Source organism: Pseudonaja textilis, chromosome 4, assembly GCF_049901715.1.
Source record: "Pseudonaja textilis isolate UNSWEBS1 chromosome 4, rPseTex1.2, whole genome shotgun sequence".
NCBI lineage: Eukaryota > Metazoa > Chordata > Lepidosauria > Squamata > Elapidae > Pseudonaja > Pseudonaja textilis.
Genome location: NC_141993.1, coordinates 14,099,564 through 14,322,996, shown reverse-complemented (window position 1 = coordinate 14,322,996; position 223,433 = coordinate 14,099,564). Strand labels below are relative to the sequence as shown.

Below are 223,433 nucleotides of genomic sequence, written 5' to 3'. Positions count from 1 at the left end.
CGTTGCAAAAGATCACCTGATCCCTAGACACTGAAAACATCTTAAGTGGGAGTCAGTTGTCAAGCATCTGAATTTTGCACACATCACTGTGGGGATGCTGAAACTATCGTCTGAAAAATGGTCCTGTCACTTTTTTCATTTTCATACATCATAAATGAACTGTTTTAAGTCAAGTACTACCTATAGAAGGGGTGTCAAAGTCGCTGCATCACAGCATTGTCATGTTACCTTTTGTGACTTTTGCCCCTTTGCTAAACCAAGTATGGGCGTGGCCAATGCATAAAGCATCTGGCCCTCAGGCCACAAGTTTGACAGCAAACTTGCTTTGTCACAATGTCATCACATGACATGTCTTGACTTTTTTCCCCTTCACTAAACCAGACATGAGTGTGGCCAGTGCAACACATCCGACCTGTGGGCTGTGAGTTGGACAGCCTTGACCTCCACTAATACATCTATTTGGATCTCATCCAAAAAATTTCTAGAAATTGCCTGGCCTTCTGAATGAAATTCAGTCAAGACCTCTGCTGTTTAAAAGTAAAGATTATACGTTACAATTTGTCCCATGGAATGAAATCTTCTGCTTTAAAGTCTTAGTCAAAAAAAAAAAATCCAAACTCTTCTTTTATGCAAAACTTTAATAAGAATTTATTTAAGAAGAATTATCTGTTGTAAAACTTGATCTCTTGTCTTCTTGACAAAGTAATCAAAGCACCCCTTTGAACTTTTTGTCTTCTCACAAATTTAGAATTTATTCTAAATACTTTATCTATTTTCTGTATCCTCCTTTTTCCAATCCAAAATTTTTTCAAGGCTTTAATAAACTTTTCTTTAATGTTTTCATCAGAATCCTTTGGGAGTACTCTAAGTCTAAAACAAATTCCTTCTCTCTTAATTCCAATAGAACTAGATTATCTAGTTCTTTTTCCATTCTCTGTCTATAAACTGGTCATATGTCAACTCATAAAATATTTTGTATACACATTTTATAGTTGTCAACAGAAAGAATGGGGGGGGGGGAGTTTCAAAGAGCAGGCAGCAGTGTGGAATCGAAAGTACATTCCATTCATACTTTCTTCAGAGACTGATTAGATGACTGAAGCTTCTGCCAAGCAAAAATCTAATTGGAGAGCATGATTGGTGACTTGGCTATGGACGTGTTTAGTTGGATAATACACCCAGAGGGGTTGGGGGAAAAACAGGATCAAGGGTGATAGTGAATTACATATCTCAGAGTCGGCTACGCCCAGGCTAATGCCAGCATGTTAACTTCTAATAAATCCTTTGAAGTTTTGGGAGTGTGGCTCGAGGCTCATGATTTAATTGGAGTAACTGCCGAAATCCTGACATCATATTCTTTAAAAATTTTACTTTGCCATTAACTTGTTTTACCTCTACTTGTTTTCTGAGCTTTTCATCTTAACTGCCTCTTTCATCTCCACTTCCATCTTTACAAATATTTTTCTGAAAGCCCTCAATTTATTATCAAGTGATTCATCTATTAATTAATTACATCAAAAAGTAGTTAAGGAGTGAGGTTTAGTTTAACTTTGTGTCCCTATAATAGGCTGTAAACTTCAAAAATCTCCATTCCTAAAGTCTACTTACTATCATGATCATTCCTTTATCGTAAAAGACTGCCCTGGCTGATCTCAATTGGCTATTTTCTATGAGGATCATGGTAAATTAGATGTCCTTGAAGGAGTGAGGATAGCATTATGGTATAACCATTCTATTAATCTATAAAAGTAATCTGCCAAAGGGCACATGACAAAAACTATTAGTAAGTTCAATCTATTTCATGATACCATGATACAAAAGGGTTGGAGCTTCAGCATGATTCTGCCTTCATCATTTTCAAAGCTTTGAATCCTTCCAACACCTCTGATATTGCTACTTATATTATACTACTAGCAATGCTAATTGCTAATAATAGATACTACAATATGTACTGTAATCCAAAGTAATTTGGGTTTTAGAAGCTTTCACCTAAAAGTTATTTCTGGGAATTAACTTGAAGGATTACTATAATTTGTAATTGGGGTATTATTTTACAGTGTTGTCCATTCTTCTGTCTTTAGAAATTATGCCAAAAAGATCCAAATTATAGCCCACATTTAAATTAATTCTTGATACTTGATAATTAATAGTGTGTTTTTGCATATTTTTAAAAGGAGGCTTTTCAGTACTTGTATTTCTTGAATGACTTAATACCAGTGAAAAAAATTGTAAAAGGAAATTTTTTGCATTAAAATATGCATTGATAAAAAAACAGCATTAGAAGAATTAAAGCTAACTAACAAGTTTGAAAATATTCCAAACCTCTTTAGTGCACAAAATAATAAATGAACAAACATCTGTACATATTTGTCAAGCCCAGATTTACTATATCTTGCTATACTTTCTGTGCAAACGTTCTTTGTTTATACATTATATATATTTAAAATTCTCACCTCTTTCTGCAGATCTCATCAGTTTCATCCAATCATTACTTTCTTATTCGTTCAACCAATTCATTTTATCCATATATATTTGTTTGAAATTTGATAGTTGTTCTCTATATGATGAAATGATCATAACATTTTTCATTCATAGTGGTCATAAATGTGGTCAGTCTGCATTCTTTTGTACCATTTATTCTTAACCCTAATACTGCTGCTTTTACTACATAGACTTAAGTTTATCTATTCCTATTGTATTCAACTTTAAAGTATTTCCTGATATATTAATTTTTCATTTGTATATAACAAGGTGATCAAAAGCATATTTTTCCATTCATTTTTGCAACAGACAATTTATCTTTTTACCAGTAATTGCATATTTTAAAATGTTGCTCTTTCCCCAAGTTTAATAAAGATTCCAGCAAAATGTACCCATGCATTTATTTACGTGACCTTTTACCATTTATATTCATTGCATTTTCTCTATCAAACTGTTGGTCTTTAATATATTTTCCTTGTTGCATCATATATTCTACCTTAAACTGACTGCAGATGATACAGGTACTCACCAATATGACATCGCCTGTATACAAAACTGCAGCACATGTATTTCTGATACATGTCCCCATGCACATTGTAAAACAATGGAAACATTGATTATTTTCATTGGAGCTTTACTCTATACACATTATACAATACCTTATAATCATCTTTAAAGCAGTCATTCTTTTATATTTTTTCTTTCTCATCCACAGCCTTATTCACTTCATTTTACCAAGTATTGTTCCTACTTCCTATTACAAGAAAGATTTGTTTCAAGCACTTTCCACGTCCTCTTCCAAATTTCCTATTCAGTGTATTAAAATATTTTTTCATACAGAATTCATACTTTTGTATCTTGCAGTTCCAATTTCTTTCTTTCCCTTCTTTCTCCAGTTCTACCTTAATTTTTAAATAACATCAAAATCTCACGTTCTGGTTGTATACTTTCTTTGTTCTTCCAGTTTTTCATTATACATAAATTATGCTTTTCTGTTCTTTACCACATCCAGTTATGGAAAGGCGCATGCTTAGGCCTCAGATTCAAAATTGACCTTTTTCTAAGCAGATAATCAAATTTCACTGGAGGTAGTCCTCGACTTATGACCACAATTGAACCCAAAATTAGTAACATGGTTGTTTAAGTCAATCTGGCTTCCTCATTGACTTTGCTTGTCAGAAGGTTGCCATGACCAGAGGACACTGCAACTGTCATAAATAAGAGTCAGTTTCCAAGCATCTGAATTGTGACCATGTGACCCTGGGGATGGTACATTATGTAAAATGGTCACAAGTATGAAAAAAGGTTATAAATCACTTTTTTCAGTGCCGTTGTAACTTTGGTCACTAAATGAACTGCTGTAAGTCAAGATACACAATTTTATTCTGCTCTCCAAATGTCCCCATCACTTTTTCTGTACTCTCATCTTGTTTCAACTCATCCATTCATTTTGCCTAAAAGAATAATTTATTACCCTTCAATGCACTGATTCAGAATATGAAATGATGTTCCCAAATCTTTTCCTGATTGTTTCAGGAGTACAGCTATGAACTATATCTTGAGTCTTATTCTTGTATACTGATTAAATGAAAATGGAATTATGTGATTAAGTAAACCAATCAGAGATAGTCTTTGACTTAAGATGGATAGCTTAGCAACAGTTTGAAATTACAATGGTCTCATCAAAAGGCTTATGACCTGGATGGAAAGTTTTGACAGCCTCTCCCCCACCACCCTGCAGTCATGGGTGCCATTTTGGGCGCTCAGCAACTGGCCTGCATTTACAGTAGTTGTTGGTATCCTGTAGTCACCTGACTGCAATTTACTTTGGGGTTTGTTTGTTTTTTGCTGGAATCCAGTGTTTGTTTCCAGCAAAAGACACCCATTGCTTAATGACTATCACAAAAAGGTCATAAGATTGGGCATAGTCACATGATGACCTACTTAACCACAGAACTTTCAACTGCAATTCTGGCTCTGTTATGGTAAGTCAAGGACTACCTGTAATGCTTTGGTAAAATGATACATTTCATTGCTTGACAGTAATGTTAAAAATCATGTAATTAAACAGTAATTAAAGAAACCATGACACAACAAAATTAAATAATATGCTATTAACTAGGCTTGTAAAAGTGGCTTTGGAACTCTATCTATATAAAACAGATGTAATTGAATTCCTTTTAACCAAGGTAAGTGTCAGAATTCCAAGTAACAAACTCCAACGCAACAAACTCCAACGCAACAAACTCCAAGGCAAGCATTTTCTCAAAGTTCCATTTTTTTAGAGTTGTCATGTTGGCACATCTGGGAAAATTCAAATCTGAAAATTCTGGGTTTTCCCTTCGTAATTGAAAATCAAAACCCCATCCTTTGCACCCATCAGTCCATCACATGGTCCAATCACCCGGTCGTCCCAACTGGAGACATTCCTCCAACCAGTCCTTCCCAGGTGCGGGATAACTTGTCCTTGACTCAGAAGAAGAATATTGTTATGTCTAAACTTCTACCTCTCTGTGAGATTCCCCCCTCCCAAATTCCTAGGCACTAAAATGTGGCAGTGTGGAAGCTTCTTAAGTAAAATATGACTTCCAAAGCTGACAGTAAGTAGGTGTCTTATTCATCTTTGTAGGTAACATTTTCTAGCATGGTCTTATTCCTACTAATAGACAAGTGTAGCTTCATGTTAGGTAGCAGTCTTCTCTTTTTATCTCTTGCATTCATGTTTTGTCTCATTCCTTGTGTCCATTGAAATGGGCTCATTCAGTATATGTCGCCCCAGCCAGGTCAACAATACAATTGCTACATTCATAAACAGCTTTGGTTAGTAGTCATAAAGTGAGTAGACATGAACTTAAAGAAATAAGAGGAATGAGGAAATGTATTTATCCCTCAGACAGGAATATATTATTAAAATGAAATTCCCTGTTTTAAACCACTTTGGATATGAACAGAAGGCAGTGAAAATTACAGAGAGTAAAAAAAGGCTTGTAAAAATGCAACTTACTCAAACCATGGTATTTTCTGTAGCCTTATATGAATTGGGCACTACAGAAACAAGACAGCAAAGTAAAATTTTGCTATGCTCTTATACTTATGGTAGGCATAGTACAGAGATAGCAATAACAGGGATGAGGAAGGGTGTAACACTCTAAATCCAGAGGAATTCCCTCCCCGGGCAGTTTATAGGTTGAATAGCACTATTTCTTCTAAATGCCATGTGCACCTATACTTTTTTCATTAGGTATCATCTAAGCCAGGGGTCCCCAACTTAGAATAACTTTATTGTCACTTTGAATGTACACTAATTAAAATTTCATTGCATACAGCTCTCAAAAGGTCACTGCCTCCAATATACACTACATAAACATGACTAAATAAATACAAAATTATGCATATACCCACATATATGACACAAACAACAGACTAGTTCAGATGTGTACATGTACATGGTGAGAAAAACGAATCTTGTGAGTTTACCAGATGGATGGCATAGGGAAAAAAGCTGTTACAGAATCTGTTAGTCCTGCTAAAAATACTTCAAAACCTCATCCCAAAGGGGAGCAACAGAAACAGACCGTAAAATGGGCATGTAGGGTTTTTAACAATGCTTTGAGCTCTAAGCACATAGCGCTTATAAGCCGTATCCCAAATAACTGGAAGGGAGCTTCCTATAATCTCAGCTGTCCTTACCACTCTGTGTGGACTTTCTATCTGAGGCACTGCAGCCATCAAACCAAACAGTGATGCAGTTTGTTAAAATGCTCTCAATTGTGCCTCTAAAAAGTGGCCAGGACAGAAGGAGAAAGATGTGCTGTCCTCATCCAACGCAGGAAATTCAGATGCTCATTTGCACGCTTCACTAAGAATGATATGTGGATAGACCAGTTCAGATTGCAATTATCTGCTCCCCCAGAACCTTAATACTGTTGACCACCTCTACAGTTGCATCCTTGATACTGAATGGAGTATGACTATGCTGGATCTTTCTAAAATCTACAATGATCCTCTTTGTTTTATTAATATTTAGAACCAGGTTAATTTATTGTACCAGAGCCTTCACTTCTTCCCTATAAGCATCTTCATTGTCATCCCAGATAAGAATGGGAACCCAGCCGCTCAAGCAGCAGGCAAGTGAGGAAAGCTTTATCTGGCATGTGTGAGATCTAAGTTGCATGTGAAACCATCTGCCCTCGCGCCCAGTCCGTGGAAAAATTGCCTTCCATAAACTGGTCCCTGGTGCCAGAAAGATTGGGGGCACTGATTTCAAAGGCTGCAGTTGGCATTATCAATATCTTCCAGGCTCCCTTCTTCCTTCCTCCCCCATTGGAATATCTGCCCTGCTGTCCATGCAGTTACCCTGCCTGCCAATTTGGATAGCTGCACAGACTTCCCAAGGTATTTCCAAAATTGGGGCAGGGGTTCCCTGCTCTGCAGTTGTGTCAGAAGGCCATGTACATACATGCCCACCACCTTGGCCTCACCACTGCAACCGCTTCCCCAAAGGTCCACATCATCCCATCCAAATGGTTTTCCCAGCAAGCACCAGCAGGAAAAGATCTTTCGGTATCCTTCAGTGTCATGATTTATCTCTGTTGTTTCAAGGCAACGCTGGAAACAAAACTAAACTGCTTGTCTGTGAAGGTAAAACATAAAACTTTGCTAAGTTCATTCCTGTTCACAAAAACTGCCTACGCACTAGGCTACTCTGCAACAAGATTGGCAAACAGTCCCCAAAACATGGGTCAGTAAAAGTCATAGGGGGAGGGGAGTGTAAAAAAAGGTCAATAGTAACTGCAAGCTCTACCTCCTTAAATATAGCGTGAGACACATAAAAAGGCGTGGGACTTTAATCTTGTAGTCAAAGTTGCCATCTTGACTTTTTTGACTTCTACAGATGTTCCTAAAGCTCAGACCAATTTCAGCTTTTTTTTCCATTTAGCTTTTTAAAATGGAATACCTCACTTGAATCTTTAGGATTTCTGTTCTCCTCCTCCCTAGCTCCAGCTGTTAGGCAAGCGTGTAACAATGGCTAGAAATACTGGAAAAGTATGTCTGCAAAACTGCCAATAATGTGTCTTATATGAAACATTGTGGTAAAGCAGTATTTATTTCACCACCTTTCACATGCTGACATTTATCAACATATATGGGGAAGATAGGGGATTTTATACCAGGGATCAGAGTCTAAGTCAGGGGTGTCAAACTCAATTTCATTGAGGGCTGCATCAGTATTGTGGCTGCCTTCAGGTGGGCTGGGTGTGTGTGGCCAGGTTGGGCGTGGCCAGCTTTGATGTTGCTCACATCAGGGGTTTGCCCTGCGGCAGATTGGGCAGGGCTGGGTGGGATAGAGGGGTCTCTGACAGAAGGGAAGGGGACCAGGGCAGGTGCCGGGGCCTGAACCACTGGAGGAACAAAGACAGAGGGATTGCTGTGAGGCAGCCTAGCTGGTCACCATCGCCACTGCACGCTCTGTCCTGCAATCAAACCTCATTCTTCAGCAAGCCTGCTGCCCGCTGCCCCTCCCACCCACTCGTGAAGGCCCTGGCGAATGGGAAAGACAGGGAGCCTCTATCCCCAAGTGGCAGCTGTGGAGATCACAGTCTGCACAGTGCAGGTGGGTCCAAGCCCTACGACTGCCAGGCTGATGTTTGAAGCAGCAGGCTGAGGCACCTGTCATTCCCCCGTTGGAGCCTGAATCTGTGGGGGAAGACGAGCCGGAACTGGAGCCAACAGAGATTGAGGGGGCAGCTTCATTGGCTTCAGAGGAAAATGGGGAGAAGCAGGCAGAGTCAGTCCAGGGCCTTTCAGGATTGGGACGTCTTATAGGCAGGGAAGAACAGGCAGGATGATCAAGAGAGGCTAAGCAGTGAACATGTCAGATCCCTAAAGTGATACTGCCATTCAACTGGTGGGAAGGAGGGAACTTCGAATGTAATTATTTTATACCACTGACAACTGCTATTTTATAACCTTTATCCTGGCACCTAAGCACCCTGAGATTTTCTCACCTTTTGGGGAATGTACAAGGGGGGAGGGCCATGTGGGTTGTTTCACTACGAAAGCTGGTGGAAGATGACCCTGGGAATGCGTGCTTACCTGTTTCTCAGGATTGCTGTTACAATAACCTCCAAACGTGTGGATTGGCTAAATCCGCATTGGACTGGAGGGAGGGGTATCTAATGCCTTATTTCTAACTGTATTGCCTGAGGGGATTTAGAGTCTGCTTTGCCTTTGTTCTGCTATCACTTCAGCTCAATAAAAGGTTCCTTTTGAAATACTCAGTTTCAAGAGTTTTTACTTTCTTGAGTGAGAAGGAGATATAGGACCTTACAGAACATGAGAGACAGAGCTCAGGCGATGAGCAGGGACCACCCTCTCCTGATCCTCGAGCACAGAGAATGGAGAGAAGGCAAAAATAGCACAGACGGACCCAGCTACTCAAGGCACACCTGGGGACTTAAGGAGACATTGTGGAGAGGGGCATTTGTCAGGAACAAACACGGAATTAATGGAGTTTTGAGTGCCGATGTTAGAACTTTCCTGAATTCCTTGCATTCTTTATGGATACTTGCCTTGGTCCTTTGCTTCCTGGACTCCTCATCTTGCTCTGCTGGGTATATTGCTTTGCAGTCGTCGTGCTCACAGTCTGGACTATTTGCAGCCAGAGGCTGTTTCAGGTGTGTGTGTGTGTGTGTGTGTGTGTGATCACTTTGATCTGGGACTTGCCAGAAACGGAGCATTTGGGGAAATTTGGAGAAATAAAAGGGCAGTTGGAACTGCCAGCTGTCTGTGTTGCCTCTGTGCCTTTACCCGGGTCATCACAGCAGCCAGATGCACAACTACCTGCTCTGTCCCAGCCGTGGCAGCTGCAGGCAAAGACAGATTGTGGGGTTGTGGTGAGGCAGCCCAGCCATTCAACACCATGCTGCAGCCTCTGTGCGCTAGGCTCCCTCCCTCAAACCTCATCCTCCAGCAAGCTTTCTCCCCGCCCTTCTCATAGTGGGGGCCAGTGGGGGTGGGGAAGGCGATGGGACTCCAGGATGTGGCAAGCACGTGAGCGCTGGTGTCCTTGGTGAAAGTGAAGCGCTCAGACCGCAATCAGCCTGTGGGGCAACACAGTCCCTGGGGATGCCAGGTCCCGTGTGCACTCACCACCTGAGCACACGCCCAGGGATCAGGGCCAGGCTGGCCCCTCATGGGCTTCAAGGAAGCACCGTGGATCTGAAGCCCTGCGTTCCAGCCCAGATGGCTGCCAGCTGGTTGTAGATTGGTACCCGGTCAGCCGGGGCTGGGTCGAGACACCGTGGGCTGGTCCTTCCCTGATTCCAGGGAAGCCCTACAGTCCAGATCTAACAAACTCACGGGCCGAATTGGGCCTCCAGGCCTTGAATTTGACACCCCTGGTTTAAATTAGTGAAATTATTAACTGCTGGCATGCATACAAGGACTAATAAGAATATGCTTAGTCAAAGCATAAATCTTGTATGGAGGAGAAATGAAGGGACTTCATATAAAAACTACACAGAACAAAATTGGACCTCTAAAAAAAATCAGAACATTGGCAGCTAATATTCAAGACCTTGATTGTGGGGAGCAAAGCAGTCAGAATAAAGAAAGTAATTTTGTAGTATTGTAACAAAACCCCAGTGATTTTTATGCACTGAAGGCCAAATCTGGCTCTAGACTCACGCCTCACTATGTGTATTTTTCCAATGAAACAGATCAAGACAAAAAGATCATTTTATAACAATTTATTCAAAACATTCTAATTAAAAAGGATTCTTCTCATTCAAAGGGGAACCTAGATCTTCAGCTTTCATTTTCTTTTATAATTAACACTTCAAAAAAATACAAAAGAAAAGTTGATTAGACAGGACAAAAGTACCTTACTCTTTGCATTGGAAATCAGTTACATGGAGTTAAACTTGTTACATGTATGTCCATTTAAATGGCTCTCACATAAGTAGTGGTATAAGATTTAGCATGTTAATGAGAATAGTTTGTTCAGAGTTCACAAAGAGACAAACCAGACCCAAATTAACAAGTTTTCTCTGTCATTGGGAGACAAACTACAGACAAACAGTTTCTATTCTATCTTAACCTGGACAGGAAAAAGGGTTTTTAACTGGCAGTTTAGGAATATTAAAACTTATCAATCAACCCATACCAAAATAGAATAAAGAGCTTTCTATATTCCAGTCTGCAGTGATTTGTAATGTATTAATATCATTTTAAAAAAAGAAAATTAAATCAAAATACAAAATAACTGTAAGTTGGCAAGTACAACAATACTACAAAGTCCAGGTGCATGACATTCAATACATAATGGCATTCACACACACACATATGGGCAGCACTTGAGAAATGATGAGCTTGAACAATTAATACAGAGTGGTGTTGGAAGTTAAAACCTACCCCTCTCCTAGGAGAATGAAATATTTTAGGATATACTAAAAAGTCAGACTATTTCCCCTAAAAGAGAAGTAGAAACTCAAAGAGGCAGAAACTCACCCCCAAGCTTTGTTAATAGGCCATTAAGGCCTGGGCCAATCTATTCTACATAACAAAGATCTACCTTCTTCAGGCAGAGCCATAATAGGATTTGCCAAAAGCCCTTTCATTACATCATCACCCAGCAAGAGTCAACCAAGCCTGGGACTCAAAAGACAACCTACAATGTTATCCCTGCATGGCCCTTTGGGAGTCTGACAACCAATCAGAACACAAGCTCACATTCAAAGCCCAACAGAGCAGGGGTCTCCAACCTTGGCAACTTTAAGACTTGTGGACTTCAACTCCCAGAGTTGAAGTCCACAAGTCTTAAAGTTGCCAAGGTTGGAGACCCCTGCAACAGAAGGCATAAAACCCAGGCGCTTTCAGCATCTCTTCCCTTTTCTGCCCAGGAACCCATCCTGTTCATCAACAAACCATCTTTCCAAGAAGCTTCCATGTTTCTAGTGTGATGCCCAGAAGGATGCTTCTTCCAACAGTGGCAAACCTGATAAATCTGATAAGAGATTCCCATGACTGGAATAGAGCAAAAATACGTAGCAGAAGTAATAGGAAAGGAACTGTAATAAAGATTAAGAATATACATTGCTGCTTAGAAATACACTTGGCAATCTATTAAAAACCTATTAAGGTTTTTCAAACTGCACCAATGGGTTCATTGGTTCTGTGAGAGACCTTCAAAAAAAATTCACTTGGAACAGATGGGGCGGGGGGGTGGGTGTGGGGAATACCACATGTAAGGTTTTGCGGAACCAGATTTTTTTAAAAAATGTAGCAGGTCCCACAGCTTAAAATTTGAAACAAAGCATCTGGAAGGAGTACTATAAATGCAACACTGGTGTGCTTCTATTATGACCCACCCAAGCCAGGGAAGGGATAACTTTCCAAAGGTAAGTGCAAATCTTTCAAATAGGCAACAACCTACAGTAGCAGGATGCTTCTGCAAAGGAAGAAATGGTACAGGAAGTTATCATTCCACTTTCTTGGATTATGGTTCACATTTTAATTTTATAGTTTTTCTGTTAAAATTTAATGGTGTATACATGTTTTAATGGTGCTTTTGTTAAACAACTCAGCAATTGCAGATATATTCTAAATAAAAGTACGGGAAGATAGTCTTGAAGCATGGCTGTTAAGATACAGTATCAAATTGTCATAGTCTTTTAAGATTGAGTGTAACAGTTTAATTCAGTGTTTCTCAATTTCGGTAACAAATGTGCGGACTCCAACTCCCAGAATTCCTCATGCAACATTTTGTCCGAGGCATTCTGGGAGTTGAAGCACACACATATTAAAGTTGCAGAAGTTGAGAACCACAATATATGTTTATTGAATATAAACCCCTTTCTTCGCTTCAGCGGTTATATTATAACCATATTCGTGGATCAGCTATTCCGCCAGCCACATTGACCAAAATGGAAGTTAGAGAGTAAAAAATTTTCTCAATAGTTTTCAATAAAACATCTTAAACCGCTCTGGAAGCAAAAGCGCTAACAGGCAGAGGATCCACCCGCGCACTTTTCACCGATCAAAACCGAACCATTCTTACGGAACTCGCTCCTGATTGGGGAAAGTGCCCGTAGAAAAGCAGCAGGGAGAACCTATTAGCAGCTGCCTTTGGGGGGAGGCGTGCCCAGTCACCGCCCGAGAGCTCGCGAGCTTCCTTTCTCCGAAAAATGGCGGCTGCGGTGGGGGTGCCAGGCGCCTCCCTGAGCGTCGCCATGCCGTCTCCACCGGCTCCGGCTCCTTCTTCCCCCAACACCTCCTCGACCCCTGCTATGCCGGCCGTCCTTCCTCCTGCGGCTGTGCCGCCGCCGCCGCCTCCTGTTCCTCCCGCGCTGGCGGCGCCTTTTCCCGGTGGTCGTGCGGTCCGGCTCCACCCGGTGGTGCTGGCCTCTATCGTGGACAGCTTTGAGAGGCGCAACGAGGGTGCGGCCCGCGTTATCGGCACGTTGCTTGGTAAGGACCGCCGCGCTCTCCGCTGAGGAAGAGGCGGCCGCCGAACCCGAAGATCCGCTAGCTGCTCTCTTGGCACGCCAGGGTGTGTTGAGGAGGAAGCCCAGCGTATCCCGCGCCGAGGTCCTGGCACGAAGCAGAGAAAGGGTGGTGGGAAGGGTAGCCTGCGGAGAAGACCCGGTTCGGTCACCAGGTGCCCCGCTTGGACCTATTGCAGACGTTAGACAGGGAGCGTGTCGCCTGTTCATTTCAAAGGTGCCGCATTTCAAGCGTGCCGTGGAGCACACTTTGGAAACTGAGATTCTGGACAGGGTGTATTAAATTAATAATGTGCGTAAGTTTGAGCCAGTTTGGTGTAATGGTTAAGGCACCAGGAAACCGACTTCTAGTCCCGCTTTAGGCAGCGAAACTGGCTGGGTGACTTTGGGCCAGTCATTCTCTTAAAACTACCTCCACTGGAACCCTGGACTCTGAAAGACTTATGAACCGCAGCGCAACCCACCTCACAGGGTTGGTGTGGGGACATTAGGAGGAGAAAGCGTATTAGATATGCTTGCTTCTGGTACCTTCTACAACATGTTGGGCAGCAGTTTTTAAAGGAGGTTTAGGGAACCACATTTCATTGCCTCACTGAAAGCTGTCCATTTTAATTTGTACCAATTATTGTAAGATAAAATCCTCATGCCTCTCCTGTTTTCCCCACAAAAACCACCCCGCTGTGAGGTGGGTTGGACTGAGAATGACTGACCCAAAGTCATTCAGTTGGCTTTCATGGCTAAGGCAGGACTTGGATCTCATGGTCTCCTGTGAGACTATTTTTGTAGCATTTAATGTAGTATGTTAGAATTTTTCATGTGATTATTTGGTTAAAAGGCAACTTAGTGTTCACAGCCTCAAATTAAAAGTGGGGAGATTATATTTCTAAGAAAAATATTATTTGAAGTGAATCTTTATATTTTGTAGTTTTGTTACAGCATTGGGTTATTTATCCTATGGCACATTCATATCATGTTTCAGTAAAAACATAAGAGATAAAAATACAAAATATGAAATACAAAAATATGGGTTAAGCATTGGGTTAAGTTGATGCCTTTTCTTTTCCTACATAAAATACTAGACATGAATTTCATTGTTCCATTCATTTTTTCAGTCAAAGTAGATGGGAATTAAAGCTAGCCCTGATATGCATTTTCTAAATAGGAACAAAATATTAGATTTGAAGAAGTAAAATGAAACCAGGATGCTTCTTTGATTTCCAGCCATGCTATCTTTATTTACATGCACATTTCTTAGCTACAGCATCTAAAAGTTCTTAAGTACATTAAAGAACTTAGATAGAAGCCAGTTCAGTTGCAGAACATAGTTTCTGAAATGTATTCTTTTTGTAACTTGCTGAGAGCAAACAGCCTCGTTTTCATTCTTCTCAGACTTCACCCATAGGCTTAACACACACTTATACATCAAGATTGTTGTAATATCACTATAAAATCATTCTCTTCTGCATATTGTAAAGAGGTTGAACTTGAAGGGGTTCAAGTTGTGCTGTATTGTACTTCTCAGCATATATAAATCTCATGTTATCTTCAGTTACAAGTTCTTCCTTGGATGTTCCTAGGCCTTTGCTTGGGAAGAATTTTTCTTAGGAAAAAATTTTTTCTCTCACTTTGTAGGCACAGTTGACAAATATTCTGTAGAGGTCACCAACTGCTTCTCAGTACCTCATAATGAATCAGAAGATGAGGTGAGTATGTGTTATTTTGATCACAGTGTTAACTTTGCCAGTAGCTTAAATGCATGTAAGAAGATACTTTTAGGAAGGTACCAAAATCAGAGAATTGGTTTAAGTTTTTGTAATTCTTTGACTTACATTTCAGAAACCTAAAATTGGGTCTTTCTCCCCTTTTTAACTGGTAAACTATCATAATAAAAAGGTTGCCCTGATAGACTCGTCCCATCAGAAAAAACACTTTATCACAATTAACAGTTTTCTTGGTATTATTGCTGAAAAGGGATATCCTAAATTGTAATGCAAATGCTTAGGTGTGACACTTTTAACAGAATATTTTTTTAATTTCAAATTCAATTTCAACTACCGAGACAATAAAAAACAAAAATTACAAACAAGAGAAAAAGAAAAAAAAATAGAGTGCCCAACACATGTAAAATCAACACTCAACCTACAACACTGAGTGTTGAAAAATATATCTCAAATAGTTCTAGTGTCAGGATCGGCCCTAATTAAATCATGAGCCTTGAGTCTTCAAAAAACTTCAAAGAATTCATTAGGAGCGACATACTGGCATGACCTATATGAGGCTGATTCTGGCATGTGTAATTACAGTTACCTGTGACCGTGTTTCAGACTATTGGTATAGTCTGAAACTCCCAAAGGTGCTTTTTCAAGAGACAAATGGACTTTCTGTTTTTTCTTTGAAAACATTTTCCTTCTCATTCAAGAAGCTTCTTCAGCTCTGACTGGATGGTGGGGAATGGGAGGATTTATACTCCTTGCAAACAGCTGGTCATATGCATTCTTTTAGCAGGTCATTAAGGTCACCTGGAGGTTTATTTGTCATCAGGGTCACCTGAGTAATGCAAATGGGTGTGGAGCCTTCTTGGAACTATTGAAATGACTGTGTTGTAGATTGGACAATGTCATATCCCTCTCCCTCTGTTGAGAGAGGGCTGTTCAGTTTTGACATAGATGGCCTCTTTAACACTCTTTCAAAATAGTGGTCCTCTCTGTCCAGAATATGATTTTGTTGTCTTCAAAAGAGAGGCCTGTGTCTTTTAAATGAAGGTGGACTACAGAATCTAATCCTGATGTGTCTGTTCTCCTATGTTGTACCATGCATTTATGAAGTGGTTATTTCGTTTCCCCAATATACAGATCTGCACATGGCTCACTGCATTATACTGCATATATACCACGTTGTTCAGTTTCTGCCTGGGTCTTTTATCCTTGGGAGTGGACAAGCTTATGTCCTAATGTATTCTTGGGTTTGAAGTGTGTACGTATGTTATGTTGGCTGAAGATCCTCCTGAGCTTTTCCAATATGCTTGCAATGTATTGAATGACAATGTTGCTTTGTTTATTGTTCTCATCATTGTGTCAAGTAGTAGATTTATGAAATGCCTTACTGAAGTCCAAGTAAATTATATCCACAGGATTCCTCTGGTCCGCTAATATTGCCACTTTGTTAAAGAATGCAATAAGATTTGTTTGTCATGTTTTTGACAAACCCATGTTGGCTTTTGGTTATAACTTTGTTTCCCTCTAGGTGTTTGCTGATTTGTTGCTTGATTATCTTTTCCTGAATCTTCCCAGGGAGTGAGGTCAGGCTGATAGGTCTGCAGTTTCCTAGATCTATTTTTTTCCTTTTTTGAAGATGGGAACTAATCTGCTCTTTTCCAATCCTCTGATACTTCCCTAATGCTCCAGGATCTTTGACAGATATAGTTCATTGATTCTGAGATCCTGTCTGCCAGTTCCTTCAGAACCTTGGGGTATATTCAGATTAACAGATTAACAGAGTTGGAAGGGACCTGGTAGAGTCCAACCCCCCTGCCCAAGCAGGAGACCCTACACCGTTTCTGACAAATGGCAGTCCAGTCTCTTTTTGAAAGCTTCCAGTGATGAAGCTTGTTGAGGTATTCCCCATTAGGAGAATGAGTGCACTCAGGGAAATGTACTGAGAGTGATGTTGAATAACATACAACAAGCACACAGATATGCTGAATAGTAAAATGTAGGTTTTACTTCCAGTAAATGGGTAAACAAAGTCCAACAAACGGTCCAAATCATACACGGTTAAAGCAGTTAGTATCAGTCCAGGGATAATCCAAAAACAAAGTCCAGTATCATAAACAAAGTTCAGTAAACAGAGTTTCTAACAGTTTGCAAGACTCACAGCAATCCAAGCAGAATGACGATCAGGCAAAAGGCTAAAGGGAAATGCAAGAAGAGAACAAACCAGGTTTCTGGCTCCATCTTATGGCCATTGGAGGAACCTCAGCCAATCACAATTACAGCATTCTCTTAAAGATACAACAGTATTAAATGACTATCCTGGTTTATATTTTGCCAACCCAACTGTTAGGTGACTATCATTCCTAACGAAGCTCCCACAACTTCTGAAGGCAAGCTGTTCCATTGGTTGATTGCTTTCACTATCAGAACTTTTCTCCTTATTTCTAGGCTGAATCTCTCCTTGCTCAGTTTCCATCCATTATTGGCCTTCAGGTACTTTGGAAAATAGCCAGACCCTTTTAGGAATAACAAGGTTACCTAACGTAGTTTGGGTAAAATAATATATATAAACTATGATTGTAAGTTTAAGTGTGTGTCACTTTAAACTGCAAAGCATGTAATTTTGGGTGCGATGTGAAACCGCCATAAGAGGGAGCAAGAGAACCTGACGATTGCTGACGATTGCTGGTTTGATGGATTGATGGTTTGTTAACTGCGTGTTTCCCTACTGCTGAGTTGCTGAACGTTGGAGGAAGAAAGGAGGTTTGACTTCTTCATATCTCTACTGTGAGGAGATATATTACTGAACTGATATTTTACTGACCTCTCTTTTTCAACACTGGAATTTGCAACTGAATAATCCCCAGATGGACTGAACTAGTGAATGTTTTTGACTATGCTAAAACTCTTATTGGAATAAACTATTTAACTAGCACAGTGTATCTGTTTTACTGAGTGTAAGCTACAAAAACGTTTATCTCACATATTTTGCCTGCCTGCCTGACTGCCGTGCAGATTCTGCTAGGGTGTATCCCTAACACTGGTTATGGGCCCAGCTGCACAGTCAGACTAACCAGGATATAACAGGCTTATATAAAGTGAGAGTTAGTGTAGTTATACAATACTGTAAACAGACAGCTGTGTTTTATTAATTATAGTTTAATATCCAGAGAAAGATGGCACAAATCAATTTACCAAGTTTGTCTCTAATATCCAAACTGGATGGAACAAACTATGTTTGATGGTCTGTGAAATGCAGCCTACTTCTACGCAGAGAAGGTTTGTGGAGTATAATTCAAAACCCACCAGAGGTAGATGCTTGGGATCCGGAGGATGAAGATGATGCCCAGAAAATACAAGAATATAAACTGAAGAATGAGCAAGCTCTCTGTATAATAGGACTGACACTCTGTGACCAGCAGCTTGTCCATATTCGTGGAGAAGAAACAGCTGCGAAATGTTGGGAGAATTTAAGGAAGATTTATGTTCGAGACAGTGTAGGAGCACATATAAATCTTACACGGAAGCTGTTCAGAACACATCTTCAAAAGAATGGAGACATGTTGACTCATATAAACACTATGAAGAGGATTTTTCAGGAACTGCATGAAAAAGAACTTATCTTCACTGAACTACATCAGGTTTATATAATTTTGTCTTCGTTAGATGAGAGCTATGACGACTATATAACTTCGCTGGAAGTACTGCCAAAAGATAACCTCACATTAACTGACATCACTGGCAGATTAATTGAAGAAGCCAGGAGAAGGCTCGAAAGGGATCAACTGAGGGAACAACCACAAGAAGATAAATTATCTTCGTCAGCCTACACAATTAGAAAATGTTTTAATTGTGGAAGAAAAGGACATTTGGCTAGATTCTGCAAGAAAGAAAAACACCACAATGTCAGCCAGAATGCAAAAAGGCATCAGAAGGATAAAAAATGCTTAGAGTTAGCCATGTATAGCAACGAAACTGTGAACAATAATAATTTTTGGGTGGTAGATAGTGGAGCATCGCACTGCATAACGAAAGATAAGAAAAGATTTATTAAGATGTCCATGAGTTCACAGCAAATTTTCCAGCTAATGGCTGGAAAATGAAAGCAAAAGGTGAAGGTACTGCATATTGTTCTTGCATTAAAAAAAAATGTAAAAATGTTATATGTACCACAACTTAAGTTTAATTTGCTTTCGGTTAGAGTTTTGATTAAACTAGGTTATGTAGTTACCTTTAGGGGAGAAAACTGCATAATAGAAAAAGAAGGTAAAAAAGTGACTGCAACTTTAAAAGGTGAATTGTATGTGTTAAATGATCATCAATTAGAGATGGCTAACACAGTGTATAATAACGTTAAACCTCATGATGAATGCATACATTTGTTACACAGACGTTTAGGGCATATAAATTTTAAAATGCTCAAGCAAACGGTTGAACTGTCTGATGGTATAAAACTGAAGCCTTGCAGTAAGTATTTGCACTGCAATGCTTGCAGTCAAGAAAAAAGCAAGATAATACCAGCAAATAGAATTAATGGATTTAAAACTAAAGAGCCTCTAGAGGTCGTATTTGCTGATATTATAGGTCCTAAAAAACCAAGTGTGGGAGGTGCTCATTATATATTAAGTATAATGGATCATTATTCTAGATATGGTTTCTGCTATTTAATGAAGAGTAAAACGGAAACATATCAGAATTTCTTTAATTGGTTGAAGTTTGCAGAAAGAAAAACTAAAAGGAAACTAGTAACTCTTGTTACTGATAATGGTACAGAATTTATAAATAATACATTCCAAAATAGACTGAAGATGGCAGGTGTAGAACATAAAAAGTCTGCACCATATAGGCCACAACGTAATTCTTTTATAGAAAGACGAGACCAAACAATACAGGCAATCGCTCCTACTATGTTGTCGGATTCAGGATTACCTGAAACTTTGTGGGGAGAAGCAATAATATGTGGTAATCATATATTGAATAATGTTAACTCAACAACAGGTGAATTACCATTCACACGGTGGCATGGTAGAAAACCTGACCTAAGCTACATGCACACATTTGGAGCACCAGCATGGGTGCATATTCCTACACAACTGAGACATAAGGGGCAGCATAGGGCTAAAAGGTTCTAAAGTTCCCTAAAAGAAAGGGAAAAAATAAGATGAAAAATCGATACAATGCCAGAAAGCAACAGAAAAGAGAAACACAACAGAGAGGGAAGATTCAAAAAGTGGAATTTGAGAGATGGGGGGGCAAAAAGATCAGAATTGATAAGAAAGGAAGGGAAAAAGGAAAGAGAAGCCATAAAGTTTAAAACAAGATGAAAAAAAAAAGGCTTTTTTCAGAGACAAAGGGTAAAATTTAAATTAAAAAATATATGATTCTGCAAAAATACATAAGATTGTATTGTAGATATTAGCATTTGAAATCGAGTCAGAAAATTGAAATATTATATGAGTTAATAATGTATTAAAGGGAATATATAAAATGTTTAAGAGTAAATAATAGTGTTTAATTTTCTGTGGAATGCTGTTTTGATCATACTATAAACTTAAGCTTTTCTTTATTTTTATTTTATTATCTTACTTTGCGTTAAGCAGAATCAGTATGGAAAGTATGTATTATCTTAAGTATCAAATTTAGGGGAAAGATAAAAGTTGTCATGCTTCAATCAGTGATTACAGGAGAAATATTGTATTGGAAAGAAAAGATAAATAGATAATTGAAGAAAACAGACAAAAGATACAAGTATAATTATTTAAAATGAGATGAAATAAATATAATAGAATTATGAGAGTGAATAGAGAAGAGAAAATATATAGAAAATATGGAATGTTAATTAAGATATGAGGTAGTGTATTGAGTGAGTATGAACTTGATTTATGTCTGTATAAAAAGAGGTAATCCGGGGTAAGCCACTTTCCCAAAAGAAGTTTTAGGTATTTATGTTTTGTGTTTTGTATGTCCATGTTTGAAATCTTAGAAGAATGTAAGAAGACTGTTGGAAGAGAATAATGAAATTGTAAATAAGACAGATGGATATAAAGAATGTATACAATCTAAAGTAAAAGAAATATAACTTGAATAATAGAAGGAAAGGGAGGCAAATATATATATTAAATTGTGCTTGTATGGAAATGTGATAATTTGGAATTATTCTGTCTTTAAATAAGGTGTTTTACTGAGGTGTTTTATTGATTTTCTCAGAAAAGATTTCTTATGTTATTACATTCTATGCTTTGTTTGTGTATTGTTTTGTAAAACTTAATAAAATTTGTTTTAAAAAAAAGGCACCAGGTCTTATTTTTCCCAATTTTTTCCTGTACCGGGGAAGGGTGGGAATGGCAACCTGCCCCTCCTGCTTAGCGCCTCCATGGCCTCACTAAAAAGCTGATCTGTGCCACTTTCAGATCCTGAACATCCTCTGCAAAACAGCCTGCATGTCTTAGGTAAACAGCTCCGCAAAACAAAATAAGCTGTTTAGCAAAGACATGCAGGCTCAGCTCAGCTGTTTTGAGGAGGATGTTCAGGTTCTGAAAAAGGCAGTAGCTCCGCTGATCTGAGCCTGCATGTCTTCTCTGAACAGCATTTTCCTGCCGAGCCTTCAGTGTTGCAATCCTGGGATATGCTGAAGGCTTGAGGGGGAGCCTTACAGTAGAAGCAAAGAGCAGCCTGTCCCCTTTCTCTGTGTGAGAGAGACAGAAAGAGAAATGACGGAGGGGAGTAACAAGAATTGCAGGCAATGTCTCGAGCGTTGTCCCGAAGCCTCCCTGCTGCTTGATTTGGGGTGGATGGCTGAGGTGGGGAGGCTTCGGGACGATGCTCAGGACTGCCCAGCCAAGGACAGCACCCTTCTAGCTCCTACCCCCCTGACAAAGGCAAAGCAGAAGCAGGTGGGGGCCGCGTGGGGCTCCTCTAATGGCCTCCCCACTCTTGGCGCTGTGCAAGCCCCGGAGCAGCGCCACAAAGCTGGGGGTATACCAGGATTGCAATGCTGAAGGCTCAGGATGGAGCCTTTCTGGCGACTGGCAGGAAAATGGGGAGGGTTTTTTTCCTGCCTGTACTTCTGAAGCCTCCCCGCTGTTTAGTTTGGGACAGACTGCTGCGTGGCTCACTCAAGTTTCAGGCTTTCTGCCTCCTTGCAGGAAACATCTCCAGGCACCTGGAGAGACAGAACTCCCGGCCCTCACTGGATCAACTGATCTGCAGGCTGCAGTTAAGGGGTCAAGGTGACTGGGGAAGGGAAGGACTGCTTCCTGGGCATGTGATGCCCAGCCCTTCACTAGGACTTATTTTGGGGGTAGGTTTTATATTAGCCCCCCAAAAAAAAAATCAGGGGAGGGCTTGCTTTTGGGTTAGGTCATATTTTGGGGAAACATAAGTATATGTCAAGTTTTGCATCTATGTGTCAGATCTGTCACCAAACCACTTCAGCCCTGTTTTGCTTTGCTTTGCTTTGCTGATATTGCAATAAAATGTGGGGAGGGGATGGGGAGATAGGGAGGGGGGAGGACAAAAAACGGGAGGACAGAGGGCCATCCAGAGACAACATAATCCAATGACACAATCCTGGGAATGGAATGTGAAATGCCCATTCAGAGAGGTGCCAAAATGTGGAACTGCTACTAAAACGCCTAATTGGAACCTCATTAGACCTCACCAAGAGGAAAAGCTCCGGGAGAAGGCAAAATTACTGGGGTTATGCGGGAAATTCTCAGATTTGGTTTTGCTATGTTGTATCCACTTGGCTTCAGTAAAGAATACTTTTCACCACAAATGAAGTCGAGGGTCTTTCTTTACTGATTATCCAAACTGGGAAAGGCCTGACTCTAAGTGTTGTCAGGAAGTCTCAACTTAGAACCGTTTGAAGTTAAGATGGTACAGAAAAATATCTAGTCCTCTCACTTATGACCAGCCCTCACACCTATAACTATTGCACCACACCCATATTCACGTGCTTGGAATTTGGCTGTTTAGCAACTGCTCGCATTTGTGACCGATTGCAGTGCCCTGCAGTCATGTGATCATAATTTGTGACTGATTTTGCCAGTTTCGGCAAAAATCTCAGAAGAATGGAAGAACTTAATAACTGTGGATTTGCTTAATGACCATGTAAATGGTCGTAATATTGGTCTGATTTGACTGAATGACTACAATGACTTATGAGGAAAATTCTGGTCCCAATTGTGGTTATACTGTAAGCCAAGGACTACCTGTACATATCATGATTTCCATATATGCTAAAGTATATCTTATGTATTCATTTTGTGCGTTTGCTTCTTCTACTGAGCATGGAGCTACAGAGAAATAGTTACTGTACTTATGTTAAAAAAATAATACACGGAGTGAATGGCAGGCATTAGGTTTACTCTTAATCAATTTTCCCCATTTAATCAATTGGAATGAACAGCAGTTACTTGTTTATTGACATAATGGGCCTTGGAGGGTACTCTTATTTTCTTTACAATCAAACTTTGTTAAAGATGAAAAAATGAATGTTTTTTATCCTAAATTCATGAAGCCATATAAGTATCTTTATAAAGGAATTCAGGAAGACAAACACTGTGAATTTTTTTTTTTTTTTGCATCAGAGATAAGTTATCAATCAAAGACAAGTACTTTCCAAATTCAGAGTGGTGAGTTTATTCTCAGGTTAACAGGTTTAAAGTAGATAAGAAGTTTGGAAAGGTCCTCTGGCTATCAGTGAATTAATGTGAATATTGCAGAATATTGAATTTTGTTCACTTTCAGGTTGCAGTGGACATGGAATTTGCCAAGAATATGTATGAATTGCACAAGAAAGTGTCTCCTAGTGAAATTATTCTGGGATGGTAAGTCTTCATTCTACCAAAACTTGTCTATCCAGCTTTTTGAAAAAGAGGATTATCTTTACTTAATAGAGTGCCATAAAATAACAATTCTTTAAACAATTACCGTATTTTTCGGACTATAAGACGCACCAGACCATAAGACACACCTAGGTTTAGAGGAGGAAAAAAAAAATTTTTTTTGCCTCCGTGCGTCTCATTTTTGCCCTCCGGAGGCCTTTGCGGGTCCTGTTTTTGCCCTCCCTGGCATCGAGGAGGCCAAAAACAGGATGTGCGGAGGGTTTGGGAGGCCAAAAACAGAACGTTCGCTCTATAAGCTTAACGCACAGACATTTCCGCCCACTTAAATTTTTTTTTGGGGGGGAGTACATCTTATAGTCCAAAAAATACGGTACATCAACGTTGTCTTGATACCAACAACCAACAGTGTTGGTCTTGATAACAATACACCTCCATTTTTATAGAATTTTGGAAAATAGTTTGGCTCTCTTTAATAGGATAAACTTTGACTGTATTCTCCCCCCCCTCCCCCCCAAATTTAGGGATGATTGCTTGATTGCTCCTTAAAGTTGATATTTTTTTCCATATTCACTGAACGTTTGTGGCATATTGCTTTGATCATGCTATTTGTTGTTAATAGATCCACAAACAATTTAATCCTTGGAGTATCCAGGGATAAAACTGTATAATCACACAAGTTTCTAATTGATTTAAAATAGTGTCACAAAACTTTTTGAGATGATAGATTCTCAGAATCTGTAAAAAAAAGTCTTCAGCAGATAGCATGAACTTGTGCATTTTCTTTTATATTTGTAACATTGCAAATTTGAAAGTATTGTTTTAAATATCATTTTAGCCACCGTCCACTTTCATTTTTTTCTGCTTCAGATTCTGATGTGCAGTATATCCTTTATTTAATATATTTATATGGCAGCCCAACTCACCCATAGTAGCTTATAATATTAAAATCCCACAAGGTAAAAATCCCTTAACATCCTCTCTTATCTTCATGGGGGTATGGCAACAACAGGCAGAACCAACACCAACCACTTGATCAGTTCCATGTTGCCTTGGGGTCCCAGGCCACTGACCATGTCTCAAGGGCCTTCCAGAGGAGTATCAAAGTGGGGGCCAATCTTATCTTTAGGGGAATGATATTCCAAAGGGAGGGGGCCACTAGAGAATGCCTCATTTCCTGGGTGTCACTAGATGTGATTCCCTAATAGATGAGAGTAAGAAATGGTTGTTCAGATAATCTGGCCCCAAGCCATATAAGGTGATAATCAGAATCTTGATCTGTACTCAAAAGCAAATTGGTAACCAATATGGTTTCCACAAAAGAGGTAACATAAACTGCTGCATTTTGAGCCATCTGAAGGTTCCAAATACTATTTGGCACAACCCCATATAGAGTACATTACAGTAGTCCCTACAAGAGGTGAGTAGGGCATGGGCGACTGTGAGAAGGACATGAAAGGGGGTAAATAGTACACAACTTGCCATTGTGCAGGACTACTATGTACTCTTGAGTTAGAGCTGCCAGTCCAGGAGAACCTCCATATTATGTACTGGGTCTGCCTGGGGCAGTGCAATCCTATCCACAACCAAAAACAGTAATTAAAAATTCCTTTGTTAATTTGCAAAAGATTACTGAAATCTCAGGTAACTTTGTATCAGATTTATATTTCATTAGTTTTGTCCATTCTGAGAAGAGATATTGGTAATATTTACCTTTCTGATAGTATTGGATAAAACTTATATTGTAGTATATAAAATAACTTCAAATAAAAAGGCAAGATAATAACATATACTTTATGGATACACCAGTAGCAATATATTAGTCTATATTTTTAACATAGCAACTTTTAAATGTTCTGTGTTGAATTAATGTATTCGCTATATGCAAATATTGTCTTAAGCCGATTTTATTTTTGCAGGTATGCAACTGGACATGATATCACAGAACACTCTGTTTTAATCCATGAATATTACAGTCGGGAAGCTCACAATCCAATTCACTTAACTGTGGACACCAGTTTGCAAAATGGACGTATGAGCATTAAGGCATATGTCAGGTACTTGCAAAAACAATTCATCTGCATTTTGCTCGAAAGAAACAAAAGTAAAAAAATAAAGTTTTATAGTCTATAAAAGGAAAGTGTGAACTTTATCCCATCCTACTTTTTAACGTTACAGTAGAACACTAGATGGATATCAGATTGCAAAAATAACATTAAAAGAATAAATTGAGATTCCAATGTTTTGAGAAGCTCCTGCTGTTTTTCTCTTATGACATTCTGGCAGTTATGTACATGTAGGGCATATATATGGTCACTTATGTATTTTTCAGAACCAGTATTTTAATAAGAGTTGAAAGCAACTCTTATGTATCAAGGCTTATTTGGAATATACATGCTAAGAAAAATTGTCTCTCTTTTAGTACTACAATGGGAGTTCCTGGTAAGACTATGGGGGTAATGTTTACTCCTCTCACTGTGAAGTATGCCTATTATGATACAGAGCGGATAGGAGGTAAGCATTATATTATTGATGGATTTAGTGCTGCTGCTTTTGTCCTGATGATTAGCATAACCAAGAAATGAAACCTAGTGAGTGGCTAGATCTTTTGACACTCAAAGAGTGTCAGAAATTCAGAAAATGCCTTGATTTTGCTGGGGTATCATATAACCCTACCCACAGACGAAAAAGGCCTTTTGTGGACCGCTTTTCTGGACTTTTCTCTTGGCTTCACTCTCTGGACCCTCTGGAAGTTGCGTAAGAGGGCTTGCTCTTTTGGGTTTTCTGGAGCATCAAAAAAATTGCATGAGAAACCCACTCCCTGCAAACCCCCCATGGACTGTATGAGAGCAAGGTCTCTTTGTACAACTTCCAGAGGCTTGGCATATCACCAGAACTAATGGCATAGTGTGTTATAGTGTGACATAGTGATTAGACTCGGTTTTCTGTGATTGGTTATACATTCTGTGCAATAAAGTTAAATGTCAGTGCTTTGAAATAAAGCTTAGAGGAGCTAAAGCTGCATCTTCATGGCAGAGGAGAAGAAATAAGAAATACTGTTCCTGACAGAAATATCATGTGCTTATCTTTTAGTCCTTTTTATTAAATTTATTAAATATCGACTTATTCTACTAAAATGTATGTTCAGTTATTTCCAATTGGAAATTGTTGGGCTTAGCAATTACCTGGGTGCAAACCACGACCAAGATAAGAATCAAATCTATTTTAAGCCAGTATGGCCTTATCTGGCTGGATAACACAATGAACGACTGTCTCTTTCCTCTTCTGGAAAATCTACAAGCTGATTTTACTTACAGCACTCTACTAGGTAGCATTTTGAAGAGGAAAACAACAGGAAAGTTTCCAAATGATTGAATTTTGCATATTCCTCTAACAAACTACCATAGAGCATCCACTGTATTATTATATTGTTTTAGTTTATTACAGACATAGATCAAAATGTATACCATCCAGTATAACAATTCTGTTTGCAGTAGAAATAGAGCATACAAACTACTATATAACAAACTATTTCTATAGCACTGAATTTGGCCATTTTTCAGATGACAGGCCTGGTTATTTAATAGGATGTACATAATTGCCCATTGAGAACAGCCTGAATAATTTAAGATTAGAAGAGTGATTAGCTCTGCCCTCTGAGAATGATTAATAGGGCATTTAAGAAGTACATGTACAACTGTCTCAATTTCAGCATTTGCATAAGCAGTCGTGGTTGGAGATATTGTTAAAGATTCCTATCATTACCATAGAGGGCAAAGTGTCTAAGCATGGCATTGTCAGTACCTTTCTAGTGAGGGCACACTGTCTATGATAAAAAATATTTGGCAGTGATAGGATAAGTAACAAGGCTCCCCTCAGTTTTCTTTCTTCCAGATTAAGCATATCCAGTTCTTTTATAGACTCCATCCCCAGTCCTTTAAAAAATCTTTGTTTATCAATGTTCTTTTTAGACTGAAGTACCTAGTATTAAAGATTAGTTGAGTTCCCATTGAAGGGTAGATTATTTTACAGTAATTATAGAAAGTTAATGGTTTACTTAAATTATTACTGTAGTATTTGTGACCATAACTGTATTTAACAGACTCATGTCTACTCTCTGTTCTCAGTTGATCTTGTCATGAAGACTTGCTTTAGCCCAAATCGAGTGATTAATTTGTCAAGTGATCTTCAGCAAGTGGGGACAGCTTCTGCTCAGATTCAGGATACCCTGAGCACAGTACTACAGTATGCAGAAGATGTGCTGGTAAATGTGCTGTGGCTAAAATATGCACTAGTAGGAAATGTGTGAAACTGTGTCTATTCATTTTTTCTGTTGATGATATATCAAAATGTTTAAAAAATAGTATCTCTCTGCTTTTTGTCTAGTCTGGAAAAGTGGCTGCTGACAACACTGTTGGTCGCTTCCTGATGGATCTTGTTAATCAAGTTCCGAAAATTTCGCCAGAGGACTTTGAGACTATGTTGAATAGCAATATCAATGTAAGTCCTTGGAGTAAACTTGTAAGTACTACTAAGTTTATGGTTGAGTGAGCTTGTAAATTGTTGTTCAAATTAGTGGTAAGTGTTAATATGCAAGCCTGCGTTACATCTCTGGTGGAATAATCTTTAATTATTACCATAAACTTTTGTCTGATTTCTTAAATTATACAATTTAGAAGTTGCTTTGGATTGATATCAATCTTTCTGATATCTTCTCTGGAGACCATGTACATTTCCTGCCTTCCAAGGAAACAGATAACAATTATGTTGGTCAATTTTTACAAGTTCCCCTTCAGTTCTCTCATCTAGATCATTAATACCCATCTAGAGTGCTTTTAAACTAGATTATTTATGCCAGTCTAGAATTGGAAGCTTTAACTGGTATGAACGAGTGGACAAAGTTACAGATTTGTTTCTAATTACTACTTGCACTGAACAATATTGTATAATGGGAAGATTCTTAAGTATATTCTTTTTTTTCCTCCTTAGGATCTGCTGATGGTAACCTATTTGGCAAATCTCACCCAATCACAGATTGCACTCAATGAAAAAATCTTAAACCTGTAATGAAAGCTTAACCATCACAAGACATCCTGAAGAAACAGTGCAATTTCTTTGCACAACCCAGACTCTGTAATTGGATTTTATTTTCTGAACTGACTGCTGAATTAATCTTTCTCATCATTTTTTTCCCTCTTCTAAGTATGGTCAGAAAGGTGATCATCATTAAAAACGATCAAGAAATTCCTAAGCTCCTCTTTTCTTGCTTGTGTATTATTAACCTAGTTCTATAAATTTGTAGGGATCCTTGCTTTTTACTAGGGAAATATATTTGAATTTGTTTTTGAAAATATTTAGCAGCTTCGAGTATGAAAGAAAGAATAATTTAATTAAAAATAATAAGATTCTCAAAAAATTTTTCCAAACTTCTACCAAAGTATGCTTATGATTTAGTTGAATATAGGGATAGTCATTGTAAAAAAAAGTTAATCTCTGTTGCATTGCTGTTTTATAAATTACTTTCTTTCAGGATAGAAACCTATTGGATTGAAGCTTACTGATAAAAAAATAATAATATGGCATAAACAAGATTTTGTTGAAGGGCAGGCAGAAGAAGAATACTTCTCAAATAACCAATGTTTCAACTGTGGTATGAATGCAGAAAGTTAACAGAGCTGTGAAAGAAATGCATTCTTGTATCACAATGCCACAACTTGCCAGCAGAAATTGTAGATATGTGCTTAGATGAAAATAACAACCTTCGTCTCAAGAAATTCCTTTAGGTAGTTGACCTGGAGAAAATGAAAGCAATGACTGTTCTGTTATAGAATTATGGTTTCAAGGAAGGAGCTCATGAAAGGGAGTTTAATCCCTTTTCTTGAGCAAGAACAGATATTCTTAAAATCAAGGATTTTCCTTTCAGTAGAAGTTTGAGAACTTGGCTATCTAGTGAGAAAGTGGGAGATGGTCTAGTGATTAATGCATGATGAAATCAGGTGATCATGATGTATATATATTTACATATGAATGACAGTTCTATTATGGATTGATGCTCCATAGATGTGCTTGGGAATTTGAGTTATAAACCAAACATTATTTCTCTACATGGCTCTTGATGTGGGTGATATAGATACTGCAATAATGCTGCCAGAATAAATAGGGGAATAGAATTGGCATCTTGATTGTAAAGATCTGATCTTGTTCAAGCTTTTTCTCTTCAGTAATATAAATGGGAGGTGCTATTTGCTGGCCCTTTCCAAAGATACTGATTGACTGTTATGGGAACAGAATCCTAAACCAGACAGTGTTTAATTTGATATGGCCTGCTTCTTTGCCTAAGCCAGGGGTGTCAAACTTCAAGGCCCGCGGACCAGATCTGGCCTGCAATGTTAGATCTGGCCTGCAGGGCTGCCCTTGAAACAGCGAAGGACCAGCTTGCAGCACCTCAGCCCGGCCCAAGCCAACTGGGCACTGATCTACAACCTGGTGGCTATCAGAGCTGGAAGGTGGTCAGCCTTAGATCCCTAGGCGCGTGTACAGGAGATGGTGAGTGTGCAGGGCCTGGCCTCCCTGGGGACTGTCTTGCTCCACAGGCTGACTGCGTTATGAGCACTTCCCTTTCATCTTTCATGTTCTATGTTATTTTCTCAATGTTGTTTGTTGCTGAAGCTGGCTAATGATCAAGTAATAATTACATTAACACAACTAAGAGCATCTGAGTTGTCACTAGTCCTGAGCTACTTTTTGTCACTGTTGTAAAAATCACATCTTTGTTTCTATTCAGGTTATGTGTAGAAAGGAGGAGGATATCAAGGAGTATTTTATAATATACCCAAGGAAGCACTAGAGAAAATTGGAACTATGGTTATTGATGTCTACTAAAAAAACTATTGACTTCATTCATTCATTCATTCATTCATTTATTGCATCTTAGCGCTAACATTAAAGCAGAAGCCTGTAGTGCTTTTTTAGCTTGAATAGCATTGTATCGCCTTTGGGATGCCTGAATTTTAACTTTTAAACAGCATGGAGGAGATGAGGCATACTCAATCATTTAAATATGCATGTTCTTGTGAAGTGGCATTGCCTTTTCACCTGAATCATGGTCCCCATATGATCCAATTGTACAAGAAGTTTCAATCTGATTAATCATGACAGAGAAAAGACAATTTCTTTTTTTACCATCTTCAAGTCTGAAGGAAGAAATGACAAATAGAACAAGTTCAGCTTAATTATTCCAAATTTGGTAATGTCCCTAGATTGTACACATGTATGCATATCAAAAAGTGAAGCAGAGATTGTCAGTTAGCTACCACAAAGGTCCAGAATAATAACCAGGATTGAGTTTGTTTGTTTTTTAGAAAAATATGGCTATTTAGTTTTCTGTCACCACCAATCTTTAATAAATCTTATTATTATACAGGTGAAACTCAAAAAATTAGAATATCGTGCAAAAGTTAATTTATTTGAGTAATGCAACTTAAAAGGTGAAACTTAAACTATTTTGCTTTGCATGTAATGAGACTATCTCATATATTAGTTTCACCTTTTAAGTTGCATTACTGAAATAAATGAACTTTTGCACAATAATTTAATTTTTCGAGTTTCACCTGTAGTTCTCTCAACATATTTTGCCAAATTGTACCTGCTTTGAAACAATCCCTATGGACTTGAGCTATTTACTTGCATCTGTTCTCATTCTATTTTTTTCCAAGTATGCTTTTTAAAATTCTACAGATACCTGTCTCAGGGTTTGGGAGGCAAAGATTATCAAATCTGAATTTTACAGGTGAAACTCGAAAAATTAGAATATTGTGCAAAAGTTCATTTATTTCAGTAATGCAACTTAAAAGGTGAAACTAATATATGAGATAGACTCATTACATGCAGAGCAAGATAGTTCAAGCCGTGATTTGTCATAGTGATAATGATGGCTTACAGCTCATGATAAGCCCAAATCCACAATCTCAGAAAATTAGAATATTACATGCAATCAATAAAACAAAGATTGTACATAGAACAGTATCGGACCTCTGAAAAGTATAAGCATGCATATGTACTCGGTACTTGGTTTGGGCCCCTTTTGCAGCAATGACTGCCTCAATGCGGTGCGGCATGGAAGCTATCAGCCTGTGGCACTGCTGAGGTGTTATGGAAGACCAGGATGCTTCCATAGCGGCCTTCAGCTCTTCTGCATTGTTTGGTCTCATGTCTTTCATCTTTCTCTTGGCAATGCCCTATAGATTCTCTATGGGGTTCAGGTCAGGCGAGTTTGCTGGCCAGTCAAGCACAGTAATCCCATGGTCATTGAACCAGGTTTTGGTGCTTTTGGCAGTGTGGGCAGGTGCCAAGTCCTACTGGAAAATGAAGTCAGCATCCCCATAAAGCTCCTCTGTGGAAGGAAGCATGAAGTCCTACAAAGTCTCCTGGTAGATGGCTGCATTGACCCTGGACTTAATGAAGCACAGTGGACCAACACCAGCAGATGACATGGCTCCCCAAATCAACACAGACTGTGGAAACTTCACACTGGACTTCAAGCATCTTGCAGTGTGTGCCTCTCCATTCTTCCTCCAGACTCTGGGTCCTTGGTTTCCAAATGAGATGCAAAAGTTGCTCTCATGAGAAAAGAGGACTTTGGACCACTGAGCAACAAATCAGTTCTGTTTTTCTTTAGCCCAAGTAAGATGCTTCTGATGTTTTGTTGCTCAGGAATGGCTTGACAAGAGGAATACGACATTTGAAGCCCATGTCCAGGATCCATCTGTGTGTGGTGGCTCTTGATGCACTGACTCCAGCCGCAGTCCACTCCTTGTGAAAGTCCCCAACACTTTAGAATGGCCTTTTCCTGACCATCCTCTCCAGGCTGCGGTCATCCCTGCTGCTTGTACAACTTTTTCTTCCACTTTTCCCTTCCACATAACTTTCTATTAATGTGCTTGGATACAGCACTTTGGGAACATCCAACTTCTTTTGCAATTACTTTATGAGGCTTTCCCTCCTTATGGAGGGTGTCAATGATGGTTTTCTGCACAACTGTCAGGTCAGCAGTCTTTCCCATGATTGTGATTCCTACTGAACGAGGCTGAGAGACCATTTAAAGGCTCAGGAACCCTTTGCAGGTGTTATGGCTTAATTTTCTGAGATTGTGGGTTTGGGGTTTTCATGACCTGTAAGCCATACTCATCTCAATTATGACAAATCACAGCTTGAACTATCTTGCTTTGCATGTAATGAGTCTATCTCATATATTAGGTTCACCTTTTAAGTTGCATTACTGAAATAAATGAACTTTTGCACGATATTCTAATTTTTTGAGTTTCACCTGTATATACAGAAATGAGATTAGAAACATGACAAGTTTCATCAAGATCCCATGCAGATATTTGTGTAGCTCAATACAGATAGTCCTCAACTTACAACAATCTATTTAGTGACAGGTTACAACATCACTGAAAACAGTTACTTAGGACTTTTTCATTACAGCACATCCATGGGCATGTGATCAAATTTCAGATGTTTGAAACTGACTTATGAAGGTTGCAATGTCCTGCAGTCATGTGGTCTTGACAAGCAAAGTTATTTGGGGAAGCCAGAGTCATTTAATAACACCAGTGATTCACTTAATAAATGGCAAGGAAGATTATAAAATGAGGCAAAATTTAACTTTAAAAAATTTGGATTTAATTTTGGTTGTAAACAGGACTACCTGAACCTCTGATTCAGATCTGTGATGCCAAAATAGATCCACAGCCAAGTGTGCTCTTATCAGTGGATTTTTCCTGGCTCCCTTCTAAAAACATTAAGGTAACTCTAAAAAACATTAAGGTAACTAAACCTTGCTTCCTCGATTTAATAGAATTACCTATTAAAGCTAAAGCAAAACAGTTTTCATCTAACAAGTAAAATTGCGGGCTGGCGGTTACACATCCTTCGTTTGACCAGGCAAGTGCCCCCTTTCCTGAAGGTGGGAGGCAGGACCTAAAGCGCAAGGTTGACTCCCGACCCAGCACAGATGCATTTTTTCCCCCGAAGCGGTTTGCGGCAGCGCTGCACTCCTTCGAAGAGAGAGACGAAGACTAACGCTCAAGTAGCGGTGCCCGAGGAGTGGCGGCAGGCGTTGCTGAGGCGCAGCCGGTCTCCATAGAAGTCTAGTCCGGTTCAGCGTCTGGACTAGGACGGACAGGGATGCGCAGCCGATTCTGAAGTTCGTCCTTCCGGGGGAATCTCACTTTCGTCTCGGCGTTACCCAGAGAAGACGGAAGGCCGGCGGGGCAGGCGGGGCGAAAACGTTCCTGCCCTCGGACCAGGAAAGGGGCGGAAGCGGCTCGTCTCGCCCGTCTCCATTTTGCTCTTCGTACTGAGCGTTGTCGGTCGGAGGGGACGCCGAGTTTCTTAGCCACATTCCAGGCGAGTGCAGGGCTAAGGGAGGCCGAGCCGGGAAGTATTCCGTCTGAGGCAGCAGAGACAATCCCTTTCTCCTAGAGACGGGCTTTCCCCCTCCTTGTCCAGGTTCCTCTCACGGGGCGTGTGCCTGCCTCTAGTTCTCTGGATCTTGTTTTTTCTTTCTTTCTTTTTAATGCTGTTTTATGGGGCGGTGGGGGGAATATCCCAGTTAGAGGGGCTCAGGTCTCCGCCTGTAACCAGCTACCTCACTCCGCTCTCTTTCCATTTGATGTCCCCCCGCCCCTTCAGAGCATTAAGCATAACTTTCTTATTGTGAATATAGGTCATTCACGAACCGAAAATGCGGAATAAACGCGCCTGAAATAAGTCGTGAAAATGATTTAAGGCCTTTTCGCTACTCTTGAGTTTGACGCTTTTCTCTAGCGGTTCGTAAATTAATGATAGCATGCTAAATTAAAGTACTCATCAGGAAAATTTTCTCTTTGCGTTTAATCTCTCTCCTTAATTTGACCTATAGTGCTGGCAACTAATAATCAAAATGCATGAAGTCATTCTCTTCATTGTCAGTGCTCCTTTCTGCTTCCTTAAAATGCGTAGCTGCTCGAAGACAGAGGTTAGCAGTCTTTCTTTACTAAGGGTACTAACTTTACTAAATAGAATAGGTTGTTTCCCTAGATATGTTGCCTATCAGATGGGTAGCTAATAAGTTAAATAAATAAATAAATAAATAAAGTAGACCTGTGAATGCATGGAAATGCCTTCATTACACACCCTATTCCTTCTGGGAAGTTTTGAGCTAAGGGAGATAAATTTCCTCACAAGGAAATAAATATTTCTCACTCCCAGGAATTTGATTTCCAGCTGTTCTGGGAAATACAGTTTTCAGCAAATGTCTATGGAGATTCTCCCTCATCCATATCATGGTTGTCCCAAAGGTGCTTTTTCAAAAGGCAACTGGAGTTGTTGTTTTTTCCTTGAAGATGTTTCACTTCTCATCCAAGAAGCTTCTTCAGTTCGGTTTTCAGCACCACAATGGGGAGGGAAAACGTTGCCCTTTTCTTAAACAGAGTTGCTGAAAATCCTTGCTTCTCTGCGCAATTTCTTTCCCATTGGTAGTCAGCTGTCAGGCAGACATGGTTGCTATGATTCATTTATAATATAGCCAAAATATAACTGATGGAATGAATTAATCTCAGGCTCATCGTTCCTTTCTTCCTTTTTTCATGCATTCCTAAAAATTAAAGTATTCATTTGAAGAAATTTAAAAACAAATAAAATTATTATTATTAACAGGTTTTACTATATATCACACACATAAATACACAATTAAAAAGTGATGTGAATAAAAGGAGTTTTATATGCTGCTTCTCTCCATTCTGTGAGTTCATTGGTGCTCCGATGCTTGAAATGATGAAGGTCTTAAGTGGTTTTTTTTTTCTTACTTTAACAGAATGTCATATCCAGGATATCCTCCATCAGGCTACCCATCTTTTCCTGGTTATCCTGCAAGTATTGATTTGTTTATTATATGCTGGGGCATGGGAAACCAAGTTTCAAAAAGAGGGTGATCAAGCAATTTATGAAATAAATAAACCTGACTAACCACCGCTTGGTCTGAATCTATTTTGAGATTGGCAAAATAAAGTCTCATATATTCTATTTATTAAGAAAACTATAAGTAGCAATGATTTTCTGTTCATTTCTTTTTTCTCTTTTATAATTTATTAATTTATAATATAAAATATATAAAAATACAAAAGAAAAGAATAGGAAAATAAGGGAGAGGAAGGGGAAGGGAAAAATTGTAAGGCGAAGGGAAAAAGAAAGAGAAAGCATTGACTTCCAACTCCCTTTAGTGCAGTAGAAGAATAATAACACAATAGAATAATAGAATAAAAATAGCATTAAACCTCAACTTTTTGCTTCTACATAATGTAAACTAGCCAACAAACTTATCTAATCAGGAAAATCCAAAATCAAAGTTTCATTTTTTTCCACCTCAAGCACAAAGTCCAGAAGCAGTTTCCAAATAGAAACAAAAGTAATTGTATTTTTTTCTTTGATCAAAGCAATCAATTTGGCTATCTCTGCTAACTCCATCAACTTTGCAACCATTTGTCCATTGTAGGAATAAAAGTGTCCTTCCACTTTTGTGTCTAAAGTAATCTTGTTACCATCAACACATCAAAGTTCCATTTTTTTCCATTAAATCCAAAAGAAAAGTTAGTAATAACAACAAAAACAGAGTTGGAAGGGACCTCTCTCTACTGCCTGTTACTTCTTTGCCATCTTCTCTCTTTAGTGGACAAATGTTTCCTTGATTTTTTTCTTATTATTTATATGTTGGAAGAAACTTTTTTAACTTTGTCTTTTAGTTGCAAGTCTTTGTTCATTCTGAGCCTTTGCTTTCTGACTTCATATTTGCAGATTCTGGCTATCTGCTGCCTTATTTAATGTATTCCTCTTTCCATTTTTGGTATTTATCCCTTTTTCTTTCAGTTTATCAGAGAGATCTTTGTGCAACTATGCTGATTTCTTCTTGTGTTTTTCTTTTTCAGTGATATTGTGCTGGTCTTGGATTTTATGATCATATTTTTCCGTGTTTCCCAAGCTTCTTGAGTTGTTTTGTCAGTATGTAAGAAATTATGAGCTGGGATAGCCATAACAACAAGTCAGCCAATGGGAACTGTTTGTTGACTAAGAAACAGGATCTGTTGTGAGCCACGTCAGACAGCCCAGAGCCTGGGCGTGGCTTAGCTTGACTCATCTGTATATATATATATATATATATATATATATATATATATATATATATATATATATATATATATATATATATATATATATATATATATAAGAGTTAGTTTGTACTTGTAAATCTTTCCTTCTGTGATTATAACTTCTGGATTCTGAGTTCTGGTTCTGGCTTCTGCTGCACGGGTATTGTATTCATGCATCATACTTTATATTATTGTAAATAAAGAAGTTGTTTTCTATAAATGAATCATGCTGAATTATTTACTTGTATGCTGGTTGGATTGGTGCAAACTTGTAACAGTTTTCTCCTTTAGGAATTTCAGCCAAGGAATCTTTCCCAAGTTCTCTCTGAGTTTGTTAAAGTCACCTCTCTTAAAAACTTAAGACTCCAATATGATTATTTTTATATGATTATTTATATATGATTATTTTTCAATTGCTTACAAGATAATAGTTATGAATACATGGATACATATAAGAAACATATATATATATATATATATATATGTGTGTGTGTGTGTGTGTGTGTGTGTTAAGTTTTCGCGGGTACTTACATGTATGGTATTCAGCTTTGTTCGGGTATTTTTCCACGTCATTGTAGTTGTGCTTTTAAAGTTGTAGCAACGTTTCGGCAGAATCTCATCTGCCATCATCAGGCTTCTGTATTGTGTTCGTCTGTGAGTCAGACTTTTACAGTTGTTTCAGTTTTAAATTTGGGGCTAGCCTACTTCTGTGCCAGAATGGTTTTTTCTTCATCCGGATTGGTTGGGAGTCTTGGTCTGTGTTTATTGGTCTTGGAGTTTGCTGTGTTCTGCTTGATTGGTGTTTCTAATATCTTCTGTCTGTTTTGTGGCTTTTTTTGTCTTGATTGGCTGGCAACATTGGGTTTCCTGTATTGGAGGCTTTTAGTGCAGCTTGGCTCTGAGTAAATGGACGGCTATCATTTGTTAGGAAGCTAGGTTTCATCTGGGTGCCTGGTTGGGGTGTGTTTGAGCTGGAGGTATCAGTGGGGATCTGTTTGTGCCCAGGTGTTTGCCTGGCTTGTGGTGTGGAGATTTTTTTTTTTGTGAGTGCAGGCTTCCAAATAATTGACAGTCTGGTGGAATCATCTCTTCTATTCATGCTTTCAGGTCTTTTTTCAATCTCTATGGCTTCTCTGATAATTCTGTGGCTGGGGTTTTCTATAGTGGCTAGGGTTTTGGTGCCATTGAAGTTGATGCTATGACTTGTGGCTTTCATGTGTTGGACTAGTGAGGAAGTGTGTTCCAGCTTTCTTACTGCATTTTTGTGTTCATCCAGGTGGGTACTTATTCTTCTATTGGCCTGTCCAATGTATGTGGCCGGGCATGATGCACAGGGGACTTCGTATATGCCTTGGTTTTTCAGGTCAATTTTGTCTTTGGGTTTCTAAGGATGGCTGCTATTTTTCTGTCTGTTTTGAAGGCAGTCTTGATGTGATGCCCGTGTAGTATCTTACTGATTTTGTCTGTAGTACCTCTTATGTAGGGCAGGACAGCTGTTCCATAGGTCTGTTCATCTTCTAGGTCTCCATTATGTCTCAGTGTGTTTTTATGGATCAAGCCGGTGATTTTGCTTTTGTGGAAGCCGTTGGCTGTCAGTACTTTAGTCAGGGTGCATAGTTCAGTCTTTATGTGTGTCTTGTCTGCCAGGCGTTTGGTTCTGGCGATTAGTGTTTTGGCCACGGAGTTTATCTGTCTGGGTGGTGGTGGGATTGGGCGTTGAGGTAGCGGTTAGTGTGTGTTTTCTTCTGGTATATGGTGTGTCCTAGTGTGCCATCTATTTTTTTGTAGATTAGTACATCTAGGAATGGTAGTTGTTTGTTTGCTTCCGTTTCTATGGTGAACTTGATTTTGGGGTGTGTGCTGTTTAGGTGTGTTAGGAAATTGTTTAGATTAACTTTTCCGTGGGACCAAATCACAAATGTGTCATCGATGTATCTTAACCATAGTTTGGGTTTGTGGGTGGCATTAGCCAGGGCTCTGGATTCGAATTCTTCCATGAACAGGTTTGCAATGATGGGTGACAGTGGTGATCCCATAGGGGCTCCTTCAATTTGCTTGTATCTTTGTCCTTTGTATATGAAATATGTGTTGGTTAAGCAGTGTTCTGTTAGTTCCATGAGGTGTTTAGCTGGTTGGTATTTATTTTTGATGATATCAAGAGTTTCTTTTATCGGGACTTGAGTGAATAGTGAAACCACGTCGAAACTTACAAGCAGATCTTCTTGTTCCACGTGTAGATCTTTGATCATTTCCAAGAAGTGGTATGAGTTTTGTACATGTGAAGCTGCTGTTTCAGCATGGGGCTGTAGCTGTTTTGCTAAGTGTTTAGCGAGGTTTTGTAGTGGTGCTCCTCTGGAGCTGACTATGGGTCTGAGAGGTATGCCTTCTTTGTGTATTTTTGGGAGGCCGTATAGTTTGGGTATATATATAAAAGAAACAATAGGACAGGGACAGTAGGCACATTGGTACGCTTATGCAACCCCCTACAGACCTCTTAGGAAAGGGGTGAGGTCAATAGTAGACAGTCTAAAGTTGAAGTTTTATTATGTTCTATTTATTATGTTTATTATATATTTATTAGTTTTATTATGTTCTATTTCTTGTGTTTGCATTATATTGAATTCCAATATAACATGGTCAATCTCACCCAGGGTTCCTGTAATTTCAACTCCCTCTATTACTTCTTCTCTGTTAGTAAGAATGAAGTCCAGTATAAAAGTCCCTCTAGTTCCCTTCTCTACCTTTTGAGCAACAAAATTGTCAGCTAGATTGTTCAGGAACCTGTTCGATCTCTCATTTGATGCAAAATTAGTCTTCCAGTTGATATCAGGGTAATTAAACTCTCCCATTACTATTATAGTGTGTTTCCTACAAATATTTGTTAATTGGTTAGCAAAAAGTATCCTTTCCTTTTTCTGCTTGGTTGGGTGACCTGTAGTATACAGCTATGGCAATGTGATTCTTTTTTCTTTTATATTGACCCATATGCATTCTAGGAGGTTTTCGTCTTTGGTTTCATGCATTTCTGTAGCAATATAGTAGTCTTTTACATATAGTGCAACTGCCAACCCCCTCTTTTATGGGATCTGGGACTTTTTTAAAAATAGTTTTTATCCTTCTATTGGTGTGTTCTAGTCATGGGTTTCATCCTACCAAGTTTCAGGAATTGTAACTATATAATATCTACTATTATCTACTATTATACGTACATTATATGTATATAATTCAAGCTTGCCCTATTTGTTCCCCAAAGTTTGAGCATTTGTATATAGGCATTTGAGATCTTTATGTCTGACACTAGTTTACTATATCTCCTATTTGATGTTTGAGTTTGTCTTCCTTTCCATCGATCCTTCCCTCATTATTTGATTGGTTTTCTTGGAGTTTATTGTACCCTATGACTATTATTAAGTGTTGTACTGATGATTCTTGACTCAATGAATGCATCTTTTCTTTTATGTACACTGAAAGCATTTGCACCAAGACAAATTTCTTGTGTGTCCAGTCACACACACCTGGCCAATAAATAATTCTATTCTATTTTGCTTGGAATTGGGTCCTGGAGATCCTAAAGATTGGTCACCCGTCCCCCTCAATTTTAGTTTAAATCCCTCCTGATAAGTTGAGCCAGTCATTTTCTGAAATCATTCTTCCCAGTTTTTGTGAGGTGCAAAGTTTCTATTTTTATCTTTATGTTCACTATGACAATCTTCTGTATTAAGATGGGAATCCCACTCCAGTATTTCTTTTCTTTATCATATGTCCACCATAAGTGATAAAAGGTCCCTTCTTTACATTTGTATATCCAACATTTATTTGAAATACCTTTATACATTCTTGACAATTTATCTGGTTTTAAATACCAATGTTACATCATGTCAGGATTCTGGCAGTTATTCCAATTTAAAAAAATTTCTTTTAAATTATAATTTTGTACTCATATTCTTCCTGTGATGACCTGGGATGTGGCACAAAGTCAACACACTCAGATAATCAGTAGGAGTCCCTTTATTAGCTCCAACTTTGCCCCCAGTATCCTGGTTACCTTCTGGCTGGAGAAAAACTCTCCCAGGAACAGCCTTGGGCTGCAAAGAATCAAGACCAAACATGGTCAACAAAAATTGTAATTATAAGTCCAATCAAGGCAAAATGAGGTAAAATTAGTCCAGCAGGGCAGGAACACACCAATACCTCAACATGGTTGGAAAGATGCCAGGAACACAGATAACCAAAGTCAACACAAGATAAACTCACGTTGCTCCCGGCAGCTGCCTCACTCAGCATGCCTCTCTTTTAAGCTCTATTCCCAGGTGTTCCTCCCTGCGTGCCCGAGGATGAAGAGGGGGTGGGCCTAGGTCTTCCTCTTAACTCCCTCTCTCTCGTTCTACGTCTCCCCTGCTCTGCCCAGCCAGACTTTGCCCTTCCCCAGTTGCTTCTACAACCAAAGGAGCCATACTCCTACTCCCTGTCAGCTGTTCATCTTCCTCCTCAGACTCCGACAGGGTCATGAGACTCCCGTTATTCAAGCATTACATTATATCCAAAGTTTCTTGCCCATGCAATGCTTCCAATATTCATTCTCCAAATTCAGTTTCAATAACAATTTATAGACCTAATCAATAATGCGTTCATCTCTACCATGCAGTAGGATTTCCAATTCATTTTTCACAAAGTCAAACGCATAATTCTTTTTGTCTGATTTAAATCTTACTTTTAATTATAAATACAGGTAGTCATCGACTTATGACTGCAATTGAGCCCAACATTTCTGTCTTGCCAAGTGAATTGCTGCAGTTGATAAGTTAGAAAATGGGTTGTTAAGTGAATCTGGCTTCCCTATTGACTTTGCTTGTCAAAAGGTTGCAAAAAGTTATCACATGACCTTAGGACACAGCAATGGCTATAAGTATGACCCAGTTGCCAAACATCTGAATTTTGATCACTTGATTATGGGAATGCTACAAAGATTGTAACTCTGCCCAAAGAAGCACCTTTACAAGAAAATCTTGTTTTATATTTATTCCAAACTCTAACAAAATGGTTATTAAAACTGACATTTACTTTAACTTTGTCATACCATAAATAGCTGTGCCATCCAAATCTTAATTCATGGCCCTCTAAAGCAAGTAACCTCTTATTCTATCCAGTTGATATTGTAGAATAAAAGAGAAGGGACTTTTATAGAAGAAATTGAAACATGAATAGGAAATAAATTGTTAAGAAAGGATCTTAAGCTTGACTGAGACTGAACATGTACAGGAATAGTTTTTTAGGACTTTTTAACTGGGAGGAAACTCAAACCCAAATGCGCATGGACATGAACCCATCGGCGTGATGAAATAGATTCTATGATTGGTTGGACATGCACACTCAAAGATGTATTGGGGTGGTCCCGAGTGTTTCCTCAAGTTGGATTTCTAAGCATTTTCCCCACAATATTGCAATCTGGAGTCAAGTCTGGTCTTTGTCATCCCCATTTTTTTACAGAAAAAAATTAGGCCTAAGGAAAGTTGAGCAGAACTTATCAACTGCTCTTCACTTGTGTATCTAATAATGTAGCTGAGATGTGTGCTGGGCTAAGTTCCCTGTCCAAATAAGATTCTGAATTTCAGATACAGATTATCATGTAACAAAAACATTAACTGATGATTAAGGAATAATTATACCCTCAAAATGTCTCATAAAATTGCCACAATGAGCTATATACTGCATATGGGAAAGATTGTCCAAAAGCATCTATCATTGTAAGGAAACCAACCTCAGGAGAGATGCTTCCCAGGCATGTGGACATTATTTTTAGAATTACCATGCTGGCTATAATATCTGTAGTTCTAGCATCCCATGCTACTTAATTAAATGAATAATAGAATCTGTTTTCCAATTGTTTCTATTCAGCCTACAGGACAGGAGTCTGTTTATCCACCTGCTAGCCAGTATTCTTACCCTGCGGTGCCTGGAGGCTTCCCACCTGTAGGAGGCAGTGAATATAATGTAGCTCCACCAACTGGGGAATTCCCAGGGATTGCAGGTTACCCAGCCGCACCTGGTGGGTATCCTCATGCATCTCTTGGATACCCTGGACTACCTCAGCCTGGTGGCATGCCAACTTATCCGGGAGGTATGTTTCTACGTGCTGTTTGCAGTGTGGATTTCCGAGTGCTGAATGTTTATGTCTGATATTTCAAGAAATCTAAGGAACAGGTAGTGTGACTGCTATCCTGGTATTATCACTGTGTATAACAATAATGGATTTTTGTGAAATAAAATGGAGGGACGACATTAAATACATACCAGCTACTTGTTTCCTAATCAAGTATTAATCAAGTCCTGGTCATGTTTAAAGATTCTACATATCTGATGCTTATCACAGGCTGACCATTAGGAAGACACGTTAGGAAAAATTTCTACAAGTAAAGATAAATCTTAACATAAAACTTTAAAAGAAAAAAAATACGTCTTACGTATATAAAATTTAGGTGATATGGTATTGTATGGATAAGAGAAGCAGTAATTAGAAAACAGCTTTTGCTAGTAATGAATGTTTTGAATAAATTGTATTTTTATATATTTTAGTTTTAAATTTTAGATTTTAATCTGCAAATTAATAAGCATTTTCTTCCAGGTGCTGGTTTTGGAGTACCCCCCTCTGGCTCTGGTTTTGGCTACCCACAGCCTCAATCCCAAACTTACGGTGGAGGTGGTTCAATGCCCATATCAGGTATAATTCAAATAAGAAGAAACCATAATCATATTTTGCTTCTTTAGAAGTAAATTGCATTACAGCCTAATATATGTTCCCATGCATAGACATTGATTCAAGAAACAGTATCTGTACACAGGCTTAGCTCCATTGTAGTCCACTGATGTTTTGCATACTTTTGGAATCAGTTCTGTGGTTTCTGCTTAATGTAGCTTTTAAAAGTGGCTTTAGAAGCTGATCACAATGAATGCTATGTTGCTCAGTGGAAATGCATCTGTACAGTATTTCACATGAGAATAAAGAAAATTGGTACAGAAATTAGGAAGAGCATGTGAGCCTTCTGCCATTCCAGAATAATACAATAAGAAAGTTGGAAGGGACCTTGGAGGTCTTCTAGGCTAACCCCCTGCACAAGCAAGAGACCGTATAGCAGGGGGTGTCAAACTCGGATTTCATTGAGGGCCACATCAAGGTTGTGTTTGACCTTGGGGGCCTGGCCAGGGTGGGCATGGCCCTCTCAACATCACTTGTGTCAGGATGGGCACCTGTGGTGGACTCCCTGCCTCTCATAATCAACCAACCTTCCTTCCTTCCTTCCTTCCTTCCTTCCTTCCTTCCTTCCTTCCTTCCTTCCTTCCTTCCTTCCTTCCTTCCTTCCTTCCTTCCTTCCTTCCTTTTCCCTTCCCTCTTCATTTTCCTTTCTTCTTCCTTCCCCTCCTTCCTTATTTTTCCTTGCTCTCTTATTTTTCCTTGCTCTCTTCCCATTTTTCCTTCTTTTTCTTTGTCTTTCATCTTTCCCTTTCTCCTTTCCTGTCCCTTCTTGCATGCTCAAATGCAGAGGGGAAACATTTCTCCTTTTGTTTCGTTTTGTTTCTAATTTGTTTTGCTACCTTTCTGCCAGCGAAAACGGAGCTTTGGAGGACCACGTGCATTCTCCCAAGCTCTGTTTTTGCAGGTAGAGGGCTACAGGAGGCAATCATGGCTGAAAATGGAGGTCAGAAAGACCGAGCTCCATTTTCGCTGGCAGAGGTACCACAGGCCAGTCCTTTGCTGTTTCCAGGGTGGCCCTGCGGGCCAGATCTAAGCACTCCATGGGCCAGATCCAGCCCACAGGCTTTGAGTTTGACATCCCTGCCCTATAGCATTCTGGATAAATGCTGCCCAATCTCTTTTTAAAAGCCTTCAGTGCTGGAGCACCCAAAACCTCTGAAGGCAGGCCATTCCACTTGTCGATTGTTCTCACTCTCATGACAAAGAAAACAGAGCAAAGAATAATTTAAGCTCAAAAACAGAACAAAAAACCTATAGCATTTAATATAAAATCTGATTTAAGTGATTTTTATGTTAAAAGAATCAAATGCATTAGGGAAAATGTACATACTTTCTTACTGTTGACAGCTATTGGGAGTCCTGATTTGTGTTTTATATATTACGTTGCTTTGGTGCAATGTGTGTGTCCATAAATACAACAAATTTTAGCAGTAGTATGTACTTGATATAAATAAAATTTGTTCAGCTGTAATAAATGGGCTTCATGACTGTACATAGGACTGTCTTTTTCCCTGTCTTGCTAAAAGCATTGAATATCAGAATAACAGAATTGGAAGGGACCTTGGAGGTCTTCTAGTCCAATCCCCTGCTTAAGCATTTAAGACAAATAACTATCCAGTCTCTTCTTCAAAACCTCCAGTGATGGCGCACCCAGAATTTCTGGAGACAATTGTTCCACTGATTAATAGTTCTAACTGTCAGGAAATTTCTTCTTAGTTCTAGGTTGCTTCTCTCCTTGATCAGTTTCCATCCATTGCTTCTTGTCCTGCCTTCTGATGTTTTGGACAATAGGTTGAGCTTCTCTTCTTTGTGGCAGCTTTGCTATCATGTCACCCCAGTCCTTCTTTTCACTAAACTAGATATATCCATTTCCTTGAATCATAGTAATTCCCTTGAGTCATAATATGTTCATTGCTGCGCTAGATCTACTACCAACTCTATTCCCATTTTTTTTAACTCAAGTGTAATTAGATAGCTTCAGTTACTGTTGAAAATTACCTTGGGTAAAAAAATTAGAGAGCTCCAGGCTGTAATATCAAATGAATAATTACTGTATTTTTTTTGATGTATAAGATGCACTCCCCCCCCCCAAAAAAAAAAGTGGGTGGAAATGTCTGTGCAGCTTATACAGCAAATATTGCTGAAGCCCCACCCACCCACTGGCCCCACCCTTCGATCTCTGCCTCCCAGCAATTTGCCTCCTTGCAGCAAACAGCAAGCAGCAGGGATCGCCACCGCCTATCAGCGCCCCATTTTCGGCCTCCACACGACCTGCTTTCAGCAGAGGCTGAAAATGGGGCACACGGAAGCCGAAAACGGGGTGCATGGAGACGGTGATAGGCGATGGCAATCCCTGCAGCCTGAAACATCTGGTTGTCAGGAGGCTGGTCCAAACGACAATCAGCTGCTCATGCTAAATCAGGCTGTGCTGAAGCTGACCAGGCTGTTTGCTGTTTGCTGCAAAGAGGCAAATTGCTACGAGACAGAGGCAGATTTTTTCCCCTTGTTTTCCTCCATAAAAGCTAGGTGTGTCTTATAGTTTAGAGTATCTTATAGTCTGAAAAATACGGTAGTTCTGAAAGAGAGGTTTCTCACACAGGCTCCTTTGTAAGCCCTGATATAATCTGTTATGTTATCTGTTATAACCTGTCATAATCTGTTATGCAAGTAAGATATTTATTACATATGTTATATTTTTCTTTTGAAGCTGGGTATCCTGGTGGACAAACACCATCAACACCTCTGCAGGTATGTTATTTACTGCTATAAAATTCATTAGTGTGACTTGTTTCAATGAACATCTAGTTTTGCGTATTGGTTGCTATTCACTAGCCACTTCAATATGTATCCCACATGGAAGCTCCTTGTTTCTCTTCCATTCCCTAAACGTTAAGGCCGACTTGGGCTCCATGGACAAAAGGATCATGGTTTTCTCACATAGAAAAGAGCATTTGGAGAGCATACTAAACTTTTTGATCATTTGGAATATGTAAAATTCTCCCTTTTAGTAAAGCCCCTAAAAAGACCTAAACCACACCCATTCCAACCATTCATTCAAACCAGCCTGACTTTCTGATCTATAAAGAACATAGTTTTGTCATTATATTCAAATTGGATGAATGGTAGTTATTGTAATGTAAACTATTCTTCGTTGACTTAGCTTGCCTTCCTGTAGCTATTCAGCGGGTGAATCAGTTGATCTGGGGTCACAGTGTGAAATATCATTCTCATCCTCACATTTGTTTTTAGGTTGCATTTTCTTCTTCATTGTCTTTCCTATATATTAACTATTCCTTCCCTAGAGCAAACCTTTGGTGGCTGGAAGAGATGGCAGCAGCAGATTATCACCATTAACAGATTAAAAAATTTCTATTCTTGGTAGCATTAGTACTAGAATCCAGTCTGCATAATTTGAAGTTTAACAAGCAAGACCATAGCAATCTCTTAGTTCCATAGAAGCACAGAAAACTGATAGCAGAAAAAGCCTAGTGGTCCACCAAGTGTGCCCTTTGAGATGATGTTGTTGTTATTATTACTATTTACTTTATTCATTAAACATGAAACTCAGTCAACTGAACATTCAAAAATGCATTACAAATACCATTGATTGGTGCTAATAGTTGATATGGGTTGCTGCCAGCGTCCTAAGTATCAAGCACAGTTTTTTGCACTTCTGCTGGTGTTATTGCAGGAAGCTGCAATTTCTTGACATATTTTATAAAATTCTTGGTCACAGTACCAAGTGCTCCGATGACAATAGGTATCACTGTTACATATTTCATCCATAATTGTATAGTTTCAGTGGCCAGGTCACAATATTTCATGATTTTTTCCAGTTTTTTTTCTTCGACTCTGGTGTCTCCTGGTACAGAGATATCAATAAATTGTACGTTTCAGTTTTCGACTACTGTGATATCTGGTGTGTTGTGCTCCAAATGACAATCTGTCTGTATTCGAAAGTCCCACAAGATCTTCACCTTCTCATTTTTGATAAATTTTCCCATGTCATTTTCCCATGATTTTTTGGATACAGATAAGTTGTATTTTTTACATTATGACCAGTGGATTAATTTAGCAACTCGGTTGTGTCTAGCTTTGTAATCAGTTTGTGCAATTTTTCTACATTCACATATTAAATGTGAAACAATTTCGACTTTGTTGTTGGATTTTTGTATCTTTGCTTTCATGGCATTAGTTTGCAGTGCTTGTTCTTGAGCAGTAAGTATTAAACCTTCCATTTCTTTCTTGATGGTTCCCATCTTAAGCCATGCTCTTGTCAAGTTGACATCACATTTTCCTCCAGTGTTTTAAGTCATCCATGTATAGTAGATGGTTTATCTTGCCATGTTGGCTTGAGATTTGGTATCCCAGTTTTGTGTTTTGTAGGATTTTTTTCAGTGGAATGAGTATGATGCTGAACAGTAGTGGTGAAAATGAGTCCCCCTGGAAGATTCCTTACCTGATGTTGATTTCACCAATGTTCTCCCCATTTGTTGTTAAAACTGTTTTCCATTTTTATATATTTGCTTTCAAAAATGTACAAATACTTTTGCCGATTCCAAAGTTTTCCAGACAGGTGTTAATCCAGCTGTGGGGTTGTTATTGTTATCATCATCATCATCATCATCATCATCATCATCATCGCCAGTCAGATGTTCACACTGGATTTGGCATTTTTGTCTACCTATCAAGGTCTTACCAAGGACCTGGGATAGGCAGATCTGGATGTTTGATGGTGTTACAGATATAATTGCAGAATGAAAGCTGTTCTAAGTAAAGCTGCCTTTTGCAATTGACGGAATGCAAATTTGTCAATGCCAGTGGTATTCAAGTTGCACCCAAGCCACCTATTATTATTGGTACTACTCTTGCTTGGCTTTGCCACAGTCATTCTATTTCTATTTGTAGGTCTTTGTATTTTGCTATCTTCTCCAATTTTTTCTTTTCTACTGTCTCCAGACACTGCCACATACTCTATCCAAATTGTTTTGTCTTTCTTACGACAATTGCTAAGTCTGAGGTGTTCAATGTGGCAAATGCTTGTTTGTTTGAATTCTAAAATCCCAGAGCAATTCATTTTCTATGGCTTTCTCTATTTCATGGTTCCACCAGTTCTTGCTTGCAGGCAAATGATATTTCTTGCAGATCTTCCAATGCAACATGGTTGCTATTTGTCATGCTGCTGTTTGTAGTTAGTCTGGGCATCTTGCAGCGGTTTACCAAGTGGGCCACTGTTTTTTCAGCTTCTTTGCATAGACAGCACTTACTGTCTGTTCTTGTCCTTTCAGTTCTGGCTTTGTATGCATTTGTCCTTAAGGCTTGGTTTTGTGCAGTCAGAATTAGTCCCTTAGCCTCCTTCATCAACTTCCTGCTCTTAGCCATTGCCAGGTCTTGTTATGATATGCTTTCCCTGCTATTTTTTAATGTACTGGCCATATAGTGCTTTGTCTTCCCTTGCCTCCATTCTGTTCTGCATTTGGTCTCTTTTGTAGGCCAGTTTGATCTCTCCAGTCATCAGTAAGCCTTCCTGGCATACTAAATTCAGTGCATCTTTCTTCATTGTCCTTCAGATATTCTTCCAAAGCCCCTTTTTCTTCTTCAACTATTTGATGTATATGCAACAATGCAACAATCCATACCCACCTATTTGCCTTAGTAGGTAGGTCTGTCAATGTCACTGTGTGGATGAAGGGTGTGATTCATTATGATTATTTTTCTGGTCTTCATTGAGTTTGGATTTTAAGATCTTCTTCACTGTCTTGATATATTCACCTCTAATCTTTTTCTTGACTTCAGTGTGGTTGATATCAGCTTGAAGGATACCCAGGTATTTGTAGTAATCATCCTCATCCAGACTCTTAATGTTATTTTCATGAGGCATCTTGATTCCTTCAGTTTTCACTATTTTTCCTTGTTTGATAGTGTGACACATTTGTCCAAACCAAACTCCATTGCAGTATATTGGCTGTATATGTAGACAGTGTTGAGCAGTGATTCTACACTGCTCAAAAAAATAAAGGGAACACGAAAATAAGACATCCTAGATCTGAATGAATGAAATATTCTTGTTAAATACTTTGTTCATTACATAGTTGAATGTGCTGACAACAAAATCACACAAAAATTATCAATGGAAATCAAATTTAGCAACCCATGGAGGTCTGGATTTGAAGTTACACTCCAAATTAAAGTGAAAAAAAAAACACTACAGGCTGATCCAACTTTGATGTAATGTCCCTAAAACAAGTCAAAATGAGACTCAGTAGTGTGTGTGGCCTTCACGTGCCTGTATGACCTTCCTACGCCTGGGCATGCTCCTGATGAGGTGGCAGATGGTCTCCTGAGGGATCTCCTCCCACACCTGGACTAAAGCATCCCCCAACTCCTGGACAGTCTGTGGTGCAACGTGGCATTGGTGGATGGAGCAAGAGATGATGTCCCAGATGTGCTCAATTGGATTCAGGTCTGGGGAATGGGCGGGCCAGTCCACAGCATCAATGCCTTCTTTTTGCAGGAACTGCTGACACACTCCAGCCACATGAGGTCTAGCATTGTCGTGCATTAGGAGGAACCCAGGGCCAGCCGCACCAGCATATGGTCTCACAAGGGGTCTGAGGATCTCAGGCTACCTCTGGCGAGCACATGGAGGGCTGTGCGGCCCCCAAAAGAAATGCCACCCCACACCATTACTGACCCACTGCCAACTGGTCATGCTGGAGAATGTTGCAGACAGCAGAACGTTCTCCATGGCATCTCCAGACCCTGTCACGTCTGTCACATGTGCTCAGTGTGAACCTGCTTTCATTTGTGAAGAGCACAGGGTACCAGTGGCGAATTTGCCAATCTTGGTGTTCTCTGACAAATGCCAAACTTCCTGCACGGTGTTGGGCTGTAAGCACAACCCCCACCTGTGGACGTCGGGCCCTCATACCACCCTCATGGAGTCTGTTTCTGACTGTTTGAGCAGCCATATGCACATTTGTTGCCCGCGGGAGGTCATTTTTCAGGGCTTTGGCAGTGCTCCTCCTGTCCCTCCTTGCACAAAGGTGGAGGTAGCGGTCCTGATGCTGGGTTGTTGCCCTCCCACGGCCTCCTCCACGTCTCCTGATGTACTGGCCTGTCTCCTGGTAGCGCCTCCATGCTCTGGACACTACGCTGACAGACACAGCAAACCTTCTTGCCACAGCTCGCATTGATGTACCATCCTGAATGAGCTGCACTCCCTGAGCCACTTGTGTGGGTTGTAGACTCCGTCTCATGCTACCACTAGAGTGAAAGCACCACCAGCATTCAAAAGTGACCAAACCATCAGCCAGAAAGCATAGGAACTGAGAAGTGGTCTGTGGTCACCACCTGTAGAACCACTCCTTTATTGGGGATGTCTTGCTAACTGCCTATGCTTTCCACCTGTTGTCTATTCCATTTGCACAACAGCATGTGAAATGGATTGTCAATCAGTGTTGCTACCTAAGTGGACAGTTTGATTTCACAGAAGTGTGATTGACTTGGAGTTACATTGTGTTGTTTAAGTGTTCCTTTTATTTTTTTGAGCAGTGTATTTTAGATGGTGTTTTTCCATACAGTTTCAGATCATCCATGTAAAGGAGGTAGAGTAGCCTGGCAGATGTTTTTGATGTTTGTAGCCACAGGCTGAATTATTCAGTACTGTTGACAGAGGAAACAGTGCAATGACAAATAGTAGTGGTGATAGTGAATCTCTTTGAAATATTCCTGTCTTGATATTAACCTCTCCCAGTCCCATTGACCTGCAACTGTGTCTTCCATTGTGCCATCCATCTTTGTACAAAGTGCCTGATGTTTCTACTGACTGCTGTTATTTCTAGGCACTTGATTATCCAATCATGTGGCAGAGAATTGAATGCCTTTTTGTAGTTAATCCATGCTACAAGGAAGATATTGAAGAGTACCAGGCCTAAGACAGAGCCCTGGGGTACCCCACTGCATACTTCCAATGCAGTTCCATTAAGGATTACAAGTTGAGTGCGATTGTTAGGAATCTACCTGGTGGTGATGCTGTCCAACCACATTTTTCTATCTTATCAAGTAATAGGTTGTGGTCTACTTTATCAAATGCTTTACTGAAACCCAAGTAAATTATATCCACACCATTTCACTGGTCCACTGATTTTGTCACATTGTAGTAATCAATATTTGATTATTAAAATTGAACAAATTCTTAATAAGAATAAAGTTTTGTAATAACATATTTTCATTCTCAGCCTGCAGCATTAACTCAGAGCATGGAAGGCACAATTCGACCAGCTCCTAACTTTGATGCAGGGAGGGATGCAGAAATTTTGCGCAAAGCTATGAAAGGATTTGGTAAGAGCTCTTATATTTTGGAATATTTATGAGGTCTTTACATTTAGATTTAAGCATAAAAGCCACAGATTTACTTCTGCTTTCTCTAGATATTTTATTACTGCTTTTAGAAATAATGATATGCAATTTTTGTGCAATAGAGTTGCTGGCAATACTATTTTCTGCTTCGTGGCTTAATTGTTCAGCTTGTTTAAGGACAAAAATGCTGGGGACAGATTGACCTATAAAGGTGAATAAAAATAACAACTGAGATAAATGCTGTTTGCTAGACCCAAAGATGCTTTTCAAAAGGCAACTAGACTTTCTTGGTTTTTTTCTTTGAAAATGTTTCATTTCTCATCCAAGAAGCTTCTTCACTTCAGACTGACTAACAGGGAATGGAAGGATTTATATTCTTTGCAGTCATCTGGTGGTTAGCAGTTGGAAGATCAGTCTCTGAGAGTCATTAAGACCACTTGGAGATTTATCTGTACCCTCAGAGTCACCTGAATCAGAATGCAAATCAGGTGTGGAAACTTCTTGTGACTGCTGAAAGGACTGTTCTACAAGGCATAGGTGATATCTTGTTCCCTTCCCCTCTGTTGAGTGAGAACTGTTCAATTTTAACACAGAGGGCTTCTTTGACCCCTCTTTCAAACCAGTGGTCTTCTCAGTCAAGAATGTGAACTTTTCTGTTTTCAAAAGAGTGAGCTTTGTCTTTCAGATGCAGATGGACTGCTAAATTGTGTCCTGATGGGTTTGTTTTTATTTATTTTTTATTTATTTATTTTGATTTGTCAATCACTTACAAGATAATAGGTATAAGTAAAAACATTGTTATGAATACATGGATACGTATAAGAAAAATAAAAAAAAATAAAAGAAACAATAGGATAGGGACAGTAGGCACATTGGTGCGCTTATGCACGCCCCCTACAGACCTCTTAGGAAAGGGGTAAGGTCAATAGTAGACAGTCTAAGGTTAAAGTTCTTGGGGTTTGGGGAAGAAACCACAGAGTCAGGTAGAGTATTCCAGACATCGCCCACTCTGTTGCCTGAAGTCGTATTTCCTGCAATCAAGTTTGGTGCGGTTAACCTTGAGTTTGTATCTATTGTGTGTTCTTGTGTTATTATGGTTGAAGCTGAAGTGGTCATTGACAGGTAAGTCATTGCAATGCATGATTTTATATACCATACTTAGATCAGACCAAAGACGGCGTAATTCAAGGTTTTCTAGGTCTAGAATTTCAAGTCTGGTGGCATAAGGTATTCTACAACGAGTAGAGGAATGGAGAACTCTTCTTGTGAAATATTTCTGGACTTTCTCAACTGTGCTAATATCAGATACGTAATGTGGGTTCCAAACAGATGAGCTGTATTCAAGTATAGGTCTAGCAAATGTTTTGTATGCTCTAGTTAGTAGTGTAATATTACCAGAGAAAAAGCTACGTAGTATTAGGTTTACAATTCTTAACGCCTTTTTGGCTATGTAGTTACAGTGGGCTCTAGCACTTAGGTCATTAAAGCAGTTGTTTTGTTTCCCCAATATATAAGTCTGCACATGTCTCACTGCATTGCATTACCCTATTTCTCAGTTTGTGTCTTGGAGTTTTATCCTTGGAGTGGACAAGCTTCTGGCTTAATGTATTTTTGGGTTTAAAGTGTGCTCATATGTAATGTTGGTTGAAAATCCTCCTGATCTTTTCAAATACTCCTGCAAACGTATGGAATTGCTTCATTTGTTGTTCTCTTCTTTATCTATTATGAAGGAATAATAGATAAAGTAATCGATAATGGTAGCGGCTGCAGGAAATCAATGACCTTTTTCTTGTAACTGCTGGATCTTTTTCTGGATTTGATGGCGGCCAAGTTGGGATAGCTACAAGTTCTGAAGGCTTCCTTGATGTGTTTTAGTTCTTTTTCTTTTCCCTCTTTGCTGATAGGCAAACCTTGAGCCCAGTAGTGTAGGGTTCTGATCACTCCCATTTTGTGCTCCAGTGGGTGGAAAGAACCAAAATGTAAATATGTGTGGGTTTTCTATATACTTGAGTTGAGGCTTCTGTCTTCCTTAATGCACAGTCCAAGGAAGCCAGAATATTTTCTTTAACATCTTCCATTGTGCATTTAATGTACCTCTCCACAGAGCTGATGTGTTTTGTGAAGACTTCCACTTCCCGTATTTAATCTTGACCCAAGTATCATTCATATTCTTATACCAGTGAGTGGTGGAATTCTTGTGATGGAGTTTTAGCACTTTGATTTCTACTTCTTACATGTAAGGGGGACACAGGTGAACCCATGGTGCAGCCGTGTGTTTCTGTCTGTAGAAACTTTCATTATATTTAAAAGAGATAGTGGTCAGGCAAAGATCTGTCTTACAGTAATTGTTTCTTTGCTATCATGACAGCTTCAGTTGTTGGAATGCAAGCGAAGAGTGAAGTGACACCATAAGAAATCATTGTCTCATCTGAATCCAATTTTAGTTTCCAAACCTTGCTGAAAAAAATCCTTTGAGTTGTTGATGTGATGGGTGGTGTTTCCAACCAGAGGAGATATTTTGGTTAGATATTTTGAAATGTTGTTTGTGACCGAGGTGATGATGCTGAAAATTGGTCTAAGTGGAGTTCCCTCTTTGTGGATTCTGGGGGGTTCACGAATGCATTTACTGACTTCCCCAGGGTAAAGGTTGTATACTATTATGGCTTGACAATGGGATTGTCCTTTAGTAGCTGTTGTAGGAAATCAATGACCCTTTTCTTATAACTGCTGGTAGGATCTCTCTTCAGATTCCCATATGTAACAGTGTTCTTCAGAAAACTGTTCACCTTGGCATCGTAGTCCTCTGTGTTCAGGATAAACTGCATCTTCCTTTATCAGGCTGCAAGATGGTGATGTTTGGGTCTCTTCTTAGGGAGGTGACTGCTCTCCATTCTTGAACTGTGAGGTTGCAAGGAGGTGTTTTGGCTTTGGTGAGGGATGCAGATACCTTCATCCTTAATGGTTAATCCTGAACCCCCTTCCAACTTCACAATTCAAAAGAGCAGAGCAGAGAGGCCATCTGTGTTAAAACTGAACAGCCCGCACTCGAGAGAGGGGAAAGGTGACCACGCCAACTATCTCCTGTCTATAACTCAATCCTCCAATCTTGGGAAAAATCCCAAGAAGCTTTCACATCAATTTGCACTCTGATTCAGGTTATCCTGAGTGTACACATGCATTTCTAAGTGGTCTCAATGACTCTCAGACAGCTAATGACTTGCCTTCAAAGTGCTAATGACCAGATTATTGCAAAGAATATAAATTCTTTCATTCCTATCATTCAGTTAGAACTGAAGAAGCTTCTTAGATGAGAAAGAAAATGTTTTCAAAGAAAAAAAACAAGAAAGTCCAATTGGCTTTTGAAAAAAATGCCTTTGGGACAACCATAACCTAGATGATTGAGAATCTCCATAGACCTGTTTGCTAGAGTAATGTACTAGTCAAAGATGCACTTCAGCAAAGGAAAATTGACTTTCCCCTGACATTTACACATTTGTAAATTTTCTCCCTTAGTCTGGATGGCTGAAAAACATTTTAAGAAGTCCTGTGATATCTATGGTATTTGTGATACACTTGTGAAAATCGAAATGCACAGACATTTTGTTACAGTTGACTGAGATCCAGTCCAAAATCTTGGACCCACTAAGATGCCTATCTTGGTCACCAGGACAGTTGGCATCTGCTTTCTTGGTTTCCTACCATGGATTTATTTTTTTTAAAAAAGATTTTAGATTATTTTAATTTTAAATGAAAAGTGAATGTGCTGCAAAAGGAAACCCTATCTTTATTTAGAATGTTTTTTAAAAATCATTTTTTATTTCTAAGAGGGATGCTGGAATTCACATACAGGATGCTCATTAAATATTTTTAAATATATATATATATATGGAGGAGAATTGCACTCCAGTGTTTTGCTCAAAAATATGCCTGTCTGCTCAGAAAAAAGGCAAAGGTCAAGTAGTGGTTGATGTTTGCTGAAGTTGGCAGGAAGTAAGCATTACTTATTCCTGGTCATTGACCAGATAAATATTATTTGATGGATTGATTATCTCCTAATAAATGGATATTTCTTACTAGTTTTAGCAGTCATTTTGTGAGAGCACTTATATCAGGGATGTCAGACTAGCGGCCCACAGGCCAGGATGCATCATGTGCTGGCCCCACCCCCACCCGGCTTAGTGAATGGGAAAAAAGTCCTGATACGTCACGTGACACTGCCATGACGATGCGAGTTTGACAACCCTGACCTACACTATGCTTTTGAAATACCTTGTAGAACTTAGACATAGAATAACTATAAGCCAGTGATGGCTAACCTTTTGGGCATCAAGTACCCAAAGCGCACACACGTGCACCCCCAAAATGCAATATGCGTGCATCCCCCATGCATGCGCCCTGTGTCCCCTATGCATGTGCCCCCCCTCCACATATGCCTCACCTCTGCACATGCGCAACAGAGACCCCAAAGACCAGCTAGGCGGGAGGTGTGCATGCACATGTGCGGCGGAACTGAGCTGGGCGACAGCTCGTGTGCCCACAGAGAGGGCTCTGCATGCCACCTCTGGCACATGTGCCATAGGTTCTCCATCATGGCTATAAGCAGTATCGCGAGCTTCCTATAATCTTCTCGGCTGTCCTTACCACTCTCCGTATGGACTTTCTATCTGAGGCACTGCAGCCACCAACCAGTGATGCAGTTTGTTAAAATGCTCTCAAGCATGCCTCTGTAAAAAGTGGCCAGGACAGAAGGAGAAAGATGTACTCTTCTCATCCAACACAGGAAATGCAAACGCTGGTTTCCACATTTCACTCAGGATGATGTGTGGAGAGACCAATTCAGATTGTTAGTTATCTGCACCCCCAGTTACTTAATACTGTTAACCACCTCTACTGCTGCATCCTTGATACTGGGTGGAGTATGACTATGCTGGCTCTTTCTAAAATCTACAATAGTGATAGCACTTAGATTTATATACCACTTTACAGTGCTTTACAGCCCTCTCTAAATGATTTACAGAGTCAGCATATTGCCCCAACAATTTGGGTCATCCTTTTACCTGCCTTGCAAGGATGGAAAGCTGAGTCAACCTTGAGCCTGATGAGATTTTGAACTGCAGTACTGCACTCTAACCACTGCACCACCATGACTCATGAATGATCTCCTTTGTTTTATTAACATTTAGAGCCAGGTTACTTTTATTGCACCAGTCCACCAGAGCCTTCACCTCTTCCCTATGAACATCTTCATTGTTGTCCCGGATAAGACCACCACTGCCGTGTCATCTGCATACGTCACAATAGGATTCATAGCAGATTTGGCACAGCAGTCATAGTTCATCAAGCTGAACAGTAGCGCACTCAAGACACAGCCATGTGGGGAACCTGTACTCGAGATGGAGTTGGAAACTTTTCTTCCAACTCACAGAAACTGGGGCCTGTCAATAAAGAAATCAAGTACCCAGTTACATAAGGGAGTACTAAAACATAATAGACTCTGTTGGGTATATGAATACTCCAACTGGTTTGGGTTGAATAAATATGTAAACCTAGGTTAAAGTGTTTTGTAGCTTTAAGCACAAGAAACTGCAATGTCATTGTGGGTGCGGTTGCAGGCAGTAATAAAGGTAGGAAGGGAAACGTAATAGCCCCGGCTTCTGGATGCACCTGGTTACTGTTCCTGGTCTGCTGCCTGCTGGAACGTCTATCTGCTTACTCTGGATGGCTACTGAGCCAGATACCATTTCAACTGAACACAAAGACTGTTTGTTTGGTGAGCTGAGGATTCAGCGTTGTCTTTGAGAGAAAGGTATCGGGAGGAGAAGATTTACAAGCAGATAAAGACATTGTATTTACTGTTAATGGACTTGATAACTGGATGGATATACTGGATAATGATATATGGACTGAATGACACTTCTTAATCTCTGTGTTTATTAAATAACTATTTTATAACCACAAACAGTGTTTTTGTCTCCAGTGTATGTATACTCTTGGGCCCACTCTCTCTCTCATTTGCCTGCCTGGCTTGACTGCTGCTGCATACTCTGCTTGGGGGTTTATCCCCAAACACTAACAGACTCAGTTTGTTCACCAAATGCTGAGGAATGATTGTGTTGAACGCTGAACTAAAATCAACAAACAGCATTTGCACATAAATATTCTCCTCCAGGTGTACCAAGCTAAGATGAACCACACAGGAAAGTGCATCATTTATACAGTGGCTCTTCTGATAGGCCAAATGTAATGAGTCAGATGTAGGGGGAAGGCATGAAGCCATATAATCCTTTACCAATCTCTCAAAACACTCCATCATAATGGAAGTGAGTGCAACTGGATGGTAACCATTAAGGCATGTGATTATAGTTTTTGGGCACTGGTACAATGGTTGCATTTTCAAAATATGATGGAACCATAACCTGATGCAACAAGAGATTGAAGATATCTGAGAACAGTGGCCTTAAGTACTTGCCCAGGGATATTATCAGGACCTGCAGCTTTTTGAGTATTAACTTTCCGCAGGATCTTCCGAATGGCAGTAGTATCAAACCCGAGCACCTGTTCATAAGAAAGGGGAACAGCCTTCCTTGCTGGAACATTGCCTCAAACCATGCAAAAAACATATTTAGCTTGTTTAGAAAATCTGTGTCACCCATACATGTCAGGGAAGCTGCCTTATAGTCAGTAATAACCCAAGTACCTTGCCACATACGTTTAGGGTCAATAGGATCTTGAAAGAAATTCTGTACTTTTGAGACATTCACGGTTTCTCATTTGCTTGTATTAAGAACATTGACATTCTCCATACATTTTTGAATATAAGCAGACATAGTAGAAACATGCTTGTTCACATCAGTATGTTGTCCATTCATTGTAGCCTTTTTAAATACGTTCCAATTTCTGCGCCCAAAGCAATCTTGCTAGCCACAGTCTCATTTGTTAATTAACAAAGGCTCACATATTGGCATAAGCATCACAGATCCGAAGAGCAAAAATGAGGGTGAAGGGCAGCCTTAAATGCTTTCTCGATTTAATCTTCATGGGTGGAATGGAGGAATGGCTATGATATAAAATTGACTATACATATTTCTTGCTTCCAAGGTACGGATGAGCAAGCAATCATTGATGTTGTTTCCAACCGTTCAAATAACCAGAGGCAACAAATTAAATCTGCTTTCAAGACTATGTATGGCAAGGTATAGTTGGTTATATTTTTCCAATACAGTTAGTCCTTGACTTATAACTATTCTTTTAATTACAAAGTTACAGCAGCACTGAAAAAGTGACTTATTGCAGCATTGTTACTGTTATGTGATCAAAAATTGGCAACTGGCATATATTTGTGACAGTTGCCGCAAACTGGAGTCATGAGATCACATTTTACAACCTTCCCAGCTGGCTTCTGACAAGCAAAGTCAGTAAGAGAAGCTTGATTCATTCATAATAACTTGAGCAATCCATTTAATAATCATTGCAAAAAAGATTGTAAAATTGGGTGTGACTTACTTTTTTTTTTTTGTAAATTTTATTTGAGTTTTCACAAAGAGAAAAAAAAATACAAATAAAACATCTTTTTTGAAAGCAGCATAATCCCGGGTTATATTTCTTCATACAGACAGAAATTCAGGTTCATGCTCATTTTTATATTCTATTCCATATCTTATTACTATTTTACATTTTCTGCATAGCTTCTCCCCTCTTTTAATTTTCTCAATTTTATTTTAATTTTCTCATCTCAATTCAAATCATTGTATTTATATTTGTTGTCTGTCCTGTTTCAATTATCTATTATCTTTTCTCATTAAACAAAATTTCTCCTGTAGTTATTGATTGGAGTATGACGCCTTTATATCTTTTCCCTAAAGTTGTAACATTCAATATAATACATAACTTCCATTCGGATTCTGCTTGGTACATTCTTAAAATACTGTATTCTTAAAAAAAGAAAAGAATTATAAATGTATATAATTAAAACAACATTCCATCCCAATTCAATTCTATCATTAATATTAATTAAAGTCTTAACATCTTTAACATTACTTTTCAATTAAATATACTTCTATGGGAACAATTATAAGCTTTCCATGTTAATTCCCCCCCTTCACTTATATTTTATAAAACATTAACTAATTAAAATGTTCCCGTTCCTTCCTAATTCAATTTTCTCATTTATTTTATTTCACTTATTTTATTCACAAACATTTTACTAAATTACACTAACTATTTTATCCCTCATTTTAATCATACGTTGCTTCCAATTTTCTAAAGTTATTTCTATTACTAATATAACAATACAATCTTATGTACCTTTACAGAATCCCTTTTTCAGTTAGATTTTCACCCATTATCTCTAAATAGGTCCTGTTTCTCTATATCTTGCCCCGGTCCTTTGTAACTTCTTTTCCTTTCCTTCTTCCCTCTCTTCTTCTCTCTTCCCTTTTTACCCCCTTGTCTCTCTACCTCTATTTCTCTCTTCTGTATTCCCCTTTTCTGTTGATTTCCAGTATTATACTTATTTTTTGAATTATTTTTCTTTTCTTTGGTTGTTTTTTAAGTCTTAAATTCTCCATTCTCTTTCCCCCCTTTCTTTTTTCTTCCCCACATAGAATTACTTGTTCATTAAAGATGGCTTCTTCTTTGTCCCAGTCTTCTTGTTTTGCAGTCTTTTCTTGTTGTTTCTCATAGTTCCAAATCTTCATTTCTAAGAATTGAAAAACGAAGCCAAAAGAACCCTTCCCTTCTTGTGCATCTTCTTTGTACTTTTTAAGTTCCATTTTCAATTCATCCAGAAGTGGTGCCATTGTATAAATTTTTAAACAACCACCTGATTGATTTTAGTCATTCAAGTATAATAACCAAAAATCCAAAGATCACCAAATAATCCAAATACACGCAAGCTGTTTCTTTTTTGCTCTTTTTTCACTTTCTCTTCCTGGGGTTACTATTTAGTTGCAAAGTTTCAGTTAAAATGTATCTTTTAGAAGTCTTGTTGAAGTTTTACTTTAGATTCTTTTTAATTCCAGGCAGTCTCCTCCCTCTTCCAGATCCTGCCCTTATTCTTTTTCTCTTCCTTCCTGCTTATGAAAAAGAAAGTTTTTAATGTCCAGAAATCTTTATTATCCCTTTGGCATTTTGTTTTATTTTCAGCTTAATTGCCTATTGATGTCAAAGCCGATTTTTTTCTGATTTCTTATTTAAGTCTCTTAGTTGTCAGTATAGGGAAGGAGAGAGAAGAAGACAAAAAAGCCAAACCTTTCCCTTTTCACTTTCCTTCGTTGCTTCCGACTCTTCTTTGGGAACGATGTTATTTTTTGTAAGTTTGAATTCCAGGGTATCTTGGTTGTTGCTTTTACAATTTAAACCGGTCAGCCAAAACTTTCACTTCTTATCTTCCTCCTGCATATTCTTTTCCGGTCGAGTTCTTCTTTGTGGTGGCCATTTCTGACTCCCGCTGCAACCGCCTTCGGGAAAGGGAGTAATGGCCAGCTGAGGAGGAGAGATGCGGCTCTCCTCGACCCTGCTGGCAGTCTCCCCCCTCTTCACCACTTCTACAGGGTGGCTTAGCCCCGAAACCAGCCGGCTCAGGGCGCTCCAGTGGCGAGCCCAGACAGAGACTGTGCACGATCACGGATTTCTGTCTGTCGCCGAAGCCCTTCAAATTGGAAGTCCAGTCGGGTGTGACTTACTTAACAACCATCTTGCTTAGCAATGAAAATTCTGGTCCCAATTCTGGTCATAAGTTGAGGACTCCCTGTAATTGACACAGCAAGAACAGCAATATGGTAGGACATTTTGTCTGTTTGTCGGAGCTAAGAAAGATCTAAAGGAAATTTGGGTTGCTCTACCCATTTTACTGAACTTTACATTGTGGGAATGATATTTAATATATGAACACTCAATAATTCAGTTATAGTCTCTCCTCTGAATGTCCTACAATTTTCAAGATCAAGTTATACTTATGTACAAATTAAAATTTCATTTGTAAATCTGCTTTCCATTCTTCATCTGATTTCAAGGAAGTAAGAAATGAATTACCACTCAAATGTTTTGCTAATTGGATGTGACCATCTGCTTGCACTCAGCACATGCCGATAGTCCTCTGGTTCATTCAGCATTCAGTCAAAGTTTTGATGGCACCGAATGAGGTCCAGCCATTGCAGCATCCCTGCAGTCATGTGACTTTAATGCCTTGCAGTTAAAATGACAGTGCAGCAAGCAGCAGTCATGTGATCATGATTTTGACATTCCTTGCTGGCTTCCTGGAAGCAAAGTCAATGGGGAACCTGGCAGGAGGTGAGGTATCACTCCTGCTCTTGCTGCTTTTCCACCTGCCCCCACCTTGGCATATCCCTGCCTGTCTATAGCTCTTACCATAGGCCTCATTCACCAGTCTGTTTGTTTGGGGCTCCCATTTCTTCCCATTTAATGACCCATATATTTCTGTAATTAACAACAGCAACCAGGACTACTGGGATTGCCATCGCTATGCAATGCGGTCATGTGACTTTGCACTAGGATCACATTGTTTAGTGTTGGAAATTCTGGCTCAAATTGCCATTGTAATCCAATCTGTGCAGAGGAAGGAAATCCAGAGGTTGTCTTTTTGGACAAGACATTTTTCAGAAGCTATGAACTGCTTTTTAATAAAATGCAAATCTAGATTGGGGTGAGCCAGGTAGAAAATTGACAGTTTAGTTGAGAATATCTGAATTGCCTGCATTATGGGTTGATATTTTACATTGCTCTATTTATTTATGTTTTCTTAATTGCTAGTTATTTGTTTCTATTGTTTGTGGTAAGTATACCTATGCATTGCAGCCCATTCATAATAATGCTGCTATTGTGGTCATTAAATTATTATTGTTTTTCAGTCCTGCTTTACTAATTAAATATTGCATTTAAATTTTACACTAAATAATCAAAAGTAATTGTTTAAAAATAATTAAATAATTGGAGCCTCCTAATATAAATAAAAAATGTAAAATAAATAAACTATTATCTGTTTGAAATGTATCTTATCTAGCTAATTTTTGTCTCGAGTATATATTAAAGTATATGTTTAAGGCGTTGTGAATGTACTTCTTTCTGATACTTATTTGGATAACTGGACAGGATTTAATTCAAGACCTGAAGTCGGAGCTTAGTGGGAATATGGAAGAACTGATCCTTGCATTGTTCATGCCATGTACCTATTATGATGCCTGGAGTTTAAGGCATGCAATGAAGGTATGAGTTTATTTTTTAAAAATATTAGGTGCAAAAATAAAAGCAGTGAGATCAAAATGTTTGTAAATGTTCACTTAGATAAAAACTATGTCAATTTTTTTAGCAAGATAATATCTTCACTGGTAAGTTGTATTTATATAAGGAGATATGTGGAAACAATGTAAGATCACTGTTGGATAGAAATTTCTTAGGGAAATTTAGGGGTATCTATTATACCAAGTTCCCAGTTTCATCAAATAGGTTGGATTATATAAAAATAATGGATATTAAACTCAGTTAAAAACCAGTTAATTATGCAGAAATTTTAAAATAATCCTGGTGTAATGTCATAAGGATATTTATGTTTGTTTTCACAAATAATAATTCCTTGAACCATAAGGGTTATGTATTTTCTTTTTAATTTTCTGGAAAGTTGCAGCTTTAACCTTGGACTGAAGAGATAATAGTCTTAACTTTTCTATTTTCCTGGCATACATCTTTTGCTTAGATATCTCAGTTTCAACAAGACACTTTTTTTTAACCTAGATAAGGAAGGTTTGAAGGCAATCACATTCTTATTATGTAACTGTAAGGATGTCTTGAGATAAAATATTGATTCCTTATCTGGAAAGGCTGACAAGAGAGGGGCTGTGAGTGGGCTGTAACTTCACAATTACAGGTAGCTCCTCCTGGATAATTCTAATTGGCACCAGCAGCTCTGTTGAGCAGAATATTTGCTAAGTGGGACATGACTGTGACTGTGCTATGTAGCTGGAAAGACACAAGACTAATTGGTCTCACCCTTTCAAATTTTGTTTGCTACCTAGCCTCCTGCCCTTTGGAAGAATGGTGTGTGTGTGTGTGTGTAAGTTAATCAATTGTTTTATTTTTTTTATTGATTTTCAATAAACAAACATACACAAACGAAACACAAAACATGAAAACATAAAACTTCTTTTTGGAAAGCGGCTTAGTCCCGGGTTACATCTTTTTGTACAGACGTAAATTCGAATTCATGCTCACTTTATATACCATTTCATATCTTATTTACCATTCTACATTTTCTATATAGCTTCTCCCCTCTTTTCACTCTCTTAATTCCATTTTATTTATTTCATCTCAATTTAAATCATTATGCTTATATCCTTTGTCTGTTCCAATTATCTATTATTTTTTCTCATTAACACAAAATTTCTCCTGTAATCACTGATTGAAGTATGACGCCTTTATATCTTTCCCCTAAATTTAACACTTAAAATAATATATAATTTTCGTTCAGATTCTGCTTAGTACATTCTAAAGCTACATACTATATTTTGAAATAAGAAAAATAATAAGTTTATAATATAATTAAAACAATAATCCATAGCAAATTAAACTCTTTCGTTAAGTCTTAAACATTTTACACATTCCTTTTAATATTTTATCCCATTTTATAATCATATAATGTTCCAGTTTTCTAACATTATTTCAAATACAAATACAACAATACAGTCTTATGTACTTTAGCAGAATCTCTTTTTTAATTATATTTTTACCCATTATCTCTGATTAAATCCTGTTTTTTTACATCTTGTTTCAAACCTTTGTAACTTCTCTTCCCTTTTTCCCTTCCTTTCTTCCCCAATCTAGCCTTTTTACCCCCTCTTGATCTCCACCCTCTTCTGTATTCCTCTTTTCTGTTGCTTTCTGACATTGTATCAATTTTTCACCTTATTTTTCCCTTTTTTGGTTGCTGTTTTAAGTCTTAAATTCTCCATTTTCTTTCCCCTCTTTCCCTTTTCTTCCCCAACTAAAGTTGCTTGTTCATTAAAGATGGCTTCTTCTTCATCCCAATCTTCTTGTTCTTCTAGTTTCTGGTAAGTAGAAATTGCCATTTCTAAAAAATGGAAAACAGAGCCAGAAGAGCCCTTCCCTTCTTGTTCCTCTTCTTTTAACTTTTTGAATTCCATTTTCAGTTCATCAACAAGTAATGCCATTGTGAAATTTTTTTTAAACAACCCAAATGTTTTTAGTCTTTCAAATAATAATTTCCCAAAGTCCCAAAGACACCAAGCAATCCATATACACACAGACTGTTTCATTTAAGACTTTCTTCTTTTTCAAATTTTGTTTGCTACCTAGCCTCCTGCCCTTTGGAAGAATGGTGTGTGTGTGTGTGTGTGTGTGTAAGTTAATCAATTTTTGTAGGCACTCTTTGGAATTGCACCACCAGCAGGAAAGGGTTTTTTTTTTTCCTTTGCCTAACCCTTCTTCCTTCCCCACAGAACAGAGATTGGAGAGAGGATTACAAGAGAATAAGTTGTTTGCTGTTCTACATATTGAGAACAGTGGAATTGCACCACCAGCAGGAAAGGGTTTTTTTTCCTTTCCCTTCCCTTCCTCACAAAGCGGAGACATTGGAGAAAGGATTTCAAGAGAGCACTACTGACTGTCTGCATAGCATGCCTGCAGCTTCCAGCAGCATGACCTCATTGCTTTCAATGTGTATAGAACAATAAGCCCTCAGGCCAGGCTTCCAAAGGTTGGGGGAGTGATTAGGAGGCAAACAAAAGTGTGAAACTGACTGGTCTTATCTTTTTCCAATTGGAAAGCAAAGTTGCAATCAAGTGATTTCCTACTTAGTGACTACTTTGCTTACCAGTGGAATGGCTGATCCCATAAGGGTTGTTAAGTGAGGACTAGCTGTACTGTGAAGTTTTTCAAGGTTATAGATAGCTTTTTCCAAGCCACACCAATATGACTTCCCCTCTGATACTAAATTCCTACCCTTTTGGAGCTCATTTTATGACTTGCTTCTCTTGCCACGAATCAAATTCACTACTGCTATAATAAAATTCTCCACTTTATATCTAAAATAGATATTTGCGTTCAGTTTTCTCACCTTAAAATAAAAGAATCCTGCATTGCATAACACTTTCTTTGAAATGTCCCTGCTATTTCCATTTTTTCAATGGGTTTCCATATTGATCAGAATCAAGTCAAAGCTTTCTGATCCTCCTATGCTATCCTTTCCTTCTAAGGAAGAATATCACCACCAAGATACTCTAGAGCAGGAGTGTCAAACTCAAGGCCCGGGGGCCAGATGTGGCCAGTGAGGTGGTTAGATCTGGACCACAGAGCCACCCTGGAAACAGTGGAGGACTGACCTGCCGCACCTCAGCTTGGCCACACACTTTGCCCTCCCACACACACCATGAGCAACCTGGCCAAGGAGAGAGAGCGGGAATCTCCAGGACAGGGGTATCAAACTCTGTTTCATTGAGGACCGCATTAGGGTTGGGGTTGACCTTAGAGGGCCAGATGGGCATGGCTCTGGCCCACCTTCCTCTGCTGGAGACAGTGGATCCCCCCCCCAGCCCCTCCCAGGCTACCACAGGTGCCCCCTGTCGTGAGCTAATTTGTATGGGAGAGAAGAAAGAGACATTAGTAAAGGCAGTAGAGTCTGGAAAGTGAAGAAAAGCATCAGGGAGATGGGGCAGTAAGTGGAAAGAAGGGACAAAAGGCACAAAAATAAATCAGACTGAGATGGACAACAGTAAGATTTCTTAAGAAAAAGGAAGAAAATGCAAAATGTTAAGATTGTTCCTTTGCTATAATTGAGGAATTTACTATTTTAAAAGAAATCAGAGAAGCCAAAGGACATTCAGATTCTGACATATAAAAGCTTTTGAGGCTTTCCACCCTTTCCAAACTTATGTGGCCAATTGTCTTTCCACAACTAGGAAGGTTGTAATGTACATTAAGGAATCTCAGGAAGTAGAACCAACCAGGACTATACAGAAAATTATGAGGAGGTGGTGAACAAAGATAGAATCTGATACTGATTTATTTGGTAGTTGGTCATTGCATAATGTGGCTTATGTTTGCAGTATATTCTATTATATAAAGCAGCTTAGCCTACATTATAATTTTTCTAGCACTCTTTTTGGTGCTGATACAGCAACTTTGTTTTTCTGCTTTCAGGGTGCTGGTACCCAGGAAAATGTATTGATTGAAATTCTTTGCACAAGAACAAATCAGGACATTCAAGAAATAGTCAAATGTTACAAGAGTGAATTTGGAAGAGATATTGAACATGATATTCAAGCTGATACATCTGGTCACTTTGAACGATTACTTGTATCTATGTGTCAGGTGAGATAACAACCACATTCTCTCACAATATATTTGTTTATGAAGCATATTCTTATATTGAAACTTTGGGTGCTTGCTGTCACCCACTAATTTTTAGCTTCCTGTCATCTATTTCATTTAACAATATAATCATTTAACAATATAAACAATGAAAAACACTGAATTCTAAAAAAATTAGTCATACTGTGTTCTTTGTAAAATTACTTTTAATAAGAATTCATTAAAAATGGAAATTAGTCACGCATCATTTCCAATGTTTAATGTTTCATGCTCTTTACTATGTTTTGAAAAAGTCCAGTTAAAACTGTATAGAGAAAAATTACCACTTGGAATGTGGGCCATATAATTCTACAAGGGACTTCTGAACTTATGTATCTACCTACCTATTTAATTTCTGCATGGCAAGTAATATTTATTGTTCATTTAATTTTTTTAAAGATAATCTGTTTCAATGGTATTAGGCAAACAAACACGTATAATAATAATCACATTCAAACTGAATGTGAGCTACGGTGGCGCAGTGGTGCAGTGGCTAGAATGCAGTACTGCAGGCTACTTCTGCTGCCTGCTGGTTGCCTGGAGTTTGGCAGTTCAAATCTGACCAGGCTAAAGGTTGACTCAGCCTTCCATTCTTCCGAGGTGGGTAAAATGAGGACCCAAGTTGTTGGGGGCAATAAGCTGATTCTGTAAACCACTTAGAGAGGACTGTAAAATGGTATATAAGTCTGTGCTAGTGCTAGTGCTATATAGGGCCACTGAAAAATCAGTGCATCTTTCTATTTGCCATGGGGACTCCATAGATACAGCAAACTATATTTGATTTTGAAACAATCCAAATGTAAACAAACACATAAGAACTTAGAAATTTCTTGCAATCTTCGGGAAAATATGGTAGAGAATTTTGAGATCAGTTTTTTAAAACAGTTAAAGGAAAGAAGGAAATTGGCTTCCTGAAGCATTTAACAATTTATAAAACTATACTTGAGCAGAAGATTGAGATGGCCCTTAACATGTGTTATATAACTAAAAAAATATCTCCCATTATTTTTGGTCAAGTTACTTGAAAGATTTCAGGGTGCAGCATGGCAGAATTTATTCAACAATTAACATTTCAGTTATGTGATTCAAAATATATTCAATAATGCTTTTCTTATAGCATTTCATTTCTTTTCTCGAGGTAGTCCTTGAGTTATGAATGTAATGGAGCCAGCCTATTACATTCATAACTTGAGTATTTGTAGGAGTGAATCATGTAACTTAAATGTGATCACTCCCTGCTTTCACCCACTTATTTGTTGATTGAATGCATGGGTCATTAAGTGCATGAGATATCTCAGGGAGGTATCTAGGCCCCATGGAGGGCCTAGTGCTTTCCCCGACCCACTGAGACATCTCATGTTTTCCCCCGCCCCATCCTGCCCAACCGGATCACTTACCTTACCTAGATCTCAATGATCAAAGTCTCCACCTTACTTAGATCTCAATGTCTCCTTTCCAGCTTCTGCTGCAGTTTGGCCTTGAGCAAAGGCTTGCCGAGGCCTACAGGAAGGAGAGATTGCATCCCTATAGGCTCCGGTTGTTTTTGCAAAAAACCTTTGCCGATGAGAACAGAGGCCCAAGACGCATGTGTCCCCTTCATTCTCATCAGCAAAGGACCTTATTGGGAGATAGTGATAGCAAAGACATTAGGCAGGATCTGAAGTTCCTGTGCTAGAACATTAGGTTAAAATTTACTTGTTCAAGCCCCTCCCCACTGCTCAGTCTGACATGAGCCAATCACCAGTTGTCGAGTTGCTGTGAGAACTTTAGGCTGGGGAGGTGATAAGAAGTTGTTCTCATGCACTGCCCTCTCTTCTTTGGACCTGAGACAAAACAGATGGCCCCAAGCCAATCCCTCCATCCTTCCTAGCCCAGGAAGATACAGGTCATAAAAATATCAAGCCCCTTCCGTCAGAATGGCAGTTTCCTGCCATTCTGATGGACCTATGGGGACCTAGGGAAGCCATCACTTTGTAAGCGACAGTTATGATAGCTGGCTTTTGCTCTTCAGCATCCTATGGAAGTTATCCCACAGCGCTACTTTTCTTCAACGGGTCTTCTTCTCCTAAGACCTCTGCTACACTTCTGAAAGCCTTGCTCTGGCGTCTTCTTGAATCAACAACACACCTACAACTGCTAATCCTTTGTAAATCTGTCATGGTTTTGCCAGCTGTTAGACTTCCTTCTCTCCTCACTGCTTCCCAAAGATTTTGCATTGTAAGGGTCAACTTGCCTATGGGAAAATACAGTCTATGGAAAATTGTGAGAACCTATGCTACTTCACCTATAGTCAGTTTTTATTTACCATCTAAAACAAGAAATGTACCTGGCTGGATGACCAAGTGAAAACTAGTGTGCAGTGATCATGATACATTGCTTTTCTTTGCAGGGTAATCGGGACGAGAATCAAACCGTAGATTATCAAAAAGCTCAGCAGGATGCACAACGACTTTACCAAGCTGGGGAAGGAAAGCTGGGAACAGATGAGTCTTGCTTCAACATGATCCTTGCATCTAGAAGCTTCCCCCAGCTGAAAGCCACTGTGGAAGCTTATTCACAGGTATACCAAAGTATGGGAAGATTGGGTGGGGCACCTCTAGGAAACTGTTGCCTGCAAAAGGCAAATATTGATTTTGGTGCACCAACATTCTTTGTACAGTTTTTTTCATTTTCCTGACATTTATTTGCAGATAGCTAACCGTGATTTATTAAGCAGCATTGGTCGGGAATTTTCAGGAAATGTAGAACGTGGCTTGAAGACTATTTGTAAGTTTTTTCCCCACATTTTTCTTTTTTAATTTTATTGCTAACTTAATTTTCAAGGATCCACAAATATAATTAGTTTTTGAAAGATGCCACTGATTAGAAGCAAGGTTTATAATATCTTCTCTCAGGGAATTAAAAGCAGAAGAAATTATGTAATGTAAGAATAAATGTGCTTAATTATCTTATTTAACAAATATCTTGGAAAAAAACTTTAGGAATTCTCTTTGAAGATATTTTTTAATAAGTATCCCAAAGATGCTTTTACAGGAGGCAACTGGACTTTCTTGTTTTTTCTTTGAAGATGTTTCGCTTCTCATCCAAGAAGCTTCTTCAGCTCTGACAGCACAATGAGGAGGGGAAGGGAGTGGATATTCCTTGCAGATAGCTGGTCATTTGCATCCTTTTAGAGCAGGGGTGTCAAACTTGCGACGACACGTTATCCCCCCCCTTCACTAAACCGGGGGTGGGCATGGTCAGTGCGTGATACACCCGGCACGCAGGCTGCAAGTTTGACACCCCTGTTTTAGAGGGTCTTTTTTCAATAAGTAGTTCCACTAAAAAAGGTCCTGTGGCTGGGAGCTAGAATGGAAGCACTCCCACTTTTTCCAGTAGTTTTCATTTGCCAGTATTTATCCTTAGTAGTTGTAGTGTTGTTTTCTTAAAAAGATATTTGGCATAACTTATTACAATTTAGGAAGAAAAAATAAAAATAAACTATTGTTTGGTGAATAGACATAGAACTTTTCATACTTTTCTCTCATTATCAAGATCACATTTTATTAATCTAATTTTGTGAGGCAATAAATAATTCAAAGGAGAAATAAGATTAAATGAGGACCTTGTGATGTTAATTGGCTGATAATATTCCAACTGTTTATATAATATTTATTGTTTTAGGTAATATTTATTGAAGATTATTTTATATCATTTAAATTGGTTGCCACCTGGGCAGCTAATACCCATGATCATCTGTTGTTGTTTTTCTGGAGAACTTGAGATTGCTAGTAGAAAAATGGTTGGACCGAAAGGGAGGGCCAGCTTGCAAACAGGGGCTTCTTAATACCAGGAATTTAGTTCTAAAAATTGGAGTTTTGCTACCTCTGACTTGCTTTTTTCCCTCTCCTCCATTTTGATAGATTTCTAATCTGACAGAAGCCCAATTATATAGCACACCAAGTTTAAAAATGAAATCACAAATCTCAACAAACTTAATTATATATTCTCACCTATTTCTATAGGTTCTGGCCCAGGCTTAGTAGAACCAAGAAACAGACTCCTTGTCCCGAAAAACTCCTCTTTATTTAGTTGCTGTGGATTCATGGCATTCACACACAGAAAAGTCCCAGCAATAATCCTTCCAAGGGTTAAGTGCAAGAACAGACCTTGTCAGTCCATGGATAGGACTGGCCAGGCTTCCAGTCGCAAAGCTGTAAATTAATTCCTGCAAGGAATCTCTGTGAGGCAGAACCACAATAAGCAAATCTTCCTAAAGAAATATGAAATATTGTCTCCTGCAACCACCACTACCCTTTTTCTCTATTTATTCCCCAGGAAGGGACCATTCAGCGTCCACGGGTGCCTTTCTTCTGAGTCGGCCCCTATTTCTTGTTGTTCTCCTCTCCTGATAGCTCTGTGCATACACACATCTGGAACAGGCTGCAGCTGTTCTTCTTCCCCTCTTATCTCTGACTCAGAAGGCAGCTGGGAAATGTTGGACGACCCTGGCCCTATATCTGCTTCCAATGCAGAGTCTTTCCCAGACTCCAGGACTGGCCTAAGTTTCTCCCCAACTTCCTCATTGTCCGATTCTGCCAAGTCTGTTTCGCTGGCAGCTGGCGGGCCACAAACAGTGATCTCTGGCTTCCATTCATTTGTCTTCTTAAAAAAGGGGCTCAGTAATAATTCCAAACCTATATTCAGAAGTTGGGAAAAACAAATTACAGGTCTAAATGTTATAATGGAGAGGAAAAAGAATAAGACAAACATTTGCAATTTATAGTAAAGTTAAGTTTTGTGTCTAAAGTTTGTATTTAATAAGTTCTGCCGTAAGCCTGGAAAACTGTTCTTTTTAGTTCCCAGTGCTAATTTGGACATATTCTTGGGTTTGCTTTATTCCAGTACAATGTGCTCTAAATCGCCCAGCCTTTTTTGCAGAAAGACTTTATCATGCCATGAAAGGAGCTGGCACAGATGATTCTACCTTGGTTAGAATTATTGTAACTCGTAGTGAGGTAAGAATCCTTACTTTCTCATAATATATATAGCAATGTGTCTTGCTGTTGCACAATGGATATAAAAAATCTACACACCCGTTAAAAAGGCCAGATTTTTGAGATGTAAAATAAATCCGATCATGATAAGTCACTTAAGAGGTTTTTATACCTTTAATATGACATATAAGCTGTTCAATTCAATTTAAAAACAAACTGACATCTTTTGGGAGGAAAAATAACAACAAAAACTAGAATAATGTAAGAATTGTCCTTAACTCCATACGGTAATCCTTGACTTAACGACCATAATTGACCTCCAAATTTCTGTTGTTAAGCAAAACAGTTGTTAAGTGAATTTTGCCCCATTTTCGTGCTACAGTTGTTAACTGAATCACTGCAGTTGTTAAGTTAGTTATTCAATGAATCTGGCTTCTCCATTGACTTTGTCAGAAGGTTGCAAAAGGTGATGACATGAACCGAGAACACTGCAACAGTCATAAATATGAATCAGTTGCCAAGCATCTGAATCACGTGTCCATGGGGATGCTGTAACAGTCATATGTGTGAAAAATGGTCATGTCGCTTTTTTCGCTGCCACTGTAGCAGTTATTAAATGAAGTTGAGGATAAACTGCATTTTCCTATTATTGTTATTATTTATTGTCATGAGAAATTCTTTTATATATTTTTAATATATAAAAGTTGGGGCCATGGTGGCTCACATGATAAGGCGGGTCAGCAGCTCGGCGATTTGATTCCCATGAGTGAATAAACAGTGGAAGGGAAGGAGGAGAAAGGAGCCTCCCCCAGTTGCCTACCAGCGTTCAGGCATCCCACAAGTAAAGATAACACCGCCTGAAAAAATTCCTTTCACAGAGGCAGCCAGCTACCTCGGTGATCCCTGGCTAACACATGCCATATACTAAATAATAAATAATTATAAAGGAATTTCTCATGACAGCAAAAAAGTCAGTTGAAAAGTTCATAGTAATGAGCACTGGCGCTTTAGAAAGTAGCTGTTGCCTGTAAGCAACTTGGCTTTTTAAATTAAAGTAATTAAAGTAGGTAATGCTACTTGATCCAGAAGATTTCTTCTTGACTCACTGAAAATATAAGTAAAAGGAATGTGCCAATCCCATTGCTCACAATGACATGATATAAAGTGATATAAACTGGGACATTTTTTAAAATAAAAGTATTAATAAGAGTATAATCCCTCTTTTCATTTAAATTAACCAAATATAACAACAAAAATGAAAAAGAATATGCAAAATTATAAAAGAAAAAAAATCTGAAAAACATATAAAATGTATGTTATAGACATACATATATCAATAATTTGAAGCCATTATTTATTACAGTCATTGGTGGCTGATTTATATTATTTATTTATTTGATTTATATTGTCGTCTGTTCGCCCATGGCGACTCAAGGCAGCTTACACAAAGTAAAATCATATTTAAAACAAACAATAAAAATAAAAACAAGAACTAACAAAAAGAATCAAATAAATTAGTAAAGTACAATAGAACAAAATTTGAGAAAACAAACAAAACAAAAAACAACCCCCACCCCCACCCCGACACATTAATTCTGCAAACCATTAAAATACTGTAGTGGAAGGCATGGTTTGGCATTTCTAATGCTGAACAATGCTTTTGAGTGTGCATGTTCTCTGTCCAAAGATCAGCTCTCATGTGACTGAGATTAGCATATGTAGAGGTAGTCCCCAAGTTACAAATATAATGGAGCCGTTCAGGCCTATGCGGGCCTCCTGCAATGGAGCTATTTCAGCCTGCAACGTGCCAGGTGAGGCCTCTGGAGGCCTGAACAGAGTTTCTGAGGGGCAGATCCATTGGAAGCTCCATTTTGGCCGGCAATATGCAGGACGAATGTTGCAGAGCCTCTGCAGTTGTTCATAAGGACGAACAACTGCCGTGGTGTTGCAAGATTCGTAGTTTTGGAACTTGTTTCCAAACACTAGGGAGCACTTTGAATGTGCACTAAGGCAGGGGTCCCCAACCACCAGTCCCCAGACCGGTACCGGTCCGTGGAACAATTTCTACCGGGCTGCTGGTTTGCTGGGCGCCGCCATCTTGTTTTGATGAAAAAGTGCTCCGGTGAGCTTTTCCGGGTAGAAAGCGGCGTTTGGATCCTGAAAGAATCCTTGTGCCTTAGTTTCATCGAGGGTGTGTGTGGCTTTGAACAAAACTAAGGCGCGAGGATTCTTTCAGCATGCATGGCAAGGCGAGCCGAGCGACCGTCCCGAAGCTGTCACGAAGCCCATCGACACAGGTACAAAGGAGGAAGTTGAAGGTGGCAGGGAGAAGCGGGGGATGGCTGGCTGGCCGGTCGCTCGGCTCGCCTTGCCATGGGTGCTGATGCCGGTACCGGGCCACGGATCATTTTATGATGCCGGTACCGGGCTGTGGATCATTTTGTGATGCTGGTACTGGGCCGCGGCACAAAAAAGGTTGGGGGCCACTCCACTAAGGGAATGCTTGTAACCTGGGGATTACTGTAGTGTCCTTCCTTTAAACCTGAATTTCTTTAAATTTCTTCCATGTTATATTTTTATTCTATTTCTTTTGGGACAGATTGATCTGGTACAGATAAAACAGCTGTTCACACAGATGTACCACAAGACTTTGGCCACCATGATTTCAAGTGACACAAGCGGGGATTACAGACGGTTGCTCTTGGCCATCGTGGGTCAGTAGGAAACACTCTCAGAAAGTAAACAAGAGCTGCAAACAGCCAACTGTCGCTACCAGCTATCAAGAGTGTACAAAAATATAAATTATCCTAGACAATTAAGTATACATTGATTGATCAGGATCTTTTATTTTTCACATACAATTGCCTTAATTTAGCACATCATGTACTTTATAAACCTGCTGCCTGAAATGTGTTTGTTCTGTTATTGTCACAAAGGCTGTTACTTGTTTTGTACTCCTGTGTGCATTGCATAGTGTTGTTTACTGTGAGAAAGGACACGATGGGTATATAGAGCTACACTTAGACGATGTAAGCATGTCCAGTTTTTAAAACTCTCCATAAATTTTGAAATTATGAAATTCTGTATCTTTATTATGTCTTGTAAAAACCAAAACAGAGCCCATTTCCCATGAAAAGCAGTTTGTTTTTGTAATTAATTCCAAAATGATATTGTAAAAGTTTCAATATTCCAATTTTGTTTAGACCCTTAGTCAATTTATAGATTTCTAAGATTAAATATTGTTTAGCTTTTTGCAGTTTATTTCAGATTCTTTAAATTCTAAGCTTATGATTAAATTTGTTTTTCGTTTTGGATTAAAAGCAGATTGATCTTACGTTTTCCAATTCGTCTTTCCAAGTCTCTAAGAGCTTAGAAATAATAATCAATTTATTCCTGAAAGTGATTAGAGAGTAATGTTTGCTAATTTAGCATTTGTCAAGATTGAACCACTTTGCTGCTTTCAAATCTTAATGCTTTTCAACTTGCCAATGAACTAGGGGGATGGAAGATGGAAATGGAATGTGGCGAATGTATGCAGAGATCATGGGAGCATGAAAGCCATCAAGATCACCGCTGCAGGTGCTTGAGAAAGAGATGGGCTGTTTCCATAACACAAGAATGTCTCTTAATTGGACCCGGGGTAGAGAGAAGGGGAAATTATTGTTTAACTGGACAAGCATTTGCATGGGAAAACCAGAGTTGGTTTTGTTTCTTCAGTACCAATATGGCGTATCCAATAAAGTTTTACTTTTGGGAATTCAAATCTCCTGAGAGTGTTTCCTTCTTTTGGGTTTGCTACTTGAATAGTTGACATTAAACCACTTTAACTTAATGCAGCCTACTTGGATGCTTCCAAGATAACGTAACCTAACTATGTCTGGGATGGAACGAAAAGCTGAAGCCACAGCAAAACCTGGATATCAGCACCATGGCATGATCTGTTTTTAACAAACCCATGTTGGCTTTTGGTTATTACTTTTGTTTGCTCCTAGGTGTTCGCTGATTCGTTGCTTGATTATCTTATCTTTTCCAGAATCTTCCCTGGTATTGAGGTCAGGCTGATAGGTCTGTACTTTCCTGGATCTATTTTTTTTCCTCTTTTGAAGATGGAAACTACATCAGCTCTTTTCCAGTCCTCTGGCAGTTCCCCAGTGCTCCAGGATCTTTGAAAGACCTATATGGCAATGTCATTTTTCCCCTTTAATATTGACCCAAATGCATCAAGATAATTTTCATTGTTGTGCTCTATTTCTGTAGAGATGTAGTTATTTCTTATATATAAGAAACTCCACTTCCTCTTTTATTTGGTCTATTTCTTTTAAATAATTTAGCTGTATGAATCTAGCTGTATGAACCATTTGTGGGTTTCACCCCACCAAGTTTCCATAATGCAACAATATCATATCTGCCCTCATTTACTTGGATTTCTAATTCACTCTGTTTATTCCTCATATTGCCCAAAGAGATGGAGTTGCTCAGGTACTTCATGGATAAACCTAGCTAGGGGCTTCAACCAACTGGCAAAATCTAGGATGGCAGCTCTGGTGCTCTTCAAAAAAAAGTGAGATGATTTTTTTGATATTATGCATGGATTTTTGGGGCTCAATGCATTACATCCACAGCTGAGCATCCTTTCAGCTTTGGCCCAGTCGCTTCATTCTTTCTGGTGCTACTAGCCCTCTGCTCTTTCCCAGTAGCATATGGGACACCTTCCAACCTGATGGGCGACCTTTGGGCCCATCTTCCAGTGTCATATTTTTTTGCCTTTTGGTACTGTCCATGGGCTATTCATGGCAAAGATACTGGAGTGGGTGCCATTTTCTTCTCCAGTGGATCACGTTGTGTCAGAGCTCTCTGCTATGACCTGTCTGTCATTTTGAGCTGTTGCTTTCCTGACACACCTACAATTGTACTCTATGTTCCTTTCAGTTAAGCAAAGACAATCTTAAAAAGAATGAAAAACAGGATGAGGACACTAACTTCTTTAACAGGGCCTTTAAATTGACTGCATCATTCACAATCTACTGTAAATCATAATCTTATAAAACACATAAATTGCCTTACTTTAGCTAGATTCACAAAATAACATAAAAGTCAACCCATAAAATATTTAATACCACAAAGAGAAAAAAATGAGCAATGAAAGAACTACTCCAATTTGGGAAACACATTTCTGAAAATAAGAAAGCAATTAATAATCATTCAATAAACATAACTATTTCATTTATTTCTTTGAAAAACTTACAAAGGCAAGTATGTCAGACCCTAAAATAGTTACAGTGATTCTGTGTTTATTAAACGTGCTACTTCAAATCCTAGTAGTCTACTTTGAAAAAAATGAGAAATGGGCTGGTGCCATAACTTCTTACCACTCCCACCCTAGCCCCTATAGGAGTCATCTGTGCCTGTATCTTATTACATTATGAACATGGCCAATTCTTAGAAAGGTCTGAAATCTTCCCCCCAGCATATAATATAGGAGCAGAAGAACATAACACTGAATTGAAAATTGGCACATAGGCTTTCTAGTGCTACTTAACATGATACATAAATTCACCAAATACAGCCTATAGAAAACACCAAGAGGATTTAATTTTAATCCAAATGCAAATCTCGCCCTTTGTTCTACTGCAACTGAGCATTTCTTATAGCAAAAGGTTAGGAATGGAATTGCTGAAAAGGTTGTTATAAAACAGCAATACATACAAAGAAATAAAGTGCAGTTAGTTTTCGGCAATCATAACTATTTTAAAGACAAAACTGGCAACAACTAGTTGAAAAAAAAAATCTCACTACCTTATTATCAATTGCATTTCAGTATCTTCAGTTCAGACAAGAGCCCCTTTCAAAACTAATAGCCCAACAGAAGGGTGCCATCTCAGTAGTCATAGCTGTGCATGGACGCAACTGCTGCACGACCCAGGATTTTACAGGGCATTTCCAGAGTGGACAAAGAAGCTTCTTATGGCCGGCTGTGGAGTAAAGGTGTGCTGTCGCCAGTCTTCATCCGGGGGCATATCGACACGCTTTGGGCCTCGGACCTTGGCTTGCTGGGAAATCAGAAAGCAGCTCTGAAAGCCTTTGTGCCTTGAAGCCCCATGTGAGACTGTCCCATAACTCCTGCCAGGAGATTGCCGCCAGCCTAGAGCCCCAAGAGCCAACGGCCATTGGGGCAGAGACTCTTGTGAGTCCTCGCTCATCTGGAGGGGAGATTCCCCACGTGCTGCTTCACTGTCTGATGCTGCAGCTAGCTCTTGGCCAGCATGACTTCTCTGTAGCCAGTGGTTGGAAGCATTTGATGTTCCACTGTCTAAAAATGTATTCAAAGACGTTTGCCTTTGTGAGGAGTGGTCCTGGTTGGTAATGGGGTTCCCATAATTCAGTGGCATGCATGATTTGTCTTCTGTGTGGAAAGCTGCATTCCTGTCTGGCACAGTTAGACACTTTGGGATATTATTCTGATTTCCTGAAAAATTAACAAATTGAAAAATATTATTTTACCTATCTTTAGTTGAAGACCAAAAAAAAAAAAAAAAACCCCACATACCAGGAAAGGAGTCTGAGTCTTTGTATATTTAATACCAATATTTAATACCAATCCTAAACAAGAAATTAATTCTACACTACTCATAACAGAAGAACTACAGCTGACCAAATCATTTGCTAATGAAAGCCTGGAATAGCTCGCAGGAAAAATTCCTCAGCAGGAAATATATGCTGCAATGCTTCATTCTTGAATGTAATTAGCAGCTTCTACAGTCTGTGCCAATCAGTATTGAACTTTTTCTCGAGGATCTAGGATTGTGATGGTGAACCTATGGCATGCATGCCACAGGTGACACGCAGAGCCATTTGTGCTGACACACAAGCTGCAGGCAAACTTACCTCGCTGTGCATGCATGCACCTTACAGCTGATTTTTCGGTTGGTTTGAGGCCTATTTTGGCCTCCCAGAGGCTTGAAAAAAGCCTCTGCAGGCTTTGCAGACCGAATAATAGGCCCATTTCATCACTTCTTGTAATACTGGAAGTGACGAAACAGGCCTATTATTCGTCCTGAAAAGCCTGCAGAGACTTTTTTCAAGCCTCTGGGAGGCTGAAAAGAGTGTCAAACCGGCCGAAAATCAGCTGTGAGGCAGGGGGGGAGATTGCGTGCACATGCACGGGGTGTGTGCACATTGCCTTCTAAGTGCTGGCACGCAAGCGCAAGTACGAGCACAATTTTTGGCACAGGAGCCCAAAAAGATTAGCCACCACTGATCTAGGAGCTTTAGTCTCCCACCCTTGGCGGCGCCTCCTTTGCCTCCAGCCTCCCTCATCAGCCCATTTACAGCCAGCTTTCCTCCTCTACTGGGCCTCCTCCGGCTATTCTCCCCAGCCAATGGGCCCCTGGCCATCCACCCTGTTCCATTCGCCAAGATACTTTGGTCAATGCCAGACAACTGGCATGCGATGGGCGATCGTAGGTGCTTTGAGCTGTGGGGGGATGCTGCAGTGGTGTACGGCTTCTGGTATAGTGGCGAACATGGCTTCTGGTGTGTGTGGGGGGCATGGAAACAGAACTGCCCTTTCAGCATCAGGTGTACAGTCACCTGATGTAAAAGCAATGGAGGAGAGAGTGAACAAAAAGGGAAGGCCCCGGCAGAGCTGGGAACAGGCAGGCAGTGGTGGGCAGATGCTTCCCATTTTGACTCCTGCCTGATGGGCCTCTTCATGGCTCTCAGCTCACCTCTCCCAGACCTGTGCATGTATTGGTTTGTGTGTGTGCATGCACACATGGGGGTCTCAATCCTTGCAGCCCCATGCCCCCAACACAGACCATATGTGATGGCAGGCTGCAAACTAATGAAAGCTCTCTTTTTTGGACTGCTTGTTTCTTTTTCCCACCTATTCATTGGTGTGTGCTCAACGGACTGTGACTGCACATCCCCCCAACCTGATCTCATCATGCCCTGTCCCCCCAGCTCCCACCCCCAGCCCCTTTAAGAAGCTCCCATCCCAGCTTCTCTTATCTCTCCTATTCTTTTCCTCACCAATGTCAAAGGGAGAGATAAGAGACTCCCCTGCATGGGCGTGCATGTGTGCGTGCACACACGTGTGTACAAGTGAGCAGAGGCTTTCCATTTTGACCCCTCCCCCTGTCATTGCCTCTGTTGTCTCCCTCCTTGCAGCCCCACTGTGACATTTGCCTTTACTCCTGACGTACCCCTGACGTACTGCTTGCAGATTTCCCATAAAAAGCAAGCCTGGAGTAGGAGTATTTGAAGGAAACCTGCCTTTTTGTGTACAGGCCCTCCCATTAAATGAACTATCATTTGGTTAATGACTGCTCAAAATTATAACAGCATTAAAAAAAGTGACTTACTGGTGGTTGCACTCATAACTGTTACAGCATCCCCTGGTCATGTGATCAAAATTTGGGTGCTTGGCAATTGACATGTATAGTTGCCACTTGCGACCTTTCCAGCCAGCTTTTGACTAGCAAAGTCAATGGGGGAAACTGGATTCACTTAACAGTGGCAGTGATTGACTTAATCATGGCAAATTGGGGTCAACGACCCTGCTTAGCAATAAAAATTCTGGTCTCAATTGTGATAATAACCTGTACAGATAATCCCTGGGTTATGAGCATTCCCATAGTGGACATTCAAAGTTACACAAGAAGCACCCTCTAGTGTTTACAAACAAGTCCCGAAACTACGAATGTTGCAGCACCAGAGCAGCTGTTCGTCCTTATGAATGACCATGGAGGCTCTGCAACATTCGCCCTCCTTCCCGCATGGCACTTGGCCCATGGCCTTCACTAGAGAGCCTTCACTTTCTTGGCTAGTTTTGGCACTTCAAGCCTTTGTTGAGTACGTAGAGAATGGAGACCTAAAGTACCACAAGATCACATGGGATCAGTAGCACGAGATCTCATGCTACTGATCTCTCGTGATTTCACTGTACTTTAGGCCTCTGTTCTCTGCAAATGGAGGCCTGGAAGAGATCTGCAGCAAAAGGCTTTGCAAATGGAGGGAAGATCTGAAACACTGAAGCCTTTTGCCATCTTTGCAAAAAGCCTTTGCCGCCAAGAATGAGTCTGAAGCAGGTGGTCTGTTCCACTGCTGGACACACACACCCCGCCTTCCCTTGCACTTGGTTAAGAGACAGTTTTGGTGGCCATCTTTGAAGAAAGACATTGAAAGCTATGTGGCCAGCTGTCCAAGTTGTGCAGCGGCAAAGAGACCACTGGGGAAGCCCACAGGGCTTTTACAGACTGTAGCCAGGCCCAGGGACCCTGGAAAGAAATATTTATGGACTTTATTGTGGAACTGCCTGAAAGTAGAGGGAACGCTGTTATTTGGTCTGATCTTTTTTTAAAACAGGTGCACTTTGTACCCTGTTCTAAGATCTCCTCCGCAAAGATGTTAGCTAAACTTTTCGTACAACGTGTGTATAGGTTGCATGGTGCACCTGAGCACATTATTTCAGAAAGAGGCGTGCAATTTACATCAGTTTTGGCAGGAATTTTTGAAACTGTTGGAACTGCCCAGGGCTTAAGCTCCTCCCATCTAACTAACAGTGTGTGTGAGAGAACTAACCCAATCCTGGAACAGTACCTCAGGTGCTACCATTAGGACAATTGGGCTGACCTTTTGCCTTTTGCATATAACAATTCTGTGCATTGTAGCATAGGGATCCCCCCATTTAAGGGGTCTCCAGTCAGGATTTTGTGCCAAAGCTATCACCATCTCCAAACGAATGGGGTGAGTGTGTGAAGATACCAATTCTGTATTGGAACACTATCTCAAGTTCCATTGATGCTGAGTGTGATTGGTCAGCCCAGTTACAAATCTATCTGGTCTTGGTGCTGTCTATCCCACACTGTTTTATCCTACCAAGGAGTTTGTGGTCTACTTTGTCAAATCCCTTACAGAAGTCCAAGTAAAGTATACAGCATTTCCCTGACCAATACAGTAATTTAGTTACTGTATTGCAGAAGCCAATAAGGTTTGTCTGTCATGATCAAACAAACCCATGCTCACTTCTAGTAATTGACTTGTTCATTTATAGTACTCACAAATGTACTACTTGATTATTGTTTTCCAGGATCTCTCTAGTTATTAATTCTTTATCTACTTACCAGTAGTGGGATTCAAAATTTTTTACTACTGGTTCTGCGGGCGTGGCTGGGGTGTGGCATGGCGTGGCTTGGTGGGCAAAGATACTGCAAAATCTTATTCCCTCCCCACCCCCCTAACCTGCTTTCCAGCTCTGTTCTCCTGGGCAGGGCAACGAAAGATGACCCAGCCAATCAGCTGGGACTCAATGGGAGGCAGAGAAGAGATGGGGGCGGGGCCAATTAGAGGTGGTATTTACCGATTGTCCAAACTACTCAAAACTACAAGTTCTCCAGAACTGGTCAGAACCTGCTGAATACCACCTCTACTTACCAATTTCTATATTCATATTTTTTCTCTTTTAGTATTTCTAAAAAATGGTTAGAAATAGATTTTTTTAAAAGCCCAGTCATTTACCTGATTGTCTTTGCATCTTGCCTACCATACTAATCACTGGAGCATCATGGGAGAAGTGCTGCAGCTCAGGTGAAGAGAGTTGAGGGTAGAAGGGGAGCACAGGAGGCAAATTGGGAGGGAAGGAAAGAGAAGTAGTGCTGGAAGAATAGGACCTGGCTTCTACTGATAGGTTCCTCTCACTGGACGCTTCCTTTTAAAACAAGGAAAAAGAGAAGTAAACAAATAAATAAATAAATAACAAAATTGGGATCAACAAGGGCAAACAGGTGGCCAGTAAAAGTTACTAGAATATGATGAGAAAAAAATGCACTTACAATATCACATTCCCCAGGACTCTACTGTAGCAGAAATAATACATATACTGTTTCAGCACCCAGGGTGATGCAGTGGTTAGAATGCAGTATTGCGGGCTAACTCACTGCTCATTCTAGGAGTTTGATTCGGAGCAGCTCAAAGTTTACTCAGCCTTCCATCCTTCCGAGGTTGGTAAAATGAGGGCACAAATTTTTTCTGGGGAGAGGAGGACAATATGCTGACTCTGCAAAACCCTCAAAAGTCAAACTTTCGAGCTTTAGTCTAAGTACCATTGCTATTTCTCCCTCCTCTTGGGTGCTGCTGCTGCTGCTACCCAACGGCCGAATAGCATGCCCACAAGCCATTTGCTGCTAACTTCCCAGCGCATTTCCTTTCTCCTTTCCCTCAGCTGCTGTAGCACGTCCCTAAGGTCCCCATTCCCCACACTCCTCGATCTTCTACTGTCTTCTTTTTCCACTCTGCCTTGCTCCCTCTCCTCAGCTGTTGCTGCCACCACCACGGATAGGATCCAATGTTGAATAGGACCCAATGTTCTAGTCTGTCAAGGACCTTCTGAATCTCGAGTCTATCCTCTAAAGTGTTAGCAATTCATGACTGACATGGCCTAGTAAACTCCTCAGTTCTGGCCTTTTCCAACTATTCCCTGAACCACTCCTGCTTGGAACAGCCACATTTTGCTTGATACCTGGAACAGAACAGTCCCAACCAGAACATTTGAAGCACCTCCATGCATCTTTGAAAACATACCATTGTTTTCAATTTCCATTCTGTTGTGGTCATTTTTCTCTTCATGGTTGTAGCATCTTAGCGTTATGACAAATGGAGAGACAGATTCCTCAAAGATTCTGAATGGTAATGTACAGACTGAGAAATATCCATTCTTCAGGTTCAACTAGCTCATATTTTAACTTCTAGGAAGATATGTCAATCACTAATTACTAATTTTTTTTCCATTGGAGTTTCTTTAGAAATTGATCCATTTCTTTTCAACTCTAAACTCAGTAATGTGTATTTAAGAATCAGCTGGCTATAGAGTGTAAAAAAATAAGCATTCCATAATTTGAAGAGAGAAGCAGTGAATATTCAGAAAAAAAAGAAGCAGCAGAAAAATGTGAAGATATTAAATTACAGCTTTTTTCAAGAAACAATATTTTGGACTTTATGGACCTTATTATTACCTTTGTATTGAAAAGGAACAAATGAACTGACATCACAGCAACTGGTGGTGCCTTTACTGATGTTACTTTACTGAGTACTAAGTTAATAGTAATAAAAACAATAGTTTTCTCCACAGGTGCTAGTAAAATGTAGAGATTACACAGAAAGAGAAGGAGCAAACACAAAGGGAATGTACTAGAAAATAAGTCAGTGGTTTAGATTTAGAACAGGGGTGTCCAACCTTTCACGTTCCCTGGGCCACATTAGAAGATGAAAATTTGGTTTGGGCCGCACATAAAATAAAATAACAGTAACAATACCTGATCATCCAAAAAAACCATAGAAAACATAGTTAACATATTAAATTTATTTGGAAATGAAGTTAGTGAGATGTTTTTATTATTAATTATTTATTAAAAATTATTTATTTTTTATCACGGTTTTTTTATCATGGTTTATTTTCCGGCCAAATTTTGCGGGGGGGGAGAAAGCTCGCCCGCCTCGCACCTACCTCTCCTCCTGCAAATGGCCCGGCTGGATGAGGCAGGACTGGAAGGCAGAAGCAGCAGCAGCAGCGGCGGGGGCAGAAGCACCGGCGGGGGCAGTGGTGGCGGGGGCAGAAGCGGAGACGGCGGGGGCAGAAGCGGCAGCGACGGCAGGGGCAGAAGTGGCAGTGGGGGCAGAAGCGGCGGGGGCAGAAGCAGCGGCGATGGCGGTGGTGGCAACAGCAGGAGGTGGCGCTCTGACGGCGCCTGCTTTTTCTGTTGCTGCTTGGCCTGGCACTCGCCTCGCCCTGCCTCGCGCCTGCTTCTCCTCCTCCTCCTCCTCACTGGCTCTGGCACAAAGGTTGGGGTGGGCACTGGGCCGCATTACAAGGTGACCTGGGCCGCATGCGGCCCTTGGGCCGCAGGTTGGACAAGCCTGATTTAGAACATCCTGGCACTAGAAATGTAAAATTAAATAAAGGGCCTTTGAATCTTAATTATCATACCTGCAAATGGTACAGCAGCAGGAAAGTATTTCCATAAAATGTGATAAGATTACAGGATGAACATAGAACAAGGTATTCTTCCTGTAAAACTTTTAGCAATCACACTGAACCAATACAATGCAGCCGTTCAAATAATTTCCTTTTCAACCATTTTACTTACAAAATTCTGAGAAGAAGCAAGTTTCTCTTCTCTGCTTGTGATGGCTGTCCCACTGAGACTGCGTGCAATGCGACGGAAGTTCTCTGCACTGTACGTTTCCTCTTCTGGCTCCTGGCCAGTACATGGCACCTGTATTCAGAAAGAGAACTCCAGGGTAAATGAAGGTACAGAATCACAGGAGTCAGGTATTCCTACACCATCATGGACTGAGTTCATTTCAGGTTTTTATTAATTACCAGGTTGAATCTGCTTTGATAGTTATGAGCTGTGTAGAACTGTTGAGATGGTGGTATACAATTATAAAAATAAATACCATTATTTCTTAGGCTAAAGTTGTTTTATTCATCAAACTTGTTAAACAGGATTCTTCATCAGAAGGAAAGGAAGAACTGAAGGGAAAGCATAACAGAGTTGGAAGAGGTCTTGCTCGAACAGGAAATTCTACACCAGGGGTGTCAAACATGGTGACATTATGTGACATATCACAACTTTTTCCCCCTTTGCTAAACTGGGCATGGCCGTGGCCAGCGAGTTTGACCCCCCTGCTCTATACCATTTCGGACAAGGGGTTATCCAGGCTCTTCTTAAAAGCCTCCAGTGATGGAGCACCACAATTTCTGAAGGCAAGTTTTCCCACCGGTTGATTGGTCTCATTGTCAAGAAATTTCTCCTTAGTTTTAGGTTGAATTTCTCCTTAATTTTCATCCATTGTTTCTTGTCTTGCCTTCAGGTGTTTTGGAAAAGAGACTGCCCCCCCCCCCACTCTTTGGCATTCTCCAATATTGGAACACTGTTGGCCGCCATACAGCGGGAAACAGTTAACTTAAGAAGGGTGCAGGAGTAGAGTTAGTGATGGTGTCTGGAACTCATAATTACATTTAAAGTGGCAGCAACCTAATTAGTAATGAGCAAAATGCTATAACTCTAAAAATGGAAGGAAGGAAATAAAGGAAGAAAATAATAAATTTGTTAAAAATATAGAAAAGTGGATTTTTAGATTGGGCAGACTTTGGACAGGCATTTTTTAAAAATGCTGAAATCTATATAAAAATGAACATACTATTCATTTTTGGATATATTTGGAATATATCAGTGAAGTCTGATATATTCTTTGCAAGACAAAATCTTTGCAAGACAAAGTGGAAATTGATTTAAGAGTGCCACCTGTGCCAAAGGAAGAAACAACAGATTTCCAAAGTTTGAATGACCTGGTTTATGGAGAACTAAAAGTGGGAAATAAGAGAATTTTATTATTAAAAGACCCCTGAAAACTACAATATTAGACTTGAATAATAGAGGGATTTGTGAAGATTTCAACCTTGGACCATTTAAATGAAGAGATTGATTGATTAATTTTGGGAGATAAAAATTCCTGGACATTGGATATTGGATTTTTAGTTTGAAAAGTGGATTTGGTTTAGATAAAGGATGGTTGGACAATTGGCCAGAATGAAATAAAACAAACAAAAACAAAAATGAGTGGAATTTGCAACGAAATAGTGTTGGAAATCCAGGAAATAAAAGATACTTTGATAAGATATGAGGACATTTTGAATAAAATACAAAGCATGGACGCAGAGCTGGAAATTGAGGCACAAGACAGGTCCTGGAGAGGACGGAGAAGAGGAGCCACCTGAAAGAGCAATTGGAGACAAAAAAGAAATAAAAATGATAATGATTGCTGTAAAGCAGGGCTCTTCAAACTTGACAACTTTAAGACTTGTGGACTTCAACTCCCAGATTTCCTCCTCCAGGCATGTTAACGCAGGAATTCTGGGAGTTGAAGTCCACAAGTCTTAAAGTTGCCAAGTTTAAAGACCCTTGCTGTAAATCAAGGGAAGGGTACTTATAAGGGAAGTTAAACAGGAATTGGAATTGCACAGAGAATTTTTGCAGAGAAAGATAGGGGTGAGAGTAGATAACGAGTCAATGGAACGTAATAGAGAGGGAAGAAATGTTTAAGAGGAAGGATCAAGTAGATAAAGACGAAAATCTAAAAGAGGAATATGGAAGACAAGCTAAGAAGCGAAAAATTAAGGCTTTAATGTGAGTAAGAGATGATAGTTTTTAAAAAAGGGAGATTCCATATAAAAGTGTACCCAGCTAGAGTGGACCGTCAAGGGAGCATTTCAGAAACTCAAACAGAGTTTCCTTCGCAGAGGAACTGGTCCTAAAGCACCCAATCCCCAAGAAGGTTCAGGCAGATGACAGCAATGTAGCCAGAAGGGCAGTCTTCCTCCAGAAAAACAAGGAGGGGAACCTCCAACCATGTGCCTACACTTCTAGAAAACTCACCGACACTGAACGAAGGTGGGCAGAAAGAGGCTTCTGCAGTCCATTGGGCACTATTAACCTGGCGGCACTTCCTAAAAGGGAGCCAAGTGCTGTTTGATATAATGGACTGATCATAAAAATCTGGAGGCCCTTAGGACCCCATGGAAGCTGTCTCCCAAACAAGTCCAATGAGCGCAGTATTTTAACTGATTCAACTTCACACTGAAATACCTCCCAGGAGGGAAAAACTTCCTAGCGGGTTGCCTTGTCCCAAATGCCCCAGTACAAGAGTAAGTGTGAAGTCAATGCCACCATTCCCATCACCCAGAAGGCAGCATAAGTCACTACGAGGCAACAAACTTGGAGGAGATTGAGCAAGCCAGGGGAAGAGCTAACTCAAAAGCTCAGAGCCAAGCTGCAAACCAACCTCTGATTCCTGCAACCAACAACTCTTAATCTCTCAATACGGATTGGCATCAAAAGGTCCAAAACTTGGACCCCTCCGAGTCCAAGTTCTGCAAAGAAATCATGATTCCAAGCAAGTCAGCCACTCTGGATTTGCGGCATCTGGTGCAAAGCCAATTTTGGTGACCAGCAATGAAAAAGGACATTGAAAGCTATGTGAAAAGCGGTGTGATATGTGCAACGATGATAAAAAGACCTGGAAAACCCCCAGGACTGTTACAAGAAGTGGCCCTATCTAAATAATTCACTGTTATAATGGATTCTGATAAATATCTCAAGGTAGAAAAATGCATTTTATGTTGTAATCAGTTGCAATAGTAAGCTATAGCAATCTATCATAAACTTAAAATAAAAACACGACAGGATTACACATTCTGCTACTGTATCTAAGATCTTACTAGTAATAATCTCTTACATTAACTGTAAACTGTAAACACTCTATCTGAAATGTTTATTATCTAAACATTATGTTTAATGTTAACATTTTTAAAAAATATTTCTACTTTATTACCTTACATTTGTTCCATCTGTACAAGTAGCATTCCCATAACCCAGTTCCCATTCTAGCATATCCTTACATGTATCTTAGGATCTGGAGAACTCATATTTCCACAGATGTTGTTTTCAGGTTCTGCTGTTCTTGACAGACCCCTATACATCTTTTTTGTAGGCAAGTTTGCTAATACAGGGGAGAAGAGGAAGGAAAAAATAAAGAAGATTAAACTGAAGTTCTGCCTGCATGATCTTTTAGGTCATGAAATAAAATATATCCTCTTAATGTTCTATGTGGAATTCCATTTTATATGGTTTAATTAATTTCCCTAAAATGAAAATTGAGGAAGTGTAATAACTGACAGGAAATAGATGTCAGTTTATGACAGAGAGAGAGAGAGAGAGAGAGATCTGATCTAACCTTTCTCCCTCCCTCCCTCTCTCTCACACACACACAAACACACAGAGGCAGGGGTGGGATTCAAATTGCTTGACAACTGGTTCTGTGGGCATGGCCTAATTTGTGGGTGTGGCTTGGTGGTCATATGACTGGCTGGGCATGGCTTGTATGTAATAAATATAATAAATATTTATTTATATAAATATTATATAAATAAATATATAAAATGTTGAATTTTTTATAAAAGAGAGCAACTTTTACCCAAAAACAGGCAAAGCAGGCAGGCAGATTGAGTTGCTCACAGAATCACAGATTCACTTAGAGATCTGTGTTTCTGCCATCTGCTAGCTGAGTCTGCACTGCTTCAGTCCTAAGGAAGGTTTGGTTCTGCTTGAAAGCAGAGTCGAAGATCTAAAGATTAGCTAGAAAGCAAGAAATCCAACAATTTCCTGCTCTCTAGCTAATCTAAATCTCCCAGCACAGCAGAACAGCTGATGGTCGGAAAAAGGAAAAATAGCAAATTAGCAGGCAAGTTTGCCAGGTAAGGAGTGAGTGGGCGGGGAGGGTGGACCATGTGGGTGGCATAGACTTATGTTCCTGCCCCGCCTGGATGGGGAGGTACTCTGGGGGTGACATTTCTCTGCGGACCACCAAAATTTTCTCGCAGACCATCAGTGGGCCGCAGTCTACCAGTTGGCGACTGCTGATCTAAATCATTCATCTAAATATTCACCATAATTAAAGTCAGTTTTTCTGTTTATTATTGTAAGCTTCTCCTATTTTCATCTCAGGGAAATTGATTAAATCACATAAAATGAAATTCCACATAGAAAAGTAAGAAGATATACTTTATTTCACAGAGATCAGAGGAGAGAATTGCTGCAAGGCAATCCCCTGAGGATCAGATATCACAAAGAACAACATACTCTTGCCCCCCAAAAAACTTTGTTTCCAAGAGAGGTGTCAGTTTTTGAGAGTTTTAATCAATGTCCTTTTCATAAGAAATGTTGTGCAGTAAATAAAGAATAACACAGTTGAGCATCAAAACAGTTCTGTTAAATATAACATAAAAATGCTGGCACATATTTTTAACAAACCTTGTTTCAAAAATGTTTGTGCTCAAATACTTTATATTTAGGAAATGCAGTACATTTCTCCTAATGTATCAGTCAGCCTAATGCAAACTAAACCTAACCCTAAGAAAATACTATACATAAAATTATAACATAATTTTACCTGTTTTGTTCAGTGCCAGCTTGGAATTGTCCAGATTTCTCAACAGAGGAACTTGCATGCTGGCCTGGTACAGAGACTCCAGCTCAGAAACCTCCTGTACTGTTTCCTGATTCTGCACTGGGTAGTCCTCAAAAGCTCTTTGACCGATCACAGGTGATTTGTTTCCAGGTATTAAAAGACAACTGGCATTCTTATGCTGAGTTACTGCTGTGCTAAAATTGTTAACATGATCTGTGCAGCTCTCTATAGCCACAGATGAAATCGAGCCAGCAGGATTTCTGTAATTGGTATATTTTGTTTTTGGACTTGTGTCCAACGTTTCAGCAGGTGCAATTCCATTCTCCTGTCTTCCAACATCTGACAGCTTGAGGTAAAAATGACTACTGTAGGATTCCTGCTGTAACTTCGGAGTATTTTGATCATGACAGGTAGCTGCCTTCCTTTTTTCCTCATACGTATCTAGCCTTTGGAAATTTCCCTCCAACCATTGAAACTGTTCCGCAATAGAAAGAACAGGCCTTTTGCTACTTACACTTTCAGATTTCAAAGAATCCCCACTGACAAGTTCTTGTGGATGATGTAAACCCCCAAGTTGCCCAGTCATCTTTAATTCTTCTGGAGCATAATGAGGCAGAGGGGGAAGAGAAGGCAGTATTGCACCATGGTAGTCCCCAGGTGGAGCAGCACTAGGCCATTCTGAAATGCTTCCTGAACTGAAAAGCTGACTAGATTGGCCTTTTTTGTCAGGTGGACTTTCCAGTGGTGGTGAAGAGGGGAAGAGTGTAGGTAATGATTCAGAGTTCGTTATAGTTAAATTCATTTTGCAGTTGGAGGTGAGAGGGGATCCTGTATTATGTAGGTTCTTGACCTTAATATTACTGTTGTGATCTTCATAATCTTTTAAAGTGCTAGGAGAAGCAAGTTTCACATCACCATCAATTTCAGTCTTAGTCTGAATGGACTGGTCACTACCAGGTTGTCTATAAGAAAAAGTAGTAGCTTGGTCACTGAAAGTAACAGATGCAGCTTGAAAGTTCAGCCTGTTTTCAAGAAGAGGTTGAAATATGGGTTTGGAATATGATTTCTTTTCAGGATGGGAAGCAAGTGGGTGGATGTAGGATCTTGGCCCAGGTGCCGCTTCTTTGCTAGGTTCCAGCCCTCTCTTCTGTTTCAGCAGTACTTGGAGTGGGATAGTCTGTTTACTGAAGCACACATAAGATCATCATCAGTGACTGATGATTCCTAATTAGAAATATTAGGCTAAGTTAAAAAGGTACATAATATTAGTACTAATTAAAAAGGTACATAAATCTATCAGAGTATCAGGTATCTGTGAGTGTAAAATTGTTGCATGATTGCATACAGAATTGCTAACCTGATAAGAAATTTTTCTGGTATCAGAATGGCACCAAGAACAATTACCTATTTTGGTAAAAATATTTTTTTATTGAAAAATATGATCAACAATTTCAACCTCAGGAATGTATGTATATATTCTTGAAGTTTTGAAGATGAGTCAAATGGAAAATATCCTCATCGTGGACTAAGAACATGTAATTCTTTACTGTACCAGAATTACAATCACATATCACATTATAGTAGAATTCTTCTTTTTCCTCTTTTCCCCATCTGTAAATGTTCAAAAAATGTCAACCATTTACAATATGATGCAATCAACATCTACTGAGAAATAGTGACTACATATATAGAAATAGTGTACACTAATGTTAATTAGATAACATGTTTATTTTTAAATGAATATTATAAAATTATGCATAAAATAGTATGGGGAAATCAGTTTATTTATTTATTTTTATGCATAATTGTATTACAACTAAGTACGTTTAAATTAGGCTAACAACCTGCACTGCTGTGAACAAACTCTGAAAAACTCTTTAATATGAGTTCCACTTATTATAAATATCACAACTCTTTGACAGTAAAAACAAGGGATTGTAATAATAAATGTATGCTGGGTGAGTTATTTTCCCATGACCAGAAACCACAAGGACAATTATGAAAACTGAGGCAATATTAATCGAGCTTTTTTTTTTTTTTTTGCTCGCACCTTTCCAGTCAGTGTTGATTCCTGACAGCAGCTTCAGTTTTCTCAGTAAGACTTCAGAAGTGGTTTCTGTTGCCCCCTATCTGGGGCTGAGAGAGAGTGAATGACCCAAGGACATTTGATGCCCAAATACGACTACACCTTGTGTCTTAACCACTATAAACAAACTGGTTCAAAGTAAATGAAAATTAGTTTAACATTATTTTGAAAAGATGGCCCAAACATTTTACTTCATTGCCCTCTGAATGATACATGCAGTCCCTGACCATAAATATGTAGTTTTGCAAAAAGGAAAGAGAAGGCTGGAAACTACATGAAAAGATCCTTAAACTAGTCATTTTCCTATATTATAACAACAACTTTAACAAACAACGTCTGCCTATCCCAGGTCCTTGGGAAGGACTTGATAAGTGAATAAAAATGCCAAATCTAGCCTAAATCATTACTGGCTGCTACTGAGAAAATCTTGTCAACTGCAAAAGGCCACAAGGATTCCACATATACCATGCCAATACATTACAACAGACTAGGTTCTTGGGAAGAATTCAATTCTAAAGAGTTGACAGCTGTGACTTGGTTGTTTACATTATTGTAAACAGATAAAGATCCTAATGAGATGCTTATAATGTATATCTGATCCTGATTTATAGTTTGCTATAATTTCTGCTTAAGGTCATATTCTTGTTATTGGCTATCATGTTACTATTATGATACATAATCGAAGATATCACAATAAACAATTTGGTATAAAAATATCCAGGTCTCTTTCAGAGAAATCATAAGGGGTAGGGAAAAATTCTAGCTCTTTTGCTTATGAAAAAAATATTGCTTGTTCTAAAATCTTTCAAGTTCAAATAACAAAAAGTAATTTTGGAAGTACAGGAAACTCCCACATATACTTCCCAAACAATTATTTACAGTCATTCAGAAAACCCTGATTGCACTGCCAAAACATGGTAATTTTAAGATAAAAAAAGAATTAAAAACTAACAACTATACCCAACAAACAGAAAGGATTATTTAGAATAATATTCCAATATTTATTAAAACTAAAAAAAATACCTGGTTAGTTTAGGATATAGAATCTTCTATATCTGTACCTACTGCAGGACCTCAAGTAGCATAGATTATTAAGAAGGTGAGAATTTTATAAACCAGCATTGTTTATTAGAAACCAACATGGGTTTATCAAGAATAAATCACGTCAAATGAATCTGATTTGATAGTGTGACCAGCTTAGTTGGCAATAAGAATGTGGTAGACTTCAACAATGTAAGGGTCTCAAAGTAAGGCAAAGGCTCTCATAAAGTTCTTGTAGAGAAGATGATAAGAATGGGCTAGATTGTGCTACCATTATATGGGTACAAAAGTGGCTGACTGAATGCCCCTCCACCAATTAATTCAAATGGCCCTGGGTCAAAATTGAGAGAAGTGTCAATTGGTTTATGGATTTCCATTCTTATACTTCCACTCTTGAACATATAACTTGAATGAGTGGTTAGAAAATATCAAATTTGCAGACTACACAAACATAGAGAGGACCTTTGAAATTATAAAGATTCAGGAGGATATTGACAAGCTGGAACAATCAACAACGATCAACAAAATTAATTTTGCCAGGGATAAAGTTCAACACTGGAATAGTTTTTTTTTTTAAACCAAGTATGCCTGCAGAATATGGGCTTTGATACACTTGAAAATGACCTGGACTACAAGCTAAATATGAATCAATAGTGTGATGCTGCTAAGCTGCTAAGAAGAACATACAATTATACGGTAGTGTCAAGATCAAAAGAAGCATTTTTTCTCTTTATATATGTGTATATACAAATCTTTCTTTGTTCTCTGTGTGTATGTGTGATTTTGTGTGTGAAAGAGGGGTGGATTTAACTTGCAATGCATTCGGAAAGTATTTAGACCCCTATCACATCTGTCAATTTTGTTATGTCTGATTCTACACTTGTTGAAATTCATTTCTTTCTCATTAATCTACACTTAGTACCTCACAATGACAAAGTGAAAACAGAAGCTTAGAAATATCTGTAAATTTATTAAAAAGAAAACTGAAATGTCACATTGGCATAAGTATTCAGACCCTTTGCAATAACACTTGAAATTTAGCTGAGGGGCCTCCTGTGTCTCTTGATCACTGCTGGCATGTTTTTACATCTTGATTGGAATCCACCTGCGGTAAATTAAATTGATTGACATGGTTTGGAAGGCACACATCTCTCTATAGAAGGCCTCACAATGCATACTGTAGCAGATCAAAAGCCATGAGGTCAAAGGAACTGCCTGCAGAGTTCAGAGACAGGATTATCGCAAGGCTGATCTGGGCGAAGCTACAGTAAAATTTCTGCTGCACTGAAGGTCCCTAAGAGCACAGTGGCCTCCATAATTCTCAAATGGAAGAAGTTTGGGACTAGAACTCCTCCAAGAGCTGGTCACAGGGTCAAACTGAGCACTTGGGGGAGAAGGGCCTTAACAAGAGAGGTGACCAAGAACCCAAAGGCCACTCTGAGAAGTGTAGAGATGGGAGAGAGTTCCAGAAGGATAATCATCACTGCAGCCCTCCAGCAATCTGGGCTTATGACAGAGTGACCAGACAGAAGCCTGTCCTCAGTGCAAAATACAAGAAAGCCTGCTTGGAGTTTGCAAAAAAGCACTTGAAGGACTCTCGGACTGTTAGGAACAAGATTCTCTGGTCCGATGAAACTAAGATTGAACTGTTTGGCCTCAATTCTAAACTTTATGTCTGGAGGAAACCAGGCACTGCTCATCACCTGTCCAATATGCCCAACTGTGAAGCATGGTGGTGGAAGCATCATGTTATGGGGGTGTTTTTCAGCAGCGGGGGACTGGGAGATTGGTCAGGGTTGAAGGAAAGCTGAATGGAGCAAAATACAGCCTCAATGAAAACCTTTTGCACAGTGCTCAGGATCACTTTCTAACATGACGACAATCCTAAGCACACAGCCAAAATAACACAGGAGTAACTTAGGGACAACTCTGTGAATGTCCTAGAGTGCCCCAGCCAGAACCCTAACGTAAACTCTATTGAACATCTTCAGGAGGGACCTGAAAATGACTGTCCGTTGATGGTTGCCATCCAACCTGACTGAGCTTGAGCGGATTTGCAAGAAAGAATGGCAGAAAATCCCCCAGTCCAGATGTGCAAAGCTTGTGCCATATCCCAAAAGACTTGAGGCTGTAACTGCTGCCAAGAGTGCTTCAATAAAGAAAGTATCGAATGAAGGATCTGAATACTTATGCCAATGTGATATTTCCGGGTTTTTTTCTTTTTAATAAATTTACAGACATTTCTAAAATTCTAAATAGTTCAGGAAAGCTGCTAATGACACAGATACAGATACTTATCCCGAACTAATGCCCACTTTAAGCCATAGAAACAAACAACCGAAAGAACTGAAGGAGTAGCTATTGATTAAAGATTTCACAGAAAACTTTGGCACACATAATTTCTGTGCAGTAATATGCATGCCCTCTTATTTTTGAATTTATGTGGTTCACAGTTTCCCAATTATATTGTCACTTCCCAGCTGGATCCATACTGTAGATACTAACCCTGCATCAAAGTGTAAAAAGATCTGAGTAAAATAATAACAGGGGAAACTTATTGTTCAATGCTTCTTTCCAGATCAGGCCCAATTCAGATCTGGAGAATGGCAGATTTTTTTGGTCTACCTTGTAGTTTGGGTCATGTTGCCGCCCGATGGTGGGTGGCAGGTGGGTGGCGGTTGTACAGGTTGCTGTTGCTGCATGCGATCCTGAAGGCTCCGCTCTTTTCGGACATAGATTTGCAGCTTCTTATCGATTAGAGCTCTGCTCTGAGTGCTAGAGCTGACATCATGCATGGCAAGTCTTAGTTTAGCTAAAAAGCAAAAGAAAACATAGCAGAAACAAAAGCAAAACTCGGGGAAGGAGAGCAAAAAGTAATGATGCAACAAAAAAATAAAAAGGAACATGCAAATACTGCCATGAAAAAGTTCACAAGGATGCATTTCTTCCCAATGAGGCACATTCATATTAGCTACATGTCCAAACAAGTTAATGACAAATAAAATAGTAAAATTAGATTTTGAATAGTAAAAAAGATTTTGAATGGGTTTTTTTTTTTTAATGAAATGCCCTTGGTGACTTAAGTCACTGTAACCCTCATGTAACTAACCCTTTAAATCCAAATACTTGTCTCTAGTCCCAGTTAGCTGAAACCCAATAATAGGCAGCCAGGTGAGACATTTGCTGGCAAGCTTTCATGAAGTCTGCTTTTGATTTCTTGTTTTGTCAATCCATTATAGAAGATTACTAGAAACAAATGCTGTTAATCATCCAAAGCCAGTTTGTCTGCAACCTTGCTAACCAGCAAGAAGAGAATGGAAGATGGGAAGGAGAATTAGCCAATCAAAAATATGAGATATGAAAATAAAAAAAATGCAGCAGCACAAATTCCCAAAAGTTACAGCACATATTTAAACAATGACCCCTCCTTTTCCTCATCTTCTTGATATTTCAACGACTGTATACGTTTTTATTTTTGTATGTTTGAGCAACTTCATGCTTTATTAAAACTTTTTGATAAACTAGTTTCTGAACTAAGAAAATTATGTGCAGGAGAAAATGCAGGAAAGCATAATTAGCAGAATAGGTAGCATCGAGAATTCATCTGCCTTGCTCACCTTTCAACAGAAGGAACCCCAGTAATAAAAAAAGAATAGCATATTCTGATATTACAAGGAAGAAATAACAAAAAAATCAGAAAAAGACATCTTTTACATCGCTCCCTTTCTGAATGTTAGTTTGCATTAAACCGTTAATTCTGTTAACTTGGGTTATGTTAATACTGTGTTTCTCACAAAATAAGGTTGGGCCTTATTTTTTTTGGAGCCCCGAAAAAACGGCTAGGCCGTCTTTTCGGGGGTGACTGAATTCCACCCCTTACCTCCTCGGGCAGGAGAGCGGCGACGGCTTCGATGTTGACCCTGGCGTTGGTGGGGCACTTTGTATCGGGAGACCTTCTGCCACCATTGCTTTCCCTTCTTCCCGTGCTGCCGCGGTGTTTAGAGCAACCAGGAGAGGCTGCCCGGGGCAGTGATAGCGCCCACCTGTCCGTGGACAGGGAGGCAAAGTGACGGCAGCGCTGGACCCGTGGAGAGAGCCCAAAGCTGCCCGTCCTTTCCACCCCTCACCCAGCCCGTCCTTGTCCCCACGCATCTCCAAATGCACCGGCAGCTCCAAACTCTGCAGCGGCATGCGCATTGGGCAGAGGCGCTCACTCAGCAGGGCTCAGCTTGGAGGAGGCCGCGGCACAGGCCGTTGCCTTGCCTCCCTGTCCATGGATAGTTGGGCACTATCACTGCCTCGGGTGGCCTCTCCTGGTGGCCCCTTCGGGTTCAGCCTGGAGGGACTTGGGAAGGAAGCCAAGCTCGGGTCGGCCCGGCTCTTTCGCTTGGCAGGTGAGTGCGCACCCGCGGCTCGCTTTCTCGGCTCTGCCCAGCCCGCATGGCTCTGGCGCGGCCCTGGCGGGATGAGCGGAGGGCCCGGCGGGGAGGCACTCGCTGACTTGGCAAGAGCTCCGCCGCCGGGCAGGAGGGCCCACCTGTCAGCTGTGCTGGGAGCCCCGTGTGAAGCTCTTCAGGCTCTGCCCGGCGTCAGGCAGGGATGGCGGCCGGGCACTTCTCCCGGAGTGGGCCGATCCTGCGCTGCGGCCCCAGGAGATTTGCCTCCCCACGTGGTGTTGGGCTGCCCTCTCGGGCAGGGGAGGCTTTGTCGTACCGGTAGTAGGGTGTCGTTTTTAAAAGAATTGGGTTTGCCTTCAAAGGCAAAGGGAAGGTGGCGACAGGAACGCCTAAAGCCGAGTGTCTCCGCTGGGCTCCGGTTGCAGGGAGGAGCCCTGGCTGGCCGCGTGTGGCTGCGTCAAACGCTGAGGCGTTGCTTTAAATGCCGCAGCAGCACAGGGAGAAGGGAAAGCAATGGTGGCGGAAGGTCTCCCGATATGAAGTGCCCCACCAACAGCGAAGTCAACGCAGGCAGCACCATATCCGGGTATGCAACAAAAGTAGTTCCTAACAGAAAGTCCCCCCGCCATTCACCCCCATTTCGCATGTTTAATATAGGCCTTAATTTTGGGGGAGGGGCTTAACTTGATTTTATGCCTATAAAACATGCTGGGACTTCTTATTGGGAGAGACCGTATTGTTGAAGAGACACGGTAGATATTAGTAAACTGTACAAAATAGAGTAAGCTGAAGCAATTAATAAATACTTACATATAGCTTCATTGCAGAGAGCCAAAGCTGCCGCACAATCTCCCTTCTGCTCTTGATGCAGTGACTCTTGGAAGACTGAATCTGCCTCTTGTATAGGCCTCTCAAAGCCACCAGTCCTCCCTGCAAGGGCAGCATTCTTGGTTTCCATTCCAGACTTCTTTCCCTCTTCATCTAAACAGCCACCTCCCATACCCACCCTTTTGGATGACCAGACTTTTTTCTAATATTCATATTGCAGATCACATATCCTGAACTTTAGTTCTTTGAAACCTCTGGAACCAATGCTAGAAATATGTATCAGAAGCAAAGGCATGTATAATGTTAAAATAATGTTCTAGGTCTCTTTTCTAAGCTGGGATATTGCAAGCACCAGCAGCAATTTATTTACTGAGACGTACACCAAAGAGAGGCACACTCGTGGAGCAGCTACAGAGAAAATCGGGTACAGACAGGGGTTGGATTAAAACCGGTTCAGACTGGTTCTATAGAACTAAGTTGCTATGATTCTGCGCAGTTTGGAGAACCAGCAAATGGTACCCCTGGCTAGCTCCCTCCCTCTCCGTCCGCCCCCCCCCCTCCCAGTCAGTCCTTATCACGCATGCGCAACATTGTGTGCATGCCCGACATCGCTGACTGCATTCTTCAACATTGTGTGCATGCCCGACATCTCTGACTGCATTCTTCCCAGGCCTGTCACTCCTTAAGGTAGTTCTTTTTCTTTCCCTCCCAACGATCAGCTGTACCTATGATCAGCTGTTCCAGGATTCCCCTCGCTTACTTACTGCTTTGCCCAGGAACCTTCCTGGGCCCCAGGGAAGCTTCCTGGGAGCAAAAACGTCCCTCCCAGGAGGCTTACCTGAGGCCCAGGAGGCCCCAAAATGGAGCGGGGTGGGTGCTGCGCATCCCACCCAGGCTCCATTTTTTTCCTTCCTAAGCCCCAAGGAAGCCGTCTGGGAGCAACCCCCCCCGGGGCTTCCCTGAGGCCGAGAAGGCCCCAAAAGAGAGTGCTGCATGCCCCCCCATGCTCTGCTTTTTTTCCTTCCTGAGCCCCAGGGAAGTCTTCTGGGAGGAAAAGTGCCCTCCAGGAGGCTTCCCTGAGGCCCAGAAGGCCCCAAAATGGGGGGAGGTTACTGTCCCCCCAAAAGCCACACCCACCCAGTCACATGGCCACGCCCACCTTTCCATGCTCACAGAACCGGTTGTTACAAACTTGTAATCCTTCTCCTGGGTACAGAGACTTGTTTTATAAGGGGGACTGGTCCTTGGTATGGGCTTGAGGTGTATGGTGTATGTGCTGCTTCTAGTGCACGACTCAGTCGATTTCCTGATAGCTTGCCCTATTCTGCTATTGTCAGTTGATAGCTTAGCAGAGATGCAATGTAGCAATCTGTTGTTACAATGTACCTCCCAGAATTTCCAATTTCAGTGGATCATGGATTTGTGTTAATGGTTAAGGGATAGGTGAGACAGCGAGAGAAATAGTTAATTTGGAATAAAAAATATCCTATGATTACTATTGATTATTAAAATAAAATTCTTTCCACAATAACAAGGGAAGTTACACAGCACAGAGGGTTGGAACTGGGTCTTATTAACCTGCTAATGAAACCCAGTTTTACAAATCAACTTAATAATGAGCTGCAGTACACACAGAGTATTGGAAATTAAATCCTATGAAAAATGATTGAAAGAAAAGGGCCAGAGAGGACTTAAAAAGAGTCATGAGAGCAGCCTTTCAATATTTGAAGACCATCACAAGCAAGAGGGTATGGATTTATTCTTCATTGGTACAGAGACTAGGATAAGAACCAGTGAATGGAAGCTTTGTAGAGAGAAATTGAAACCTGAAATAAGAAGGAATTTCTTGACTGTTACAGCTGCGTATTAAGTAGTGGAACAGCTTGTTTCCTGAAGTTGCGATTGCTCATCACTGAAGGCTTCAAATAAAGACTGGATAAGCCTTTGCTGTAATAGTCTAATTATTACTGCCTTATACAAGGGGTTGAACTATAAGACTTCTAAGGTCTCTTTCAATCCCATGATTTCTGAGCGGCATCTATATTAGATAAGGTTTGAATATGTTATTAAGATTTTTACAAATTTTTAAATTTAAATCTAAATTAGAAATGTATTTTTTTCTTGGTGGTATGCTCTTGCTTTAAATTATGCTGACTCTTGATGATATTATTTATTCTTCTGAAAGTTCAGTGTTTCCCAATAAATTTGTACTGAGTAAATCATTAGGCAATTGGAGAATGAATGAATGAATGTTTTTTTTTAATTTTAACTTCTTTGTAATGTCCTATGGTATTCTTTTGAGAGCCATTGAAATTGAAGGCTAGGCAAAGGATTATCCTTTGCATTCTTATTGTTAAGAAAGTTTCTCCAATGTTTACTTCAATATTGAACAAATAAATTTATGGTCCCAATTAATCAGTAGATTGAAAACCTGTGATATATAAATACAATGCTTACAGAAGTACATTAAATATAGAATAGAACAGAGCTGGAAGGGACCTTGGAGGTCTTCTAGTCCAGTCCCCTGCACAAGCAAGAAAACCTATACTATTTCAGATGTGACTATCTAATCTTCTTAAAAACCTCCAGTGATGGAGCTTTCACGATTTCTGAAGGCAAGCTTGTTCCACTGTTATCCTCACTGTTGTTCGCATTGCCCTCACTGTTAAGAAGTTTCTCCTTAATTCCAGGTTGTTTCTCTCTTTGGTTAGTTTCCAGTCATGGTTTCTTGCCCTGCCCTCTGGTGCTTTGTAGAATTTGATCCCCTCTTCTTTGTGGCAGCCCCTCAAATGCTTGAATACCACTATCATGTCATCCCTAATTCTTTTCTTTATGTTAGCCAAACCCAAATCCTGCAGCCATTGTTCATATGTTTTAGTCTCCAGGCCTTTAATCATCTTATGGATAATTCCAACAAAACTCTGTAACTATTGAATAAATTTTACATGCATATCTACATATATAAGAAGCCTTTGTATATAGTTGCTACTATTTTATTTTGAATTGGTTTTTTCTTTTGTCTTTTTTATTCTACTAGTGCTTTTTTTGCCTCGATTTATTAAATAATGCCAAAAAACGATTCTTTACAAAAAATTTTTTTTTACAGTTCATATGTTTTTCTTTCTGAATGCATAGCAGATTAGTATGCTTTCTATTATAATTTTTCCAAGCACATATTATCTGATACACATATTACCTTGAGTTTGCAGTTCATCCAGATCCATGAATCTGCTTGGGTGGGGATTAAAGCCCAAGGCTGCCTCTAGTTCCTTTTCCTGCTTCCTCTGGAAGACTTGCTCCTGGGCCTTTCTTGCTACATCTTCTTGTAATTCATCTAGTTCACTCTTGGAAGAAACAAATATCTCCCCACCTTTAGAGGTGGGAAAAACCCAAAATGTTTCATCTTATTAAGCGTTATTTAATTACTACATTCTTTAAATTTATTGTTTTCTGTGCTTCTTATAAGGCTAGTTTTCTTAAATGAACGGTAGCTAACAGAAATTTTGAGTCAAACAATAGCTTCCAGTGAAAGGTTTATCAAGGAAGTGAAAATAGTTTATAGAATGTCTTCTGGGTTAGGTTTACAATGGTTGTAGATTCAGCCATACAGTATTTTTGTGGGTGCGGTACCTAATATCATCTGCTGCTGTTTGTGTTGCTTCTTTCTCATATAAAAAGCTCCAAATTCTATTGGCATTTCTCATAAGGGAATTGATGTAGTTCCCTACTCATTTTGCCTCAGTTTTTGTTGCCTTTCCCAGCTACAGGTACTTGTTTATGACTATTTATTTAACCACCTTTACGACAGTGCTGAAAAAAGTGACAAAGACCAAACCTCACACTTACAATTGTCACAGCATCCCTATGGGCATGTGATCAAAATTTGGGCACTTGCATATATTTACTATGTTTGCAGCATCTTGGGGAAACCATTTGCCAGGGGCTTCTGACAAGCAAAGTTGGGGGAAGCTGGATTCACTTAATGATCATATACTTATTGATCGTGGTGATTCGTTTAACAACAACTGGCAAAAATTTCATAAAATCAGATGTAACTCACTTAGCAACTGCATGTTAGCAGTGGAAGTTATGGTCCTAATAGTGGCTGTAAATAAGTGGTACGGATTACCTGTATATTTTGGTGGTTTGCAATTATTTGAACTACCTAGGGTTTAAAGTCCACTTTTATAAAGTATGGTCTTATGAGTAGTTTTACTAATGATATTTGTAGTTTCCTAGTGATTACTAGCATAGTCTAACTTTTTCTTGCTGGCACACACTGAGTTTATATTGGGCTATCCACAATACATTCAAGGTCCCTTTCCTGGTCAGATGCCATCTGTGAACACAGGACAATGACCTAGGAAAAAGAGGAAATTACAATATGATCCAGGATTGCAAGTATTTGGAGAATGACACCTTACCATTACCAAAAGAGTATTTATTTTTTCTCCTGCAGGTTGTGGACGAGGCACTCTCTACTTCCAAGATGCTACTGCTATGTGATTTTGGAATATTATGCCAGGCAGGAATAAAATCTCCAGTTCGTTTGATATCCCTTTAAAAGGAAAAAAAATCATTTATTTTCTCATGAAACACTTTCACTTTTCTTTGTAAAGTAGCAGTAAAAGTCCTAAATTTACTACTGAATTACATTATTTTGAAAAATTAAACATTTGCATCATAATCCTATACGTATTTTTTCAAAAGCAAGGTGACTAAGACTTTTGGATGTATAATAGATTTATGATTAAAGAATTAATTATCCCTTCCTTTCAGTGGCTGGGAGCTTACAAAAATACTATTCTTATCCACAATGAATGCCAACTGGAACTCCTGTCAACCATGGTGTCAGCTAGCATGCTGCTTGCTGACATAGAAAAGGGGGGAGGAATCAATGGATAATTTTTCATTGCAGCTTTTGAACTACGGCCTGGATTTCACTTATCTCCCAAGGCCATGTCTATTAGCTCTGGTATGCAGTAGCCTCTGGTTGCCTAGCTAGAGCCTCTGGTTGCCTAGTTACAAGGGGGTTGAGCTGTACGGTTTATTTCAAGTTACTGTTTCCCTGCGCTTTGCCTCAGAACTTGCCTGGAATTTGTTGCTTTCAGCTTGTTCCTAGTAAAAGTAATTTCTCTAAATCTTTTTTTAAAATAAACTTTATTAAAGATTAAAAAGAAAAATATGTACAATACATAGAATACAACCTTTCATTACAAACAAAATCAATATACAAATACATAACAAATAAACATAAAAAACATTTATGTTTCTAATCAACTAAGACGGTGTGATCTTTTATTGAAAACAATTTTATTAATATTCAGTTCCTGATTTTGGTAAATGCTCTTAATCTAACCACTTCATTTTTCAAATTCTTATCTTTTAATTCCCTGGTTTTTTATCCTTAATCCACTTGTGCCATTTTTCCCAACCTGTACTATGTCTTGAGTCTTCCCTATCCCTAAGTTTTTGTGTAAGTAGGTCCATTTCAGCGCAGTCAAGAACTTTCTGAATAATCAAATTTTTTGTTGGCATTTGGTCACCCTTCCAGCATTGTGCCAACACAATTCTTGCTGCCATAATTATATGGAGAATTAAATAGTTCATTTCTTTTGCATAGTCCTCTTTTAACATTCCCAACAAAAATATTTCGGCCTTAAGTTCTAGTTGGATATTTGTAATTTCTTTCATCCAAATTCTAATTTTTTTCCAGTATTTTTTACTTTTTGGGCAAAGCCACCAAATGCGGAAGAAGGTACCTCATGTTTGCTTACATTTCCAGCAAGTCAGACTTAAGTTTGGGTATATATTCACTAATCTTGAGGGTGCCAGGTACCACTGGTAACATATTTTATATTGATTTTCTTTATAGGCAGCTGATTTTCTTCTGCTAATGCTGCATAGAGTTTTCCTAAATTTTTATATTGTAGGTATTTCTTATCCTGAGCTCTAATGTGTACCTCTTGGAGGCACACTATATCCATTTTTTGTTTTACCAATTTCTTTAAAGTTTGATTTCGTTTAGATGGAGAATTGAGTCTACTTACATTTACTGACAATATTTTCAAATTATTTTCCATTTTCGTTCTTTGTTTTTACTACTTAGTTCCTGTTGTTCTTTTCCTCTGTTTGTGCCCTTGTTCTTACTCTGTTCTCTTCTTGTGGTCTTTCTTCTCTTTTCTCTACCTCTCCTTCCTGCTCTTTTTCTTTTGTTTCTAATTGTTGGTCTGCTTGGCTGCTCGATTCCAATTCTTCTCTGTTGCTGCCTGCTTCTTCTATTCGTACCATTTGGGTATGGAAGTCTTGAGCTTTTTCCAAGGTATCTATCTTAATCTTGCCACGACACCAACATTCCCTCAGGTGTTATCCATCTAAACAGTATGTTATTTTTATTAAGTTGAGCGGCCGGAAGCGATATTCTTTCTGTTGTTCACGAACTCTTTTCGGGATTTGCTTTAGCATAATAATTTCTTTTCCTCTATAGGACATAGGGTCATCTCTGGTGATTTTGTAGATTATATCCTTCACTTTTTTTTTTCGTGCAAAACGGATATGGACCTCCTTTGGCAATCTGAATCTTCTGGCATAATTCGTGTAAACCCGGTAAACTTCGTCCAATTCGTTAATTATTTCACTCTTACCTCTTTGGAGAGCTTCTGTGATTATTTCAGCCATTATTGCTGTTAAATCTTCTTCCTTCATCTCTTCCACATTCTGAAATCGCAGGTAGAATGAGGCTCTCTCCATTTCCAGCTGGATCAAAGTGTTTTCCACTTCCTTATTCTGTTCTTTCATTTTCTGGTCCACCGATTCCAACTTCTGTTCTGTTTTTTCTGTTCTCTTCTCAATCATTTGCAATCTTTTCACTTCCTCCATTTCTATCTTCATTTCTCCGTGGTTTCTAGTCATATTTTCCTATAGCTTTATCATTGCTTCTTGTATAGATAATAATGTAGCCTGCAAGGTCTGTGCATTCATCACAGAGGTTGTTTTGTCTGTTGTGAACATTCCTTCTATAGACCTTTGTGTAGATGGGGATGGTATAGCTGTTTCTGGAACGGGTTTCTTTCCAGTCTTCACTGTAGTTGTCATGAAACTTGTCATTTCTTGCAGTATTTTGTGTTGCTGTCCTAGTATTTTTTCTATCCTTTCCCACAACACCATTCAATGTTCTCCTGATTTCTACTTCTATTTTCTTTGTTGTTGTTTTTTCTTACCTTGCAATCTACAGTTCTATATCTTCTATTATATCTCGGGTAGTCCACTAAGTTACAAAGATTACTTATGCTATGTAATTTTACTAATCAATCCCGTTAATCAAAATAACACTGATAATAATGATTTAATTGTTCTATTGGTTCTAATTATTCTTATATACTTCTGTTATATTTATAACTTAATATTTTAAATAGTTAAATGTATAATTAAGTATTTAAACAGTTAATTAATTAGCAATTTAAGATGTACAATCAATATCCTATTTCTAACAATCAATATAATTCTATAAAGTCACAGTTCAATATCCCAATATACTTTTGATAACAATTATACTTTGCTAAGAAAAACAAACTGAATTCAAGTTGTATCAATTTTTACAATCCTTTTACGTTCATATTATTTTCTTTAAATTGTTTTGCAGAACCAATCCCTTAATTGTATACTCTTCTTTAAATTCTATTCAATATTATCTATATTAACATAAATGTTTTAATATTATTAACATTGAATATAATGCACAACCAAAAGAGAGGTAAAGAAAAAAAGAAATTTAACCACAATATTTTTAAATGTAATATTCCAACCTGACATTTGATTTTGAACAAAATTATTTTTTGAAACTCCAATCAGGTTGCTGTATCTTGCTGTAGTGCTGAAAAGTGTAGTCTTAAAAGAGTTAATTTTAACTTTCCACTTTCAAAATGTCCAGCTCTTACAATTGTGCAGTCACAGTCACTCTCCTGTCCTTATTTTTTTCCTCTGCTTCTTTGAACACAGAACACAGATAATCTTACTTTTTCTTCTCTTCTGTTCTTTCTTCACATTTGCTGGCACCCCCTTTCTTCCTCTCCCTGTTCCGCTCTCCTCCTTATTTCAATCCATGTGCCACCTTGAACTTTCACTTTTACTGTCACTTTCTGGGCTCTCTGTCTCTTAGCACTTTCCCCAAAACCAAACTCTTTCACTCTCACTGCTTTTGACACACTGTTCTCTCTTTTTGCTTCCCTTTCTGTCTTGCAGGACGTCAGATCTCTGGGTCGGCCATTAAAGTCCGACTCTCCAGCTCTGGGGGCTCCTCCGCTTGCACTGTTGGGGATCACACCTTCCCGCTATGGCTCCGAAGGTTCCCCTCTTCTTCGCTGACCCCCCCAGGGCCGTTTTTTGCCTCGGATGGTCACGGATCGCTGGATTTTGGCAACGGGAGGCAAAGCGCTGTCACCCTGTGCTGTTCGGTCCCACATCACCACCAGAAGTCTAATTTCTCTAAATCTATGGAGCTGAGGATTTTTCTTTCCTAGGAAATGAACAGAGGCAGCCCTGGCACATGGTTTTGAAATTAATTTGCCCTAGAGATGGCACCTGAGAGACAGTGTACGATCACTCTAGCTTTCTCTATATATTTAAGTGCATCAGTAAGTTTTTGGATTGTCTAAAATTCACTAAAAGTGTCAATTTACATTAAATCACCAATATTTCTCATAGAAAAAGGAAATTGAAAAATAAAATGTGGCAGTGTTAATAGTTTTGGCCAGCAGGGTACTGTAGGATGCCATCTAGGCCGAAAACGGGCCATATGGGGGCCACCCACACCCCCTGTGCCCTGTTTTGGCCAGCAGGGTGCTGCAGGAGGCTGTCCGTCCTGTCTCCCCACCTACCAGCCCACAATCTGGCCCTCCAAGATATCCAGTTTGACCCCTGCTCTAGACAAACAAATCTTCCACAAGCTTCAACTTACATGAGAAATTCTTAAACAGACTGGCTGCCAAAATTCATTTGAATTCCTCTTTCAATCTTATGCAAATGAAGGTGTTCGGATGTTTTCTGCCTGTCAATTGTGACAGAGGGAAACATAAAGAACACTTGGAAAGCAGTATTCTGAGCACTCAATAACTGCTTCCTTCTTAAAGAGAACTGAAGAAATTGGCTATGGCAATGGGGTCCACCAAATCAAAACCAAATCCAACTAAATAGTTGGTTGACAATCCCACAGTTAATAAGTGAGATGATTTCTTATTTTAGCTACTGGCCAGGTTCAATAATATCTCCAAATTCTGGTGCTAAAATATACGTATACTATAAAATATACGTATACTGCCATCTACTGTAATCTCTTGGAGTTCAGTTGGATAGCCTCAATAGACAGCATCTATTTTATTTGTGGCTTTTTCAATGCCACATTTGTTGTGTTAATTTGACCATAATGTCTTCATTTAATAGGCTTCTTAGTTCTGGTTTATTATATTGCCTAGTGCTTTTGCTTTAATATCAAATATCCACTATGTACATTTTAATGCAGATGCTGTTGACATTTTTGTTCTTATATAAATTCTCACAGGCCACTGTTTCCCAAACTGGATGGCTTTGTGATGTGTGGACTTCAACTGCCAGAATTCCCCAACTAATATAGCCATTGCTAAGAATTCTGACAGTTGAGGTGCACACATCTCGAAGGCATATGGAGTGAAACTTGTCAATAATCCTTTAACTGGATTGATTTAAAATGCCTCTAAGAATTAGTGGAGTCACATTCACTGAGAAAAAAGCTAACATTAGTAACTTCCAGTGCAGTTTACAAGTTCCATGATCTTCTGTTCAGGAAGTTTAATAGATATGGAGCGGGAAAGCAGGTTAGTGAAGAGATTCTTTGGGGAAGTGAGGGGAGCTGGGCGGGAGCTGGAAAGCAAGTGCAAGGCAACACCCCCCAAGGGCTCCAGGCAACTAGTGTTGGAATGGGAGTAGTGGCAGGGGGTGCCCCACTGGCCACCGCCACTGAATGAAGAGGGCTGCTCCAGCTGCCACCACCCCACTTCACCAGCATCAGGCTCTGCAGGCCAAGGGGCTTCGTCTTCCACCCCACCACCACCCCGCTTAATGGCCACAACACTGGTGCATTGCTCAGCCTTCTGCACTGTTGCGGTGGCAAGGAGAAGAAGCATCATTCTCCACCCCACCTCATTTCATCCTCCACCCCCACCCCCCACAATGCCTCACTCTGTGGCTGCAGCACACCCCCACCTGCCTTGTATTGGCAGCAGCCAAACAGAATGGGCAGGTGTCCAGCTGCACAGGCTCTTAAGTAGGACTTACTTTATTTTGGTGGCAGGTCCTATTTTCGGGGAAACACAGTAGTTCCTAATAATTTCCCATTTCACAGTAAAATAATGTATTAAGACACTTAAGAATAATGTTAGAACAATTAAAATACATTTTAATGAAACATACCTAGAGGTATTTGAGCTATCTGACAAAGGCATATCCAGACTGACTGGACTGTTGCTATTGCGATCACTGCTTTCATAACCAGATTCCATCCTTTGGATCAGACGAGGATGCTGATCCATTCTGTGATGTGCACCACGCCCTAAAGTCCATTGTTTATACCTGTTGGACCGCCTTGATTTTGTTTCACATGCTGGCTCCTTCAGCTCATCTTCTATAAATTCTTTGGCTGACAAAGATATTACATGAAATAAAAGGTAAATGGAATTCTTTCACTTAGTATTCTGGAAGCACAAATTTCAGCCCCAGAAGCTCACTGGCTGATTTTGGACTTCTACCACATTTCCCTAAAAGTAAGACTAGCTTGACTTTTTAGCATGCTCCTAATATAATCTCTATCCCCAAAATAAGCTCTAGTTAAGATCGTCATCAACCGGGGGAGGGGTGGGCAACTACCGGAGGTGGTGAGGGGATGGGGGCCGACAGCAATTGCAGCCTTTGCAGTGCAGGTGATTACCTGTCCAAACAGCAGGCAGAGGCAGGGGGGGCAGGCATGTTATCCAGAGGCACTGCACGGGCTATGAAACAACTGAGTCAGTGGACTGGAGAAGGGGAAAGGCACACAAATCGGATGCATCGCCTGGGCTACAGGCAAGCTGAGAGATGCAAAGATAAGCCTCCCATGGCTGGCTGCCTCCATCTCTTGGCTTGCTTGCAGCTTGTGTAGCGCATCTAAATCAGGTGCCTCCCCCCATGCCTCTGCTGCCATCTGCTGCTTGGACACATAATCAAGTTACCTGCGCTGCACAGGCTGTGCAGCTCCAGAGTGTACGAAGTGGCTAGTGGGCTGCAGCCGCTGCCAGAAGTCAGCCCCTGTGCGCTTGCTGCCTTTTGTGTGTGTGTTGGGGGGTAGTCGGGCTGCTTACCCTGATATCATGTTTTCCTGAAAATAAGCCCTAATGCTCATTTTGAACCCCCCAAAATATAAGACCAGGTCTTATTTAGGGGAAAACATGGTAGTCAGCCAATTTACCTCATAAGGTTGATGTTGTGAGTTAAATGAGTAGGGAATTCTACATACATTCCTTGAGTTTGTGACAGAACGGAAGGCTATAAAATAATTGAATAAACAAATATTTGCAAAAAACAACCTGGTACCATTCTTCTCTATAATATTTCATCTTAACTCCGTAATTAGATTCACCATAATGTTAGGCTATAATGTACCTTACTTATTTATTTTGTGTGATAATGTGAGTACAGCTATTTAGTTTTTGCATAATAAAAATGCTGAATCAAAAGACAGATTTAAATCTTTTTCGATGCTATACACTGCATGCGCAATTATTAGGCAAGTGAGTATTTAGACCCTGTCATCATTTTTATGCATATTTCCACTTCCAAGCTATATAAACTTGATGTATATTTGTATAATGTGGCCTAAGGAGATCAACACCCTATTTCAATTATTAGGCAGTTTCTTAAAAACTCAGGCAAAATGGGCCAAAAACAGATTTACTTGACTCTAAAAACAATTGTAAAAAGTCTTTCAGAGGAATGCAGCACTCTTGAAATTGCTAAGATATTGGAGTGTGATCACAGAACCATTAAACATTTTGTTGCAAATAATCTACAAGGTCACAAGAAACACACTGAGAAAAAAAAAAGATGCACATTAACTACCAAAGGTTTGAGAAGAATCAAATGTGAAGCTGCCAGGAACCCATTATCCTCCAGTGCTGGCATATTCCAGAATTGCAACCTACTTGGAATGCCCAGAAATACAAGGTGTTTGTCAATTTTGGCTGAGGCAATTGGTTCCCCCCAAGGTCTTAGCTCAGCTTTTCATCCAAGTACCAGTGGTGCAGCGGAATGAGCTAACACAATGGTGGAACAATACTTGAGATGTTACGTTAACTACCAGCAAAACAATTGGGCAGAGCTCCTGCCAATTGCTGAACTTGCGTATAACAATGCAGTGCATAGTAGTATGGGACTCACTCCCTTTAAGGTAGTGAATGGAGTGGAATTTGTCCCAGTGCCTGAATATTCTCAGGAACCCCGCTTCTCAATCGGTCTGACGGAGTGGGTTGATTTGTTGCAGAGTGCTTAGGGACATGTAAAGCAAGCGCTATCTAAAGTAGCAGAGGTTCAAAAAGAAGCAAGCAGATAAAAGGCGGTCCCCTCAGAGACCATTTCACATTGGAGAAAAGGTTTACCTCTCCACTAAATACTTAAAATTAAAACTGCCTTGCAAGAAGAAGGCCCTAAGCCCATTCACAATAGTAAAAGTCATCAACCCAGTCACAGTGGAGTTAAAACTTCCCCACTTACTGGGGAAAGTGCATCCTGTCTTCCACAGCAGGTTATTGAAGCCAGTAATAGGTTTGGACCAGTAGTTCGGGTTGCTCCCAGTAGAAGGGGAAATGCATTACAAAGTAAAACAAATCCTAGACTCGAGGTTGTATAAGGGGAAGCTACCATGTCTAGTTCAGTGGAAGGGTTACCCCCTGTCAGAGGCTACTTGGGTAAAGAGTAAGGATGTAAGGGCAGAGGGGCTGGTTAGGAAATTTCATGACAAGAATCCTCAAAACCCAAAGTACCACCTGAGGGAAGAGGAGGTTAATAGAGAATGAATGTGTGCCTGTGCTTATTATCTTTCGTTTGCTTTTTCTCTGTAAGGGGAGCCAATTGTCATCTTTCAAAACAACTGTGGCTGTGGCATTCCCCCCCGTTTCTCAGTTGCCACACAGATGGGGGCGGCGGGGGGAGGATAGATGTTTGGAATGTTATTCTATGAAGTGCTAGACAATACATAGGCAGAGGCTGGTAGAGCCAAGGTCATCTCAACAAATGCTGAGCAAGAAAGGAGGGGAGTGCCTGAAGAGCCTGTCATTTACTCAATTGGGAAACATGATCTGTTGACCCTTGGGGGGGGGGAATCATTTACTCATTTAATTACACTGAACCACAGGACATATTTACAGCTGGCTTCACATAAGAACGTGCCGTTATGATGTACCCAATAAAGAGAATCTTTGAGAAGAATTCCAGTCTCAGAGTTCTGACTTGGTAGGGATCATTACTTGAAACCATCACAATGCTTAGTAGTCAGAGACATGGCCAAAGTAAGGAAGGCTGAATCCCAACCACCAGTGCACAGGACACATAACTTCAAATGGCAAGACTGGGCCAAGAAATATCCGAAGACAGATTTGTCAAAGGTTTGATGGGACTGATGAGATGACTCATCTTGATTGACCAGACGGATGGGCCTGTGGCACTATAATGGGCACAGAGCTTCACTTCGACTCAGATGTCAGCAAAATGGAGGTGGGGTACTGCTATGGGCTGGTATTAAAGATGAACTAATTGGACCTTTTGGGGTTGAAGATAGACTCAAAATCAATTCCCAAACCTACTGCCAGTTTTTAGAAGACATTTTCTTCAAGCAGTGGTATAGGAAAAAATCTGCATCTTTCAAGAAGACCATGATTTTTATGCAGGACAATGCTCCATTGCTTTTATCAAAGTACTCCACTACGTGGCTAGCCAGTGAAGGCCTTAAAGTTGAAAAATAATGACATGGGCCCCTTCCTCACCTTACCTAAACCTGATTGAGAACTTGTGGGCCCTCCTTAAATGGAAGATTTATGGTGAAAGAAAACAGTGAACAATATCTGGCAGGCTGTGGTTGCTGTTGCACAAAAAGTTGGTTGTCAACAGATCAAGAAACTGACAGACACCATGAATGGAAGGCTTATGACTGTTATTGAAAAGAAGGGTAACTATATAGGCCACTGTTTTTTTTTTAAATGCCAGAAACATTTGTGTGTACATTTTGGATTGTTTGTTTATTATTCTCACTTTATCAGATAAAAATAGAGATGGGAAAATTTTCATTTTTCATTTAGTTGCATAATACTTCTGCACACTAATAGTTGCTCAATATGCACACATAGATATTCTCTTAAGAAAGCCAAAACCTCATTTTTCTTTTCTTAAATATTCAGGTTTGAGGTTTATTAACATTTTGGATTAACTGAGAGCACTGTAATTTTTCGATAATAAAATTAATCCTCCAAAATACAACTTGCCTAATAATTGTGCACACAGTGTATATCCACTTTTTCTCATCCTTGCAAAAATTAACCTCTAATGGTTTCTAAACCTTCTCAAATTTCCCTTATCTTTTTATCTAATTGATATACTGCTAGACAGAGATTTATCCAAACTGAATTTAGATACCACCAGGGGTGGGATGCTGCCAGTTCTGCCCAGCTCCATAGAACCGGTAGTTCTGAAGAGCAGCAACCAGTTCTGTGTCTGCTGCTGTTTGGCCCACCTGCTGGCCCGGGCTCTTACCTGACCTTTATTTCCTGCTTTTTCAACCTCGGCTGCTTTGCTCAGCACAGCTGAGGTTGGAAAAGCAGTAACAAAAGTGCCTTTTCAAATGCTTATCAGCTGTCCAGGAAGCACAGCTTAAGGTTAATACACACGCAGAGACCGCGCGTCTGGCACGTGTGCGCCCAAAGCATGCATGCACATGTAAAACGTAATCACCGAACACCAGTTGAATCCCACCCCTGGATACCACCCATTTACAGAAGTAAACTTAAACCTTATTTAACATTCTTTTCATGATAGTTTTTTTCTTTAAATTAATACATTTTAAAGCTTGTAGGATCAGCCAATTTCACTATTTTTGCAGAAGCAGCAGCATTCTGTGATTTGTTGGAACCAATTACTCAGCAATGGTAGAGTCCATTTCATTGGCTTTTACACAGGCTTAACTATCATATGTTTTGGGATATTTTAATATGGATACATGCATTGAGTAGTTGGACTTGATGGCTTACATGGCCCTTCCAGTTTGCTGATTATGGCCCATTAATCTTATATCAAATGCAATCAATAAAAATAAGATATATACTTTTTTGCATACATAAGGAAAAAGTTACAAAAAATATCACAAAGAAAACAGATGTAGAACCTTTGGAACCATTTTAAGACACATTCTCATCCATGTTATTTTATTTTACTATTTATTTTATTTCATAAAGTCAGAATAGCAAAACACAATTGAATGTTCAATGTTAACCATTAAATGTTAACCTCATATTTCTTTGCTTACTGTAGGAAAAATATTTGTTTGGATAGTATTAATGACTCTTAATAAAGAAAAATATATATATTTCATGCCACTCTGTATTACACATCTTGACCATTTTTACCTGCATCTTCTGCGAAGGGGCTGAGTTGGGTATAGCCACTTTGTTTTCTCTTTTCTTTACTGAAGATGCTGTCTATATTTAGCGGCTCTCGTTTGGGTCTCCAAGGTGGTCGGTACTTGCAAGAAGAACTTGACTTTGATTCGCTACTGTTGCTCTCTATTTCCCAGTCTTGAGAGTGAATGGTCAAAGTTCTGGGTAGTGACTGGATTTCAGCCTGATTCTTCCCATGAGGGGAACCTTGATGTGTCTGCGAAGGCCTGCTGTGGATCATGTTGCTAACTGTCTCTTTAAATTCCCTTAGTTTGCTGGTACCATTCAACATTTTAGAGGCAGTTCTGGGTACCTGTTTCTCCTTCAGTGTCTCTCCTATGTTTTAAGAGTAGAAAAATACCATGTAAACAATATAAACATCTTCAGTAGACTGTTTTCATCAAATTTCTGAACTGATACAGTCCAAAAAGCAATCCAGTCCTAACTCTGACAACACAAATGAAAGAATCCAATCATTTTCACCTTCACTGTGATATCCAGATGGCTGTGCTTCATCCCCCTTCTTTCTAGACCTGTTGTTATTTCTCTTACGGTCTGCCAGAGAACTCTTTTTGGTAGTATGTCTCTGATTACATTCACTATCAGTCAGGTGACCTGAAAGAAAAGATGTAAAACACATTACAAATTATAGTTCAGCATTTTTTAAAAAAAGCTTTGTTCGTTCTCACAGACTTTAGATACAAAAACTATCCACTAATGTTTGAAAATTATTTTTTTTTAAAAAAATCCTAGCTTTATTTTATATGTAAAATAAAAACCTTAATCAAACTAATATTGTTCTGTCTCACTTGTAGCCACAAGTGAGAGTCCAAATGTCCCAAAGAAATAAACACGAACAAATAATACCAAAAACCACAGCGTTAACTTTTCTTTGTAATCGTCGTTGGCAGCTTTCCCAGAAACTGTCTTCAAGCCGAGATAACAAGCCGCAAGATAAATCAGGAACAGAGGGCTTCTTCAAAGCTGTGCAGTAACTAACAAAGTTTGATCCGGACAAGGACCGTTAACTAACACGCCTCCTTATATTCCTTGAAGGGGCGTATCAGTCTCTCTAATTAGTCTCTGACTTGACGTTTCTTTTCAAATTGTGCTTGACGTCTCAACCTGCGTCTAGTCCTTGCATCAACCCAACATTCGTCATCACTCAAGGACTCTGGTATGTTCTGTGGATCAGCTGCTGACACCTGAGGCATGATTGAAGTGGAAGGTTCTGGAGAGGATGGTGTTTCCGACACTCCCTCATCCTCCTGGCTCACGTCTGCATCTCTCATTAGAGCAGGCTCCAATTCCAATGCCAAACCTTCCTCATCACTCGAACCTGTGTCTTCTTGATACATCAGACTCAAAGCTCACAGCAGGCTCAAACCTTCCAGTCACAACAGATTTCTATAAATTCTATAAAGAACCTACAAGAATTGAAAGCAGGATATTGCACCTTCCTTCATACACTACTGATCCTTTATAACTGCCTGTCTCAACTTTTTTTAATCTGGAAGGCAACATATATTAAATTAGAATATAGATACTAAAATTATATTAAATCATGATAATTCTAAAATTAAAAATAAAGTGATAATATCTAAAATTTAAATGAATTACAATTACATAGAATGCACTGCAGATAATTGGCCCATCAGGGTCCAGTGTTGTTACATGAAACCTAGCAACATGCGCTGTAACAAAAGATAGTTCATTTATGACCAGCATCTTGGCATAGACTGAATCTGGGCAATCAGAATATCTACTACTCAGAGGTAGAATAAATCTGGTTCGGATGTCTCTGTAAAAGGAGCAACAAAGAAGAACACGTGTCATTTCCACCGCTCCTAAATCATAGCAGTCAAGCCAGCCAATGGTCCTTTTTTATCTTTAACATCCAATATGCAGAGGGGAGAGAATGGTATCAGGTAAGAGAGAAAGTTTTCTGATGGCTAGGTGTTTCTACCTGCATACTGTAGTTGGCAGCAGTGACAATCTATCTGTTGTGCACCGGTGAGAGAACAGTCAGTTCCAGGACCTTTCCCCCTCCTGAGTTAGCCAATAATGGTTTTAGTTTCAGATGCTGATACTGAGAGCCATTTAGTTAAGTCCTCATCCTCACAATGAGGGATCTCCATACATCCTCTGAAAATGTACTTTCCCAGGCTTTAGGTGGTATTTGAGAATCTAATGGGGTAGAAGCTCTGGAAACCTGAGGTGCCAGAAAAGAGCAGACTTCTTTTTCTTCACTGATTCAATAAATTCTTCTCAGGGGGTCCTTGCATTTTTCTTCTTAAAAGCCACTAGTTTTTTAAGGGTTAGAAGATATTATTGTCACCCATCTCAGATTTCTAAAAACGATAAGTTGAGGTAAATTGAGGTCTTATCAAATTATGGCTTTGGTGAAATTGAAGGCCATTTAGCAAAGAAATTGGGATTGCAAGTCAATAAAGACCATAGCTCTTGCACTAGAATTCTGTATAGACCCATCTTCATTGAGGTTGGCTGACATGAGGGCCGACTGATACTTCTGCCAATGCCCTCTTCATCTTTTGAATGAGCTGCAGGATCCATTTGATATGAAATTTTGCTTGACCTGCTGGAGAAGTTGAAGGAATGAAGTGAGCTTTCAGATATGGGAAATATAATAGGGTACCAGGTTCATAGTAATTGGCATATAATCAATGAATGGTATTAGTTCTGCCAGAAATGTGAATCCCCCTACATAATCTCCTACAAAAAATCATGTAGTATAAGAAGAAATTTATTTCTAAACTATACAACCCATGTTTTATAATGTTTACAATCACACCAAAACAGCATGCAAAGAATTCCTATCACTGCATGACTTTTTTGTCAGTCAACATCTTTTATAGAACCTGGTGACCTCTCTCAGAACTCTAGGATCTTGCAGAGCCCCAGTTGGGAGAGGGTGCTCTAAACAATGTAGTATCCACAAATCTCTCAGGATGGACCAAATTCATTTATTATTTTTGTTGTTCTTCTTGGACCCATCATCTATTTCTGATAGGTAGAAGCATTTCATATTAGCACAGTTTTTCTATTTGTACTTCAAATTTTTAGTAATTGACATATTGGGGAAGAGAAGTAAATAAACTTACCTAGCAGCAAGGCATTACTGTGTAATTTCAGCTAATATTTCCGCTTAAATTTTTGCCAATGATTTGTAGGATCTCTCACAAAAATACAGAATTCCTGAAAAATTTGGGTTTCTTTGACTAAATTATTTTTATTTTTTTCATATCTGCAAGTCAGCTGATGCTATTTACAGGTTTCACAGTACACCTGTGTGTACTGAGTTGCAATAATTAAAATATAAAGACAATTATTAGTGAAGGATGCTTTTTTAACATTAATTACATAAATAGGTAGACAGACAGATATATTTTTCTCTTTTTTCAACTGATTGAAACCAACATGTGAAGTTCGATATTTCTAAAGGTTTACCTGTGTCCCTGCTGCTTTGCGAAACCACATCATTTTCCACATTATAAATAATAGTTCCTTGAGAATCAGAAGAAAAGTGGCTGACCATAGATTCATGGTGTGAATGTTTATGCAGATAGCTGTCTGTAGAAGAATCTGTTCTAGTGTCACTTGAGATAGAAGGTTCACGTCCTATTAAAAATAGTGAACATTTTTGAGAAAATTAGAAAAATGTTAACATAATTAGGGTAAATACATTTACCCTAATTTCTAATTACATTTCTAAGACAATATAGATGGCAGCGTGGAAGCTGCTGACAACTCAAATAAAATAGAATTTTGAGAAAAGGTTGCTCAATGAGCACTAAAACATCTTGCAATCCATCTCCATCATCCTTCTGTGTTGTGGCACCGATGCATGAGCCTGCGTTGTTAGAGGAAGAGGACTCGGAAGATGAGGGGGAGGAGGAATTGGGAATGCCTTCCTCCCAAGGACCTTCCTCTTCGGCAATGCCTTCCTCCCTGATTATGCCTCAGGTTTCGGCAGATAACCGAGAAGGACAGCCTGAGGCTAGTCAGGAGAGGGAGGGCATATTGGAGCAGCCTCTGACAGAGAATCAAGTAGATGAATGCTGGCTTGATCCGAGGCAGCGTCGCAGGAAAAAGTGTGAACTGCAACGCAGGAGGCATGGATGAATGAGAGACTGAGCTGAGCCATGGAGACACACCCCACAGGGGATAAAAGTGGGTGCGTTTTCTCTGGGAACTCTGTATGGGACAAAGTGAGAATTTTCTGTCGAGCTTTGGTGTATCTTGTTCCTTGAAAGCTTTCGTGATTAATGTTTCTGGTTATCGTGTCGGACTTGGCAGGCAGCGTGTGTGATACTGCCAAGAACATTGCCTGCTTAAAGGAATTAACTCTGTAAATACTGAATCTTCTTGCCTGCCTGTATTTGGTCGGAGTTTGGACTTCTCATCTTCCTTGGAAAGGTGAGACATAACACTTCTGTATGCATACATTCAACCACCTTGTAGATTCTCTTTGCCAGTTATCTGAAGGTAATGTTGAGAAAAAAGATCAAACTATAAAATGTTTCTTTGTTGTCCAGCAATACTGCATCACTTACATCACCTCTGCTCATGCAAGTGGAGCTTCATGTGCGTATGCAAGAAGACATTGCTTGCATGTGTAGCTTTGTGTGCCCATCTACCCATCGCTCATGTGGACCATTTCAAATAGGTCATAGACTGGTAGTGGGCTGCGGACCGGGGGTTAGGGATTCCTGATCTAGCCAACTTGGCTTAATTTTTAAAATTATCATACTTTACATATCAGCCAAACCTGCAGAACTGTCCTGCTTACCCAGGCAGGCAGGGAATAAAGCCCAGAGATAATGTTTTTATTATCTGTGTACCATATTGATGATTTTTTTAAAAAGGAGGCGGTTAAATAAATAGAAATTATCTTTATGCATTCAGACTTCCAGCGGTATGTTAAGCCGTTTTTTAAAAAAATCTTCAGTTCTCTGAATAATTCACTTTGAATTTTTCATTATCTGAATTTTTATTATTAATAAATGCTAATAAATCCAAAATAATTTTTTATATGGAAGGTTTTTTTTTAAACCAGGCTTACATTCAAATACCACTATATTTTTCAAGAATTTAAATTTAACATTATGAAAAATAAAGCATAAAGGACTTTAGAATATTTAATCCTCTAATAATTTTTTCTACCGTATGTACAAAAATACATATGATATTCAGACTAGTTGAATTTCTGCACAATGTATAAAGTATTTTTGCATAATTTGCTATATTTCAGGTAGGCAAAGAACTAAATTCCACTTCTATGCCATTTTGCTGATATCTGATAGTTCACAAGTCTTTATTTACTACAAAAAACTTATGTAGAACTTCAAAAGGTTACCTGAATCTTCACTATCATAATAAGTTCTGTTATACTGTGGCAAATCCTGTGTGGATAGATTCTGGCTTGATACTGGAGTTCCTCTTGGGTCTGCATAAAGGAGTAGCAAGGGTTGGTAATGACCCTTAATGCACTTAGTAACAACATCTTTCCATTTAGGGCCTATCTGAAAATATTTTAAAAAGTAATGGGAGGGGGGTCATTTTTGATACAATTAAGTACAACAAAGACATTGGTCGTAACAAATAGATGGTCAAGAATCCAACTGACAATGGGAAACAATTATTATGCTGTAAACAACATTACATACAAACAAAATATTATATTAGAGGCTAATGCCAGTCTAAGATAAAGAACTTCAAAAAGCTCTTTAAGATTATTCCATTAAGAACTTAAAATAACAAAACATACTTGAAAGCAAAACATAGATTCACAGCAAGCATTTACAGAGATTCCAGAATCTCTGTCTGAAAACAAGCAGCAATTAATTTGTTCCTGTTGTGGTTTGCAGAGCAAAACTACATGATGAAGAGGTGTGTGTATATGTTTGTGTGTGTATTCAACCTCTTAGCACAGCTCAGTTTGTGAGTAAATTTTTATTTTTCATAACTTCCGAATCTAGTTATCTATTGAAAGTTCTGTAGGTTCTTTTCAATTTCTTGCCACTTCCAATTTATTTTATGTATTTATTTATTTACACTTCATGTTTCTAGAGCACCCATCTTCCTCAAGGTAGGATTAACCTGCTGCCAATATAAAGTCGATAAGAGATCCAAAAGCTAGATCAGAATTGAGCTGTCATTTTCAACAAATATACAAATGAAATATACCAATATTTCAGACAAATGGTTTTTGAATAATGTTGAGTACTGGACAATTTATGTGGAAGTGATTGTACTCTGAAATATCTAACCAATGTTACATTTATTCACTTTATGTGCAGGTATTTTATTAACATCAACCTGTAGTCATAATGAAATTAAAAATGAAAGTAAAAAATCTGGATTAAATGTTATGGCAGTAAAAGCATTGTTTAACCAGCATTGTTCATGAACAACACAAATACAACAATAAAAAATGGAAGGTAGTAGTTGTTTTCTTAGGCTCAAGAATAAATAAAGTTAGACAAAATATAGTTGAGGTTCCCCCTATGGAAGAAGACAATGCAGATTTGACAAGATAATGAAGAGAAAGGATATGTCTATTATAACAAAGATCAAAATAGTTGATATAATTTTCTTTCCAGTGGTAACACATGGCTATGAAACCTAGCACTTGAAAAATATCAGAGAACAAGAAACACTTTTGAATTATGGATCTGATGATGATTACTATGTGTCCTGTGGATTTCAGAAAAAAAATTACATTTGTGTGTTGTAACAATGGAGTGATTGCCCTATTGAGGTACTATACAGAAACTCATCTAAAATGCACATAAAAACATTATGGGAAATAGAACATAAAGGAAAAGATAAATTATACAGAATAAAATAAAGTTCTCCCTGAAAATGTCAGCCTTGGATCGATCCTGGGACAGATTTCAGGGCTACCACAGCAGGGGATGGGCAAGCTGTGAGAATAGGACAGTAGCGAAGGGAGTTTAGCCATAACAACATTCTTTCACTAGAGATCAAGGACAAGCTGCTGGCACCTGGAGGGGTGTGGCCAAAGTTTGGCAGCAGCTGAGACAGGACATTGATTGAGCCATGTTATGGGGAAGTCACTAAGTGTGGCAGAGTGTGACTTTTAGTGTGGATGGAGGGAAAACGTAGGAATTCAAATTTGGGGTTTCCCCAGATGTGCCAACATGACTTCTCTAATAAATTCTTGATGGACTTTGTCTCGGAGTTCTGAATTGCATGGAGAGTTTACTTGGAATGCTGCCATTAACCCGAATCTCTTCTTGAGAACATTCCAGCAATTTCTCGCAAAGCTGTCCGGAGCCCTGAATGCCCCCTAATCTAACGGGGAGCACAAAGACTCAGGGAAGATGGAACATTTGTGGAGCCATCTGCTATCCATTGGCTACTGCGGTAGTTGCAGCGGAAGGGCACCCAACCCAAGGAGCCAGTCCCAACCAACCAGACCAGCTGCGCAGCTAGAATTGGAGCTGCAATGATGACCCAAGCAAAGCTGGTCGCTTGCAGGGCTACCCGAGAAGTTTGATCAGCTGAGTGTGGGACCCACTGCTCAGACATCCCCATATCCAATCCAGCCTGGTTGGACCCTAGTCCAACTGACATTCAACTTCCCAGGGTCAGGGAGCATGGCAGTCCAAAGCGGGGCTTCAGCTTCATTCCACTCAGCACTGGCTGGATCAAGACTCAGCCTTCCCCCTCGCACCAAATTGTTGGGGCAATGACGCAGCAAAACGCTATAGCCAGTTGATACCCTGGAGCCCTGGGGCACTCAATCCCAGGCGCCAGGGAGAAGCAAGGGGACTATCCCAGCCTGCCTGTCATCTGCCACCAGCGCATCCCAGACTGCTGCCCGCTGACCAAATTCTGGATGGGCCTTTTACCCAGACCAGGGGGGGATCCAATACCAGTCAGTGCCAGCTCCTGTCCCATTGCTGATCCCACTGGCCGCAGCAGACCCGCCTGCATCACAATTCTTTGATGGCACCCCAGGAAAGCTGGTTCATTTCCTAAACAGAATCTGGGCCCACATCGATTGATATAGGGCTCAATACCAATCAGACAAGGACATGATCTCAGTCATTGCAGATAAGATGAGAGGAGGAGGCAGCAGATTGGATTGCTCAACTCCAAGGCAAAGAAGCCCCTGAGTTGGAAGATGTGGATGAGTTCATGAAGTCCTTAAGGGCGCGATTTGAAGACACAACTAATCGAGAGGAAGCTGAAGCAGAAATCAAGGCACTGAAGCTGTGTGGTCTGCCTCCCCAAAGAATTTGTGTAGGAGTTTAGAAGAGTAATCGGAAAATTACAGGAGTGGCCGGAGTTACTCTTCATCCATTATTTTAAAGAGGACCTGGATCAGGACTTTAGGCAAGCGTGTGCCTCTGGAGGAGTACCAGACCGGATCCAAGATTCGCGGTACTATGGACTTAAGAGATTCACCCCACCGGAGGTCCCCGCCAGAAAAACCCCCTAAATGACCATTGGGAAACAGACCAGCCAGCAAACTACCAATGGAGCCGCAACTAACAGCAGTCCCTGGAATCAAGAGCTTCAGAGGCAGCCAGCAGGGTCACCAAGTTCGGAATGCCTCACGCTGGCTCCTATTCCTCAGGCACAGACACCAGCTACAGCAAAGTCAAAGAGAACTCCCAGAAAACCGCAACACAAAGGAAAGTTTGCTCAGCAAGCCGTGGAGGTCCCCCCCTTTGCAGTCCAATGAAGGGGGAACTCTGGCTCTGAAGGGTGTCGACACCAGTGGGAGCGGTGATGAGGACCTGATGGTAAGTGAATTCATCCGCCCCTTTGCCATAAAGTCCTGCATAGTAAGTTCCCCAGACAGGAGCCCATGTGGACCTAGAGGCCATAGTAGACACTGGATGCACCCGGTGCTTAATCAGCTCTCAGACTGTACAAAATTTAGAGATAACAACATTGGGCCACCCTATCCGCTTTGAACAAGTAGACAGTTTGCTAATGGGGGGGGCGGCGCACATGATGTTAGTTACTGAACCTGTAAAAAATTAGAAATGGGGCGGACTGGGAAATTATACACTTTGTAGTCACCCCAAAATTGACTGAAGCACTCATCCTCGGCTTAGCTTGGCTAGACAAGTGGGCCCCCACAACTACATGGGAAGATGGCTATTGTAAAATAAAGATAGGCCACTACCACGCCTTCTGTAGACTGAGAACTGGCCATCTTTGGGGCCCAGCAATTGCAGCCAGAAAGAGGAAGTGGCCTCCATCACGGAGGTACTGCCCAGTTGCCCAAGGATACCCAAAGAGTACCTAGACTTAGCAGAGGCTTTTAGCAAAGACGAGTGCAATGTGCTCCGCCCATCGACCCATGGATTGCACGAAAGAATTTATACTAGGGGCGAAACTACCAAAGCCAAAAATATATTTGATGGCCCCTAAGGAAATGGATGAATTGAAGAAGTATATTGATGCCAACTTAGAGAGGGTTTTCATCCAGCCCACAAAATCTAGGATCGCAGCCCCCGTATTGTTTAAAGATGGGGGAGTGGGGTGAGGCTCTATGTTGATTTTCTTGGAATAAATGCTGTATGCGTAGAGAACACCTTGCTCCTCCCCCTCAAGAAGGACATGCTCAACCATCTAGTGAGGGAAAATTGTTTACAAAGCTAGACCTTTGAGAAGCCTACTACTGCGGGCGAATAAAAAAAGGCAACGAATGGAAAACAGAATTCAAGTGCTCGTTAGGCAGCTTCCAATTTAAGATTATGTCATTTGGGCTACAGGAGTCCCAGTAGTGATTATGCAACTCATTAACAAGGTGCTGCATGAGCACCTATACAAGGGAGCTTTAGTTTATTTGGACGACATTCTCATCTTCAGTGAGACAATGGAGGAACACATCAAGCTAGTGCGACAAGTGTTGAAAATACTCCTAGAAGTTAAGCTTTATGCCAAACTGTCTAAGTGCAAGTTCCACAAGACCTCCCTAGACTACCTGGGGTACCAAGTTTCAAATGACAGGATTGAAATGGACCCGGAAAAAGTTAAAGCTGTAGTGGATTGGCAACTTTTCCTGGGGTTTGCAACCTTTTACCGGCAGTTCATTCCCATGTTTGCTGGGATAGCCCTGCTACTTATGGAACTATTAAAGACAAAGGAGATCGACCCCAAGCCCAAACAACTTCTAAACTGGACACTAACTGGAGATAAAAGGACTATTTTCCATGGAGCCAATCCTGCAACACCCTACCACAAGTGGCAGTTTGTGGTGCAAGCCGATGCCAGTGATGTTGCGGTTGCCGCAGTCCTTCTACGGGAAAACTCTCTGGACCAACTGCAACCCTGCGCCTACGTGTCCAAAAAGCTCACTGACACTGAGAGGTGATGGGCCAAATGAGAGAAAGAGGGCTTTGCAGTCAGATGGACTCTCTCCAGGAGTCATTTCTTAGAGAGCAGCAAAATGCCTTTTGAATTCTGGACTGACCACAAAAACTTAGAGGCATTAAAACCCCCCTAGGAAGTTATCTCCTAAACAAGTCCACTGGATGCAATACTTCAAATGTTTCAATTTTGAGCTGAAACACGTCCCAGAAGAGAAGGAGAAATTGGATGATGCCTTGTCAAGAAAGCCGATGGGAGAAAGTAATACATCCAGTCATAATCCTTTCTCAGCGAGCAGCTCAAGTCACTACCAGAAGCCTAGCCAGGAGTCATGATGACCAAACAAAAGACTCAATCACTGTGGTGCTCAAGTGCGCGTTCCCCAACTGAGCCATGGCTAAAGGATAACCCAAACACCCTAATCTTGAGTGATGGGTTAGCTTGGAAAGGAACTAAGCTGTACATCCCTCCCAGCCTGAGATTGAAAGTAGTGCAGTTACAACTTCTGGTTGGCTGGTCACTTTGGATTTCTGAAGATCCTTCACCTAGCAAGGAGGCAATTTTGGTGGCCAAAGATGAAGGCAGACATAGAGGACTATGTAAAAAGCTGTTCCACGTGCACTGACATGAAGACGAGAACAGGAAATCCACCTTGCCTACTCCAATCTGTAGCTGACCCTAGCCATGGGAAGAGATCGTCATGGATTTCATGGTTGAACTTCCAGAAAGCAGAGGAAACATTGTCATTTGGATAGTGATTGACTTATTCTCTAAGCAAGCTTGCTCTGGATTACCAACTGCTAAAAAAATTGGTAAAAATGTTCATCAAGCAAATTTATAGACTGCATGGAATGCCCCACCAGATAATTTCTGATCGAGGAGTCCAATTTATAGCAAAGCTCTGGAGGGAGTTCCTATGATCCATTGAATCCTCTCTCTCTGCTTTTCATCCGAGCATAAACAGGCCATGAATTGAACGAACACCATGGTGGAACAGTACCCGAGATATTACGTCAACTACCAGCAGGAAATTGGGCTGATTTGCTACTTTTCGCGGAAGTAGCCTACAACAACGCAGCCCACAGCAGCACCAGACTAATTCCCTTCCAAATCACTAGTGAAATGGATTTTGTGCCCATGCCTGAGTTACCCAGAGAGCCTCCATCCTCAATGTACCTAACCAAATGGATAGACTTATAAAAACGGGTGGGAAAATACCAAGCGTGCCCTCACTTAAGCTGTGGAGAAATATAAATGTCAGGTGGACAAACACCTATCTCCTCAAGCCCCCTTTGTGGGAGATTGGGTCTACCTGTCCACTAAATACCTTAAAGTTGCCTACAAAGAAACTGGGTCCAAAGTTCTAGGACCATTTCCCATAATGAAAGTAATAAACCCAGTAACAATGCAACTAAGTCTTCCTTGCTTGTTAAGGAGTGCATCCGGTGTTTGACAGCAGCTTATTGAAACCAGCTGCTAGCTCACAGATAAGACCAAGCCAATTGTAGTGTAAGGGGAGACACATTATGAAATAAAGAAAATGTTAAGACTCTAGATAGCATAGGGGTCGTTTACAATACTTAATCCACTTGAAGTGGGAATCCCCTTGAGAGGGGATGTAAAAGCAGATAGGTTGATGAGGCAGTTTCATAAGAAGTTGCCTGAAGCCAAAGGGGCCCCCTGTGGGGGGGGGGAGAAGTGGTTAGAGAGCATCCTTAGCCCCATCCCTAACTTCCTGTCACTTGTCTCATTTCAGGATGTTCTCATCACTTGAGGGGAGGCAGCCTGTCAGTCCCAGATAAATCTTGAGACAGATTTCAGGGCTGTCATAGCGGGGGATGGGCAAGCTGTGGAAACGAGAGAGTAGCGAAGGGAGTATAGCCATAACAACATTCTTTCACTCGAGATCAAGGACATGCTGCTGGCACCTGGAGGGGAGTGACCAAAGTTTGGCGGCAGCTGAGACAGGAGATTGAGTGGCCATATGACGGGGAAGTCACTAAGTGTGGCAGAGTGGGAATTTTAGTGTGGATGGGGGGAAAACGCAGAAATTCACATTCAGGTTTTCCCCAGATGTGCCAACATGACTTCTCTAATAAATTCTTACTTTGATGGACTTTGTCTCGGAGTTCTGAATTACATGAAGAGTTTACTTGGAACGCTGTCAGAAAGAACTATAAGGTAGTACTAAAATTAAGTGCACAAGTACTTCATTATGACTCAATGGCCCCCAAATTAACCAACTAATCATTTATATTGTGGTGACGCCTAGGGGCTGAAAACCAAATGAGTAAGAAAATCCTTTTCTTTTAATAAGAACTATGGCAGGAATCACATCTCATTTCCTAAATATAAATCCATCCTGTTGCTTTATCTGTAACACTGCAGTCAGTAATTCTTGTTTAACTGGGTGATAGGAGATAAAAATCTAAAGTCAACTATAACTTTCATCAAATAAATTTAACAAATAAAATAATATATATTAAATTCTTCAAATATCACTAAATATTAAAAAGAATATTGTGGATGTTTTAAAATGTTTCCAATAAAGGATAATATTTGTGATATTCAACCGCTCAGGCAGGGGTGGGATTAAAATTTCTTAACTGGTTATGTGGGTGTGGCCTAATTTGTGGGTGTGGCTTGGCGGTCATGTGACTGGGGTGGGAGTGGCTTGCTGACTGGGCGTGACTAGGTGGTCATGTGACTGGCAAACCAAATGTAAGTGGTCCTTGCTTAATGACCAAGTCCTTGCTTAATGACCAGGTCCTTGCTTAATGGCCAGTTGCTTAGCAAGTGTTTTTTGCCAGTTTCCAAGGCCTGGGGAGCCCTGGAGAGGGTAGGTAGAGACCCGGGCAGGTGGTCATGTGACTGGCGAACCAAATGTAAGTGGTTCTCGTTTAATGACCCGGTCCTCGCTTAATGGCCACTTGCTTAGCAAGTGTTCTAATTTACAACTGACCTCCACAGAGCTACTTGGTCTGTTTTTGGAGTTTTGACAACCACACACACACACACATTTTTTTTTTCAAAATTTTTATTGATTTTAAAAAAACAAACATAAACAAACAAAACACAAAACATGAAAACATAAAATATCTTTTTTGAAAGCAGCTTGATCCCGGGTTACATCTCTTCATACAGACACAAATTCAAGTTCATGCTCATTTTTATATACCGTTCCATATCTTATTACCATTCTACATTTTCTTTAAAGCTTCTCCCCTCTTTTAACTCTCTTCATTCTATTTTATTTATTTCATCTCAATTTAAACCATTATACTTATATCCTTTGTCTGTCCTGTTTCAGCTGTCTATTATCTTTTCTCATTAAAACAAAATTTCTCCTGTAATCACTGATTGGAGTATGACGCCTTTATATCTTTCCCCTAAATTTATAACATTTAATATAATACATAACTTTCATTCGGATTCTGCTTAGTACATTCTAAAGCTACACACTATATTTTAAGAAAAGAAGAAATTATAAATGTATAATATAATTAAAACAACAATCCATACCAGTTCAACTCTATCGTTAAAATTAATATTCATTTAAATCTTAAACATTTTACACATTACTTTTCAAATAGGTATCATGCTTCTATGGGAACATTTATAAATTTTGCATAGTTACTTCCCCCCAATTTCACTTATATTTTAAAACATTGTGTAATTAAAATGTTCCCATTCCTTCCTAATTCAATTCTCTCATTTATTTCATTTCATTTATTTTGTTCAAAAGGTTTCACTAAATTACACTGAGTATTTTATCCCATTTTTTAATCATATATTGTTCCAGTTTTCTAACTTTATTTTTAATACAAGTATAACAATACAATCTTATGTACCTTTGCAGAATCTCGTGTTCAGTTATATTTTTACCCATTATCTCTGAATAAGTCCTGTTTCTTTACATCTTGCTCCAAATCTTTGTAGCTTCTCTTCCCTTCCTTCCTCCCTTGTTTCTACCTTTTTTACCCCCTTGTTTCTCCACCTCCATTTCCCTCTTCTGTGTTCCCCTTTTCTGTTGCTTTCTGACATTATATCCACTTTTCACCTTATTTTTCCCTTTTTTGGTTGTTTTTTTAGGTCTTAAATTCTCCATTCTCTTTCCCCCTTTCCTCTTTCTTCCCCAGATAAAGTTACTTGTTCATTTAAGATGGCTTCTTCTTTGTCCCAATCTTCTTGTTGTGCAGTCTTTTCTTGTAGTTTCTCATAGGTACAGATCGCCATTTCTAAGAAATGAAAAACGGAGCCAAAAGAGCCCTTCCCTTCTTGTTCCTCTTCTTTATATTTTTTAAATTCCATTTTCAGTTCACCCACAAGTGATGCCATTGTAAAAAAAAATTTAAACAACCACCCAATTGTTTTTAATCATTCAAATATAATTTCCAGAAGTCCCAAAGTCACCAAACAATCCAAATACACACAAGCTGTTTCATTTAACACTTTCTTCTTTTTTCACTTTCTCTTCCTGGAGTTACTATTTAGTTACAAAGTTCCAGTTAAAATGTATCTTTTAGAAGTCTTATTACAATTTAACTTTAGATTCTTTTAAATTCCAAGCAGCCTCCTCCAGCCAAATCTTGCTCTTATTCTTTTCCTCTCCCTTCCCACTTACAGCAAAAAGTTTTTTAAGTGTTCAGAAATCTTTATTGTCCCCTTGGCATTTAATCCAGTTTAATTACCTGTTAGTGCCAAAGTGGATTTTTCCGATTTCTCATTCATCTGCTGTCAACATAAGGAAGGTGAGGAAAAAAAAAACTTTCCCTTTCATTCGCTGCTTCCGAATCTTCTTTGGGAGCGATGTATCTTTTATAAGATTTAAATTCCAGGATACCTCAGTTGTTGCTTCTTATCCCGGTCAGCCAAAACTTTCACTTCTTAACTTCCTCCTGCACTTTCTTTTCCAGCTGACTGCTTCTTTGAGGTGGCCATTTCTGACTGCCGTTCTTACCGCCTTCGGGAAAGGGAGTTTAGCCAGCTGGGGAGGAAAGATGCGGCTTCCCTCGACCCTGCTGGGATCTCCCCCCTCTTCGCACACCTCTACGGGGTGGCTTAGCCCCGAAGCCGAATGGCTCAGGACGCTCCAGCGGCGAGCCCAGGCAGAAACCGCACACGATCACGGATTCCTGCCTGCCGCCGAAGCCCTGCAAACCGGAACTCCGCTGCTTCAAAGTCTTCTAAAGCCAGGGTTTATGTCCTTATTTCCTTTCCTTTTTTTCTCTCTCCCTCCCTCCCTCCTTCCATGTATTTATCTATCCATCCATATTTACTTTCTCCTCTCTCCCTTTCTTTCTGCCCCTTCCTTCCATCCCCCTTTCTTCCTTTCACTTCCTTTCTCTCTCCCTTTTTCTTTCTTTCCCTTTTCCCTTTCTTTTCTTTCTTGTATCTTTCTTCTCTTTCTCACTCCCCTCTTTCTTTCTCTCTCTCTCCTCTCTCTTTCCCTCTCTTTCTCTCTTTCTGTATCCCCCTCTTTTTCTCTACCCCTCCCTCTCTTCCTCTTTCTCTCTCTCTCTTTCTGTCCCTTCCACCTTCTCTCTCTCCTTCTAAAGCTAGGAAGCCCACCTGAAACACACACATACACACACACACGAAGGGGTGGGATCCTCTCTTTCCCTCTCTTTCCCTCTTTCTTTCTCTTTCTGTCTCCCTCTCTTTCCCCTTCTCTTTCTCTCTCCTCCCTCTTTCTTTTTCTTTTTGTCCCTTCCTTCCATCCCCTCTGACTTTCACTTCCTTTCTCTCTCCCTTTTTCTTTCTTTCTTGCTCTTTCTCTCTCCCATCCTCTTTCTTTCTTGCCCTTCCTTCCTTCCTTCTCTTTCTCTCTCTCTCACACACACACACACACAAGCGGGCAGCGGGAGAAGAAAGCGAACTGCCCCAGGAGTTACCGTCCTCGCTGATGCTTCCTTCTCCCGGGGCTGCTCACGTCATCCAGTGGTGCTGGGTGGAGGCAGCAGTTATGGGAAGTGGGTGGGAGAAGGAGAAAGCGAATAGCTGTGTCCTCCCTTTCGGAGCACATGGATGGCGGCGGGGCCAGCAGTGGGGGAGGGGGCAGCAATGGCGCAGCTATGGGAAATCCCAGCAGTTCCTGACCTCCCTTTCAGGGGACAACGGCAGCAGCCCTGGAACATTCATCCGCCCTCCCTTTCAGAGCACATGGGCTTTGGGGGGAGCGGCGGGAGGGGGAGCAGCGGTGGCAGCCCAGCTATGGGAAGCAGCTCTAGGACTAGTTCCCAGCCTTTCAGGGCACAACACAGCAGTGGCGGCGGCGGGGGTGGCGACAGTGCGGCTATGGGAAGAAGCCCCAGGAGTTCCCAGCCTCCCTTTCGGAGCACCTCCACCGCCCCTCTCAGCCCCAGCACAGCAGAGAAATCGAACAGCTATGGGCTGCCATCACCACATCACCCTGAGGGCTGCCTGCTCGCCCATCCGCTGGCTGGACTGGCCCAGAAACAGCACCCCACCTTGGCCTCCTCCCGCCTGGCCACCGGATTCTTGATGTGGACAGAGGCTGCTGGTTGGAGCTAGAATTGGAATTAAATGCTGTGTGGCTGTGGCGGAAAGGACCGGGGCAGCACTAGGCAGCTTGGATAAGCAGGCACGAGTGAGGCAGCGGGTGCTCTGGTGTCAAGAAGCTCTGGTTCTTTTCGCCAGAGACACGCAGTCTTTTTTTCCAATTCTAGCTATGCCCTTGCACTCGGTGCCGCAGGAGCCCAGCACTGCTCTTCCCATTGCTCCAACCAGCAGCCTCCCCTCCTATCAAGCCAGCAGCCAGACAGGAGGCCCAGGACGGGCACAAGGTGGAGGAGGCTTGGAAAGATCCCAGTCAGTGGGGGGAGGCCCAGCAAGGTCCCGGGAGATGGGGGGAAGCGCAAGGTCCCAGGTGGTGGAAGGAGGCCCAGAAAGATCCTGGGTGGTGGGGGAGGTACAGTAAGGTCCCGGGCAGTGGGGGAGGCCTGGAAAGATCCCGGGTGGTGTGGGGAGGCCCGGCAAGGTCCCAGGAAGTGGGGGAGACCTGGAAAGATCCCAGGTGGTGGGGAGGCCCAGCAAGGTCCCGGGGGTAGAGGGAGGACCAGCAAGGTCCTGGGCGGTGGGGGGAGGCCCCGAAAGGCCCAGGCCATGGGCAAGGGTCTCAAAGAGGGCTGCAGAGGACCTGGGGAGCCCCAGAGAGGGCTGGGGGGGCTCAGGGAGGCACAGGGACAATGGAGGAACGGCTAGCACGACTCACAGGCTTACCTGTGAGCAGGGAGATCAGTAAAGAGGCTCGTGTCGCAGTGAAAGGCAGGCAGCAATGGCTGCCCTGGTGGGCGGGCAGAAGCAGGCTGCAGGCTGGTCACGCATGGGCACGATGTTGCGCAATTGCAATAGGAACTGACCAGGCAGGGAACGGAGAAGCGGGCAGAGGGGGCGGGGCCAGCCAGAGGCCTGATTTATCGGTTCTCCGAACTATTGGGAACCATAACTAGTTCTATAGAACCAGTGCAAACTGGTAGAATCCTACCCCTGCCCTCGGGGTTGAAATGAATCTTTTGAATTGGAAGTATGGCATCATAGAAATTTACATATTTGCATAATGATAATCTTAGTTTTATTTATTTAGCATATGGCAAATACAAGGACTTATAGTAGTTCAAATGTTAATGTCCAGTCCATTCAGCCATTCAAGGACAGAGTGGCCTATGTTGAAAACAATCAGACACTGGGTTGGTGTAAGCTCTTGACGGACATTCAGACACAATGTGATGGATATTTTGTTGAGGAGCACCCCAGTCACGCTGAGTGGTAGAGACAAGACCCCACTTAAACAATGAATCCCGGGAGACACAATGTTGGGTACGGATCCTATTCAGAGTTGACCAATGCTGACGAGGAAGGTCAAAACCTGGAACCTTTTGTGTAGGGTCATCTATGTAATTGCCTGCATCTGGGCAATTCAGCAGCCATTTCTTAGTTTGTGATACTGACTTAATTATATAAAAAACTGATTCAGGTTTGCAATATTTAGCTAATTCCCAGCCAGCAGAAAGTGAATATTGTTGAGTGCATTCAACATTTAAACGAAATGACCCCTTTTTCTATAGACTTGCTATAGAAAGCACCCAGATTAAAATAAGTGAAGAAGAAATAAAATACTACTTATTTATGACATAGGCGTCTAACTTTTTGGCTTGCCTGGGCTACACTGAGTGAAAAGGAATTGTCTTGGCCACATATAAAACAGTTAATGTATATAAACAACATATACAGTAATGTTAACAAGTTTATGATCTTGTGGGGCCACATTAGGAATTGTCCAGGGCCACATGCATCCCATGGGCTAGATACGCCTGATCTACGATGTTCGCTTCTTCTCCCAAGAAGAGTTGAAAAGTTTCTGTCTTACTATCATTGCATTGTACTGGAGCCTATGTTATTTTGTTAGATCTTTCCGTAACAACTCATGAGATAATGAAACATGGCAGACAACATATATCCTGCCCTACTCTCTTAAATAATGTGTTTATATTATTTTGATATTTTAGAAACAGTGGATGCAACCTATCTGGAATGTTTCATCATAAACTGCCTGCAAATAATTGGAAGTTTATCAACTTATCTAAAAACAATCCAGATACATTTACACTATCACTATCCAAACATTTTATTCTTTTCTCTCGAAATTTCTTACCTCTTTAACATGGGCATCATCAAAATACATCCACATACGAATCTTTGTTTGAAAGAAAAAGGTGGAGTAATGTTTTCCATAGTAGCAGATCATTCCAACCAAATACAATTCACATTGTTTTGCTTTGTCGTCAGTTACTCTGAAGAACAGCTTCAGGGAGGGAAGAATAATCTCAGTACAATTCTTGCATTTCTCTAAAACTTAAATTTACTTAATAAAAACTATTTAAGCTGAAGGAAAGATGTTTGAAATAAATGCAGAACACACAAACAGGGACGTGCACATATAGATGAAGGACAGTTAGCACAGTCAAACAAGAACGTATATATTGCCATAAGATTTAAGACTCACATCACCCAGTTTAAGGCAAGTGCCCAGGCTATGAATGACATCCTCCGCCAAATCTGAGTGATCCGAATCCCAGACCAGTCCAATGGTGATGATCTGTGGAGAGTTCATCAACACTCGGCGTATCTGAATTTTTTCTCCACAATTGCTCTGAAAAGAAACCCAATATATTTAATTCCTGGTGGTTTTAAACATTCCTTTTTTTAGTATTATTATGCCTTCATCTCCTGATAACAACTTATCTTGGTTTCAGACAAAATTTCTGAAAATGCAACTGGTTTGTATAATGGAAAGAAACAGGAGTATACCACCTAGTGTCAGCTTTGGAAGCCATATTGAGATTCAATGCTCCCATGCTGCAACAATTGAGCCTGAGAAAGTGGGAGGGGGGGGGGGAATTCATTTGAGTATATCTATTAGACAAAATAAAATTCTTTTGTTTGGTTCAAGGTTACTGAGTGTGGTGCATAATGAAATGGGAATCTTACTTTAGGACGGATGGTGATTGGACCATGTGATGTGATGATGGCTAAGCGGGAATGGATTTGTAGTTTTGACTTTTGCAAGGAAGCCCAGAACTTTCAGATTCGGGATGCCACAGATGTGCCAGTTACTATCCAAATAAAGGTACCTTTGAGATATTTCTGTTTCAAAGTTATTGATTGGAATGGAGAGTTACTGGAACGCCGACACCTAGAGTATAAACAGGTGTAACCAACCCACTTGGAGTAGCCCCACAGCAAGATAGATTTATATTGTGGTGACGCATAGGGGCTGAAAACCAAATGTATAAGAAAAACCTTTTCTCTTAGTAAGTGCTGTCACATGTAATTTCCTAAATATAAATCCATCCTGTTGCTTTATCTGTAACACTGCAGTCAGCAATCCTTGTTTTATTGGGTGATAGGTAATAAAAAAATCTACTGTAGTTCTTTATTCTATTCCAAGTCAACTATAACTTTTATCAAATAAATTTAACAAAAAATAAATAAAATATATTAATTTCTTCAAATATTCCTAAATGTTAAAAAAGAATATTGTGCATGTATTAAACTGTTCCTAACAAAGGATAATATTTATAGCTCAGGGATGAAATGAAGGGTCCTTGGTATTATCTGAGCTTGGTTGTTTTTTGCAGATGTTTCATTACTCAAACTAGGTAACATCATCAGTACTGGTTACTAATGAAATGTTTGTAAGAAAACAACCAAGCTCAGAGAGTACCAAAGACCCCTCATTAAAATGTTAAAAGAGAATGGTAAGGAAAAGGATAATTTTGAAATAAAGACTTTTTGAGAACATATACATATTGGAGTTAAGCTAGGTTTTAGTTAATCAGATTGTATGTTTTCATTATGCAATTTACTCTAGAAGTGAAATATTTGTAGTAGTTTTATAAATATCACTTGGTTTTAGCCATTTTGGCTTGGTTCTGGTTGGTTTCCAGCTCTGTTGAACTGCCTATTGTGTAACAGAGGCCACGTTCTATTACTGCATCAAAAAGGAAGTACCAAAAAGGCTAACTTGCTCTCCTTGTACTTTCTGCGCACTGATCCATCTGTATGTCAAGGGCAGTGGTGGGACTTTGTCATACCCACTCTTAATAGCTTTCTCGACCTGGCATAGCTGCAACTTTTTGTAGCTGCTGTTCCAGCACAAAGAGATTGGAAGAAATTGCAATACATTTTAAACCCCTGTCAGAGAATGCACCACTTTCTTAAAAAAATGTTCTTTTAGTTGGATTAAGGATTTTCAGTGTGAATCCAATCCCCAGAGTAATATATAATGATAAATCTATTTAGTATACATGTAGTTCTTGACTAACAACCATTTGTTTAATGACTGTTTGAAGTTACATGTCATTGAAAAAAGTGACTTACAACCAACCCGCACGATCATCCCAGCACCCACTCAGTCACATGATCAGGCACTTCAGCATAGGTCAGTGCTGACCATGTGATTCACTTAACAACTACAATGATTTGCTTAACAACTGTGGCAAAAATGATTGTAAAATTGGGTATCTCATTTAACAGCCACCTTCTATAGCAATGGAAATTCTTGCCCCAACTGTGGTTCTAAGTCAATGACTACCTATACAAGTAGCACTCAACTTACAACAGTTCACTTAGTTCAGTCAGTTCATGAAAAAAAATAGTTTATGACTATTTTTCACACTTATGACCATTGCAGCATCCCCATGGTCACATGATCAAAATTCAGACTCTGGGCAACTGACTTATATTTATGACAGTTGCCAGTGTCCCAGGTTCATGTGATCCTCTTTTGTGGCCTTCTGATAAGCAGTCAATGGGAAAGCCAGATCCCCTTAACATTACTAATTTAACAAATGCAATGATTCACTTAACAACTGTGGTGAGAAGAGTCATAAAATGGGGGCACTTAGCAACATAAATTTTGGACTCAATTGTGGTGGCAACTAACGGATTACCTGTACGGACAAATCGCATACTAAAAACCTCTCAACGCAAAAGCAGCCCTCAGTGCATACTCCCCCACTCCCATTTGGGCTATTTCTTCTACTAAATACAAATGATGTATACAAACCGGACAGTTTCTCATGTCTCCCATTGTGCTGGCATTTTGTAGCAGCTCTCCAAACATATCAGGCGTCGGTTTGTCTCGTCTTTCCAGCATGCAAATGGCCTGATTGCTTTAAATGTTGAAAAAGTATAAAGCAAGAATTAAAAACATATTTCTTCATAAACAATATTTAAACCTGTTGCTGCTTCTTGAAGTGTAGCATTTGGAAGAACAGCATTTCAGTTTACAAGTTCAGCAAATGTGCACTTGAATAAAATCTATGCTTCAATCAAGCCAGATTTCTAATGGAGGGCAAATTGAACTTTAATGCCTAACGTATCTACTGATTACTCTGTCAACTATTCAATTCTGAGCTGAAATTTGAGATGCTTTATCTACAATGAATTCACAGCCTTTGAGTTCTTCGTGCACATGAGCCCTTGTTTCCTGACTTCATCTTTGCAGATACCCCATCCCATTGGGCCCACCACCTCTGGTGATTACAGAGAATGAGGTGCAAGGACTATTTCACAGACAAAATACAGGAAAAGCACCAGGCCCAGACAAGATAACTCCTTCTTGCTTAAAAGCTTGTGCTGATCAACTGGACCTCATCTTCATCCGCATCTTTAATAAATCACTAGAGATGTGCTATGTTTCTTCTTGCTTCAAATGCTCTACTATCATCCCAGTGCCAAAGAAACTTTCCATCAAGGAACTGAATGATTCCCAACCAGTTGCTCTAACATATGTAATTTTATGAAGGCCTTTGAAAGGACACTGCTGGCCCACCTGAAAACCATCATGGACCTGCTGTTAGACTCCAATTCAGCATTCAATACCTCATACCAGATATTCTTCTAACTAAACTAAATCAGCTAGCTGTACCTGACCACACTTGAAAATGGATCATAAGCTTCCTAACAGACAGGAAGCAGCAGGTGAAGCTAGGCAAAACCACACCTGACACCTGTACAATTAGCACAGGAGCCCCCCAGGGTTGTGTGCCCTCTCCACTGCTCTTCTCTCTATATACCAATGACTGCATCTCAAAAGATCCCTCTATTAAGTTTGCAGATAATACAACAGTGATTGGTCTCATTCGAGACAACGATGAATCTGCATACAGACGGGAGGTTGAACAACTTGCCTCGTGGTGCGACTGGAACAATCTGGAACTAAATATACTCAAAACCGTAGAAATGGTGGTAGACTTTAGGAGAAACCCTTCCATTCTACCACCTCTTACAATACTAGATAACACAGTATCAACGGTAGAGACCTTCAAGTTTCTAGGTTCTATCATATTTCAAGACTTAAAATAGACATCTCACATCAAAAATGTCATCAAAAAAGCACAACAAAGAATGTTCTTTCTGCTCCAACTCAGAAAGCTCAAACTGCCCAAAGAGTTGCTGATTCAATTCTACAGAGGAATTATTGAGTCTGTCATCTGCGTCTCTATAACGGTCTGGTTTGGCTCTGCAACCAAACAAGACAGACACAGACTTCAACGGATAATTAGAACTGCAGAAAAAACAATTGCCACCAACCTGCCTTCCATTGTGGACCCATATACTGCACGAGTCAAAAAGAGGGCTGTGAAAATATCTACAGACCCCTCACATCCTGGAAATAAATTGTTTCAACTTCTACCCTCAAAACGATGCTATAGGGCACTGCACACCAGAACAACTAGACACAAGGACAGCTTTTTCCCGAATGCCATCACTCTGCTAAACAACTAATTCCCACAACACTGTCAACTTATTTACTAAGACTGTTACTATTATTCCTCTAATCCTTCCTAGTACTTATCTCTTCCTGCTAATGACTATAACCATGTTGCTTGTATCTTTACAATTTATATTGTTTTATTTGTTTCCTAGTATGATTTGATTGCTTATTAGTAACCTATCACTATCACTATCATGTTGTATCTTATGGTTCTTGATGAATGTATTTTCTTCCTTTATGTACATTGAGAGCATATGCACCAAAGACAAATTCCTTGTGTGTCCAATCACACTTGGCCAATAAAGAATTCTATTCTATTCTATTCTATTCTATTCTATTCTATTCTATTCTATTCTATTCTATTCTATTCTATTCTAGTTATAGAATAGAATTGTGTCCCTATTGTGTCTAGTTATGTGTCCCTATTTCCATATTTTGTATATCCTTTTTGTCTTTTAGTTTATCAGAGAGATATTTGTCCAACCATGCTGGTTTTTTCTTGAATTTCTTGTTTTTCTTTTTCAATGGTATTGTGTTGGACTGGGCTTTTATTATCATATTTTTCAGTTTTTCGTGCTTCTTGAGTTGTTTTCCCCTTTAGGATTTTCATCCATGGAATTTTTCTTAGGATCTCTCTGAGTTTGTTAAAATCAGCTTTAAGATACTGGCTGGATTATGTTCTATTGCTTGTACATTGCTACATTATATTGAATTCCAATATGACATGGTCACTCTCACCCAAAGTTCAACTCCCTCTATCACTTTTTCTCTATTAGTAAGAATTAGATCCAATATAACTTTTCCTCTAGTTCCCTCCTCTATCTTTTGAAAGACAAAGTTATCAGCTAGATTGGTAAAAATCTGTTTGATTTTCCACTTGCTGCTGAGTTTATTTTCCAGTTGATATCAAGGTAGTTAAAGTCTCCCTGTGGTATGTTTCCTACACACATTTGTTAGTTGTTTAGCAAAACATTCATCCTATTTCTTCTGTTTGATTGGGTGGTCTATAGCAGTGGCCCCCAACCTTTTTTGTGCCACGGCCCGGTACCGGCATCACAAAATGTCGAGCGACCGGCCAGCCAGCCGTCCTCCACTTCTCCCCGCCTCCTTCAACTCCTTTGTCGATGGGCTTCGGGATGGCTTCGGGACAGTCGTTCAGCTCGCCTTGCCTTGGGTGCTGAAAGAATTCTCGTGTCTTAGTTTTGTTCGAAGCCGCCCCCGCTTTGATGAAACTAAGGCGCGAGGATTCCTTCAGGACCCAAACGCCACTTTCCAACCGGAAAAGCTCACTGGAAGCACTTTCTCATCAAAACAAGATGGCGGCGCCCAGCAAACCGGCGGCCCGGTAGAAAATGTTCCACGGACCGGTACCAGTCCGCGGCCTGGTGGTTGGGGACGCCTGGTCTATAGTATACTTCTATAGCAATTCATTCTGTTTTCCTTTCTAGGAGGTTTTCATCCATGGTTTTGTGGATTTCTATAGAGATGTAGTGAATGTTTATGTATAATGCAACTCCACCTCCTCTTCTGTTATGTATATTTCTTTTGAATAGCTTGTATCCTTACATTTTAGTCATGAGTTTCATCCCACCATGTTTCAGTAATGGCAACTATATTATATTTACCTTTATGTACTAGTACTTCAAGTTCACCATGTTTTTTCCCTAACTTTTGACAATTCATGTATTGGCATTTAAGTCCTTTGTGGGTCTTGGATATACAGGTAGTCCTCGACTTACAATAGTTCATTTAGTGACCATTGAAAGTTACAATGGCACTGAAAAAAGTGACATATGATAGTTTTTCATAGTTTACAACCTTTGCAGCATACCCGTGGTCACGTGATCAAAATTCAGATGTTTAGTGACTGGTTCATACTTATGACCATTGCAGCGTCCTGGGGTCACATAATCCCCTTTTGCAACCTTGTGACAAGAAAAGTCAATGGGGAAGCTGGATTCACTTAACAACTACCGTGTTTCTCCAACAATACGGCCTCCCCCAATAGGAAGTCCCAGCATGCTTTATAGGCATAAAATTAAATTAACCCCCTCCCCCCAAATTAAGGCCTATATTAAACATGCAAAATGGGGGGGGAATGGTGGGGGAGGGCTTGCCGTTAGGAAGTATTTTTGTTGCATACCGGGATATGGTGCTGCTTGCATTGACTTCGGCGTTGGTGGGGCACTTCGTATCGGGACACCTTCCGCCATCCTTGCTTTCCCTTTCCCCCATACTGCCGCAGCGTTTGGTGCAGCCAGCCAGGCCTCCTCCCTGCAACTGGAGCCCAGCGGAGACACTCGGCTTCAGGCGCTCCTGTCGCTGCCTTCCCTTCGCCTTTGAAGGCAAAGCCAATTCTTTTAAAAACAACGTCCTACTACTGGTATGACAAAGCCTCCCCTGCCCAAGAGGGCAGCCCAACACCATGTGGGGAGGCAAATCTCCCGGGGCTGCAGCGCAGGATCGACCTACCGGGGGAGAAGCGCTCAGCCGCCATCCCTGCCTGGCGCCAGGCAGAGCGTGAAGAGCTTTGCCTGGGGCGCCCAGCGCAGCCAACAGGTGGGCCCTCCTACCCAGTGGCGGAGCTCTCACCAAGGCAGCAAGCGCCTCCCCGCCGGGCCCTCCACTCATCCTGCCAGGGCTGCACCAGAGCCATGCGGGCTGGGCAAAGCCGGGAAAGCGAGCCACAGGTGCACGCCTGCATGCCAAGCGAAAGAGCTGGGCCGACCCGTACCGGGAATGGGCTTTGTCTTTGAACGATGCCCGAGAAGGTGGCGACAGGAGCGCCTGAAGCCGAGTGGCTCCGGTTGCAGGGAGGAGCCCTGGCTGGCTGTGTGTGACTGCACCAAACGCCACGGTGTTGCTCTAAATGCTGCGGCAGCACAGGGAGAAGGGAAAGCAATGGTGGCAGAAGGTCTCCCGATACAAAGTGCCTCACCAATGCTAACATCCAAGCCGTCGGCGCCCGCCCGCCTGAGGATGAAGGGGGGGATTAAGTCACTCCCGAAAAGACGGCCTAGCTGTTTTTTCGGGGGTCAAAAAATCATAAGGCCCAGCCTTATTTTGTGAGAAACACGGTATGTTCCTAACTTAAGAATTGCAGTGATTCACTTAACAACTATGGCAAAAAAGTCATAAAATGGGGCAAAAGTCACTTAACAGATGTCTCACTTAACAGAAATTTTGGGCTCAATTTAGGTCATAAATCGAGGACTACCTGTACGTCTTATATTTGGGGGCATATTTGCTATATCTCCTACTTTGTAAATGGGTTTTCCATCCTTTCCATCATTCTCTACTTTATTGTGTTTTTCCTTTCCTTCTTCTTTTACTCCCTACCTCCTTATTAGTTAACTAGTGGCTTTCACTTGGAATTAGGTTCTAATCTAAAGGTTTTGAGAATTGCCGCCCTCCTCCCTCAATTTTAGTTTAAAGCCTTTCTGATCAGATGAGCCAGTCGTTTTCCAAATATATTCTTTCCAATTCCTGTGAAGCTCACTCCATCCCTTGCCAGTAGCCCTTCATGTAGGTAATGCAGACCATGGCCTAGGAAATCAAAGTTCTCTTGACAACACCATTTTTTAAGCCAGTGGTTTGTTTCTAAAATCCTTCATTCCCTCATTGGATATTGGCCTTTTGTTGGAAGTATAGATGAAATCTCCATTTGTGGTCCTAATTCTTTAACTTTCTTCCCTAGCTGATCATAATCTCTTGTTACTGTTTTTAGATTCATTATTGTGTCATCGGTCCCCATGTTTAGGAGAAAAAAGGGGTTGTAATCTGTGAGGTTGATTATTTTGTAAGGTTCTCAGTAAAATCTTTGATTTTTCTTCAGGGAAACAACATACTCATAAATTCTCAGAATGTAAATGAGACCACAGGAGAGTTGTACTTTCAGACTTGCAAGATTATGTTAATGTAGCCTTATAATAAAGGAGAATTTGCTAATCTATTCATGTGTCCTGTCTGGCTTACCTAGGAAGGCTGGTAATACATACCAAAATATCAAAAAAGGGGGGGAAATTAAGCCAAGGAATTTCTTCTTTTTTTGCAAAAAGCTTGAGACTCACCAGAGTGAAGTAGTTGAGATATAATGCACCATCTGGATGAAGGGCAATGGGTCAGAAGTAGCACCACAACTGGTACAGACACACTAAATCAGATAAATAAATGATTAGATATTAACAAAAGAAAATATTTTTTGCTTATTTCCAAGTCTATTTTTTCATTTCAGGATTAATATAAGAATGTTGTTTTTCTGTACCTGTTCAAACAAGGTCATTGCAAATTTCTGATGTGAAATACAATGTGGGGCAGTGCAGATATCTTCCTTAGATTCATCTGCAATATGGAAATGAATCCTCATTAAGAGGTTCTCCTACATCCAGGAAAACAGGAAAAGGAAATTAGGGTTAATATTAAAAATTGAGTTGTATGAAATTTGATTCTAAATGTTCTAAAATTCATTTAAAAACTAGGAGTGACAATTTTTGACAGCAACTCATATAGTATATATATGTCACTTATTAACTTTCTATGAAAGTAGAATCAAATACATTATTCATTATGCTAAACTTTAACATTTCATTAGGTTTGGCATATATGTAATGTTCTAACTAAATAGTCAAATTATAGATCAATAGCTGAACACCTCTAGTTGCTTTACTGACCCTGGGAATAATATACAATTAAGGGCCTTGAAAATAAACAAAATAATGGCTTTGTTTTGACATTTTAAGAGAACAATAATCAAAATATTTGTTATAAGAGAATAGAGTATTGGAAACCGCCTTCCTAGGGAAATTATGAAAAGCATTTTTATAACCTATTTTGTAGTAATTTGGAAACTCATCTGTTTAGATATTGTAGCTTTTTCAGTTTTATCACAATATTTTAGAAATTAATTTTATATTGTCAATACTGACATTTTCTTTTAATATACGTAGTTCTCTATCAATTGAGACTGGATTTCTTTTGCTAAATGATGCAATCATAAAGTGTGAGAACAATCTCTGCAGTCCTCTAGGCAGCTCACAATCAAAAATCCAGAAGAAATAAAAACGAAATTTAAACAAAATGAAAGTAAAATGGAATCATAAAATAACCAAGAAAAAAGAAAACAAAGAAAAAGAACAAGGAAAATACATCAATATGATTACCGTATATACTCGAGTATAAGTCGACCCGAATATAAGCCGAGGCACCTAATTTTGCCACAAAAAACTGGGAAAACTTATTGACTCGAGTATAAGCCGAGTTTTTCAACACATTTTTTGTGCTGAAAAAAAACCCCTTGGCTTATACTCGAGTGAGATTCCCTCTGAAAGAAAAATGGTGTGGAGCTCCGGAGCTGGGCAGCCGCTTCCCTGCTTCCGTGTTTCCTTGCAACTTGTAAGCATGGGGGTAATTGGAAGCAGAAAAGTTCTTGCATGAGGATATATTGTTTTTTCTTTTTTTAACTGTTTTTAGGGGGGGGGGAAGACCCACCGTCATGTGAGAATGCTCAGACACGAAATCTATCTGCCTGAAAATAAGTGTGTGTGTGGGGGGGTGTTAACAGAGGGAAGACATAGGGAGAAGGCAAAAGCGACGGAAGATGCTTCAGGGGAAACTGAGGGGGAGACTCACCCTTGGTCCAGATGAGCCCCCTTCCCTGCCCCTAAGGAAGCAGAGGCAGCCAGCAAGGGCAGGCAAGCCCTGCTTCACGGACTCCGTCCATCCTTGCTCCCACCCACCCACCCAAAGTCATGAAGTCCCTCAATCGCGCAGCCCAGAATCGCCCTCCCCTCGGGGCAGCAACAACGCCGGTGTTTCCTGAAACAAGAAGCTCCGCCGTGCAATGAAAGCGCCCTGGCTCTAGGCTCAGAAAACAACGTGATCCGAGGTGGCTTCGTTTCCTCAGCCCCAGCTGCTTTCAGTCCGCTCGGGGGAGGAGGAGGAGGAGGAGGTGGTGACGGCGGCTCGCGTTATTTTCTGAGCTCTAGGCTCTGGGCTCGCGATCTCAGAAAACAACGCGAGCCGCCGCCACCTCCCCCTCCCCTCCTCCCGAGCGGACTGAAAGCAGCTAGGGCTGAGAAGCAAGCCACCTCGACTCGCGTTGTTTTCTGAGATCGCGAGCCTAGAGCTCGGAAAATAACGCGAGCCGCCGCCACCACCTCCTCCTCCTCCCCCTCCTCCTGAGCGGACTGAAAGCAGCTGGGGCTGAAGAAATGAAGCCACCTCGGCTCGCGTTGTTTTCTGAGCCTAGAGCCAGGGCGCTTTCATTGCACGGAGGAGCTTCTTGTTTCAGGAAACACCGGGCATCGTTGCTGCCCCCTGAGGGAGGGCGATTCTGGGCTGCGCGATTGGGGGACTTCGTGGCTTTGGGTGGGTGGGTGGGTGGGTGGGAGCGAGGATGGACGGAGTCCGTGAAGCGGGGCTTGCCTGCCCTTGCTGGCTGCCTCTGCTTCCTTAGGGGTGGGGAAGGGGGCTCATCTGGACCAAGGGTGAGTCTCCCCTCAGTTTCCCCTGAAGGATCTTCCGTCGCTTTTGCATTCTCCCTATGTCTTCCCTCTGTTAAAATCCCCCCCGCACACACACACTTATTTTCAGGCGGATAGATTTCGTGTCTGAGCATTCTCACATGACGGTGGGTCTTTCCCCCCCCTAAAAACAGTTAAATAAAGAAAAAACAATATATCTTCATGCAAGAACTTTTCTGCTTCCGATTACCCCCATGCTTACAAGTTGCAAGGAAACACGGAAGCAGAGAAGCGGTTGCCCAGCTCCGGAGCTCCACACCATTTTTTTTTTCAGAGGGAATCTCACTTGAGTATAAGCCGAGGGGGTTTTTTTTAGCACAAAAAATGTGCTGAAAAACTCGGCTTATACTCGAGTATACACGGTAGTTTTAAAAAAAGGCTTGGGGTTTTTTTGGACTATGGGGGGAGCTTCATTATTTGTTGCTTCCTCAAACACTACAGCTTTTACTAACTTAGCAAAATGCAGAATTGTTTTTTTAGAATTTCTCAGCTTTCTATCACTTTTATACTCACAAAGCATTCTGCAGCATCATCCATAATGCCTAGCTGGAAACGCTGCTCATCTTGAAAGGTCTTTGCAAGAGCACTACGAAGAGCATCAGAAGGTAACACTTTGTCATTGCTGCACTGGAACTGGTTAAAGATACCCTAGATGGATAAAAGCATAGAAATTTTAAAGTGCTCAAATTATTTCTACCATACTGATAAAGAACCAAAAGTAATTATGTTTACCAAATCGTTAATACACAGACTACTCTTGCCATTCTGGGAGGATGGAGAATAGCTATTTACTGTCTATGTAAGATCTCGAGATACTTAAGCTAACATAGCTGTTTTATTAAGGCTAAATATATACAATTCCTTTAATCCTTTCACAGCATTCTATTTTTAATCCTATGAAACCCATTGCCATTCTTTATTCTAGTTTCTCTAGTCCTTAATTATGTTGTGCAGAGCAGGCCACAGTAGTCAACATGGAGCCCTCACAATGCATATGTCAACTCTCTAACTAGTGAACGCAAAATAAGGAAACACTCTTGGGAGCTTGAAATTCCCAAAGGTAAAACATTATTGGATGCACCATTTTGATACTGAAGAATCAAAACCAGTCTGGTTTTCCTGCACAAATGCTTGCCTAGTTAAACAATAGCTTCCTCTTCCTCCCACCCCGGATGATCACATTATCCAATTATGAAATGTCCTTTTGTTATGGGAACAGCCCATCTCTTTCTCAAGCACCTGCAGTGGTGACCTTGATGGTTGCTAGGCTCTTACAATCCACAAACACATTCTCAGCATTCTAATCCCCCTTCCCTCCCCCCAACGCACTGGCAAGTTGAAAAGCATTAAGGTTTGAAGAAACAAAGCAGTTCAATCTTGACAGCATAATTCCAAAAAAATTAGACTTCCCATAATTTGGGTAATATACTTTAAGTGCCTCAACTTGCACTTGTCTTTTTGAGTCAGACCACACTGCTTTTTTATACATACATACATACATACATACATACATACATATATGTGGATCTTTGGTTATTCGGGTTTTCTCCCACGTAAGATTGGAAGTATCTAGGCAACATTTCGATGAAGTCTCATTCATCATCTTCAGGCTTGTCTCTTCGGCTTTGTGCTTCTCGGAGTAATGTGAGCTTGCAGCTGCTTCTTCCTTTTAACTGCTAGTGGGGGTGTGACTTGATTGGGTGGGGGCTTGACTGTGTTCTGATTGGCTGGGGGTGTGTTCTGTTCAGGTGGGGGCTTGGTTGTGCTCAGGTTAGTCTTAGTTGCCTGGGGGATTTGAGCTGGTGAGCTGTGATCCTGCTGTTCGGCTTCGCGTTCGTGGTCGTGCCACATCTTCATGGTGGGTGTCTGTTTGCTTCATGTATGGGTTGGAGGGGTTTGAAGAGGGTAGAGATGCAGCTGCGGTACGGCTTCTGGTCCATGGTCGTGTCTCATCTTCTGTGTGGGTATGAGTCTGCTTTCTACGTGGAAGTGTGGTGGTAGCATCTTGGGTGGCCCTCGTGCGTGTGGGTCTGGTGTCATTCTTCATGTTAGGTACTCATTTGTACCTAAGGGGTACAAATGAGGGCGGGTTTCCAAATGGCTGGTAGGCGGGAGGTATCATCTCATTTATTCATGCTGTGTGGGCGTTTTTCTATCTCTATGGCTTCTCTGATTATTCTGTTGTTGAAGTGTTCGGTTTTGGCGATAGTTCTGGTATTTTTAAAGTCAATCTCATGTCCTGTGGCTTTGAGGTGTTGGACCAGGGAAGAGGTCAGTTCTTCTTTTTTGATTGAGTTCTTGTGCTCTTCAATGCGTGCACTTATTCTTCTGTTAGTTTGTCCGATGTATGTGGTGGGGCAGGCGGTGCAAGGGATTTCATATACTCCTTGGTTTTCTAACTCAATTTTGTCTTTAGGGTTTCTTAGGATGGTGGATATTTTTCTATTTGTGCAGAATGCTGTTTTAATGTTGTGTTTTCGGAGAATAATCAGAGAAGCCATAGAGATAGAAAAACGCCCACACAGCATGAATAAACGAGATGACACCTCCCACCTACCAGCCATTTGGAAACCCGCCCTCATGAACAGACGAGTACCTAACATGAAGAATGACACCAGACCCACACCCACGAGGGCCACCCAAGATGCTACCACCACACTTCCACGTAGAAAGCAGACTCACACCCACACCGAAAATGAGACACGACCACGGACCAGAAGCCGCAGGGCAGCTGCATCCCTACCCACTTCAAACCCCTCCGAGCCATACATGAAGCGAACAGACACCCACCATGAAGATGTGGCACAACCACGAATGCGAAGCCAAACAGCAGGATCACAGCTCACCAGCTCAAATCCCCCGGCAACTAAAACTAACCTGAGCACAACCAAGCCCCCAACTGAACAGAACACACCCCCAGCCAATCAGAACACGGCCACCCCCCAGCTAATCAGAACACAGCCAAACCCCAACCAATCAGAACACACCCCACCCAATCAGAACACGGTCAAGCCCCCACCCAATCAAGTCACAGCCCCACTAGCAGTTAAAAAGAAGAAGCAGTTGCAAGCTCACATTACTCTGAGAAGCACAGAGCCGAAGACACAAGCCTGAAGATGATGAATGAGACTTCATCGAAACGTTGCCTAGATACTTCCAATCTTACGCGGGAGAAAACCTGAATAACCAAAGCTCCACATACAAATACCCGCGAGAACCTCAGAAAACACATATTGCACCTCTATGGGGAGGAAACCCACCATCTGACCAGGACTTATGAAAAACTTGAAGTCCAAAGAGCTTCCATTTTATGTGACCTCGCATTCCTATCCAACTGCCGAGATCAAAATTTAATTCCCACAAGCTTCCAATTGAAATTCCACACCAACACAGCAGCCACCAAACGCATCCTAAAAAGAACAGAATTGGCCCTAATTAGAAATGAACTTCACACAAAAAGATTTCTCCTAGACCAAATCAACAAAGATCTCCTCACACTTCACCTCAGACTCAGCAACAAGATTCACCCCTTACTTTGGGACAAATCCAAACAACTTACTGTCTGGAGAGCCAAAACACAGACCACTCTCAAGACAGACACACACACCAACAAACTCAGAAAACTACAACAACGCCAGAAACAAACTCCTCCCCCCTCACAGCCACACATGAAACAAACAGTGCACAACATCTCAGACAAGATCCTCACCGAAGCCGAAACCAAGGTCCTTTAGAAAGGATTCAACATTGCTGTCTCTCCCAAACACATCCCCACAGAAACCATCATATGCGGAGTTGAAACCAGCCTGACCAAAACCAACCCTGATGATGCTAATAGAATCAGACTCGAAATCACCACATCCTCTGCACTAGCAAACCACCCAAAAGCAACTTATCCAAAGAGGAACAAACTACACTACGTAACCTGAAAGAAGACACCAGCATAATAATCCTACCAGCAGACAAGGGCAACACGACAGTGGTTATGAACACATCTGACTACCAAACCAAGTTAACCAACCTACTCCAAGACCCCACATACAAACCCCTAAAGAGACCCCGCCACCTACCTAGAAAAATCCACCAGGTACAAAATAAAAGCCTCCCCCATCAGCGAAGAAATCCAGCAAAGAATCATACCCAGAGAGAAATCATCCAGATGCCCTAAGCTTTATGGTCTCCCCAAGATACACAAAGAAGGAACCCCACTTAGACCAATAGTCAGCTCCATAGGCTCACCTCTACAAAACCTAGCCAAATTTCTCACCAAACAACTACAGCCCTATGCAGAATCCATCAACTCACACATAAGAAACTCATTCCAGTTCATCAAAATCATAAAGAAACAAACTTACAACCCAGCGACCTACTAGTGAGCTTCAATGTCATATCCCTCTTCACCCAAGTGCCAATAAAAGAAGCCTTGACAGCCATCCAAAACAAATACAACCCCCCCAAGCACATCCTAGATCTGACCAACCACTGCCTATCCAATACATACTTCACCTACAATGGACAAAAATACAAACAAATCGAAGGAGCACCCATGGGGTCACCTCTCTCACCTGTCATCGCAAACCTCTACATGGAACACTTTGAAAAAACAAGCTCTAGAAAAATATGATCACAAACCCAAACTCTGGCTCAGATACGTAGATGACACCTTCATAATCTGGCCACACGGGAAAGAAAAAGTGAACAGCTTCCTCACACACCTCAACAGCCTAAACCCCAAAATACAATTCACCATGGAAACAGAAGCTAACAATCAACTTCCCTTCCTAGATGTCTTGGTATACAAAAGATCCAATGGCTCCCTAGGACACACCATCTACCAGAAGAAAACACATATAAACTGCTATCTACATGCACTCTCACACCACCACCCAGCAGAGATCAATTCCGTAGCCAAGACACTCATCTCCAAAACAAAATGCTTAGCCGACGAACAACACCTAAAAACCGAACTACACACTCTCACTAACGTGCTAACAACCAATGGATTCCAAAGAAAGAAGATTACCCACCTAATCCAAAAGGAAACCCCAACCAAAATCCAAGACAGAGAACAAGAGAACGGCAAAGCTCTCCTCCCATATATAAAAGGCACTACAGACAAAATCAGCAAGATCCTCCAAAAACACAACATTAAAACAGCATTCTGCACAAACAGAAAAATATCCACCATCCTAAGAAACCCTAAAGACAAAATCGAGTTAGAAAACCAAGGAGTATACGAAATCCCTTGCACCGCCTGCCCCACCACATACATCGGACAAACTAACAGAAGAATAAGTGCATGCATTGAAGAACACAAGAACTCAATCAAAAAAGAAGAACCGACCTCTTCCCTGGTCCAACACCTCAAAGCCACAGGACATGAGATTGACTTTAAAAATACCAGAACTATCGCCAAAACCGAACACTTCAACAACAGAATAATCAGAGAAGCCATAGAGATAGAAAAATGCCCACACAGCATGAATAAATGAAATGACACCTCCCGCCTACCAGCCATTTGCAAACCCGCCCTCACGAACAGACAAGTACCTAACATGAAGAATGACACCAGACCCACACCCAGGAGGGCCACCCAAGATGCTACCACCACACTTCCACGTAGAAAGCAGACTCACACCCACACAGAAGATGAGACATGACCACGGACCAGAAGCCACACTGCAGCTGCATCACTACCCGCTTCAAACCCCTCCAACCCATACATGAAGCGAACTGACACCCACCATGAAGATGTGGCACGACCACGAACGCGAAGCCAAACAGCAGGATCACAGCTCACCAGCTCAAATCCCCCAGCAACTAAGACTAACCTGAGCACAACCAAGCCCCCACCTGAACAGAACACCCCCCCAATCAGAACACAGCCAAGCCCCCACCCAATCAAGTCACAGCCCCACTAGCAGTTAAAAGGAAGAAGCAGCTGCAAATTCACATTACTCTGACAAGCACAAAGCCGAAGACACAAGCCTGAAGATGATGAATGAGACTTCATCTAAACGTTGCCTAGATACTTCCAATCTTACGCGGGAGAAAACCCGAATAACCAAATATCCATATGTGTGTGTGTATATGTATATTTATTTATGTGTGTGTGTGTGTGTGTGTGTGTGTGTGTGTGTGTGTTTTCTTAAGTTTTCACGGGTACTTACATGTATGGTATTCAGCTTTGTTCGGGTATTTTCCCCACGTCATTGTAATTGTGCTTTTAAAGTTGTAGCAACATTTCTGCAGAATCTCATCTACCATCATCAGGATTCTGTATAATGTTTGTCTGTATAGTGTTCGTCTTTGAGTCAGACGAACATTATACAGAATCCTGATGATGGCAGATAAGATGCTGCAGAAACGTTGCTACAACTTTAAAAGCACAACTATAATGACGTGGGAAAATACCCGAACAAAGCTGAATACCATACAAACATACATACATACATACATATATACATACATACATACACTTTTTTAACCAGTCAGTAGTCCTTGAATACTATTATCTGCAAATTTGTTAAAAAAAAATTTTTTAAAGAAAAATAAACAAACTAAACAAACTAATATAAAGAAGGAAACACTGGTGAATTTGATGACTAAATTGCCTTCTTTGACCATATGGATTTGGGGAAATTACTATATTGGTGAAATCAATAAATATTTACAAGGGCACAAATTATAATTAACAGGGAATTGACTAAACCCCATGAAATAAAAAAGGAACAAGACATGGGTGCCTGCTTTCATCACTGTTATCCATTGTGGCCCTTGAAATTTTGAACATAGACCGAGATGGATAGGACATGATGAGAAAACAGCTGATGTGAAAAAGGAGTACATATATTAAGGACATTTTCTTTTTTTTTAAAAAAAGATAATTTTTATTAAACAATTTTTCTTATATACATCATTTCCATTCATTACAATGCTTTCATGCTGATATACATACTTTTACATAAATCTTAACTATTTATACACTTGTCTATGTTGCTTAATCTATCTTTATCTACTATATCTTTTACCTTATTACCTTACTGTCTTCTCTATTCAACTTTATATCTATTATTTAGCCAATCATACAGTACATTCACGTCAAATAATAATCCGTTTCATCTTTTTCCTTTATCTCCATAGTCAACTTATCCATCTCGGTACACTCTAGTATTTTATTGTATTTTCCTCTGATGGCATACTATCATTTTTCCAATTCTGTGCATAAGTTATTCTTGCTGCTGTGAATAAGTGTAGCATTAAATATTTTCCCATTATTATACCTAAAAGTCAAGTCTCCAGTCTTAATTCAATTTCCTGTTTAATTATTTCTTCTATCCATTTTTTTGTCCTTATCCAATATTTTCTCGCTACAGGACATGTCCAACACGTATGGTAATATGTTCTTGGCTTTTGTTTGCATTTCCAACACTCAGATGATCTGTTTGGGAACATTTTTGCTAATCTAGCAGGTGGTAAGTGTCACCTGAGGAACATTTTGTACAAATTTTCTCTATATGATGCCGACATCGTCAATTTATAATTCTTTTCCCACATTTTCCCCATTTCTCCAATTCTATCGTATAGCCCAACAATCATCGTTTCTTTAACCCTCTCCTATTCCTTCTTATAATCCAACAAATAATTATATGATTTTTAAATTAATTTCTCCTCTGGACCTTGTAGAATCTTATCTAATTGCGATAGTTCTCTATATATTCCATGACTTTCTGTATCTTTCTTGAATCTTGCTTGTTTTTGTATATACATCCAACACTCTACTTCAATTCCTTGCTCTTTTAATTCGTGTTTCGTTTTTAATATCCCTTGCTTGTTTAAGATGTCCTTATACATTAGTATCTTATCAAGATTTAACACATTTGGATATATTGATGCTTCCATAATTGATAACCAGATCGGAATTTTGTCATAATGATTTTTTTTTATTCTTTTCCCAAATTAATAGCAATACATTTCTTATTTGGTGTCTTTGGAAATAACTATGCTTCTTGTTTTTCCCATTCCATAAAAATGTGGGCCACCCTAATTGTGAGTCGTCTCCTTCAATTGTCAATATTCTTTTGTTTTTCAACATTACCCAATCTTTCATCCATGTAAGGGCTGCTACTGTATAATATAGTTTCCAATCTGGCAGAGCAAAAAACCCTCTCTGCTGTCCTGTAACAATTTTAACTTTATTCGCGGTTTTCTCCCCAGCCAAATAAACTTTGATATTAATTTGTTTAACTCTTCAAAACATTTCTTTCCTAACTTTATTGTTGTCACTTGGAACAGAAACAAAATTTTTGCCAATATGTTCATTTTTATTGTGGCAATTTGTGCTATAAGCGAGAGTTGTAAATTCTTCCAATTATCCAAATCCATCTTAATTTTTGTTAACAATTTTGTATAATTATCTTCTTTAATAGATATACTTTTCACTGTAAGCCAAATATTTCGCTGTAAGCCAAATATTTAACTTTTCAAACAATTTGTATTTCCAATTTTTCTTCTAATTCTTTGTTCTGTTTCTTAGTAAGATTTTTTGTTATGATCTTTTTCTTGTTTTTATTTATTTTAAGACCTGCTACTTTTCCAAATTTTTCTATTTTCCAAATTAATTTGGGTTCCAATTCTAACGGTTCCTCAAGCACAAATTCCAAATTGTCCGCAAAAGCTTGGGCCTTATATTCCTCTTTTTTATTTTGAGCCCTTTTATTTCTTGCCCCCTCTAATCTGCCCAAGTAACACTTCTAAAGTCAGGATAAACAATAATGATGATCCTTGCCTTACTCCCTTCGATATTTGAAATTGTTCAGCTAACCCTCCATTTATTATTACTTTTGCCATTTGTGTGGAATATATTGCTTGTACCATTCTTATAAATTCCCCCAAAATTCCTAATTCCTAATTGCTTTATAATAAACTGCCAATTCAAATTATCAAAAGCCTTTTGTGTATCTAGAAACATCAATGCTATTTGTCTTCCAGAATGTACTTCATAATATTCCAGTATGTTTATAATTGTTCTCAAATTATTTTTCATCTGTCTCTTTGGCAGAAATCTGTTTTGATCTGGATGTGTCAACTCGGTTAACACCTTTTTTAGCCTTTCTGCCATTATGGATGCAAATATTTTATAATCAGTATTCAATAAAGAAATAGGCCTATAATTCTTTCTTGGTGGTTTGTCTCTTCTTTTGGGATTACTGCTATGTACACTTCCGACCAAGTTTTGGGTAATTTTGCTTCTGCCAGTGCTATCATATTTGTCTCTCATGGCTTTTGTATATTTTTATAAAGTTCTACAAGTATTCCATCTGGGCCCAGGGTTTTATTGTTCTTTTGTTTTGTTACCGCTTCTGCCATTTCCATCATCGTTATTTTTTCATTTAACATCGTTCTTTTTATCTCTTCAATTTTGCTTAATTTTTTCTTATCCAAATATTCTTTAACATTCTTTTCCGTTATATTTTCATGACTGTATAAATTCCTAAAAAAACCTTGAATAATTTTCTTTTTCTCTTCTGTTCTGTGACATATATTCCCTCTGTCATCTTGCAATTGGTATATTATTCTCTTCTCCTTTTCTTTTCTTTATTTGCTAGCCATCTCCCCAGGTTATTTGCATGCTCAAAAAAAAAATGTTTCGCCCTTTTAACTTTTTGTGCCATGTCTTCCCGTGCTGTCAAATTCAGTCTATGTCTTATATGTTCCATTTTCTTTTTAACTTTACCCTTTTGAGGATTGTTCTGTAGTTCTACTTCCAATTCCTTAAGTTCCTCCTGTAGGGCTTCTTGTTGATATTTTTCCCCATTTTTTCTTGCCACATATGCTATTTGTCAATCCTCGGGTATACACCTTTGCTGTGAAATTAAGGACATTTTCTGATAACCTGGTTTAATTTTGGAAAATCCTATGGAAGGAATAGGAATAAATAATTTTGATGTGCTGGTTGGATTAAAATAAGGATATAATGAAGATGTTAACAAAAACATGATGGAAGTTCACAAATAATTAATTGAGAACAAAGTAAAATATCAAGGTGTTACATGACTAATATGAACTATGTGTTATTTCAAAATAATTATGTTAAAGTATGTAATGGAATTAAGAAATATGTATTACAATGGGAAAATAAGGCCTTGGAATTGTAATATATTCAAGTCCAATGTCCAATGTTTGTCAGGTGTGGCCTCAATTTCCTTCTGATGGCAGCAGGGGTGGGATTCAAATTTTTAAACAATCTGTTCTGTGGGCATGGCTTAGTTGGTGGGTGTGGCTTGGTAGTCATGTGACTGGCTGGGCATAGCTTGGTGGTCATGTGACTGGCTGGGCGTGGTCAACTCGACATCACTCACATTGAGGGGGTGCTTCTCCTTGCCTGGCCTCTCGTGACTGTGAGGATGCTGCAATGGTTGTAAGTGTGAAAAACGGTCGTAAGTCACTTTTTTCAGTGCCATTGTAACTTTGAATGGTCACTAAATGAACTGTTATAAGTCAAGGATTACCTGTACAAAAATACAAAAAGTTTATTTGCTTGAAAAAAGCTGCCCTAAATACCAATCATTGGATTAAAAATACCTGCAAGCTGGAGTTACAAATGTGGCAGGGTGCTAGAGCACCTTGAGGAATTAAAATAGTTATAACACAATGATAACTATCAGCAGCCAACTCTTGCTCATAAAGTGAAACCCTTTAGCAGAGAGGTCATTTAAGCTCTCCAGAAAGAGCACACCCAGGAGAAGCAATCCATTTGCACCACTTAAAAGACACCAGTTGGTCTCACTCACCTCACAAGATATCCTAAGGAAATCATCCAGATTTAGAAAGATCACATGCCCCCCCCCCCCGAAAGGCAGTAAAAAGATAACTGCCAAGCTTGCATCCTGCCTCTTGGAAGTACACCCCAAAAGGACAGTGCCAGATACCATTAATGCTGTCATGCCCCTGGTGGAGACTGACTCTGAGGAAGAGGAGGAACAGCCAACAGGGAGTGGGAGTGTGGCTCCAGAGGTGGTGGTGGAGGCTGGGGAACAGCAGAGGCTGGCTGAGCAATCAGAGGAGGATCTAGGCCCAACCCCTATCCATCCTAGGTCATGCAGGGAGGAGAGGATCAGGGAAAAGTGAGGTCTACTCAGGAGGAGATTACCATGGCTTGCAGCTGGGAGCTATGTATATAAGTTTGTAACTGTGTAGTCAGAATTGCTGGAGTCAAAGTTTAGTGTTTACTTTGAAAGAGGTTTATCTTTGCTGGCATTCTTCACATGGACTCTCCTCAGTTATCTTCCTGGAATGTACGATTAATTATCTTGGCTTGTTTCGGAACTCTCGTCAATGCGGTTTGTTTTGGTTTTCTTTTTGCCTCATTATTTACTTTTGTGACTTTAAACTGTGCCTAATAAACAGTGAAGTTAAGTTGAAGGCATTACTGGACTTTAATGTATGTTTTGGGTTTTGGGTTATTTTGAGACTATGGGTTATCACAAAAACAGTAAATAAGACCCCCTCCCCAGATAGAAAAAGAAACCATGAGGCAGGAAAAAAATTCAAACACAATACAAATAACTAAATCACAACAGTAGCTATTGCTTGTTAAACAATTATCAGAACAAATAGACACAGGAACTAGCCAGATTTCTCAACCCAGTTTCTTTTCAGGAACAGAGATTAACTCTTTTCCTTCCAAACAATGCTGAATCGGGAAAATTATCCTATCAATAAACACAGGATTAAATGTCACCAAGCACAGAATTAAATTTCACCGAAAGCTAGTTTTAGACCAAAACTCAGAAAGGGTATGTAAACTCATGTTTGAATGTCAATCTTTCTAGCTAGTCAAGAAGCCTTGTTGAATGTCACTCATCTTGGTTCCTTGTCATTAAAAGCTTCTTTCTGACAGCTCTGCTTCAATTATTTCTTCAAAGTGCTAATCGTTGCATCCCAGCTGGAAGAACTCCAACGGGGGAGTATTTCCTCCCAACAGCAGTATAAAAAGCTTAAAACAACCCTTCCCCTTTAAGAAAGTCAAGCAAAGTACCAGCAAAAAAGGAAAAAAAACTCCAGAGAAGCTCCGGAGACTGGAAGCTTTGTAATAAGGGTTAACGGAGAGGCAGTTTCTGTAAGCAACAACACCAGAATGTTTCCTTCCTGCCTTTCTTACAGGATTAGCCCTGTAAAGTGGAAAAAAACAAAAGATTTCTTCCAACAACTGGTTCTCCAAACTGCTTAGAAAATTAACAACAGGTTCTAACGAATAGGTGAGAACCAGTAGAATCTCACCCCTGGATGGTGGTCTTGGTGTTGCTGCTCCTGTAATTCCCAAAATAGATCCACTGTTGGTAGCAGCATATTTTTCTGGAAGCATAAAACTGGCAGGCAGAAAGTCTATACTGAAACATTCAAATTCTGGTTTCCTAGGGAGGGCAACGGCATGTTTGTTTTTGGCTACTTGAAATGTATATAATTTAAAATTAAAATGAGAGAAGAGCAACAACCAAATTTGCCTTTGATTCAATTTCCCATTTTCTAAAGATGCTCAAGATTCTAGTACATAGTTATGGATTTTTTTTACTCTCCGGCACATGGCACCAGGTTTCAAAGGCAGCTTTCATTGCTAATAATTATTTATGCTAAATGGAGTACTTTTTTTCAGATGTACTAAGTTTCTGGGAATAGTACCCACAAAGAAATAAGATGGAAGAGTACCTATGTGCCTGTGTCAGCTATTGAACATAGACCAGACTAGGAAACCAAAATCATGCAGGCCAATATTATTTTGTAGAGATATAGCAACAGAATCTTACAAGTCTGAAAGTACTTCCCTACTCCCTCCCTCTATCTTTGTAAGAAGTAGGAAGTGTCTTATCTGAGATGTTTTGTAGTTCTACAGCAGGAGTGTCAAACTCAAGGCCTGATCCAGCCCGAAGGGTGCTTAGATCTGGCCCATGGGGCTGGCCTGAAAACAGCAAAGTACTGGCCCATGATGCACCTGCCAGCGAAAATGGAGCTGGATGGGGCGCATGTGGCCTCCGCACCCCATTTTTGTCTGTGACGGGCCTCCTGGCAGCTCTCTGACACCATTTTCGCTGGCAGAGGGCTATCGAAACAAACTAAAAACAAAACAAAAGGAGAAATGTTTCTCCTTTTGCGTTTGAGCATGCAAGAAGGGACAGGAAAGGAGAAAGGGAAAGAGGAAAGAAAAAGATGGAAAGATAGCAAGAAGGAAAAATAAGAAAAGAGGAAGGAAGGAAGGAAGGAAGGAAGGAAGGAAGGAAGGAAGGAAGGAAGGAAGGAAGGAAGGAGAAAGAAGGAAAAAGAAGAAAAGGAAGATTATAATGAGGTTGAGGGAGGGTCTCAGGGAAGTTTTGCCTTATCACTTGGTGACCGCAGGTGCCCCCAACATGAGTCTATATGGCCATGCCCACCCCTTGGCTCTTCAAGGTCAAATACAACCCTGATGAGGCCCTCAGTGAAATCAAGTTTGACACCCCTGTTCTACAGTTACAGTTTTACACTGGACTCAAATTTCTTCTATCTGCTCATAGTCTTGGTAATAGCTCTTCCTCCTGTCCCTCAGGGACATTTTCTTGCCCTGTTATAGCCTGGAGCCACTCTACATCTGCGATTACATTGCAACCAATCAGTAACTGCCATAAAACACCTGGATGTTGAAGGATAGGATGAGAAGCTTTGGTTTTTAGAGGCTACAGAGCCCAGGAAAGAGCCTTCTTTGAAACTGCTTCAAGAACAAAGTCCTTGTGCAATCAGGAAGCATCACAGGTAGGCCATAGGGGCCCGTCAACAGAGAGAGAATGTGGCCTGAAGGTAAGCAGTACATGGTAGACCTGGGGAGTGCTGAGGCAGAGGGGCAATCATATCATTCCACAAAGGTTCGTGCACCTTAATTATGTGAGGTGGCTTTTTTTAATGGCAGCTATGACTCTAGGTCTGAAATTGAGCCTGGCTCTCATTTCAGGCCTAGCCTCACTGCTACTGTCACTACTGCTTGGGGGATTGGTGGGGAGGTTTGCTTTCTGTTGTTTGCAGTGAGCCATGTGACAATCTAGCTGTCAGCCCCTCATCCATCTTGAATCGGATTTGGGGCTGCTACAAGGGAGGATGGGTGACCATGGGAATGAAGGTAAAGTGAGAAGGGAGGATAGCCACAACAACATTCTTTCACCAGAGCTCAAGGGTGAGTCGCTGGAGTTTGGAGGGGAGTGACCGGACTTAGCTGGAGTTCAGAATAGAGTTGGATTGGAGAATGTGACTTGAGGGTCATCAATAAGGGGGTTGGATATGAGTTTAATTTAGCAGGGAAAAACGTGGGATTTCCGATTCGAGTTTTCCCAGATGTACCAAAATGACTTATCTAACAAATTCTTATTTGGGTGAACTTTGTCTCCAAGTGCTGATTTGAGATGGGGAGTTTGGTTGGAACGCTGACACTAGCATTGTCAACTTTGGTATTTTCCAAATTTTTGACACTCCAAGGCCATTACTGATCTACATCTACACGCAACCCTTTTCTTTCTAGGCAATCACCTAGATTTTTTAGCTGTTTTTGATCTTTTAGACAAACACATTTTGTTTTCCCACTTGTTGGACTGGGGCCTGATGGCTGATACACTCATAATAAGATATTCATGATGGAATAAAAACAAGCTCTTTCTATTCCAAGTGTGCAACAGAGCCTCTTGTTTTTGACTCCTGGAAGTGCAAAATTATTGGTTCATAGCCTGATTATTTAATGGTTGTACTACTATACCAGCTTGTGGTTGAGCTTCTGTTTCCATTCTTGCTTAAATCCAAATAACATATTTTCAACATTCTGTGCTTTTTTGAAAGCTAGCTAATGCACTAATTTTCAATATAATCACATTATTAATTCAGCCTTGACTTGAAGCTTCAGACATTCTGTATAGGCATTTGTACAGGTCTTTATGATTTATATATTCCGTATTTGTCCGGATGAATAACTGAGTTTGTCAGCCAGGAGCTATTTGTCTAATTTATTTCATAGGAATGTAGCATCATGTTTTCAGATGGTTAGATACCTGGTGTAGATTTTAATGAAATGGACTGACTGATGCTTTCTAAATTAAGCTGTCCATAGACATTGCTGTCCTATCCACCATGTACTTTATATTATTTTGTAAATCTTAACTATAGACTCAAGACAATACTACCATAATTATATGTCAGTAGTATTTTTATTTGGCTTTTCTCAAAAAATAAACTTATTTTATCAACACAGATAGCTGATAGCAACATTGATAAATAATAATTAATAGGATTTAAGTAACAGAAAAAATAGAAGAATTTATAAAGCTTTTGGCCAAAGGGAAGCCTATTTATTAATTCACTAACCCGAATTACTAAGTAGTACTTCATACAATTATATTCCATGAGTGCAAAATACAATTCAAGTTTGAATGCAGCTAGCATTTTTAATGATTGAAGCGGCTAGTATTTTTAATGATCGCTGTAATGTGTGAATTAGAAATGGAGTGTAGGAGGAAGAAATTACGAAAGTAGACAGACTAAGGTTAAAGTTTTGGGGGCTTGGGGAAGAGTCAGGTAGTGTATTCTAGACATTGACCACTATGTTGCTGAAGTCGTATTTCCTGCAATTGAGTTTGGTGCGGTTTACCTTGAGTTTGTATCTATTGTGTACTCTTGTATTTTTGTGGTTGAATACTGTGAGACAGAGGCATTATTAGAGTCTACAAATAAAAGCTTCATTCTTCTCTAGCTACAACAAAACATCCCCTTGTCTTACATCCTGGCACCAAAGTCCCTAAAAGCAAACAAATTCTTTGTGACTTGTTTTGTTCCGCCGGAAAGTTTTCTCCTACCCATTCCCTGAGCAAAAATAAACAAGCTCCTAATAAAAATTATTCATCAATTATTCATTATTCTTGCATTTGGTAAAAAAATGTAAGGATTATGCTCAACAAATATCAATATGGGAACAGATAAAAAATTATTATGAATTCCTAACATCATTAAGAGCACTGACTCAACTAAAGGACGAATAATTCATATTTGTATTTATTGGCAAAGTTATAACTCAGATGACAGTGTGTAATGCAAGCATATTTTATCTGTATAACTAACAGTTATGGTTATGGCAATTTGTGGACTGAAACTAATATGGGTACATGCATGAAAGTAAATAATATAAGTAAGATGAGTTAACCATTGCAGAATGTAAGATTACTATTGGGAATAAGATTCAAAATATAAATTAACCCTTGCACATACAAGAACTGCAACTTTATATACTGTTTCCCCCAAAACAAGACTTATTCCAAAAATAAACCCTAGCTTGATTTTTTACGCATGAACCCAATATAAGCCCTGTGCCCCCAAATAACCCCTAGTTAAACCCCCACCCACTTTGTTGCACCTGGTTGCATGAGGTGGGGTGAGGCGCAAACCTCAAAGTAGGGAGGGGATGCAGAGGTGTAGCTGCCTCAAATGCCCCGCACCCGCTTACCTTAAGAGTTGCATCCAGGCCTCCCACGCTCTAACACCTGCCTTGCTGGCTCATTTTTTCTGTGGCCGCTTTCCTCTGCTTGCACACATTGCCTCAGGCCTCTGTTTCACCTTCAGGAAAGGCCTCTGCAGCCAAGTAATGGGCTCTGGATGTCAATGGATGACACTTCAGAAAAAGCCTCTAATGGTGAAATGGAGGCCTGGGGGACGCCATGCACATCAATCCAGAGCTTGTTTCTTGGCTGCAGATGCCTTTCCTGAAGGCCTCTGATGGCAAAACAGAGACTGGAAAAGTGGGGAGGGTACCACATGCAAGTGGCAGCAAGCGGCCACAGAAAAAGTGGACCAGCAGTGGCCACACAAGCTCCTGCTGCATGGGGCTGTTGATGCTGCCGCCATGAGGCAAGACACATGATATCCCCCCCAAAATAAGACCTAATGCCTCTTTTGGAGGCAAAAACAATTAGACCAGGTCTTATTTTGGGGGAAATGCAGTATTGATTAACAACAAGGGGAATGGGAAACGGATGCAGAAAATATTTTTTCACTTGTGGGTTCTCAGCTTTTTTTTATAATTCGAAAACAAGTTACAAAAATATAACATAATAATTATCTTAAATTAAAAACTGCCTTCAAACATCAACTTCTATAAACTACTTAAAAGACTACTTTTAACTACTATAAACTACTTAAAAGGAAATATTTTCATTCAAAACAGGCTTTCTGTAGAAGTTCGCAACTCTCAGAAAACTCTAAAAGTTAAACAAAAGAGCACTGATGGATAAAAGCAAAGCTTCATTTCCTCCATTTTTTAATTTCCTCATAAATTACACTTGGAATCTGGGGGTTGGGAAGGACCCTCCAGTCATGTAGCCCAACCTCTTGCCCAGTGCAGGAATCCTGATATCAATCTGGACAAATGGCTGACTAGGAGAGAAGAACTAATGAGAGAAGGTCCAATCTTGAAACAAGGGGGAACGTCCTGATTGTGAAAGCTGTTAAACAGTGGAACAGCCTGTCTCATGAACTAGTGAATATCACCAGAAATTTTCAAGAAAAGATTGGTCAGCCATGTATAGGTATTCCTCAACTTAGGACTGGAATTCTGATGCATGCTACTTGACCCAGATTCAATGTTCTGAAAGTCGCCCCAGGGTCACATGATTGTATTTTTGGTGCTAGATAACCAATTGAATTCATGGCCTTTTGCATCATCCCATTAACATACGAAAACATTTTACAATGGTTTTGCTGAAAATTGACAATTATTTCCAGTTTATTTTAGCAAAATCAGTCACATAGCAACAATTGGTTAATGACCATTGCATTCTCTTAATGACTGCAGCAGTTGCTTATGACCAAAGTGTTCATTTAAATGATCACTGCAAGAAAGATTGTAAATTCAGTCATATGACAGATTTGCTTTATGCCTGTTACAACTTATAACTGCAATGGGCAGGCTCCATTATGGTTGTAACTTGAGGACTACCTGTATCTGTAAAAAGAATCTGGATACTACATTATTCACCCATCCATGTTTCCCAACAAATTATGTTTAATTTTTTTCTAATTCTGAAGATTATATACAGTCATTATAATAGTCACAAATAACCTTATTCCCTCTCTTTTCCAAATAAGCAAAGTTGACCACTACTAACACTACTTCTAACATGTAAAAGTCAGCCTATCTTAATACTCTCCCATTTTAGTTTTGTTGAAATACTTTCTCCCCAAGCATAATTTTATTTACCTCTGCCATGATCTATCATTTTCTAAATAAAAAAACTTGAAACACTCCAGTTGAATTTCAGGTACCTGGCAACTTTTTTTGCAATTACAATCTGTGACTCCTGCCCCACAATAATGTGATCAACATTTGCAATATTCTCTGCCAGCTTCCCCAGAAAAAACAATGGTGTGTAGGGGGAACGTATCTCAAATCTGGGGAAAATGCTAGTGAAAGGCAGCCTTTTGAGCCTTTCAGAAGGCTGGTGTTCGCTTGGTGGTTTTCCCTCCCCAAAGGCTCAGGAGGCTGGCTTTTGCTAATGTTTGGGGAGGGGAAAACACCAGTGAATGCCAGCCTTGTAAAATCCCTTGACATGCTTGGAGGAGCATGTTGGAGGAATGGATATCAAATCTAGTGAAATTGCTGCACAATCTACAATATACATATAAACATGAAATTATAAATCAATATACCGTATATACTTGAGTATAAGTCAACCTGAATATAAGCCGAGGCACCCAATTTTACCACAAAAAACTGGGAAAACTTATTGACTCGAGTATAAGCCTCGGGTGGGAAATGCAGCAGCTACTGGTAAATTTCAAAAATAAAAATAGATACCAATAAAACTTTCACGAGGACAGTTGAGAATAAGTTTGATGTTCACAATTTCCTCTTTGAAAGAGACCAGTAAATAGGGACAAGAAGATGAAGAAAAAGTGTGTTTTTTCACACTTTTCACACTGCAGTGAACAAAAATGGCATCATAGGAACAGGCTTATTCTCAGTCCAAAGGTTTGTTTCTGATTTCTTCCCTGATTTAAGGGAAATTTGGGAAACGATCTCACTATCATGAAAGGTTTAATTGATTCACTAGCCCAAAAGAAGAAGATGATGATGACAGTGGGAGGCAGGAGTCACTCTCTCCCTTGCGAGAAAAAAGCAAGAGCCGTTCTTATGATCTCTCTCTCTCTCTTTCTCCGTAATACAGTCAAGTCCTTTCCAGCAAGAGACAGAGAGAGAGAGAGAGAGAGAGAGAGAGAGAGAGAGAGAGAGATCATAAGAATGGCTCTTGCTTTTTTCTTGCAAGGGAGAGAGTGACTCCTGCCTCCCACTGTCATCATCATCTTCTTCTTTTGGGTTAGTGAATCAATTAATTTGGGAAATGATCTCACTATCATGAAAGTCAGTGTTCTCTGCCCGTGGGGCGTTTGGAAGAAAACGCCCCGCGGCATATCCACGCGCATGTAAGGGGAATCAGAAATCCCCGCATTCAACGCCTAGCACAGCAGAAGAGAAAACGCAGCTGTGAGCAAATACTGGGAAAACCTGATTGATCAGAAGGAAGGAGGCAAAAGAGGGAAGGGTGGTGGTGGACGGAGGTCCCACTGGTATTTGTGAAACACTCGGTCAGCAGCGCTTAAAGTCAACGTCCTCGCTCCCACCCACCCACCCAAAGCCAGAAAGTCCCCCAATCGCGCAGCCCAGAATCGCCCTCCCCTCAGGGGGCAGCAAAGACACCCAGTGTTTCCCGAGACAAGAAGCTCCGCCGTGCAATGAAAGCGCCCTGGCTCTAGACTCGCGGGCTCAGAAAACAATGCGAGCCGAGGTGGCTTCGTTTCCTCAGCCCCAGCTGCTTTCAGTCCGCTCGGGAGGAGGGGAGGAGGTGGTGGCGGCGGCTTGCGTTGTTTTCTGAGCCCGTGAGCCTAGAGCTCAGAAAACAATGCGAGCCGCTGCCACCACCTCCTCCTCCTCCTCCCGAGCGGACTGAAAGCAGCTGGGGCTGAGGAAACAAAGCCGAGCAGAGCTGAAGCCACGCCTAGAGCTCAGAAAACAATGCGAGCCGCCACCACCACCTCCTCCTCCTCCTCCCGAGCGGACTGAAAGCAGCTGGGGCTGAGGAAACGAAGCCACCTCGGCTCACGTTGTTTTCTGAGCCCGCGAGCCTAGAGCCTAGACCTCAGAAAACAATGCAAGCCGCTGCCACCACCTCCTCCTCCTCCTCCCGAGCAGACTGAAAGCAGCTGGGGCTGAGAAAGCGAAGCCACCTAGGCTCGCGTTGTTTTCTGAGCCCGCGAGCCTAGAGCCAGGGCGCTTTCATTGCACGGAGGAGCTTCTTGTCTCAGGAAACACCAGGCATCGTTGCTGTCCCCTGAGGGGAGGGTGATTCTGGGCTGCGCGATTGGGGGACTTTGTGGCTTTGGGTAGGTGGGAGCGAGGACGGACGGAGTCCGCGAAGCAGGGCTTGCCTGCCCTTGCTGGCTGCCTCTGCTTCCTTAGGGGCGGGGAAGGGGGCTCATCTGGACCAAGGGTGAGTCTCCCCCTCAGTTTCCCCTGAAGGATCTTCCGTCACTTTTGCCTTCTCCCTATGTCTTCCCTCCATTAAAATCCCCCCACACACACACACTTATTTTCAGGTGGATAGATTTCGTGTCTGAGCATTCTCACATGACGGTGGGTCTTTCCCCCCCTCTAAAAACAGTTAAAAAAAGAAAAAACAATATATCCTCATGCAAGAACTTTTCTGCTTCCGATTACCCCCATGCTTACAAGTTGCAAAGGAAACACGGAAGCAGGGAAGCGGCTGCCCAGCTCCAGAGCTCCACACCATTATTTTTTTCAGAGGGAATCTCACTCGAGTATAAGCCGAGGGGTTTTTTTTTCAGCACAAAAAATGTGCTGAAAAACTCGGCTTATACTCAAGTATATAGGGTAAATGTATTTTTGAAATGAAATTAATATTCTTTTTTATAGATATAGATACTTCTAATAGTTACATAGATATATATTTGTTGACTCTCCTTGAATTCATTCTATCACTTACTTTGAGGGCACAAAATATACAGGAATCTCCCATGCATTTGTGTGTTGTAAGTTGTCGAAAACTGCGTCGAAAAATATCAAGATGCCAGAGCACCTAGAAAGCAAAGTATTATTAATCAATTTTCTTCAGAATGTTTTAGGCAAGAAAACGATCATTTCTGAAGCATGCTAACTTGGTCAAAGCAGTGGTTGTCACCTTTCATTTAGATTAACACACAGCAAGGATGGTTATTTCAGAAGATCCCCCCAAAATTAGAGATTATGTAAAATACAGCAGCCAGAATTTTGAGTAGTTGTTAGGAAAACAGAGTATATAATAGCTTTCCCATTTCAAATGTATTGGTCAGCAGTGTAACCTTAGGAAGAATTCAAAATACCCATGTTTCCTGAAAAATAAGACCCAGTCTTATTTTCTTTTGGGCTCTGAAATAAACAGTAGAGCTTATTTTGGGGGAATGTCTTATTTTTTTCCATGTAGATAGGCCTTCTTGCTCATGGGGCAGGAGGCCATGTGGTGTGCCAGTGCCACTGCTCCGAGGCAGGATGGTGGAGCTGCCCCATGCACCCCACACCAGCTTACCTCAGGCCACCCACAACCCAATACTTGCCTCGCCTTGTGGCGGCTCCAGCAGCTCCATCCAACAGGATACCGCATGGCCTTCTTCTGCTTGCTTATGGCCGCAATGGAGCAGGCCAAGTAACAAGCCAGTGCTGTGGCTACGAGGCAACAGTTGGGGCGTGGATGGACTTGCTGCGGGAGCCCTGAAGTAAGCTGGTGCAGTGTGCATGGGGCAGTTCTAATTCCCTGCCTCATGGCGGTGGCACTGGTACACCATGCAGCCTCCTACCCCACCATTCCACACACACTCCTTGCCTCACGTCGTGTCAGTGGCACTGCGAGCAATCAGACGGAATGGGCGGGCAACCAGCTGTGCAATCACTTAAGTGGGGCTTACTTTAGGAGTAGGGCTTATATTAGGTGCAGGTGTGAAAAGCAGGCTAGGGCTTATTTTTTGGATAGGTCCTATTTTTGGGGAAATGGGGTACTTATTGTGATTTTAAACCCCTAAGCAGGTTGGGACCAAAATAATGAAATACCAGTAATTTTTCATGACTAGGTCTGTGCTACATAATAATTAAAAAGTTCTAAATATATCTCCTCTCTTCAAGCAGGGTAGTATCCATATAGCAGCATCCGATTAGTATCTACATTATCTACTTATTTAAAAAGGCAAACCACAAATGGATATATTTCATAAGTCATAATTATAAATGTATGAATATGAAGTAAAGATTATTTATTAAAGGAAAACAAAGTAAGTTCTGGAAAAGAAAAATGCTTCACAAATAATGTGGATAATTTGATATGTGATTTTTAATTAATGTAATTTTTTTTAAAAGTCACAAGTTTGACTGAACTTTGCTCAACCTATTCAAGATCAACTGTACACTTAAAATCTCTAAGTTTAATGTTGAATAAAAAGTGAAGCGGTCAATTAACTTTGTTCTAAGTGATATGTGAATTGTACAAATTTTTGTACATAAATTGTACATAAACGTTATGACAATAAAAGTTATATTGATCTACCAAGTCTTATATCTAATTTGCGGGTAATTACAGGAAAATGTTATTACTGCAAGATACTAATTTGAAGAGCAAAAAGGATTTAAATGAGATATTCTTTACAGTATATTACAGACATATATTCTGGAGCACCTTGCTTAATTACCAAATGAGTTTATATAGAGCTTTAGGACTTAGGGCTTAGATAAAAACTCTGTTAACTGCACTATTAATTCTTATTATTAGCTGTTTATATTTTATTGAAAGTTATACTTTTATATTAAAAGTAGAGGGAAGGGGGTTTAAATATCTTTATTCATTGCCGTTCACTAAATTATCAATTTTTGGTGTATATTTTACTGAAAACACTTATCAGCTGTAATGCTTAACATTCTAGCTATAATATTTATCGCTAAAGCTTCCAAATGCTAGAATTATACAAATAAAGATACTAATATGTGTAACACTGAGACACTCTGCCTATAAAATATAAGCATTCCATCTAATCAGAACTTCTCTTGCACTGGAAATAATCCTGGCATTAACGGTAGTTTCGGGATGGAAAAAGAAAAAAAGAAAAAAAATTCCTGATGCAACAATTAGGGGCCTATTCTGTGTTGCTTGTCAAGTTCTATGAATTCTCACATTTTACATTTGTCTTTTGCCAAGTGGATGCATATTTCCCCCTTCTTCCTTATGGACTCTCATCCTGTTTCTCAACTTTATTCCCTATGCTATGATTCCCAAGAAGCCGATTATAACATATCAGCCAGACTATCTTACTTTATGGTGTTACATTATGAGGATATACATATCCTCTTAAAGCCAAACAAGCTACAGAGGTTGTTAAAACTCTTCAGAACATTTCTTGCCCCCCTGTACTGCTGAATAAAACATTTTACAATGAATGAAAATATTCTTACTAAATAGAATATTTTTTAAGGTAGGCATCTCTTTTATCCACCTGTCAGCCTTATTCACAAAATTTTACATCAAAACTTCATGTCTCTTATTTACTTTCACGTGAAAAGAAATTAAGGGGACTCCAATAACCCATCAAAAATTCATTCAAATGAAACATTCATGGTTGTATTTGTGCTTACTATACTATTGTGGCAATAGCAAGAAAGCAGGAAAGCAATTTTGTTGTCTGATACATTCTGAAAAATAGTCATGGGAAAGATATAATATCAACCTTGTTATTTTAAAAATGAAAGCAAAATACTAGCACAAGGACTCAAATCCAAGATACTGAATATCTTATATCTATACTGAATACATGTATGTTATATATTATGCCAGAGAATCTGAAAACTAGATTAAGAGAAGATAAGTTTAAATTCAGTCCAACAAAATTGGACTCCATAGCACTGAATTATATATGCTTTTAAAACAGTATAGTATAGGAAACGTTAGAAACCTATATAAAAGATAGGCACATTATTATTTCAGTTTTCTTACCTGTAGTGCACTATTCAGGAAGCAGCTGTTTTGTCCTGGCTCATTGCTGAGGCCTTTACTTGGTGCTATAGATGTTGTATTTCGTGGAGTAAACATGCCTTGCACACCACCCTGTCCCACAGAAAAATAATTTCTCTTCCAAGACATCTTTCACATTTGGATTTGCAGTATAAAGCTGGTTCTATAGGTGTGTCTGTGGTTTAAAGATTCAAAATCAAAACTAAGTTACACAATGCTAAAAAATAAAACTTCCTCTACATTCCTCAATGGTATCTCATGAAGTGACATGAACACTGTATTTCTTTTAAAGCCAGAAATAATACTGCAATATTGTTACAGTAATAAGCTCTGACTGGAAAACATCTCTTTGTACCTGAAAAAAAAATTGGAGGCAAACTAAAAAAAAAAATAGCTTTTCCAAGAATGATCATAATGAAGTCCTATATCTCGTCTAAAAAGTTTATTCAGAGTGTAAAACATATTCAAAAATACTAAAAACCAGAAAAATAACTTTCTGTTCTTTTGTAGTCTCTGAAGGCTAATAAGCAGGCAAAATGAAATCAGGAAAAAAAAAACAAGCAACCAAAATCCTTGTTATTCCTCTGTCGTTTTCTTCCTGGAATATTGGTACAGGCAACTTCACTTTTTATAAGCAAAACAAGCAGAGATTCAATACTGTCTTTTAATCCAGGCAGAAACCATCTTCTAAAATTCCTGTAATTTCCTCAGCAAGACTTGAGTGGTTTCTTCTGTTCTTACTTCTCTTGTGAGCATAATGTCTAGCTGTGGAGAGGGAGAGAGGGAGAGAGAGGGAGAGAGAGAATAATCAAAGGCTTGCGTCATTTAATTAACATCTTAGTTTTCTTCTGCCAAGATCAGCGTTCACTCACCTCGCATCTCACCACAAACTGAGGAACAGAAAACAAAATCCCACCAAATTAAATACAATAAAGAAAAAAAAGAAATACAACAACTACACTTTTCCATAAATATAACTAGAACAGGTTAAATGGGATGAATTTGGATAATAGGAAATAATAAGTAAAAAGTGTATCTTTCTAATTTGGTTACATTTGTTGCTATGATAACAAAAATATATTTTTAAAATCAATGTTGATTGATTCAAATGGATTATATTACATCACTGTCAATTAGTAGCAATGATTGTTGATTGAGATTCTTTATTTGGTCCTGAAGTATAGTAAGAAGTACAACAGCAGAATTCGTTTGGAGGTCTATAACTTATTCTCTAAATTACAGGTAGTTTGCAAAATAAATTTGGAAACCAAACAAAACAAGAAACATCCTTCTTAAATATTTCTTGTATAAGGAAATTTTAAGATACTTTTACTTGTAGAAAAATGGGGAAAATTTGTAAATAAATAAATGTTAAGTATGTTGACTTGTTTGGTTAACCCAACAGAGGGTTTATATTATATATTTATTTTGTGAATATTCTTATATTATATATTTATTTTGTGAATATTCTTATTTTTAGATTACAGTTATTTTACATACAGAGAATTGATACTCATTTAGGGGTAGGATTCAAATTTCTTAACAACCAGTTCTGTGGATGTGGCCTAATTTGTGGGTGTGGCTTGATGGTCATGTGACTGGGTGAGCATGGTTTGTGTGTAAATATTATAAATATTTATGTAAATATTGATTTTTTTTATAAAAAAGGAGCAACTTTTATCCAAAGCAGGCAAAGCAGGCAGGCAGATTGAGTTGCTCACAGAATCACAGATTCACTTAAAGATCTATCTATCTGCAATCGGCTATCTGCGTCTGCACTGAAAAGCTTCAGTCCTAAGGAAGGTTCAGCTCGGCTTTTAGATTAGCTAGAAAGCAATTTCTAGCTAATCTAAATCTCCTGACAGAACAGAACAGCTAATGGTCGGGGGTAGGGGAAGGAAAAATAGCAACTTGCCAAACCAGGCAAGTTGGATGGCTGGCATGCCAGGTAAGGAGTGAGTGGGCGGGAAGGGGAGGGGCCAGCCAGTGGAACAATTTGCCCGTTCTCCAAACTGGGGACAATCGTGTGTGCAGTGTTTGCAAGAAATCATCAGCTGTGCCACCTGGCACAGCTGACAAGTGCAGCGCGTGGGTGTGTAGTGTTTGAAAATCCTCTTGTTTCCTGCTTTTTCAACCTCAGCTGTGCCGCGCAAAGCAGCTGAGGAGGGAAAAGCAGAGAATAAAGGACAGCCTAGAGACTGGGCGGGCAGCTGAGCCAAACACCGAACCGGTTTGGTGTCAGCTGCTCTTTGCAGCTACAGGTTCTATAGAACCGGGCTGAACCTGTAGCATCCCACCCCTGTATTCATTCCATCAATTAACAGAATGCATGTAATTAAACCAGATAATCTATACATCATGCAAAGTCAATTTGCTTAGCTATGGTTTGCTGAATGTCATTTGCTTCACACATCATGCATGCTGGGTTTATGCATCAAACAAAATAAAAAATGGTTTGGTTTTGACTTACTATATAAGTATAATTTGTAAGTTATATTTATATAAATTATGACATGGATTAACATGTACAAATTCAGCCAAATGTACTTTATTAAAAAATTTCAACTAAGCCAGGTCTTAGTAAACATCAGGCCTAAAATTAAATTTATGGTTTGCAAACCAGAATTGCTTGATCTTAATAATTTTAACAAAACAAAACATATTATGGATTAACATAATAATTTTCACTGTGGTTTCATACATACTTTTGACTAGATTGATTGCGGATACAATCCAAAATATTTGTTATTAAATCCCTTTATACTTTACATAACTGACCTTTGTGATCATATTAAAAGCAATTGCGTTCTTTTAGCTGATGATGTAAAACTATTCAACACCATCGACAACACTGCTACCCTTCAAAAAGATCTTGATTATGTGTTAAAAAGGTCAAACAAGTGGCAACTTCAAATCAACAAATGCTCTTACATATTGGCACAAAAAAATCAGAAAATAAAATACAAGCTGAATGGTCACAACCTTGTAGATGAACCCCACTATGTCAAGGACCTTGGAGTACTCATCTCTAATTATCCAAGTGCTAGAGCCTACTGCAACTACATAGCCAAAAAGGCATTAAGAATTGTTAACCTAATCCTGGGTAGCTTTTTCTCCGGTAATAATGTACTATTAACTAGAGCTTACAAAACGTTTGCTAGACCAATTCTAGAATACAGCTCATGTTTGCAATGTCCTACCTGTCAAATGACTACTTCAGCTTCAACCAGAACAATACAAGAGCACACAATAGATACAAACTCAAGGTAAACCGCACCAAACTTGATTGCAGGAAATATGACTTCAGCAACAGAGTGCTCAATGTCTGGAATACTCTACCTGACTCTGGTTTCTTCCCCAAACCCCAAAAACTTTAACCTTAGACTGTCTACTATTGACCTCACCCCTTTCCTTGGATGTCTGTAGGGGGCGTGCATAAGCGCACCAACATGCCTACCGTTCCTGTCCTAATGTTCCTTTTTATTCGTATCCATTTCATGTATTCATAATCATGTTTATACTTATACATGTTATCTAATGCATGCTTGACAAATAAATAAATAAATACATTATATTTAAGCATCAGTCTTCCAATCAGCTTCCACTCTAGCAGTTCTAAACCCTGCCCTATGTCCCAACCATATATGGGAGACAACTAATGGGGACAAGAGAAATGCCTTCTTAGTGGCTGTACCAATTTCCCTGCTGGAATCCACTTTGGCCAACTGGCTGTGGGCTCCCTATTTACGAAGGTATTCTTCCTACAGAATATACTTTATTAACCTGCTTATTGGCCCATTCTTATTGGCTAATCTTTTATAACTGATTTCGGGAAGAAAGGTATTACCTTTGCTTTCTTTTATTCTTATACTGGGTTTAATTGTTACCTAGGCTAGAGTGTATATGCACCAGAAGGACAGGATGTATCATTTTTTTAAAAAATGAAATTGATCACTTAATTACAATGACATATTTTAGTATTAGATATCATTAACATTAACAATGACTAAAGGACCACAATTTGTATTTTTTAAAAATGCAACCAGATTAAAATATGTGCAGAGAATAAATCCATTTTATCAACCTCAGAAGGATGGAAGGCTGAGCTGGTCAGGATTGAATTCCTGGCTATGAGCAGAGTTAGCTTGCAATACTGCATTCAAACCACTATGCCACCATGGTTCATGATGTTTTCACCTGATGGGCGATTGTCCTAGAAAGCAAATAGTGAGTGAGTTTTGAATTCTTCATAGAAGGCTAATGAAATTGCTGTGTCAATGCTGAGCCATTAATTAGCTGAGGATTTCGATGGAAAACAAAATAAAAGGAAACAGTAAGTGAGGAGAAAGTACAAATCACCAGACACTTCAAACTAAATAGACAGACAGACAGACAGATAGATAGATATACACACATACAGAAATCGTATCATAAGAGTAACACCACCACCCCCATTACTCATTTTCAGATCGCAGGAACCACTGGGAAGCAGAATACCTTTAAATAGAACCACCACCACCCTATTATACAGGTTGGCTCCTAGACAGCAATGAAAAACCTCCATGAAGAAGCTGTGAAAATGGAAAAACAGCACTTTCACTCTTACACTATGATCCTGTTCAACTAGATTCATAAAACACGCTGTCAGATCCCTAAAAGTGATACTGCCATTCAGTTGGGAGAAAGTGGGGAGGGGTCCTTGAATTTGATTCATTACTATTGCCTGTTGCAACTGCTATTTTATAACTTGTATCCTGGTGCTGGAGCACCCTGAGATTTTCTCACCTCTTAGAGAATGGGGTAGGCTGGAGGGCCATGTGGATTGTTTCATTTTTAAAGATGGCCATGGGAATGCCGGCTCATCTATTTCTCAGAGTGGCCAGTATAATAACCTGTGGAATGCTGTATCTGCATCTGGCTAAAGGGAGGGGTCTCTACTGCTTTAATTCTACTTGTGTGGCCTAAAGGTATTCAGACATAGCTTTGAATATATTGCTCTCATTTCTGCTTAATAAAAGATTCCTTTCAAAATACTTTTGTTTCAAGAGTCTTCACTTTCTTAAGTTAGGAGCAGAGGCAATCCTTAAAAAAAGCAATATCTGAAAAAGGTCAACCTAGAGAAGCAATTTTCACTCTACCAAGGGGACTCGGCAAACCATGTCTGAGCAAAGCAGTGTGTAGGGAGAAGCCGAATGCGGGGGGAGACATCAACCACTACCCCGCTGGGTAGTGTACCCCATGGAGGATCCCAAAAAGCCCCGCTGGTTGATTGGCATGGGGATGGGAGAACCAGAGTCGTCACCCTCACCCATGGTAACCAAAAGCCGGGATGGAAATTGGAGCTAGAAGCCCCTCTCTGACCAGGAGGAACTAATTGAACCACCGCTGAGGAAGGATCATCTGGAGACATATAACTGAGTTGGGGATGGAAACTTTGGAAAATCTCAACATCTGAGGGGAGCCAAAACAGCAGCAAATGTTGTGGTTAGCCGGCAGCAGGTGCAGACGGCTGAGGAGAGCGAGGACTCAGATGAGGGCCAGGACCATTAGGGAGTGGACTGCTGCCTTCAGAGAATGTGGGGGCTGGCAGCAGCGATGAGAAGGTTCCCAAGGAGCCTGTGTCAAGTGCGTGTGTGTGCAGGGCTGTTCGTAGGAAAGAGCAGCTGCAGCAGCACAGGCGACTCGGGAGTAAGGCTGCAAGGTAATGGCCCCTCCTTCAAGAAGATAAAATCCAGCTGTGAATCAGACATTCTTTGTAGGAAGCAAAAACATTTTGAAACTCCAGCCTCGTGAACGTTGCAGTATCTTAAGTTGGTATTTGAAGACTCTTGTGTTGTAAAATATTTATCTGTTATTCTTGGCAGCCTCACAAGGTTTTGGCGAGGCTTGTGCTTATCAAAGTTAATTAGTTTGCAGCAGCCTTTTAACCATGGATTCGTCAGAATCATTACAAGGTTTCTGTTCAGTTCATGTTTGCTTTATTGGAAAAGGGTTTTGGTCAGAACAGCAAAGGGGCGCTGAAATGGCAGCAGCTGCAGATGATGCCAGGGGGGCACACCCCCTCCGGGACCCGCCGATCAAGCGGATGGCGCAGCAGCAGCCAGGGGCCCAGTAAACTGTCACCCCAGGTGGTGGGCGCACTGGGGCCTGTTCCCGACCAGCCCTGAACCCTGCAACTGGAAAGAAAAACTCCCTCCCTTGGAGTGAAATTTGATGGGGATCCACAACAATTGGGATTCTTTGTAGCACACATGCTCGTGTACATGCAGGAGTATGGGTGTGATTTCCAGACCCAAGGATCCCAAGTGCGAATTGTTACCCGAGCCCTGGAGGGAGCCGCTGCCAAATGGATGGTGACCCTACATAATGCCGATGTACCAGAACTGCAGAACTTTGACCATTTCATGAGGACCTCGCAATGGCAATTCAAGAACCCACTTGCAAATTGCAAAGCATGTGAGTGCAGTAAAGTAATGAAGCAGGGACGGCGGCCTGTGGCAGAATACACTGAAGTATTCTGAGACCTCGTGTGCTGTGTAAACTGGCCAGAGGATATTCTGCTAAGCTATTTCAAGGATGAGCTGAGGGATGAACTCTACAATGCCTGCGTGGTCCGAGGTGCACCGAATCACCTACATGAGTGGTATCTCACCGCCAGAGTAACTGAGATCAATATGGCCAGAAACCAGTACTGAGATGGACAAGCATGGATCTTTCCCTTCACTAGGATCATCAATCCAGTGACAGTAGAACTATTCCTTCCAAAAACATTCAGGCAAGTCCACCCAGTATTTCACATTAGCTTACTCAAATGAAAAGTAATCTCACCCCTCAGATCACCTGCATCTACACCACCTGTTCCCATCACGATAGGAAATCCTTGATTCTAGGGTCCACAGAGGGAAAACCCAATACTTAGTTGCTTGGAAACATATATCCTCATCACAAAATGAATGGGTAGCTAACACCATGTTAGGGCTCCTACATTACTGAAAAAATTCCACTCCCAATACCCTACCAAACCTTGCTAATATACTACATTGAGTTTCTTTTCTATCTTTTTTCATGTGGATCTCTCTTTTTTCTAAGGAAGGTAGCATGTCAGATCCCTAAAAATGATACTGCCATTCAGTTGGGAGAAGGGGGGACTTGAATTTGATTCATTATTATTGCCTGTGACAACTGCCATTTTATAACTTGTATCCTGGTGCTGGAGCGCCCTGAGATTTTCTCACTTCTTGGGGAATGTGGTAGGTCGAGGGCCATATGGGTTGTTTCATTTTTAAAGCCAGCAGAGATGGCCATGGGAATGCCTGCTTATCTATTTCTCAGAGTGGCTGGTACAATAACATCTTCACACCTGTGGATTGGCTAATCTGCATCTGACTAAAGAGAAGGGTCTCTACTGCTTTAATTCTACTTGGATTGCCTAAGGGTATTCAGACGTTGCTTTGAATGTATTGCTGTCACTTCTGCTTAATAAAAGATTCCTTTTGAAATACTTTCCTTCAAGAGTCTTCACTTACTTAAGTTAGGAGGAGAGGCAAACCTTACACACACTTATTTTTTCCTGGCTGAGGGGAATGAACATGTTGATTTTAGAAAAGGAATTCAGTAAAAAGAATTGTCAAAGGAAGGAAGTTTGGCTTGTATATTGAGTTGATAGGATACCAACAACTGCAAAACAATTCTGTATATATTTTCAGCAATCTTTATTTAAAAATATATACAAGCATTATTTGAGCTTTTTTGTTATTTTGTTTGAAATAAAGGCATGAATGGTATTCTATCTCTGCCCATATTATTATATTCTCTAATATAATATCTTTAAGTTTAGCTCTTTTTCTGATGGAAAATATTGACAATACATTGGCAATTATATATACATTGTATATAAATTGTATATAAATTATTTATAAATAAACCAAAAGGATTTTCTCCTCCCTAGGAGAGGTAAAGAAGAGATTATCTTGTACTAGATATGTATTCAGTCAACACGTAGACTGAAGTCCAGAGATCATAATACAGAAAATGCAGTTCTAGTTCTTTACGGAATACACTTACTACTTGGTCGTATACCTTTAATTTTGTCAGATGATTACATTGTAAAACTCTCTCAATTTCTTGTGAACTAGGGAAGCATAATGCACAACTGGCACAGGTTCTTCTCCATGCCTAAATTATTCATCAACATCAAACTAGTTTTCCAGCATTCTTAAATCTGAATGTTTACAAAACAGGTTCTAATGCCAGCATGACTCTTGGATCAAAATTTCACATTTAATATGTGAGTGCAGCAAAATTGCGCAAACTGAGTACAAAGACATGACCAAGTTGCTAAATTAATCCACTAGTCATTATGACTTACCTATATCTGAAAAGTCTTAGAAACATAAAGTGGAAAAAGTTGTTGAAAATGAGAAGGTAAAGATCTTGTGGGACTTTCAAATACAAATAGATTGTCATTTGGAACAGAACACGCAGATATCACAGTTCATTGATATTGTTGTACCAGATGTCAGAGTCAAAGAAAAAGAACTGGAAAAAATCATGAAATATTGCAACCTGGCCATCGAAACTATGCAATTATGGATGAAACATGTAACAGTGATACCCATTGTCATCGGGGCACTTGGTACTATGTCCAAGAATTTTATAAAATACATCAAGAAATTGCAAATTCCTGCAATAACACCAGCGGAACTGCAAAAAACTGTGCTACTCAGAACATCGTACGTTTTAAGAAGATACTTGGTTGATCCCTAAGATGCTGGCAGCAACCTGTTTCAGCCATCAGTGCCAGTCAATGACATTTGTGATACATTTTTAAATGTTCAGTTGACTGAATTTCATGTTTAGTGAATAAAAGAGATTGTAATAGTAATAATCATCATCATCATCATCTTGTATGTACGGCTACTATTGAAAGTCTTCATCTTTGGTAATTAAGATGTTTTAGAACATTTGACTCCCTTAAATGCTACTATCATCAAGAGTTGGCAAGTAGGGTTCCTATGAGTATATAAACTGAAAGTAATACAAGGCTTCTCCTTTTTTACCACCGAAAGCTTATGGTGATGGAAGTTTATCCAAGAATGAAGTTGCTGCACCAAATTGATACTATTGAAATATTCTTCTTTGGATTTGGCCAGGGAATAGGCAAGCAGTTCCAGGAAATCAAAAGGAAATGGTGAGGTTATATTTAAGTATCTCATTGGTGAAAGTCCTCCTTATGAAAGATATAAAATATTATCTGATAGAACATTTCTACTGTCTTCATTTGCATTACTATATTCGAAATACTACATTCATTTGTTTCAGCTTTAATACTATTTCCATTAGTTAAGATAAATATCTTTTTCATTATACTGTATCAACTGTTTAAAGAACTTATTATTGTGTGTCATATAACTACTAGTTTCAGAATCAATTCCATCAGTCTGATATTTTTTCTAACTTTAAAAATGGCATTTTATGCACTTTATTGAACATTGTTCATTCGGTACCTCACAAAATAGCAAAAAAAAATACTGAAAAACCAAAACTACAACTCTCAGCAATCATAAGCATTGATTGTCCAAGCCCAAAATTTCAAGCCTGGTGATATAGGGTATTCTGTTGCGAGCAGAGGAGTGGAGTACTCTTCTCGTGAAATACTGCTGGACTCGTTCAATTGTGTTAATGTCCGATATACAGTGTGGATTCCAGATAAATGAGCTGTATTCGAGTACTGGTCTAGCAAAGGTTTTGTATGCCCTAGTTAGCAATTCAATATTTCCAGGAGAAGCTTCATAAGATTAGATTTACAACTCTTAATGCCTTTTTAGCAATGCTGTTACAGTGAGATCTAGCACTTAGTTCATTAGATATGAGTACTCCGAGGTCCTTGACAGAGTGAGGGTCATCAACGAGGTCATATCTGCCTAGCTTGTATTTGGTGTACTGACTTTTTTACCAATGTGTAGGACAGAGCATTTGTTGGTTGAGATTTGGAGTTGCCAAATCTTTGACCATTCAGACACATAATCAAGGTCACTTTGAAGTACAGTAGCATTGTCGGTGGTGTTGAATAGTTTTACATCATCCGCAAAGAGGACACAGTTGCTTATAAGGTGATCACAAAGGTCATTTATATAGAGTATAAAGAGCGTGGGTCCTAGAACGCTGCCTTGGGGGACACCACTGTTAAGTGGAGCAGGGTTTGATATAGCGCTCCCTATTTTTACTATTTGTTGCCTGTTTGACAGGAATGCAGTAATCCATTTACGAAGGGATCCAGAAATGCTGTAAGAGGTTAGTTTTAACGGTAGTTTGTCATGTACCACTGAATCAAAGGCTTTGCAGAAGTCTATGTAAATTGCATCTATTGCTTTACCCTGGTCGAGTAGAGTCGTCCATCTGTTTTTGCAGTGTTGGAGTTGTAGGTTGCAGGAAATTTTTTCCTGAAACCAAATTGTTTTTTGGAGAGTAGGTTGTTTGACTCTAAGTGAAGGGTGATGAATTGGTTAATGATTAATTCCATGACTTTGCATGTGACACAACACAGTGAGATTGGTCTGTAGTTTTCAACCAGGCTGGGCCACCTTTTTTGAAGATAGGGATGACCGTAGCTAAGGACCATAGGTTTGGCAAGGAGCTGGTTCTGAATGATATATCATATATAATGCTTAGGGGTTCTGCTATGGCAGAGGAAAGCTTTTTTAAGAAGTATGCACATAATCCATCGGGGCCAATAAATATGTTTCCATGGTGACAGTTCTAGCAAATGATGGACAATACTTCACAAAAATTGAAAAGAATGAGCAACTGAAAATCTGTCCAGAGGGTTTTAAACTGAATCCAGGGGAGGGGGAGGGAGATACCCCAAAACAGTGAACTGCCAAGTAATAAGAAGGGGAATGGAGTGATATGCAGGATTAGTGACAACCAATAACGGGCAAGTAAATGCAATAAAGAATAGGTCAAAGTATAGTAAGTCAAGATTTTCAAAGTATAGAGGGGACAATTAGTATGATCTAGAAGTCTTAATGCAGGAAGGCAAATATGATTAGTATGGATTATTGAAACTTGTTAGGACAAAACATGAGTAAAATGTAAGGATTGAAGAATAATAACATATTCAAAAGGCACAGGCCAGACAAGAGGAGTACAATTACAACACTGTAAAGGAAGCACATTGAGGTGTACAGATCCAGGAATCTGAATATGAGGGTCCAATCAAGAATATTTGGGCAATAAGGAAAAAGAAACAATATTACTATACGGGTGTGCTATGATTTGCCAGAACAGGAATAAGATCAGGATAATGCCAGATTTTTCAGATGTTCTGGAGTAGAGACTTACCTGGAAAAGGAGAAACTGACCTAAGAAAAACAACTGACACAAACAAGGAGTGGTAACCTAAAGTTAAGTAAAAAGACACGGAACATCTAGCTAATATTAACTTGTTTTTTCTAGGACCAGATAAATTATATCTGAAAGTCTTGAAGAAGCTTGCAGATATCCCACTGAAGTTCATTTCTGTGATTTTTGAGAAATCATGGAGGATTGGTCCCATTCTTCCTAACTTAAAAAATAAGGGGGGGGGGGGAAATCCCACAAATACAGATTGTCAACCTGTAAATATGTGGCAAACTTCTGGAACTGATTATTATTAAGAGGTTTGTTTTTGAACACTTAGAAAAAAAAATGCACTGGTTGGCAGTAGCCCCCATGAGATCAACAAGAATAAGTCATACTAAATCAACTTGCTCTCTTATTTTTGATAATCAATTCAATAATCACATTCAGAAATGGGCGTTGGTAGAAGTTACCGTGAACGCCCTTTCTATCTATGCTGCGAGAGAGCCCAGGATGGGTTGACTCCTTCCTATGACATCATTTAGCTGAGTCTGCACTAAGATATAAAAGCCAGCCCCCGGGAGAGACCCCAGCTTTGGTGAAGATACTTGACAGACTGAAAGGTGTCTCTGAAAGCCCAAAATAAATACAGAAATATGTCTTACCCTCTCCGGACGAATCAAGGGAGGGGCTGGGCTCTCTCGCAGCATAGATAGAAAGGGCATTCACGGTAACTTCTACCAACACCCATTCTCCTCCATGCTGCATCGAGAGCCCAGGATGGGACATACCAAAGCTTGCATGTCCACGGGCGGGTTCTCGTCTGGCTCACCACACTGACTGTGGAACCACTCGTTGAAGCACCCGTCTGCCGAAGGCTGCAGTCGCCAAGGTAAAAGCATCAAGACGGTAGTGTCTGATGAAAGGAGATGGGAATGTCCACGTGGCCGCACAACAAATCTCCAAGGATGCTTGGTTCGCTTCTGGTACAGTGCACCGTCAGACCTCGGGGAACCGGAAGGGCTGCAGCTTTGTAGGCCTGCTCAATGCAAGACCTGATCCACCTGCTAATAGTAGGAGAAGAGGCCTTGTGCACCAAGTGAGAAGGGAAAAAGAAAACAAACATGGCTTCCAACTTCCTGAAGGAGGAAGTATGCTTAATGTATATTCTAAGAGCCCTTCTTACGTCTAGTGTGTGTCACTGCCACTCTAAGTCATGGTTCAGGAGAGGACAGAAGTCAGGCAAAACAATGTCCTGGGACTTGTGAAACCAGGTGTTAACCTTCGGAATAAATGAGGGGTCCAGACGAAGAACAACCCTATCATTGTGAAAGGAACAAAGGTCCTGTCTGATGGAAAGAGCAGCAAGCTCGGAAACCCTCCTGGAAGAAGTGATGGCAACAAGGAACACTACCTTCAGAGTCAGGAAACGGAGAGACACTGTTCTAAGGGGTTCAAAGGGGGGCTTTGTAAGGGCATTAAGGACCAAATGAAGGTCCCAGGAAGGATACCTGTGGACCACCGGAGGGTGCAGGTTGAAAGCCCCTTTCAAAAACCTCCTGACTGAAGTGTGATGGGATAAGGAAGGAAGCGAACCCCATGAAAGGACTGAGGAGAGGGCTGCAACCTGCCTGCGTAAGGTGTTGGGGGGCCAAACCTTTCTCCAGACCATGCTGAAGGAAGCTAAGAACTTCTGCCAACTGGGCTGAAGCAGGAGAAAGATCCTCCCTAAGGCACCATCGGGAAAAAGCCTTCCAGGTGGCATCATAGATGCGCCTTGTAGAAGGTTTGCGAGAAACCAGGATAGTGAGGATGACCCTTTCTGGAAGATCAGCCTCCTCTAGCCGCTGCCGCTCAAGTGCCACATGGTCAGCTTGAACCACTGGGGCTCTGGATGGAGCAGGGCCCCCTAGTGAAGGGAGACTAGATGGGCAGGGATCCTCCAAAAAGAAGCCACTATTAAGTTGACCAGGTCCTCAAACCAGGGCCTCCTTGGCCAATAGGGTGCCAGGAGGAGGAGCTCTGCACGTTCCTCCAACATCTTCCAAATTACTGCCGGAATGGTGGGAAGCGGAGGAAAGGCATAGAGGAGACCCTTGGGCCATCTGCACTGAAGAGCATTGGTTCCCTCTGCTCCCTGGTAAGGAAACCTGGTGAAGAATCTGGTGACTTGGGCGTTTTGAGGAGTGGAGAAAAGATCCACTTCCAGTGTTCTGAATCCGAGGGAAAGATCCCTGAATAGAGACGGTGAAATGGACCATTCTGCCTGGTCGACTAGGCTCCTGCTGAGCCAGTCGGCCTGGGAGTTGTCGACCCCAGAGATGTGGTCCGCCGAGATCGATAATAGGTGTTTCTCTGCCCATAACCCCAGCCATAGAGCCTCTCTCATGAGGGCTTTGGACCTTGTCTCCCCTTGCTGGTTGACATGAGCCTTTGCGGCCATGTTGTCTGCAAGGACTAGAACATGAGAGCCGGTCACTGATTGCCTGAAATGCTTGAGAGCCAGAAAAATGGCTCTGAGCTCCAGCCAATTTATGGGAAGGGTCTGTTCCGATCTGGACCAAACGCCCTGAGCTATCTGGCCTTGCATATGGGAACCCCAACCCAGGAGGCTGGCATCGGTGGTTATAACTAGCCTGTCTGGGTCCCTGAACAGGAGTCCCCTCCAGATAGATGGGGAATGCTACCAATTGAGAGATCTCCGGATTTGTGGCGGGAGTGGAACCTTGATGGATGAGTGGCTGGTTCCTGCTCATTGGTAGGGAAACAGGAACCATTGGAGGGCTTGGAAGTGGAGCCGAGCCCACGGGACGATGCCAATACAGGAAACCATCTTCCCCAGAAGTTTGGACAGCAGTGACAGGGGGACAATTTGATGTTGCTGGATCTGGCTGATGATCTCTGCAAGGCTCTTTCCATGAGCTGGGGACAGGAAAACCTGGCACGACATGGTATTGATGACTGCTCCCAAGTGTTACAATTTGGTTGTAGGAGAGAGCTGGCTCTTTTTGGTGTTGATGGAAAATCCATGTGTTCAGATGGTGAAGGCCTTCCTTCCTCATCAACCTCCTCCCATTCTGGTAGAGAAGAATGGACCCTGAGGTCCTGAGGCCTGTGTAAATCAGGATGATGAGGCAAGGAACTTATAGATTGAGAAGGGAGAAGGGCCTGAACCCTTTCCAGAGGTTGAAGAATTTGCTTGAAGCCTTCAGCCAATCCCTGCCTAATGGCTAATGAGACAACATCTTGGATAACCCTTGGTCTATGCTCAAAGGTAGAGGCAGAAGGCCAAAGGCCCGCTGCTGTGGGAGAGAAGGTGGCTTCAGGCCTAGACTGAGGAGAGGTTTGAGGCCTGGAGGGAAGGGGAGGAGCATAGGGCACAGAAGCCTGTTGGAAATAAGGCCCAGATCTGCTTAAATCCTGAGGATCTCACTGTACAACAAGAGCCTCAGGAGACCAGGATGGAGGATGGAAAGGCTCATAGATAACTTCTCCTCCCCTGGGAGGGCTTAGTTGGGGCCCACAAGTATCACCTGAAACATGCTGTAGTTGCACTCCCTTCTGTTGAATAGTCCTGTTGAACTGCCTCTCTAGAGCTGCATGTCTGCGCTTCTCTGTCCTCAATTCAGCCTGAGTTGCCTTCTTAGGAGCTAGAGCCTTAGCTTTGATTTTAGCAGCCACCTCCCTCTGGACTGATTGGGTGCATTGCCAATGTCTTTTTCTCCTATTGGGCTTAAGAGACTGTTCCACTGGGGGGGAAAGCTCTGCCAGAGCCTTATCTTGCTCCATTTGTAAATCAAAGGCTCTTGCGTTGGAAAGAAGCTGTTTAGAAATTTTTCTATTAAGCCCCTTAGGGTATAAATGGCCCCCGGGCTTACAAAATGGCCGCTCACCTCATGGTGGAAGGCTTGAATCCAAGATGGCCACTGACTACAGGAAAACAGGCTCCAAAGATTGAAGAATCGCTCCTTAGGCTATACAGAGCCCCGAGCGAAGTCAGCAAGGGAAAAACGCAGTAACCAGCTACACGATCAGCTGGCTTGAGCTCTTATCAGTTTGCCGATCATGTTTATGATCGCTCCAAACTGCAGGCATGGGGGAGGTCTGCAGACGCTGCCCAGCTTGCCTGCACAGAGCTCTGTAAAGCTGCTCCCAACACTGCAGAAGAGAGAGAGAGAGAGCCCTGCTCTCCTGGAAGAGTAGCTGCCCAGATCCCTGGGAGCTGCTTGAAGCGAGGAAAAAAGTACTGAAGATCGCTGGTGATTGCTATCTAACAGAACACTTTCAGAGACACAGCTACTGACTGAAAGGAGCTGAGTCAAAAGCTGGGGTCTCTCCCGGGGGCTGGCTTTTATATCTTAGTACAGACTCAGCTATGACATCATAGGAAGGAGTCAACCCATCCTGGGCTCTCGATGCAGCAGAGGTGAATGTGATGATCATGGTGCACCTAGACTTCAGCAAGTATTGCATGACTAAATGTCCCATGATATCTTAGTAAGGAAGAATGAAAATGGGCATTGGTTCTTACCTGACACGCCATTTCTCTTCGAGCTGCTCGGATCATCCAGAGAGTGGGAGGTGCTTCAGTCCGTGTTGATTGTAGGCTGAGCTTAATTACTGAGGAACGCCCATCCTTCCATCACGTGGCTCCATTACAGCATTCCCCAGTTTATGCGAAGGCGAGAGGAAAGAGAAATCCGTACTCTCATCTTACTAGACTTAAGGATTCATTGGCCGAAACAAGACCCCACCAGACAGGAAGGATAAGGGTGGGGCTGGATGATCCTTGCAGCTCGAAGAGAAATGGCGTGTCAAGTAAGAACCAACGCCCATTCTCCTTAGAGCTGCTCGAATCATCCAGAGAGTGGGACATACCAAAGCTTGGCTGTCCTACAGGAGGGACCCCGTCTGGCTCGGGAGCCTCTCTGGGTCCTTGAGGACCCGCTGTAGGACACGTCTGCCAAACGAGGCCCTCGCTGAGGCAAATATGTCAATCTTGTAATGCCTAATGAAGGGAGACGGAGGAGTCCGGGTGGGAACCCGGCAATTATCAGTGATTGGGCCCTGAGTGGCCCAAGCTACCGAGGTATCCGCATCTCTGGTGAGATGCGCTGTAATTCCGCTGGGTACTGGCAAAGCCTGTGACAAGTGAGATCTGGAGATAGTAGCTCTGATCCAGGGGCCGATGGTTGGAGGGGACACTTTGTGGCCCAATGTCTTGGGTTGAAAGGAAAGGAATAGGGATTCAGACCTCATGAAGGGCTGGGAGCACGTAATGTAGATGCGAAGGGCACGTTAAAGGCATCTCCCTCTCGCGCGAGGGTTTGGGGTAGAGGTTTGGGAGAATGAGCTCCCCTGCCTTGTGGAAGGCTGAGTTGACCTTGGGCAATAAGGTAGAATCGGGCCGGAGAACCACCCAGACGGCGAGGAAGATGCAGAGGTTCTTTCTCACCGATGATGCTGCAATCTCCGAAATTCGATGAGCCGATGCAATGGCCACTGGAAACACAACCCTGAATGTTAAGAACTGGAGGGTGGATTCCCTGAGAGGCTCAAAGAGGTGCTCAGTGAGGGACACAAGGGCCCTATTAAGATCCCAGGCAGGGTATAGAGAAAGGTTGGAGGAAACCAGTTAGTGGATTCTCTGAGGGATGCCTTAATACAAGGGCTGACCTGGGATATGTGACACCGCTTGCTGAATTATTCCAGGTGACATCATGGGTTGAGGGCCGTCTGGAAGCTAAGATGGTATCAATAACCTGAACAGGGAACTTCTCATTTTTTAGGTGGTTCTGCTCAATCTCTAGACGGCTAGCTAGAGCCAGTGGGATCCGGATGCAGAAGGGGCCCCTGAAAAAGGGAGATCCCCCTTTGGGGGGAGTTTCCAGGGAGGGGCTACCGATAGGTTGTGGAGGACCGCCAACTATGGGCACCTGGGCCCGGAGGGGGCCACCAGAGACAGTTCTGCATTCTCGTGGATCAGCTTCTGTATGACTCTGGGAAACTAGGGCTAGTGGGGAATGCGTATAGGGGCCCTGGGGGCCAGGGGCAACATAGGGTGTCGTAATTCTCAGCCCCATGGGAGGGGAACCTCGAGAAAAATCTTGGGGGTGTGTGTTGAAAAGGGATGTGAAGAGATCCACTATTGGTAGGCCGAAGATTGTGGTCGCCCCTTGAACAAAGACAGGAGAAGGCGCCGTTTGGACTGGTCCACCATGGCCCTGCTCAACCAATCCACTTGGGTGTTGGACACTCCTGAGATGGCTCTGCTTTAAGCGGGAGGAGATTGCACTCCGCCCAGTGGCAGAGGCGCTTGGCTTCTCTCATTAAACGAGTGGCCTGGTGCCCCCTTGTCTGTAGACGTGAGCTTTGGCAGTGACGCTGTCGGTGAGGATAGGACACGACGCCCGTGTACCTGAGGGAGGAAGCTGCGCAGGGCCAGGTGTATGGCGTGGAGTTCCACCCAATTTATATTGCCTACCCGTTCTGTCTCCGACTATCTGCCCTGTGCCAAAGAATGGGAATCTTGCAGGTACCACTACACCAGCGGCGCCCTTTGATCGAGTGGATAGAGCGCCTCATTCGGACAGGCTGGCGTCTGAGGCGAGAGAGAGCCGTTGGGGCTCCCTGAAGTAGTGGCCCTTGTTGATGGTGGGGCTGGACCACCAGAGGAGAGACGTATGGCCCCTTGGAGGGACCATGAGCGTGGATTTTTGAATTACTTCTGCCGGACGTTTGAAATGGGAGCAGGAACCACTATGGGAGTCTGGTGAGAAAACGGGCCCAGGAAACAATAGAAATGCCTGAGACCAGCTTACCGAATAATTTAGACAATTCTAATAGTGTTGCCTTTTTGATCGCTGGATAAGTTTGACGGATCCCTGTATGCTAAGGAATCCCTCCGAGGAGAGAACTTTTTTTCCTTTAACCGAATGAATTACAGACCCGAAGTGGGCTATCCGGTTAGATGGCGACAGTCGGCTCTTGCCAGATTACAAGGGGCCCATGGACTTGGAGGGCAGCGAGAGAGCTCTGGGGTCCCTCTCTGCTCGACGTCTGAGGGGGGGCAGGATGAGGATGTCATCGAGGTAACGGTGGAGACGTACGGAGAGGTTCCTAAGGGGAGTCGCTAGAGCCGCGAGGACCTTAGTAAGGTTCAGGGGGCCGATATCAACCCAAAGGGGAGGTCCACATATTGAGAGTGGTGAAGGTTGTAACAGAACCTGCGGAATTTGGATGGGAGTGCTGGAAGGGGATGGGTAGAAACGCTTCTGGAAGAACAATAGAAGAGAGCCGGTCCCCTTGCCTGGTACCCAATAGGATGGACTGCAAGGTGTACGTCTTAAACCTGCGGGAATCAGGTAAGGATTAAGTCGTTTTAGGTCTAGGATTGCTCTCCATCCACCTGAGAGAGTGGGGACCACAAAGAGGTGGGAGCAAAAAGCGCCACCCTCGTTGAGAGGGTGGGATGGGTTGGATAGCCTGTGTGTTGGGGGTGTTTCCGACCCAAGGCGTCGGAAGCAGGCTTCCACTTGATCCCAAGGGGTCTCTTATGGGTGCCGCCCCTTCTGTTCCTGTCGCCCGAATCGGCTCGATCCTTGGGATGGCCGAAAGGAGGGGGGGTCGGGTACCTGGGTGGGGAGAGAGACTGGTAGAGGGGTCGGGGGACCCTCTCCGACATGGCTGGGGGGCTCTGGGCTCCGGCCTCCACAAAGAGAGGGAAGGAATTTTGTGTGTTTTTTTGCTTCAGGACTCAACTAGCAGGGGTTCCAGAGCTGAGCCGGTAAATTGTCTCCCTTGATGGGAGCAGTAGCCAAGACGTGGTTCTGACATTCGCCTGTCGGTGTGTGAGCCAGGGCGGGCGGGGGACTAAGACATGAGAGGTTATAGCACTACTGGAGAACTTAACCGAATGGTAGGTGGTGACGGCCGAGAATTCTGCCATGACCGTAAGTTTAGTGATGTCCTGAAGTGCCCTTGATGGGATGAGGGGACATGCTGTTTTAGTTGACGGATCCATCGGAGCGAGGACCCGGTGAAAGGGGAAGCGGCAGTGGCCGATCTGATGGCCCAAGCGTTGGCTTGGAGAGCCCGGTATCGTAAGGCTAGTTCAGCCCTCTTGTCCTCGGGTTTCAGAGCCTCCAGAGGATCACGGGGGAGGAGGAGGAAGCTAAGCCGACAATGGGCTCATCAACCTCAAGGGTATTAGGTGGGCTGGAGAAGTCTGGATTGAGGTTAAAAACCTCTTGTCCTGGCTGGATGGGGCAGGGGAGGCCCCGGTGGACGCCAGCTGTTTGAAACCAGGTCGGAAAAGATGGGCGTAGCCGGAATCACTTCGGCTCCCACAACGGGCTGCTTGAAATTGGAATCCACTGGATCCTCCTCCGAGGAAGGGAGGGCAGAGGGAGACTATGGTACAGACCAGAGATGCTTTTTGGGGGCCTTAAGGAGAAGCGATTTGAACAGGTGTGGCTTGAACAAGCTCACCAAAGAGGGTTGGTCGGGGGTAAGGCCCTCATCCTGGGACATCTCCCCCTCCATAGACTCTGTTTCCGACAGGGGTTCACTGTAATGAGTTGGCCCCAATTTGAATTCTTCCTCCTCCTTGAATTGATCTAGTTACCTTCCTCGTCCCCCTGTTCTTTCTGGAAGAGGGCTGTCCCTCTGTAAGGTACCTGACTGTGGTAGGATCCAATCCAAGCAGGGACCTGACCGATAGCGACTTGTGTTCGGAAGTCATCGGGAGGAAGCCGGGTCTGGAAATCTGTTGGAGACCTTCCACAATCCCCTGGCAGATAGCCAGCTCCATCCATGACCTCATTTGTTCTTGAATCTTGATTATGTCCGGCTCCTCTTGGCGCAGACCAGCGGCCGTAGAAGTAAATGTAGCTTCGGGTGTCCATCTGGTCGGTGGTCCAGGGGCCTGATGCCCCTGGGGAGAGCTGTGCCTGAGGAGGAAAGAGTAATCTGGAAAAGGGGGGGGGGGAGTAGAGGTAGAAGGAGAGGAGGGTGGGAGGGCTGGAGGCACTGAGAGAGACCCCCTGGATCGCCTGAAGAATTCCTTCTCCAATGCCTATGACGCCATAAGGCGTCTCATACAGCAAGAGTACTTATATATCACATTATAGTGCTTTAGAGCTCTCTCTAAGCAGTCCACAGAGTCAGCATATTGCCCCCAGCAATCTGAGTCCTCATTTTACCCATCTTGGAAGGATGAGTCAACCTTGAGCCCAGTGGACTTTGAACTGCCAAGCTGTAGGCAGCTGGCTGCAGAAGTAGCCTTGCAGTACTGCACTCTCACCACTGTGCCACAGAGGCTCCTTAGAGGCCTTTGAAGTTCCCTTAGCCTGACTGCGCAAAAGGTGAGACTTATATTTGGCCTTGAAGGAAGGGCCTTAGTTGTCATCTGCCATTTTAAGAAGTAAAGATCATACAGAAGGATAATAGAGGCAGTTGGCTCGCCTAGGGTTTGGCCTGCGGCAAAGGCCAGGTGTCCTTTTGGCTGGTCTGCATCCCCCTTTTGGAATTTGATGTAATTAACATGTGTTATTATTATTATTATTACAGGGTTTTCCCATGTATTTTGATTCCATTTTTGTTTCATTGTTGCACATGCTTAGCATGTTAGAAGTACAGGGTCACTTGCCATTGTACCATAAGTAATGCCCTGTGTTGTTTATCTGTATAAAAATATACGTATATATGTATATACAATGTATATATTTATATATTATTATTTATTTTTAATAATTTATTTTTTATTTTATTTATTTTTTTATAGATATGAAATATATAATTTGATCACATAAATTCTGATCTTAATCTGTGAGTGAGCAACCCAGGCAAAATTTATCCAATTGGTCAAATGAATGCCTGAGGCCTCTTTTATGGCACTGGGTTGGAGATGAGGCCTCCAGCAGCTTTGCTCTCAGACGAAAACTGGGAGTGGAAGGGGTGCTGCTATACTTCGCCCTGAGCGCTGCTGCGGAATAGCCAACGATACCAATGAGGAAGAGAGGCTCTGAACAAGCTGGGGAAGCCTGTTTGACGAGCTAAAAGCACTCGCAGCGGTCAGAATGGATATCCGAGGAAATAAATTGGCTCCTGACCACGAGGCAGCGCCCAAGATGGCGGCCGCCTACCAGTCTAGTGTCGGGGCCGCTCAGGGCAGAATTAAGCCCCTCCGGCAAGGCTAGGGGCGGGGCGGCGTTCGTGGGGGGGGGGGGAGAACCAGCGGCACTTTGGAGCGCAAGAAGTTCGAGCCGCTAACGAAGGGTGGCTGGAAGCGGCAGGAATTCAGCTCGAGGCTGGGGGGGGTTAGCGCGAGAGCGCTCAATACCGCCTGCTTTTCTCCCCCTTGGGGGGGCAAGGAACGCACTCCCCTTTCTCTAGAGACACAGCCAGATGCGCAGAGGCTAAAGGAAAAACAACGTTAAAGCAAACCTTAAGCAATAGGAAAAGTCCTGAATCGGCCAAGGAGGAATAACCAACGCAACCTAACTCTCACGAGGCTGAGCATAAACTGGGGAACGCTGTAATGGAGCCACGTGATGGAAGGATGGGCGTTCCTCAGTAATTAAGCTCAGCCTACAATCAACACGGACTGAAGCACCTCCCACTCTCTGGATGATCCGAGCAGCTCTAAGGAGAAATAAGACAGACTGTAAGATAATTAAATACAGAGGTGGTTGACTATCGGTACCCAACAAATGAACTCACTAACATGCTGGAAACAAATGTTGAATGAGGTCCTGTGTTGTTCAACATATTAATGAGGGGCTAGATAACATCATTATTTATTTGTGGACACAATGACAGAGACGACCTTAGAAGACAATGTCAAGATCAGAAAGATCTTGACCAAGTGGGATAATGGGTAGAAAGCAGAAAGGTAAATTTCAAGAAGAATGATTTTCTGAAAGTTAATGACAAAAATTTTCAGTAAAATCTTTGTAGCCAAGAAATTATACTTTATATGTATAATAAACAACAGTTTTTGAAGAAATACCATGCAGCTGCTCATTGCTTTTTTATTTATATTATGTATTATCATTTAATTACACACAGATTATTTAGTGACTGCCTTGTAGAGTGTTCATAGTTACAAGAGATGAAAAAGTAACTTTATGCCGAATCTTGACAATTATGACCTTTACAGGTCTGTAAAGTAAAGGAAAACTGACCTAGGATCCTTAGCACTGTCATAGTGGTCCTAATTGTGGTTGCTAATAAAGACTACCTGTAGATTCAGGCATACACCATAAGATATCCAGATGGATTCAACTGGGATTTCATTCAGTCATTGTCAGCCTCCCAAGTAGACCAGATAGGAAACATGATAAGATAAGTTAACTCTATACTAAGGCTAGATTAACAGAAACTTGTGAGTCTGGAAATACAGATCGCCTAGTGTCTCTTTTTACAGCTTGATTATTCAGACAGAACCTTTCTAAGTTTCTTTTCTTCTCCTTGCTATTGAGTGGGCTCTTCCCCCTTTTATCTGATCATTCCCTAGGCAGCATCTCTTTCTCCCATCTTCCAAGATCTTCTCACATTCTAATAAATCACCCTCCCCTTCAGACTCATTCCCCTGCCCCAGGTTTCCAGGGGAAACAGATTTTGGTCTGTGACAACAAAATATAACTGTTAGATTATATCCCTTCTTCTTCCAGTAACTCCCCAAGAATACACAAGGCATCTTGTAAATGTTTGCTCCAGTTGAGGTGACAGCTGCTGGTGCTTTTATTGGGCATGATCTGCCTATGTGCCCTGAAATCCCACAGTAAAAGCACACCCCATGATCCCTTCTTCTCTGCCTCTCTCTCGATGACAAGGATCTCTTGGGTTCCCCATGCTGAAATCCAAGGAAGCTATTGGGATATGGGGGAAGACAAATTATAGGATCTTTTCTCCTTCAAGAGAGAAGAAAAACCAGACAGGATACATGAAAAGATGAGCTAACTCTATTTTATTATAAAACTACATTAAAAGAATATTGTGCAAGCCTGAAAATACAAATCTCCCACCATCTCTTTTTATCACCCGATTAGTTAGGGGAGTCCTTTTTAAGTCTCTTTCTCACCTATTATTCAATGGCAGGCTTCTCACCCTTTGATCTGATTGTTCTCCAGGCACATTTCTTTCCACACTCCCTTCTGGTATTCCAAGGTCATTCCCACAGTACATAATATTTCCCTCCTCTCTTGTTAGTTACAGTAATTTTCTGTCAACAGTGAACATGACATCTCATATTTATATTTACAAAATTCACTAAAGTTACATGCATGGTTACTGTTTTTCTAGTCTATGTATTGAAGTAATTTTTATTCTACACAAAATTTCTAAGCCTCCGAAGAAAACATCAAGTTTTTAATAAGGTTGTAAATCCTGAAAAGTCTTGTGAGGCCTCTATTACTCCCCAAATAAATGCAAACAAATAGCATGTACTGCTTAGCAAATCACAAGAAAATTAACAAATAGTATATTCAGGTAAATTTTAGCCTTTCTCTCATATTTTAAATTCAAATTAATTGCATCACATACAATCAGATTATGAAGTAAGTCATTATCTAGATCACGACAGAGGTATACAGGTAATATAAAAAAGAAACCCAAAATAAATGAAAGCAGTTACAAATAAAAATCAATTTGCATGCATTACATTTGCAATACTTTAATTAAATAAAAACTTCAGTTCTACAAGTAGAACTTAAAGACTACAATTTTGTTTATATACAGAACTGCATTACATTTGAGTACTCCAGCATTGCCTTCAAGTCTGAAACAGGCAAAATTCTGGAATAAGCCACACAGCATGTTTTCTTTTAAAAAAAAACCCTGGATATGACAGTTCCTTCACTAGGAAGGAAAATGTGAATGGTTACCTCTAAAGCATTGGTAGCAAGTATATATGTATCTGAATACCTCACTGTCCATATTTGCACATAAAGATTATTGTATGATCTTCACATGGCTAGTCATTCCTGAATACAGTAGTTAATTATTCATACTCACAAACTGCCTATATTCAATTACTCTTTATTCCTCTCAGCCAGGAATCTGCATTTAGGAAATAATTTCCTCCCATGAATCCCTCTCTCTCAAGCAGGTCCAGTAGGAAAGATGACATCATTGCTTTAGACATGCACCTGATTCTTAAGAAATCGCACCTCCTCCAATAAACAGGCTATTTTTTTAAAGTGACAAAGACTGACTTTGCCAGTATGCTATCGCACTCTGGAATATGTTCCCATAATACACATTCTTTCTCTCTGCTCACTGTCATAATGCAAGTTAATTTTAAAAAATTATAGAAATGAAATATAGATTACAATCCAAAACTCTTCCACTATAAGCAGAAATGTTAAACTATTGTCTTCATTATAATTATGTTGTAAATACACAAAAATACTAACTTATCTCACATATTTAAACTGATTCCAAAATATTCTAAACAAAGTATTTCTTTTTATTATCTATAGATAAGTACACAAAGTTACAAAACTAGCAACAAATAGTGAAAATCAACAACAGCATGGGAACAATCCATATTATTACACTGAGTACCTCCAGGACAGAAGCTGTAAATTTTGGTACAATGAATTTATGGCTTTCAGCAAACAATTTTTGGTTTCCTGATGCCTCGTCCTCTTCTCTCATCTCTACTCCTTGCCTTAGGAAATTGTCTGATACAGATAGTCCTCGACTTACAACAGTTCATTTAGTGACCAAAGTTACAACAGCAGTGAAAAAGTGACTTATGACTGTTTTTCACTCTTACAACCTTTGAAGCAAAATTCAGGCGCTTGGCAAGTGGTTCATATTTATGACCGTTGCTATGTCCCAAGTCCCGTGATCACTTTTTGCAATCTTCTGTCATGCAGAGTCAATGGGGAAGCCAGATTCATTTAATAACCAGGTTACTAAATTATCAACTGCAATGATTCAGCTTAACAATGGGAATGAGGCAAAACTCACTTAACAAATGTCTCACTTAACAAGAGAAATTTTGGGCTCGATTGTGTTCACAAGTTGAGGACTACCTGTACTTGGGCCTGGAGATCTGCTCTATGTCTGCTCATGAACCATATAAGAAGAGATGGGTAGGTATGTTTTGGCCCATGGGTCATGGTTTGCCAAACTCTGATCCTGTATAAACCAATCACAAGGTTCCAAATTATATAAACACATTTGGAACATTGTGATTGATTTTGTTTTATATCCTTTTTAAACAAGGCATTTGATTTAAACCCTTTTAAAACAAGGGTTTCAACAGGAAGGAAAGGGATAATAAAAATGGCCAAAGTGATGAAGATAAAACTGAACAATAAATTTATTCATTGCTTGTAACACAGGAAATCCTCCAAATTCCATAGCACTTTCACATTATTACAGAAAATATATACAATTGTAAGTTTTATTTTTATTAGTTTTATCAGTGAAAAAACACATCTCAAGATACAATAAGGTACAAACTTGCTTATATTGCTAAAATAAAAGTATTTAATTCTTATGCAATATAAAGTAGTCCTTGAATTATTATCACAATTGAACCCAATTTTCTGTTTACTAAGTTTTGCCCCATTTTATTATTTTTCCTGGCCCAGTTTTGAAGTAAATCATTGCAATTGTTAAGTTAGTAACCCAGTTGTTAAGTGAATCTGACTTCACCATTGACTTTGCTTGTCAGCAGTTTGCAAAAGCTGATCACATGACCCTGGAACACTGCAACCATCATAAATATGAAAGCAGCTGCCAAGCATCTGAATTTCAATTATGTGATCACGTGGATGCTGCAACAGTCATAAGTGTGACAAACAGTCACACAAACAGTCATAAGTGTAAGTCACTTTTTTCAGAGCTGTTGTAACTTTGAACCAGTGGTGGGATTCAAATTTTTTTACTACCTGTTCTGTGGGCATGACTTGGTGGCAGGGGAAAGATACTGTAAAATCTCCAGTTAGAGGTGGGATTTGCTGGTCCTCCGAACTAGTCAAAATTTCCGCTATCGGTTCTCCAGAACTGGTCAGAACCTACTGAATTCCACTTCTGCTTTGAACAGTCACTGAACAAAATACTGCAAGTCAAGGACTATGAAAAATGTTTTTATTAAGTTTCTTAATTTGATTTTGTTTATTGACTTTGTTTCTCTCTTTTATTTCAATTGTTTCACCATTTTCTAATTTTAAGGAAAGACAGTTTAATTTACATATAATTATGATTACATAACATATGGATGAAGAGGGCAAAAAGAAAACAATGTGGTTATACATAAAACAAACTAGAACTCATTTTGAATAGGCACAACAAAAATATGCAAGCAAAACTAAATCAAATATTATGCTGCTTATATCTGAAGAAAAAGTAAAATTCACTTTTGAGCCAACTGGATCTTGACCATTATTATCTTGCCCAATTTTTAAATCAACAGAAATGTGACCCCTTCCCAAATTAATTCTGAACAACAATTTAATAGTTGATTTGCCTTCTACCACCATAAAAGAACTAAATGGCTGTGGGAATAGTTTGAAGTAAGAGGCTGGGGTATACCCTGTTTACAGTTCTTAAATTCATATTTCATTCTGGTAGAATATCTAATAGATTATGTCAGAGAATATTCATTAACTGGCAGAGACATGGTTAACAAAGTCAGTGAGTAAGCATGGCAACAGACCAGCCAATGAGAGCTGACAGAGAGCTGGGTGTGGCTTGGCTCTTGCTAGCTTGTTGAAACTGAATTCTGCTGTGAGCTGCTCTGCTTGTGTTTTTGCTTATGTTACACTGAAATAGTCTACAAATGGTATAATCAATCTAATAATCCACAAATGATATAATAACTTTACTTATATTATTATGTTTATAAAGAAGTTAATGATCCTGCTGAATCAGTCATCTGTGTGTTTTCTGGACTTGAAATTTCTGCTGCAAACTCAGATTAGAACAAGAATCTCAGATTAGAACTCAGATTAGAACAAGGATCCCCACGAACGGACTGTGGGCTATTTGTAATTGGGCCGCACAAGTGGATGGCCAGCCACAGTGTGCACAACTCAACTTGAGCACCACCAGCCTGCCGCTCACATGGATAGTTCCCCTCTCCCACCCCAAAGCTGGGCCACCAAGCCACAAAGGTTGGAGACTACTGCATTAAATAGTTTGGTAGATTATGTGTGCAAATGCTATGTTTTAAAGTTAAATTAAACAATCGTTTGTTACCACTGGATAGTGGTGTGCAATCTTTAGCATGAAAGCTAGTTAGATTTAGTGGTTTGTGAGTTCTAGTAACGCCTTAGACATGAAAGGCATCTGTGTGGCTTTGGGTCAGTCACTCTCTCTCAGCCCACAACGTCAGACTTGGGTGACAAGTTGGCTAGTCAATTCCTGTTTGTAACCAATGGACCAACATTCAATTGATCTGGAAAAAATAAAGCAGACCCTGCACTTGCAGAAAAAACACCAGGAAGAAGATTCTTCAGCATGGATCTTCCAAATAGCTTTGGCGTATTACAAGAATATCAGTTTGTCTCCACACAAAGCTTTGAGGCAAGCTTTCATAGAATTCATTTCCAATCTATGCCATTAACATGTTTGGATGTGAGACTGAGCGTTGGTCTTACCTGACACGCCATTTCTCTTTGAGCTGCTCGGATCATCCAGAGAGTGGGAGGTGCTCCAGTCTGCGTCTGTGTAGGCTGAGCTTAATTACTGAGGAACGCTCCGCCCTCCATCACGTGGTCCCTTGCAGCGTTCCCCAGTTTGTGCGAAGTTGAGACGGAAGGAAAGGTCGCCCTCTTATCTAACTAGACTTAAAGGATCATTGGCCAAAACAAGACTCCCCCAGAAGGTGAAAAGAAAAAAAGGGCGGGGCTGGATGATCCTCGCAGCTCGAAGAGAAATGGCGTGTCAGGTAAGACCAACGCCCATTCTCCTTTGAGCTGCTCGGATCATCCAGAGAGTGGGACATACCAAAGCTTGGCTGTCCTACGGGAGGGATTCCGTCGGGTGGAAACTCTCCTGGGTCCTCGATCACCCACTGAAGGACTCGTCTGCCAAACGAGGCCTCCGCTGAGGCAAAAATGTCAATCTTATAATGCCTAATGAAAGGGGAAGGAGAGGCCCAAGTGGCGGGCCAACAAATGTCCGAAATTGGAGCCTGGGTAGCCCAGGCTGCCGAGGTAGCCGCACTTCTGGTAGAATGTGAAGTGACCCTGCTGGGAACCGGTAAGGCCTGAGACAAATAAGCCTTAGCGATAGTGGCTCTGATCCATCGGCCAATGGTAGAAGGCGACACCTTATGGCCTAATGTCTTGGGTTGAAAGGAAAGGAATAAGGACTCGGACCTTCTAAAGGGTTGTGTGCGTTTAATGTAAATGCGGAGTGCCCGCCTCACATCCAGGGTGTGCCACCGCTTCTCCCTCTCCCGCGAGAGATTGGGACAGAAGTTGGGGAGAGTGAGCTCCTGAGCCCTGTGGTCGTAGAACTACCCGGTCAGCATGGAAGATGCAGAGGTCTTTTCTCACCGAAAGGGCTGCTATCTCTGATATTCAGCGAGCTGAAGTAATCGCCACCAGGAACACAACTTTGAAGGTTAAGAATTGGAGGGTGGACTCCCTGATAGGCTCGAAGGGAGGCTTAGTTAGGGCCACAAGGACCTTGTTAAGGTCCCAGGTGGGGTATCGATGCACGGCAGGGGGACAGAGGTTAGTGGCTCCCCTGAGGAAGGCCCTGATGCGGGGGTGGTGAGAAAGGGGCCCAATATTGTCGCCGGAGACGGTCGAGAGGGCTGCTACCTGGCGTCTCAAAGTGTTAGGAGAAAGTCCTTTCTTCAGCCCGTCTTGGAGGTAATTCAAAACTTGGGCAACAGAGGACGAGAGCGGGTTGACCTGGGAACCATGGCACTACTTGCAGAAACTGACCCAAGTGGCGTTATATATTTGGTTGGTTGAAGGCCGTCTGACGGCTAAGATGGTGTCAATAACTTGGTCAGATAGGTTCTCGTTTCTTAACCGTTCCCGCTCAACCTCCAAACGGCTAATTGGAGCCATTGGGGGTCTGGATGTTGAAGAGGCCCCTGGGAAAGGGAGATCCTGTCCGGGGGGATTCTCCAGGGAGGAGACACCGATAGGTTGCGGAGGTCCACAAACCATGGACGTCTGGGCCAGTAGGGGGCCACTAGTAGTAATTCTGCTTTTTCTTGGATCAGTTTCTGTATGACTCTGGGGAGCAGAGCTAATGGGGGAAAAGCGTACAGGAGTCCCGGGGGCCACGGGCAACGGAGGGCGTTGTGATTCTCGGCCCCGGGGGAAGGGAATCTGGAGAAGAACCGTGGGAGTTGTGTGTTGAGGGGGGATGCGAAGAGGTCCACTGAGGGGAGACCGAAGATCATGGTCGCCTCCCTGAACAGGGATGGGTGGATGCGCCACTCGGACTGGTCCACCGTGGCCCTGCTCAGCCAGTCTGCTCGGGTGTTTGAGACCCCCGAGATGTGCTCTGCTTTGATCAAGAGGAGGTAACGCTCTGCCCAACGACAGAGTCGTTCGGCCTCCCTCATCAATCGGATGGACTGAGTACTCCCTTGCCTGTTGATGTGGGCCTTGGCGGTGACGTTGTCCGTGAGTATAAGGACGTGCCGCCCGCGTACCTGAGGGAGGAAGTGGCGCAGGGCCAGGTGAATCGCGTGGAGCTCCAGCCAGTTTATACTGCACACCCGCTCTGCCTGCGACCATTTGCCCTGCGTCATAAGGGATTGGATGTGAGCGCCCCAGCCGGTCAGGCTGGCGTCTGTGGTGACGGTGAGGTGATGAGGTTCCTTGAAGCCATGACCCTTGTTGATGGCAGGGTTGGTCCACCAGAGAAGAGACATGAGGACCTTTGGAGGCACCTTGATTGTGGATTTTGAGTTGCTTCTGCCGGACCTTTGAAACGGGAGCAGGAGCCACTGCAAGGACCTGGTGTGCAAACGGGCCCAAGGAACAATAGAAATGCATGAAACCATTTTTCCCAGCAATTTAGGCAATTCTAATAGGGAAGCCCTCTTTGATCGCCGAATAAGTTGAACAGAATTTTGGATACTAAGGAACCTTTCCGAAGAGAGGAAAACCTTCCCCTGAACCGTATCAATAACAGCCCCCAGGTGACATATTCGGGTAGAAGGAACCAATTGGCTCTTCTTCCAATTTACTAAGAACCCGTGGGCCTGGAGGGCAGAGAGGGTGGCCCTGATGTCCTTCTCTGCCTGGGGCTTGGGAGTGAGACAGGATGAAGATGTCATCCAGGTAGCAATGAAGTCGCACCAGGTGGTCCCTTAAGTGGGCCGCCAGGGCCGCGAGGATCTTAGTAAAGACTCTAGGGGCGGAAGCCAACCCAAAGGGAAGGGCCACATATTGGAAGTGACGATGATTGTAACAGAACCTGAGGAATTTGGAGTGGGAGGGTCGGATTGGAATGTGGAGGTATGCCTCAGAGAGGTCTACGGAAGAAAGCCAGTCCCCCTGTCTGGTACCCAGTAAAATGGACTGAAGGGTGTGCATCTTGAATTTGCGGTGGATTAGGTAACGATTAAGCCGTTTGAGATCCAAGATTGCTCTCCACACCCCTGAAGATTTGGGAACCACAAAGAGATGGGAGTAGAAACTCTGTCCTCGTTGAGAGGATGGGACTGGTTGGATGGCCTGGATGGTGAGGAGATGATGGATGGCTGAATCCATCAAACTGCGTTTGGAGGGATCCTTAGAAGGAGGGGAAGCCATGAAAAATTCGGGGGGCGGGGTTCTGAACTCCAGGGCGAGCCCAAACCTAATGGAGTCCCGGACCCAGTTATCGGAGGTAGTGGAATCCCATTGGTCAGCGAAATGTCTAAGCCGACCACCAATGGGAAGGGAAGGGCAAGATTTATTTAGAGCGCCGAAAGGGCCTCCCCCCAGAGCCTCTGAAGGGGCGCTTGTAGTTTCCACCCCTCCTATTCCGATTGCCCGGATCGGCTCGATCCTGGGGATAGGATGGCCTATAGGAGGGGGGCCTCGGGTATCTGGGCGGGAAGGGAGACTGGTAGAAAGGTTGGGAGGACCCTCTTTGAAAGGGCTGAGGGGCTCTCGAGTCTAGCCTCTGAAAAAGGGAGGGAAGGAATTTTTTCTTGCTCCTGGTTTCGGCTAGTAGGGGGTCTAGAGCCGAACCAAAAAGCTTCTCCCCCTTGATGGGAGCGGTAGCCAGCTTGACCTTATTTTTTACGTCTGCCTGCCAGGGTTTGAGCCAGAGCAGACGGCGAGTTGTGACCTGAGAGACTAGTGCCCGGGAGGAGAACTTGACCGCGTGGTATGTGGCGTCGGCTGAAAATTCTGCCGCGGCCGTGATCTTCGCAATGTCCTGATGCGCCCTTGTGTTTGAGGGGGGGACATGCGATTTTAGTTGGCGGAGCCACCAGATCGAGGACCTGGTGAAGAAGGAGGCGGCCGTAGCCGATCTGATGGCCCAGGCGTCGGCTAGATGAGCCCAGCATAAGGCTAACTCGGACCTCCTGTCCTCGGGCTTGAGGGTCTCCAGAGGGTCGCTGGGGGAGGAGGAGGATGCGAGGCCAACGATGGGCTCATCCACCTCCGGGGTATTGAGGAGGGTGCAAAAACTTGGCTCGAGGTTAAAGAACCTCTTGTCCTGAGTAGATGGAGCAAGGGGGGGCCCCGTAAAACCTAGCTGGTTTGAAACTAGGTTGTGGAAGATGGGTGGAGCTGGGACAACGTCCTCTGCTACCACGGGTTGCCTAAACATGGCGTCCTCTGGATCTTCAGCAGAGGAAGGGGGGGCAGAGGGGGTTGTGCGGCTAGGCCAGAGGTGTTCTTGGCCTTGAAGAGGATAGATTTAAACATGTGGCGTTTGAACAGTCCCACAAAGGAAGGTTGGTCAGGGATGAGACCTTCGTCCTCCGACAGTTCTGCCTCCATCGGATCTAACTCCGATAAGGGCTCCCCATGGAAAGTGGATACCCATTCAAACTCCTCCTCCTCCCTGTATTGGTCCAGAACCTCCATATCCTCCTCCAGTTCCCCTTCTGGAGGAGGGCTGGCCCCTTGTGAAGGTACCTGACCGTGAGTAGGGTCCGGAGTGGGCGTGGACCTGGCTGATAGTGACTTGTGTGCGGGAGCCATCTGAAGGAGGCCTGGCCTGGCCATCTGCTGCAGGCCTTGAGCAATTCCCTGGCGAATTGCCTGCTCCATCCAAGCCCTCATATGATCAGGCATCTCGATTGTGGGGGGCTCCTCCTGTCGGAGACTGGCGGCCGTGGGGGTGAATGTGGCTTCGGGCATCCACCTGGTCAATGGTCCAGGGACCTGAGACTCCTGAGGTGAGCTGTGCCTGGAGAGGGGAGAACAAACTGGAGGAGGGGGGGTGCATAGAGGTAGAAGGAATGGCTGGAGGTGCTGGTTGAGGCACCCTGGATCGCCTGTCGAACTCTTTCTCTAACGCCTTATGGCGTCTTAAGACATCCCTTTGAGAGGCCTTGGATGCCTCCTAAGAGGTTTCCTTAGCCTGTCTGCGCACATGGTGGGACTTAGATTTGGCCTTCAAAGAAAGGTGGTTAGCGGAATTGTCGTCTGCCATTGTACAAAGGATTGAGTAGAACAATGTAGGAGGTTGGCACGCCAAGGATACAACCTACGGAGGAGGCCGGGTATCCTAAAGCTGGCCCGCGCCCCCTTTTAGAATTTGGAAAGGAATAATCTGAAAAATATAAATAATAATTATATTATTACTATAATAATAATTATTATTATTAATGTTAATATATTGTCAGAATACGTATCTGAAAGCAATGCTTCTGCAGTGATGAATATATATATATTTAAATAAATGCTGTGAGTGATTACTCACCAATGGAATAGAGTTGAACAACAAGTGTACAAATATGAAGATATTCTTTATCTTGTTACTATGAGACAAACTTGCAGAAAAGTTGGTAGATAAAAAAGCCCAATTGATCAAATTAACGCCAAGAATGTAAACGGCCTCAGGCAGCTTGCCCCCACCGAGGGAGGGAGTGGCTGCACTTGCTTCCTCGCCCTGAGCACTGCTGTGGAAGCCAACACTTTGAACAAAAAATAATTCTGCCTTTTTTTATTAGGATTAGTCACCCAGCGGTGGAAAAGGAAGGCCCTAACAGGCTGGAAGGCCTGTGGCAAGGGCTAATCTGAACGTCGCAGCTGCGGAGAGGCCACAAGATGGCGCCCGAGCATGAGGCGATGCCCAAAATGGCGGCCGCCTGCGAATCCTTTGAAACAGGCCGCTCAGGGCAGATTAAAGTCCCTCTAGCTGAAAAAAATGCAACGAGGACAGCAATAAATCGCCTCTACCAGGGGCGATCGGCGTTGGGTGGGGGGAAAGCCAGCTGCGCTAAAGCGCAATCAATTCAGGCCACTGGTGAAGGCGGCACGAGGAAAAGGCAGGAAATGAAAAAGAACGAATTGGGGGGGTTTAGCGCAGAAGCGCTGCTAAGCCGCCCGCTCAACCCCCTTGGGGGCAAAATTTCGCACACCCCTGGCATCCAAGGCACCCTCAAATGCGCAGAGGCTAAGGAAAGATAATACACTGAAAATGAAATCAAACCTGAAATTCAATAGAGTGCTTGGATCGGCCAAAGAAGTGAGAATGCAAAACTCACAGCCTAACTCTGCGAAGGCTGAGCATAAACTGGGGAACGCTGCAAGGGACCACGTGATGGAGGGCGGAGCGTTCCTCAGTAATTAAGCTCAGCCTACACAGACGCAGACTGGAGCACCTCCCACTCTCTGGATGATCCGAGCAGTTCAAAGGAGAAAAGTGGAAGTATCAAACTTAACAGTATGCATGATGGGTGAAATATCTTGTCTACTTGTATGCAAAAACTATACATAGCCAATAAAGCTATCAACCATTATTCAAAGCAGTCAATTTAACCTTCTTTGCTAAACTCCATCAACTTTTGCAGTCATCATCCATTGTGGGAATCAAAATATAATTCCATTTTTGTAGATAAAATATTCTTACTGCTATCAGCATATATAACATCAAAGTTCCATTTTTTCAAGTTATTTATCCATTAAGCCCAAAAGAAAAATATCTGGTTTTACCTTTATAATCACTTAATGTTCTGTATTAAGATGTGAATCCTACTCCAATATTTCTTTGCTTTATCACATGTCCATTATAAATATTAAAAAGAAGAACCATTAGAAACTGGCACTAGATTGATAGGGAAAATTGAAGAATATGGATAAGTTGCAGGATTGAAAATAAACAAAGAAAAAACTAAAATTATAGTTAAAAAAAAACTTTACAGATAAACAGAGAAATGAACAGGTCCAAATGGCTCTTTGAGTGTTTAAGGTTGCAGAAACAGGCAGTCAAACTAAATGCCTGAAGGACCCCATCCTGTCACTGAGAATCCAGGCATTTCAGTGAGCTGCACACTGAATTTATATTAGTGGTCTGCGGGATTTAAAATTATGAATTTAGTGGTCCCTGAGGTCCGAAAAGTTGAGGACCCCTGCTATAAAGGATCTTTATAGAGAATACCTCTTCCTCAGTAGCTAACATGGCCTGGCACTCTCCAAAAGGCTTCCCAACTGCCCCTTAAGGGATGGAACAAATATTATTTGGAAAGTGATATCCAGCTATTGTCTGCTAAGGGAGGGCAATTAGTGTCAATGTCTGGAGACAATTGCTGTAGCAATTGTAACCAGTAAGGTTTTTTTAAAAAAGATTTTCCAGCTAGTGTATTGTCTTATTTTGTTCATTCCTGGCTGGAAACCAAAGGCCAGCTTCAGCTGAGTCTGGCACGTTCGCTTAGCAAGACTGGCTGACTCCTACCACCTTACATTTTTCAAAGCCAGGTATGGGAAAGAGGCAAACTTGGTGACATCAGGTAACATTTTGGCATGCTTATGGAAGCTAGGTAAGATAGAACAAAACAACTTTTTGGAATTAGGGAATTAACTTATATTTGGTAAAAGATAATGGCAGAGAAAGATTTGAAATGTACGTATAATCTCATTTGCAACACCATCAGTAAGATAATAGGCTGATTAAAAGACAACACAATCACTTCAGATTTGGAGCACTGGAAGCCATTCAATAATACACAAATGTGTCTGTGCTAACTCTGAGGAGGTCCTAAGAAAAATTAAAATGACTGTCCTGGAATCATAGCAACCAATACTGAGGCTGTTCAGGAGGATGCAGAGAGCAATCTTTTGTGTCTGAATTGAACAATTTAACTTGCAGGGAATTGCTTCTTTAGTATCCCAAAAGTCTTTCATATGTATGAAGCCCCCAATTTTTGCCATGTCTTCTTCTTTATTGATCAAGTGTGATTGGACACATAAGAAATTTGTTTCTGGTACATAAGCGCTCATTGTAGATACAAACAGCAAAGTAATAGATCATAAATTATCACGACAATCACTGATCATAAGTTACAAAATAACAAGTGATAAATCATAAGATACCAATAGGAGAAGATAACAGGAAAGATGAGAAGTTGAGAAGGAAAATTCCAATTCGGTGTACTACATGGGTAAATATTTTTAGGCCTAAGACAGTGCTGTGGGAATTAGGTGTTCAGAAGAATGGTGGCATGGGGGGGTGGGGGGGATATTTTTGTGTCTAGTTGTTTTGGCATGCAATGCCCTAAAGCAACGTTCTGAGGTGAGAAGTTAAAACAATTTATGATCAAGATGAGAATGGTTTGTAGATATTTTCTCAGTCCTCTTTGTAGTTCATGCAGTATATAGATCCTCAATGGAAGACAAGCTGGTTACAATTATTTTTTCTGCAATCCTATCTGTTGGAGTCTGTACCTGTCCTGTTTGGTTGCTGTGTCAAACCAGACAGTTATTGAGGTACAAATGACAAACTCAATAATTCATCTTTAGAAAGTAGATCCTTGGGCAATCTGAACTTTCTGAGTTGATGCAGGAAGAAATTCTTTGTGATGTTTTTTTTAATGATGATTCTAACGTCAAATCCTTCGAGATAATCGAACCCAGAAACCTGAAAGCCTCTACTGTTGATACTGTGTTGTCTAATATTGTAAGAGGTGGTAGGGAGAGCTTCTTCTAAACTCTACTGTTATTTCTATAGTTTAAGAGTATTCAGCTTGATGGTTCTGGCTGCACCACTGTGCCAGGCGATCTATTACTCATCTATATGCAAACTCATTTTCTCAAATGAGACCAATGACTATTGTATCATCTCCAAATGCCCGTACTTTAACAGAGGGATCCTTTGAGATGCAGTCATTGGTATATATAGAGAAAAGTAATGAAGATAGTACTGAGGGCTCCTGTGCTAACTGAATGGGTATTCCCTAGCTTCACCTGCAGCCTCCTTTATTTTAGAAAGCTTATAATCTATCTACAAGTGTGGTCAGGCACAGCTAGCTGAGTCAGTTTAGACAGGGTGAAATGTTGGTGTTGAATGCCAAGCTAATGTAGGAGACGACCAGGTTGAGCCCAAGGGAGGAGTAAAATGCAGCATAAGTCATGAGCCCCTGTGTGTCCACAAGAGATCTAAGTCCAGCCCATCTTAAATTCCATTTTTAACTCCCGCAGATTCCTGTAATGGTCACTTGGCCAAATTCTTGTAGCAACCTAAGCTTGCAATAAATCTTCATACTCATTTGAACTGTCTGAATCTCCTAATTTCCCCAGCCCTTGACAGCTGAAGTCTTTAAAAAAGGATCCTTACTTAGGTCTTTGGGGATTCAAGATGTTGTAAGATATAGTGCAGTGTCATATTGACAGCACCATCTGCTGATCTATTTGCAGGGTAAGCAAATTGCAAGGGGTCTAACCTTTTGAAGGTTTTCATAACTATAGATGTCTAGTTCGGTCTGTAATCATTCAAGTCCTTGATGAAGGGTTTCTTGGGTGCCCAGATGATATAAACTTTCAAACAAGAGGGAGTTACCCTATCTGGGCCTGGTGCTTTACTAGCGTTTTGCCTGGGAAATAGACCTCATACATCTTTTTCTGTGATTGCCAGAGGTATGGGGCCCAAGGGATGAAGTCAGGTGTAGGAGACGTGGTTGTTGTTGGTGTATCTGAGATGGAGAGGATAGCAATATTAACAGGAGTCTCCTCTCAAACCTACAGTAGAACACATTCAGGTTATCTGCTGATTCTCTCCAGCTCTTGGCTTAGGTTATCACTATTAAAATCTCCTAATACAATGAGTAGGGAGTCTGGAATATCTCTGTTCAGCCCACAGGATTTGGTCAGTTAAAGTTTGCCATGCCTTGCTTATGCAAGCTTGGAGTGGTGTGTAGACCTCAACTAGAATGAACGAAGAAAACTCTTGGGGGGGGGGTGCGTAATAGGGTGTGCAAATAATGAATAGTGTCTCTAAATCCAGATAATAAAATTTATTTAGTGTAGTGATATTTTTACATCATCGGTGGTTAATATAAAAGTAGATACTTCCTTTTTTTAACCAGATATTTCTGCAATTTTGTCTGCTCTTTGAATCTGAAATCCTGGGATTTACAAGCAGTTATCATTAATTGAATTATCCAGCCATATTTCAGTGAAGCAGAGGGCTGCTGAGTTGGAAAAGTCTGAGTTGTTTCTATTTAAAAGGAGCAGTTCGTCTATTTTATTTAAGAGTAAGATTAAATAAAGCTACTCCTGCCTTTTTTTTCTTTGCCCTGTGTTCTTAGATCAGTGCAAAAGGCAGTTTCTCCTCCTCCTCCTCACTAACTAGCTGTATGCTTTCCCCATCTGAAGCCTCAGGGCTGTCCTGCTGCAGTTGTGCTTCAGCCAAATTACTCTCAGATGGCTGCTCAGAGCCATTGACCAACTCCCATCCTGAATGCTTGGGACTGGTTCATCTTCCTCCGAACTGACATCTGAAGAGGTATCTGGGGAGTCACCACATACAGTTCTGTTTTACTTTAGAATGTTTATCAGAGTGTATGTCCAGGATATGTGGCTTAATCAAAGCTTCTGCATAAGTCTTTAACAAAAGTCTTAGGTCCAGTTTGGTACTCTGTTGAAAAAAGATTTTGAGGCTTTCATTCAATTTCAGATCATATTTTACAGGTGACACTGCTTATATAACCAAATAATAGTTTGCACTGTACAAAAACATTGCTTTGCCATAAATCTTGTTGTAGTGAAAAATCTAACTGCTGTCATTTTTCCAGTTTTATTTGAAGGTCCATTCAAGTGATTCAGGGCTTGAAATATGTTACAGGTGAGAGGAAAATTTGTTTAACTAACAGATTCCTTTCATATAAAATGTTCTAATTTTGGTTATTTAGCAGACACTGAAGAAGAGAGGGAACCTGGACCAATGCCATGACATTACTTTCTTTTTCCCATGTTGTTCAGATCCATTCAGATCTTTTTAAATTTAATCATAAGTTTACAAAAAATCATATAAGTGTAATCTAGTATAGGTGTCCCCAATCCCCATGGCAGGGACTTGTACCAGTCTGTGGCCTGCTAATTACCAGGCATCACAGTTGGAGGTGAGCAATGGACAAGCAAGTGAAACTATCTCCAACCCCAGTCTGTGGAAAAATGATCTTCCATTAAACCAGTCCCTAGTGCCAAAGGTTGGGGAATACTAATCTAGTGTACTTATTTTAACTAAAAATTAGCTAAGAAACCAAAGTAACTAAAATATACTAAATGAATATGAAACTGAAAGGGTAGAACATTGGGTGGGTTGGCTCTTCTACTAGGAAAGATTAATAGAATGTCCACTAAACTAAATTCAAACATATAATCTTAAAAAATGTTAGGAATAAAAAATATAATTAGGGTGAAGAGGTGCTCCAAGCCACAAAGATTGCGGACCGCTGATGTACAGTATAGCTGTAAGTCACAAAGGACTTTAATTCTATATCTTGAATAGTTTCCTAGGTCTTCTGGCTAAGAACAAGAATATTGTTCCAGAACAATGGAAATACTGCAGCTTGTTGCTGTCTCATACCACCAGTTAAGCAATATAGAAGTTTTCTTTTGAATGAATTGTTAAACTCAACTTCACATGTAATATACATAAATTAACAAAGCATAGATAACCATGGCAAGATTATTTCTCTGGCACTCAGAACCCAAAAGAACATAAATAATTCTCTCATTGTTAGTCTGTCCAGCCATGCCCAAATCTGCACTCTTTATTACATCTATAAGTTTTGATATTTAAAAATGTCTAAAAGATGAAAGAGAGAAGTTATGTGAAATGGTGGTATTTAGAACAGCTTAGCAAGCACAACCAGAGGCTTCCTTGTTTGTTATAATCTGCAGCAACCCTAACTGCTCCTAGCCTTAACTCAGATATTCTACTCCAGAGGTGTCATGGCGGTGTCACGGGACATATCGGGACTTTTCTCCCTTCACTAAACCGGGAGTGGGCATGGCCAATATGTGATGCATCTGGCCCACGGGCCGCGAGTTTGACAGCCCTGTTCTACTCAGAAACTGAAAAATGAGAGATTAAAAAGTTTCATTTCTTCTTTACATGGATTTGGGCAACCAGGTTATTTTCAATGCCAAAATCATACTTAATGATAATCAAAGATCTAAGACTTCTTCAAACTACAGAAAAAAGGATGGGTTGTGATGTATTCTAGAATGTACTAGATTCTATCCAGACTGTTTGGAGTTCATCGCTTGCAAAGGAGTCGTGCTAGATCTATAAGGGATAACTTCAAAAGATATGTAATTCTGTAATTTAACAACTCTATCCACCACTTCAATCTACATATTAAATCAATTTATCTATAACATAAATTAAATCCATAATGCAATTTGGCTTAGCATATTGAGAAAATTCTATCTCTTGATGGGGTGGCCTTATTTCTTCCACAATGTGTGGGAAGTTAGCACCCACCCCTCTCCTAGAAGAATGAAATATTCCAGGAAATATTAAAAAGACAGAATATTTCCCCTATGCCAGCCCCGGGACCATCTTGATTCAGATTTAGGGCCGTCACAGGGGAGACGGGCAGCTGTGGAAACGAGAGAACAGTGAGAAGGGAGGATAGCCACAAGAACATTCTTTCGCCAGAGGTCAAGGTTGTATCCCTGAAGTTTGGAGGGGAGTGACTGGACTCGGTGGAATTCAGAATCGAGCTGGATTGGAGAGCGTGACTTGAGAATTATCAATAGTGGCTGGGTGTGAGCTAACTGTAGCAGAGGAAAGCACGGGAATTCTGATTTAGGTTTTCCCCTGATGTGCCAATATGACTTCTCTAATAAATTCTTACTTGGATGGAGTTTGTCTCTGAGTGCTGAATTTGGGGTGGAGAGTTTGGTTGGAATGCTGACACCCTAAAAGAGAAATCTTAAGGGACACAGAAACTCAGCTCCAGCGGATAGTTTGGTGCCAGCTTATCTACAAAAGACTGGGCCATCTTATCTACAACACAAAAAACCTTCAGCTCCAGGGAGATAGGATTACCCTCACTCAGATCCAAACCAGGACAAAGCCATTAAGCCATAATAGGAATTGCCCAAAGCCCCTTCATTATATCACCCAGCAAGATTCAACCAAGCTTGGGACTCAAGACAACCTACAGTTACCCCTGCATGGCCCCTTGGGAGTCTGACAACCAATTAGAATACATTTCTTTCACAGGAAGAGGAAGCAAATTCAAAGCTCCAAAGAGGGTATAAATATATCTCACTCTCCACTCCATGGGGTCAGCTACCCAGGACTTCAAACCATGTGGTCCTGTCCACCATTAAACATCTTTCCAATCAGCCTCCATGTTTTCAGTGTCTTTCTTCCCACTTGAAGAACCCAGATGGACATTTTTTCCAACAAATGCTTAAAACAAATTACAACTAGTATGATGTGTGAAGCCAAACATTGACAGCATTCTGTCCAACATATTGATGATGTTTTCATAACTCTAGCCTTGTCTTCCATCTACTTTGGACCCATGCCAATTTGCATATAGGAGTAACAGATCAACTGATGATTATGGACATTGTTGTCTATACTGTACTGAATCATTTGGAACAACAGGGAACATGCGCAAGGCTGTTATTTGTGGATTATAGTTCTGCCCTTATCAGCATTCTACCCAACAGGCTGTTTTTTTAAAATATCCAATTTGGGTATAAATCAGAAGATTTGTTTGTGGATAAAGGATTTTCTGACAGATAGGCCACAGTCAATAAAGATGGGATCTTACCATTCTTCTACTCTGATATTAAGCACAAGAGCCCCCCAGGGTTGTGTGCTAACCCTTTCCTTTGTATACACATGACTGCACCCCATTGTATATCACCAACTCAATTATCAAATTTGCGGATGACACAACAGTGGTGGGGCTCATTATTAAGAACAATGCGTCTGCTTATAAAAAGGAAGTACAAGACTGACATGCTGGTGCAAAGAAAATAATCTTACACTTAACACCAAAAAAACTAAACAACTTGTAATTGATTTGAGGAGGAAAAGAAATGTACATTTACCACTGTACATAAATGGCAAGGAAGTGGAGATGGCTGGTAGTTTTAAATTTCTGGGCGCTTATATCTCAGAGGACCTCGCATGGACTATGAATGCTAACATGCTTGTGAAGAAGTCACAGAAGAGGCTGTACTTCCTGGGAATGCTCAGGAAGATCAATCTATCTCAGCATCTACTTCTGTCCTACTACCGCAGCACCACTGAGAGTGTCCTGACATACGGCACCCTTGCATGGGGTGGGAGCAGCTCTGTAGCGAACGAAAAAGCTCTACAGAGAATCATTAAAACTGCCCAGGCTCCAGCTACCAGCCCTGGACGGTATCTTCACATCTCGCTGTTTGAGGAAGTTGCACAATGTTCAGAGACTCTTCCCATCCTGGTGTTATGTGAATTTCGTTGTATGTGTATACTGTGAATATCCGTACAGTGACAATAAAGTATTACAGTAGACCTGCTCTGAGAACTGACTAAAAGTTCAGAAATATAACATAGTGCATTGAACTAGAATGAACGCTTAATAGCTTAAAAAAGGTGTATAATTTCAACATAAAGTATATTAACAGCCTTACATCCTGCCCTAGGAATACTGAAAAGTAATTATAGCAGAAATCAGTGAAAGTGTGAATAGGTTGGCCCCTTATAGAGGATCCACAAGGTAAATGTTTCTCTAAATAATCCAGCACATCTCCAGTTTTTGTAAAAAAGTGGGAACAAGCATAAAACGTCATAACAGCGGAGATGTGGGACATTTAAAAGTCCGTTTTATTGTGTACTGACGGAAAAGCTCATACAAATTTAGGGGAAAACGTCATAACCGGCTCCCCAAAATGCAAGAGGCAGCAGTGAATCTTCAAAAGCCCAAGGTCCACCATCGCTCCCTGACCCCACTGCCGCCAAGGCGTTTGGTGAAGCGCCCGGTTTTCGCGCGGGAGTGGGGAGCTTTCGCCGGTGACGCCGAGCTGAAACGGCAGCGTCGGCCCGCAGACCAAACTAAGCGCGGGGAACCCAGGAAAACGAGGCTGCGCATGGCCCCCCCAGTTCAGCCGCGGCGGCGGCAAGGGGATTGCGGGGAGGAGGGAGCGAGCAGCAGGCCTGCAGCACGAAGGCCCAAGATTAAGGGAGGGCGAGAAAGACCATCCATCTTGAGGGGAAGCCCGCCCCCCTCTTTCCAAAGCCCCCCGGGGAGGAGAAAGAGGCGACTCCAGCTCCCTTTGGCTATGCCCTCGCGCTTAACCCCGCGCCGGAATCGCCAGCCGCCGCCACTGACTCACCGCCGTTGCCCACGGAACAGCTCGCGGGGACAGCGCCGTACGGAGGGAATCCCCTCTCGTCAAGTCGCTGCTATGACTACAGGAGGCCGGCGGCGCCATCTCGCGAGAGCACGAGAAAGCCGCGCCCAACTAGCTTTACCTCGCTGTGCAACGGGATGCTGGGCGGGAGTTCGCGTCACCCATTACCGATGATCTTCGCTTAGGTGACCTCGGTAAGCTCCGCCGCCCTCGTTATTCTGGTGGCTCGGCGGTGTCTGGCGCTTACGGAGGCTCTTGAGGCAGAGAGTTGGGCTCAGGCGGGCTGTTTCCTCTCTTTCCACCCGCTATCCGGTAAGGGAGAAGAGGTGCACCCTTTCTTTTTTTTTTTTGAATTTTTTTTCGATTTTTGAAAACAAACATAAACAAGCAAAACATAAAACATAAAAACATAAAACATCTTTTTTGAAAGCAGCTTGATCCCGGGTTTCATCTCTTCGTACAGACACAAATTCAAGTTCATGCTCATTTTTATATTCCATTCCATATCTTATTACTATTCTACATTTTCAATATAGCTTCTCCCCTCTTCTAACTTTCTTAATTTTATTTTATTTATCTCATCTCAATTCAAATCATTGTACTTATATTCTTTGTCTGTCCTGTTTCAACTGTCTACTTTCTTTTCTCATTAAACAAAATTTCTCCTGTAATCACTGATTGGAGTATGACGTCTTTATATCTTCCCCCTAAATTTATAACACTTAATATAATACATAACTTCCATTTGGATTCTGCTTGGTACTTTCTAAAACTACACACTGTATTTTTTTAAAAAGAAAAAATTATAAATGTATAATATAATTAGAACAACAATCCATACCATTTCAATTCTATCATTAATATTAATATTCATTTAAATCTTAACATTTTGCACATTATTTTTCAGATAAATATCATACTTCTATGGGAACACTTATAAACTTTCCATAGTTAATTCCCCCCCTTCACTTATATTTTATAAAACATTAAGTAATTAAAATGTTCCCGTTCCTTCCTAATTCAATTCTCTCATTTATTTTATTTCATTTATTTTGTTCACAAAAGCTTCACTAAATTACACTGACTATTTTATCCCTCTTTTAATCATATGTTGTTTCCAATTTTCTAACATTATTTCTTTTACAAATATAACAAAACCATCTTGTGTATCTTCACAGAATCCCTTTTTCAGTTAGATTTTCACCCATTATCTCTGAATAAGTCCTGTTTCTTTACATCTTGCTCCAAATCTTTGTAACTTCTCTTCCTTTCCTTCTTCCCTTCTCTCTCCCCTTTTTACCCCCCTGTCTCTCCACCTCCATTTCCCTCTTCTGTATTCCCCTTTTCTGTTGCTTGCCAATATTATATCCACTTTTCAAATTATTTTTCCCTTTTTTGGTTGTTTTTTTAGATCTTAAATTCTCCATTCTCTTTCCCCTTTCTTCCCCAGATAGAGTTACTTGTTCATTAAAGATGGCTTCTTCTTTGTCCCAATCTTCTTGTTGTGCAGTCTTTTCTTGTTTCTCGTAGTTACAAATCGCCATTTCTAAGAATTGAAAAACAGAGCCAAAGGAGCCCTTCCCTTCTTGTGTCTCTTCTTTATAGTTTTTAAATTCCATTTTCAGTTCATCCAGAGATAGTGCCATTGTAAAAAATTTTAAACAATCACCCAATTGTTTTTAGTCATTCATATATAATATCCAAAAATCCCAAAGTCACCAAGCAATCCAAATACACACAAGCTGTTTCTTTTTACACTTTCTTCTTTTTTCACTTTCTCTTTTTGGGGTTACTATTTAGTTACAAAGTTCCAGTTAAAATGTATCTTTTAGAAGTCTTATTGAGATTTTACATTAAATTCTTTTAAAATCCAGGCAGTCTCCTCCTTCCAGATCCTGCCCTTATTCTTTTCCTCTCCCTACTTATAGACAAAAAGAATTTTTTAGTGTCCAGAAATCCCTTTGGCATTTAATTATATTTTCAGCTTAATTATTGGTGCCAAAGCAGACTTTTCCGATTTCTTATTCAGCTCTTTTCGTTGTCAACGTGAGGAAGGAGAGTGAAGAAAAAAAAACTTTCCCATTTCACTTTCTTTTGCTGCTTCTGACTCTTCTTTGGGAGCGATGTTATCTTTTATAAAATTTAAATTTCAGGGTACCTTAGTTGTTGCTTTTTATCCCGGTCAGCCAAAACTTTCACTTCTTATCTTCCTCCTGCACTTTCTTTTCTGGTTGAGTGCTTCTTTGAGGTGGCCATTTCTGACCACCACTCCTACCGCCTTCAGGAAAGGGAGTTTGACCAGCTGAGGAGGAGAGATGCAGCTCTCCTCGACCCTGCTGGCGATCTCCCCTCTCTTCACCACCTCTACAGGGTGGCTTAGCCCCGAAGCCAGCTGGCTCGGGGCGCTCCAGCGGCGAGCCCAGGCAGAAACTGCGCATGATCGCGGATTCCTGCCTGCCGCCGAAGCCCTGCAAACCAGAAGTTTACGAGGTGCACCCTTTCATCAATCGTCTGGAATCTGCAGAGAGCCAAAGCCCTTTCAGTGGACACCCAAGGCTGATTTTTCAGTATCATTTACTTTATCCAGTGGTGTATTAGCCATTAAGCAGACTAAGCCGTGCTTAGGGCACCAGGCCCAAATGGGGCACCACAAAAACTATGTAGTCCAAGCTTGGCTTCGTTTGTACGATATTTTAGTGCTGTCATAGATAAGCACAATTCCCAGACTTCACTTATGAGTGAATAAGTAAATAAGCATTTCTCATTTTATAGTGAAAAGCTACATCTCAAAGCGGCTCTCTAAATATGAAAAGTTTTTAAGTGTATCGGTGAAAACTACCTAAGCTTAAGCAGTGAAATGCAGCATCTAGAAAAGATTGATACAATATTAGAGTTATTTAAACAAAACATTGCATTTTGATCTCAAGGGGTAATAATTCCAAAATACACAACCTTAGCATTCGAATAAGGTGTCTGTCAGCTCTTGGCATTGACATGAATATATTGGGATAAGATTCAGAAAGGAACTACAAGGATGATTAATGGAACTATATGCCAGTCCATCTGAGGATAATCTAAAGGAGCTGGGCCCAAGAAGTTTGCACTCCCCACCAAAAAAAAACTAAGGGAAGAATTCTAGAGAGTTCTAAAGTGCTGTAATAAAGAGGCAATTTTTTCTGAACTGAAAACTTCAAGACAAGGATCAATAAGTTGTAATTAATGGGAAGGAGATTCAAACAGAGTAAGAGTAAAATTTCTGGCAATTGAAAAGGGACATTTGGGACACCAAGTCCAATTACTCTCCAGTTCAGTGCAGAAATCCATATTAAAATATCCAGCGAAGAGTGTCCATCCTCTCCTGGGCAATTGGGCCCCCTATTCAATTCCTCTTACCAGAGGTTGGAGATTGTTCTAACTTTCAACCAGACTCTATATACCTGTATCTTTTGCTCTGTGTCATGAATTCTGGGGTAATAGAAAGCTAATTGGCATGCCTTTGGCTGTTTGGGGATCTATTGTCCACTGGCCTTTTATTGAATAAACCAGTAGCCGGGATGTTACACACCTTGTAGCTGCCTTTGGATGGGGTCAAATAAGGTGGCAGAAATAGTACTTAATACAGATAAGTAACAACTTAAGCCTATCTCAGCCAGGAGTTGGAAGCAAGAAGATGACAAGTTGGTAGGTACACTGCACAGAAAAACACATTGCCAGGATATGTATGAATCATGGCCAACTATGGAAAATATGGAAATTATTTCCAATCCTCTTTGCTCTTTTTGCAGCAAAAATCAGATTTAAAAAAAACAAGTCATTCTTTGCTATTTTATGAGCAGTCGTAAAGTGGATTTGGGATACAACATTGTTGATAATAATGATAATATCCCAGCAATTTTACATTTACATTGAAAATAAAAGTCAACTTTAAATGATTTTATTCTGTTCCATATTTTGCCAATACTTCATTCACTTGCACTAGTTGTATATTTATTATTTATTTATTGAATTTATATTGCTGCCTATTCACCCATGGCGACTTGAGGTGGCTTACAGAATGTAAAACCACATTTAAAATAAAAAAAAACAATAAAAACAACAAAAAAGAATCAAATGAATTAATGAAGTACAAATAAAATAATATCCACAGATAGGGTGGTTGTTTTTCACATTGCATATATTTTCAGTACTGCCTAGAGCTATTCTGTACCTATCCTATAGATGTATTTATTTAAGCCATATATTTCTGTTTCCATTCAATATAAATATCTTCTAATTAGTTTACAAGTAGGAAGATAAAAACAAACTAATTACAAAACCAAATGGCAAGAGAAAATGGCCTGTGCAATAGCACAGTAAAAGTAATAAAAGACCTAGAAAATAAAAGCATGTTTACTAGCCAGCAAAATGATAGCCAAAGAGTTACCAGCTTTTGCAAGAGGCTATCACTGCAGAGAAAGCCGCCTCCAACTATAGTCAAATTGTAAAAATTCAAATAGTTAAGCATTGTTTCTCCCACAGATTATTATGGTGTCCATGGGATGACAATTTAATAGGGCACATATAGATTAAGGTACGATGGAACAAGTCCATATCAAAACATATATTTCAAGATCAAGATTTATAGTATTCTCAAGTAAGCTCCAAAGCCATTTGGAATGTAGTATATAGAGCAAGCAAAATATTTGAAGATGCTTTCATCTGGCAAGAGAGCTACCCATCTTGTTCAAGAGTCTATGCAGTCAGTTAACAATTTTTTTATGTATTTTAAAAGGCAGCAATTATTACAGGATAAAAATAAAGCAATATACAAAATGGACAACAACTAGATCCATATTTCTTGGATTAATATCCAGAAAAGCTGGAGGAAAAGATAGATGTTATACAGTATAATATGTACTTTAGATAAACATAAATCTAATGTCATCATTGACGTTTCTAATCTACTTCTCCAGCTCTCTGCTTTACCTTATAATGCTGTTTAAAAATGTCATTAGAATAGCAGGACAAAAAAAATAGTCTCTACACCAGTTTTTGTTGTACTCTGGCAGGAACAGGGCAGGCAATGCAACCTTTCAGATCTGAAATGTAACAAGATTTGAGCACGGACACTACAACTTTCATTGCCTTCTTAAAGAAATTCTGCATTTTTGGCGGCTCACACAAGAGCTGCACTCTCCCAGAAAGTAGCTGCACATTCCTTTCATCATCCTTAACTGTTGTCAGCTAGAAAATGCAACAAAACAACCAAGCTCAAAAAGCACAAGGACCCCACATATATATTTGCACTTGCTGTTGCTTTCAAAAAATTACCTCCAAATAAATGTGTATACAATGATAGCTTAAGTGACTGCTTTATCATCTTTATATGGCCATTGGGTCATAAAGGGCAGGAAAACTATCAACTGACTTAACCTATTAACATTAAAGGGGTTAGAATGAGCCCTAAACAGCACCAAGTTGATTGTATAGCGAGTAGCTCACCTTTTCCCTGTCCGCAACAGAAATACTGGCCTGAAAAGTGAGAGAAATAGAGGAAGATGAAAACAGACACAGCAACTTTGTCCCCAATTATTTTTAATTTCAGGGACAGTTTGCTGGTTGGCAGGGGCAAAGGGAGATGTGAGGCAAAGGAAGTGAAAACCTTCAAGCTAAGAAATGCTAAGGGATGATTGACTCCCCCTATCCCCCATCCCAATTTGCTTGCTGCCTGCAGAGATGCTTGCATAGGGACAGAAATACGGGCCATATCAACAATAGTTGATCTCTAACTACAAACCATGAACAAGTAATTTTATCATCTCAGAGCAAGCAAATTTTTTAGAACTATATAATATCTGGTTCATGCATTCCCAATGAGATGCCCATAAAGTAACCCCAAAAAGAGGTACCATATGACTATTTCACCAAAAAGCTCCCAATAGTCCCAAGACTGTGATCACCACATCTCAGTACTCAGATTATTTTATGCCCACAGCTCCTTTTGGAAAAGAATGCTTTTTTTCAAAAGGGGCAATAGCTTGTGGCTTTCAAACTCATATGAAGTCTGATAAAAGGATACACATGGGCCTTTGTATTGCCAAAATAAGCATTTGTCAATATGTGTGTCATGTAGCAGTCATATCCTGATCTGTTGCTCTATCATATGAGATTCACAATGCATTTCTTGATTTGAACCCAACAAGTTGAAGTATTTGGAGGTTTTTAGGGCCTAAGAAATCACTGTTGGAGTGAAGATGATTACATCTTCACAAGATTGTTTTTTTGATTGTCTCATTTGCAAGTCAAATCAGCAGATTAGTAAAGAGATGTGTCTCCTAGTGGCAGACTTGAATCCTATTTTTTTCTCAATCCAATGGTAGTCCATGCTACCAAGAAAATGTTTAAACATATCACTTCAAAAAGATATCACAATGTCTTCTGCTTCTCATAAAACTATCCTTTTTTAAAAAAAGATTTTTTTATTTTCGGACAAACATACACAAACAAACATAAAACTATCTTCCAGTTATATACAATGTGTCAGTTGGTTACAAATTTTTTGTGCATCCTCTCCATAGTCCTCACAATTGTTTGTATAAATTCTCATATTATCAGTCTAATATATATGTATACATTATTATCATTGTTTAATCATTTATTTGATGAAACTTATTCTTTCATTTTATGCGAGATATTCAAAATTTTAAATTTATAGTATAACAACTAATATTATCAGCCTAAATCCATCCAATAGTACTACATCTTTATATTATATTCTGTATAATTCTATTATCCTTATATTGTTAAATTCTCTAACATATTTCATTCCCATATTTTTGTTTCTAACCATTGATAAAATAAATTCCATATCTTATAAAATTGTTTGTCTTCTTGTTCTTTAATTTCAAATGTCAATTTACTCATTTCAGCACGTTCCATTATTTTCTTGATAACTTCCTCCTGCTTTGGTATCTCATTTTCCCAATTTTTAGCAAATACAATCCTAGCCATTGTTAATACATTTACGATCAAATAATTCAATTCCCTACTATATATTTCCGATAAAATCCCCAATAAAAATATCTCTGGTTTCAAGTCTATATGTTTCTTTGTCATTTTTTCCAACCATGTGTGGATTTTAGTCCAATATCTTCTGCACACATCCACCACGTATGGTAATATGAACCCTGTATCTGATGACATTTCCAACATTTTTCAGATTTATTCTTAAACATTCTTGCTATTCTCGTTGGGGGTAAGTACCATCTGTAAAGCATCTTATACAAACTTTCTTTATATGCTGTTGACATTGCCATTTTATAATTTTGAGACCACAATTTTTGCCATTTCTCTAAATAAATCCCATATCCAAAATTTTCCCCCAAGCTATCATTGTTTCTTTAACTTGTTCCTCTTCTAGCTTAACCTCTAATAAATGTCCATATAGTTTTTTAATCACCTTTTCATCAGTACCTGTCAAAATTTTATCTAAGTCAGTTTACCATAGAAACCTTCTGTTTTAAAATCTTTGTCATATCTAGAGTGTATTTGCACATATGAAAACCAATTCATCCTTATACCTTGTTCTTCTAGTTCTTGCATAGATTTAAGTTCACCCTTTCCATTCAATATTTCACCATATCTAACTGTTTGTTCCTTTTTATATGTTATTGGATAAAAAAATGTTTCAATAGTCAATAACCAGACTAGAATTTTTAAGTAATGTTGCTTTTTAATCTTTTCCCAGTTTAATAACAAAGCCTCTCGTATATAATGTCTTCTAAAATACCCCTGTGTTTTGGTTCCCTTGTACCATAAGAAGGCGTGCCATCCCAACAACAAATCATGTCTTTCTCATGTCAATAATCTAGTATTTCTTAGTGTTATCCATTCCTTGACCCACATCGTTTGTTGCCTGATAATATAACTCCCAATTAGGTAGGTCAATTCCTCCTCTTGTTCTGGCATCTTGCAACAGTTTTAATTTTATTCTCGCTTTCTTTCCCTGCCAAATATACTTCAACACTATTTTATTTAAATCTTCAAAGTAATCTTTCCCTAACCTAATTGGAATTGTCTCGAACAAATATAAAATTCTAGGTAATATCTTAATTGTTGATATTCTCCCTATTAGTGATAATTGTAAGTTTTCCCATTTTGCCAAATCTGTCACAATCTGTTGTTTGAGTTTAAGATAGTTATTCTCTTTAAGTGTACTACATCTTGCTGTCAAATGTATCCCCAAATACTTAACCTTATTTGTGACCTGGATCTTCAAAACATCCGCCAATTCTTCCTTTTGTCTTACTAACATATTCTTTGTCAAAATCTTCATTTTATCTTTATTTATTTTCAAACCAAATACTTTTCCATATTCCTCTATCTTCTCTATTAATTTAAGTGCTGTTTCTAATGGATCCTCTAGAATAAAAACCAGATCATCTGCAAATGCTTGCAGTTTAAATTCTTCCTTTTTAACTTTCATTCCTTTTACATCTTTTTCTTCTCTAATATTTCTATTTAACACATCTAAAGTTAACACAAACAACAGAGGTGACAGTGGGCAGCCTTGTCTTGTCCCTTTCCTTATGTCAATAGAATCTGTCAGTTCCCCCTCTATCATTACGTTTGCTGTTTGTTTGTGATACATAGCTTCTATGGCTTGAATACATTTCTTACCAAAGCCCATCATGCTCCAGCTGTAATAACATAAATCGCCAATTCACATTGTCAAAGGCTTTCTGTGCATCTAAAAATATCAAAGCCATTTGTTTTTCAGGGTGTGCCTCGTAGTATTCCAAAGTGTCCAGAATGATTCTCATATTATCTTTAATTTGTCTCTTTGGCAAAAATCCATTTTGATCAGGATGAATTCAAATATCTTTTAAATCTTTCTGCCAATATTTTAGCGAAGATTTTATAGTCTGAGTTTAGCAGGGAAATAGGTCTATAGTTCTTAATTTGTTGTGGGTCGGCGTCCTCCTTTGGGACAAGTGTAATATATGCTTCTGACCACAATTTGGGTTTAACATGACTTCATTCATAACTTCTAACAATGGAAGATTCAACGATTCCTGTAAAGTCTTATAAAATTCTGCTGGAAGTCCATCCGGACCTGGTGCCTTTCCATTGTTTTGTTTTTTAAGTGCTTCAGTTAACTCCATCATCATTATGTTGCTTTCTAGCATCATTTCAGTACCTTTAGGTATCTGGGGTAAATTCACTTCCGGCAGGTATTGTTTAACTCTTTCCTCCTCTATATTCTCTTGTTCATACAATTTTCCATAATAATCTCGTATAATTTTTTTCTTTTTATTTCCATAGCAAACTTGCCCTTGGTCATCTATTACTTGCATTATTTTTCCTGATTCTCTCTCTTTTTTTCAATTTGTATACTAACCATCTACCTGGTTTATTTGCATCTTCGAAAGAGATCTGTTTAGCACCTCTAATTTTTTGTGCTAGTTCCTCCTTTTCCATTAGCCCCATTTTATGTTTAATTATGTCCATTTTTAATTTAATATCCTTTTTTTCTGTAACTCTGTTTCAAATCTCTTGTAATCATCCTCTAATGTTTTAAAAGCTTGTCTTTAAAACTCTCCTTGTCAATACCTTTCATTTGCTTTGGCCCAATTTTTAATATGACTTAGGGTAGCATACTATGATCTACTGGGCTTGTGTGTGCTTTAAAAATGATGCGGAAGAAACACTTCACAAATGAACAAATATATTATTGCTGTTAGGTGCTGTTTTGTAGTTAAATCATAGAATCCTAGGGCTGGAAGGTACCAACCCCCTGTCCAAGTCCAACCCCCTGCCCAAGCCAGGAAACCCTTTACCACCACAGCCAAATCGCTGTCCCACCTCTTCCTAAAGACCTCCATCTAGCCTCCAGACTCACCATCATCACCAAGTGGCCGGTCTCAGGTCAATGATTACCTATATATTTATGTTTATTACTTTACTAAAGTTACTTTATTACTAAAATATATTCATATGACTCTTAAGTAAATAACTTTTTTTCAGGCCCAGCCAGAAAGCAAACATTAGAGAAGTGTTGGACTTGCATGTGGTTATATGTTCTTCCTCCTGAAGCATGCATACCTCCACCACTTTCATCAAATGCATGGTTCCTATACTATTTATTATGGTGCTTCCTACTGTGAGATAACTTCCATGATAAGCAGGAATGGTTTTCTTAGCAAGGATTCTTTTTGCACATTTATTTATTTAATTTGTTTGCTGTCCATTTCACCGCAACCTGACTCTGGGCAGCTTACAACATTAAAATGTATAAAATTGTAAGTAAAAGATGGGAGGCAAGGATGCAATATGCATGGGAGGGAGGTGGGATCTATTATTAGTCCATCAATCGTCTCCAGCATAATACTCCCCCTTGGAGCCCCAAGCCAGCTGGCAGAGTCAGGTCTTCACACCTTGTGAATAGTCAGGAGGGTGGGATCCAATCTCCTCTTGGGGAGCAAAATGCTCCAAAGAGCCAGGGCTCCTCCTGGACCCCGCCAGCCAGAATTCCATCACTGATGGGATCCGCAACATGCCTCCTTGGACGTCATGAGTCGTGTGAGTTGTCACATTGGGGTGAGATGATTCCACATGGAACCTGAACCTATGCCATGCAGTCTTTATAGGTAATAATCAACACTTTAAATTGCATCTGGAAGCAAATGAGCAATGGGTTCCAAACAAAGAGCCAAAAAAGCAGGCACAATTGGCCTTTTTTAAAAGGATCATTTAGAAAAGCTATTCATCTTGTCATCTTCAGATGGAATGAAAAATTTTTCCCAAACCAGTCTTAGGAATGCCACAGAACTGTACCGGGTAATTGATTTTCAAAGACACAGTCCCAATAAACAGTTAAACTAGAAGCGATCATTCGCATATTACCCTTCTAAATTCAGGGGTTTTTTTCCTAAGAAGAAGTGGGAAAGATTTGCTCCTACAAAAGGATTGTATGTTTGGACATGTTTGTTTGTTTTTTGCACATAAGAGCCAAGAGTGAGCTCCTTGCCTGGAACAAAGATATCACACTAATAATTATCAGAAGACTGCATAGACACCAACTGTAGCCATATTTAGATTGTTGCTTTATTATATCTTGATACGAAGCTGGGAAGAAATACCAATCTAAATCTTTCTGCCCCATAGTGTGTCCTTAATAGGTTTATGCTGCATTGATGTCCATAGTGAACAACATTTCAAGGTTCGTGATTGATAGAGTCGTCGTTAGAAATTCTAGCCCTGCCCAGTGTCATCTACCATAGGGAAGGCCTCTCCAATTGGTATGGACAATTCTGTGGTTGCACTCAGGATTTCTTGATTGTTTTTCTTTCCCATTCTTTCCTGAATGATTGAATTTTTAAAAATTTCACTTAACTACGATTTTACAGGCTAGCTGTCAGCTAACAGCAAAAAAATAGATACTTTGGAATGTTTAGGCTGACATATAATCATCCAGATTTGTGCACTGAAATGCAGCTGCTGATTAGTCATAAATCAATACATCCAGTATAGGTACTATATATGAAACCTTCAGAGAAGGAGTTTACAGGTCAATCCCAGACACTGTTCCTGAACTATCCAATACACATTTCATATTCAATGCTAAGAAATACATTACAAAATTAAACACAGGACAAGTTTCATTCAGCATATTATAGTGGAGTCAATTATGAACTCTTTAATTTGTAGCAGGCCTAAGCTGCCACATTAGATTGTTAACATGAGATTATCATTCATTTTAACAAGTTCTTCAAGCTTATTTTATGTGTT

At 40.6% G+C, this 223,433-nt stretch overlaps 3 protein-coding genes across 9 annotated transcripts; 2 read left to right on the top strand and 1 right to left on the bottom strand.

Annotated features, from left to right (window-relative positions):
* Positions 1-12,655: 12,655 nt before the first annotated feature.
* On the top strand, positions 12,656-28,788 carry EIF3F (eukaryotic translation initiation factor 3 subunit F). Its single transcript, XM_026711039.2, has 8 exons — positions 12,656-12,951; positions 14,619-14,689; positions 23,450-23,529; positions 25,464-25,601; positions 25,967-26,058; positions 27,672-27,808; positions 27,931-28,044; positions 28,534-28,788. Exons 1-8 carry the CDS (start codon positions 12,669-12,671, stop codon positions 28,609-28,611), a joined length of 993 nt encoding a protein of 330 aa, XP_026566824.1. The 5' UTR covers positions 12,656-12,668; the 3' UTR covers positions 28,612-28,788.
* A 4,721-nt stretch (positions 28,789-33,509) lies between these two features.
* ANXA7 (annexin A7) lies at positions 33,510-75,960 on the top strand. Of its 6 annotated transcripts, none has more exons than XM_026711034.2 (13): positions 33,510-33,954; positions 35,402-35,456; positions 42,627-42,849; positions 43,354-43,449; positions 46,190-46,230; positions 51,723-51,825; positions 58,942-59,036; positions 62,953-63,066; positions 67,012-67,182; positions 69,611-69,781; positions 69,912-69,987; positions 72,106-72,218; positions 74,797-75,960. In XM_026711034.2, the coding sequence occupies exons 2-13, from the start codon at positions 35,403-35,405 to the stop codon at positions 74,917-74,919; spliced, it is 1,380 nt and encodes a 459-aa protein (XP_026566819.1). In that variant the 5' UTR covers positions 33,510-33,954; position 35,402; the 3' UTR covers positions 74,920-75,960. The 6 variants fall into 6 exon arrangements, with proteins under 6 accessions (XP_026566819.1, XP_087789997.1, XP_087789996.1 ...); XM_087933871.1 differs by having other exon boundaries at positions 33,610-33,954; positions 35,402-35,460; XM_087933870.1 differs by having other exon boundaries at positions 33,846-33,940; positions 35,399-35,456.
* Positions 75,961-77,403: 1,443 nt separating this feature from the next.
* Positions 77,404-211,772, bottom strand: USP54 (ubiquitin specific peptidase 54). 2 transcript variants are annotated; one of them, XM_087933855.1, is made up of 23 exons: positions 211,647-211,772; positions 168,559-169,341; positions 165,535-165,627; positions 144,995-145,129; positions 142,225-142,338; positions 142,031-142,113; positions 136,248-136,353; positions 133,683-133,829; positions 133,332-133,481; positions 119,658-119,823; positions 117,749-117,919; positions 114,764-114,895; positions 114,251-114,616; positions 109,020-109,245; positions 103,001-103,134; positions 101,773-101,946; positions 98,559-98,678; positions 95,977-96,163; positions 90,207-91,408; positions 88,657-88,757; positions 85,340-85,468; positions 82,716-82,905; positions 77,404-78,663 (listed from the first exon to the last, which is right to left on the bottom strand). In XM_087933855.1, exons 2-23 carry the CDS (start codon positions 168,703-168,705, stop codon positions 78,125-78,127), a joined length of 4,812 nt encoding a protein of 1,603 aa, XP_087789981.1. In that variant the 5' UTR covers positions 168,706-169,341; positions 211,647-211,772; the 3' UTR covers positions 77,404-78,124. The 2 variants fall into 2 exon arrangements, with proteins under 2 accessions (XP_087789981.1, XP_087789982.1); XM_087933856.1 differs by lacking the exon at positions 211,647-211,772 and adding an exon at positions 192,934-193,052.
* Between the last annotated feature and the right edge of the window lie 11,661 nt (positions 211,773-223,433).

What these genes read in the sequence shown, in the direction of transcription:
- EIF3F (XM_026711039.2), top strand. Translation starts at nt 12,669, where the DNA reads ATGGCGGCTGCGGTGGGGGTGCCAGGCGCCTCCCTGAGCGTCGCCATG. An exon ending in ATAATGAATCAGAAGATGAG is followed by an intron (nt 14,690 to 23,449) that starts GTGAGTATGTGT and finishes GTTCACTTTCAG; the next exon opens with GTTGCAGTGGACATGGAATT. An exon ending in AGTATGCAGAAGATGTGCTG is followed by an intron (nt 27,809 to 27,930) that starts GTAAATGTGCTG and finishes CTTTTTGTCTAG; the next exon opens with TCTGGAAAAGTGGCTGCTGA.
- ANXA7 (XM_026711034.2), top strand. Translation starts at nt 35,403, where the DNA reads ATGTCATATCCAGGATATCCTCCATCAGGCTACCCATCTTTTCCTGGT. An exon ending in CATGCCAACTTATCCGGGAG is followed by an intron (nt 42,850 to 43,353) that starts GTATGTTTCTAC and finishes ATTTTCTTCCAG; the next exon opens with GTGCTGGTTTTGGAGTACCC. An exon ending in TACTTGTATCTATGTGTCAG is followed by an intron (nt 67,183 to 69,610) that starts GTGAGATAACAA and finishes TTTTCTTTGCAG; the next exon opens with GGTAATCGGGACGAGAATCA.
- USP54 (XM_087933855.1), bottom strand. Translation starts at nt 168,705, where the DNA reads ATGTCTTGGAAGAGAAATTATTTTTCTGTGGGACAGGGTGGTGTGCAA. An exon ending in ATGATGCTGCAGAATGCTTT is followed by an intron (nt 142,339 to 144,994) that starts GTGAGTATAAAA and finishes TCCTGGATGTAG; the next exon opens with GAGAACCTCTTAATGAGGAT. An exon ending in TTGCTTCTTCTCAGAATTTT is followed by an intron (nt 82,906 to 85,339) that starts GTAAGTAAAATG and finishes TTGTTTTAAAAG; the next exon opens with GAAGCGTCCAGTGAGAGGAA.